The following is a 283,902-nucleotide window of genomic DNA, read 5'->3' as shown; positions in this document are numbered from 1 at the left end:
AAACTTGCCCAGCAGCACCAGGCGACTGACCCTTGGGCTACAGAGCGGCCTCTTACAGGGCAGAGAGCAGAACCAGCCCCAGTAATGAACGGCCCTCCTGCTTACTGAGCACCTACTATGTGCCTGGGTGTATTTATGCACATACACCTCAAAAGGCCCCTCAAAGCTCGGAGGTGGCCCCCTCAGTGGTGTGGGGAAGAGCACAGCCACTAGGCCAGCCTGCCAGATGTGATCCTGGCACTGCCACTCCCCGGCTGGGGGACCTGAACAAGCCAGCTGACCTCTCTGCGCCTCAGTTTGCAGACCTGCCAGTGTTAATGGCACAGCCCCTGGCACACCACGAGCAGGCAGCAGAGCTAGGTTTTGAGTCCAGGGTGGTCTGACTTCTGAGCTCATGTACTCTGGGCTTCTCGCAGTCCCACGGGATGTGGACCCTCATTCCCCAGCTAGGTGTAGGCCTGTGGGAAGTGATGACCCAGGACACATGAGCCCAGTTCCCTAGATTCTTCCAGCTCCCTCTCTCCTGATCTCCCACTCAGCACTTCTCAGTCCCTGTTCCTGATGGTGGCTGATGCATCCACGACCTGCAGACTGGTCCAAGCAAGGCCTGCGTGCATGCGAACCCATATTGTGCATCTGTGCACACGCGCGTGTGTGTGTACGTGTGGTTATACGTGTGTCACAGACCAGATGGCTGCAGCAGGCGCCTTAAGCCGCTCTGAAGCTGTGAGGCAAGGTGGGCCACAACGATGCCTGGATTATGGGGTGCACCCCAACATGAGACTGGCCAAGTAAAAGGCCAAGGAAGCTACCATACCCCCAGGAAGGAAGGGGAACAGTAAGTCTGCACTGGACGCTCCTGCAGACAGGCTGCAAGTGGTGCCAAATCATGAGACCTCCCACAAGAGTGTGCACCCACTGAGGTAGGCATGTGCTCTAGAGGGAGCTGGGACCAACTGATGGGGTGGCGACGTTGTACGAGCCTGTACGTAGGCATGTATCCTATCGATGGAGGCGTTTAAGATCATTCGTATTTAATGTTTTTGACCTGCTAACGCTTTCACCTAGTATACAGGTAAAAAGGTTTTCAGTGAGGAGTCTCCTTCCCGTCTTTGTCCCCCATCTGCCCCTTTCTCACTGCTTGCTAAAGAGATAATAACTGTTATTCACTTCTTCTGTATTCTGCCAGAGCCTCCTCATACACACATGAGCCAATACAAACTTGTATTCCTATTTTTCCCTCATTTTACTCAGCTTCATAGTATCATTCTAGCCTTTTGCTTATACGAACGTCACTGCAACAAATAATGGTCTACACAAGCTGGATCTCACAAGTGTGAATATATCTGTAGGACAAATTTCCAGAAGGACGACGCTGAGCCAAAGTTCACGTGCATTTGTGACATTGCTATATCTTGCCAAATTGTCCTTCATGGGGCAGGTGCCACCTCCCACCCGCAGGTTAAAGTATACAGCATCTTAGCAAGCGTGGCCACTGACTCGTTAGAGCACATATCTTGGCTTGGCCAGCAGTGCATGGGCCCTTCAGCCTTCCCAGCCCAGTGCACTTGTGCAGGGAGCTTGCACGACCACACACGGCAGCCCTGTTCATGCTTGAGTCTGTTCTCTCTCTGGCCTCTTTTTCTAACACAGTTACTAAAGAGGGAGCTCGCCCCGGCCCCAACCATCACCACTGCATGCGCGCACACGCGTGCGCACACACACGTGCACCCCCCAAAAAAAAATCTGTCCAGATAATGCAAAGCAGAGCCCCGAAGGAAGAAGTATGTTTGCCCGGGTTTGCTCGTTCTGTAAATCTGTGAGCACCTACAAGGGGCCTGGCCTCCCCCTAAGTGCTGTATGTGTGATATGTGATCTTGGCCACGTCCCTTAACCCTTGGGTCCCAGTGTGCCTTGAGGAAGGTGAGGGGTACAGACACAGGGGGTTCCCAGTCCCCTTCCAGCTCTAATGACGCATCATCCCCAAATCATATTGCTAGCCCATGTATGTATCAAAGGATGAAAGGCTTGGAAAACACTTCCGAGGGCGGATAAATGTTGGCATTTGTTTGCAATGGCTTAGAGGCGATCGACCCAGAGAGCCCTTTGCAAGCTCGTGAGGAACTGTGCGTGTGCCCTCCTGTGTGTGCAGCAAGGTGTCCCTGTGACCTGCCAACCGTGTGGATGAGTAAAAGGGGCCTGCATTTTGGATCAGCCCGGCCTCGTTTGAAATCCTGCTAGGCCCACCTTCTAATTTTGTGACTTTGTGCCTCCCGTTCGCCCCTTAGAAGAAATGAGGCACCTGCACGCTTCTCTGGGGCGGCCTCTGTGAATACTGAAAGAGATCTTATGACTAAAGTGCTGGGCACTAGAAACTGCTCAACAAAACCATTATCTGCGTTCTGAGGAGTTTCCAAGAGCGGGTGGCCGGGCTGCCAGGCCGGGGTCAGGCGTGGAGGCAGACCCGCCGGTGCCCCCCGGCCAAGCCACTGGCGAGTGTGGCGCGAAGCCCTCCAAGGCGTCTGGACAGGCCGGGAGGCAGCCCAGGACGAGTGACAGCTGGGAAGGTTTAATTGCTCCTCGGTGGCTTGGGAGCACCTCCCTCCCTTGCCAATGATCTGCATTTCAATGTGAGGAGACTGGAAAGTAGGATGCTGCTCAAAGGGGTTACAATGATTAATCATTTAAAAAGCAAGATCTTAATTACAGGCCGCAATTTTTGCTATTTAAAGAGTCCATTAGTTGCCAGAAAGAAGAAGAAAAATTATCACAGGTTATTCTCCTCCAAAAGTAGAGAGGGGGGAGGAATGGTGTGGGGAGACTCAGCTGCTGCTCAGAGATGGGGTGGGGGGCAGGATCCCACCCCGGGAAGAGGCCTGGTCAGGGGCAGGATGGGCCCTGCCATGGTGCTAGAGGAAAGTGAAAAAGATGCTTCTCAGAGGTCTGGGAGCTGGGGAGGTGGCGCCAGAGCAAGAACTTACTGCCTTCTACCCGTCCCCGACCCCCCAGCTCGGGGCTTAGCTGGAATCCCACCTGTGGGTGCCCCTGAAGGCCTCCTCAGGACATGGCAGCTGGTAGTCAGTCCCTTTTCTGACCCCGATGACCCCTGACCCCACCCTGCTCAGGATGTGGGGTTAATTTCCAGGCCCGCCCCTCTGACCCCTCTGTGGGTTTTAGTCTTGTGGGGTCTCTCAGCCCCCAGGGTGTACAAAGGGGTCTGGGTGATAAAAACAACGAAGCCTCTTTAGTGGATTAATTCACTGATCCTCGAGGGGCTAAAAGATCAGCAGATCAAATGCCTGTGGCCTGAGAGTGGCGAGGGATCTGGAGGCCTTCCTCCACCTAGAAGCCTGGGCACCGTCCTATCGCTGAGGCGGGCATGGCTGCCCTCTCCCGTGGGCCGGAGCTGCCGCGCCAAGCTCCCTCCTAACTCTGGCTGGCAGCTCCTGAATCCCAGAAAACAGCCCCAGCAACAAAGAGGCTCCTCCAGTGCAGGACCCACCGCAGGAATGCCAGAGACCCAAATCCGGATGGCAGTGTGCCTGATGTCACGAGTGCCACCAAAATTAATAACTCGGACGAATCAAATCGGTAAGTGCGAGCTGGAACCAGGGCCCAAACTATCTTTATTCCTATGATACCATATGTTTAAAACAAGCTTACAAACAAGTTGCAAAGTTTACCAGCCGACGCAGAGCAAAGGTTTATTCCCTGCCAAGCCTGCTCGATACTAGGAATAAAATAAATGAAATCACTTCTATAAACAGTCCCTCCTGCCAGACTGATTAAATGCCTCTGGCTGTGTGTGTGTATGTCTGTGTGTGTCTGTGTATGTCCATCGGCCTCTTATGTTCTAACATTTAGGCCCCCAGAGGGCAGGCTGCTAAATCAGATTGAATGGTAATCTCAGGGATTTCTGGGGGAGGGTGGGAGGAGACTCAAGCCACAGAGTGACAATATGGGTTTGAATTCAAAATAACCACAGTGATTTTGTGGTGACTCTGCCCTGGCCCCCGCCTTCTCCACCCTCCCCCAGAAAGGGAGGGTGTCTGTCCCTTTAATTGCCAGGCTTGCCACCTCCTGGGGGTGAGCACACAGACCCTCGTCCACTCCCCCCCTCGATGCTGATTAATTACAGGGTTAGGCACCCAAAACAGGCCGGGCCACATTATTTCTGATGTTGGTTCTTTTCACTGGTGGCTGCCTTGAAGCCACAGTAATCAGCAGCTTTTAGCTTGTCACTCTCTGGACACTCTTCACTTACACCAGGAAATGGCAAATGTGATGGAAATGAGATCTTCTTTCCGAGATACAGGGACTGGGGCACGGGGAAGAGGGCCTGGCATCAGAAGCAACCTCTGCGGGCGATACTCAGACCACGGGGCTAATGGATCACAGCCCGGGGCCTCCCGGCCACACCTCCATACACAAGTCCCCTACCCAGGTGTCCCATGGGCCACTGGAGATGTCGACCGTGCCCCTGCCTGCTCCCCGAACCCTGCTGAATGTCCCAGCCTGGGGGATTGCTCTAACCTCAGGGAGTCCTAGAGGCTTTCAGTGCCGGCGCCCTCACTCCAGGTGGGGTGCCAGCTGCCAGCCCAGACGAGCCTTGTGTGGACCTTAGGATAGGGTGCCCCCTTCTGGGCAGAGGCAGCCCTCGCAAGGACTAGATTTTAACCCCCCTTCCCCCTCAGTCTTCACCACAAGCCCTGTTGAACAGGCAGGTTCCTATCCTACCTACACATGGGGGACTGGCACTCCCCGTTCTAGGGGATACAGCTACAGGGGACTCCCAGAGCCCAGAATCCACTATCCTATATCTCCCAGGTGGATACCCCAGCAGGCTGCCAACCAACCCACATGAAGACTTAGGGGGCATCTGGGTCCAGCCAAGAAGGGAGCAAGTGACCTCAGAAAGCTTGAGCACCCGTATCTCCAGCAGTCTGGGGAGCTCCAGCCCCCAGATGAGGGGGCAGCAGGAGTCAGAGAGGCAGGTGGCTTTTATTGATGCTAAGCTCTGTCCCCTGTTTGTATGGAGCATTACATTTGCGAAGCATTACATTTGCAAAGCACGTTTACGTCCAGTCCAGAATCTTGTTTGAGCCCCTCATACCAGCCTGCAGGGGAGCCGGGGCGGGGTGGTAATGTCCGCTTGACAGGTGCATCCCAGAAGCTTGGAGAATGAGGCTCACACATCTCCTATCTGGCAAAGTCGAGGCTAGGATCCAGTGCTAGTTGCAGAGGGTCCTGGAGCCCCTTGGGCTGGGGACACAGTCCCAGTGGGATCAGGAACCGGTGCAGCCCTCTGGTGAGAAGAATCCCAGACAGCATCTGTGCACCCCTTCCCACCCGTACAGCTCCTGGCGGTTTAGTCACCGGTTCACCTAACTCACATTCCCCAGAGGCAGTGCATGTCATGGAGAACATGGACATACCCCTAGCAGGAAGTGCCTAACCTCCCTGGGCCTCGGTTTCTTCACCTGTAGAATGGGCTTAACAATAGCATTTATTACTAATTATTAGTGTTTGTTATCGATTTTTAGTAACGGAATCCGAAGGGTCATCGTGAAGAGTCACCGAGGTGTTGTGTGTAATGCCAGCTACCGGCACACAGCAAACACACAGCAATGTGTATTACAGGCCTAGATCCCCGGATGCCGCTGGGAGGAGACAGACAGGACCCTGCGCCAAAAGTCTTGTGTCCAGTGGGGGACAAACCGCCACGTGGTGTGAGAGTACAGTGAGGCAAGGCCTATACAACAGGGAAGCCCAGGGGAGGAGCAGCTAACTCAGCCAACGGGGCCTCACAGGTCTCCTGAAAGGAGTGACCCCTAAGACCGGTGCATGCTCAGGGGGGACAGAGAGTCTGGGTGTGACAGCTGCCAGCACAGGGAAGTGTTAGGGAACGAGGTCCTCTCTTCTAATTCAAGCAGAGGTGACTATGGGCTAGCTGGTGCTGCAGGGACCCCATGAGCGCTCCCTCTGGACCTGTCCCGGGAAGGGGCTGCTCCTGGACTCTGAGCCCTCTTGGGCTGGTGACCCAGTATGGGACAAGGAGGAGATCCCTAATGGCCCTCCCTGAATCCTCTCCTCCGAGAGCCAAGAGCCCCGACTGCCTGTAATTTGCTACGCAAACTCACAGAAGTCCCTCCCCCTGTCTGGGCTTCAGTTTCCACGTCTGTCGAATGGACTCCCTCCTCTTAGGCCCTGGTGTTCACACATGTTTAGTCTGGGGTGCTCAGCAGGCTAGCAGCAGGGGATCCCTGCTTCCCGGATTGCTCACTCTGCCCACAACCAGAGGAGCTACCACCTACGAATGCAGGGGACACGACGTGGAGGGCGAAAGCCTGGCTGCTGGAACGACGCCCCCTCCCCAAACCTGCTGCTCTGCTCCAAACCGGCTCAGCCAGAGTCAGGCCCTTCTCAGGGCTGGCAAGAGGCCTGAGCTTAGTGCCTCCCTCAGCAGGGGGTAGTCCCTTGTCCTCCCACATCTGACAGGCCCCCTTGTGCTCCAAGGGGCAGCCAGGGGTTGGAGATGTCCCCGGCTGGCTGCCTTCCTCCTTCCCCACTCTCCCTGGGCTTTTGTCAACGCTGAATTCATGTGACATCTCAGAGGGAGGGCTCCTGGGTGGGCGGACAGATGGGAGGGGCGGATGCTCCAGGCCCCCTCTCCGCCTTCTTCCGGGATGCTCCCCTGCCCTCATTTACAGGGTCCTGGCCATGCGGCCTGCTGCCCTCTTTCCTGAAGGGGAGTTAAAAGCATGGTCTTAGGAGTCAGAGCCCATGGCCTTGAATTCCACATATGAGCTGTGAGACCTTGACAAAGTCACTGATTTCTCTCAGCCTTAGCTGTCTACAGGACGGGGTAACTCTGGGAGCACTGCACGCTGTCATGTGGGCATGGGGCTGAGCACACCCGTGTTAAAGGAGCTCCTCCTTCTTCCTCCTGCCTTCCCCCTCCTTTGGCACAGGGCAGCTGCAAGGACCCCACAGATACGCCGTCTGGCCCACTCCCCAGCTTTGCCCCACTTTCCAGCTGTCTCTTGGGGTGGCCCACACTCAGTCACCCTAAGCTGCCCGCACGTCAGCAAACCCTCTGAAAACACTTTGGGACAGGGGAACGGAGCACACAGCATCTTTCTGGAGTCTCCCCCAGTGTTTAGCACAGGAATCGCTTGCTGTGTGTGTCTAGGGATGGGCACCGACCGACCAGTGAGCCAGTGGCCTGTGTGAACGGCCGGGTCCCCGAGGATGGAGGAACTGATGTGGGCTAAACGAACAGGTCCTGGGCCCAGAACTAGAGGGTGTGGGTCTCCGGCTGCCTGGGAAGGGCAGGAGCCTGCCTTCACAGGGAGCCTGGGAAACCCTCTCCCCGCTGGGCCTCTGGCAGGGGTGGGAAGTCAGGGCCACGGGGGCTTTGTGCCCTACACAATTGCAGCCACTCTTCTGGATAAAGGGGCAAACAAAGGGGCTTTCGGAAGTGGCCACACTGCTCAGCACCCGGGGAGGCCCCAGGAAGCCAGCTCTCACTGGCCGCCTACCCAGGCGTTTCGCAGCAGCCCCCGCCACCCTGCCACGGGGGGCCAGCTGGGCCCTCGCCACGCACAGCCTGGGCAGCTGTGCTGGGAGTTAATGAAAGCTGAGGGAACATACACCCCCGCTGGCCGGGGGTGGGGGGGCCGGAAGATACCAGAAGAACCCCCAGCAGGGACAGGTGGGGGAGCTAAAATACTACTTTCTTATTTCCAGGAGAGCAAAAGGAACTGGTGACAGATGAGTGGACTTCCGGAAGGCCTTCAGGCCTCGGGTGAGGGGTGGCTGGTTTGCAAACAGAGTACAGCTCAGGAGGCTCACACACATTTCCTCTTCTGAACACTCACCCCCCACACCCCGCCCCCGCAACGGCCGGCCGATCGCAATAACAAGACCTGTGTCCTTAGCCAACTGAGATGTCGGAGAGGAATCTCACCCGAGGGGCCTGGTGCCATGGAAAACAGCCCGGAAGTGCCCAGACTCAGGAGTCAGCATGCCTGGGCACTGCAGCTCTGGCTATGTGACCTCGGGGGCGTCATAACCCACCAAGCCACAGTTTCTTCATCGCAAACTAGAACTTGTATAGAAATAGTCCTTGTAGGATGGGGTGTGCATGACACGAGATGGTGGGTACCAGGCCCCTAACACATGGACTATGCTCCATCAATGGCAGCTATATTGCTTAGGCCCTGTTTGAATGTGGGATGATCATTAGTTCTTAAATTAGTTCTGTCCAAAAGTAGTGCTCAGACTAAAGCTTCCGAGCTTAGAGCTGGGTCCTGGCCCCTGGCTGTGGGCACCTCTGGGTCCCAGCCCACCCTGGGAGCAAGGAGTCCGCTGGGCCCCCAAGAGCAGCAGATAGAAGGGCTGGTTGGCTTGGGTGAGGACGGGACAATGCTCCCTTTTTTCCAGCAGCTGACAGAGCCCGCCAGACCCTGGGCTTCTGAATACCCCATGGAGCCACACACACTGGACTGTTTCCCAGGCAGCCCCGTGCCAGGCCAGCCACCACCCGGAGAGAGGAGGCTTTCTTCCCTGCTGACCAATGCCAAGGCTCCCAAAAGAGCATCAGCAGCAAGCGGGGGCTGACCTTTGTTCAGGAAATTGAGGCTTGGGAACCTCAGAGCTGGGAAGGGAAGTGTGTCACCCTCTTTGTGAGGCAGGCCTGCTCCCTCCAGACTCTGAAGCTATGGGGTTCCTGGCTGCTTGGCTCACCGCCTCCAGCCCCCACTCCACCTCCTACCTATTCATCGAGGGCTCTGAAGACCTTTCTTGAGGCTCATCCTACTGGCCTTGACACACTGAAGCTTGTTTAGGGCTGTGTCTGGAGGGAGGGAGAGACTCTAACAGGAGTCACTGCGCACTCTGAAGACAGTGGAACTAGACCCAGAGAGGTGACTGATGCACCAAGGGAGGGGCACAGATCGGTCTCCAGAGGCCAGCTCAGAATTGTGGTCCCATGCGGCTCCCAGGTCTTTTGCACAAAGGTCTCACGTCCCTAGCTCCATGTCAGGGGTGAACTGAAGTGATCTCAAGCGGGTTTCATCACTCCTGACAGTCCAACTGGGGGTCAGTGGAGAACAAGTTCAGGGCTAGCTGGGACTTTGGAAGGACTGGCGGTCACTAGGAGACAGTCTTAGAGATATTTTTTATGTGGCTTTTAGGAAAGCCAGGCTTTGGGGTACCCTCCCCATCAGCCCCAACATGGGGCAGTGATGCCCTTCCCTGTGAGCCCATCAACTGCAGCGCCCACCCCCCAGGCCAGAGAGAGGGAGCAGGGATGAACCGGCCACCGCGTGCCTGCCCCCATTCTATACCTCCAGGGCTGAAGCCACACCGGGGGACTCAGAAGTCATACCCCAGATCGGAAACAAGTGTCGGGGCTACAGATCCTCCCAGACATCCTCACACTAAGGCCCCTTTCTGCCCCAGATGAGGAGTCTGAACAGGGGCAGGAAGAGGCAATTCCCAGCAGGAGGCTCTTTCAAAGGGGTACCTGGAGAAACGGTGGTGGGCTACCAGTAGTGAAAGGGAAACTTGAGACCATGACAGCTGACCCCCTTCTTGGATAGAAAAGGAAGCTGGGCCCAGTGAATCTTAACACTGCAGCTAACTGGCTATGTGGCCTTGGGTTAGTCCCAGGCCATATAGCCAGTTAGCTGCACTGTTAAGATTCACCCCATTTCCTCTGACTCCCAGCCCTGTTGGCCTCCACTTGGCCACAGGGACGCCCTGCCCACCCGTGTCCTGAAGCTAGGAGATGACCTCCAGGGACCCCTTAGCTGCCTCAGACAGAACTGTCAGCCATTCATGGCTTCAGAAGGATTATGGGTAGGATTCAGAAGGAGCACTCTGCTGTGCCTGTGCCTCCTGAGGCGAGGAAGGGGAAGGGAGGTCTTTTCTAGGCCTCTGGACAATGCCTGGCCCCGGAAGGCTCAAGAAACCAACCATGTCACAGACCTTCCCATCACACAGCTCCCTCATCCCAGGAGGCATCCTTCACGTCAACACGTGAGAACCACCAACTCATCCAGTCACAATGCTGATGGACACAAGGGGACGGATTTCCAGATTCAATTACATGAAAATTAAACACTTATTTGAAGCAAAAAATACCTTATATGAAATTAAAAGTGACAACTGCAAGAAAAAGGCAACGACATAAATTAAAAGAGTAATAGTGTCTACAAGACATAAAGAGTTCCTACGAGTTAATTTCTTTAAAGATGAATAACTCAGTGGGAAGCACGGGTCCAGTGAGATAACAGCAGGACAGGGGTTTCGTGTGGTAGGAGCAGCTGAACAAATCTGAGTCAGCGTCCTGGAAAAAAGTTGGGGAGAGGGGGCCTCTTGTTTTCTCAGTGGGCACAGGACCAGCCTGCCCTGTCTCTGCCTCCTCTTTCTTTCCGGCTGAGGGATGCAACTATTTTCTGTGCCAGTACTCCTCCCCTCACACACGCTCACACACACACACACACACACACACACACACACTCATACACACGGCTTAAGGAGACCCACTCTGTGCATCCCCTAAAATTTTTCAATCCTAGGAGGGAACCCCAGGATTAGATCCCGAACCCTATGACAAACAGCTGAGTTCGAAGCCTGGCGGGGACACTGTTGGTGTCCTCCCCCAGCTCTGTTCCCTCCTCCTCGGTAATGGAGCCCACTCCCGTTTCCATGCCCACGCAGACTGGCGAGGGGCTTCCGCCCATCACAGTCACTCAAGGGTGCAGGTGAAGGCAGCTCCTTATTGGCCTCTACTTCCACAACTGCTGAGGCTGAGAAATGAGAATATGGCAAACCCCAAACTAACTGTCCCTTAAAGCTGCTCCTGAAAACTGCCACATCTCTCTTCTACTCATATTTCATTGGCCAAAACAAGTCACTTGGTCATGCCTGCATCCAGCAGGGTTGGGATATACAATCCTCCTGCAGGGAGGGATAGTAAAGGTGGGGAACATTGAATATAAGGGACAGTACTACAGTGTCCCACACCAGTTTGCAGTCTGTATGGCCATGCTGATTCTACCCGGGCTCCCAGAGGAATCTTTCCATGACAGCAGATGTGACTGTGCCTGCTGCCATGTGAGGGCTTTCAGGGGGACCCCACCCCTGGGCCGGATGAAGTTCAAACTCTCAGTCTAGCCGCCAGAGCCACGGCCCCTGTCCACTTCTCAGCTCCCCACCCCTTTATCCCCCACTCATTCATTCATCCACAACCATTCGCCAAGTGCTACACATGACCACTATGCCAAAGGCTGGCCAGGAAAGCATAGTCGAGACCACCTCTGACTACTGTAGGTAATCCACTGTGGAAAATGGCAACAATTTAAACGTTCATCCGTTCATCCGTAAGGAACTGTTAAATACATCAAGGCCATTCACGTACTGGAATATTAGAGAGCCATTCAAACTGATAGAGTTATAAAATGGGCAAGTCTCCTTCAGTTCTCCAACCTCAGATACAGCTGTGCAGCCTTCTCCGTGGCGATAACCTGCGTGTGCACCAGCAGGTGCCTGGCTCCATGCGTTAGAACCCAGAATTGTACAGAATGCAGCTGTTCAAAACAAAGAACAAGGCAGCTCTGTACCTGCCGATATGAAGCCATCTCCACGGTACACTGTGAAGTCAAACAAGCAAGGTGTAGAGCAGGGCTAATAGTGCTAACTTTGCTGCACTAAAGGAATATATAGGTTGAGTGTCCCTGGGCAAACCAAGAGCAGACGGACAGGCCCCAGCCACAGAAAGGCAGTCTGGCAGATCAGGGCTTGTGCGCACATGCACTCTCTCCAGACAGATACAAAAGAAACTGATAGCAGTGGCTGCCTTTTGAGTAAGAACCAAGGATGGGGGACGCGGGCAGGAAACTTTCCTTCCTGTCTACCCTCTGTACAGTTGGAATAGTATATAATGTGCTTTTAAAAGAAAAAGTCAGGAAGAAAAGGTAACGTTCTAGAAAAGCAGTCAAGATATCTTGTTATCTTGAAGCAATAAACTGAGGTTTCAAACTCACAGATAAAATCTGACCCCTATTTTTGTAGAGACGAATGTATACTGAGTCTCAGTGTGTTGCATTATGTCCTATTTTAACTTGGTTTTATTTGCCATTCCTCTGAGAAAAATTCAAACGGTAGAAAAGGGTATAAAAACGAGAAAATGTCTATACATTCCCCTTCGCCTTCCCTCAATTTACCTTCTGGTAGCCTCTGCTCAGCCTCTTATCACACTAAAAATGCTAACTTTCGTTATGCCTGGGGGAGGAACTGTAGGGGAGGCTTTCTTTTTGAGCTTTTCTGAAATTTCTATTTCCTCAATAAGCACACATTACTACGGAGATAAGAAAAAATGCATACATTTTAGAAGTGCTTAGAATTAAGAGAGGCCTTGAACTTCCTTCCTCCCAGGACTATGAGTGATGGGGCCTGTGCTCCCGGTCCTGTCTCCAGTCTCCACGCACACTGTACCCCTGCTCAGTTTGAGAAGCAGATCGAGTGGCCGAAGTGGCATTTCTAAGTTCCACGCAAGGCCCCCAGTTCCATTTTCAGGAGAATCCGCCTCCCTCGCCTCCTGCTCTGACCTCATGGCCTGTGCCCTCCCCTCCCTAAGCCGCTGCCAGCCAGGCCTCCTTTCAGATGTAAGGGCGGCACGGAGAAGAAACCTGTTGCCCTGTCGATTCTTCAGAGGGACTCAACCCCGAATTCTCCTCTCTCATTCTTCCTCAGGGACTATCTGGAAATGGGTCCCAAATACAGTTAAGGGAGAAAGGGAAGCCACCCGAAGAATTCCTCTTTCACATGAATCTCAGGGTCAAAACAACAGGCCTTGTTAAAACCGCTCCTTAACGAGGCTCCTTCCCGGCCTAATTGTCTCCATGGCAATGACCCCTAGCAGCCATCTTTAATTAACTCGGAGTCACAGTCACCAAATGAGCTCCTCCAGTAAATTGCCCGCCAGCCCAGGAAGTCACGGGCCCCTCCCTCGGTCCTCTGGCCTCTGGCCCAGGTGATGGGACAGATAATTCTCAGCCCCTGCTTTCCCCTCACCTCCCGCTTCTCCCTGGACGGGCTCAGAGCGATGGTAACCTATGCATTCTCGCTTTTTCTCCTCCTAGCCACCCTGCGACGGAAGTGGCCCTGGACCAGGACGAGGAGGATGCCTCCGTCTGTCACCCTTTCAAACGGAGGTAGTAATGCCGCGCGCCGCCCCACGAGGCCGCTGTGAGCACGGCCGAGCCGGCCACCACGGGCTGGAGGACGCCAATGGAAGGGGATACCCGAGAGCTGGCCTCTTAAAATAGTTTCCATCTCACACTCCGGAGTTTATTGCCCCGATTTGGAGAATTAAAATTGCAGCTGGGTCCAGCTTGGGGAAGGGGCTGTTGGAACCTGATGTCTGCGCGTTTCCCCGCGCAGCCCGGCCCCCTCGCCGCGCCACTGCGCATCGCGCCTCTGGGGACAAAGTTCTGGAGAACCGGGCGGCTTCTCCGAGAGCCGGACAGTCGGTATGGATCATTCCTGCCCCGGTGCGGGCTCTGTCCCGCTGACAGCAGCGTTAGTCCAGGGTGGGGCGGCCGCAGCCTGTGCTCGGTTCCCGCCTGGTTCCCCTGCCTGGTGGCTCTGCCTAACCCGGGAACCAAACCTAGTTTGTCTGGATGCGATGGAACTAGTTTGTTTTTCCTGCTCCGTGCTCTGCACGCCTCCTTCCCCCGGACCGAAGGGGCCTTGCAGTGTCCCTTCAGGCTCCTAAAGCGCTGGTCTTAGGTCAGGGAAACCTAAGGGGTGCGGGATTTCCTTCTCTGAAATGACTCTAGGTTTCCAGTCCCACAGAGGCACTTTCTCTCATCTTCCCTGAGGGATAAAGGAACAGGGGCTCGGAGCCTGGCCTTAAGGACCCTAGAGAACCAGAGGAAACTCACCCCAAACCCTAAGCGACCAAGCGTGCGCTCCACCCTCCAGGCCACTGCCCTGGGCGCCGCCACACGCTGCCTGCCTGGCCCTCTCCTTCCCCTTTCCTCCTCTCCAGGGTGGGGGCTCAGCACCTTCCCACAGCCTCTTTCTCCCCGAACCAGGCGTAGGAGGCCAGGGTTCCACCGGATACCCTGCCTTCAAGGGATACTGAGGCAGACACACAAGCGGGGGAGTAGGTAAAGGTGAGACCAGACCCCAGACCTCTTTTCAAACTCCAGTTCCTTCTCAACTCACTCCCCAGGTGACTGGGCAAATCATTTTTCACTTTATCGCTCTCAACCTCAGTTTCTCCACCCTCGAAATGGGGGGACAGTTCCTTCTGGTCACTGAGACAAATTTAACCTCTTATCACAGTCCTCATGTCATTATTTCATTAAAAATGCCAGTGCCCTCTGGGAAGAGAGGTGCCTAAGACTTGCCAGAATTCCCCACCCCAACCAGTCCATTTCCTAGTCTCTCTCTACACCTCCGCCACCTCTGTTGAGGACTGGTGGGCAGGCATTTCGCACCCATTATACGGATGGGAAAAGTGAGGTGACCTGACCTGCCCTGCCCAGGGTCCCACCTCAGTTCTTCAGATGGAGACATTGGGTGAAGCAGACATTGGCCCTCAGCCAGTTACTTTAAGTGCTTCCTCCTCCATTTCAGAAACTTTAATCGACAAAAATTCCCCCAAAGAATATTATAAAACGGAGACTTCAGTCACGTGAAGTCTGCAAACCGAGGAGACAAGAAACCTCAGACGCTGGAAGTGTGCTCTCTAAAGACAAAGGAAAAGTCGCCTTTTATAGAGAAATTTTCCACCCACAGTTTCCATTTTGGTCCAGTTCATGCAAATGAAGTTTCCCAATGCAATTCTGATTGGTCGGTATAGATGCAAATGAGAATACAATCTGAGTTCATTGGTCCCAGCTGGGTGCTGAGGGCGCCGTGGTAAAGCAGAGCGCAGGATAGCCTTCCAGCAGCGGAGGGCTCCACCAACCAGGCTTCGTCAGCCCAGGCCCCTCCAGGCCCCTCCGGGATCCAAACCCCGGTGCTATAAAAGTCGGACCTCCACATCTGCCCAGTGTGTGCACTGCACACAGTATGTGCTCTGTCGATTGTTAATTCCTTCCCGTTCTGCTTGCAGGAGCCCCCAGGCTGTGATGACTTGGGCTCCCCCTGTTGGCACCCAGGGTAACGACCTGAGCCAGCACCAGCTCAGAAAGCTGGCAAACTTATTTTTTAAGCTATAGGGGAACCCTCCAACCACCCTCTGCCCATGCTCACCCCCGATCCCCACCTCCTGCCAAAGTTACAGGCGAGAGGCTTCCAGGAAGATCTTATTTTCCTATAACTTTACCATAAATGCAAACAAAATGAAAAATACACTCCTTTACCCAACAAATATTTACTGAATATTCTGATATTGATCACTTTGGCTAACACTGATTGAGCGCTCACTGCACACAAGGCTCTGTTGGGCTCCTCTGCATGCATTAGCTCATTTAAGCCTCACAACAACCCTAGCAGAGTGATACTGTTATCTCTACTTTACAGTTGAAGACACCCAGACCCCAAGAGAAGTGCCCAAGGTCACACGTAATTGGTATGTGGCTTTGAACGTGGGTGTCTCCAGAGCCTAGACCCTCAACCCCTATATTACACCATGGGACGCTGTGGTTAAACAAACAAACACAAAAAAGACATTGGAAGTGGCTTTAAAGCATCCTTTCTTCGCTAATTTCCCTGCGGAATTTCTCCTGGAAAGAGAAAGAGAGGAAGGTTTTATCTGGAAAGAGACAATAGGATTTTCCTGGTCATTTCCTGAGTATGTGTTTGTTTGTGGCACCAGCAGTTACAAGAATAAGATAGTTTCCCCACATTTTGAAGGCTAGGTTAAAAAATAAAATAAAAGCATCCAAATCACTAGCAGTTTGAGATCTTCATCCCGTCCCTCCAAAACTGAACTTTCTTCCAGAAGAGAAGAAAATGAGGCCTGTTCTTCACTCCTAAAAGCCAGGAGCCATGAAAGAACCTGACCTACTGCTCTTTGATCAGCCCCCACCACCTCGAAGTTGATTCACCACACTCTATCTGAGCCTCTCCTTTGTTCCTGGGGACCCAGAGTGGGCCCCAGCCCTGTCCTCATCATGGGCCTGTGACAGCTTTGGTCCCAGCGATAAGCGCTGTGATAAACGTACACTATAGAGTGTTAGGGAGTGGCCACCCACCTTGGAAAGAGTGCCACAGTGAGAAAGTCATGGACCCAATCCAGGAGACCAAGAATCTTATAGTGGAGAGAGGCTTCGGAGACCAGTTACTCCATCAGGTATCCAATGCAGAGACTTCTAAGGCGCCTTGACTGTGCCTCAGCCACAGGACAGTAAATGGGCCCCTCCAGTCCCTGACACTGATATTCCAATGTGGAAAATAAAAGCCACCACACTACTTTGTACTCAGCCCCAGCGTCAGCCCTGTGCTCTGCCCCTGGCCCATATATTGTGCATTTCTTGTTGCCCCTTTTCAGACTCTAAGGTCCCTGCAAGACAGGCTTGTATGTTACTCAACATTGTGCTCCAAGCTCTGAGCACAGGCTCTGACACAGAGGAGGAGCGGAATTAAATAAATCCCCCCACAGCATCCCTGCTTGGTGATCTTCCTGCCCCTATTCGCATCCTCCTAGAAACCGGCACTCGTTACTTCTCTGTAGGACTGCTTCCCTGTGGGTCAGTTGTTGGGTTGGATTCTTCTGTCTGAAGCCTCCCAGACCTAGTATCACCCTCTGAACCTTTCCTGACACCTGGGAAAAGCTACAGATTGTACCAGAAAGCCAGGTACCTGCCCTCTGTCTTTGGACCTTAGTACAAAGGGGAAATCTGGAAAATAAAAGTTTGCTCTTCCCACAAGGCTTAAGGAGACCCATCTGAGCCCCAGAGGAGACTCTAGCACATCCAGAGGTTGAGTTCACAGCACAGTATGTAGTTAGGTGGGGACTGATCCCTTGAAACCCTCCCACATGTCTGGTCATGAATGTCTAGGAGAAGCTGGCCTGGAAATGACGAAACACTGGAATGGCGTTTCGGTTCCCGAGTTTTCACATGTCAGTGTGAGCTAGGGGATGTGCAGGTGTCTGTGCATGTCAATCCCTGTATTTGAACACAGGCTAGGCCTGGATCTAAGAGTGTGACCAGAAGCAAGCCTTTGTCCTCAAGGGGAGGGGTGGTATCACCATAGTGCATGCATGCTGCTGAAGGCCTTAAGGCCACAAGAGAAATAGGGTCTGCATGACCCTAGGGGTGTACGTGTATATATGAGTGTGCAGGAGTGTGCGCGTGTTCACAAGCACACCTCAGTCTCAGTGGCTTGTGTCTGCGTGTATATACAGGCTGCAGTCTGGTTCTATGTCTGGGTGATGGTGCGTGTGGTATGTGTGAATATTTACAAGCATTTCCCCGCTTGGTTCTGTGACATCGTGATCTTGTGGCTGAGCATGGCTGCATGCATGTGTGTGTACAGTGTAATCCCAAGCCTACGTGTGAATGATGGTGTTTGTGTGTTCAGGTGCAAAGCCACAGAGGAATCCAGGTCTGACTGACTCGGCGTGTGTGTGTGTTTTACGTGCACGCTGCAGCCTGGCTCCAACTCCCCTGACTCCATGGGCATATGTGAGTGTTCTGACCACAGAGGCCGAGCCCAGGCAGGTCCTGCGTCTGGCCGAGCTCGTGGGGCGGTGTGCATAGGTGACTGGTGTTTACGGGCAACCTCGTGAGCCTTTGATGCCCACTTCCCATGGCCCCTAATTTCCTCGCCCTGGCAGGACCTGGGCTGTCCTTGCTCCAGACTGCCTTCCCCAAGGAGTCCCTTTAACTCACAGCCCCTTTCCCAGCCAGGGGGCTGAGAGTTGGGGGATATTCATCTCGGGGAGTTTTTGTTCAGCCTCATGAAAGGCCTCAATGGCTGGGGATACCATTCTAATTACAGGGAAGCCCAGCTTATGTGGGGGACACAAAGGGCTGTGGTCTCATAGCAGCTCCTTCCATCCGTCAAATAAGGCTGTCTAATGACGGGGTGAGAGCTGTGAATGCCTAAAACAAACTCAAAAAGGAGGGAAAATAAAGCCGCCGGGGGCTTAAAATATATTAAATTACCCTGATTAGGAGTCGTGGCTTTGCAGAAGCTGGTTGGAGAGGCTGGGGAGGCTCCGAGCCCCCCTATTCACGTGGTGGGGAGGGGTCAGGAGGTCGGGAGGGGGGCACAGAGCCCTGGCCCATTCTCATGCTAACGCCAGGGACACGCTGCAGGCTTAGTGGGCTGGAAAATAGAAATGAATTTGCCATAATCCTCCTCCTCCCCTCCAGCCCAGAAGTGCTGCCTAATTGCAGCCCCTTACAGCCTGTTGGGCACCGGGGCAGGGCCACGCCCTGGAGCCTGTGTCCCGTGGTCTTCCTACTCCTCCCTCCTTTTTCAGGGCCTGACCTAGGGGTTCCAGTGCAGGGGGAGGGGTGCCAGGGTGCATGTGTGCGAGTGTGCACACACAGTCACACTCACCCCTTTCGAAGGTGCAGTTATCCACAATTACTCTTTTACACGTACAAATGCTATTTACGGAGATGAATGTCGCTTCCCTCCTCCACACACATCCCTTCACAAACACACACTTTTGGAGGCACGAATACGTCACAAGATCTGCAGACACACGTACTCCTTCGTGGATGAATACACACAGGTCTCCCACACTTCCGAAGGCGCCTATGCGTGGCCACGCATTCCCTCTCAGTTGGGCACCTGCTGCTGCCCACACATGAACACACAAGCGCACGTCCCCCTCCAGGGGAGCCCCCAGAACCAGGATCTAGTCCGGTCTCCACGTTTTACAGCACAGGAAACAGGCTAAGAAGATTGTGGAGAGAAAACTGCTCGCCAGCCCCACAAGCCAGCCCCACCTCACGACTGCAAGACCCTGGACAAGTCTCTCCCCCACCTGGGCCTCAGTTTCCTACTATTAAAATGAGGTGCTTGGACTGTGTCCTGGAAAACCCCTTCTAGCTTAGAAATTAGAAGGGACCAAGTGTCAGGGGCTATTCCTTCTTGCCCCTTCCCTGCCTCTACACATGTAGGTGTGTGCACACACGCACTCTGCAGTGCACACAATGACTTTCTTCAGTGTGCATACGGTGGCCTAAATCCCCTCCGGTCCCAGCGCAGGGAGCACCCTCACTCTGCCCCCGCCCCCTTCCGCCACATGCATCTGTGGCTCTTTCTGTGCGACTTTGCCGGTTTGGGACACGGTGTTGCAGGGGTTGGGGGGTGGGGGCGGGTAGGTGTGGATCTGAACCACCGAGCCCCACAGTGTGGCGCCCAGAACCAGGAGAAGCATCCGACACACTCCTCCCTGGCCCAGGGCTCCCTCTGCCGGTGGATCTGGAACAGGCATGCCCAGAGGAGGCTTGGCGGATGCACACCGGCCAGACTGGAACAGAGACCTCGAGAGTAAACTGGGCAGAGGGAGCATCGTCAAGGCCCGACCTCGCCACCCCTTTCCCCTCAGGGTCCCTAGGAACACCCTCGTCCTTCCAGCTCTCTGCAGACAGCCAGTGTGCGGGCGTGTGGAGGGGCCAGGGTCAGGGTGGGCACACCCAGGGTCCTGGCGCCTGGCTGCTGGTCAACCTGAGCCAATCGGCTTCAGCGTTTCCATTAGTGCCCTGGGAGACGGAATGCCCCGGGTAGTGAAAGAGAGCTAAGAAGAAGCCTTAGAAAGAGCTGGGACTTTCCTCCCACCACCCTTACACAGAGAAGGCAGGGACCCCCAAATTCCCAGCAGCCACCCTTGGGGGCCCAGGGTGAGCAATGGCTGCTGCCGCTCCTCACCTCTGGAGGGTGGTGCCAAGGCTAGGGCTGACAATAGGAGCATGACCCCCAGGCACGGTGAGCAAAGGGAGCGCAACTGAGACCCTCCAGGCTTGGGCACCCAGACACGCCAGTTGGTGGCAGGCATCATGGGGGCAGGTCAGGGGGTTGATGAACCAAAGTCCCCTTGGCTTAAAGATGAAGGCACGTCATATAGGCTGGGTTATTTCAATGAACAGAGGGGTTTCAGAAGGCGAGATGGAACAGGGGCAGATCCCTCCCTACTCTCTCCATCCCTGCTCGAGGTATCTGCAGCGTGAGCTGTCCAGGGCCACACGGGCTCCGGAGGTGGGGGGAGAGCAAGGGTCTGCGGGAGCCCGCTTGTGAGGCTCGTGAGGTCGAACAGGCTTCAGCGCCCTCGGAACGCCCTTCTCAGCCCTACCCCTGTGTGTAGCTCCCTCCCTCCTTCATGTGGCCCTTGCCCCGAGCTCTCTTTTCCCAGTTAATCTAGGCTAAACCCCACAAGCCTTCTCCAGGCTTCCGAGCTCCAGGCCTGGCAGCCCCATACGCTTCTGTCATACAGACAAACTCCTGTGGGCCACTCGTTTGGAAGAACCAAAATGAAATGGGGACAGCAGAGGGAGAGATTAGGGAGGGTGGCCTGTCTGTGGACAAGCCACACTGTGTGGACGGGGCTGGGCCTTCACCCCTCAAAGTGGCCCAAATCTAGCCCAGAGCTCGCCCTGGTCCCAGCATTTCCCAAATGGCTGCCCAGGCCCCCAGCCTGGCTGCGCCCTGCCGGTGAGCGAACCAGCCCCGGAGCCCCGGAGCCCTGTTCCTGTTCGATTCTACTCCTCCATGGTCTTTTGGGGAAGTCATAGTGGAGCCCAAGGGGACGGTAGGGACCGAACCAATGGACATGACTGAAAAGAGTAAAAATGGGGGCGCCGACAGGAGGGGTCTGAAGTCCTTATTGCTGTCACCGTGCTACAGCCGCGCCTGGGTGGCCAGTCCCAGTGTTTGAGGAGACATCCAGGCACCTTCTGCTCCCCATCTCTCAAGCCCCTCGCAGGAACCAGCTGCCCTGAAATCCATAGATTTCTGTGGAAGCGCACGCACCGGCCACATACGCATTCAACACAGAAGCAGAAAAGAGCAACGAATTCAAATTCCAGAATTTTTTTCCCAAATACAATAGAGCTTCTTTTAGCCTCTAAACCCTGAGGTGGGGAGGTATGGGAGAAGAAGGGGTTTGTTGGGTGCCCTGCCAGCCAAATGGCCTACCCCACCATTTAATTCCCTTTAATCATGAAGAAAAATGGGTTGTTTTTTCCTAGAATATTCCAAAAAAGAGCGGCTGTGTTTGGGTGAATTCCAGCAGGGCCGAGCTTGTTTTTTTCTGCATGGTGGTGCTGCTGGGACTCGGGAGGGATCTCCGCGGGCCTGGCGCCCACAGGGTAGTGAGGATGGTCTGGGGGGGGTGTGGCTGGGGACTCAGGGCCACTGACTTTCTGTGGAGAACCACAGCCCTATGTTCCCGCCACCGCCCCGCAGCAGTCTTCAGCGGTCTCCGGTTCTCGTGCTCAGACCCCCTGCAACCACCCACCTTTCCCGACCCAGAAACCCCTGCCAGCAGTCCCACAGGACCCCAAAGGTCCTGCCCAGCCGTTGGCAAAAGACTAGAAGTTGGATTTTCAGAGGCCGTCTGCATGCCGTGTAAACGGACCGGGCTAGGAAACCCCAAAAAGGCAGTCATTTTCCAAACATCCCGGATTCCTGAACCCCGCGTGACCACCGCCAGGAGCCATGCAAGGGCTCCGTGACAGATTCGTAAAGCACAGGATAAGATCGGGAGAGCCGAGTGGAGACAAAGCCACGGCAAAACGTTCGATCGGCGAAATCCCCACGCTTAGCAAACACTTTCATTTTCAGAACTGCCTGTGGCCCTCCCTACTTAGGTCTAGAAAATCGATCTTGTTTCAGGGCAAATTCTACCCAGGGAACAGAGCCCCGGAACGCGGGCCCCTGTGCATCTGTAGGAAGCGCGTCTGTTGGAAGGAATGGATGAGTGGTGAACAAGGGAGCCCTCAGGACGCAGACGCCTTTATACACTCACTGGCATGACTTTATGGGCATCTACAAATTTACACCTGGAATAATATCCCTTCTCCCCCGCCTCGCACTCAGAAACCACAGCTGCATTGCAGGAAAGTACCATTCGGCCCAGCCGGGGCCAGAAGAGCCAGTTTTCCCTGTATTGGCCCGGGGCGTTGCAAGCTGACTTACCTGCTCCTTATACCCTTTGTCCTGTATGCCCACGTCCTAAGAGTCAGGTCTGGGGGTGTGGGACCCAATTAGAGAGGGGAGCCGAAGATAGGGTAGGGCTGGGAAGGACGGGGCAGCTGGGCGGGAGGTGTTGGCGGGCACCACGGACACCTTGGGCTACCATTTCCAATATTTCGCCCAATGTTTGGGGAACTCATCGGGCTTTGTGTGAGTATGTGCACAGGCCCCTGTGGCCAGGACACAGGACAAAGCTTTCCGAAGACGGGCCACTCCGCTTGCTGACTTTTCCTATCAATGAGAGAGACCTGGACTATTGACCCAGCCGCCTGCTCCTCTCCGTCTATTGTCGCGGTTCAATCACGCACTTACCGGAAGAAAAGGGAGTTTATTTTAGCCTGGAGGAGCCTCATGTTGCGAGTGCGTGTGTGCGTGCGTGTGACTAAAGGGCGAGAGAAATTCTGCAGCCACGACTATGCAGATGGGTTGAGGATAGACACTTTCAGAAAAGGGCCAATTTCCCCTTCACAATGAGCGCTAAGTACCTGATAAATGGGGCTGGTGTTTATTCATGAGCAGGTACTTTGGAGATGGCGTTTAGAACAGCCGCCTGCGCCGCCTCGCCAAGGTACTTAAAGGCGGGCAGGTGCAGCGCTGCGCGCAGCCGGAGCGGAGCGCACAAAGCCCGCGGCCACAGCGGTGCACGCGGGAGGGGCGTGAATGCGGCGGTGCGGGGGCCCCCCGAGGGCGCGCGGCGCGCAGGCACCTTAGCCCTTTGTTCCTCTTCCGAAGCCAAGGCCACTTCGCTGAGGGGTGTCCCGGGAAAACCTCCCCTCTAATTACCAAGAATTCTCCTTCTTCCCTCCTCCCGGAGCCCAGCCGGGCACCTCTCGGGTCTGGCAGGCGCGGGGCCTCAGCATGAGACCGGGCACCGCGTTTGCATAAATGCTGCCTGTGAGCGGGCTACGAGCTTACCCGGCTGGGTAACTAACTCATCAACTAGGAAAGGGACAGAACCCGAGCCTGGGAACCGGGCGGACACGCAGCGCGGGCTGCCCCCGCCACCCAGGCGCCACCTCTGGCGGTGCTGGTAACCTCGGGCTTTGAGGTTTTGTTTCAACTCCAAGGGGAGAAAATTGGGGTCTGTCTCTTTCCACAGTTTCCTAGGGCCAAGGTCGTGGGACAAACCCGATCTCACCCTCAGAGCGGCTCCGGAATCCCTAGGGACCCTCAGCTTCTGCCCGCAATCTGCAGCCTGGGCTGGGCACACGGAGAGAGCACAGCTGGCGCTGGGACCTTGGGGGAACCAGTGCAGGGTCCTCTGTGCTTAGGGACGGGGAGCAGCTGAGGGTTTCCTGGGGCCCCAGCCTGGGAACCTTTGTGGACTGTGGGCACTCTCAGCCCGATTCCTGGGGCCTGCCAGGGTTGTCTGTCAGTCTCTAGTTTTTAATCGTTTCGATAAACAGAGACCAAGATAATTTCTCGCCAGTCCGCAGAATCAGAGAGGAGAAATCTGTGTTTCCAACAAGTTGGACTCCCCTTGGGGAGGAAATTCTTTGAGAACGACCGTAAACAAGGGACAGGGACCTGATGTGACCCAGCGCAAGGCAGTTTTTTTCTTTTTTCTCATTTCTACCATGAAAAATTCTACAGCTCTTCTGCTCGATGCAGCCCGAGTAGGAGACTAGACGGTAACATTCATTATAGATTTCCTTGGAATCTGGGTGAGAATAAATTGCAGGTATAATAATCCTGATTCCCGGGGAAATCTGATGTCCAAGATGTGAGCGCAAACCAAAAGGGGTAACCCAGAGGCGAGGCAGGGAGCGGGGTGAGAGCAGTCTGGTGCCCACGTCCCAGACAGTGCAGCTACCCACCAGCCAGATGGGACGTGGGGTCGGAGGCGGAGCCGGGCAGCCCCAATCCCAGTTTAAAGGGATCATCAGAGAACCAAGTCATCCCCTGGCATCTTCTGCCAGGACTCAAGTTAGGGTTCGAGGATTTAAGCATCCCTCGGGTTAGACCCTGTGTCCCCTGCTCCGAAGAGACACGGGTGATTGCGAGACTACCTAGCTAGTCGAGGAGAGCCCGAGATGCCAGATGTGGCATCTCCCATGCGCTGCTAGATTGCCAATGCCATGCAAATAGTCTCATGGCATGATGGCCCTGGACAAATGTCACCAGGCAGCCAAGGGACATGAGACAGGGCTTGCCAATCCCCACATGGGAAAGGAGCAGAAAGGCACAGAGCCAGACCGCTAGGTGCTGGAGGCAAACTGCATGGTGGGCCGGGGACAGACGGAGCCTGGCCTCCCCTGTCCCCAGTGCAAGAAGGCTTCCGGCCGGCATAAGGCCCAGAATTTAGTCAGGAAAGATAGATTGGAGGGGGTGGGAACTAAAGACGACGCATCACAAAATAGTTTTTGTATTTTCGGTTCCCAAGACCTTTACGGCACACTCGAAAGATGTGGGTGTAGTCAGGAGAAGGGCCATCAATACTGAATGCCCAGGATTGATTTTCTTCGCATTACAGATTTAGAATGAATCATACAAATATAATGAATCTGATTCCTGGGGAAGCAGATAAGCTGGGACGTAATCTTTGGCCCCCACACTCTTCATACCCACTTCTCCAGCTGAGAATTCATTTTTTCTAAGGAAAGCATTTGGGCAAATGTATTTTGGGCCATGTGGGTGTCCCTGGCTTCTGATTTGTGCCTCTCCCTCAGAGTGTCTAGTACGTTTGGTCATGAGGCCTGCCAAGCAGGAACCCTGTGGGTGCCCTTAATTCCAGCACCAGACCCACCAGCGGCAGAACCCTTTCGCCCATCAACAGCCTTATCTGGTTTGGAAGTGAGTTGGGGCAGAAATCTCCAACGGATTTCTGTTACTCCAGCTGTTATATCATATGTGCCTTTCGTTTCAGGGGTTTGGAGATAGAATCTCAACCTTCTGGAAAAGCGAGGGATATCTCAACAACCTGCCATCGCCCTCCCCGTCAGCCCAGTGACTGAGGTAAAGCGGATGCTTCTGAAATTCCAGTTCTGACCAGAAGGCACTAGGCTAGAAGACAGACGCCCCGACCGGTCAGGCTTGGTGTGTGCTGGAAGGCAGAACCCGTGTGGGGAAGTCAGAGGAAACCTCCCCTCCCCTGATCAGCTCAGATCCACTCTCTGGGTTTGCGATAAAAAGACCGGTTTCTCTGACCCAGGCCCTAGAAGGGTCTCCAGTAGCTCTTTACCACAAGACTTTGGCATGCAGCCCCAGTGAGTGGGCTGAGTTCTGCCAAGAGACTATGGTTCTGCTGGCTGCTTGGACAAGGACCTCGGGGGAGGTCCCTCCCTACCTTGAATTTCCTCACCTGCCAAGGAAGGAAGGTTGTAAAAGAAGGCTCCTAACAGCTCTAACCTGGGGCTCTGAGAAGTGTGAGGGAAGGCAGTGCAAAGAGATGCCTGCAGACTTCAGAGGACACCTGGGGACCATTGATTTCACCCCTAGAACAGGGTACATTTCTTTCTGAAACGTAGTCCTTTGATGAGCAGTTTGTAGTGGAGTTAGGTGCACAGACCCTGGAGCCAGGCTGCCTAGGTTTCAAATGTGACCCAGATCTGCCATTTACCAGCTTAACTCAGTCTCTCTGTGCCTCGGCTCCCTTATCTCTGAAACAATGGTACCTACCTCACAGGGCCTGGTGAGGGTTAACTGCACTAATACATGCAGAGCACTTAGAAGCATGTCTGGTGCAGGTTAGACATGCCTGTTCCTATGAGTCACCCAGACCCCTGGATGCAACCTCCCCGCTTCCCAGTCTTCTTGCTTTCCTCCACTGACTGTCACCATTTCTGTCCCTGCACCACTGCCAGGATTCAGCCTTCTCTGGGTCCTAGCACCCCAAGAATGGGGAGTGGGGGGCAGAACTCCTGTGTACTGCCTGCTCGATGAGCATTTTGCCTGAGGACTATCTTTGCCTCAGTCCTTTACTTATTTTCTGATGTGGAAGGAAGTCGAGTCAGTCTCTCTCCTCAATTCCACCCATAGAATGCCACATAAATGTCAGCTCCCTTAGGACAGGGGTTTTTCTGTATTGCTCCCTGCCGTATCTCCAGTGCCTAAAATCGATGCCTGCCACAGAACAAGCACTCGATAAATAGCTATTAACTCAATGAAAAGAGGAAGAAGTGTCCACTCACCAGATCTGCTTCTGTAGCAGGGTCTAGTCTGAATTTATTTTTCTCATCAAGAGGTGATGGTCAGATTTTATAGCTAAGGGAAAAAAAAAAAAAAGAATACATTTCTGATTTCTTTCCTTAATAGCCTTCTGTCTCAGACTCAAATTCTCTCAATTATCTACAGGGTCCTTATTCCGACACCCCCACCCCAAAACACACACATCTCTCTAAGTGGTAGGGTTCCAGGAAGCATGAGATTGCAAGAGTCTGTATTTAATTCATCACTTTCAAAGACATTGGGGATCCATGTGACCTCCTGGAGGTCTGGGTTATCTGCCTACAGGACAGACTTGCTATTCTTCCACAATCCCGGCACCTCCTCAGATGCAAGGGGAGACCAACTGTGTCAGTTTTTTCTGGGACACAGGAGGGGTGTCATTTTTGAAAATGCAAAATGACAGTAACATTGTCATTGAAGATGGTTACTGTTCAAATAAAAATAATGGCTTGCATCCATGGACACATTTACAATGTGTCAGGTAATAGGCCAAGCACAACATCTTATTTTATCTTCACAAGCTCATGAGCTCGATTTACAAGCCCATTTTACAGATGAGGACATGGAGATTTGGCACACGTCATATGGTTTGCAAGGGAGAGAGCAGGGGTTTGAACACAAGACTCCAGAGGCTGGGATCTTCACCCCTGCCTTCTACCTCCTTCTGTCTCTGGATGATAAGGAAAGCAAGAGAATCCATGTGACGTGTGATTTGGGGAGCATTTTCAGAGACCAGCTTAGTAACAAAGCTAGAATGCTGGTAGTATCATCAAGCACACTGAGTCTCAACCAGTCTGCCTAAGTTCAAAGCCCACCTGAACTTACTTCTAACTGTGACACTGAAGGCAATTTATTGAATCCCTCCATACCCATTTCCTCTTCTGTAAAAGAGGGCCAACAATAAGACCTATCGGTTGGGAGTTAATACATATTAACAATAAAATTTTATTCTCTCGATTCTATTACAGAGTAGCATTTACATTGCCTTTTGAAAACTGCTGCCTTAAATTTCCTCATTCTAATACCCACGAGTTGGAAACCTTGGCTATTGGGATGAAAAACAGTGGTTTGTCCAAGATGTCAGATAACTCGGAGAATCTTCCCACGAGGAAGGGGAAGGGTCTCAAGCATCCTGTGCAGATGGTTTTGCAGGAAAAAAAATGTTTGTTTCCCTTTTTTAAAAAGATGTAAACATCTTCCCAGGCTCCTCTGACATCAGCATGTCAGTGATGAATCATCTCTAGCAGAAAGAGTTGCACTAGGTAGGTCACAGTCTCCATTTTTAGTCAACTTCCTGGTGGCCCTGCTGTAGCCTTCCTTGCAGTGGTGGTGGGGAGGGCAAGGTTTGATGCAGTGCCTGAAAGCTCAGCCTCTCCAGGCCCTCGGATGACCCAGTCAGATTAAGAGGGAGCCTCCGAGAGGCTGAGAGACTCCCTTCTGGCATTTCTTCTTTTTAAAAATTTAAAGCAATGTGTATAGACTTTTTCTCCTCTTTTTACTGTACATGAAACCAGCGTTTTCTTGCTAGTTGTTGCTTGTGAATGAAACCTTGTATGTACGAACAGAGGGAGGAGCCCCTGGGAGATTTTAGCTCAGTTTGAGCCAAATTTTTTTTTTTTTAAACTCAATCCTCAACATTTTTTAAATTTAAGTGCGTTTGGTTTTTTAAATTCATTCATCCAGAAACTATTTCGTTTATTGTCTGCTGAGCATTTGGCAGTGCAGACGAAGGTGCTAGCAGAGAGAGATGTGGGGGAAATCTGGGCAGACCTCCTGGAGGAGGAGACACTTGCTAAAGTTTGGCCAAATGGAGATGGGAAGGGGTGTACTCTTGAAAGCAGAATCTTCATCATGAGGAAAATCCCAGAAGTGAGAAATTTGGGGACTACACAGAGAACAAGAGGAAGGAACACAAGAGGAGCGATATGGCTTCAGGGAAAAGGCGACCTCTCCCTTTTAAATTTGCTACTTTTAATTTTCTGTGGATTTAGAAACCAGTTATCATGGATGTAGGACTGTGTATAGAGCACAAATATGTGAACTTCTGAGCGAGCATGTGAAAGTGAAAGGAAGGTATGGGGGACAAGGTTGGGGCCACTCAGAAGAAGTCGTCTGTGCCCCTTCGACTTGGCAGTGCGCTGGCTGGGTGAGGTACAGGCTAACGCCCGTCATCCAGAATCCAGGACCAAGGCGTGAGGGAACAGCAAGAGGTCCCATGCGGGGCAGAAACGAGGACCCGTTGTGGCCCCTGCACTGCCACTAAATCACAGCGCACTCCACCCCGCGCCAGCTACCATTTGTCCCAGGACCCTAATTTCGGTGCTGGAGATTGGGCTTGGGAGGGACGCCCACGGCTCATTTTCCTTAGAGCTGAGCCACAGACACCCTCCAGCTCTTCAGGAGGAGCCTCAGGGCCTGCGGGCTAGAGTCTTACCTGGGGGCCCTCTAGCCAGAATCTGAGAGGAAGTGAGGAAGAGCCAGAACTAGCGACGCAGAAGGGGACACCAAGAGGCTACCCGACGACGAGAGCTGGGTGAGCTGGACGCCCCTGGAAAAGGCAGGCGACCTCCCCGGGCGTCACTTGGCGCCTTTGCCCTCTGTGCACCCCTCCCCGGGCCCGGAGCGGCAGCGCGCCCCCCGGAGGCCCGGCGGGGCGGCCCAGCCTCCCAGCCGCTTTGCCGCACGCCGCCCTCCGCCCAGTCCCTCAGGTCGCGGCGTCCGGGCGGGAGGCGGGGCACGAGCGGCGGGCGGCGGGCGGCGGGCGGCGGGCGGCGGGCGAGGCCCCGGCGAGGGTTCTTACCTCAGCGCTGCATCCGTCCGACGAAGCTGGGTTTGCTGCTGGGACTGCGGGGCTGGGGAAGCTCCCACGGACTCGAATCGCGCCACCCCTCGCCCTTCGCCCCTCCGGTGGCCCCGAGCGAGAGCGCCGGGACCAGGGGCCGGGCGCCGTGCCGGCGGGAGGAGGCAGCTTCTGTGGGGCGCGGTGGGGCGGGGGCGTCTGCCGGGCCCCGCCTGGAGGGGACTAGGGAGCGATTATCTTGAAGAACAAAGGCGGTCGGAGAATGCTCCGCGCCCCCCTCGCCGGGACCTGGCCCTGAACTTGAACTTGTACTTGACACTTTGTCCCGAAGGTGGCGAGGAAACCCATCTGAGCTGGGACGGGTCTCAGCCGTCCGCCGCCGCTTCCAGGGAGGGGGCGAGCCCGCCCTCCTCCGCGCGGGAGGAAGCCGGGCATCCCCAGGGGCCCTTGGTGCGCCCCAAACTGCCTTGGGTTCGAGTGTTCTGAGGTCCCCGCGTCCCCTCGAAGCCGGGGTGCGGACGAAGCCGCTGCGCCTCCGGCCCGGAGGAGTAGGCCGGGGCCCTGCGCCCGCACTCCCACCGCGGACCCGGCCCGCAGCCGGAGTTGCGCACGGCCGGCCGGATTCTCTTCACGTCTCGTCGGCGGCCGCTATTCAGCCGCTAATTGAACATTAATGGCAGGTGCGGATGAGGTCACCGGAGCTGGCTTTTCTCACACATTTTTCATGCAAATTCGCGAAACTCTAAACAAATTTAAATAAAAAGCTCTTTGTGCCGCTAGTCCCTTAGTCCTCTCCCTCCCGCCGGGGTCCCGGCTCCTCCCGGGGTCCTGGGGCCCGAGCCGGCTGCCAGACGAGCGCGGCCTGCGGGGGGAGCCGGGCGCCCCGGACAGCGCCGCCTGCCGGCGGGTGGTGCAAACCCGGCCGCGTGCCGCCCGGGGTCAAACGCAGCCTGGCTGCTGTGGGGCAGGGTGAGGGACCTTTCGCTGGGGTCATGGGGCAGGACGAGGCTGGTAGGGAGGCAGAGTGGGCAGTGGTTAAGTGCCTGGCATCTAGACAGGAGCGTCTGTGCTGGCATCCTGGCCGCACCCACATCCACGCCCGCGGGCCACCTTACCCCGCCTCACTCTCCCTGTTGGTCAAATTGGGACAGTGCCCAGTTATGCAGACGGATGTCTCAGGATTAAACCGTGATTTAGGACAGCGGTCTCCAACCTTTTTGGCACCTCGGACAGGTGCTCCTATGAGAATCTAACGCCTGATGATCTGAGGTGGAGCTGAGGCTGGGATGCTAGCGCTGGAGAGCAGCTGCAAACCTGCAAACATAGATGAGGCTTCGCTCTCTCGCCAGCTGCTCACCTCCTGCTGTGCTGCTCGGTTCCTAACAGGCCACAGACAAGTACTGGTCCACGGCCCTGGGGTTGGGGACCCCTGATTTAGGACATAAACAAGCACTTAGAACAGTTCCAAGCACCAGAAAGCGTTGATTATTAATCTAGCGTCCAAGGGCCCAAGAACCAATGCTGTGATTTCACATGTGCAGAAAAAAGGTTGTCAGGGGCTTTCAGGACACTTACAATGCCCTGCATCCCATTCTGGTCAAAGAGATGAGAGCTGGAGCCCAGCTCCGCTGCTTCCTCGCTGTGTGGTTTTGCATATTTCTTAGCCTCTCTGAGCTTCCAGTCTGTAAAACGGGATTAAGGTTTATGAGGTCATCGTGAAGATGAAATGAGGCGGCACCGATGGTGGGTGAGGAGTATGGGGGCTGCTTCACAATTGAGAACCTCAGGAGCCCCTCTCCTGAGGCCAGTACACCTGTGATTGCCACCCCCAAGGCTAGCGGTAGCCCTTGGTCCAGCCACTGACCTTGATCCTCTAACTCTCAGGGGGACAGATTCTCCAAGGCCTTGGGAGGGGTCTTCCTCTACCCTTCCCATCCATGCCAGGGTCCCCACCACATCCACCATACCATGAACTATCTTTGTTGAGCGGCTGAGTCTTGCTTACTTTCCTTACCCATGTCTTCCCAGAAAAATTGATGAGAGATATGGATGGCTTTGTGAAGAAACTTTATTTACTGTGGGGTGAGAAGAGGGAGGCAGGGGGTTCGCAGGATAGAAAGAAGACTCTCTCCCAGAACTTGCCCTAGCCCTCCCTCAGCAACATCCAGGGGGACCCCTGGGCTTGGAAGCATCCCAATGATTCAAGTTGCCTGGGCAAGATCTCTGCTTTTCCACGTGATTCTGCAGCTTCAGCTTTTCCTGAGCCTCCCATCAGGCCAGCCTCTGGGAAGCACTGGGGCAAGCCAAGGAGTGTTCTCATCTTCCTGCCAGGCCCCTCATGCCACGGACCCCAAAGAAGCGGAGTCTGCAGGAGTGCAGATGACCAGCAACCAGGAGACTGAGAGGCTGCAGCACCTAACAGACCCTCAGAACCCACCGCTCCCACCTCCCACCAGGTGGAGACCCAGGCCTTCTCCAGAACCGAGGCCCCTGCTCTCCAGCACTCACTCAGGATTGTCTTTACCATCCTTGTGTCCAGGCCACCACCCCAAGGAAGTCATCTGGACAACCTAGAGAAGAGCCTTTAAGTGGCCAAGCCTAACAGGATCTCTATGGGGTTAGGAGTACAGATTTAGAGTCAAATAGACTTGGTTTTGAATCTCAGTTCTGGTACTTACAAGCTGTGTGACTTTGGGCCTATAATATAACTTTTTTGGGCCTCAATTTAATCTGTAAAATGGGTATACCAATGGCGTCCACAGTCCATAGAATTATAAAACATTGCCCTGCCGGCCTGGCAGCCCTCCACATGTGGTCATTCTTAATGCTTCTTCCCTCCCCTCTCTGTAGGGCCCACAGCCAATTTGGGGTGACTGTATCTCCCACCCAGGCCCCAGGGACCTCCTTGGATTTCCCAGGCCCTCTGGGTGGACGGCATGCCTCTTTCCCTGCCCTGTTCTTACATCTTAGCATCATCACCTCCTCAGAAACACTTGCTGAGCCACTTACTATTTTTGGGGTAAAGCAGGCAGGGGAGGCGGAGGTCCCCCATTCAGCATGGTGATGTCTCTCAGGACACAGGCTGCTTATGCAAATAGGAGTTTGCAGCCACATCCACTCCTCCTGCCACCTAAGCCCCATAGGCCCCCAGCACAGTGACACGCTGCAGCCCAGCCCACAGACCAGAGCAACCTGGGTGGGGCACTGCTGGGGCTTCCAAAGGACCCTCCCCCAAACTGGCAGCTCCTGAAGGCAGAGAGGCAATTTCTACACTACTGGCAGTGAAATAGGTCCCCCCAGTGCCCTCCCTGCTGACGAGCTCCGACAGCCCATCAACTATCCTCCGACATCGGTGAAACTGGAATACCGATACCCATCTAAGAAGACCCAGAGATGCTAAGCCTGGCACTTAGTAGGGTTTTAATTAACAACAGCAGCCATGATGATAAGGTGTGATTATCAGGCAGAAATAGCCTGTGGGCAGAATTTCTGGGATGTTTTTTCCTGCAATATCCTCACCATCCTCTTGGAACATCTACCCTAAGGTGGTTAACAGAAGTTAAACCTATTATATTAAACAGCCTCTTTAAATTTTTCAATAAAAGCATTCCATGAGCATGGAAAGAAAATATAACAGTACAGAAGAAGGTGCATCATCCATCCCTACTCCCCAGATCATTCCAGAAACTCTTCAGATATCAGTATACTTAGGAATGACTTTTAAACACACCAATAAGATCACACTCTATTGCTTGTTCTGCAGCTGATTCTATTCACTTAACAATATATACTGGCCAACTTTCCACAATAGCTTATAGCAATCTACCACGTTTATTTTTGCAGCTGCATAGTATTCCAGTCTGAATGGACGATATGTTCACTTACATTTCTTTACATTCTCAAAAAGGAATGCTCTGATAGATGTCTTTATACATATGTCTTTGGGCATTTTTACGTATATAACCACAGAGTAAATGCCTAGCAGTGCAATTTGCGACCAAAGTACGTGCGCCTTTTAAATTTTGATATTGCCACACTCCAGAAAATATTACAGAGTTTACACTCTCTAACTAACAGTGTTTGAGTGTCTTAAAATGACACATGATGGTAGATAAAGGCACCAAGATGGCCAGCCGGGTAACATACACGCCATGGAGGCCGCCGGGGAGCCTGCTGAGAACAGCACTGGACTGGTCTGTTACCCTGAGAGCAGTGCCCAGTGGTTTCCTCCTGTCCAGGCTCACGCAGGCTGGTGGCCCAGGGGTGCCCTGAATAAGAGGGGAGTGGGGCCCACAGGGGCGCTGGAAGTGGATGGCGGGCCAGCATGGCCAGTGTCTCGCCTGAATGGTTTCCTGCAGCCATTGTCTTTGTCTTGCCTGGTCTCCTTGGGACAAGTTTATCCAGGCGCCTTTGGAGAGGGGGTTGGGCAGGAGGAGGATGTGCAGTCCTCACCAAAGGAACATAGGAATGTGTTACAAGAGGGAGAGAAGGAAGGGGGGACCCATCCCTGGGTGAGAGAGGACGTCAAGGACCCCTGACTAATGAATAGTGAGTTTGCCCTTGAACCTCACTGGGCTTCGCCATTCTCAGGCACAGAACAAGAGCCGAGACACGTCTGAGCCCAGCTGCATGGGGACGGCGGCGGTTCATCTCAGACACTTTGACAGGCCAGGCCTTTTCCCTGCATAGCTCAGATCTGCCTCCCGGCTCCCCTGGCAACAGCACAGCGGCATGGCTCCCTGGTCCAGGCCCTGCCTGCTGTGAGCAGGAGGAGGGAGGGAGAGCGGCACCAAGGGAGGAAGGCTGAGGAGAGGGAGTCCTTAACTCCTGGGAGGCTGAAGCCCCTTGCTCTGGCAACCTCCCACTGTGCTGTCCTCATCCTCTGGGGAGGAAACGTGGATGGCAGAGTGCTTGTTTCCGGAGGGCTGGCCAGAGCACCTCGGACCCAGAACAGGTACATGTGTGACAAGGGGAGAAATGACTGGGGCTGTTTCCCCAGCGGCCCTGCCAAGCTCCAAGTGGACGGGAATGGGAGCAGAGCTCGCTCTGTGCCCTCGGTGCCCTCTGCCCAGGTGCTCCTCCTCCATCCCGGCCCCTGACTGCTGCAGCCTCAGGAGAATGGCTACTGCATCCTCCCTCCCTGCTTGGTTTTTCCCTCCTGATGATCTTGAGTGTCCTGGGGCGGTGTGGCTCTCTATTCCAATCCTGTGACCTTGACGAGAGCCACGGTTCCTCTCTGTCTCCATTTTTGGAGAGGCTGTCCCATCACACTTGTAGGACAATATAAAGAGAAGAGAATAATATGTGAGAAAGAGCTTTGCACTCTGGGGAGGAAGGTGTCCTATAAATCTCATTCAGGTATTATTAGGGCTGAAAGTAGGTATTTCTGCTCCCTGGGGGTGGAGAGCAGTGGGCTGAGGGAGGAGCTCGCCTGAGCTTGTCTCAGAACCTCCCCAGCAGAGCAGGCCTGAAACTCAGAGGTAAGAGGCGGGGGGAGAGACGACGGTTCGGTTCGTGTCTGGAGCCTCCGGGTCGAGCTGGGAGTAAGGGGTAAGAGAGGTAAGGGAAGGGAACGACCATAGAATTTCAAGGTATTTTACTTGTATTATTTCTATGCCTTGCTGCAACTTTATGAGACAGGTGTGGTTACCCTCATCTTAGAAATAAGAAGACAGAGGCTCAGGGAGGTTAAGGGCTGGCCTGAGGTCACATTGGTCATACAAGGACCTGAACCCATGTCCACCTGACTCCATAATCTGCACTTGTGTCGGCTGTTTCAATGGCAGAGCCACCTGGCTGGGGTGCTGAGAAAGGAATCGGACACTAAAAAGTAGCATTTCCCCTCAAGAACTGCTTCTCAGGGCTTGGAGCTTCTGAGTCTGAAGGCCCCCGCCCAAAGGGACTGGGCAAGTCCCACGACACTGTAAATGCACCCTGAGGGCCGCTTGGCACAAACAGTGCCACAGGACAAACACTTGTCAGAGAAAGTGGGAACAAAAGAGAAGGTTCCAGATCAAAGGCTAGGAGTGAACTCAGCTAAGATATGCTCTCTGGCCCAAGTCTTGCTCCATGACAGGTCATTCCTCAGCCTCCCTTTGTCACTTGCCAGCAGTGAGTTGGGTTTTCATTTTTGTAGCTTCTGGTTGAAGGTGCCTCACCTGCTTCTCAGAGTAGCTTGAAGAGTACAAAGCTGGTTGGATTTCCTGTGAGCCAGAGGGCTAGAGCTGGGGGTTACTGGCAGGTAACAGGGGAAAATCTAAGAAGAACTTCTAGATCATGTAATGTCAGAGCTAAAAGGGACCTTAGACGCCATCCTATCTAATGCTCCCTTTTCCTGGGCCAGGAAGGGAGGGGCTTTGCCCAGGACAACTGAGCAGGAAGCCGGCTGGAGTCTAAGTCTCTGACTTCCAGCAAGGAGGGGCTGTGGCTTCCTATGCCCTTGTCACTTTACCAGGCCCCTTGGGCCCTCAAAGGCAGGGATTTCACCCAATGAGGCAAAGACAAGGGCCAGGTAAAAGAAGCCACTGTCAGAGCACACCGCATGCCCAGGGGTTGCTTTGGGAGGCCCGGGGCTGGGGGCAGATGCTGCCTTGAGGCTGCAAGTCTTCCTGGATGACAGAATCCAGCTCCACATGCCCTAAGCACCGCATTCTCACACTCCAAAGCCAAGCAATAGGAAGCATGACCTCCTCTGGCTGACGATGAAACAGCGGCACGGGGAGGTAGATCGGAAGATGGACAAGGTCCTAATCCTCGCCTACAATACTTTTGAGAAGAGACAGGAAGGAGGGGCAACTCCAGGGGACATGAGGAGGGTGAAAGCCCCCAGGAGAAGCTTGTCCTCACAGAATCTGGTGGCAGGGCTGCAGCCAGGGTGGGGCCTGAAGCTGGGAAGGACCCCAGCTCACTGCCCTCTGCTGCTGGGTCTTCCGCCAGGTGGGTGCCCCATGCCAGGAGGATATGACCAGGAGGATATGCTCAGAATGTAAAGAAGATCCTGGGGTCCCACATCCTGAGACCCATTCAGGAATTGCCCTTGAGGGAGGTCTGCACAGTCCCGTGATGGGGCAGAAAGACACAAAGACAAATGCACTTAGGTCAGCCCGGCTGTGCCCTCCTCCTTGTGCTGATGGTTTGGGCCAGCTGTCGTTCTGAGTGACCAGTGCCCATGGTTAGGTTAGTATTCTGTATATCACTATTGTCCTACCCCCCTCCCCCACACCAAGTCACAGATGTATGAACTAACCTGGAAAAGCTCGACGCCTTCATACCTGCCCCTGACCTCATATTAACGCTATCTAGTGTTTCCCACATGCTTAAGGCTCCTCACAGCAATTTCGTGGGTAAGAATTATTCTTCCCATCCTACAGATGAGGGCTTAGAGGCTCCAAGGCATCAGAAGTCTACTGCTTAGAGATGCCAGAAGCAGAGCTCCAATCTGGGCCTCTGCCTGCAGCATCTCCTCCCCGCCAGCCACGGCCCCAGACCTGGGCCACCCCGCAGCTGGTGGGCCAGAAGCCTCCAAACACCTGGGCTTGGGCTCAGCATGCCCACCTCAGTTTCCTAACCTCCCAGGTTCTCTCAGGGCTGCCCTTTCTATGCAAGGGAGGTACACTGTCAGGCACCTTTGCTTACTTCTGGAACAAATCCACTAGCATTTTCCTGGCTGACAGGGGAAGGAATACTGCAACTTATAGCCACTTTCTTCTACCTGGAATAAGGAGCTGGAGGAGTTGGGGGCTGGGGTAAGCTTGGGGGCAGCTACCAAACAAAACCTTAGCCATGCAGAAAGGGCTGGAGGGCTTTAATCTCGGGAACTTTCCTCCTGAGGAACAAAGAGCCAGGTGATGGCAGCCGCCAGCCCTCCACTGGGCACCACTCATGCTGTGCAGCGTCCAGCCCCCAGAGGGGGAGCGCGCTTGGAATGTGATTCTTGGGCTTTGCGTGATGCTCTGTTAGTGGAGTGCGACTCCCCAGATACCCTGTCACCTCCTAAAGCCTCTGCCAGCGCGCGCCCCCAGCACCCCGCTGATCACCAGATTAAGAAGCTGGAGGCTACAGCTGAGGCAGCTGAAACCCGGGAGGGAAGAGCGTAGAGGGGCTGGGAGGGCAACGGGCGGGGCAGCTGTCCCTAGGCCCTGCCTCCAGGGCTCTTCCCTCGTCCTACTGTGGCCCCTGCTCTGTCCCTGCCCTGAGCTCTAACCTCTGCACACTTTTCCTCACTGAACTTTGAACTTTCCCTCCAGATAGCCTGGGGTCAGGGAAAGGGTTTAGGAAGAGGCCCCCAGACACAGAAGTAGAATGGTGGAGAGAGGCGGCCAGGTTGGAAGGAATGAGTGTACTGGGATGAGGGACTGGCTAGAGCGGTCATACCAGGGGAGGGAGGAGTGGGGAGGCATGGAGGGAAGGCCCAGGGCCTCCCTGCCCAGACTGAGCAGCCCCTGAGGGTAATCCCAGAGGCTCCCCATGGGTCCCTCTGGCCAGGTGCAGTCCCCCAGCACCAGAGAGAGTGGGAGGGAGCACCAGAGATGAGGAAGGCTGGCAAGGAAGTGACAAAAGGACTGTCCCTTTGGGCATTCAAAGCTATACCTAAGACCCCAGTGTTTCCTGAACCAAAGGCATCCCAAATCATTGAGGACACAAACACAGGACATGAAGTTGTTTCCTGGCTGTGTGGAGTCACCAGATCTGTAAGAAATGACACAGGATAGATCCGTCCATGATAAAGACCCAAAGGGAAGGGACTGGAGGTTTTCACACCAGGCTTTTTGAACTGAGCGACCCAGGCTTAGACTTTGAATCCCCCAGAAGCTGTGAAGACAAGTCCCGGCCAACGGGGCTGAGTGGTGGTGGGGGGTGTTCAGGGAAAGGACTGGGAGCCAGATGCCCTGGTCACTGAATGCTGAGACCCCTGCCCTGATTAAGAGGGGCTGTGCTCCATGCCCCCCGCACCTCCGTCCTCACCTCCTGGGGTTATCATGAGAGGCTGTAAAGAGCTGGAAACTCTGAAGGCATGACCCAGAAAAGTTGTTTGGAGGCCCAGGTGGGCAGGAATCTAGCACCTTCTCAGCCCTGTCCCCCAGGCCAGGGCCTGTAGGGGGCGACCAGGGCACACTCAGGACCCAGCCAGCAGCTGCTCTCACTCCAGCTTCTCCTTTGCTGCCACTGCCAAGCTCCCCTCTGCTGGGCCAGGGCCTGTCCTCACCACTGCCCAGTAGGGGTGAGGGAGAAGGGCCTGGGCTGCCAAAGGGGGTTCTGTGAGGACCTGGGAAGACAGGCTCTGTCCACTCCTGATCCTCTCCCCACTCCAAAAATGGAGCCCAATGCTCCAGTGTCGACAGAGATGAAATCCTACCTGTAACGGCCCCCACCACCCCGGCCTGGAATTCGCTGGTCCCACTCCTATCGCTGTGCTCCATCAGTGGGTGCTTAATCTGTACAGATTTGAAATGTCACGAGCATCACAGACTTTCTGAGCTAGAAGGAACCCAGAGAATCCTGAAGTTCAACTCTCATTTCGTCAGGGAGAAAGCGGAGATTCAGGGGTCAGAGAGATGTGGCCTGCCATAGGTCACACAGCGAGCCAGTGGCAAGGACATGCCTCGTGTCCTGTCTACCAGCCCCTTTTCCTGTTCAGGGCCAGGGCTCTGCAAGGGCCTAGGAGGGGGCTTCTCCATCAGATCCCAAACAGGATCCTGGCCCAACCATGGGCGGTGGGGGTCTGGGGCCAGGGGAAGCCATAATGCGATAAGCAGACTGGCCATCTGGCTCAGGGACGGAGGAGAGCCCAGACCGGCCGCTTCTGCTGCCCGGTCCCGGGGGGCCCTATGTCGAGAGAGACAGACTGCCAGATGGACAGGCGCTGGCCTGGGTCTGGGTGGAAGCCAGTGAGTTCCCTGTAGTCGGAGCTAACCAACTTTCAGAAGTGGCGGGGTACGAGTGGAGTGGGGACAGTGAGCAAAGCCAAGCCCCCCAAAGGGCGGAAAGACAGAAAAGCAGGAAGGGGGAGCCTGAGCTTCCCACCCAGGCTCAGAGTCTGGCTCCCCAGGTAGGCCCAGCCCAGCTCCAATCCACAGTCACAAACAGGTCCCCCTCCCGGGAAAGGCAAACACGTCTCCCCTGGCACCTTCTCAGACATGCATGCAAAACTAATTAACATGGGGAGACATGCGAGCAGCCGGCCAGCTCCACACCCTCGAGTCCACGCAAACAAGGCGAGCCCTTGTCCGGGGGACGTGCACAAAGCTTTGTTGCTAATTTAGGCATCTGTCTCTGTCTGGTCTGGTCCTCCTGCCTGCGCTGGGGTTTTTCCCAGCCCCTTGGACAATGCTGGGAACAGGCCTGCCGATCCCTTATTCAAATCACACCCAGGACAATGAGCTCATTGTGCAGGCCACAGAAAAGGGGATGCTGCGGGGGGGTGTGTAATGGGGCATCAGGACTGAAAAGTGTGTGGGGGGGTTGACGAAAATGGGAACCCAGGAAAGTGTTTACTAACACAGCCTTGCAGCTGCCTTGGGCCCCTTTCCCCTCCCCCAGTGGCTGGGAGAAGTCTGGGGGCTCAGGTTGGAGGCCCCCAGTGGATGAAGGCCTAGGCCAGCAGATACACGCTCTGACTCGAACCTTCCTCCGCTGTCCTCTCCCACCTCGACAGTCTATAGCCACCACTGCATGTCTGCAGCCAGACACGGCTTTCAGAGGTTGGGCTGGGAGCTCTTTTTCTTACTTCAAACCTAACAGTGCAATGTACTGACTGCAGAGGAGGAGACAGGGCTGGGGGCGAGGTGCTGGCCTCTGCGCCTGGTGGGACCTGCTGTCTCGGGCACTGTCTTTAGGTACAATTTCATTTTCTCCTCCTTTCCAGCTAATAAATTAGAGAGAAAACGGTGAGCTGCGAAGGGACAGGCTCCCCATGGACGGCAAGTGGGCAGGCAAGAAGGCAAGTCTGTGAGCTCACGGCAGATGCGGCTCACCCAGCCCGAGGCCGCTCACACCACACCTGGTCAGAGCCTCACACGTCACCCCACACAGGGAGCAGCATCAGAAAAACCTATACATGCAGATATATAGCATATTATATAAACACGTACACACACCCACACACACGCACGAATCTCCTGAAATCCCTCAGGGGGAGATCTGGGGCTATGAAGTGTTCTCTCTCCCACTAATACCCGCCAGCTCCTTGTGGCACTGAGCGCGCCTAGACAGGCCGACGTAAACAGACACACACAGCCTGACACTGACACGCAGACACAAAAAGAAACACACGCATCCAGAGGCAGCCCCAGACACACACACTGACAATGGTGTAATGAATGCAGGATGGCGAGTGCATTCAGTCAAAAGCCCACACTGCTGGTCGCCCAGCACCAGGGTGGCTGAAAGGTTATGGAGAGGCTGCAAGCCAGCTCCCCAAACAACCTCCCCCCTGCTCATCTGCGGGGCAGGGGTGTTAAATACTTTTCAGGCATCCAGATGGAAGCCAGCACCTCCTGAGACAGAAAATTTTGGAACTGATCTCAGCCTTTGGTCAGGGTTATCTGAACTGCCATGGAGAATTTTTTTTTTTTTTAAATACTGAAAGAAGAGGTGTTTAAAGCCATATTAATTGCCCTGCATTTCAAGACATGTCTTGAAGGTGGAAGCCAGGGCAAAGTGGAGCCTGCTGGGGTAGTTTTCCCTGTAGCAGAATCTACAAGTTGCGGTGATTTCTTCCAGCAGTTAAAATAACTTTGAGAAGGGTATATAGGACAAAGAGGAACACCATGATGAAAATTCCAGAGACCCTTTAAAATGTGCTTCTGGGGAGAGAACGGTGGCTCCCCCTCCACCAGTCCAGAGCAGTGGAACCACATGAAATTACTACTATTGGACTGTTTTGGATCTACAAAAGAAAAATTCACATGGGGCAACCTAAGAGGCAGCTAGCTGGCTCCAAGACCCACCGGGGGTATTTTCCCTTTTTTAAATATCCTTCCCAAACTGGGTTATTTTTTCTCAAAGAAAAAAACAACAGTAATCTAAGACCCAAACCTACCTGGGACCATCCATCTATAGCCATGCAACTACTATACTGTGCAGAGGTTGGAACAGCCACTGGAATGAACTGTGATACCACACACACACACACACACACACACACACACACACACATTGGCCACACACGGTGGCCTGTGTCCAGGCCAGAACCCACCTTCAGACTCCTCCACCAGGGCCCCACTTCTCTTTTCCCTGTCTTCTGACTCTGGAGCACGTCCTGGAGGGGACAGAAGGAGCATGAGAGAACAGAATGGGAAATGGGACAGTTGTGCTCCTGGCTTCTCCTCTGTGGGAGAATCAGGGGCTAGCAGGGAGTCTGTGCACCCACTTTGTTCTGGAGGGAACCTCAACCAGTCAGCTTCGTGACTACAGCATGTGCTGCCAACGGGGAACCAAATTTAAACCCAAAGCCAGTCTCTGTGCAGATGACATTCGTTCAAACTAGGTCTAAGAGGGCTGTGCCAGGGAAGCCAGAAGGGCGCCGAGGCCACCCAGCGTGGGGAAGGCTCACTCCTTGCCAGCATCTGGACAGCCATTTGTCTCAGTGCTCCCCGTCACAGACACAGAGCACACTGCATCTTCCTGGGAAATCATTCTCACCAGCCTCTCTGGGGTTTCCCAGGACAGGCGAGGTGGAAGGTCTCAAAAGCAGAATCTGGCACTGCCCCGTATCTCGCTACCTGCTTCCTGTCTGCAGAGGAAAACCTCTCTCACGTCTGCTCATCCTGCCCGCCAGCAGCCACTGCCTGGGCCACGCAGCAGCTGAGGGGAGGATACTCCCTCTGAGAGTCCTCTGGTTGCCAAGGAGCTGGGGCTCCATCCATGCAGCTGGAAGTGGCACGGTCCCTCCCACGTTTTTGACAGGTACAGGTCACTCCTGAACAGCATGGGTTAGAACTACATGGGTCTACTTATGCTCAGATTTTTTTCAATAAAATTACAGTACTATAAATGTATTTTCTCCTTATGATTTTCTTAATAACATTTTCTTTTCTCTAGCTGACTTTATTGTAAGAAGACAGTATTTAATACATTTATAAAACACATGTTAATTGACTTTCATGTTATCGGTAAAGCTTCTGGTCAAAGCAGACTCTTAGTAGTTAAGTTTTGGGGGAGTCAAAAGTTATAGGCAGATTTTTGACTGCACCAGGGTTAGTGCCCCTAACCCCCCATGTTATGTCAAGGGTCAACTGTACTTTAACCACAGATGCTATATAACTTCTAGAGTTTTATCCTTCTAAACCTACACGATACACATTGACCTCAACAAAAAAAAAGCCACCAAAGTAATAAGTAATAAGTAATAAGTAAAATGAAAGCTGTCTGGCCTCCCCACTTCCGGGAGGCAAGTGGGAGAATGGCAGAATCGGCAGTCTGGGCGTGGGGCCGGTGGATTCATTTGCAGGGCAGCCCCCGACCTAGCAGCCACCTGGATAACTCTTCCAAACTCCAGATGTACTCAGAGAAGCTAGCTGGGTGCCCACTGTTGCTAACTCATATGCAGGATCGCCTGCCAATCACTGCACTCAGGATCCAGTATGAGCAGAACCGGTATGGAATTCAGGCCTCAATGCCCCAAACGGCATCTGGTTTCTTCCAAGGAGGGGAAACCTTCTGTATATGAAGTTGTCCCGATATAATTTAGTATTTGATTGCATTTAAGATGTTCCCCACCAATCTCACATGCAAATCTCGATAGCTATCGCTATGCTGATTTCTAAGATCAAAATCGTTTTTTAAATAAAGAAAATGACGATCGAGATGTCATAGTTCTATATATATAACCAATGGGATTTAAAAAATTAAAGTTCTAGCCCAGGTTAAATGATAGCTAAATGAGCAAAGCACAGAATGGTCTCTGACCCTGCTCTCCCGGGCTCTTTGGGCATGAAGAGGGGCAGAGAAGCCAGGAAGTTGCAAACTGGTGAGAACTGTCATATCCCAGTGCCCACTAACCCAGCAGCGCCCTCCCTAGCCTGGCCTTCCCATCTTGGATGGACAGATGAAACTCTGTATTATGCAAGCTTAAAATGCTAAGCGAGTGACTGTGGTTTTCTTTCTGTATCCCCAAGGCTTTGCCCAGAGCAGCACACACAGTGCACGGTCAATAAATGTTGAATGAAGAAATGAATGCAGTAGAAAAAAATAGTCTGGCACGAGAAGACTTCCAATCCCTGAGCTCCACGGAACCCTTGCAAACTGGGATACGGCTCCCAGCACAGCCCTGGGGGTGCTGAAGTTCAGGCCAAAAGCCATCAGAGGTGAGAGGCCCAGGGATGGTGTGCTGGCCCGGCTCAGGCCGGCCTGGCAGCCCCCCACACCCAACTTGCACACGGTGACGAGCCCAGTTCCCTTAACCTGTCCTCCACCCGCTGTTCTTGGCTTCTGCCATCTGACCGGCTCTTCCATACCCAAACCTCTGGCCTAGTCCTACAGGATTCCGCCCTGCCGTTCCACTCCACCCGTGAACCTCTGTCCAGGGAGTCCTGTGTGGGTACAGTGAGCCTTCTCTGCCAACTCCACCCCAAATGGATTCCTCTTCTCTTAAATCCCACGTTCTGAGTCAAGCTATCTACCCCTTGAATGCTGCCTCCCTAGGCTGGTTTCTGCTCCAAGGGGACAGGGAGCATGCCAGTTCTCCTGGGTTCTCTATGCACCGTGGAGCTGGGACTTCATTCATGATCAGTAAACGCCACGACTTACTGCAGAGTGACTGGCAGAGCTGAGCCTGGCCCCTTGCTCACCGCCTTCCTTGTGCCTTCCCTCTGACAGATGTGCAGCCCACCAGTGAGGTGGTCAACTGCCACGGAGCCCTGCTGGTTCACGGGTGCTCAGCCCTCCTCCTGCCCCCAACACATACTCATTGTAGAGCAGCAGATGGGGGTGCAAACTGATACTGCTTGAGTGCCACAAGGTAAATATCACTGTCCCCAGTTTTACAGATGAGAAAACCGGCTCAGAGAGAGAAATGAAATAGTGTGCCTGAGGGGTCTGAACGAGGTCAGGCGACCTCCGACAAGCTCCGAGCGGCACACGTTGCCTTACACGTCACCGTGATCTTGAAGCCTGCAATCCAACAGCAGGAGAGAGAAGAGCGAACTAGAAACAGCTAAAAATGGGGTAGAGGAAGCTGCAGACCAAAAGGAAGGGGCGGCTGTAAATTAAGACCTTCCTCCCTTTCCTCCCCCTCTCCCCAGCACTTGTCAAGACATTTACTACCTCTCCTGTCCTGTGTCACAAAAGTGGGCAGATGGGAAGAAGGTCTAACTTTCTGCTTAAGGACCAGGTAAGACTGGACAGAGAATATGGATCCCTGTCCCTCCTCCAGAAGACTGAGTGTTACCCCAGGAATGGCGAACTGCAGAAGGCAGAAGCTCAAGCCTCGCCGTGGGCAGGTAAAACCCTTTGGCTCCATGGGCAGACTGGCAGATTGAGGCAGATCCTGGGACAATTAGGAGACAGCTAGGACTGAGTGGGATGCTTCTCACTCCTCCTAGCACTTTCCAGGGGCCCAGCCCTGAGCCTTCCTTCCTGGATCCTCCAGGTATATCGCCAGCCCCGAAACGAGAGACACTACAGAGCCATCCCCTATCGACCCAAAAGAGCTCGCGTTGCTTCTCAAAGCCCAGGATGACCCTGGGAGACGAGGACCCACAGGGGACTCAGACTTCCACCTACCCAAGGGCTGTAGCTTCTGAGGCATACTCCATGCAGCCATCCCAATGGCATTTGGATTAGAAAAGAAGGGCAGACCCCGGATTACCTTTACCAGCCTTTCTGCTCCCTTAGAGATGGGTCTTAAAGAAGATAAAGTATGCAAAGCGTTGGCACAGAACTTGGCGCAGCATCAGCGCTCCATAAATGGTTCCTGTCACCATTGCCATGACTCATTATGACTTCCTGGCTGCCCATTCCTCACCTCCCAGGCTCATGTGAAGAGATTTCTTTTCATAAACTTAAGGTTTACTGGAGCTGGGTGGCCCTTAACCCAGTCCAGGGCAGGAAACTGGAGTTTCTGAGAGCGGAAGGGGCTGGAAGCAAGGCTGGACCCACGGCCAGGAGTCCTCCGAGGTGAGAAAGCCCCCCTGCCCTCTGACAGCAGGGCGAGTCCAGTGCCTCCCCCAGAAAACCTCTCTGAAGACCCAAGGCCTGGCAGGGAGCCAGGGCAGGAGGGCCTCTCCAAGAAGACGCTGGCTCTGAGCCAAGGCGCATCCCAGAAGCTTCAGCTGGCACAGAGCAGCAGAGGCTGGGGGGAGGAGGGGCAGCTGGGAGAGGGGCGATGAGCCCTCGGGCCAAAGGAACCCTGCTTAAAGTGGGTTTGGCACAAACCTGGGATGCACAGCTGCCATCCTATTCCCTGTGCTTTCCACACATCTGGGAGACTATGAAATCACTGTGAGGATGGGGAGGGCCTGTGGGGAGGTGTTCCACTCCTGGGACAACCCTCCTGTCACCTACATCTGTGCCCATACAAACCGCTAAACCTCCACTCAAAGACTCTTTTGGGGCTACCCACTGGCTCTCCACTCTGACCCTAAAAGCTGAAAAATACAACGTTGCCTGTAGGTTCAGGCCTTCTGCCTTGAAGGATGGAGAGATAACCGCCATCTAAGGAGCTTTACTAGGCACCCCTAAAAGCCCCGTAGGGCCTGAGCCTCTCTGGCTTTTCCATGGCCCTCTATGCACAGAGATCCCCGTGGCCAGAGACCTTCTGGGGAGAGGCCAGGATTAGTTACTGAGCAGCAGGGCCGGAAAAGGTCTTGATTTCATCCGGACCAGTGAAAATATAAATGACACGTATCATTTAAAATTTTCTAGAAGCCATGTTAAAAAAGGAAGATGAAGCAGGTAAAACTAATTTTAATAATGTTATTTAACCCAATATTATCATTTTAGCATGTTGCACTGACCACATCTCATGAGCTCGACAGCGGTTAGCACACTGGACAGCTCGACTCCTGACTCCAGCGACCTCCTCCATCTTCAGATGAGGATGTGGCCCAGGTATCTAAGGAGAGGGCACCAGGGTAGAAACGGAAGCCCCGAACTCCACCCCACAGCTGGGCCCATGAGCCTTTCCTTTTAGCCTCCCGGTAAATACTCGTGGCCCACGAAACAGATCATTTTATGATAAATCAAATTCAGAGGGACTGCAACGTAAACCTATTTGGAACAGACAAACTGGAGAGGAGTATAAGCGGAGACACTTCACATCACAAGCTCCAGAACAAAGACCGACAGAAAGGAACAGGAGGGAGGTTCTGGGAGACCCCTGCGTTGGAGGCAAGTCTGGCTGAGGACCTCTGTGTGTGCCACCCCTGATCGGGGCCACCTGGCTCCTATGGGTTGTAAATACCCATGCTCCAGCAGTGGGTCTGGCGAATTTTCTACCACGTCTCCCTGGAGGAACTACCCACAAAAGCTCCTCTCTGCTTTAGAAGGCAAGAACAAGTCGTGCATTTACCCAGTGCTTCTAGTCTTCTTACTCTGAGTCGCCATGCCAACACACAGTCATAATTACCGAGGAACGCGCCAATAGTGGCAGCATTGACAAAGACACTATATCAGGGCCTGTGAGCTAAGCAAGGTCAGGCTCCTCGCGGCCCCCCGGCTTCCTGCCCACTCCCTTTATTCCACTCGGATCCATCTCTTCCCCTTCATTCTTTCTATCCCACCCAGATGGTCTCTGATTATATTCTCTCTGCAAAGAAAGGCGCTACAGCTCAGTGTAGAAAACACTTTCATAGCAATTAGGAGACAGGTTCCCCTTTGAGGCCCGATTTCGACTTGTGGGAAAAGTCACTTAAACATCCAGGCCTCAGTTATTTTGCTGTGAATGGGGAGAATATTTTGAACGTTCCCTATTCAGCAAATGAGCACCCACTAAATTCAGGGGCTGATGTGTGTCTAGTCGACTCTAAGATCTTCTTTATGATCGGCACCAGAGGTACCAGCAGCTCAAGGAAACAAAAGGAGGTTCAGATCAGAGACGGAGCTGGGTCTAATACCCTGAGAACAGCAGGGCTTCTATCTCCTGCCAGGAAGGGTGAAAATCTCAGAAAAGGAGCCAGGAGCAGCTGAATGGCGGGCTCTATCAGATTATGAAATGATGAGTGGGATGGATGAGAACTATCGGGCTAAGTGACAAGCATCCTGAGGCCCCCAGTGAGAACGAGGACATGCACCCATTTAAAATGAGAGGTCAGAAAAGGAAGGCAGACAGCCATCACCGAGCCCCGCACAAGAGCGCCCCAATTTCAGAACGCCCAGTGCACCAACATCTGAACTTACAAAGGAGATAAATTGGAGGCTGATGATTAGCATCACAAAATGATTATTCCCTTTGTAAAAGGCTTCACTGCAGGACTGCTTTAAATAGTGCATTTAAACCATGATCTGATTTGCTAAATTCGATTTATACACATCTACCGCCTAAGCTGGCGTGCGGCTGTATTTACATGTCTTCCCTTGGCACGGAGGAGGGGAGAGGCCAGCCATTATTTGGGGACTTTAATCCTTGTAGACAGTAACTAATCTGGGGAGCTGAACCCTGTTTTTCTTCCACAGCTGGGGCTTTAGCTGCAAACCAGCCTCAGCTCTCCACCCTGCTTTGCAGGGGCAGAGCCTACCCAATAACAACGGTCCGGATTTGACCAGGATGTGTTGGGGCCTTTCTGCTAATTAGGTGCTCCTCGTCAAGAAGCCAGCCCCCTCCCCACACCCAGGGCAACGACTTCCAGGTAAAAATTTCTAGAGGATCTGGTCTGTGGCAGGCTCCTAAATTTATTCAGCACGTACAGTAATCATGCCAGGGGTTCAGAGGCCACCTTTTGGGAGCCATGGGAATTTACTAATCTGTATAAGTTTCGGTGATCTGATGAGCCACATTCTGCGATTTGTCCTTAAGCCACAGGAACCAAACCTGGGAAGACACCGAAAGGCTGCCTCTCCACCCAAAGAGGACAATAGGATGGGTGCGCCAGGTCTCACGGCGACTGTGCTGGTGCCACCGGGAAACCTTCCTTCAGTTCCCATAAAGGGACCTGCAGGTCTCACTGACAACCATGGTGCCCCTTCCATGAGGTCCAACAAAGTGACAGGGGGGTTAGCAGCCAGACCACTGCCGAAGGGGAAATACACTACCCAGCTCACATCCTTTGCTGAAAGAGAGAGAGGATCTAAGGAATTCGTGGGCTCAGGAATGCAACATTCAAAACGCAGGTCCCTTCAGAGAACGGAATCAGAACCTCTCCCTCCATCACCACCTCTACCTCCTAGTCCAGAGGGTTAGCCTTGAAGAAATACTAGTTTATCAAATATTTACAGACACACACAATAAACCCAGCTCAACACTAGGAATGGAGGCAAAGAAAGGAACTAGACAGCATACAGGTCTACTTTCCAGCGGGGGGCAAAGGAGCCACTAAACACAACTAAACCATTTCTCTGTTGAAAAGCCCACGGAAGTTTCAAAAAAGGATGGGAATTAGGATGCCTGGGTCCCAGCCCTTGTTCTATTAGCTAACTTTATGATCTTGGGGGAAAATCCTTAACCTCTCTGAGCCTGGTTCCTCATCTATGACATGAGCAGTTGACCTACATAATCAGCAAGCTTTGTTTTCTATAAATGTTATGGAGGAAAAATGTTCCTCTCTCTAAAAATCTTGACGAACTTCCTTTTTTTGAATAAGCTTATAAACCACCGTATTTTCTTCTTTGTCTTGGCTGCCAGGAGGCTCAGAATAACCATCATATTAAATAACATCTATTTTAGGCCAGGGCTTTAGGCCAGGAGGTTGGCGTGTGGATATGTCACAGGAGAGCCCTCACATGTGAGGTAGGGCTCTGTGGGGTCGGGGGTTTGGATTCAGGACAGGCTTGGCGGATGACAGATGAGCTCACAAAGGTGGTGAATCCCTGTTTGTCTGTATGTGGGCCTGGGAGGAGTGTGCAGTTAAGAACTCAGGTGTCAGGGGCAGACAGCCCTGAATCCACATCTTGCGTCTGCCACATCGTAGCCATGGCCAGAAATCACGAAGAGGGCATCATCGCCCTACCTGGGAAGCTGAGGACCGAATATGAAATTCTCAGCACCAGGCCAGACAGACACCACCACGCTCGCTCGACTCAATAAACAAAGGAACACGACTAGCGTTTTTCAATCTGTCCAAATGCATGGGCGTGGGGCCTGCTTCAGGGCGGCGGTGGGTCAACTGGGCACTTAGAACAGCAGCGACCGAGCTTAAATGATTCACCCAGGTGAAGGGGGTCGCCGAGGGGCCATAGTTCTGACCCCACCCCACCTCACCCCAAGCGTAGAACCCAAAGCTGCTGCTCCCGCGCCAGCCCCTCCCTGGAGGGGCGAATGGAGCCTCCACGCGCGTCCTCAGCCCCAACCACGCGGGCAACGCAGAGGCCCTCGGCAGACCTTGGCCCCGGGGTTTGTCGCTGCGCTCGGGATCGTACCCCGCAACAGTCGGGAAGGGCGGCCTCGGCCTGCTCGCCCCTCGCGGTTTCAAGGAGAAGCGGGCGTCAGCCCCGCGCCTTGCATTTCCCGGACATAGTGAAAGGGCGAAGCGCCCGCAGCCCCAGACCCCCCAAATAACGGCACTGCCTCGCCGGGCCGCAGGGCCGCCGTCTCCGGCCCTGCTCCGAGCAGCCGGCGGAGCTCGGCGGGGTCGCGCCGACGCCTCTTTCTCCGCAGCCGCCGCGCGGCTCACACAGCCGGGAGCGCACGGAGCGACCTGGGGCGTCGGCGGCCGCGACGGAGGGGCCCGGCGGGAGGCGGGAAAGGGAACGACGGCGTTGGCCGCGAGGCCTCCCGAGGTCATGGATACCTGAGGGCCTGCCCGGACGCCGGGTGGCAGGGACACGGCCCGGCCGGCGCTCACGACGTGCGCTCCGCTCCCGCGTGGGCCGCGGGGTCCGGGCGGCGCCCCCGTCCTCGCGCCCACGCAGCCATCTTGCGCCGCGCCGCGCTCTCAAAATGGCCTCCGGGCCGCGCCGCGGTGCCCACGAGGTGGGAACGCTCCCGGAGGGCGCCGGCCGGGCTGCCGCTCGCGCCCCGCCGCGCCCGCGGCCGGGGACGCCGTGTAGCGCAGCCTGGAGACCGGGCGCGCGGGCCCGAGCCCTTCGAGGACCTGAGCCCCGGCAGCGGCGAGGCCGCCGCGCGCCTCAGAGTCCGCGGCAGGCCGACCGGGAGCGCCCGGGAGTCCCGGAAGCCGCCGCGGAGCCCGAAACCGCCAGAGCCGCCGTTTACGTGGCGCCTACTGTGTGCAACGCGCCGGGCTGTGGCGCCAGCTCGGCCGCACCGAATCGCAGCGCGCAACGAGCCAGTGAGTGTGTGGTTCGCGCCGTTTCATTAGGCATTGATGCGGGGCTGGGGGCGCGATGAATGGGGGGAGGTAGAGCATTGGATCAGGCTGGAGACCAGGGCGTCGTCTTTCTGGTGACTGGGGGGGTGGGGAACAGCCGCTCCGCCGACCTCATCCTGGACTCTCCCCAAGTTGCGGGACGCCGGCCCGCGAGCGCGGTCTCTCAGACTCTCCGGGCAGAGGCGGGTGCGCGCAGGCGGCTGCCCGGGCCACTCACCTCTCTCCCGCGCGCCCTCGGACGACAGAGCCGGTGCCGACGGCGAGTTCGTGCCCGCAAAGAGGGCGCTGAGCGCAGGTAGAATGGCGCGGAGGAGGGAGGCGCCGGCGGGGGAATAGCTGCAAAACAGAGGCAGACATCAGAGCTGCCCCCACTTGCCGCCCCACGTCCGCCCCGTTGCGCGCCCTGGTCCGCTTGAAGGTGGGGGTGGGACACACGCGTCCTCCAGGTCAGGACCGTAGCCCAGGACGCAGAAGGGGAGTCCGATGGCGTACTGGCTAAGGGGGTTCCGTCCCGGATCGGGACTCCTTACCCGTCAGCGGGCCGGGCATCCAGCCACCCGCAAGGCTGCCGCGGGAAGCCGCCCTCGGGAGCGAACCCCTGCTCGCTGGGAACTGGAGCTCCAGAAATGGTGACCCGTGAGGTGGGACACCTGGATGCGCTTGGAGCCCAGCCATCGCGGAAAGAGTGACTGCCCCGGGACGACCTTGTTCCCTAACCTCCCCCGACAGCGCTGGTCCTGAGTCCCGAGACTCGGAACCTGCCCGAGCGGGGACCCCAGGCCATTTTCCAGAAGCAACTATTAGAAATCCTGAACCCTTCGCTAACAGGAGCCTCCTGGTGACTCCCTCTTGTCCACACAAATCAATCCCAATCCTGCTACGTTCGGGTCTCTAAAGACACTTATATGTATGTCCTTCTTCCCAGACAGCCAGGCTTGGAACTTTACACGAGTCCCATCCCCCTTCCCCCCCAAAAAAAACCCAGGGTGCTCTTTGGAGCCCTGGTTCACCTCCCACTTTGGGGGCCCAGCAGGCATGACAGGCACTGGTCAGGTCTTCCATGAGACTCAGAACATCTGAGGTGCTTTTCCAGTCTCCAGAGAGTAGAGGTTAGAATTTCGGATCCAGACATTCATGTGCACCCCAGTCCCAGCCTGGAGAAAGAGCTATGGTTTACTCAGCGCTCACTGTATGCCACGCACTTTATTTGTATATTCCAGTTAACTCTCATGTGACACGTGGATGTGGGGGCACTATTTATCCGCATTTCACAGAGAGAAACAGAAGCCTAGAGAGGTGATGTGACTCGTTAAGGATACACTGAGGTGTAACAGCCAGAGCATGCCAAAAATCATCCTCCCTCCAGCCACTGCTCTTCTGGAACTTAGATTGCTGGTTTATTAACCCAGTCCAGGATAGTGCTGGGTCTTCCACTAGTGCCTTAACTCATTAATTGTCACCCTTAGGGGCAAAAAAGGCCACAGAGGCGAGCCAGTCCTCCTGCTCGCCTCATGGCCAGCGATGAAGAATTTCATCAGCCGCTGGACACCCCAGAGGCATTTTCACCTCTCTTTAGCCTGGCGTTCAGAACCTTGGGGAAAACTGGCAAAGCCTCACTCTGGTCAAAAAAACACTCCTGATTTTTAGAATCCCAGTCTACACAGTCAGAGAAGTGGGTGACCTGTATTACTATCAGGATAATTCAAGCAGGAGAAAATGAGATGAAGGGGCAGGGAGGGCATGATATTTTTACACACAACCCCTATGGGGACCTGAGGGGATTCAAGAGCCAAAAGGACGAGCATTGCGAGGAGATGCCCCTCTCTCTGGTTCCCTGCAAGAGATTTCATCCCAACTGATAATCAGGAACCCTAAACTCCCCCAGCCTCCAAGCTGAGAGGCGCTTCTTCTTTAAATGTGTTACTGTGATGTAAAATTTTTTAAAAAAATAAACCTCTATAAGAGACAACTTCCATTACAAAAAAAAAAAAGAACTTATGTTCATTGGGCCTGAAGTGAAAGAAATAAAAAGCAAAATGGATTTTAAAAGTTTAGACTTTTTCAGAAGAGAGCCAGGGTGACAGCCCCCACCTCAAGGCTGCCTAAGAGGCAAAGATGGCAGCCCAAGGTTGAGACGGGGTGTGTACAGCAGATAGGGAGGCATCAGGAATGGGTGTAATGGAGGGGACAGGGCTTCAAGCCACACTGTTCAGAGGACAGAGGAGAGAGATCCTTTACAAAATCACTCCAAGCTGATGGTGCAGCCTTGCCTGGAGGATGGCGTGGTGCCTGACCCCCTTTCGGACACGCAGTCCTTCTCCACTCTAAAAAGACAGAAAAGGCTAGAGAAATGCCACCCTGGGTATTCCCGCAACACACAAAGAACTGGGATTTGGCCGGAGACATAGGAGAGCGGCTCTACTCACAGCACCCCTCAATTCATGGGGGGAACAAAAACTAGGTTGAAAGCTAATGGGTGGGGGTGAGGCTGACCAGTGAGGGGCTGGGGTGCCTGCGCAGATGGAAGCTGAAAGGAAGTTCTAATTAGCACAAAGCCGGCACCTTCCATTAATAGCTCTCCATCAGCTCCTGGATGCCGCCGAAGGGAGGCAAGTTGGAAAGTGTGAGGCTCACCTGTCCCCCACTCATTAACAGACCTGGGGTGAGAACAGGGCTGTCCTGACAGAAGACCAGCCCAAACCAGTCCCCCCACCACCCAATCTAATTACAGGTCTGACTTCTGGGCCCATTCCAGGGCAAGTGTTTAACACAATTCCACTGTGACTGTAAACAAGAAATCTCCTGGACACTCAGCCAGGCATCCGAGGACAGTGCTCCCATAAAAAAAAAAAAGTCCTGGTGTACATTCAACATATATGAAACCTGAGGTAGATAAAACTAGTCCATGGTGAGAGACATCAAAAGGAGGGTGGGCAAAGATTGACAAAGGCAGGAGGGAAGTTCTGGAGTGAGAGCAATGCTGTTTATCTTGAGTGTTGGTTACAGAGGTGTAAATGCATTTGTCAGAACCCACAGAACTGTACACCTATGATCTGTTTCTATACGTTAGACTTCTAACAACATATGTTGGGTGTACACGTACGTGGCTGTCACACACATATGCATACAAAGGTCTCGGGTCCTGACTGATTTCTTCATAGCCTGTGATCTCCTTGATGTGAAGGTTCACACCCTTTTCAAGGGTCACAGTGGAGAAAGAGGCCAGAGCAGATGGGGAAACGGGGCTGTGCACATCTCACAAACACAGGGCCTTGGCTGGCTGGGTAGGGAGGAGGAATGTCTGAATTGAATCAATTAGCAGCAGAAAACTTCAGAAAAGAAGTAAGGCCCTTCATAAAAACAAAGCCCACTCCTTAATCCCCAAAGGCAATCCTCTCCCCCATTCCCATGGCCATTCCTCAGTAAACAAAGAAATCCCTCCTTCCACATCCACACCTCAATATTCATTATGAGCTGACGTTAGAGACTGCATTCCAGCCTCCCAGAGTGCCCTAATGACTGGAAACCCGAGGGCAGTGACTGAGGGGTTTTCCTCTCTTTCTCCTCTCTCTCGACATCTCTCCCCTTCCCACGGCAGCCTGTTCTTTATTTCCTCCTCTCTCTCCCTTTCTCTTTCTTCTTTTCTTCATATTAGTGAATAAGCAAACCCAAGGCAAGCAAATCAAGGCAAAGACATCACTAACTCTACTTTGTTCATTTATTTTGACAAGCGCAGTTTAATTTTAATTATTGATGATAATACTTCATAGTAGATGAGTAAACGTGCTGGGGTATATTCGGTAATACTAATGAAGCCTTCCTAATACGAACTTTCAATCCAGCACCCCACCTGGAAAGCTGCCTGCTGGAGAAGTGGGGTGAGACCACTGGTTTGTGGTAGAGTTTGCAATATTTTTGTGGGGGCGGGCGGGGGTGAAGAACTTAAATGGGTTTGAGGATTAGCGAAGGGAAAATTAACCCGATCTAGAGAAGAGGCAAATATGCAAGCCGTAACCGTGTGTGGATGTGGATTGTGTGTATTTAAACACCTCGAGAGAGCACACTTTGTGATAAGGAGGCCCAGGCGCGCACACATGCCACATGCATATTTACACATGAATCTCAAATGTGCAAATCGACAGAGGCCCAAAGAAATTAGGCTCTGGGCAATTAAAAATTGAAATAAAAATGGAAAACGTGATACACAGAGTTCTGTATCTCTTCAAAGTACCTTTCTCCTACTTACCATATGCCTCGAATGGGCAAACGCAGTAAAAATTTGGAAGATAATAAAAAGGGTTAGGGGGTTTCTTTAGCTGGTGATTACTTAGGATGTGCCTTTCAACACACAATGAACCATGAAAAACGGGTCTCAGTCAATGCGACATCATTTTAAATGGGACAGATTATTTTTATAGCTCCCACCCAAACCTGACACCATCCTTAACCAATTGCCATATAAGTGGATGATTCAGTATATAGACCATATATATAAAAGAATGGGTGTATTATGTATACAATTGTGGAGTCACAGGTGTATGTATACTTGCAGATATATGCTCCAGAGCATTTACATTAATATTATCTACAGTAATGATAAAGACATCATATTATTAGTGCTTAAATTTTGGAATGTAGAGAAATAGTTGACCTTTTTTTTTTTTTAAGTACCGCAAGTCCCCCTATTTCTCATTTCTCATCTCTACCTGTTTGCCCATGCCCAGGGTGGTTTAGGGACATTTTAAAAAGGCACGGTTATCTTGAGAGCAACTGCCCTGCCCGCCTCAGGATTTTCCTAGGGTCTAAAAGCCCAGGTTTGGTCCAGCTCTAGGGTCACGAATGATTAACTTAGCAATTTCTGGTTTCTCTTACTAGATGATTCCAGTGGGGAAAAGTGAGGCCTCTCCACAACTAAGATGTATCAGAGGCTTCAATGAGGGGGCCCCTTGGCACAGCCACATGCGTGAGATTAGGAGAACTGCCTGCCCCCATGAAGTGCCTTACGCCAGCTCCCCACCGTCCAAGTAGAGGAATTTCTTGGCCACCAGGGCAGGATCATCAGCTGGAGGCACCTGGCTCCTAGCTTTCTCGCTTGGCCCCAATTTCCTTGAACCCTTCTCGTTAAAGCCATGGCCTGGCTCTGGCGTGGGAAAGGCAGTTTGGAGCTTTTCACAAATCCAGTATCCCCTTGAACCAAAACCAATTAGCCTGGCCCAAGGTCCTGTCATTGAGGCCCTGGCCCTCTTTTCAAACCCCTGCGGCTCAATTGCGGTGAGGGGCCGGCCAGTGAATGCCCAGACCACTTAAAGTGGTGCTTAAGCCGAACTGGCCTGGAAGGAAGGAGCCAGTGCTATGGGAGCTGCAGTGGCCCATTTTCAGAGCCACTGACCAAGGTTTTGTTCCAATCACAGCTCCCGCCCTGGCTGTATCTTTAAAAACCCTCTCCACCTCTCTGATTCTCAGCTGTCTGGAGGAGAGATGAAAAACTGGCTGAAGGAAGCCATTAGACATCCAAATTGGCTTCCCCGGACAGAAAGGACATCCTGAAGTTCTGCCCTCAATAATCTTGTTCTCCCTGCTGATGCACAAGGAGCTCTAACATTGATACAGTACCCACTGTGCTCTCGTTGCTTTCTGCGAGGAGCCTGCAGACCAGCCCATCTTACAGATGAGGAAACTAAGACTCAGGGGAAGTGACTTGCCCAAAATCACAGCGCTTACAGCAAGGCAGTTTGGGGGCATCTCTGATAGCTCCTGAACACCATGTCTTAGGAAGAGAGAGAGAAGAGGGTGAGAGATAGACCGAGATGGTCCTTTGGACCAAGACGATAAAGACAGTAGGGAGTGTGACCTCGCGGACTGGAAAAACTGAAAGCAACTCCAGGACAAGCTCAGGTCTCTACCAACGCCCTGCCCGCACTACCCGTTCTTCCCCGCCTGACCTAAGCTGAACCGACCCCAGGCAGAATGGGGTTGGGAGTGGGGATGAGGTGCCACAGGTTCCTCCAACCCCCACAGTCCCCACCTCCCCTTCACACCCGTCTAGGCGGAGTGAAAACTCGCCCTCTGTGATGGGCCGCACTTCCAGGGCGCCCGGGCCGTCGCCATGGTGACGCGCATCCCACCCTAGGCCAGCGCTGATTGGTCACTCTATACAGGCTGACGGAGGGGGGCAAAAGTCAGGGCGGGATGGGGACTGAGACACTCTGACACACACGCGCGAGCTGCCAAGGGGGGAAATAAGAGCTATTAAAATGGCGCCGCGGCCTCCAAGGGACCGCCGCTGTGGGTGCGCAAACCCAGGTTGGAAAAATACGGGTGTTTTTTAGTCCGCGCCGAGTCGCCTGGGCCTTCCTTGGAGGGTACATACATCCCACTGAGGCTGCCCCGGGGTTCAGAGCTGACCGCTCCCAGGTCTGTCCCTCCCAGACCGCCCTGGGACACGTTAGAGGGGCGGGCAAGCAGGAGCGCGGATTAGCCGGATAGCGGAGCCCTGAGGCGCGGGGCAGCAGCGTTTGGGGTGTGAGCGTGGGGCGGGGCAGCGGCCGTGCCTCTAATCCCTGCTCTGCGTGTGGGAGCGGCTGGATCAGGGAATTAACGCTGTAACTTCGGATTAGTAACGCTCGCTAAATGAGCGCCTAATTCCTACCCTTCATGCCTTTAAGCGACGCCGCTGGGCCCTGGGAGGCCTCCCGGCCTCACTCCCTCCACGCTTTGGTCCCATTTCCTGGAGGTCGGACTGCAGCCACGGACAGTTCCCTCGAGCAACCTGGATTAGGCCTCTGGTCGCACCCAAGCCTGATTTTTAGCGGCGTCCGTGATGCCAGCTTTTCATTCTCTGGGGCAGAGGCCTACCTGGTCCAACAGTCGTTCAGGGCTGGGAGTTCGTGAGCCAATGAGAAGGAAGCCTTTGGTGCCTCCCTCGCCAGGGGAGTAGGGTTTGCCCTCATCCTTGTCCCACCAGTGACTTGCTGGGCAACCTTGGCGAGCCACTGGGCCTTATTAAATTCGCTATTTCTAGATGTCAAGTGAAAAGGGTTGGGTGAAGAACATCTCTGAGGTCTCAACCAATTCTGGCTTTCGAACTGCAGTTTCAATTGCGTTCTCAAGCTCTCCAAAGCCTTTTTGGATTGGGACTTTGGGGAGTGCAAACTTGTGGCAAAAGTGAAGCCCAAACATGGGGAGCGAGTAGCTAGAGGAGGTTTGGGAAAGGCCTCCCGGAGCTGGGGAAGAAGGGCTGAGAAGGCCCAAGGTTCAGCCAGCTCTGCCGCCGTGCAAACAGAAGAGGTTGATGGGCATCAATTTTGAGTCTGTGCCTCGTGCTTGAAGTATCCAGAGGGGATTTGAACATGGTTCTGGTAGGGGCCGGCATTTATATCCTCAAGCCGAAATCTGGCAGGTTGGCCTCTCTCCGGGGGCCATTTCTGGTGGGGTGGGGTGGGGTCCGGGAGGTTAGGATTCCAGTGCTCTCTGCTCTCCGAAGCCCTGCTGCTGCCATCCTTTCTTTGAGGCAGGAGGTTTGCATCAACGGATTTTCGTAGAAAACGGAAAGAAAGCCTCATTCTCCCGGCTCAGACTTCTCTTCCCCGGGACCCAGATTTCAGGTACACAGACGGTTTGGGACCCTGGCGTTTAAAAAAAACTCATTTGGACTGTGCAGACAAAGCTGTGAGGCTGCAAAGTAGAGCTCCTAGTAGGACTAGTTCTTGCAAAACAGCAAAGGGATAGGAATGGTGGAAAGGGAAGATCGAAGCCCTGGGCCCAGGGCCAGCTGGCTAAGAAGGGAGGCAGGAGTACAGGGCGAGGGGGTGGGAAGAGCTGCTCTGGTTTCCTCCGAAATGAGGTCACGATCTGCGCACAGGCTCCCAGGTGCGCTGAGAAGGGAGGGGCAGCCCAAGGGATGCTGCCCATGGCCTGCCTGGTGGATCCTGAAACACAGCACTAGTCACCTTTGACATTCTCTTGCCAGGAAAAGGGGAGACTGGTCTTTAAAAATGGCGGGGGGGGGGCCGCACTACACAAGATCCATGAGAACCTACCTGGTGATTATCTCTGGGGAGGAGAACTGGAGACAGATGGAGGGCAACTGACTTTCCCTGCCTGGTCTTTTGTTTTCTTCTCATTTAAATGTTATTTGCAATAGCTAACACATTCACATGGTTCAAAATTCACAAGGTGATACAGTGAAAAGTCCTCCACCATCCACCTCAGCAGTTCCTCTCCCTAGAGACAACGGATTTCCCTTTTGTACTATTTGGATTTTTGCCTTTTACCCATATAACCTATTTTCAAAATAATTTTGTTAAGGAAGGCCAAAAAAAAGGCGGAGGAGCTTGAGCGAATGAAGAGGAAAAAAGACTTTGGTTATTACAAGGGACTGGCAGGTCCTGGTAGGGACTGAGAATGATAGGCCTTATAAATAACTGGGCCCGGCTCTGCACTTCTGACCTGTGTGACTCTGGGAGTCACTTCAGGCCTTCCAATCTGTTTTTTCCTGTGGAAAGGGGAAAAGGGATAGAGGATTGTGTTGGGTGATGGTTCAAGTCCCTTCCAGCCTGCCTGTCAGAGCACTTATACACTCACATGCCTAGAAAGCCCCCCAAACCATCAGAGGCTCTGAACCCACATTGAGTCCTTTCTTCCCTGAGGCATGGCAGGATCCAAGTCTGGGTCTACAGCCACACTTGTCCGGGAGACCAGGTAGTTCCCCAAGCTTACAGGAGTCCTGAGCTTCAGGGCTCGCCAAGGTGTTAGGGAGGAGAGTGACCTAGAAGCAGATAAAGACCTCAAGAGGGACCCCAGTGCTATATGCTTTGTGGGGCCTAGATCACCCTGCAGTGAGCAAGGGTGTGCCTCCGCTCCCCAAGCCCAGCAAAGAGGGGCTAGGAGCCTGAGCGGCCCGGTGTGCTGCATTGGGTTGCCATGGAAACGGAATGCAGATTTCCCCCAATTGCTTTTTTATTTGCTAGACGTTGTAATACATCTTATGTTGCGACTTGTGGGGCGAGTAGGAGGAGGGACTGCTGGGAGCTTGCCAGCACCTTATCCACTCGGGGAAGTTGGGGAGGCACTGGCGGGAGTAGCCCAGCTAGGGCTAGTGCAGAGTTGGTGCAGGTTGGGCTCTGTCCCTCCCGCCTACCCGCTGGCACTTGGTTTGTATGCAGGGCAGGGCCGGCCCATCCGGGAGGAGGCCCCCGCCCCGGCCCCTAGCCATTGAGCTCACTCTTCGCCGGTTCTGCTCCGCTTCACGCTGCACACAGACCCCCCAACTGCACACAAAGGCAGCTGCCAGAGCCCGTGAAAAGTGATCAAATTATCAAGAACTTGACCTCACTGAGGGGCGAAGCTCCAGCAACCCCCAAGCCGTATGCTAATGGCGCTCAGGGCTGACTCGTCGAATAATTCGATAAAGGCTGCATTGTTAGCGGCGGGGCAGCCCCCTGCCCACCCCTTCACTCTCCCTTACCCCCACCCCCTACCGGCCGCTGTCCCTCTCCCATCGCATTTGCATCCCAAAATCCCCGTCCGAGGCTCCGGGAGAGGATTGTTCCAGCCTGATTTATGGGGTGAAGGCGAAGGCTGGCGCCTTCCCCGCTAGCGACCCCTCTGCAACCCCACCCCCCTCCGCTCCCCCAGCCCGCTCCACTTTGGGGTTCTTGCTTCGGCGCTGAGGGATGTAATGGGGGCGGGAAAAGAGGAGGAGTAGGGGGAACACCTGGCAAGTTCTTCCAGGAGACGGAAAGTGTCCCGGAGAGAGAGCCGAGGTCAGGTACCTGGTCCTGGCGCGGCTGCTTCGTCGGGCTGGAGTCCGCTGGGCCGGCTCTGGGCTCCTCTGGGCTCGTCTGGGCTCCTCTGGGTTCCTCTGGCTCGTGCGGGCCTGGGCGGCCGGCGGGGCGGGCGCTCGCACGCAGAAGTTGTGAGAGTCATTTCTACTTTCGGTTATCTAGCTTTATGACGGCTCTGTGGCACTCATACAGCTAGATAACCAAAGAGAGAAACGGGCCTCCCTTCGCCACCGCCGCTGCCACGCCGTGGGCCCCATGTGCCGCTGCCCGGTAGGCGCGGGGACTGGAGCGGGTGCCGCTCCCGGAGCCCCGGGCGCACACGGAGAGCCAGAGGGGACCGACAGACACACAGACATACTGACTCCCACCACCAAGGCCGGCGGCCCCCGCCCAGTTCCCTCCCTCCCTCTGTCGCCCTCCCAGCGCGTTCTTCCCGGCTCCCCACTCTGTGCGCCTGGGCACCAGCGCCGGTTGCCAGCTCCGACGGCATCCCGGGGCGCGCTAAGGGCGCTGGTGCTCTGCGCTCCAGCAGCCTCGGGCGCCCCGGCCGCCCCCAGCGCACTGGCCCGCCAGCCCTCCTCTCGCAGGCTAATCGCCCCGCGGGGAAGTGACGTCAGTCCAGGGATCGGCCAATCACAGGCTCCCATTCAAATCCCAGCCCCCCTTCCCGCGCTCCACACCACCCTGCCTTACAATGGCCTCGGCGTTCACGGCTTCCCCTCCCGCAGGGCAGGGCAGTGCCCCCTCTGCCCTGGAAAGCGTTAGGGCCGCACGCCGGGTGCGCACCGTCTGGCCTTTCCTCCAGACTCCTCTGCTTTCCCCCAGACTCCTCTGCTTTCCCCTAAGCCCTAGGAAGCCCTGGAGCCACTGCGAACCATCAGAGTTAGGGAGCTCCGGTGACGAGGTTTGGGACGCGCGTGGTGGGGCTTGGTGAAGGTCTCTTCAGGGCTGCCGAGAGCGCACTTGGGAGGTCAAGAGCCAAAAATAGGAGCCGTTTCACCTTTAACTTTCCTTTTCCTCCCCCAATGCCCAGCACCTTGCAGTAGACCCAGCCCACCGCCTAGCTTTAGAGTGCAGAGAGGAATTAAGTGTCCTGGTGTGTGCAGGTCGGTGTCCCATCCATAGTCCCTGGCGCATAGAGGTTCCCAAGCCATGCTTCCTACACTCGAGCCAGGCCCTGGCGCTCAGTATCAGATCGCTAGGTTCCTCCTCTAAGAGCATCTAGGAATGTACAACAGATTGTGCCTGGCCCCTTGAAGATGTCTTAGGCCCGAACTGCTGGTTAAATTCATGTTCCACCGAAAAATGAAAGCACAAAGCCTCCTTCGAGGGCTCTCAGCACACACCTTACCCTCTTACTGCAAGTGGCTCAACAGGGGAAAGGGACTGCCATTCTGGACTGCCCAGAATCATCCCAGCTGAGCCTGACAGCATACCTGGAGGACTCATTGCAGCCTTCCAGAGGTGAGTGGCCCATGGGTGCCGCTTCTTGTTCATCCCAGCCATCACCCCCTTCTTCCTTGATGCTGTGGCTACCTTCTAGCCTGAGGTGCTGGGATTCCCCTTCCGCCTCTCCCCCACCAGCCATTGCTGGGCGGCAAAGGATTAAATAGGAAAATTTTGATATCTTTGCTTCCAGATGTTCCCTGAAAATTTTTCAGTTCAAGAGCTAAGGAGAGATAGACAACGGAAAGGGGGGTGGATTCCCGGCTTTCAGTGGTCAATACATGGGTTTTCTGCAGCCAGACTCTTGCTGCTGAGGTCTGTGCAGAGCATCGCGAGGTTGGCCAGACGTACCCATGATGGTCCATTTTAGTGGGGCCTGGGGCGCTGAGCCGCTCTCTGTCAGGCAAATCCCCACAGGATGGGTTCCGAAGAACAGGGAGAGAGGATGGTTTGGAAAGGATTTCATGATTTTTCTAAATATCCCGTTCTCCCCTAAAAATGACACAGCTCCATTTTGTGAAGTTCCTGATTTTGTCAAGTGCCTGTTGCTGCACCACTTGTCTCTGCTTTGTTGTATTTTCACCCTGACCCTAAATCCAAGGTGGCCTGCATCCTACTCCCATCCCAACCAGCTTGTGCTGGACCAGGCCTATCATTTACATATCTACCTCCAAATCTCATTTTGAATACACATTCCTTTTTCCATTAGACGAACAAGAGCCAGACAGAGCAGCAATAGTAGAGAAACAGAGAGGCCAGCATCAGCCCTGGGGAAGGAACCACCCGAATTTGGGCCCGAGACAGTTAATTCCGAAGGATTACCATAATTGGGAGGCGCCCCTTCCTTCCCCTCCTCCTGCAGCTCCAGGAACCCGCACTGTCTCCCCTTCTTCGTGTATGTGGGGGCGGCCTCCAGAGCCCTAGTCCTTCTGGGGCACCCCGGGTGGGAAGGATGGGGCTGCGGAGGCGGGAAGGGGTGGAGAAGCACGGTTCACCTGTGAGAGAGGTGGGGGGGAATGGGAGCGAGGGGAAGAGAGAGCAGGAAGGAGCCCCTCGGAGTGTGATTTAAGCAGGATGCTGAACAAAATGGCTCCTCAGCGAAGCTCACGGTAACACAGCAGCGCCCGACTGGCAAGCTGAGGGCAGGTGGGAGCTCTGGGAGAAAGAATTAAAAGCCTGATTTGGATTCAATTCAGATGCGGGAGGCCACTGGCATCAGGTCTGCATCTCTGCTACCCTTTTTGGGAAACTGAGTCCCTTGGTGGGGAGCAGGTGAGGCCAGCGGGGGAGATTCCCACGCCCTGCTTGAGTGGGACTGTGCTGGAATCAGCGACCCCTCCTTCTCCATCACTCGGCCATCGCAGCACCACTCCCATGGAAGGAGGCCACGGTGAGACCTGGCCTTGAGGGTGTAGGCTGTGGGGAGGAGGCTGCTCTGCCGGGTTGGGACTGGCTGTAGTCTCTGTGGGCTGGTGGCCGGCCTCCATGCTCAGCTTTAAATGGGCCCAGGAAGTGGTCCAGGTTGATGCCAGCCCAGAGGCACATTGTGTAGGCTGGACGCCTCCAGGTGAGGGTAGCGGGCTGCTGGGCAGGCCCATACCAGTCCAAATGAGGAGATCAGCCCTGGCCCCCAATCACCCTGTCATCTGCATGTTGGACTGAGTCTGGGTTCTGTGTGCTTTGTTCCACACCAAGCCGCTGGCCTTGGGCTACAGGCCCCAGTGTAGGTGCTGGGTGCTGAGACCAAAGCACCAATGCTCATGGCTGGGCTCTGGCCATGGTGCTGAGAGCTGCCTGCTGGGCCTCTCCTCCACCGCTGCTCGGTTTGCCCTGAACTTCCTTGGCTTCCTCCCCACAGTCCCAATCCTGATCTCCAAGGCATGAGCAGCTACCAGGGGACAGGAGCAGGGTCCAGGAGAGAAAGCCTCAGTAGTAGTGCTTCCTCAAGAGGAGACTTCCTTCCCAGGTGCCTTCACCGAGAGCCAGAGGCTCCATTTTTCATATTCAAACCTCCACCAAAGGACAGAAAAGATACAGGGCTCCCATATCTGTGTCTACAGAAAGGCCTACTCCTACAGTAACCACACGTGTGCCCTGTGCCCCTTCAGATTCACACAACCTGCAGCTCTCCCACACACTTAGCCCAAACACCCATCTAGCAACTGGCCCAAGGCAGGTGGCAGATCCCCTGCCCATGCACGCACATGTGCACATGAGCTCTCTTGTACCCATTGGTAGCCTCAGCTGCCAGGGCTCCAAGCTGGCTTTGGCCCAAGTTCCTGTTTCCTGTCGAGGGTCACACAACTCAGTGCAGGGGCTGTGACAACCTGCCAGAGCATGCCCTCCCCCTGCACCCCATTTCAGGACACAGTGAGTTAAGGGGTTAAAGGAAAAAGAGTGGGCAGTTCTGACTTTAGCCAACAGTCCTCTACAGGCACCTGGTATCTTGAGATCAGATTTGCCCTGATCCAGAGGCTTGGAGCCTGAGATGGATGGGGCTCCCCAAGTTCCAGTATAGACCTAACATTCAGCCTGGGACTAGCACTTCTTTCCTGAGTCCCTTTGGGCCTTAATTAGGAGACAGATCTCCAGTTACATCCTAGGCTAAGTGCAAGGTGCCCTTTCCCCATTGCTCCATCCCTCCTTTGCTCCTTCCTCAGGCCCAAGCTTTGATTAAGCTGATCTTCCTATTGTCTGGAGTCTGGAAGTCCAGCACTGGACTAGCTCAGATGGACCCAGCTTCTCGTACTCATGGTCCCTCCACACCCACCTCCAGGTAGTGCCCTCTCTGTCCCCCACATCTGGCCTTCCTTTCCTCAGAAGGCTTAGACATCTTGGTTGTGAGCTCTGGGGAGGCCCATGCTGGGCAGGAACCTGGAAACACCCTTCTCGAAAAGGCCTGAGCAGAGCGGTCCCCCTCCCCCGGGGTCCCCAGCAGCTGGTAGTGTAAATGGAGTCTCCTTCAGTGGAACCTTGCATGAACTCCCTCCCCCGCCACAACAGGGTCCACCTAGCCTACCGTCTGGCCTCTGTCCCTTGATTGAAAGCCAGACTCTCAAACTCCATCCTCTTCCTCTCTGTAGTTAAAGGATCCATCTCTTCCAGGATATGGGGGGGGGCCTCAAAAGGGATTCCCTTTCAGTCTCAGCACCTCAATTTATGCCCAGGCACAAAGACTATTTCTGGATGTATAGTGTATTTCTGGATGCATCTGGATGCATGTGTATTTATGGGTGCACACACCATTCCCAGCATCTCACCCCAGAGCCTCTCCCAGCTTCTGCCACCTACTTCCCCATTCTACCCAAGGCCAACCCGAATCCCCAACCCCAGCCTTCTTGCAGAGAGGCCCCTCACCACAGCCTCAACCTCCACAGCTGCCCTCATTTTCCTTACTCTCTGGAGCCTGGACTGGAGGTTACAGAGACACCCTCAAGCAGATCCAATAGGCCTGTTCTGGGGCACGATTGGGGAGCAGGACAGGAAGGATTTCCCAGCAACTTCCCATTACAGAGTTGGAAAAGTGTACCATAAATCTTGTCTAGACTGGTGCCGTTTATTGCATTACTTCTTTAAATATTTTTTCCAGGGAGCCACTTTCTGTTACTTTTTTTGTGGGGGAGGGGATGAGAAAGAAGAGGGGAGTTAGAGGCAGAGGCAGCGAGGAAGGGGCTGTCCAGGAACTCCCCGGGAAGCTGACTTCAGAAACATTTCCTCCTTTCTGCTAAACCCGTCTGCAGCCTCACAACTTCCATCTGGATCCACGCCTGTCACCTTTCTGCATTCCCAAAGTCCTCACCTCTGAGCACTTCCCACTGCCCCTCGACCCTTGACCTTGGCCTTGACGATTTGTCGGGGACGGTGGGTCAGGTCCTTGAGGCTGAGCCCCGCCTTCCACCTACCTTCAGAGTGCACCCCTCACCCCGCCCGGTGGCGATGGGAAGCCCGAGCAGGGCTGCCCCAGCCCCCTCTCCCAGTCCAGAGCAGCTCCCTAACGCTGCCCTAACCGAGGCTACCGCGCTCGAGCCCTAGCCCCCGCTCCCCAGCCTCACTGAGACACACACAGCAGGCAGCGGCACTTACGGACCGGGAAGGGGGCCGGGGCCCCGCGAGGCAGCAGCGGGGGTGGGGCAGCGATGGGGACAGCGGCTCTGCGGCCCCTGATCTGGCGTGTCCACAGGCTCAGGCCCGGCTCTGGCCACTCTCCAGGCTGGCGGACGCACGGCCGAGATCCGCGGGAGGCGGGCAGGGTGGCGGTGGTGCGAGGGCTCCCGGCAGTGCGCGGCTTCTCTGGGCTCTGAGCGGCTCTCAGCGCCGCCTTCTCGGGCGGGCACGGCCCGCAGTGACGTCAGCGCGGCTCCCCCCGCCCCCTCCCCTCACCCCGACCAGTGCGGAATGGAGGGGGCGGAGGCAAACTGCGAGGGGCGCCCAGCCCAGCGCCCCCTTCCTCCGCCCCGCTTGCCTCCCCCAGCTTGTCTCGGGGAGTCCCGGCGCCATTCGAACCCTTCATTCTCCCCACGCCACCAGGCTCATCCGGAGCTGCCACCAACCTGTGAGGTGGTGGCGAGCCACGGGTTGGAGCCTCGCTGGCAGCTCTAAGCTCGGGGATCCGGGCTGCTTTGGGGAGAATGGAGAGCTGATGGGACGGACGTCTACTCTCTGGGCTGAATTGGGGCGTTTTATCTTTCCCTTAGCAAGTGTTGGTTAGCTGAGGGTATCCACGCTGGATTGCCCGATCCTGGGGCCTCCATTGAGCCCGGAAGGGATATTTCAGCTCGGAGAAACAGGTCCCGTTGGAAGCCCTCGAGGCTGGGTCCTGCTTCTCTAAGGCCTAGTGGCGTCCCCACTCCACTCTACCCGGGCTGTGGCACCTGCAAACTCCACGTGCTGGGCTGGCGGCGCCCCGGAGCCGCTGTCCAAATGCTGAACTCGGCCTCCAGAGAGGCTGGCTCGGGATGCCCCGCTCCCTCCCCCTCCGCGTTACCCGCAGGGGTCGGCAGGGGGTTCTGGGACACACAGCGCAGGGCCCCGGGGAACTCCGGTGCTCCAGGATGCTAACGGAAGGCTCCAGGGAGAGAAGCGAGCGGTCCAGGGGAGGTAGGAGCCGAGAAGGCAGGCAGAGCAGCGCGCCTTGTTGGTCGTTCGGCCACGCTGAACCACCGTCCTCCCCGTGCGCCCTGCCGCTCTCCCTGGGTCCCCTCTGCCAGTGTTTCTCCCGCCGCCGCAGAAGGGGACGTCCCTCCAGCTGAACTTGTCAGCGGGTCTCACCATCCATCACGAGTCAGACAGACAGGCCAAGTTCACGAGCAACGCTATTAACTCCTTGCAAACCGAGCGCCTCCCACAGGAGTGAACCGCCTGGCGGATCGCGCCGTCTCCCATCCGCCTCTCAGAAGCAGTAGCCACCACAGCTATTTTCTTCTTCCCTGCTTCTCTTTCCTAAACAACTCGAGGAAAGGGCTAGAAGAGGGAAAGAGGATTTGTCACCCCAAAAATGCATTTCCTGACCGTTTTTTGTTATGTTATTTACTTAAACTTTCGGTCTCCATAACCTCTCTGGTTTCTCCCCTCCTAAATTAGTTTGACACCAGTGTAACTGTTTTTCTAAATGTCTTCTTCCCTTTTCCCCATTTTGTGACTGTGCTCATTGTGGAAAAATTAGAAAGTTCAGAAAAACATAAGAGACAAAAATAATAATTGGCCTTCATTTCTACAACGAGAGGCCTGACTTTAAAAGAAAAAACAAAGGAACATTCTCACTAGAAGAGTTTAGATTGCTGCTGTGTGCGATGGGGCAAGCAGGGCGGGGGGTGGGGGGCACCCAGCCTTTCTGAACTGGATGGGGAAAGAAAAACAAAAACAAGCTGTGAAAAAGGGGTCAGAGAGGGAAACGGATCCAGAGAGATCCTACTAGAGGAGCCCCCGAGAGACCCAGTGAGTTGGAGGACTGGACACAAGGACCAGAGAGAGAGAGTGCATTTAGAATCTCCGCTGGGGGACCGGGGCAGGCCCAGGCACTCCCTCCCTCTCCACCCACCGGCCCCATTCTAGCCTCCAAAGCCCAAGAGAAGCTTCTCCCAGCCTTCCTGGCAGCCCAGTTCTTGAGCCTGGCCCAGAGTGGAAGCCGTGGTGGGAGTTGGGGGGGGGGGTGGTTTCTGCACAAACACTGGCCTGCTAACTCGGCCTCTCCAGACTTTTCTCAGCCTCTCCTTGTGGTCGGGCCAACTTGGGCCCTCCCTTCCCCCACTTCCTATTGAATTCCTGGCGTCTGGTAGCTGGCGGCAACTAGAGCGACCTACCAACTTTTCCCCTGGGCATTTTCTCACCCCCTCCACCCCCCAGTGCTTTCTTTTCTTCTCCCTGTGCTCTTTTTGAAAGGAGGCACCCAGGCCCAGAACGTGTTCTGCAGTTTAACTACTTCCAAATTCTTTGTTCAGGTCACCCCGGGACGCCATTGTCCGCTATTGAGAGCTTGGGCGGGAGGGCGGGTGCGCCTCTGCCTGGCGGGCCTGAATCCATTAGGCCGCCACTCTGGCCCCTGCGGCCCACTGAGGTGCCTGCCAAACCCGGGCTCCAGCAGCCCCCTCTCGTCCTCCCCGATCCTGCCCTCAGCTGCCTTTTTTGGATGCCTCGGAGTCGCAGGATGCTGCAGGTCCACGTAGGGGTTATCTGGGTCTCACCCTGTCCAGAGGGACTGGGCATGGGTACAGGCCTAGTACGATTCTTGCCAACTCTGTTCCAGTCTGCACGCTCTCATCCGGGGTCTTGGCCACACCCCATTGCTTGTCACTGGGTTCTTGGACCCTCTGGGCAGCTTTGGAGGAGGCTGTAACCAGATCTCAGAAATGGGATGGAGGAACAACCAACATCACACCTCCTCCTCCACAGTCTGTGTTTCCCCCTTCCTTCTTCCCTCTGGGCCTAGCCTCCCAGCTTCTAGTTGACTCAAGCCTCTCCTGAGTTAAGAACATGAAAGGTCGCCCAGATTTTTTAGGGGAAGCACAGCAAGGAGTGCCAGTCCCGTCCTGAGCCCCCTTGTTGTCCTCAAAGGCTGGTCTACCCAGCATGGTGACCTCCCCAGCTCACTGGGCAAAGGACAAAAGGTGTCCTGGCCCTAGGCATGGCTTCTAGGCTCCTAGGGTGCCAAGGCTGGTGCCAGGGATGCCTGCCCCCACGGCCTTACCCTCTCCTGCCTCAGAACCCAAGGAGTCAGAGAGCGTGGGAGCCTCTCAGGGAACTCAGCTCCTCAGTGCCTACCTGGGGACTGGCTAAAACACTGGTGCGCCAGTGCCCTGCGGAATGCCCCAGAGAGCGTCCCTCAGGTCCTGTAGGGATGCAAAGGCTCTCTGAGCCCACAGAAGGCTTAGGAGAGACTGAGCACATAAAGCTTGAACCCACAAAAGGACATCGAGAGGGTGTGGGGAGGAAGAAACTTTACCCTTAACGTTCTTCTGTTCTTCTGGCTGATCTAATAATTAAATCTACATGAGACAGATTAACAAGAGAAAACAACCAAAGTTAATTGCATATGTTTTGCATGGGGACCCCACATACATGGGAGAGACGGAGACCCCACATATGTGAGAGGTTCAGACAGAAGGGAAATTGAGGTACATAATGACGTTCTGAGTTAAAGATGAGGTAAGGCATCTTGGGGTTTCAGAGGGGAACAAGGTCGTTTGCAGATGTTCAGTAATTAGGAGTTTGCCGTGCCCTATAGACAGGTCGTAAAAAGATATTTCTGGTGATAATGCCTACCTACTATGGGCAAGGCCCCTAATTTAGATTCTGCTAGGTAGTTAACAGAGAGGGGCAGAAATTTCTCTAGAGCTGGCAGGGTCTCAGTTGCTTTTAGCTCAAAATAATCATACCACAGAGGCACATTCTGGGGTGACTGTTTCTGAAGCCCTGTAGAGGCTAGCTCACTCAAAACGGATGCCCAAGAAAGGGTCAGTTGCTGTTTGGGTAGCTTTTCTCGGCTCCCCAAGGTTCTTTGTGCCGCCTCATCCTGTTCCTCCTACTCTGGCATTATGGGGCCATTGAGTCCAAGGGCAAATACGGACACACCCAGACCTAGAGGTCACTCAGACTTTTGGTCCAGTCCGTCCTGTCCAGTTGAAAGATCCACCACACCCTTCCGGGGAGCTGGCCTCCAGGAGAGAGTCATGGATGAGTCCCTAGGCCGGGTGGGCCTCCTCCGGGGCAGGGCCCCTCGAGGGAGAAAAGCGACAGATGAGGGCTCTGGTTGCAGAAGAGGAGTGCTGGGTGGTGGGCCCTGCAGGCCCAGGGGGGTGGGAGGGAGGGCGGGCGGCCTCCGCTGCACGATCCCTGCTCCCAAGACCTCACGACTCGGACCTCCAGGCCCGGGCCGCGCGGCATTAGGGTGAGGTGACTTCACGGAACCCACCTCAGCCTAGATGGGTAGCGGAGGAGGCAGAGCAGCGCCCCCTGGCTTCTCCGCTGGAGCTCTCGCAATGCTGCCCTGCCACACCCTTCCCACTGGGTTCCAGACCTGAAGCTGGGAAGGCCGAAGCTCGCGCCCCCCGTCACCAAGATCTGGCCGGACTACGCCAAGGCTCTTGCGGGACACAGGAACTCCTGAGGGTCTCCTGGGCTCCCACTCCCACGTCCTCCTCTTTCCGTCCTCCTCACCCGCCCGGGGTCCTACAGCGGTGGGTCTGACCTCGCAGATCTCCCGCCCCTGAGCCGGGCTCCCCGCTCTGTACAAGAGCGCCCTCTGGCGGAAGTTTCCGGGAGGTGCAGGCGCACATGTCTTAGGCTGCTGGCGGGCAGATTAGGAAAAACTCTGAACCCGCGCGGGGTGTCTGCCCTCTGGTTTCGGGTCTGGATAGAGGGGACAGAGATGCAGTAGCCTAACGAGAGCTGGGCACCTCTTCCTCCTCCTGGCTCCTCTCTGCCTCTCAACCCGCTCATGAGTGGCGGGGGACCCTTCGCGGTCAGGAAACAGGCATTCACGTTAATGGGGACACCAGTGAGTAAGGCAGCCAGACTCCAGGCCTAAATCTCATCTCCTCTTCAATCTGGAACTGGGCCCTCTGCTATCCTGGCCTCCTTCGAGAAGGTCCCATGTAGACTGAGGTTGATGGGACAGGCTCAGGACCTTTCCCAGGGTTTCCGCAGCCAAGTAAGCTATGCCCTTTGTCCACACGGCACTGTCAGTCCGTTCCCAGTGTCACCCTCCCCATCTCAGCAGTTTCCCTTTCAGACAGGGTCCCTCTCATACCTGCGGGACCTCAGGAAATTAAGAAGTAGAAGCCCTTTCTCAGGTCCGAGGATCTTGTTCCAAGGATGAGTGGTAGATGGGCAAGAGGAAATGACAGGATGTACAGGCAAGGCCCGAAATTTGCAGAGTCGAGATTCCGGCCTAGGCTCGCACCTTCAGTGGCAGCAGCATATCTGTTGGCCCAAGCATGATGTTCTGATTTGAAGCTGATCGTAAGTTTTGATGGGTTCCTGACATTCATTCTACAAATATGTGCTGAGCTTCTATTATATGTTAGGCATTTTGAGGGGCAAAATTCAGGGTAAGTAACTTGCTGAAAGGCACACAGCTAGGAAATTGCTGAAGCCAGGATTCAGCCTCAGGTGTGCGCTACCCTACCCCCCTCTCTCCTCTCTCAGTTGAATGATTTCAGAGGTCTCCTAACTGGACCTCCACTTTAGAAATCACCTTCCTCTGATATGTTGTCCACACTTCTGGGCAAAGACCTTTCCTTCTATAATGCCAGCCCGATCATGTCTCCTCCTTGCGTAAAATCCTTCCGTGGGATTCTGCCTCTCTCAGGATAAAGTCCCAGGTTCCTCTGAGGCATACAGGCTCCCCCTGTGATGTGATCTGTGTCCCCCTGGTGCTCCTACCATCCCAGTCGTTTTCTGTTTCTCCAGGGCACAGAATCCCTGCCTTTATGTGCACCTGCAGCTCTTCTGCCTAGAATACTCCTCTCTCTTCAGTATGTTTAAGATTGTAGGTGAATGTCACCTCCATGAAACCTTCTCACCCAGACATATTCACTATGACTCCTCCAGCTGAAAGACCAGATATGCCTAAGTAGCCATGTCTGTATTTCTTGCGACCTCCCCTCCCCCTGATACCCATTGATTGAATCGGTCATGGGAAATGTATGGAAAGATCAAGGCTCAATGCTACTGTGCCGCCTTCATAAACCCTGGTTGGAGTGTGAGTTCTATCTGTCTCACGGAAGGGGAAGGGGGCGGGGCCGGGGTGCGGGATCAGCCTGCAAGGTGGCGGAGTGGTGTGTTTCTGCAGCCCACTCCTGAAAAATACCGAAGTCAGTTTCTCAAGTCAGTTCACAGTGTCCTGGCACACGCACAGGCTAGAAAGTTCAGACTGACTTTCAGTCCTAATCAGGTATGTGACCTCACTCAGGTCTGCGTCCAATTTCTCTGAGCCTCGCTTACCTCATCCGCACAACTGGGTCTCCAGGCTCTCGTGACTCACGTGGGCCGCCTTTGCAAGGTACTTTACAGTTTTTCAACTACGGGGCACCAAGAGCCCAGCCGTTCGTGCACCTGGAGCAACAGGAGGTGGATGCAGAGATCACAAAGACTGCAAAGCAGCCTCTAGCTGCTCCTCCGGCCAGAGGGGACAGGACGCTCTCGGTGGGGAGGAGTAGCCAGCGGGCAGATTCGGTTTCAACAAAGGGCAGTGTTTTTACCCATCATAATTGCCCAGGATGAGGCCAGGCCGCACAGGGCTGGTGCGGTGAGAGGATTCCCTTCGGCGGTGAACTCCAGCCATTCTCGTGTATCAATTGATTTTAAATCGGGATTTCCGCATAGGATTATCGTCCTCTCAACTCCTCCAACCACGTGGCGGGTACGCGTAGCTGGTACATTTTAGAAATGTGCACCCCACCCCGTCCTGGGACACGTAGGCGAGCAATTCCACAGGACATGCTGAGCGTGCAGTCTGGGAGCTGTTACTTCCGCAGCTGCGGGCGTTCTCAGGCTTCAATGTGGGGTTGCAATCAGCACGATCTTTGCAGCTGTCCGAGCACTCCATTCCTAAGAGGAGGAATGGACCAAAAAGAGTACTCCCACCTCTTTACGACCGCGGCAGGACTCGAACCTGCAATCTTCTGATCCGAAGTCAGACGCCTTATCCATTAGGCCACGCGGCCGCCTCGTAGGAGAGGTTGTTTAGACAACCTACAAAGTCTCATTACCGCCCACCAATTTGCCTAAGACCGACCCACCTGCTTCTTGAGCAGGGGAGTTGGACTTTTATTGTGCAGGGAGGGCACACCCGGAAGTCCCCTTTCCCCCCCGCATGCGGACCGGTCCACTTGAGGCCCTTCTATTGGTCGCGCGGGGAGTCTCCCCGCCTGCCTCTCGGGTAAGCCGCGGGACAGAGCGCGGCGCAGACGGGAAGTTGCGGCTGCCAGCGAGGCGGACTGGTCGGGTGGAGGCCGCAAGCCACCTCGAGGCTGCGTAGGCCGCGCGGAGACGCCGCGTCGCTGGTCTGGGGTCGGGAACCGCAGACCGGGAGGCACTAGGCGGACCGAGGTTTCTGGCGGGATTGGTGCCGGGGAGGCCGGGTCGTTGAGCGGCGGCGCGGCCCCTCCCTCCCCTGTCCGGGAGTAAGGCCCCGAGCAAGGCGGGGGCTCGTCCCAGGGCGCACCGCGGCACCGCCGCGGGGCACGGGCGGGTGGCCGGGAACACTGAGTCCGCCGGCGACGCCCCCTGCAGGCCGCCCTCGGCCCGCTGGGCCGCGGCCCGGGTGTGGGTGTGGGCCCCGGGGCTTGGCGGCCCACCCGGCGGGTTCGAATCCAGGTGCTGGCACCTCGGCGCTACGCCCTCTGCCCTGGGCGGTCGCGATCGGTTGCCCTCGCCACCAATTTGCCAAGGGCCGGGCTGCGCGACCTATTCGCCGTTGTCATCCAGTCCTGTATGACAGAGTCCTTAACCCCATTTTACGGAGTAGGAAATGGGGGCCTAAGGAGCTTGCCCAAGGTCATGCAGCTCCTAAGAGTCAGAGCCGGGATTCATACCGGCTGCTCCAGAATCAGCGTTTTTAACCAGCATCTGTGATTTCACTTTCTCTAAGTTCACTGATGAACCTACGTGAACCTCAATTTACTCAGCAGGGGTATTGATATTTTCCCAGGCTGTTTTAGGCTTAACTGAGAAAATGTACCGAAAAGCGCCGGGCGCGTTGCCTGGGACGCCGTGAGTGCTCAAGGAATGACGGCTTGTAATGTAACAGTTGATACCTCTGTAGTAACACTTTATGTCGTCTGTCTACTTTAGAATTTGTAGGTGGAAGGCAGGCATGATCAGGCCCATTTCACTGACAAGAAAACAGAGACAGGACGTGTCTCTCCCCACGTCATTCAGTCAGTAAAAGCAGCCAAGCTGGAGCCGAAAGCCAGGTGTCCTGAATCCCAGCGGGGGGCTCCCTGCACCAACCATGAGCCGCCTGCTCTGGAAGAAAGTGGCCGGCGTCGTCGTCGGGCCAGGGCCGGTTCCAGCTCCGGGGCGCTGGGTCTCCAGCTCCGTCTCCGTCCCCGTCCCCAGCGACGGGCAGCCGCAGCCGCAGCAGCCGCAAGTGCCATCCTCGGAGGGCGGGCAGCTGCGGTACAACCCGTTGCACATCCAGATGCTCTCGAGAGGGCTTCACGAGCAAATCTTCGGGCCAGGCGGGGCGATGCCCGTCGAGGCCGCGGTGCGCCGCAGCGTCGAACACCTGCAGAAGCACGGGCTCTGGGGGCAGCCGGCCGCGCCCTTGCCCGACGTGGAGCTGCGCCTACCCCCCCTCTACGGGGGCAGCCTGGACCAGCACTTCCGCCTCCTGGCGCAGAAGCAGAGCCTGCCCTACCTGGAGGCGGCCAACTCGCTATTGCAGGCCCAGCTGCCCCCCCGGCCCCCGAGCTGGGCCTGGGCGGAGGGTTGGACCCGGTACGGCCCCGCGGGGGAGGCCGTACCCGTGGCCATCCCCGAGGAGCCGGCCCTGGTGTTCGACGTGGAGGTCTGCTTGGCAGAGGGAACTTGCCCCACGCTGGCGGTGGCCATATCCCCCTCGGCCTGGTAAGTAGGGGCTCGCTCGGGTCAGGGGACTTTAGCATACGTGGGGGCCCAGCTTCCTAGCTTGGTTCAGTGAACGTTTACTGAGCCTCCACGGTGTGCGGGGTGGGTGCTTTTCTCGTGATTGCTGATCCGTGGTGAACCCCAGCTTTAGCAGAGGGAGGACACGAGCAGTAAGCAAACACCCAAGCAGATGTCAGGTGGTGATAGGGGCTATGTGGAGAATCACAGTGGAGTGTTGTACTTGAGACTGACCAAAAGACCACTTAAGATCACCTCGATTTGGTGCCTTAACCCCCTCTCCTAGTAGCTTCCTGAGAAGTTAGTTTAAGACATTTGAACAGTGTTTCTATTTGGGGGCTTTGAGCAGAAATCTCCCTTTTGGGGTCTGTCCCAGGCAGCATAAGACATTTAGTATCCCTGCCGCTCTGTTAAACGCCAGACCCACCCCCTCCTTCAGCATTTCCAAATGCCCCCCTGGAGGTAGCATCCCCTAACTACTCGCAGTTGAGAAATTGTTGAGAAATGCTGCTTCCGACCCTCCGCCTCCCAAGCAGGCATTTTAGTCCCCAAAAGGTATATCCAGTCTCCCTCTTTTCTTTTTAAGTACCTTTCTAAGTGCTACCCAAGTTTCTTTTTCAAACAATGATGGCAGTACTGTTTCTCCCCTTTTTTATTCTTCATTCCAGGATTAAAATACTATTTACAACCTTAATGCTTTCAGGCATGGCCAGCAAAAAGTTGGCAGTTTCTTTATTCCTATTGGAAGCTACATCTTTGTAAAGAAAGCTGCGAAATGTTAAATATGCAGTTGAGAATGGTGAAAACATGGCTAAATAGATAAGGTAGGCATTCGTCGCTGAAAAGAGCGAAACTAGATGATTCCTCATTGATTTAGTTCCAGTGCAGATGAGAGTCTCAGTACTTACTGTGTAACCTGATGGTCAGAATAGAGGGGATACCGCCCGTCATTGGAGAAGGTGAAGTAGGCTGTGGTGGCTGAAAGAAACTTAGGAAACGATTGACAAGAAAGACTTGTTTTTTGATCTCTTGATCATTTTTGACCAATTTACCCAAAGTCTCCTTTTCTCTTCCTCCTCCTTCCTCTCCTAACTTCACCTCTCTCCTGTTCTTTCCATCCTCCTCTCATTCTCATTCCATTCTTGCCATGGTACTGGGGGCATTGCTCAGTTTGCCTGGTGGCAGAAGCCTGGGCTTCCTGGAACCCTGACTATGGTGGGGTGGGGGATGCCTGGTGGGGCCCTCATAGCTGTCCACTTTTAACCTGGACATGTCCTTGCCACATGGCTGCAGCTGTGTGTAACACCAGGTACCTGACCAGCCCGCAGTTTCCGCAGGGAGGGGAAGTCTGGACTGCCAATAGGGCAGTTTCCTAAAGGCTGCGGGTAAGGGCTTTGGTCCCCAGGCTAGAGGGACATGACGGAGGCTGTCCCCATTTATCTGAGATCATAGGAAACGTGTAGCATTATTGGTGTTGGCTCTATTTACCAAAGGTATTTGCGTTTTGGTTTTCTTCTTATCACAAATTTATAATCCAGCTGCAGGCCAGGATCTCAACACCAGTCTGGCTTTAAATTGCAACTAAAGTTCCTGTAATCACCATAGCCTTAAATAGTTCACATTTTTCCGCCTTTTCTTTGTTTTTAAGGGCTTTGACATGCTAAATTGGAAGGGGGGGAGGTTTCAGCTTGAGTCCCTGAGCATATTCCCACCTTTTGGAGTGTGAGTTAGATTTTACCAGGTTTAAAACTAGGAATCTCTCTTTGCTGCCCCTCCCCCCACCAAAAAAAAACCCCGTTTTGTTTGTTGAAACTGTGGGCAGTAACCCCTCCTCTCCTTAAGGGGTGCAGGGAGCTCCTTTGCAGCTGTGGTGGCCACACATGTGGCCTCATCACTCACTTTGATGCTGAATGGCCTTGACCTTTTGGCATAATCTGTGGTTCACAATGGCCTTTTCCTCAGCAACCATTTCCCCCACGCTTAGCCTTGTGGGTCTTGAGCAAACTTCAGCCTTTTCTGAATCAGTTTAAGGCCCTCAACAGGCAGCACTCATCCACCGTCCCTCCCACCCACATCCTTTGCAGATGTGCATAATTTCCTTCATTCTGGCACTTACCCGAGTCTCACTCAAGAGTGGTTGCTCAGAGAAGCACAGCACCTACAAGGTGTGTGATTTGCTCTTTGTCCTTCAGAATCTTTCCAGGCGTCAGATGATTCACCCTGTATATGAGTGCAGCATTCGTCATTGTTTTTGCCACTTTAAATGGAGGGGGGAACAAGAATGGTTTCTACTTTGGGTTCTATTATAATTGTTTATCTTCTTTATAGCCCTTTGAGCACTAGCTCTTTTGTGTTTACAGGCATGAGGGGTTGATAATATTTATAAAACACCTCAGAGCCAATCACAGATTTAGTGAACACTTGGCTAACAAACACCTCGATGACTCAGGCTGAATGGTGGGACATCCAGTAGTGTGGCACTTAGCTCCATTTTTATCCGTGGAAATTGAAAAGTAAAGTAGCTTTTGTAACTGTCCCATCCCCCTTCCCCTACAGATACCCCCACAGCGTCCCACCTGACCCCTAGCTCTGTGAGGGATAGGAGCACCCATTGGTCTCACTTGTGCCCCCAGCTTGCTAGTGCAAGACCTGGCACCTGGCAGCAGGTGTGCAGTGGGTGTTGATAAGTTTCATGCCTCTATGCTGAACCTGCCTGCCTCTCGCCTCCCTCAGGTATTCCTGGTGCAGCCGGCGGCTGGTGGAAGAGCGTTACTCTTGGACCAGCCAGCTGTCGCCGGCTGACCTCATTCCCCTGGAGGTCCCTGCCAGTGCCGGCGGCCCCACCCAGCGAGAGTGGCAGGAGCAGTTAGTGGTGGGGCACAATGTCTCCTTTGACCGAGCCCATATCAAGGAGCAGTACCTGATCCAGGTAAGGTTCCTGGGGCCAACCGCAGGTTCTGGCCCAAGCGGACCAGGAGCCCTGACTCAGTGGCTAGGGGAGACGTCGCTACAGGACCTCCTGCTGACCAACCCTGCCTCGGTCCCTGTGTCCAGCTGTCTGTCCCCAGGACCTGCCTGGTACAGAACCTGAGTTGTCACAGTGGCCCTTCTTTCCATGTGTCATTGCAGAGCTTGCATGGGTCTTTGGATGCTCTGGGCCTGCAGCCTGGGCTTACATGGCACCTCGGCCACTCACGATGAGCAGTGTGAGCTCCTGAACATCCCCGAGCCTCAGTGTCCTTATTCGTAAAAAGGGAGAGGGCAGAAGCTGTCTCATGGGATTGTTCAGAGGGCTTGACACGTCTAACACTCCGAACCACACCTGCTGTACTGTTGTGACATTTCTTAATTTTATGCAAAATGCTTTGTCACTGTGTTCTCACAATGGTCCTAGGAGAAAGGCAGGGCAGGTGAGAGCAGCCTTAGCCCATAGTTGAGGGTGCTGAGGCTCAGACCATCTTACTGACTTGCCCAGGGCCACGGAGCTTGTGAGTGGCAGAGCTGGGGGTGAGCCTGATAGCTCGGAAGGCCTTGTTTTGGCTGCTCTGTACCCAAAGTGCCCCTCAGAGTTGTTGCTGGCTGCTGGAAGGACTTGGGTGTTGGGATCGAGCCATGTCTGCACCTTCAAGGGTGGCTAGAATTTGGGCGGGCAGGCCCCTTGAAGATCCCGGGACAGTCATGAGCAAGCATGAAGGCATTCTGTCTTTAGTGTGGGGAGGCTGTGTGAGGAGCTGAGATGGGGCTGGCCCCTCACCTGCAGTCTCTCCTCAGGGCTCCCGCATGCGCTTCCTGGACACCATGAGCATGCACATGGCCATCTCAGGGCTAAGCAGCTTCCAGCGCAGTCTGTGGATGGCAGCCAAGCAGGGCAAGCACAAGGCTCGGCACCCCACACAGCGAAGCCAGAAGTCCCAGAGCAAAGCCAGCGGCCCGGCGGTGAGGACACACTGCGAGGAGGGGCCAGAGCAGGGTGCTTGGGACCCCTTTATCAGCCCGCCTGTCTGGCCTTAGGCCAAGCTGATCTGCTATGTCTCTTGCTCTGGCCCCTCAGATCTCATCTTGGGACTGGCTGGACATCAGCAGTGTCAATAACCTAGCAGACGTGCACAGCCTCTATGTTGGGGGGCCTTCCTTAGAGAAGGAGCCTCGAGAACTGTTTGTCAAGGGTAGTATGAAGGACATTCGTGAGAACTTCCAGGTATGGCGCTGCAAAGGGGCTCTGGGAGGTGGGCTGTGGCAGACCTCTAGCTGAACCCGGGGACTAGAGCTGCCAGATCTGACCCTGAGATTGGCGGTGGTGGTGGGACGGCTGCCCACTCAGCGCCTTCCTGTCGCCCGTGCCAGGACCTGATGCAGTACTGTGCCCGGGACGTGTGGGCCACCTATGAGGTTTTCCAGCAGCAGCTCCCACTCTTCTTGGAGAGGTGAGGGGGAACCCCTGTGGGGCCCCTGGGAGTCAGCGGGTTCCCAGTACCTGGGCCCACTGTCATCAGGTGGTGCTGGGTCCTCCTTAGGCTGGGGGACTTAGCCTTTCTTGGCAGAAAGGATGGAGCCACTCTGTCCAGTGGCGGCCACCTGGGCCCTGGAGAGGAGGGCTGAGGGCTGTGCTGGAGCCTCGTGTGTGGTCTCAGTTTATCAAGCACCCGCTCTGCACCCAGATCTGGAGCTAAGGGCTTTACATCCATCCTGGTATGTTTGCTAGTAACTCAGACTTCTGATCCAGTCAGAGTCATAAATGTCAGACTCCGTTCAAATTCTGACCCTGGTATCCAACTGATTTGACCTTGGGCAAGTTACTCAGTTCTCTGAGCCTCAGTGTTCTCATCTGTGAAACACCCAGATATACTGTGGGGTTCGTGTAGATTGCTTTGGGTAGTATAGACATCTCAGTGATGTTAATTTTTCTTATCCATGAGTGCAGTACGTGCTTCCATCTATTTGTGGCTTCTTTAGCTTCTTTAGTGTCTTATGATTTTCTGAGTTCAAGTCTTTTACTTCCTTTATTCATAGGGGTTCTTTTTGATGATATTGAAAATGGAATTGCTTTTTAATTTCTCTTTCTGATAGTTTGTTATTGGTGTATAAAAATGCAACTGATTTCTGAATATTAATTTTGTATCCCACTACTTTACAAATTCATTTATCAGCCCTCATAGTTTTTTGGTCGAATCTTCAGGGTTCTCTATATACAGTAGCACGTCATCCACACAAACACACGCTATCTTTTTACTGTTTTTTTTCTGTGTTTAGATGTGTTTAGATCATAAATATTGGCCACTGTGTTACAGTTGCCTCTAGTATTCAGTACAGTGACATGCTGTAGAGGTTTGTACCCTCGGAGCAATAAGCTACACCATAGAGCCTAGGTGTCTGGTACCATCTAGTTTGTGTGAGTGTACTCTGTGATGTTTGCACAATGACAGTCGCCTAAGGACGTATTTCTCAGAACGTATCCCCATTGTTAAGCAGCACATGACTGTATCCCCATTTACAGATGAAGGGACTGAGGCTCAGAGAGGTGAAGTGACTTCCCCTGGGTCTCATGGCTAGGAAGTGGGAAAACTGGGATTTAACCCTGTCTCTTTGACTTTAGAGTTATGCTGCATGGGTGGTTGACTTGAGGCTTGCCAAACCGGCTCAGGGATTGGGCCAAAGCCTTGTCTCCCGTGGTCATTTATGGCAGCCCTGGTGTTTACCACAAGGTGTCCCCACCCGGTGACTCTGGCCGGAATGCTGGAGATGGGTGTCTCCTACCTGCCTGTCAACCAGAACTGGGAGCGTTACCTGGCGGAGGCACAGAGCACGTATGAGGAACTCCAGCGGGAGATGAAGAAGTCTCTGATGGATCTGGCCAACGATGCCTGCCAGCTGGTCTCTGGAGAGAGGTAGCCAAGCCTTGGGCGGGCAGGATCCAGGCAGAGGACAGGTGGGCAGGAGTCCAGGCTTTTGGCTTGGTCTCAGTCCTGCGCTGGTGGATTGGCTATACAGGTACAAAGAAGACCCCTGGCTCTGGGACCTGGAGTGGGACTTGCAAGAGTTTAAGCAGAAGAAGGCAAAAGTGAAGAGGAAGGAGCCAGCAGCCACCAGCAACTTGCCTGTCGAGGGGGCTGGGGTCCCAGGGTATCCCGAGGATCAGGAAGGTAGGGAGCATGGGCGGGAGGTAGGGTGGGGGTGGGCACTGGGCAGGTGTCCCTCCAGCCTTCCAGAGACAAGTAGGCTGGGCAGGTCTTTCCGAGAGACCCTTCCTCTGGCTCTGATTGTCCTCTCCACCCTGTGCAGACCCCGGCCCCCCCAGTGAGGAGGAGGAATTGCGACGAGATGTCACAGCCCGCGTCTGCTTCGAGCAGCTGAAGGGGACCGCAGAGCTCCTGCCCAAGAGGCCTCAGCACCTTCCCGGACACCCTGGGTGAGTCCTGTCCCCCTAATATACCCTCAGCCCCATCTCAGGATGCCCGTTCTGGACTCCGGCACAATGGGCCGGCTTGCTGCCATTCGTTCCTACTAGTTCACTCTGACCTCTGGCTGACTGGATTCACTCAGTACAGGTGCAGTGAGCACCTGCCATATGCCGGCCCATAGCAGCCACTGGGGGCACAAACAGGAACACAGCTCCTTTCCAGGAGCTCGTTCATCCTAGGAGGAGCCAGGCATGCAGACCAGCCAGTGCAGCTGGTGTTTATGTCCAGGATGACACGGAAGAGTTAGACAGTGCCTAACTCTGCCTGGGGAGATCAGGGAAGGTTTCCTTAAGGAGGTGACTCTTCATTTGAGCCTCAGAATGGCGGAGATGGGGAAATAGGGGCAGCCAGTGTGAATAGCAGGGTGTCAGCTTTGCGTTTGTGTGGCCCTGAGAGTGAGGCCTTTTTAAATTTCGTGCTCCGCGTGCCTCACTTGCCTCACCCTGTGTCAGGCCTGGTGAATGGCACTGAGAGGCAGCTCTGAAGGCCCTGGCTTGTCACTAGAGCAGCGGTGCACGCCTGCTCGTTCTGGAGCTTGGGAAGGAAGCCAGCCCTGAGCCATGCTGGGGACCTTGCTCTTGGCTAGCCCAGGCTCTTTCCTTTAGAGATCTTCCAATTATTCTTGGGGACTCTATGAGGGGCCTGGCCACATCCAGAGGGAGAAGATGGTGACTGGAGACTGAGGTCGCCAGAAGAAAACCTTGGGGCCTTGGAGGTTGGGCGGAGCATGTTATGGGGGAGAGAGTCTGCCTTGCAGTCACGCTGTCCTCACCCTACCACTGTGACACTCTTCTCTTCTGGTGGGGCATAGGTGGTACCGGAAGCTCTGTCCCCGGCTAGATGACCCTGCGTGGACCCCAGGCCCCAGCCTCCTGAGCCTGCAGATGCGGATCACACCCAAACTCATGGCACTGACCTGGGACGGCTTCCCTCTGCACTTCTCAGAGCGACATGGCTGGGGGTACTTGGTGCCCGGGCGGCGGGACAACCTGGCTAAGGTGCCAGAGGGCACCACCTTAGCATCGGCTGGGGTGTCCTGCCCCTACAGGTGAGGCTCAGGCTCAGGAGGAAGAGGCGGGAGTCTGAGGACCCATCCCCTTGCTGGAGAAACCAGGTCCAGTGCAGGCCAGTGGGAGGAGCGTGGGGTCGGAGAGTCTGGGCTCCAGTCCTTCCTCCATGGCTGCCTTTTCCCTGTGGGCTTCACAGCCTTGTCGGGGGTGAGGGCACGGTGCTCTGGAGTGCGGAGCACCGAGGTCCTGCTCTTGGGCCCAACAGCACAGCTGCCTTCACAGGAATATTCAGGGGGAGGGTGTCACAAGTGGCAAGGAGATGGGCTTTTGTTTTTCTTAGTATAAATTATTGAGCACTAATTATAATCTGGGTTATTAATAAACCGTTAGCATTGCTTTGCTCATTTGTTCCCAAGCAGCCCCATGAGATAGGGTGGTTATCCCCATTGTAGCGCTGACAAAAATAAAGGCCCAGGGAAATCAGTTGATTTGAGGTCACGAACCTGAGATTTTGATAGGCAGGTGTTGGGGAGAAGCCACAACACTTGAAGTGGCCCGGAATCGAGAATCCCGGCTCTGCAGGACAGCCTGAGTCATGTGTGGGGTCTTCGGACAAGAGGGGCTGGATCAGCCTTGCCACTGTTAGCCTGAGGGCGGATGAGCTGGCAGGAACCAGTCTGGGGGTGGCCAGGTCCCGACTTCCCACTTCTCTGATCCCAGAGCTCTTCTTGTGGAGGTGGCATCTCTGTGGCACAAGAGAAGCTAAGATTTGAGTCAGACCTCTAACCTCAGCCTGCCACCAGGGTGCTATGTCATTTTCGATTTGTCACTCGCTGTCTAAAAACCAGGGAGAGCGCTGTCCACTTCTGCCTCAGAGCTGATTCTGAGGACTAAACAAGGGGAATTGTGGAAGGCCCCCAGCCAGCCGCCTGGCCCGGAGTGGGCACCCATAACCCGAGGCTGCTGCTGCTGTTCTCTGCCCAGAGCCATCGAGTCCCTGTACAGGAAGCACTGTCGTGAGCAGGGGAAGCAGCAGCCGGAGCTGCAGGCCGGCCTGGCCGAGGAGTTCCTGCTCACCGAGAGCAGCGCCGTGTGGCAGACGGTGAGGCGAGCAGCAGCCTGAGCCCTGGGGAGGGGTCTCTTTCCTCTCAAGGAAGGGAGAAGTGGGGCACCGGGTGTGCCGATCCTCACCTCAGGCCTGCCTGTGCCGTCTGCGTGTTGGGGACGGGCTGGTGGGTTTGGCCTGACCCGGCCTCTGCTTCACTCCTTTGGTACCCTGGGCCCATCCAGGTGGAAGAACTGGGCTTCTTAGAGGTGGAGGCCGAGGCCAAGGTGGAGAGCTTGCAAGCGGTGGTTCCGGGTCAGCCCCCAGTTCTGGTGAGTGGGCTTGTGTTCATGTTCTCTGGGTGTGGGTGCTGGGCGGCTGGGCCCTTCTCCTGGGCCCAAGTAGCTCTTCCCCACCGGAGTTCTCAAGGTCCTGGGGGCTTGGGAGATGCCGCCTTGCCTTTGGTGGCCCCACACTGGTTGGGAAGTCAGGGAGGAAGCCTGAGACCTGGTGGCCGTCTGTCATTTCCTAGCTTACCTGCTAAGTGTTTCAGGCCCTTTTCCCATCCCCTACCCCATGGCCCTCGCTGAATGCAGGTGCTGGAGCAGGGCCTCATCTACGTGTGTGGCCCCCACAGACTGGTGCTGGTGGCCCAAAAGCCAGCCAGCCAGCTTATCACCATGGCAGTGGACCTTACAATGATGTGGACATCCCCGGCTGCTGGTTCTTCAAGCTCCCTCACAAGGTGTGTATCCTGATTTACCGCTTGTCCTTGGTGTCCTGACTGTGCTCAGGGCCCACAGCATGCCTCCAGAGTGACTCAAACTCGCTCCCCTTTTTGCAGGAATGACAGTAGTAGTTGGGGCAGAGTATCACCCCAGAACAAATAGCATCATCTCTCTGAGCCTGTTTTCCTTCTGAAAATTGGGTAGGAAAGGGCATAGTAGTGGAACTAAATGACATCGATGCTGGCACGTCAAGTGTCTGGCACCATGTTTGCTACCCCATGTTTGCTACCTGATGGGTTACTTTGCGGGGAGCCAGGTTTGAGTCCGTGTATTAGTGTCTGCTTCTGTGCGTGGCAGTCGGATTTGCTCCAGACTGCTGGAGGTCTGGGCTAGGTGTTGGGCAGACCCCAGGTGCACAGGGCATCGGTTCCCCAGCCAGGAGTCTGCCACCTGCCTCCAGCCCCTGCTTCCTTTACCCTCTAGGATGGTAACAACTTCAATGTGGGCAGCCCCTTTGCCAAGGACTTCCTGCCCAAGATGGAGGATGGCACCCTGCAGGCTGGCCCAGGAGGTGCCAGTGGGCCCCGGGCCTTGGAAATCAACAAAATGATTTCTTTCTGGAGGAATGCCCATAAACGTATCAGGTGGGCCACCATGGGAGAGCAGAGACGTGCCTGTCTGTGCCCCTGGCCAGGGTTCTGCAGTCCTGGGACTCCCTTCCCTCATGTCCAACCCTGGGGCCCCTGACTTAGCCTGTGCTGCAGTGGAAGGGTGGCCCAGCTGTGATGCAGAGGCCTGCTGGCAGTCCTGGTGCTCTGTGACCATGGGCAAGTCTCTTTCCCTCTCCAGCTTATTTCCCTGTGTATGTTTAAAGGGTGGTACTATAGGTCCTCGATGGCCCCTCCCAGCTCTCAGAGGACCCCTTAGCTAACTGCTGGAGCTGTGGGATGTGGCTGAGGACCAGGGCTGGTCCTCTGTTGGGGACTGGGAGCAGGATCCTATAGTTGGGAGTGGCAAATTGATTCATCTTGAAGACTAGTTCGAAGGTGGTGGTGGCTGCCAGCAGCAGTCTCGTGAGAAGAGTGCCGTGATGGCTTGCAGTTTGTCCTGAGTATGGATTAGGCAGTGGTGACAAGGCTGCTGTTGGATGCCTCGAGTACTCTGGGATGAGGGCAGGTGCTGCTTTGGCGGCCTGGCCAGTTCCCAGATGGAATAGGCTCCTGCCTAGTAGATTCTAGGACCCTACGTGGTTGTGCCAGGGCCCACACTGTCAGGTCAGTGGGAAGAGGGTGGAGGCTGGGCAAGGAGGGAGCACAGTAGCTCCTGAAACTGGGCACTGAGGGCCCTGGTGGCATGGATTCTGCCCCCATGGTTGCCTGAGCCTCAGCCTGTCTGTTCCCACAGCTCCCAGATGGTGGTATGGCTGCCTAGGTCGGCTCTGCCCCGTGCTGTGACCAGGTATGGCCTGTCAAGTGGCTGTGAGGCAGAAGACCTGAGTGGGGTGGGTCTTCGGGTCAAAGCAAGCTTTGAGGCTCATGTTCTCTTCCTCCCCACAGGCACCCAGACTACGATGAGGAAGGCCGCTATGGGGCCATCTTGCCCCAGGTGGTGACCGCTGGCACCATCACCCGCCGAGCTGTGGAGCCCACGTGGCTCACTGCCAGCAATGCCCGGGTATGTGTTATCTGCACCTCTGGTCCCTGCCCTTCTTCTCCTGTGTCTCTAGAAACGGAGGTCGTGGAGGGCCTTTCGTGAGGAACATGAAATCTGGGCCAGGCAGGACTCAGGTTCCAGTCTAGCTTCACAGCTTATCAGTTACCAGTAAACACATTCCTGGCCAGATGTTGACAAGGCACGATAGCCACAGCCATTGTGGCTAAATGGGGTATCGGGTATCGGGCACAGGGTAGGGATTCTTTACCTGTCAGCCTCATGTCTGAAGGCGGCCGTCACTGGGAGTTTGGGGCAGCACTGTCTTCACTTCCTAAAGCCACCCCTTCAGTAAAGTCCCCAGTGTTGTCATCAAGTCTGGCTCTAGGAGTGGGGTGGAAGGAGTCTCATGGTGGCATCTAGGCAGGGCCTGACTTCACTCTTCCTGCAGCCCGACCGAGTAGGCAGCGAGTTGAAGGCCATGGTGCAGGCCCCACCGGGCTATGTCCTCGTGGGTGCTGACGTGGATTCACAGGAGCTGTGGATTGCAGCTGTGCTTGGAGATGCCCACTTTGCCGGCATGCATGGTGAGCAGGAACCAGGGCTGGGCAGAGTGGAGGCAGCCTGGCCCTGGGACCCAGGTTTCGAGGTTGGGAGCACAGGGTTTCTGAGCCTCCTGCCTCACTCCTGGCCTGCCCCACAGGCTGCACGGCCTTTGGGTGGATGACTCTGCAGGGTCGGAAGAGCAGGGGCACTGACCTGCATAGTAAGACCGCCACCACAGTGGGCATCAGCCGTGAGCATGCCAAGATCTTCAACTACGGCCGCATCTATGGAGCAGGCCAGCCCTTCGCCGAGCGCCTGCTCATGCAGTTCAACCATCGGCTCACGCGCCAGGAGGCAGCCGAGAAGGCCCAGCAGATGTATGCCATCACCAAGGGCCTTCGCCGGTGAGCGCCCCCCCCCTCCCCCGCCATCATCTTTCTCCTCCAGGCCTTTACTACCCTTTACTGCCCTGTCTTTTCTACCTTTCCTGTTATCTGTGGCCCCTCTCCTTTCAAACCTGTGACTTAGCTCTAAGATGGTTTATTCTTGGGTTGTGACACTTGCTTAAGAGTCAGTCTTGAACAGGTTTTTTCATAGGGGTAAAGCTGTACTTTCATTATGTTGTCACCAAGTGGTAGCAGGTCAGCAGCCCTGGTCACGCAGAATAAACAGTACTGTGGTGTTGCAAATTCCTAAGCTTCCGGGGAATGAGCGAAGCGGGCAGGTGACACAGTAGTTGAGAGGAGGGCTCTTTGGAAAATCAGAGACTGTAAACTGCTTCTCATGTGGGGGAGCGGCAGGCCGTGTGTTTCCTGATACTGCTACTGGTTGTGTGCTTGGGCCTCAGCAGGCTCCAAGGAAGATTTCTGCAGCCAGTGTGAGGGAGAAAAGGGACACTTCTAACTTCCTTGGGGAGAATATAGTGCCTATGTTTAACTAGCTGACCTCCTCATGAAACACTAAAAGATAAGTGATAAACAGTGCAGTGGTGACTGCACACCCACAGGCAAGGGAAGCTGGGTATCATCTAGCGTGGAGAGGATGAGGTGGGCTGGGTGCAGCTGGCACTGTGGGTGGCATGTGCTGGCAGAGGCGGGGCAGTGACGACACAGGAGGTTGGACCTTAGCTGTGGAGGCCTTTGAAGGCCTCACAGGGGAGCCTGGACCACGGGCATCGAGGAAGGGGAAGTGCCGGTATACCTTTGAGCTGGTGAGTGAAGTGGCTCTGAAGCCACGAGGGGACAAATCTGGTGATGGCTGAGGCTGCAGTGAAGCCGAGAGCCTGAGGCAGTGGGAGCCCTCCCAGCGTGCTCTCCCCCATGCCGGTCTGCGTCCTGAATGGTACCTGGCACCTCTTGGTTGTTTGGCAGTTGTGTTGGAGTCTCTGCCCCTTATTGGGCTACTCTGGGCTCTACCTCTTTTTGGCCATGTGTCCCTAGCAAGTCACTTAGCCTTTCTGTGCTGATCTCCCCCTCTGAAGTAGGGACTGTAGGGGATAGGCAGGACTCAGGGTGGTTATGGAAATGGATAAGATGGTATGCGGACCCGGCAGGAGGCACTCACGTGGGGATGACGGTAGTGACCCTGCTCTCAGGTATCGGCTGTCGGATGAGGGCGAGTGGCTGGTGACGCAGTTGCACCTCTCTGTGGAGCGGACTGAAGATGGCTGGGTTTCCCTGCAGGATCTGCGCAAGATCCAGAGAGAAGCTGCACGAAAGTGAGAACCGTCCGTGTGCTAAGGGCGATAGAGGGATGGTCGGGGCTGGCCCCAGGAGAGCTGGGATGCATTTAGTTCTGAGAGACTCAGACAGCCTGGTCTCTGTGTTCCTGGTCCCCCAGGTCCCGCAGGAAGAAGTGGGAGGTGGTTGCAGAACGCGCGTGGATGGGGGGCACAGAGTCAGAAATGTTCAACAAGTTGGAGAGCATCGCCATGTCCGACACACCGCGTACCCCGGTGCTGGGCTGCCGCATCAGCCGGGCCCTGGAGCCCTCAGCCGTGCAGGGGGAGGTATCTTGCACCCGTGTAGTATGGGGAGAGGGTCACAGGGAGGGCAGGCCCCTCCTACCCCAGTGAACTGGTATCTGGCAGCATCCCTCACCTGCGTCCACCTTCCCTCCCCAGTTTATGACCAGTCGTGTGAACTGGGTGGTGCAGAGCTCTGCTGTGGACTACCTACACCTCATGCTCGTGGCCATGAAGTGGCTGTTTGAGGAGTTTGCCATCGACGGGCGCTTCTGCATCAGCATTCATGACGAGGTTCGCTACCTGGTGCGGGAGGAGGACCGCTACCGCGCTGCCCTGGCCCTGCAGGTCACCAACCTCCTGACCAGGTAGGCGGGGCCGCAGCCTCAGGACCAGCTGAATTTTACTTGCAGGGTTTGGGGCCAGGATGAGTGTGATCTGTGAGTTTTTCATTTCCCCAGAAATGAAAGTTTCAGTCCTTATGACTAGTTTAAAAATATTGTAGAAGTTGGAAACAGGCTGGCCTCAACTTTTAAAATTAAGATTTCTTGAGTTTGAAAGTGTCACCACGCAGGTGGTAAGGAAAGGAGGTCAGGGGAGTGTCAAACGGTAGCTCTCTAATTGTGCTCCCCTAGAAACAGACCATTCCGTTTTGAAAATCAAATGACAGGCTTTTCTCAACTCATAAAAAATTGAGGGTTTAAGTGCCAAGTTTGTCATTCTGCTAACAATGAAGAAACTCAAATGTGATTTAAAAATAATTCATATTTTATATATTGTATTTTCTCAGAGTAAAATTTATATGGTTGAATTAAATGATATTAAGTTCCATGTTGATCCGCCACTCAGAACCAGTTTGGGAATTGTGATCTGATTAATGGATAAATAATGTTTATAACAACACTGTCTCTGTTGCTGCCTTCATTATTTCCTGGGCGGTTATGCTTAACAAAGCTAACAAAATCCTCGTATAATTCAAATACCCGAAAGGAGATTTTGCATCAATGTGTGCCAAACTGGAAAAAAAAGGTGTGTCTGGAGTTGCATCTGCATTTCAGTATCTCAGTGGGAGGTGGTGGGATGGAGGGCGGTGCTGGCCCTTCACTCAGCTCTGCTCCAGGGGAGACCGGTCTTTCTCCACTGCTCACAGCAGGGGCACGCCTGAGCGGAGATTGGGTCTCTTCCAGGTGCATGTTTGCCTACAAGCTGGGTCTCAACGACTTGCCCCAGTCGGTCGCCTTTTTCAGTGCTGTCGATATTGACCAGTGCCTCAGGAAGGAAGTGACCATGGATTGTAAAACCCCTTCCAACCCGACTGGGATGGAAAGGAGATACGGGATTCCCCAGGGTGAGCATAACACGTTGTTCCTCATTACGTTTAGGATGTAAGGTGGACTAGGAAGTGGTCTTGGACAAGAGGAAGCTTGGGGCACCAGAGGATGAGAAATCCACTCTTAACTTGTGCTGTGTACTAGGCTACATATGCTCTGGGTCCAAAGTGAGCATATTGAAATCACAAAGGGATGTCTCTCCAGAAAACTGTTCATAGGAAATGAAGGAATATTTGAAACTCTGGTTTCTTCTACCTGTACCTTTCCCCTCTTCAACCACACCAGAAATGTTTAAAGATTTATTGTGCAAAGTCAGAGTGCATTCTTTTGAGAAAATCGTGCTTTGAATGTCAAACAAGTAAATCAGAAAGCTTATTTTCTACTTAAAGTGTATCTAAGACAAACATATAAAAAGAATGTGCACCCTCCAAATGTAACATGGCCATTATTCTTGCCTTTGCAGCCTCCTTTGTGACCTTAACATTAAGGTCCTTTTGTCATTTCTGAGCTCCAAGGTACAACTCTTGAGAAAGCATCCTAACCAATTTGCATTATCTTTCAGGTGAAGCGCTGGATATTTACCAGATAATTGAACTCACCAAAGGCTCCTTGGAAAAATGAAGCCAGCCTGGACTGTAGCTCTGCCTGGAGGCTCTGTATTTGCTCCCGTGGAGCTTCATCTGAGTGGTGCAGGCTCCCAAACTCAGGCTTTCTGCTGTGCTTTTCTCAGTGGCAGGACCTGCCAGGGATGATGGCCTGTGACTGAAGGTGCAGTTGAGTTCAGTAGGTTCAGAACCAAGACGCCAACATCGGTGCAGGCTGTAGGACAAGGGGGTACTGTTGCTCGTTGGGTAAAAAGAAAGCAGAAGCCCCAAAGTTCACATTAACTCAGGCATTTATTTTTTTCTTTTCTTCTTGGCTGGTTCTTTGTTCTGTCCCTCGTGCTCTGATGCAGTGTCCTAGAAGTGGAAAGAAGTAACGCTCTACTGATAAACCTGCTCAGAGGCAGTGGAAATAAAAACCCTTTATCTTCTCATCAAAGCCTGTGTGGTCATGCTTTCTCCCCCTTCCCTCTCACAGGAGGCACTGACCGATGTTAAAGAGGGGAGGCCTCAGAGTAGAGTAAAGCAGTGCAAGCCTCTCCTTTGGGATTTTTGTTAGACCTGGGGAGATGCATGGGACAGGATGTCAGAGAAAGGTCATCACAATGCTAACTTCCAATGCCAAGTGAGTAAAGGGAGTAGGTAGGGCCAGGTGTACCATGGCCTGGAGTATGACAGTCTGAAGAAGGTAGTAGGTGTAAAATTTTTGAGAAGCTAGAAATTGGGGTGTTTTATGTAAACCTCCAGTTTTGAATGGGCCTAAAGATGATGAAACATGGGGTTCTGCTTCAAAGATGATGGAGAGCTCAGGGTGTGCTGTTGTAACTGCTGAAACTGAAGGCAGAGGAACAGACCAGGGGGCAAAGGAGGAGGAGATGAGACTGGCCCGACCTGAACGAATCAGAGCGGCCCTATTTGAATGGCAAAAGAGGAAGTAAACTTTCTGGCCATCAGTCATTTTCCAGTAGTTAACCTGCAGTAAGACCTTGTCTTGTCACCGGCCCCTTTCTGGAAATGTGTACTCAAAATGTATACAAGTCTGGGCACCTTGGTGTGATTTAAAGTTTACAAACCTCCTCTCAAGAGTTTTTAGTATCACCCTTGCCGAACCACCTTTCAGCTCATTTTGTCTGTGGTTGTCGTCCCTCTACTGATCTGCGGTTGCTCCCAGACAGCCTACTTGCAACCCGTGAGAAAGGGTAGCCGGGGCTGCCGCACCCAGTCAGAAACACACTGACCTCGTCATGTTCATCTTCCTCATCCTCGTCCTCTCGGAGAACCATGTCCAAGATGTTTCCTTTGATCTTGAAGTCCCGCGAGGTGCTGAGCTTCATGTGCTGCATCAAGTTCACCTGTGACGGGATTGTGAGGCTGGGCACATGCTCCTGCTGGTAGGCCCTGCCCGGAACAGCCCACACCATTTCTGCTGTACCTCTGACAGACCCTTCAGTTCCTACTTAAAGCAAGCACACAGACACCCTGGACCTGTTTTTCCATCAGCTTCCGACATGATGTTTGGATTCAGGCCCCCAGATTAGAAACGGACAAGGACTGTAGTTTTTCCCCCCGCAGTCGGGCTGCTTCCGTTTTGCCAGGTCCCTCACAGGGTAAATGGAAATGGTAGAAAGCAATAGCGTATGTTTACCTTGGACCTCTTGGAAAGTTGGATGAGAAATTTTTCATACTGTTCAATGGCAAAAATGAGATTTGGGATTGGCTTGGTTTCCCGAAGAACTCTGGCCTAGAGAGCAGCGAAGGAAAGGCCTACATTTCAGATTCAAGTTTTTGAAGCAGTCCGCTAATGCTGTCAGCAGTAGAACTGCTCATGGCTTTGGGGGAAAGCTGGTCTTTCAATCAAAAGCAGTTTTACTTTGGTGCCAGTAATCTATCATTTTTGGCAGTTCAATCTAATCAAAGTACTTAAATGCCAACAGATCACACTGGATCCTTCCACTTATAATTTCTGAGTATTTGTTGTCACCTAGAGGCTGGCTGAGGGAAGGGCCATTTGTAGAAATCTGGTTGCCTGACTTGATATTTTTAAAACAATAAGCCCACTCTGCACCAGCTCTGTTTCCTCTTTCTAGTCTGCACATAAAGTTTCACTATTGGGATTATATTATCTTTCCCCCAGTTTGAATTATAATTTACAGATCTTTTCAACCATATCTCATTCATATAGATATGTTTCTATATTTTAATACAACCACAAATAAGGACATTCTTCTCATCTTTTTAAAAAAATACCTTAAGAGATAATTCTATAGCTAAGCATGTAGATTTGTATTTTTTTCATGTCTGCATAGTATTCTACAGTATAAATACACTATAACCCATTTAGCTAGTCTTCTATTAGTGAAAGCAGTTATTGCCACATTAGCCCCTTGAGAGATGGGGCTAATTCTCACCTCTGTGAACTCCCTGACCACTCCCTGCACCTTCACCACCTCCTACACGTACTTGAGGAGGGAGCACCTTCTGCATGCACTAACTTTGCCAAATACAATCTTTTCCAGTGGGTGTCCTAAGCTGTTTCTTTTTTTTTTTTTTAAAAAAGAGCTCATTTTTTTTAGTACTTCCTAATAAAGCATGTTTTTTGGTTCAGAGGAAAAAGATGTTCCATCTGAACATAAAATCCGTGAGCTCAGAAGCTGCCATACACACACTTTCCCCCCAGTTTTATATATACATTTTTATAACAGATTTGTTGAGATATAATTCACATACCATACAATTCACCCCTTTACACTGTACAATTTTTTTTTTTTTTTAGTATACTCAGAGTTGTGCAACCATCACAACTAGAAATTATAGAACATTTTTTTCATGCCCGCAAAGAAAACCTGTACCCATTTTAGTAGGCACCTCCCTCGAGTCTTTCCAATCCAATCCCCAGCTCTAGGCAACCACTCATCTATCTTCTGTCTTTTTAGATTTGCCTATCCTGCACAGTTTTTGCGACTGGCTTCTTCCGCTTAACAGTGTTTTCCAGGTTCACCAGCAGCCCCCCTGGAACGAGCATGTCAGTGGCTCACCATGGCCATGGCAACAGCAGCGGCTTTCTCCTTTTTCTTTCCTCCTGTATGTTTTAGGCTCCTAGTCTTCTTGTTCTAGAGAAATAGAAACAAATTCCCTTACTCCTGAAGACTTTTGCAGGCTGGCGGTCATCTTCTAGGAAAGTGATTCTAGCCGCGTATGGGGACTCTTAAGGGGCCCAAGTTTAGGTAAAGTTTAGATAAAGAAGACTATCCTGCAGCAGATGCTGGAAGATGGGAAACATACTGTGATGCTTATAATCCTCAGACATTTTTCTATTGTTGTGAGGTTTACAATCTTGTCCCTGGAACTAGCACATGGAGGTGAGGGCAGGACCAGCCATTATTCTATCAGGCCAGCCAAGGATGGTTAAAATGGGGATTGTCAGAGTGGTAGCAGGAATCATTATTTCCCTCCTGGGCAGCAGGCTGAAAGGGGGCTTCATAAAGAGGAAGTTGGAGAGGCTTTTCCCGGGATCTGTAGGTTCCTTACTCAGAGGCAATCGCCAGATAATGTCTTAACCAGTCATGTGATTACATGCTTGAAAGGGGTTAGAAGTCATGGGACACTTACATCTCTAGGTTGTGGATAATCAGAGAATAAAGAGCTCCTGGAGAAGGAACAACTGATAGAGAAAGGAACCAAGAAGTACAGGATTCTGATAAGGCCAGAGTCTGAAGAGACCAAGGAGAAAAACCACCCAAAAGTGAGGGACACAACCATAGGAAGCTTTACTTAGAGGGGACTTTGATGTCTTCTAAGACTGAACACACCATGCTCTATGGGATGAGTAAGAGAATTAAAACCAGAAGTTACACCACTGGAGCCATGCCAGAGGCAGGAGGCTTGCTCCACATGGCATGTTTGGGAAAATAACTGGTAGGGATTCTAGAGGGCTAGAGTGAAAACATCCGTCCTGGAAGGCAGGGTAGAGGATGGTGATGGTAGAGGCTGAAGCTCTTTTAGGGGAGGGGCAGAGAAGCAGCTACAGATGAACTTGTGACCAAGAGGGACATGAGCCATCTTTTTGGAGGGTGAGCCCAAGACGAGACCCTCGTGAAACTTCCTAAATTAACCCCCTATGCCCTGCCCATTCCTCCTGATGCAGGCAGGACTAAAACTGTAGCTGGAAGAGAAGCAGCATCTTTTAGAGATGGACATTTCTGAGCAGGATATTAAGGCTTTTGGCATGATGGCTTTCACTGCTTTCTTCCCAAGATTGTGGAAAGAAAGGGGCTATAAGAGTGTAAACAGTTTTTTGAAAGGTGTGTCAAATTTGAGCCTGATTTCTAGGTATGAGTTGCTTAATTCCTTTAAGCACACCTCACAAAGTCAGAGAAAAATGTTTGCTTGTGTATCAACTGACTTGTTAGTAAGGCTTAAAGTCAAAAAAAGATGGGAAAGAGGGAAAATATCCAGGGTTTTTGTGTAATATAGAAAAAAGAAAAAACAGTCTAGGAGGTGCCTGGTGATTGGCAGAAGAAAATGCTTCGGAATGGGGTCAGAAACACAAAAGCCCGAAACCCTCCAACATTTTACACGTTGATATGGATCAAGTACAATTCTAGAGCAGGGGCTGGTAAACTACAGCCCATAGGCCAAATCCGGCCCACTGTCTCTGGCTGCTTTTATGCTGCAATGGCCGAACTGAGTAACTGTGACTGTATGGCCCATAAAACCCCAAATATTTACCATCTGGCCCTTTACAGAAAAAGTCTGCGGACCCCTGTTGTAGAGTCAAACTACCTGGGTTTAAGTCTCAACCCTTAACGAGCTGTTTCTGGCACTCACTCCTCTAATCTTCTCTCCACTCTCACATGGGGATAACTTCCAGTCACAAAGTGTAGTGAGGATGAACGAAGTGGTGCATGGAAAGAGCTTCACATAACACCAGGCAAGGAGCAGAGAGAACCAGGTAAGGGTTCAAAATGTGAATGGCAAGGAAATGAGAATGGTCTTACAGCAGTGTTCCTAAGTTGTACTCTATGAAACACCATTCTGCCAAATGGTATTATTATTATTAAAAAAAAAAAAAAAAAAGCGCTTGACTAGATTTGAAAACCTGATACATTATTGAGAACTTCAGCTAAACCCAGGTGACAAGCCACTTGGTCACTGACCCTTGAGGGGAGAAGAGGACACACCATTAATGCACATAACGAGCAAATTACTGAAGGGAGGATATTGTGCTTGCACATGATGCAGAGGCAAGAAACAGGCGGGGGCATCATTATCAGCAGTCACGATCCACTGCTCTGACACTGATTCTAGAATCTTGGCTTGGATTGACCCATCAGTGGACATTCTCTTTGATTCTTCAAAGATCAGTAACTGCCTTACAATACTCTTAACTGCAGTGACTAAGTGGCCTTGGGAGACAGTAGGTCTCCCGTCACTTCATATATTTAAGCCAGTGGTTATTACCTAGAGCTCACATTGCTCCTTAAGGACATTTGACAATTTCTAGAGACATTTCTGATTGTCACAGAAATGGGGGGCTGCTATGTGTATCTGGTAGGTAGAGGCCACAGATGCTGCTAAATACCCTAAAATACATAGGACAAGCCCCATGACAAAGAATTACCTGGCCCAAACTGTCAATGCAGAGGTTAAAAAACTCTGGTTTGGGTCTACAGTAAAGGGGACTAAAGTATTGCAAGAATCTCATGGTATTTGAGACCAGATGACATTTAAAATTTCGCCAAACCCTGAAAAAGCCCATTACTTTATTAATTTAGGAGAAGAAAAGGGACCTGGGCAGCTGACGTCAAAAGCCCGTAAACCCTCCCTCTCCCTGAAAGTGCTGCTGCTCACACACACACACCTCACCTCTGACCTTGGCCCTGCTCCACGTGCCTGCTGCTCTTCTACTCACATCCCCAAAGCGGACCCACTGGCACAGATCTGGAATCACCCAGAAGTAAACCAAGTCACTGAGCCTACAGAGGCCTGTTCCTTCCCTGCTCTGGATGCAAGCACATCAGATGTTTCCCTCACCACAAACTTGATGAGCCTTTCTGTAGATGTGACGAAAGATTTCCTTGCTGTGAAGACTGAGCCTTGGCTTAGCCTTAAATGGGCACTTTGGCTGATGGTGAGTAGGGGGTAAACTTTATATATACTCAGCTCGGGTGACTAAGCAGGCTCCTGGGAACACTGGAAGTCCTTTCTTACTTGAAGCTTTATTTTGGTACTGACTCTGAATCACTTACCTGTACGTAAGAAATGAAAGAATAGCATAGGGGGGTCAGATGAGAACCCGACAGCTTCACCTGCAGCAAAGAAGGAAACCGATGTAATTGTAGAAATAAAATGATTCCCCCATTTCTAAGAAAGGCATTCTGAACTCACCAGCTTTTCCATAATCTTTGGAATTCCTCTGGAGTTCCGATATACCTGGAGATACTAAGGAGATTCCTAGATTTAGCATATCTTATATAAATGTCCACGAAACCACAAGTGACTCATTGAGCTAACGAAGTGTGACTCATTGCTCTGACTGGAGAGGAAAGAGCAAAGCTACTATATTCATGGAGAATCCTAGACAAAAGGCTTGCTTCTCCTCAGAGCTCCTAAGTTTCCCACACGACAGGCACGAAAGGGTTTGTTTCTGACTTGTTCGACTCATTACTTTAAAAATCCTTCGGGCTGATAGTCCTTGCATTTAGAATGCCAATGACTGCTGTTTTTACTTTAAAAAAAATGCCAGTAAAGGGAAGAGGCTGTCAGTATTTCCACTACAGAAGCTTAGTAGCCACACCATGTGGCCAGAGCTGCACCTTCTCAAGATAGCTACACTGCTGTTTGGGTACACTGTGTGGTGGTCTACCAGCTTTCTTTGGTTGTCTGTGACTAAGTATTTAATATGGATCACTGTTAGAATCAGAATTGAAAAAAAAAAAAAGATTCAGAATTGAATTACTTAGTTCCTATCACCCTCTGAATGTCTGCTGAGGAACAAAATATTCAAGTGCAAGAGTGTTTACTGTCAACAGGTACTAAGAAGCATTAACTTAAAACTCAGGGTGGAGTATGCCTTGTATTTAAACAAAACAAAACAAAACAAAACAAACAAACCCTTCTTCCCCACCTTAGTACCTGACCTGTAAAGTATTTAACATCTACTTGTTAAAGGCAAGAGAGAAGGAAAACCACCTTTCTAGTACCCAGACTGGTTCCAAATAGTGTAATTTTTTGTGCAATAGGGAATCAGATTGAATTCTATAGATTAAGCCTTAGAAGACATTCGAAGAGGGATTCACACTTAATCAGATGCTATAAACTCATACGCCAAGGAAATAAGGGCCTCTAAAAGCAGGTTTAGAATTAGGCCGTCAACTGTTTCTTTCTGGCCCGTGGAGATGCCTGCCACTACTGACCAAACAAGAATCAAACCATGAATTGCCAAAGTGTAGGCAAGAGCTCCGTGGAGGGGCATCAGTGGGCTGTTGCCCTGGCCTAGTCTCCTGGCCTAGTCTCCTGGCTGGTTGGGCAGACTGGTGGTGGTGACCCTGATCATCGCTCAGATACTCACATATCTCACAAGTGCTGTAAGAATGGTGTACATCTTGCAAAGGTCCTTTAACAAGGTATCCACGCAGCTGCCCGATGGCAGGGCTGTCTGCACCAGCTCATGGAAAAATGTGAGCAGAGTTCCCAGCTGCATGATGATGGCTTTCTCAATGGGACGATTTGGTAAGGTTGCCTGAGAAGACGCCTCTTCTGAAGGGAAATGAAATTGGTACATTCAAACCCAACTGGCCTTATTTTCTAGTTAAAGTGAAGGAGATTTACCAGATTTACCATTTACCAGGAAGTTTGCAGGTAAAATGATTATGTTACTCATCATGCACAGTGAATAACCATGCTGTCATGAGCCACACTACTGCCTACTGTCATCACATCAGCAGTCGACCTCAGACGAATGGCACTCAGGGCATCTACTTTCACACAGGAGTCCAGCTTAGATTTTGGTTGACTTTGCTCTGATCACAATTCCTGGAACGCCACCCTGAACTCATCTTACCTGATACTGTTTCTTGGCTCAACTGTCCCTTTAGCTTGATGATTAGCCAGTCTACTTCTTCTAGGACCGTCTCAGCCTGACTCAGAACAAGTAACTGTGGAAGAAAAGAACGTGTGGCATGGCTCCCTCCCTGCACATAGCTGCTGGCGTAACATGGTAACCATGGCCACTTACAGTGGGTGGGTTAAAGGCCTCAGGACATAAGCCACTACAATTTATTCTTCACATGAAATAAAATGAAAGGAATAACAAGGCCATTTCCCATGGCTTGGGGATCGACACTTACGCAGACAGTAGGTGCAGCTGTTCTCAAATTCACCATCGCAAAGTGGTTTGTTTTCTCCATCTCTATATCCTGGGGCGGGAAAGAGGTGAGCTGTAATGGCAGTAAGGCTGTTCCCTTGACCTCTGCCCTGACTCAGGGAACTGTACTGAGGGCTTGCTACAGTACCTGGTCTATGTCTCCAAGATGCCCGTGGATATCCTGGGACAAGTCCCGAAGCAGGGTCACAGGACTCTTATATAAAACATGCAGGCTGAAGAGCAAATTCATCAAACCCTTGCAAAACGAGGCATCCTCTAGAGTAGGAAGGAAAGATGAAAAGGTCAGTTATAACCCTGTCGGTCCTTCAGGGTAAGGGGGTGCATAACCAGGACACGTAGCTTGTCGTGTCCCAGGCACAGTACCCCAGGGCTGCACATAATTCGACTGAGCAACCTGCCCATGAAGGTGCACTGCTCTCTACATGCACAAAGCAGGGGGATGTTTCCCATTCTTAGTCCCTGCCATTGCGTAACCCGCACCCAGACCAAGGAGCAGTATCACCAGCACCCCAGAAACCTTTGGCCTCGCTTGCCCTGTCAAGGAAACTGCTACCCTGACATCTAAGCTCCCATCTAGTTTTGTCTGATTTTGAACTTTATCTACACAGAATCACATAGTTGGGAGTACTCTTTGGTGTCTGACTTCTCTTTTGTGAGATTCTCCCGCATTGTGTTGGTGTAGTTCATCCATTCTCACTGCTGGGCAGTACTCTGCTGTGTGTATGCTCTACGATGCCTTTATCCATGCCACTGCTGATGGACATTTGGGTTTGCTTGCTTATGAAAATACTGTTGCTGTGAGAATTCTTCCACCTATCTGTCGGGTGTGGAATTGCTGGGTCATAAGCATTTGTTTAATTTTAGTAGTTAGGTACTGCCAGTTTTCCAGAGTGGTTATACAAACTTACACCTCCAGCAGCGGTCCAACTGCTCTACACTCTTACCAACACTTGGTACTGGTACTGTGCTTCTTTCTCACTTTGGCCACTCTGGTGACTGTGTAATGGGAAATACCTTTTGTATTTGGTGATGGTTTTATATAAAGCCGAAAAGGAAACATGGCGGAAAACTTACCCCGGCTATTTTCCTTGCAAATCTTAGACGTCCAGGATAACATCTGCGCAAACTAGAGAGCGTGCAGGTATTAAAGAAACATGTCAAGAGGTGAGCCCAGAAGAACCCTAGACCTTTCACAATCTAATCACTCAAGCATGTGCCTGGATTGAAAGTGGCAATCTACTAAGAATAGCATCAAAATAAGTCCAGACTCATGAAAATTACTGACACTTTTCTCATAATACAGCATATGACTTAGTTCTCATAGTCCATGCCCTCACTAAGGGCTAAGTCCTGGGGTCTGGGCTCAGACCCCCGAGCTTCCCCTGCCCTACGACCACAGGCTCGGGCTGGAGCACCTTTCTCCTGCCTGTGGTCCTGGGATAGTAAGTCTTGTGTTGCCAGATGCACACCAGCCCTCTGCTCCAGCAGCTCTCTGATCCTGAAACGCTGTGATACGTAAGTGCAAAACGACCAGTAAGAATTCCGTTTTTTGAACTCTTGGGAAAAAAGGTAAATTCAGAGCCTGATTCTGAAAGCTCTCTCAGCTGATATAAAAAGGTCTCCAGATACAATGTGAAATGTAACCAGCAGGACAAGCTTTTGTGTGTAGAGAGAGGTAGGGTTGGGAAAAAGAAATCTATATTCATATTTGCTTCTCCAGATATAAAGAAACTCTTGAAGGATACATAAGAAATTATAAAAAGGTATTTACTTATTTGGGGGAGAAGAGGAACTGAACAGGTAGGGGAAATAAATAGGAGAGAGACTATATTTTGTACTTCTTTTTATAATCTCCGGTTTTCAAATCATAGGACTTTATTACCTGTTCCGAATTAAATTTAAAAAACAAGAGACTACCTGAAATTATGGGGGTGGGATGGTGAATTTTAAAGTAAAAATTTTCTGTATATATAAACCTTTCCAAATCCATTTATCTTTCCTTAAATATCCCCTTGCCCAATTCTGTGTAGCTGTGTTTCTTTCCTAGTCCTGTTCTTTGCATCAAAAACACTGGTATGAAAGAATGAAGCTGAAAGTCAAGTGGGGATGAGTTGTTTGGATCTAGGATGAAGTGAGGAGCGAGAAAAAGGGACTTTCTTTGGGCTATTTGGAATGCAGAGAACAGGAAAATTACGGCTTTTCAGCACTCAAACACCATATTCCTTCCCCTTCTATAGTCTCTTAAAGACTAGTGCTTCCTGAAGCAAGGGCTCACACAAGGAGCCTTGTACCCTAGGATTCCAACTTGTTTTCCTCACCAAAGCAGGAAGTAGGAAGCAGGAACTAAATGTGGTAGAAGCACACAGTGCTAGGCACTCAAGGATGCTCTTTATTGTCCTATAGGGAAATTACTCCTGAATGGAACAGACCCACAAAATGCGGCTCTCCTCTTATTCTTCTCTGTGCGTGAACACTCGTGTGGGTGCCCAACTGTACCCTATATATATATATGACCTATCTCAGCAGAGTTGTTTCTGCTTCGGGACTGTAGTCACACTTTCTGACTTAATCACCTTTTGATGAATTTCTCTGAAACTCAGTACCAGCTGAGAAAGCCAACTGCTGAATGTCAGCGACCTTCTTAATAATTAACCTATTTTCATCTCTAAAAAGAAGATGAAACATCAAGAGTGAGTAAAAACACAGGTTAAGAAGGTTGAAGACACCAAAAATAAACACGATTTTTTCTATAGTGCTTACTGTTGACCCCTGACAGTGGCCAAACAAAAGCAGCATGTTCTTGCCCTGTATGGCTGTGTGTAATTACGTCATGGTAGAAACACTACGCAGGGAAGGGTCCATCTTATAGATCGTATATTAACTCAGGAGCATAATTACATATATTATTTAAAACAAATTAGACTTCAAGAGGATATTTAGATACATTCTTTTAAGATGCAATACCCTGGCCTTCTGAGAGATGCTAGGTGGGACTGAGTGAGTGGTGCTTGTACCTGAGGGGAGGAGGGTTCCAGCAGCTTGGACAAGCTGGCGATAACACTGACGAGGAGGACGGCTTCTTTGCTATTAAAGTCTTCCTCTTGGCTGCTAAGTAAATTCAACAAGGACCGCTGAGAAAGGAAAGTATACACAGACACATGAGGAGACATGTTCCTACCAGGGCGAAGAGACATCTAGCCAGAGATTTCTAAGGCTGGGACAGAAAGGACTCAAAGCTACTGAAATTCCAAGAGGACAAAATCTGAAAATAAATTCCACTCAACAGCTAGCTTCCTACTGTTTTTGACTGATCTGAGCATTCTCTTAAACACTATGGACTCCTCCCCTCTCCCAATGCACGTTAGGGATGACTGTGCACCGTTTAGGGGGTTTACAGCTCCCCAAAGCCCGTCCGCTGACCTTGGGTTTGGACCGTGCCCCAGCACTCCCTACACACCTTCCCTGTTTTCCTTTTCTCTATTCCTCTCACCACCTGAAATACTCTTTATTTTGTCTGTCAGTCTCTTCTTCTGCTACAACGAGGATAGGGATTACGTCTTTTTTGTTCCCTACTATATCCCCAGCCCCTAGAATAGTCCCTGGCAAATAGCGGGAACTTTAAAATTATTTATTAATTAAAGAAATCCTCTGTGATAGAAGATTCAGATATTGTGACAACTAATCTAATGGTCAGTCTTTATGTAACCTGACAAAGCCAAATTATACCATGGACACAAAACAAAGGCAGACACTTCATACCTCAAGGGGCTCCCGACTATCCTTGTGTCAATTCAGTGATTCTTGGAGGACAGGAGTGCTGCAGGGTGGGATGGCTGAACAGACACCCGCACCAGCATCCTTTTAAATGCGTTAGCTTTCATTCTAGGAATTATGTCCTCTTGCTTGGATGATGACCCAGAAAAAACTGCTGTCCTACTTGCTCCCATTCTCACCAGCTGCCCCAGCTAACAGTCCCTTTGCAACGACCCTTGGGCAAGTACTGCAGCTTCCCAAGGCTCCTCACCTGAAACTGCCGGATCTGGAATGCTGCTCTTTGAGTGACACTGACTTCCACGTCTTCTCCCTCATCATCTAGACCATCTAGGAAAGGAAAAAAATTTTATCTTCTTTGAAATGGACTATGCTTTTTTTGGCATTTTTGCTAGCTAAAATTTTAGAGAGCCAAGAGTCTAGAGGCAGATTTAAATATATTCCTAACGTTCTGCAATTTCTTAATACTATATTCCATTCTGCAGTCACTAGTTGTGGTTAAGTGTAATCCAGTAAATGCCAATTCTGAATCCGTCCACCAGATGTCATGTCTTAGCAACAAGACTGTCCTCAAGTGTCTTCTGATAGGTTAACAAATAGAATCAAGAGGTTCAACTGAGAAAGAGAAACCCAGATCAAGCCAATGTATCCAAACTGAAATGCCCACCCAGAGCCCGGAGGAACAGGGGAATTTTGGGTTGATAGAACTGGTGCACGGCACTGAAGATCTTCTGCAGACCCTCCAAGCACAGCAGCGAGATGCTCTTTCCTTTCTCTTTCTTTCCTGACTCTTCCACTGAGGTAGGAATGGAAATGTATCTCCAAAGCAAGACCCTGAGGAGGGGAAAAGTGATTTTAAAGTCGGCTTCACCGAGGTACAGTTTATATACAGTAAAATTCACATCCTGTAGATATACAATGCTATGAAATTTAACAAACTTACACAGTGTGTAATCATACCACGATTATTTCCATCACCTCAAAACTTCCTTTATGATCCTTTGTGGCTAATTCTCCACTCCCCCCGACCCCGATTTTCCAAGCAACCACTGATCTGATTCCTGTTTCTGTGGTTTTACCATTTATAAAGTTATCACATAAAAATGGTATCATTCGGCATGTAGCTTTTGGAATCTGGTTTTGTTAGTACATGCTTTTGAGATTTACCGATGATGTTGTATCTATTTGTAGTTTGTCCCACATTACCGCTAGGCAGGTACCGTTTGTCCTTTCACCAATTTACCCATCCATCTGTTGGTAGACATTTGGGTTGTTTCCAATTTTGCTATTATGGATAAAGCTGCTATATACAAACCTTGATATAAATATATGTTTTCGTTTCTTTTGGGTAAATACCTAAGGATAGACTGTGTAGATGATCATATGGCAGGTTTGCGCATAACTTACTAAGAAACTGCCAAACTGTTTTCCAGCGTGGTTGTACCGTTTTATTTGTTATTTTTTTGTTTTCTCGTTGTACCTTTTGAAATTCTCGTCACCAATGTATAAGAGTTCAAATTCCATCACACACATGACAACACTTTGGTATGGTCAGTCTTTTTACTTTTAGGCATTCTAATAGGCGTTTCAGTGATTAATTCATTGTGGTTTTACTTTGCATTTACCTAAGGATGAATTATAATAACCATTCTTTTCTGTCCTTATGTGCTTGCCATCTATAGATCTGCGGTAAAGTGTTCAATATTTTACCGACTTTTTAAGTTGGTAGTTTGTTTTCTTATTAACAAGTTTGAGAGTTCTTTATATACTCTGGTTAGCAGTCTTTCATCAGACATGTTTTGCAAATATTTTCTCCTAGTCTATGGCTTGTCTTTTCATTTCCTTGAGTGTTTATATATATAGATTGTGCTTCTGGTGTCATAGCTAAGAAATCTTTACCTAAAACAAGATCAAAAATATTTTTGTTTTCTTCTAGATGTTTTATAATTTTGTTTTACATTTAAGTCTCTGATCCACTTCAAGTTATTATTTGATATATGACACGAGGAATGGATAAACGTTCACTTTTTGCATATGGATGCCCAATTGTTTCAAAACCATTTAAAGACTTTTCTTTCTCCATTAAATTACCTCGGCACCTCTGTAAAAAATCAAATGACTATATTTGTGTGTATCTATTTCTGAACTGTCTGTTCTGTTCCACTGATAATGTCAATACCAAACTATCTTAAGTGTAAGTAACTTTATAGTGAGATTTGAAATCAGGTAGCGTGAGTCTTGTTTTTTTTTATTTCAAACTTTAGTTATTCTGATTACTTCCCTCTTGCAGATGCTGCAGCAAGTGGAACACATTTCTGTGGGTGAGAGTGACTTACCGAGTTATGTCACAGAGGTTCTGAAAGATCTTCTCTGGGTTTTGGCCATGAGGGCCACTCACATGCCCTGTTTTCTGCAGTTGCTGTACCTTCTGTAGAGCCACGCTCACTGCATAGTGCATAAACTCACTACTGGACCTTAGGACAGACAGGCTCTCTTCGTGGCTTTGTGTACTGTCCCTAGAGAGAGAGAGAAAAGGAGGTAGGGGAGAGAGGGAGGGAGAGGGGTAGAGAAAAGACATTCCCCTACTGCCACTGGGATCTGGAATTAGGCTTTCTAGAGACTGTTCAGAATAGCAGCATCCAGCAAGCTCTGAATGATAGACCTTAGGCAGCCCATGCCAAAGTCAGTGCCATGACTGCCTAAATTAGGTTCCCAGGCCCAGTTTCCCCATGTGCATGGTGTGTGTGTTGGGGGAGGGCTTTCACCCCACAACACCAAGCAATTCTCAGGGTGTCCAAGGACTCAACTCAATTCAGATACTATCTCCCCAGAGACAGCATCAGATTCTACAGGTTAAGGGTTCAATCCCACAAGACTGCCCCCACCCCCTACTTCAGACACCAGGTGAAAGCCCAGGTAATAACTGAGTTATATCACAGAGGTTCTGAAAAACTGACCAAATGCAGATTGGAGGTTCCAATAACCCCCTTCAACTCGGGAAAGCTAACTGCAAGTCCAGGTTGTTACCTGTACTTCTGACCAACTGGCTTTAAATCAGAGGTTCCCACAACCCCCTCGAGTTCAGTTAATTTCCTAGAATGGCTCTTACAGAACTCAGAAAAACATATTACTTACTAGATCACCAGAGTATTGTAAAAGGATGTAATTCAGGCACAGCCAGGTAGAAAAGATGCATAGGGCGAGGTATGGGGATAGGGAGGGGCTTCCATGCCCTCACTAGCAGTGCCACTCTCCCCGAATCTCCATGTTCACCAGCCCAGAAGCTCTCTGGTCCACCCTTTGGGTATTGTGGAGGCTTCATTACATAAGCATCATCAATGCCATCACTGGCCACTGGAGCCTGATTTGACCTCTAGCCTTTCTCCCCTGCCCAGAGGTCAGGGGGTGGGACTGAAAGTTCTAACCCTCTAATCACATGGTTGGTTCTCCTGGCAACCAGCCCCTCATCTTTAGGTGCTTCCAAAAGTCACCTTTATCATGCTCAACACTTAGGAAATCCCAAGGGTTTGAAGACCCATGAGTCAGGAACTGTGGACAGAGACCACATATATATGAGAAATATATTTTTGCCATCTGAATGACCAAATAGATATTTCTTATAAATCACAATATTGCATTGCCCTTTTACAATCGTTGTATTACCTTATCCCTCCCGCCCCCCAAATCTTTTACTTTTATAAAACTTAAATTTCAGTCTTAGTTTTCTTTAGGTTTTGTTGTTCCTCTGTTTTTTAAGTTCACATTTTTCTTCCCTTTTTATCTGTTACTGCGTTCAAGCTACTTAGGTAGATTTCCTTTTAACACCTTATCAGGATTCATCCCTATTTTTTCATTCATTAGTCCACTGTTGCTAAAATTTCCTTTAATAATTCAAGGTACCTCTTTAAAGTGCCTACCTACAATTGTCCAACTTTCATTTCAAAAAAATTACAAACTTCCTGACTTATTTCTCGCTGTATGTACAGTTAAGAATCATGAATTCAAACTAGGTAATAACATCTACCCAGGTTCACCAGTATCACCTTCATTGTGCAGCTGTCCACAGCGCTCTATTAGAACCTTACCTGAAAAGAGCAGTGAGAAGCTCAGACACAAAGTTCATGGACAAAAAACTATCATGTGTTTTGCTGGTCATTTTAGTTTTGCCTTTACCCGCTTTTTCGTTAAGGATGTCAGAGAGTTTCTTGAAACACGTAAATAAGCTCAGAACCTCCTCAGACTTATTCTTACTGTATAGAGGGAAAAAGAAAGACCAAAGACAAGCATCAGAAAGTCGTGATTTACTTTCACATAGAGTAACACGGAGATCACAATGCTTCGTTAGACATCATGTTTTAGACACATTATGAATGAATGAGCCTTAACATAGCACTCCCAGTCATACAATCCATCTGGGTTATTTTTTCTTCCCTTATTTAGGCTAGTCAATACAGAGCATGAAAGTCCAATACTACCACCAATCAAAATTTCTCAATTAAAATAAGCAGTTCTTGAATTCAGGGTCTGGGAAATTCTAAATAAATGAACGCCTGCTAGAGGCACCACATTCACCAGCCTGTTTGGCATATGCTTTGGTGCTCTCTGGTAAAAAGAGCATAGTCTGGTCTCAGGCTAGATGTCTATCCAAGAGACAGTGTCACAGACTGCAGTCTGTTCAGTACCTAGCATATTATTAGAGTTAAACAAACAAACAAAACTCTCGCAAAATGAAGTATTCAGCAAACTGCAAGTAAAGTCATACCTGAAATTGCTGATGGAGAAATTATACTCTATCAGAACCTCACAAATACCCATCACAAGAGAAGCACAGATGTTATTTTTGATGCCGATACCAGTGCTCTGAGAAAAATCTGCTGATTTATCCTAAAACATATAAGACGAAAATTAAAAGCTACTAAAAACCTCCATTATGCAATACAACTGAGACTTCGCAATTACCAGTTCAAAGTCCTCCAGTTCACTCTTTATCATTCTACTAGTAATAGACTCCAGCATATCATCTAAGTCTTGGTAGAATCCTTCTTCTTCCTCCTCTTCTTCCTGCTGTAGGGGCAACACTCTACTTTTATACCAGGCCAAACAGTGCTGAATACAACACAGCAGATGATCCTGAAGAAGAAAATAATGATTAAACATTCTTGAGTGTTCAAGGATAACCTGTGAAGCTGATGATAATCAACAAATAAATCTTACTTATAAGGCTACAGTAAGTGACTCATTAGCATCACAAATAAAGTCAACCCGAATTAACAAAACAGGAAAAAATAAATTGAACCAACAGAGGCACTGTTTTCTGACTTTTCTGACACAGAGATATCTTATCAATAGATCCAAGGTGATGATGAGTCAGAAAAGAAACATAAGAAAGATTTAAGAGTAAAAATTCATGGGTGTAGCAGAAAGAGAGCTTCACAGGGAAAGGTATCTCTCTCTGAAGATCAACTCTATCAACAGGGTTATTTTAACTTAACAGTAAAAATAACGATCATAGGAGGAATAAAAGTCTCACCAGTGGTTCTTGCAGAGAGATCTGATCTCCTTGGGTCAGAATACAAGCTTCTAATTTCAGAGGTGGCAGCACATCAGGTTGTGGCTCATAGAACTGTTTTAACTGTGTATGGTAAAGGAAAAAGACACCATGGCTCATGAATGCTTTTCACTTTTAATTGGTTAAGCTAATGGCACTTTTAATGTCTAATGCCTTCTAACACAGTGGTCCCCAACGTGTTTGGCATCAGGGGCCGGTGCTCCTTAGAGAATCTAACGTCTGACTATCTGAGGTGGAGCTGAGGCAGCTATGCTAGCTTTGGAGAGTGGCTGCAGATACAGATGAAGCTTTATTCGCTTACCCGGCACTCAACTCCTGCTGTGTGGCCCGGTTCCTAACTGTGCTTCCTGAGGATTGGAGACCCCTGTTCTAAGACGTATTTCTAAATGTCTACAGAAGAATGAAGCAAAATTTATGTTGCTTTGGCTCACCTACATCCTTTGCCCTTGCTTTGGGCATCACACTAATTGAGATCTTTTTTCCTATTCTACTTCCATTAACTCTCCTATAAAACATCGTATGTTCTCACACCAATTCCTAAACCTACACAGGCAATCAGCATTTTCAGTATAGCTTGATGGTTAGAATATAGTCTCTAGTCAGAATGGCTGAGACCAAATTCCCAGTACCATCACAGATTAATGATTTCAATAAAAGTATGCCTTGGTTCCTCATTTGTGACATGAGGATATTATTAATATTTATTAATTTATATTATTAATATAAACGTATAAGGTTAAGGACTAAACATGCCAATACATATACAGAGCTTCAAACACTACTTGGCACATAATAGAGCTCAAAAAATATTATTTATTATTTTTTTTGCTTTTGGAGTCTGCAGAATTTTACTGGTCCACATACTAACCTGAGTTGTGAAGCACTGCTCTCTTCCTTCAATCATAATTTTCTATTCTTGCTAGTGTGTGAATGTAGATGCACTGATTATAATATAGTTTAAAAGATACAATATAGCTAACAGCGTATAAATTTTAAATAGGATTGGTCCCAAGGCACAATGAAAAAGCTTTTGATGAATATGTTTCCAATAATTTCTATATATCTGACATCTTAATTTCAAATGGAGTTTCTTAGCAGAATTATGACAAAGCAAGAAGTGGGGGGAGGGAGAAAGAGAGAACTTCCATTTTCAGCAAAGTGATGGATAAGGAGTCTAGAAAAACCCTCCTTGTAGAGAACAATGAAAATAATATTGCATTAAAATTTTTGTACATATATTTACTTATTAAATAGTGAGTTAAGGTCATGGGAAAGCAAGAGAAGTCCTCAGAGGTCTGAATATATTAGAAAACATCATAAACCATGAATCTAGCAAATACATGAGCAAATGAGCTCTGGAACTAGTGTTCGTTCTGGCAGCACTTGCCAATCCCTGAGGCCCAGAGCTACAGTTGTAGAAAAATTCATGGAAATGAAGACAGAGCCTAGGGCCCTCATGGGGTGGCAGCTGTATCAGGGAACCTCACATAAAATGGGCCTTCTTAAAAGGAGGCAGCTTAGTGGATGAGCCTAAAAAACAAATCCACCTCACAAAGAAAGATAGTAGGGAAATGCATCTCACTGAGCCTTGACTTCAGGTGGAGGGGGAAAAAGCCTCACCTAGGAATTTCTACCCACAAGCTAGTCTCCAAATGTAGCTGGGGCTAGAATTAACACTATTTGTGTGGCCTATAAAATCAAAAGCCAAAAATCTAGTTTAAAGAAAGATAGAATACAACTTCCATACAAGGGAGAAAAAGGAATAAAGGAAATAATTACCAATTTCAAATTTTACACAGACTAGAAAAAGAGGGAACATTCTCCAATTGTTTTACTAAGCCTAGACTAATGAAATGAAAACTACTGGACATTCCTCTGTAAACATATGTAAAAATTCTAAATGAAATATTAGTAAGCTGAATCCAGTAATGTACAAAAAAGGTAATATATCATAATCAATTTGGGTTTATGCCAGGAATACAACTGACCACAGTAACAGATTAAAGGAGAAAAATCATATAGTTATCTCAACAGATACAAAAATGTATTTGATAAAATTTAACATCCTTAATTACTATAAAAGACATATAACTGTTTAAAGAAAAATTATAAAACTTTCACTGGGATTTTAACATAGATGTAATGTGCATGACAATATCACAACAGAAGGAGGACAGAGCTATATTGGTACTAAGTTGTTATATTTTACCAGAAGAAAATCAGTATTAACCTGAATATACTGTAATGAGTTAAAGATGCATCTTGTAGCCCCTTGAGAAAACACTAAAAATACAACGAAAAGAAATAAAGCTAAAAAGAAATTAAAACGAATAGCAGACTTAAATCCAACCATAACAATAATTACATTAAATGTGAACTGACTAAACATTCCCTTCAAATGGGGCAAGGGTGTCACGGTGGATTAAAAAGGCAAGATCCTTGCTTTCACTTGTTTTGAGGATATATCCAAAGTGGAATTGCTAGATCAAACGGCGACCCTATGTTTGATGCCATACTTTTTTCCATGGTGGCTGCGCCATTTTACAAAAAAACTCCCATCAGCGATGCACGAGGGTTCCAATTTCTGCACATATTACCACCTGTTATTCTCCATTTTGATAATAGCCACCCTAATAGACATAAAGTGCTATTCCACCTTGGTTTTGATTGACATTTCCCTAATGACCAGTGATGTTGAGCATATTTTCATGTAGCTTATTGGGTATTTGTACATCTTTTTGGGGAAATGGTCTACTCTAGTCCTTTGCCCACTTTTTAATTGTTTTGTTGTTGTTGTTGAATCATAGGAGTTCTTTATATAATCTGGATATTAATCCCATATCAGACATACGATTTGCAAATATTTTCTCCTATTCTGTGGGCTATCTTTTTACTCTGTAAGAAGACAGTGTTCTTTGAATGCACAAAAGTTTTTAATTTTGATGAAGTCCAATTTATCTATTTTTTTCCTCTTGTTAACTGTACTTCGGGTCAATGTCCAAGAAATCGCCAAATCTAATGTCATGAAGCTCTTTTTCCCTTATGTTTTCCTCTATGAGTTTTATCATTTTAGCTCTTAGGTTTAGGTCTTTGATCCATATTGAGTTCATTATTGTACATGGTGTAAGATAAGGGCCCAAATTAACTTTTTTTGCATGTGGATATCCAGTTTTCACAAGACTATTTGTTGAAAAGACTTTCCTTGTTCTCAATCCTGTATGAAGCTTTTCATGCCTGGGCTCTTGAGCCAGGAAGATATGAGTTCAAATCCTAGCTCTTTCACTTACTGTGTGACTTGAAGCAAATTAAATTACTTAACCTCTCAGAGTCTTGCAATATAAACCTGTAAAATGGAAGTAGCCATTCTTAACTTACAGGTGGGATAAAGACTAAATGAAATTGTCCACACGTAGCACTATATAAAATGCTTGGCCTTCTAAGTGCTAAACATTAGGTATTATTACTATCAGCACATAATAACATCTTGAACTCCCTCAATGTATATAAAAGATTCAAATACCATACAATGAAATATTTATCCACAAAAAGGAATGAAGCACTGATAAACTGCTACAACATGGATGAACCTTGAAAACATTTTTAAGTGAAAGACATTAGTCACGAAAAACTACATATTATATGATCCCACGTATATGAAATATCCACGATAGGCAAATCTACAGAGACAGAAAGTAGATTAGTGGTTGCTTAGGGATGGGAAGATGGGAAAAAGATGAGAAAATTAGGTGTAGAGTTTCTTTCTGAGATCATGATGAAAAGTTCTAAAATTGACTGTAGCAATGGTTGCATAACTCTGAATATACAAAAAACCAATGAGTTGTATTGTACACTTTAAATGTGCAAATTGTATGGTACACGAATTATATCTTAATAAAGCTATTTAAAAGTTAAAATAAATGCTTAATAAATAAGTGTTGAGGGTAAAAGGTCTTATTTACACCAGATATTCTCCAGCTGAATCCTCTCCATCTTGATGGTCCTTTGAAATATTTCATAAATTGAAAACCTTTTATTAAACTTCAGAAAATAACCTAATAGACACCAGGTAACTGGAACCTAGACTTAACATTTGCTGTATTTGCTCCAGAACTCTCTTTTTTCTTTTAGAAATAAAACATAACAGATCGAGCTGCTGATAGCTCTTGTACAAATGGTTCTGTATAATATCCTTCTGACTCAGGAAGACTGTTAATCGAGAGCGATAACTTAGAAGATGGCAAGATGGCAGGGAGATAAGTGGTGATTACAATAAAACATCAGGACAGCATCACATACCCCAGGCATGCTCACGATTTACCAGTTACTATTTGGGAATTATTTTATATTTCAAAAAGTCTGGAAAATGTCGATTGCCTCTCAATGCCCCATTATGTTCTCTATATCCATAAAAACATATTTTACCTGTGAGAGCAGAGTATGCATGATTGAATTAGCCAGTTGAGAGTTTCTTCGAAGGACATCATAGAACCCCTAAAGGGAATCAAAGAGAACAAACAAGTTCTTTAACAGAGATACTAGCGATTTGGACAATCGTAACCTTAAAATAACACTATTTTTCTTAACGCTACTCTCAGTTCTTTGAAAAGATGGAGATGTTATTTGCTAGAGGGAAAAACAATTCAGAAAATTTAGGTTACTTGACTAACCTAAAAAGAAACCTCTGATCGCTAAAAACCAGATTAAAATAATTGGCCATAGTCCTTACAATTTTTAAAACAACAGGTCACTTTTCGCTTTGCAGAATTTTGCTCCTTCACAGTCAGGAATGCCCGAGGCCCTGATTCTTTTCTCTCATCCTATGTTAACGGCCTCCCCTTTAAGACATTCTTCCCACTTAGTCTCCTGTGCTTCAGAAGTGCCTCCTGGCCCCAAGCACTCTAATGTCAACGAGCACATTTCTCCCCATCCAAAGTTCCCCAGTCTCAGTTAAAAACTGCTGAAATTAAAATTCTGGGAGAACTTTCTTTTTGGAACCAAGAAATGACTGTACAGTTCATCTGTGAGAAAAAGCAAATGAGAAGTGATTCCCATGCCACAAAATACTTTTAAAAAAATAAACAAATGAAAATCAGCCCTAAAAGATATTAAAATGTTTTATAAATGTATAATGATAAGGACACTCACAGTTTTGGCACAAAAATCGACAGATGAAATACAAGCATATAGCATGCAAATAGAAACAGATAGTACATGTAAAGGAGGCAATACTGTCTGAACAATTAATTAATCTGGGGGAAAAAGTTAGGTCCTTATATATTATAGTAAAACAAACTCCAGATGAACTAAGTAGCTAAACATAAAAAACAAAAGCATAAAAAAATGAGAAGAAAATATTAGTGAATATTCACTGGAAGAATATGGACTCTTTACACAAAAGTAATAGATGTCTCAAAGGAAAAGAGCAATGGATTTAACCAAAAATTAATATTTCTATAGGTCTAAAAGGATAATTTTTTAAAAAGCAAATGACAATCTGGCATACATTTGAAACAAATATGACAAAGTGTTTATATTAATACAGAGTGTCTGCAAACCAGTGAAGCACCGAGTAAGCCTTTGATGAATAAATGGACACCGATACTCTAACAGAGATTCAGGTCTATGATGCATTTCAAGCTAATTTTTAAAATTTAGAGCTAGATAAGGGTTCTAGCAGATTCTTTTTTTACATGATGACGACTGTGCATAAAAGAGTCAACAGTACCTCTGAGACTGCTATCCAGAGTAATGTCTGCTTGCAAGGATGGCCCTTGGCTGGTGGCTTGGAACTTAGATAGATGGTGAACAGCTTCCTACACTGATACGAAACTTTCCCTAAATGATAGAAGGGGCTTACTGTGTCTAAACTGTACACGTAATGTGGTTTATGCTGAATATCTCCTTTCCTTCTAGGAGTTTGGAATTTTGGTATGTGCTAAGATGCCACTGTGACCACCCCCAATAAAACCTTGGGTGCCAAGTCTCTGATCAGCTTCCCTAGTAGGAAACCTTGCACGTGTTGGTGCAACTCATTTGCTGCAGCGATGGAGTGCATCCTGTGCAACCTCCCTCAGAGAAGACTCTCAGAAGACTGCACCTGGTCTCCTTCAGAGTTTACCTTGTGCCTCTTGCCAAGGCTGATTTTGCTTTGTAGTAAATCTTTAACTGCAGTAAATCTTAGCCATGAGACAAATATTATATGCTGAGTTTGGTGAGTCCTTCTAGAGAAATCTTTAAATATGAGGGTGGTTTTGGGGAACCCCAAAACAATGAACAATTGTTCCAGCACTGTTTGTTGAAAAACCATTGTTGTCTATGGCCATGCTACCCTGAACATGCCTGATCCTGTCTGATCTCGGAAACTAAGCAGGGTCAGGCCTGGTTAATACTTAGATGGGAGACTACCTAGGAAGACCAGGTGCTGTAGGCGTAAAACAAACAAACAAACACATAAAACCATTCTTCCATTCTTTTTCCATTGATTCACATTGGGATCTTTGTCAAAACCCCACCAAATAACTTTATACTCTTCCAATTGTCTTCATAATTCTAGGTCCTTACGAATTCCACATAAATTTTAGAATGGTCTTATGTGTATGTACTTTGGACATTCTTTGTTAAACCTATCCTTAAGTGTTATATCTACTATAAATATTACTTTATTTCAATTTCCAATTGTTCATTGCTAGTAAATAGAAGTATATTTTTGTATGGTTATTGATCTTCTATCCTACAACCTTACTAAACTCATTTTGTAAATTTTTTTGGTATTGTCTATGTATACTATGTGAATCAAGGCAGCTTTATTTCACGCTCTCAAATCTTTATTTCTCTTTCTGGCCTTACTGCATTGGATAGGACCTTCACTGCAATGTTGAACAGAAGCACTGAGAACAAATATCTTTTTTCCCCATCATATGAGAGAGCATTCGGTCTCTCACCTTTTATGTAGGTTTCATAGACACCATTTATCGGGAGGAAAAAGTTCCCTTCTAATCTTGGTTTGAGAGTTTCTGAGAGATTTTATCTCAAATGGATGTTGAACAAGATTTAATGGTTTAAAAAAAATTTCAATGCTTGCCAAGGTGTGCCAACAGACGTTAAAATCCTCTTATGTTTAACCCAGCAATGTGGTCAAACATTCAGGAATACCCTTTATAGTAAGCAAATGGAAACAACATAAATAAGCAAAAATTTTAAAAAGATTTAAATAAATTATTATATATCTATAAAGATTATTCTTTAGCATTAAAAATCATGTGTCAAAAAACACTTAAAATGAGAAAATGCTTACAAATATGAGATAAAAGCTATGTAAACCTAATCATTCCAATCTTGCATAAATATACATAAGTGAGTTACTGGTAAGATCGGTGATAATATTTTTTAAAAATACTTTTCTATATTTTCCTTATTTTCTACAATAAATCTGAAAAACTCAGTGCCTGGTAACTATTAAATAAATGTTATTTTAAGATCATTAAGTGAAGGTATTATAGTAGCTGCTCTTTGAAATGACTTCCACTTAATCTATTTGCTAGATTATCTACTGCTCTCCAGCCATCTGTGAAACACGTATGCTGAAGTGCACAGCATACTAAAGCTAGAAATGGTAGTGTATTCTCCTGGAATGCACACTTCTATTCCCACTGGCTGAATTACATGCTAAATACAGATCAGTAGGTGTATTTTCCCCACTCGATTTTGCTAACATTTCTGTCATTATGTGATTTAATCAGGCATCCTGTAAACTTAAAAACCATACTTAAAAAGAAAAAGAAGTTTTCATAAAAACTAAGTTGGATGTTTGAGAAAGAATAAATAATAGTAAGTATCAAACCAATTTGTGATGAATTAGAGATAAAATAATTATAAAAATTATGAAACAGACTGGACACATCTAGAATTCTTCTCTACTAACACTAATTAAAGTCTTAAAGTTTGTATCTCACTTTAGTTAAACAAAAACTAATAAATTAAGGTTATGGTTTGTTTGAGAGACAGTGAATTCCAAATGGCAGAACCTGGCTTTAAAACAAAAGATTGGCAAATTAATGGTACATTTAAATATTTCAAATTAAAAAAAATTTAAGATATTTCAACTATTCTTTTATGAATCTTCCCCTTAAATGACTTTTTGGCTAGCCATCACTAACTACCGGTCCTAACTGCATCAAATAAGAGTGTATGTACTATACCTTTATAATGAGGAAAAAAATGTTAAAATAAAGATTATTAGTTGGGGGATTGCTATATTCTCTCCACTCTGCTGATTTACCTCATAAAGCATGAGTCGAACATCAGCCTGCTGGCCTAAACATCTCCTCAAACTATCCATGATCTCAAGGCAAAAAGTTTCATTGGCGACAGAATTGTAACGGCTGTGGACATCCACGAAGACCTGAAAAAAAGAGAGGCCGGATCTTGTCTAGCTTACCAAAGTAGTTTCCATTAAAAACGTAAAATGAGCCTATGTTCTTGGTCTACGAAACCTAGTCTTGGCTTTCGTCATACACCAAAACGTAGGACTGAGGCAGACATTACAATCACCACCCGGCTACAAGTATTACTCTTATTTTGGTTTGGAATAAAAGAATTTTCCAGCATTTTAACAAAATGAAGTCTTCCCCATCCCTTCAAGTTTTCCTTGGCAATGTCAGCTGCTTAGGAGCCAGGCACAAAGATTATTTCATGCCTCTGGAACCCAGTAAGTCACGATACACTCGATTTTACTTTAAAGGCCTAAAAGAGTTCCTTAGATGTCATCAGTAGTCAGAAGAATTGAGCTCTTTTTGCTTCCACAAAATTCTAAGGTTTAGAGATAGATAGTTTTTGGTTTAGAAATGGACATGACAAAGAACAACACCCGTTCTTTGATTTACATAATCAATTCAGCAATTACAAGCCAAGAATTCCTAACCGTTACCACAGGTACCCGCAAGGCAGTCGGCACTGACTGAGGTTGAATCGTCGTTCTATTCTTTATTGGTTCTATCACTCTGGGCAAATTACTTCCTCTCTTGTGGCCTCAGTTTTCTTATCCATAAAATGGGGAGGATGATAATAACACACTAATGAAGTCTAGTGTTCCTAATATTTAATCTATGCCGCATGTTACAGATGGAAGTTTTGTATAGTTACACTACAGCGATAAAGGATTCCTGCTGAAGCTGTTATATTAATGTCTATTATATACAAATTGTATAGTACATAATTTAAATTATGAAGACAAATTTACTGTTCCAAAGGCCACATTACCAAATTGTTGTAAAAATAATTTTTTTTTCTCAGATTATGGGGTTTAATAGATGTTCATGTGCAAAAGTTAAGTAAACTACCAAAGATGGGGATAATAACAGTATTTAGCCTCAGAGAATTACTATGAAGATTAAATAAGATAATGAATGTAAAGCACTTCGCCAGTGTCCAGCATGACAAGCTGCAAATGCAAGTCATCCATGTACTTTAAAATTCTCTAGTGGCCAAATTTAAAAAGGAACTGGATATTAACTTTAATATTTTACTTAACCCAACATATCCAAAATATTATCTGCCCATGTCATTAGAGTAAAAAATTATCGAGATATTTTACATTCTTTTATCATTTACACATGCAGCATGACTCAGTCTGGACTAGCCCCATTTCCAACATTCAGTTCAATAGCCTCACTGGGCTAGTAGCTACCATAGTGGACAGGGCATGGAAAATCTGCCACCGGGAAGTGTTAACTGACACCATCGTCATCATCATCATCATCACCATGATCACGACTGTTTTAGTACCACCTATACCACCAGGAGGAAAACAGTTCGCACGTCACCAACTCCTGCATCCACACACACATATGACAGGCCAGTGTGAGCGATCCCTACCTGGCTCACACCGATGGACTGACTGCACTGAGAGGACGACAGGCTGCCTAAAACCTTAAAGTTCTTCAAGAGGAGCAAAAACCCAGCAACTGCAGATTTTCGGGCATCAAGCCGGCTAGATTAGGAACAGACAGAGAAGCAGTCACCAAACAGTATTCATTTCACAGGAATAGGCTTCTGGGTCAAAAGAAAAATCCAGTTAGTTCTGTACAGAGAAGGAATTTGTACAAATAGTGAAGCACACAGCAAAATAAGTTGAATTTATATACTCAAATAAGGCATCAGCTATTGAATTCTGATTTTTTTTCATTATCTACTCAATGTCATGACAATTATCTGTAGTGACAAGTCCACGTGGGAAATGAGAATAAGAGTGCTGAGAGGCTGTACAAGGCGTTGAAAACACGCATGTAAGTCCTGAATGGCAAGGAAACTGTCAATTTTGTGTCTGAAAGAGCACTTCCCTTCTTCGTAGAGTTTAGTGGTTGGTGCCGGGTAAACCCTCCATCCAGAAAATTGGTACACTCATCTCACTGAGGCTCATGATTAATTCATGTTATAGAAGCTACAACATACAACCTCGGCCAATCAGACATGCCTCTGGGTAAAGAGTAAGCAAAAACTGTCAATTCTAGAATAAGGATAACAGTATCAGCTACTTGCTAGCTGTTTCTCTGGCTATCCACGAGTGCATCATCATATAGCCAATGAGATATTAATTGGCATCTTATGCTTAATGTAACAAACGCTTTCCACCTATTACTTGTCTCATAATATTTTTTAGATATTATAATCTCTAGCTTATATACTAAGAAATAAAGGAAAAGGTCAGGAGGCATTGGCTAAGCTAAAAAACAAAATACCGAGACCCCTCAACAATTTATTTGGTCTGTAGTCGCTAGACCACAATTCTGATGTTCACTAAAATGAATTTCTTGAATATTTTCCTCTTAATTAAGGAGTTTTCCTCTTCACAACTGTTGCCAGTTGGCACTAGAACCTTATCTGGAAGGTTATTCACGGGGTTTACAGCAGAATACTGAGATCACAGCTCAAATTCTAGCTCCACTAGCAACCACTATTAGACTTTTGTAAAGTCATTCACCTTCTCTAAGCCTAAATTTCTTGATCTGTAAAATAAGAATTGTAATAATTCTCACTTCATAGGGTTGTTCTGAAGACTAAATGGGATAGAGTGCTTAGCACAATGCCTTGTCCAATGAGAGTGTTCTGTTGGGTTCCGAATCTGCAAGCCCACTATGCACAGGTTGTATGAGGAGATGGCAGAGAGGACTTTAACTCACATTAGAAGGCACTACTTCCAAGTCTAATGGGAGGCTACGTACCTGGCAAACATAGCTTTCCGAAGGACAAGTATCAGGGAGTCTCTCATTGACATGCTCACTTTGAGAAGGGGCTGAAAGAGGAAGAATTGAAGGGTAAAACAGAACAAGTTTTTACTCATCAGCTTTAGCTCATTTCTACCCTACACTGTTACTGTTTGGCTTATCCGAGGTACTTTAGTTCTGTTTTCTATATGTTTCAACGTTTGTTACACTTAGTAGTAAGGACAATAGTGTACCTGAAACATAAAATTGGAACTAGCTGTGAATGCCTTTAAATCTACCATCCTCAATTAATAATTTCCTAAGAGGCTTTCGATTACTTCACTAACATGAAAATCAGTCAAGGCAAGAGACTGGTGCTATGAAGAGGGGGTGAACTTGGAGGAGGGTCCAGAGCTCAGTGCTCCTGCTCTTTTGATACAAAGTTTTATGTTTTAGAATCAAGGAAAATAGGATTTCTTTGACATATGTATTTATGAGAAACACATCAGACTTCCATTACAGTTCCACCTCAGTTTTGACGAGCTCCTTAGGAGACTCACCTGCACTGCCTTCAGCAGCCCTTGTACAGTTGGAAGGGGCAGAAAGGATAAATAGTCAAACGTCTCTGTGACTTTAGAAGAACAACTTTGAAGAACTAAGGGTGAACACATGATGATATTTGAAAGCAAGTCTGAAAAACAGAATCTATAATGAGTTGCCTCAAGTAACTAAAAATATTTCAAATAAAAAGAAAATTAAAATGGGAAAGAAATAGTAAAAAGTTTGTTTCACTTCTCAAGTCAAATATACTGCCATATAATTTTTTTTTCCTATGGTCAATATAAGCAGGATACTTTAACTTTCTTCTGCAATAGCGTAAGACTACAAAAATTAACTTGTCTAAAAGAAAAGAAAAAAAACCAAACAATATACTGCCAAGACAAGTAGCACCTAATGTCTTCATCTTTAAGCTAAATCTATAAAAATTTATGAACTTTTTTTTGCTGTTGTATATTCCTTCTAAGACCATATTATGCTTAGACATATGCTTAGACATAATATGGTCTTAGAAGGAATATACAACAGCAAAAACATGGTCTCCCTCCTTTCAAGAATTTTAATTTAGCTGGAAGTAATATATTTTAAAAGAATGAAAGAGATAAATAACAATATCAAATATCTAATAATTCCAAACATAGTTTATTGCCTAGCAAATGGTAATGAGAGAGCTCAAAAGTTCAAAGGAAGAGATCATTATGAGTTGGTGTGTTTTACGAAAGCAAAGAGGAGAAGGCAGTTAAGTCAGGTACTGAAAGATGGGTAACATTCAGATGCACAAAGAGCCCCAAAGGCCTACTATATGTAAAGGGGAAAGTAAAGTACAAGAACGGTAAGTGTAAGACTTACTCAGAAGACAGTGGGAAAACTGTGGAGTTGAGGTGAAGGACTCAAAATAAATACATAATTGGAGTTATTGTTGGGTCAAACTGTCAAGGACCTTAAGCATTAGGATAAAGAGCTGACAATTTATTACAGAAGGAACTGGTGATTTTCAAGCAATGGAGTGGTGCTTTAGGATACTTATCTGGTGGCAATAATGCAGGCTGAATTGCTGCAGAGAGAAGAGGAAGCAGGGAAAGCAGTTAGGAAGCGAGGCAGTAGTCTAAACGCAAGGTTATAAGACTGGGAAGTAGGCAATGGGTGTGTGGCAGGGGAGGGCATAAAAAAGAAGGAAAAAGTAACTACGAGAGAAAGAATGAGAAGTTAGGTACCAAGTGTGTCCGAAGATAAAAAGGAATTCTAGCCTCTGGGACTTGGAGAGCCTGGCTTCAGACAGTAGAAATAGTTGCGATAAAAAGGGGAATTTGTTTGAAGGTAAATGTACTGCATTTGCCATAAAAGGAAAAAAAAAAGTACTAAATGGAAATATCCAGCAGGAATAAAAACATTGAACTGAGAGGACAGTCTTAACATAAAGATTGGGAGCCATGCCCACAAAAACCCACACAAATAACTGAAATTATAAAAATAGGTAGGCTATGGCCATGCCACCCTGAACGTGCCCAATCTTGTCTGATCTCAGAAGCTAAGCAGAGTCGGGCCTGGTTAGTACTTGGATGGGAGACCACCTAGGAAGACCAGGTGCTGTAGGTGTTTAAAATATATATATATATATATATATATATATATATATATATACACATTTGTATATAATATATATAAAAATATATATGTATATAAAATATATTTATGTGTGTATGTGTGTGTGTGTGTGTATGACATGTACAAGCATGAGAATGTATAAAAAGAGGAACAGACTTCTGCTTCCCACCAAGATGGAGTAACAGTGAACAGATTTATCCTCCAACTTTAAGCAACAACAACAAAAAAGGCCAAATTATATTAAACAAGAATTTTCAGACACTAGACAATAAGCAGTATAGGACAATGATCCCCAAGAAAGAGAAATAAATGAGGTGAGTCTATAACTGCCCCATCTTACTGGCTAGAGAGTTTCTAGGCAGCAGCAGAGAGGGGAAACTCAGAATCTGGTCTTCCTGAGTCAAAGGAACAGAGCTGAGAATCAGAAATGCCAAAGCAGCTAGAATTCACAGGGTAGAGAACTGGAAAGGAAAGAGCTGCAGGCAAAGAGAGCCCTGGAGATGTGCAGGGTTAAGACAATGGAGGTCACTGAGTGGTAGCAGAAAGACAGCACTCATTTGAGAAGTACTCAGCAAAATAGAGAAAGAAAGTTGATGGAAGAGAGAAGTTTCACTCATGAGTTATACGCTTCCTTTCTTGTCAACCACAGACAACATAAATAGACTTTTGTTTTACTGACATGATAACCAAAGACACTGCATTTAACTACTGTATCATTAAAATTTTTTCCCATGACCAGAACATTATGACACTTAAAAGAAAATATTCCTGAGAACATTATGACACTTAAAAGAAAATATTCCTGAGAACCACCCTTTCAAAGTTCAATACCTAAGTAATGGCCGATGGGGGAGGATGCTCTGGTAACAACTCTGTTGAAGACTTGCTCCAGAATTTCTTGTCTGATCATTTCATGGATCTAAAAAGAACAGAAGAACCAGTAAAATATTCTTTGGTGACTTTCAGCTTACAATTGCATCGAGGTGTATTAGGTAGAATGAAGAACAGTTTAGATATGGTAAAAATTGACTGTTAATTTCAAACACGAATATAATGTGAATCACTGGTTAAGACATGTTCACTTAACCCTACCCTCATTCTGTGCTCAGACAATCATTAGCAGGGCAAACCACCATGTTTATTAGCCTAAAAGAGAGAGCACATGAAAGCACTCCTATATAAGGTCCAGCATCAAACAGGAATACTTCTACTTAGATATCCATTACATGCCAATATCTACATTTCTGATGTATTTATAGTATTTATTTTAAAACTTAAAAGCCTATGAAAATTTCTGAAATTGAAAATCATCTTCATGAACCCCTTCCTCAGTTTTCAGAAGCACAGTGGCTGCTGCCAAAAAAGATGTTTTGAATTTTCATTTAAATTTTAGTTAAAATCCTTATCTGAACTTGATTACTTTGAGTTACAAACTAATTTCTTTCAGACTTCAGACTAATAATTAATTAGCAGTAAATTATATGCTCTACAGATGCCTTGACAAAGCAATCATCTGTGTGAAATCCAATGGAAACTCCCTAGTTTTAAAAATGATTAAAAACAAAAACTATGAAAGGCTCTTATTCTAAGAATGTTTTTAATCGGATTACTGTTAAGAAGAGTCATTTATATCATCTAACACACTTACAACTATTAAGGGCTATTATATGGCATTCACTTCATAGTTCTGGATCAGAACACTAGATTTACATTTAAATTAGCCTCCAAATAGCATTGTCAGCCTATACTTTGGCATGTAGCTACATTAAACAATCGAATGTCAAGAAGATGACTGAGAGAAATCCCTAGCAAAGCAATGTTTAGCCTCAGATATGATCTAGCTTTCCTTTTTTACTTGAAATGAATTTCTGAAAGCTGTTTCAGAAATTAACATTGAGATGATGGTCATAATATGGTAATGAATAAAAAAATGTAAATTACCCATTTTGGGTTCTTCAAAAACAATGAACCAAAAAGTATGATTGTTCGAGCCTGATATTCTACAGCAATGTAAAAGATTATTTTCTGTGTAAAGAAATAGCATTTAAAAAAATGATTTACTGTTGAAAGGAAAAAAGAAAATCATGGGAAAGCTAACATATTCAAACTTCTATGAAACGGTATGAAATAGAAAACAGAATAAAAAACTCATATAAATAAAGGATGATAAAGTAAGTATTCCATCAAACTGGAACATAAGCAATGTTTCAATTACTATCCCAATTTCTATTCCCAGAACTCAAATTTCCTTGTCCCCCAAACTCCCAGGCAAATATCATACCCTATTTATAATACAATTTAATAAAATTAGGAAATAGATGCTAAACTAGTGTCTCACCTTAAAAGTTTCCAACAAGATATTAGCTCCCAGCGTACATGCATGTTGCTTTGGTGTTTTAGAAAGACCTAAGCTGGTTTCAATAGGTTCATCAAGAATCTTCTTTGGCCCATATGAATCCATTAAAATGAAGCCAAGCTCTACTAGGCCCTGAGTAACATGATCCCAACTATGAACACTGCATGAAAACAAAGCTTTGTTAAAAAGAAAAGCTTAGTAAAATATCTTTATCTTCATAAGGTATGTGTTACACATTTCCCAAACCTGATCTGGTAACTGACACTCTTCACATGAACCTTTTCATGCATCCTTCTGGTATAGAGCATCTTTCTTTGCCTTCTCCAAGACCCACTATACCCCTGAGAAGTGAGCAACAGTGAGGCTTGCCTGCTCTTAGATGAGATCTGAGAGTGGAGGAACTTGGGCCTGAGAGGCAGAGTAGCACTCTGAGAGGATGGTAACATACTGGAGGATTAGGGAGGCCCCTAGAAGATGACCTCTGGGTACATCCTACTACTATCCTCAAATCACAGAGGTAGACAGTGTTAAGTAGATAACGGCGCTCTCAAACTAATGGGGAACATCAAAAATAACAACAAGGAGACAATCAGTAATCACCAAATAGAAGAAAAAAATACTGCCTTAAAAGAGAAGCACCAAACTCAATATTAAATTAAATATGAAATACTGCCTTAAAAAGAGAAGCAACAAACTCAAATACTGCCTTAAAAGAGAAGCACCAAACTCAATAATTTAATACCTGAAGGAAAAGGTTAATGGAACAAACAGGAGATTTTAAAAGTCTAATGAATATCCTCAGACTATTATAAAAAAAAAAAATGGAAATCTTGGAAATGAAAAACATGACTGATGGAGTGAAAAACTCAATAAATGAACCTAAGAGTAAAATGGACAGAGCTGAAGAACAAATTAATCTGAAGAAAGAGCTAAGGGATTTGTGTAGAACTTCACATAAAAATACAAAAATATGAAAGGCATAAAAGAAAAATTAAGATAGCACACAGAGATCAAGAAATTCCAACAGGGAGAGAACAGAGAGAAAAAGAGGCAGGATTACTCAAAGAAAATAAAAGGAGAAAAACATTACAGAGTTTAGTAAAGGCATGAATTCTTACAGTGAAAGGGCATATTAAGTATCAAGCAGGAGTGAATTAAAAAGGAACTTACATAAACATAAAATATGTTAAATTTCAGAACACCAAGGATGAAAATAAAGAGTTCAAAGTTCCTATGAAGAAAATAACAGATTGTCTACAATAATTCTAAAAAATCAGATAATCACCAGACTTTTCATCAGTAGTCCTAGATGCAAAAAGACAATGAAAAATGATTATAAACCTAGAATTTTATACTCGGTCAACTATTGTTCAGGTGGGATGGCAAAATAAAGACATTTTCAGATATGAAGACTCAGAAATCATATCAAAAAAAGATGACTGGAAAAATTATATACTTATGCCATATTTCTAAGAGAAAAATATGAAGTTCAAAAGATAGAAGTAAACAAAGAAATCAGTAACATTTATTACAAAGTCTAAATAAGTGTTGTTTAATGTAAAGTCCTATATTTACTATAGTAGAACTTTTATGTTAAGACTAGATATTGGATGTTAACTGAACTTACTGTGGAGATCATTTTGCAATATATACAAATATCGAATCATTAACTTATCTACCTGAGGCTAATGTTACATGTCAACTAAACCTCAATCGAAAAATTTATGTCTGTCTGTCCGTCCGTCCATCTATCCATCCATTTATCTATCTATCTTAGTGCTCTGGTTACAAAGTTGAATATGTTTTAAGTCTGCTAAATCCTGTTTTCCCCAAAGGCCCTGTTATTTTTAGAGTGTTATATTGCAGAACAAAACATTTTTCAGGAATATATCATATTACAGCATAAATGCATTAATTAACTCTACTAATTATTCTACTAATTAATTCTAGACACTAACAGGCAAATCTAAATCTAAACACAATAAAATACTACCAAGATCCGATTGGTAAGGTCCAAAGATTCAATCACATAAAATGTAGGATGCATTATTTAGAGGAAAATTGACTAACCAAGGCAATCATGTGTAACAAACCAGCTGGCTATTCTATGAGGTCTGGTAATGCTACCAAAATCCCTCCTACTGAGAGCTGGTCCTAAACTAGTGACAACTGCCCATTCAGCCTAATTATAAATGGAGAGGCTTCCAGGTCCTATGGCTGAGTGGGACTTGTAGAAGAAGGGCTACGTTCCAAGAATTTCCTGGTTAATTAGTGCCCTGTTTCTTTAGCCCAATCAGAAGAGACTGGGTTGGCAGAATACTAGAGATACAACTATAAACCTTAGGAAAAAGAGGAGTAACAAGATACAGAGAGGACAGAGGAGCTTTAAAGCCTATGATGGATAAACCACTCAGAAACAACAGGTTCTAGACTCACATTTGTCTTATGTGCCAACCTCATGTAAATCCAATCTAAATCAGAATTCCCAGTCATGGAATAAGATCTGGCTTAAATTATAAAGCTTTAAAATATACTTAATCCAGACAAAGAAAGTATGTCATGGTTGAGATTGTTCTAACAGCTAGTGTATACCCTGAAATCAAAATAACACCTGGGAAGGTTACGAGTCTTGCTTCAATTTGGTTTAAAATGAATGTCTAAAACTGCTAATCAATTATCTAAAACTGCTAATTCAATTCCAACCATCAGGCTCAAATTTCAACAGTAAAAGTAAATAAAACTTTCGATGTCTACTCAACTAAAGTGACAAAGAGTTGCAGTATCATGAAGGAACGAAGGCATGACTTCAATTTTGCATTATTGCTATTAAGGTGGCCAAGAAATGAGGCCTTGGGATTTGAGGAACTTTTGATAAGGAAAAGCTTGCTTGACCAATTTTAAGGGATTAAACCTTGATAGATGAAATCAACAGCTGTAGTCATCAGTTTTCCCAGATGGGTCATAAGTATGGTACCACAAAGGAACTTACCGGGCTATGGTTCACGAACTCACCTATTCTGTACCACTTCCAAGATCATGGCTGAAACACAAGATCTATGAGGGACTAGATTCTGAAGAAATTTTGAGCCTTGGAGAAGCTGAAGATCCTTAAAGTTTTTTATAACTGAAGTCCTTAAAAGGTCAAATACCTAATATAATGAGAGAAATAGGAAAAGGGAGTCAAAAACGGTATCCCATGTTATAGAATCTTAACACCGTAACTGTTCTTACTTGCTATAATACACTCATACCTATGACTATTTCACTAGATGAGTATGATATAAAAATTAACACTTTCAATGGGAACTTTAAAAAGTTAAATACAGGCCTTCCTGAAGAAAGAAAATGAGCTAAAATCAATACTAGTTATTACCCATGACTAGGGAACACATATGAGAAAAAAAGCCAAAGGATTTTACCATTTTATTCTCGCAACTAACCTATTCCTATTAATGTCAACTTGATCAGGGATAATTTCTTGGAAAGGTACAAAATAATAAAATTGCTGGTGAATACCTAGCTAAACTTCCCATTCTTGCTACTTGGACTGTATGATATGTTTCCATTCTTTTTCCCACTTCATCACCTGGCTTACCACACAATAGGAAATGGAAGTAATAAACCAAGTGCCAGAAGTCTTCGAGCAGCCCCCCAGAGAGCAGTGTGGGAACTACATGTCCTACAGAGGAATTTGCTGCGGGAGGGATTAGGGTGGAATTGTTTAGGAAAAGATAATTAAAAAAAACAGGCTCTTGTGCTCCTTACCAGCTACAGAAAGGACCAAAAACATCACCAATACCTGTTCCTCAAATCTTTGTATTCTCGTGAGAGAAAGCAGGAGGGCAATGCTGAAGGGACATATATTATTACTGAAATCTCCTTGCTGTCCTGCCTAGAAGAGATAAACAAAAAAGGAGTCATTACTTATATCTTAAAAGTATAACATAGCCTACTTAAAAAAAGGTATTTACATGAACCAGAAATCTATACGCCAGAACTAAATCTAAAAAACTTTTAAAAAACATAGCAGAAAATCTTTAAGACCTTGGATTACACAAAGATTTCTTAAATACAATACAAAAAGCATAATTTATATAAGAAAATTGATAAAATGGATGCCATCAAAATTCAAAACTTTGTGCTTCAAAAGACACTTGAAATGAAAATGAAAAAACAAGACACAGACTAAGAAAATATACTTGCTAATTATGTAAATGATACAGAACTTGTACCTAGGATATACTAAGAATTCTTAAAACTCAATAATACGACATACAATCAAAAAATGGGCAAAAGATTAAAACAGGCATTTCACTAAAGAAGATATTAGAACAGCTAATAAGCACATGAAAAGAGGCTCAATTATCATCAGTCATTAAGGAATTGCCATTAGAACAAGTATTGTAAAAAAAAGACAGACAATAACAAATGTTGGCCAAGATGTGGAAAACAAGAACCCTCATACAGTGCTGGTAAGAATGTAAAATGATATAGCCATGTTAAAGAACAGTTGGTAATTTCTTAAAAATGTAAACACAAATTTATTATACAACCCAGAAATTCCACTCGTAGGGAATCTATCCGAGAAATGAAAACATATGTCTACAAAAAGAACTGCAAGTGAATATTCAGAACAGCATTATTCCTAATAGCCAAAAAGTGGAAACAACTCTAATATCCATTGAGTGAATAAAACAAGTTGATATAACCATACAATGGAATACTATGCAATAATTAAAAAGTAATGAAAAACTGATATATGCTACAACATGAATGAACCTTGAAAACATTATGCTAAACGAAAGCCAGACACGAAAGGCCATATATTATACGATTACATTCATATGACATACTTAGGAAAGGTAAATATATAGAATAAAAAGATTAGTGGTTGCCTGGGTCTGGGAATGTAGATTAACTCTAAACAGGCATGGGGAATTTTATAGGGTGAGAAAAATGTTCTAAAACCGGATTATAGTGATGGTTACACAAGTAGGTAAAATTATGAAAACAATTAATATGGGTGAATTTTTGTGTTTGCTTCGGCAGCACATATACTAAAATTGGAATGATACAGAGAAGATTAGCATGGCCCCTGAACAAGGATGACACGCAAATTCATGAAGTGCTCCATATTTTTGTGACAGAAAGACATCCAACTATGAGAGGTAAACATACAGTGCAATATATATATGACTTACTGTTGAATAGTACACTTGAATCTTATTGGATTTTGTTAACCAATGTCACCATAATAAAAAATAAATTTTTAAAAAATGAATGTGAATATTCAGAACAGCAAAATTTTATGTTACGTAAATTATACCTCAATCATCTTTAAAAAATAGGCCTTTGAGGCCTAAAAGAAATGATATCCAAGAAATAACAGAGAAGGGAATAAATATAAAATCACAAATGAATAAAACAGAAAACCAACAAAAATAAAACAGTGGAGTAGATAAAAAAATATAAAGTTGGTTCTTTGAAAAGACCGATCATACAGTTACTATAAACCTAAAAAAAAGAAGAGTGAACAGATACAGGTGCTTTAAAGTCTATCTCCCACATCATGGTCTTTAAATATCCTTTCCTACAAAAGGAACCCAGAGCACCTTAAAGAAACAGCTGGAATGGGGATGGGGCAAAGAAAGTACAAGGTCAGCCCTGCACAGCTGAAGCTAGGAAAATGGCTCAAAGGGGTCACATCAGAAGGACATACGAGCAAACCTGAAGGATCTGATTGGCCAAATATGGGTCATTTTGAGTAATTCATAATGACTATATTGAATTAAAAAAGGCTCATGGGATGGGAGACCATCTAGGAAGACTAGGTGCTGTAGGCATAAATAATAAATAATAAAAAAAAATAAATAAAAGATAAAAAGGGCTCATGGGTGCATAGCGATATTCAAAATAAAAAGGGAGAAGGAAGGTTCTTTTTATAGACAACCAACAGTGTATCTGGACAAAATTTTAATTTTTACCATTTTGTAATTCCCAGTATAATTACTAATTTCAGCCAAGAATTATCAATAGGTGGGAAAACGAAAACCATGTGTGAAAGGTTGCTGAGGAAAAGGACTCTCACATGATCTCACATTACGATCCCATGGATTATTTTCTAATTGAAAAGGGAAATAAATCTTTGCAAATGAATAACGCTGATAATCACTGCCTTAACCAAAGGACATAGCACCACCAGGAGTAAGACAGACTGCTCCCAGGAGCCTTCCAATGTAATGCACTAGAACAGTAGTCAGCAAGTACAGCCCAGTCTAGTCCATCAACTATTTTTGTACAGCTCCTGCACTAACATTGATTTTTACAGCGTTAGGAAAAAAATATCAAAGAAAGGATACTATTTCATGATGCATGAAAATTAAGTAAAATTCAAGTTTCTGTACCCATACAGTTTCGCTGGCACACAGCCACACTCATTCATTCATGTGTGCTCTCTGGCTGCCTTCTTGCTACAATGGTAGAGTTGAGGAGCCATGACAGAGACTGTATGGCCTGCAAAGCCTAAAAGAGTATCTGGCTCTTTACATAAAGTTTGTTGATCCCTACAAGAGAAAGTACACAACATTGCTTATGAAGCATTCTTGCCAAAAATGTTTAACTTGAATCTAATCACAAGAAAAATAATCTGACAAATCCAGCAATGTGAGACATAGACAACTGGGCTGGATGCTTCAAAAAAGTCCAAAGATACTAACCCTTATTCTTAGGAGATGCATGCAGAAGTATTTAGGCGTTGAAGTGTTGCGACTTTTAAATGGTTCAGAAAAAATATAATAATGTGAGAGAAAGTGAGAAGGTAAACATAGCAAAGTATTTAACAATTAGTAAATCAAGATGAAGGGTATACAGATGTTCATCCTGCTATAGTATTTCAACTTTTCTGTGGGTTAAAATTTTCAAAATAAATTGTTGCAGGAAAATAGGTCCTTTATCTGTATACTACTTTTCTTGAAAGAGTTCAAAACATTTCTGATTTTGATCTTATTACTTCACAAATATTTAATGATGAATGACTTAGATTCACAGCACCCCAAAATATACTAGAAATAGGCAACATCTCAATTCATAAATGGAGAAACAGAGGTCAAGGTTGAAGCTCCCATACTAATGGAGTTAAGATCAAATTTTCAGTTTTTTGCTGAACAGCTGTCATATATATTTTTTCTTTTTAAACACTAGAACATTTAAGGTATGGCTTTAAAATGGAACTTGCTTATGAATGTGGTGACATCATATATTTTCCACTTTCAAAGTAAAAAAAGAGATCCTCTAGACCCAGCGTCATTCTACAATATTTCTATTTACTTCCTGTCATTAACTGGCATAAAAAAAGGCTTGAGTTTGAACACCCTTGTTTCATAAAAAGATCCTCGATCACCTTAAGAGTTTGGTGCTACCTTTAAGTGTTTCAGAAGTTCTTTGCCTAGTTCACAGTCCAATTTGACGGCAAACACAATGTGCAGAATAACAGTGCCTTCCACATGACGAAGTTCACCTGATGGCACGGTAACAACTTCCAAGAGCCTAAAAGATTCAATAGAAAGGTGTGAGCAAGAGGCAATAGTACAGATGCTCAGAAGAACAAGCAGACCAACTCAGGTAGAACTCATATGATCGCTGGAGGAAAGCAGTAAGCAGATTCTACCGCCTCATTCTCTGCTTCATTTTACAATAAAACGTCCTGAAATAGTCATTATTTCTACTTCCTTACCTCGTCCCAGTTAAATCCAATTCAATTAGGCTCCGGCTCCTCCCTATCCTACCTTACCCCCTAGTGTCATCTATTATTGCAAGGGTTACAAACGACCTTTATGTTGCCAAAACCAATAATCAAGTCCCACATGAATGCCTCGGTAGACTTAACACAGATGATCACTTCTTTCTTGACATACTTTCTTCTCTTAGTTTCTGGGGCACTGTCCCTGGCCTCTTCTCTCTCTCTCTCCTTTTTTTTTTGGCTGGTTCATCCACCTTTTATATGGTGGGATGCCTCTGAGCTCAGTCTTGGGTTTCTTTCTCTTCTCTCCACACTTTCCCTAGGTGACCCCATCTGGACTCATGGCTTTAGTCCCTGCCAATCTGTATCTCCAGCCCTGACCTCTCCCTATAACTCCAGCCTGCCTGCTCAACACCTCTGGATGAGATGCTAATATACATCTCACACTTAACATGGCCAAAACTGAGCCTATTTTCCCCTAAACTTGCATTTCTGTCAGTCTTCTCTAAATATATGAGACCACCTTCTAATCAATTGCTCAAGCTAAATAACTAAGTTATTCCAGAGTAGAAGCAGTAAGTTGCAACAGGATTAATAGTGTGAATTCTGCTGCCAAATTGCCTGGATTCAAATCCCAGCGCTTCCACATTATGCTATCTAACCTTGGGAAACTCCCTAATTTCTCTGTGGTCTGATTTCTACAACCATAAAATAAAGGCAAAATAACACTGGTGTGAGGTTTAAAGTACTCAGAATAGCACCTGGCACAGATAAGCACTATAAATATTTGCTTTAAAAAAATCTTCATTTTCAGACATGCCATGCTGTCTCTTGCCTTTGTACTCACTTAGAAGGCTCTTTTCCCTGATTTACATATTGTGGCTCTTGTCATTCAGACTTCAATGAAAATAGCACTTTCTCAGAGAGGTTTTCACAGATCATCCAATCTAAAGTAGCTATGCTGTCACTATTGCATCATCCATTTGAATTATCTGTATAGCACTTTCCACTCTAACATTTTTCTTTTTATTTATTTTGTTCTCTTCTCACTAAAATTGAAGTTCCATGAGAGCAGGGACTTTGTTTGACTGGTTCGTCACTGCAGACCCAGGGCTAAACAGTTTCTGGCACAGAGTAGACACGAAATAAATAGCTTTTAAACTTGCAACTTACAGAACAATTATTGCTATTTTCCTGGAAAGGTGCAAATAAACGAGTTGAAGAGGTTACACTATTCTAACAACTTTATTACTGAGCATCTAGGAGAGAATTAGGGAAGTTCTGTGCTGAGGTGAAGGCAGGGACTGAATGGTTAGATAACAATGAAGTAACAAAAATATGCAATGAGAAGATTAATTTGTAAAACTGACTTTACTTCTATACATTACTCACTCGTTACCACTCTCTTCTTTGTTGTGCTGCTTGTCTAGCTCATTGAAGAAAGCTATGATTCCTTCCAAAATCTTCTTTCTGTTTCCCTGAAAAAAACAAAAACAAAAACAAAAACAAACAAACATAAAATAGGTGGTAAGGTCTCCCCACAAACAGCAAGACCAGCAAGTTGAACTTTTCAGCTTAAAGGCTTCTCAAGTATGAATTTAAAATAAATTACAACCTAGAGTCACAGTAAGAATTTATAGAACATTTTAATGTTATAATTGGGTCTGAAACACATCTTAGACTTTAAGGGGCCTATAGTTCACCTTTTCTGAGATCTTTATTCCTTTTACTGCCACACTCAAAACATAACGGTAGTTCAAGAGATATGTTTTCCTTGACTAAGGATCATGACCTTTTTACTAGACCAAATCATCATACATGAAATGAAAGCATCTATGCCCCAGTATGTAAACCAAGAATATGAATAAGCTGAATGGCCCTAACTGGTCATTCCACTAGAGTTAAAAAGAAACAACTTTTTATTTATACCTTTGAGGAGAGAACCAGAAGCTGATAGACCAAAGGTGGTACTTCTTGAAGATTCAACTTGGAGAACATCTTCAACACTTTTTCCATCACAAATCCCACCTCTTCTGCAGTCAGAGGGACATCCCTGTGGATCAAAGATACTAAAGGCCAAAGCCAAATTACACCGGGGCCTAATTTGGGAGATATCAGAATTATTACTGCCCCTATGCATTTTCTCAGAGAACCTTAAAGGGGACCAATAACCTTACCTAAGCAAGGTCATCTCAGAAAAAAAAAATCATAGAATTATACTTTAAGTAAGCTATTAAAGCAAAAAAGAGGGTTGGAAAGGAATCCTGTAACAAAAAACCGAGGTACCAATACTTTTACTAGGGGAGAGCAGTGTTTGAGCTTGCTACATTTCAATTTCTGGCAGGTAAGTTCATACAGCAAGACATAAGGAGAAAAGGGAATCATGATACTTACTTGAACATGGAGGTGAGCTGAATGACATATTGCCGATCCCATCTGGTTAAAGAAAATAACAAAGAATATGTAAGTTTACCTCATTTTAACTTATTTACATATTACTTTATAAAATCAGTAAGGAAGAGAAAAAAAATAGGCCATTTTAAGTTTGATTAGGTACCATGGGGAAACAAGAACAAAGAAATGGCATTTGAAACAATGAAATAAACGCTTTTAACCTACTAGACTGGCAAAACCAAGGTCTGATGATATTCATTGCTGGTGAGATTTTGGGAAAGAACACTCCACACACTGTTTTAGGGAGTGTGCTGATATAACCTTTCAAGATAAACTGTCATACTTATGAACTTTAAAAGTGCATATAACCATAGACCCACCCAACTTACTATTAGAAATATATCCCATGTACATGCTTATAAGAAACCACATAGGTATACATATGTTTACTGCAACACTTTTTATAATAGCATAAACCAAATATTAATCAGGGAAAAAATAATCTAATAATTGGAGATTAGCCAAATAATAGAATACTATGGAACTATTTAATAAATGATGCAGTTATATATGCTGTCATGAATAGATGTGTTAAATAAAAAATGAAAGGTATATTACAATGTGTATCGAATAAACTCTTTTGTGTAATTAAAAACAAATGAATAAATAGATAAATGTATATGTGCTGATATAAGCCCAAAATTATTTATGTAAGAGATGTTATATAAGGAACCATAATAACAGCCATCTCTGGTTTAGATAATCTTGGGTATTCCCTTCTGGTTATTTTTAATACACCCTACTGTAATCAAAGTATAACTTACTAGTCTCTTTATTTTTCACTGACCATATACCATCTTCAACGTATGTCTTTATACTTTTCATTTTTAATGAGTACAAATTTCATGCAGTGGCTCTACCTTAACCTACATAGCCTACATCTCTCTATTATTGTATGCTTAATTTGAACACAAATTTGTGTTGAACATGTTCATGTATGAGAATTTTCTTTTACACTGACCTCTTCCCTTAGAGTAATTCCCACATTTTTGGTTTAAAGGTACAAGCTTCACTTATATATTCATTCCACTTCCTCCAAAAAATATAAAAGATATAGCATCAGGGGCTTTCCCAGCTTTAAGAACTGTGGGACTCCAAATAACGTTAGTGAACTAAAATTGCTATATTAAGACTGACAGTCAAATAAATAAATTATATGTATATTCTTAGAACAAAAACTTTAGTAAATAATCTTTCTTATTCACAGACTAAATGGTTTTATTCAAGTGGCACATTATAAACAACAACAACAACAACAACAAAAACCCCAGACTTCGGTGACATGAATTCTTGAAACAAATGGGAACTCTTTTGACACTTATAGTCCTCAGAAAGTTTTACACATTAATGAGAAAGACTCACCTGCCAGAACAGAGAGTGTTAATCAACTGCTTCTTACATTCTTCCCCACTAAGTTCATCTAAAAATGCAAAAACAACACTGAGAAATAAATTTGATTAAGTGAATAGAGAAAAAGCCACTGAAATTAGAAGAAAATTACCTTTTCCATAAGCCAGATTTTCCTTTTTGGTAACAAGGGCAGTGAGAATGATGGGTAATAACTCCAAAGATTTTCCATTCATTAGTCTGCCTTCTTTGATTGCATCAACAAACTCATTGGCTAATTCAACCAACAATGGTCCTGGAAAATTGTGGGCCTAAAAGTTCATGGAATAAAAAAAAATATTAAGCAGAAATCTAAATGTTTGATATCTCTTTCCAAGAAACAGTCTTTTGCTGAGTTAAGAGAATTGACGACAAAACCCAGAACTGGTCCCATAAGAGATTCGGGAAATCATTCTGCTCTGGTACAAACTTATAATTGTAAAGAATTTCAAAGGTCAGAATGCTCCACCAGTTCCCTAATGTTTTCGAAGATTCTAGCTCTTCAAAGAGACACATGTCCATGATACCAGTAAGGTAATATAAACATCTAGGTCAGCAGTCCCCAACCTTTTTGGCTCCAGGGACCAGTGCTCCTATGAGAGTCTAATGTCTGATGATCTGAGGTGGAGCTGAGGCGGTGATGCTAGTGCTGGAGAGCGGCTGCAGATACAGATGAAGCTTCGCTCACTTGCCAACTGCTCACCTCCTGCTGTGTGCTTTGGTTTCTAACAGGCCATGGACTGTACAAGTCCATGCCTCAGGGGTTGGGGATCCTTGATATAGGTGGTTTATGGCCCATCCATCAACTATTTTTCATTTAGTAGTAGTTATTATGCATAAATAGGAACTATGCTAGGTTTGGCACACTTAAGTTTTCCCTCTCTCAACAAATTACAACCCCTTCCAAAAATCTACCCAAAATCAAACAAGTTTTTGTTTTCCATCTCACCTCCAGCATTAGTAATCCTATGATCTCGGATGCAACTTCATTCTGCAAATCCCCTGACTCCACCAACTGGATACAACAAGTGTATATCTTAAGTCTCCTAAGAGCTCCAGCTTCCTCAGAGCAGGGGGAACCTTATTGTTTTGCAAAGGTGTACAGAAACAAAAAAAGAAGGATAAAGTCTTCAAACAAGGTTGACGGACAAATAAATAGGAAAAACATACAGCTTTATAGTTTAACACAGAAACAGAATGATCAAACTACTGATTACTATGGCATTTAGAGCGGAAATAGTTAGGAGTTTTGAAAAAGTATTGAGGCAGTTGACTGAAAATGTCATTGTCTACCTATGTTATTAGTTTTTAAAATAATTTAAAAATTACCGGACCCTTTTTTGGGTCCAATAATCGAAATTAAATGTCTTTAACATATTTCAGAATGTTAACACTGGGTGATGTCAGCAGGAATGGCACAGTAATTAAGACTTTGGGAAATCCTTTCCCCCGGATAAGCAAAAAGAACGCTGACAAAAACAGTGAAAACCAACTTGTTCAGAACTCTGGAAATTAACCAAAGGCTTCTACCAATCCAGGGAGTGTTTAAGAAAAACAGCTGAATCTCAGTGAGAACAGTGACCTTTGTGGCATTTTAACATTCCCTTGTCCCATCCCTCTGCGCTCTGCCAGTCCAGTAGTCTTTAAAAACCATTCACCCCGCAGTCATGGTAAAAGCCAACAGCCTACCAGTCTCTGGAGGGGACAGTACAGTTGGAGCTCCTTAAAAGCCCAGTTTCCAGATAACTGTCATTATTTGACCTGTGTGGCTACTCCCTAGAAATTTCCACTAGCAAGGCCTGTCTTTATTTGACCTGACTTAGAACTCATGCAAATGGACTTTCACTGAGGGCATTTGTCTAAATTAGCTGCAAATGATTAATATTTTAGCAGCCTTGAGGCAGCAATAACAGTTGGGCAAGCAACAAGCTGACCAAAAACCTTAAAAGGAATTCCTAAAGAATTACGTGCACAGGGGGTTTTGAAATGTTTGACATATTCCTGGGAATCTAGAAAGCCATGCAGATACTTAGTGCTGTGCACATGTGTTACTGGCACCCGGGGTTCTTGCGATCTCCCAGGATGGAAATCAGAAATCACCACAAGAAAGTTCAGGCAAGAGCAAAGGTTTATTAAGCTTGTGCGCAAGGGAACCAACACCGAGAAAGAAAAGGTTTGGATGGCTCCTGGAGAGAAGTCGGGACAGGGTTTTAAAGGGAGCTAGGCTGCGTGAAGGCTACATCTAGGCATGTGATGATGGCAGAGGTTTCTTGGGGTCTACACGGTGCGACTACATGCTTCTTCATGCACTGCATGTCTCCTTAGCATGGTCTCTCCACCCCTAGGCGTGATTTCTAGTACTTAAATTAGGGAAAGGTCACCTCAGGGACACTCTTGGGCCTTATTGCTCATGCACGGTGGGCAATGAGCAATAAGGCCCAAGAGTGTCCCGAAGGTGACTGTCCCTTGTTGCTGGTGTGCCTCCCAAGACTTCTTGATGCTGATCAGTGGTACCCTAGGGCAGCTATTCTTGTGAAACTTATCAGGCTCCAGCAGCTGACCTTTCCGACCGACTCAACAGCAGGAAGTTGCCCTCTTGTCTCATGGACAGGGCTGTGTATACAGCCAGGCAAGACCTGAGAAGACCCTAAGCTCTCACCTCTGTCTGACCTTGAGGCCTTTCTGAACAAACAGAAAGGCTAAGGAGGAGTTATAAACTACCTGACTGGGCACTGAAGGTGTGCCACTGCTATGCACAGGGCCCCTCAGCAAAGGCTGGGAAACTCACTGGTTCCAGGAATTTAAGGAATTCTTTGCCCAGACATTAGTTGACTGCAAAGCTAACCAAAAGAGAAAGCAATTACATTTACAATAACATCAAAAAGAATACTTAGAAATAAATTTAATAAAAGTAAAGACTTCTACTTTGACAACTATAAAACACTGCTGAAGGAAATGAGAGAGGACCCAAATAAAGGGAAAGATACTCCATGTTCATGTAATGGAAGACAGACTAAGATAGCAATACTGCTCGAATTCATATAGAGTCAACACAATCCCTACCAAAACTCAAGCTTCTATTATTGCAGAAACTGAAAAGCTAATCTTAAAATTCATATGAAAACACAAGAAACCCAGAATATCCAAAATAATCCTGAAAAAGGAAAATGAAGTTGGAGAACTCACATATCCTGATTTTAAAGCTTAATACAAAAACTATATTAATCAAGATGGTGTGGTACTGACATAATGAGAAACATGGAGATCAAGAGACTAGAACAGTGAGTCCAGAAGTAAACTCTCACATTATGAGCAACTGACTTTCAATAAGGGTGCTATTGAAAATGGGGAAAGATAAAGTTGGACTCCTACTTCACACCATATACAAAAACGAACTCAAAATGGATCAAAGATCTAAACGTAAAAGCCAAGGCTATAAAATTTTGAAATGAAAACACAAGTGTAAATCTTTGTCTTTGATTTAAGCGATGGTTTCTTATTTATAGCACCAAAAGCACAAGCTACAAAAAAAATAATAAACTGAACATCATAATTACAAACTTTGTGCTTCAAAGGATACCATCAAAAAAGTAAAAAGACTACCAGAATTGAAGAAAATTATTGCAAATCATGTATCTAATAAGGTATTTATATCTAGAATACATGGAGAACCATTATAACTCAATAATAAAAAGACAATCCAATTTTTAAAAGTGCAAAGGATCTGAACAGATATTTCTCTAAAAAAGATATATGAAGGGCCAGTAAGCACATGAAAAGATGCTCAACATCATTAACCACCAGGGAAATGCAAATCAAAACCACAAAGAAATACTACTTCATTCTTAACAGGAGGGCTAAAATGAAAAAGACAGACAATAACAAGCCTCTTTCAGCACTGGTGGGAATGTAAAATTGTGTAGCTGGTGTTTTTGGAAAACCATTCCTCAAAGAGTTAAACATGGAGTTAGTATACGATCCAGCAATTTCACTTATATATTTACCAAAGAGAAATGAAAGTTTTTCCACACAAAAACTGGTACACAAATTTCATAGCAGCATTATTCATAATGGCCAAAAAGTGGAAACCATCTAAATGTCCATCAACTCATAAATGGAAAAGTGTGATATAGTCATATAATGGAATATTATTCAGCAATAAAAAAAAAAATGAAATACTGATACAGCCTACAATATGAATGAACTTTATGGTAAGCCAAAATACCACATATTGTATGATTTTACTTATACGAAATATACAGAATAGGCAAATCAATAGAGACAGAAAGTAGATGAGTGGTTTCTGGGGCTGGAATGGGTCAGGTGTATAGGGAGGTGACAGCTAAGGGGTACAGAGTTTGTTAGGGGCAATAAATATATTCTAAAATTGATTGTGGTGATGGCTGTGCAACTCTGTAAATATACTAAAAGCCATTAAATTGCATATTTGTATGTCAATTACATCTCAGCTAAAAAAATTGTATACCTTAAAAGGGTGAATTTTTTAGTATGTGGAATATATCTCAATTTTTTAAAATGTCCTTAGTTAACTACTAGTCCTTTATACCATCAATTTAACAGAATTAAAATGATTAGGAAGTAGTTTCCACAAGTACTTGATAACTCATGCTACTTTTCAACTATATTTTTAAATAAGATGAAAATAAGGTTAGAGGTGGGAGCCATAATAATCTTTCCTAGGTCTGTCCACCCAAGAAAGCAATTACTCTTCTTTCTTTCACTTACTAGTACATGTAGGCAACTGCTTCTGATCTTTCATTATTTCCTTTCTTTGATATTTTTACAAAACAGTCATTTAGCAAGTTTCCATAAAGACTGACTCATTCAATTTTGAAAGTTTATTTTCATGAATAGGAAGATGTTTTTAGACCCTTGCAGTGGAAACCCGATTTACTTGAAGACGGAAGAAAAACAAACCCAGTTAAATAAACTGCTAAGAGTATAAAACCACTGTTAATTTTTGCCTTGTAGAATGTTATTTTACAACAATTTATAAAACACTATCTGCAACAAGGAAGAACTGGCCCTTGTTCAAGATATGGGAACAAATATGCCTGTTGGGAATTAAGAATCTCCATATAAGTCACCCAAATTATCCCATTTCATTAAACCCCAGAGCTCCCTGGCCCTTTATTAAGCACCAAACGTTGCTGTTCTCTTCTCCACCATTTTAAAAGCACAAGTAAAGCAAAGCTGATTTTAAGAAACACATCCTTTATACACCCCAAAACCAGCAATACAATCTCAGGTAGCCACTTCAACCCCCATCGGTAAAATTATTTAAGTCTACAAGACAAGTGACTGATGCTTTAGTTGATCCTGTAAAATCCTCAAGACGCAGAAAAGTCTCATTGGGGCTTCAAACAGTAAGAAAACTAGCAATATGTGCCAAAAGTAAACAAATCTAACAATGAATCAAGGAAGACAGACGTAGTATTATTACCCTTGAAGATGGCTCTCAGGAATGCTCCAACAGCTTCTCCTTTCACTGCCTCACTCTGAAGGAGGTTAACCAGCTGCAATCAAAAACAGAAAGTTTCTGGCAACAATTTATTCCAACAACCTAAACTCAACGTAAAAAACACTCATCTATCAGGGTCATATCCTTCAGAGACTCCAGGATCACAAATAACATTTATTTAGATAGACCAAGGTAGGTCTTAACATGAAGCTGAGCTGTCAAAATTGAAACTTATTCATACTACAAACATTTATTGAGCACTTAATCGGTACTTAATTTATCGAACTACGTTCTTAGGAATACGCATTGATTCAACAAATATTTTGATCATGTTCTTTTCCCTAGGCACTGAGGATACAAGGATGAACAAGATGGGCATGACACAGAGTTTATAGCAGAGCAGGAGGGGAAAAAGTGACAGAAAAAAAATCAGAAAAAAAATCTAAAAATAAAACAAATCAAAGGGTGAGATAGACAATGAGCAAAGGGAGACAATTTCAGCTAGAGTAGGTTCATCTGAATGAGATTCTTCTCCATGCAGGGATCTGAGCAAGCTGAGATCACTTATTATGGAAAAAAAGAAAAGCTTATCAGTAGAGTAAAAAGATTAGGCACAATAAACAGCCTAACATAATTATTGTCCCATTCTGTAATCATATACTTAGTGAAGAGACAGTTGGTTTTCTCTTACTAATATTTTCAAAATATTTAATTGCTTATGAATTTATCTTCTTTAGGGAAAAATACAAAGGAAAAAAGAAAGAGAAAGAAAGCATCAATAGGCAAAGCCAACGTCTCAATTAATAGCTATAGACTGATTACCTTCAAATAGGACTATTCTTAAGAACCATAAAAGTATACCCAGTTGCATAAATATTATCTAAATGTTATATAGTTGTTTAAATGTACACAAATGCCTGTAAGTTGTCCTCTCCCCCAGTTCTTTACATCTATGAGCTGTTATCAAATAAATCCTTGTCTCCTGAGGAGAGTGGAGAGTAGATGAAGCGGCAGAATAATTGTTCTAACATGTCCTCTGAATCTGCCATCATGTTTGACATTTGCTTTTAGCAGAACATGCTTCCCAGCACTCACATCATCTTCTTTCAGGGTTTGAAGAAATTCCTGCAGTCTGTCTACTGATTTTCCTGCTGCTAGAGACAGAATTTTCTGGTCCATTGTTGCACATATCAGGAAACTGCAAGGCAAAAATGTCAGCGCTGATGAAACTTCCAGAAGTAAACAAGTTTGAATTTTTTTCCCATTCCCTACCTTTTAACTGAGTACTTCGTACATATTACAGACAATGTACAAAGTGCATACTCAACAGGCAAGGAACTACTAACTAGTACGAGGAGGTGATTCTTATACAATCAAAATAATCTTGACAATTCTCTGGAATTTCTTTATTAGAAACTTGTATTCTAATCAAGTGGATTCATAATTTTGCCAACATTTTACTGTATTTTTTAGCATCTACCCAGAACACTGCCTATAACAAAGCTGTCATTTAACAGTATATCACATATATAGTTGTCATATCTAAACAAGAATACGTGTAAGCACATAATAAAGTAACATTTGATAAATGAATAAACAGCACTGTAAATGCGAAGTGTCAATTAAATGGTATAAAAACAAATTAACACGACTAAGGAAATAAATGTGTTCAAATATTAAGGCTTCCTAGCAGAAGAAAGCTTTAACTGGAACTTAGTGACTAAATTTAGATAACCAAAATAACCAGATGGTGTTCGTTACACATTATTGGGAAAGAAAATATCATAAACAAAGCCATTCATATGCGAATCTGAAAAACTTTTATTTGGGGAAATTGGGCAGACTGCCTGAGTTCAAGTTGGGGAGTAGTAATAGGTAGGAAGCCTAGAAAGATGCCTTGGGAAAAAAAACTGTGCGAGGTTTTAAGTGCCAAGTTAAAGAATTTAGAATGTATTCTGCAAGTGATCGCAACCGAAATTTTTGGAGCAAAAGAGAATCTGACAAGATTGAAACAGAATCTGAAGAAACTGAATCCGACATCAAGGTGCAGATTAAGGTAGGAAGTACGGAGAAGGAGCAGAGGCTAGGAGGTTACTGGGGCTATTTCGGTGTGGTAGGGACAAAGACATACATTAGGGTTAAGGGAAATTTCTCGGACGCAGGAGCTGAACCTTGATGGAGGGAAAAAATTTAACGGGAGGGCTGACGTACAGCACGCCCGGGGGGAGGAATCTGGGAAAGCTCCGGGACGCGGCAGGAGAAGGCGGCGCACGATGGCCTTCCAGGCCACAGAAAACACCAGAGCCTTCCTACCCTCACAGGCCCGCTCCCGCCTCCCCGCTCCCTCCTCCACGACGCTGAGTCCCAACGCTCCGGCCGCGCGCGAAGGCGCTGGGCACGGTTACCTCAGCCTCACCGCACCACAGACTTCCAAAAAGCCCGCTCAACCTCCGACCGTCGCACTTCCGTCGCCCAGAACAACAGGTCCCGCCCCGCGGCTCACTTCCGCCCGCTGGGCGCCGGCGGTGGACTGTACCATTAAGGCGAGGTGGGGGGAACCGTCGGGAGCGGACGTTCCACTCACAGTCCGGGGAGGCGCGGCCTGAGAACTCGAATTCGGGACCGCAGAGTAAGCATGCGCAGTGTGGCCTAGGCGTACCGGGGGCGAGGTCTTGACTGGTTAAGCCCTTCTTGTGTCCCACTGGGGAAAGAGTGAGGTGGTCCCACAGGTTTTTGCATTGGAATCCCCTAGAAGTCAGAGGCAGGTGTCCTACTCCATGTGCCAGTAAGGTGCCTATAACCCACTCAGATATGAGACCCGTGTGGCCCGGGGGTTTTATGTGGTTCCCCATGCGATTTCCTAGCATTTAGCACATAACCTGGCAAAGCAGCAAATGCTCAGTAAATATTTGTTAAATGAACAACAAAGAGCAAAGAGCAACGCAGGAAAGGTCAGAGAGTCTACAGTCTATTTTGCGTTGCAGGAGCAACTTATGCAAAGGGCCTTGGAACAACAAACGAGTGACCCTGGCTGGTTCCGGAAGTGACGGTGCTTGGGATGAGAGAGCAGGGGCTAAGTCCTTTTCACATCAGAGGACGTGGGGAACAGCTGAAGTAGAAGGACCTGATTGTATTCACATTGTAGAACCGTAACTCTGGCAGGTGAGTACCTAGGGATTGTTGAAAAGATGGTGGGGGTGGGGAGGACTGAAGGCAGGACCCCTTAGGAGGCTGGCTATAAGCTGTCCGGGAGATAGGTGGTGGTGGCCCAAATAGTGACTGTGGAGACAGGTAGAAAGGAGTGGACCAAGCGTAAAAGAGATTAGGAAATAGAGTGAACCTGGCTTGGAGAGATATGAGAGGAGTTGAATATTCAAGCTCGAGTGATGGGGGGCAGTGATCCTGCCGGTTGACTGACACAGGGAGCAAAGGAATAGGTAGCCGCAGGTTTTGGGGGTGATGATGAGGCCTTCAGATTTGGACTTGCCAAATGTGAGGTGCCCATGTAATGGCATGTGAAAGAATGCCAAGGAGTCAGTCTGGAGCGTGACTCCGAGTCCCCAGGAGAGGGCTGGGTCTACTTGGCCAGTTCTGTAAGAAACATGGCTGCCGGAGGAGAGTGATGGCTCTCAGCTGTCTAGGCCCGCTCCTCGCCTATGACCCTCTTAAGCACTTTTTCCTTCCACTACGTTTCTGTCCCAACATTGAGCTGTAATATGTGGCTAAAACACAGAAGGTGACGGAAGATTATTCCTGAGAGAAATCCTTTAGCTTGCCAAGGAAAGAGATGACTACCTCATCTTCTCCCTACAAAACCTCCCTTACAGGCTGCTTCCTTAAAAACTGGCCCCTCACAATTGGCAATATTTGATGAAGGTTTATAGATTATCCAATTGTATTATATCGGTGTTCGTTTTCTGATTTTGACAATTGTGCTGTGGTTAATTTAAGAGAATATCCCTGTTTTTAGGAAATGCACCCTGAAGTATTTAGGAATAGATAAATATCATGTCTGCAACATATTCTAAAATGGTTTAGAAAAAATAACATAGTCACACATATATATTCAGAGAAAATGATAAAGCAAATGTAAAATGTTAACATCTCGGTGAAAGGGCATATGGGAATTCTTTGTACTAATCTTATAATTTTTCTGTAAATCTGAAATTAAGACCAAATAAAAAGTTTTAAAACACCAGCCCATTTGTGAACCTAGTAAACTGCTCTGGCTTATAAATAAGCAGCAAACCGGGCCTTTGAGAGGCCACCTCTCCACTTCACCCCCTTTCTGCTGACATCCTAGATGGCTGCAAAACAGAAGCGGGTTGTCCATCCTACATGGGGACTCTTGGCTGCTCCTCTCCCCATCTCCGTGACTTTCTCATCCACGTCACCTCAGCCGCTCACTCTCCCGCTCACGTCCTGAACCACCTCCAAAATCACTATTCCGACATCCACTTCCCATTTGTCCAGTTTACTCTCCCACTTACCTACTCTCTAATCTTCACTGTCCCCCAGTCCTCCGCCATCTTTAATTCCAAGCTTTAATAGTCCAGCCCCATTTCTGCCAGTACCCTCACCTTGCCCCCTTGTCTGTCCTTCCATCCCATCTATCCTGCAAACTCTAACTCTGTATGAAACTAGCCACATTCCTTTGTTGGAGCTATACCTGGGCTGTTGGGTCGCGCTGGAGAATTCACATGACTGTGTTCATGGGTGCCCCGAAAAAGTCACTGCAACCAACCTCAACGGGGCCTTCGACACTGCCAGACAATCTTCCCTCGTACGTTTATCCTTCCTTTCTTCATGAGGATTATTTCTGTTTTTTTCTATCTCCTCCTTCACTCTCAGCAGATGACTTCAACTTTCCCACCAAATCTTTAAACTCACTGTTATCAGCATCAATCCTGTCCTTCAGCTTTAAACTCACTGTTATCAGCACCAGTCCTGTCCTTCGGCTCCCCGTAGCAGTGAGAGAGTTTTCCGCCATCCAGGCCGAGGCTGGCACCTCCTGGGGGGCACTGAGCCCCACCCCCTTCCATCTTCTCAGCAAGGACCTGACCGGTCGCGTACCCCTGTTGGGCCTTAGTCTTAGTCTTTAACTTCTCCCTTCCTACAGCTTCCCTCCTATGAGTACCGCCCGAACGCAGTGCCGTCGAGTGGGTGCCTTAAACAACGGACACTTATTTTCTCACAGTTCTGGAGGCTGGAGGTATGAGATCCGGGGTCAGCGTGGTCAGGTTCTGATGAGCGCCCTCTTCCTGGTGTGCAGATGGCTGCCTCCTGTGTGCTCACAAGGCCTTTCTCAGTGTTTCCAGGTGTCTTTTCCTCTTCTTATAGGGGCCCTCATCCCATCCATAGCCCCACCCTCATGACCTCATCTAAATCTAATGACCTCCCCAAAGTCCCACCTCCTAACCATCACACTGGGGGGTAGGGCTTCAGCATATGAATTTGGGGGAGACATCCAACAAACATGCATAATAAACACTTCCATCTTTTCCTTTGGTGGTGGGAGTTAAAGCCAAGTTCCCCATCGAGAGCACCTATTTGTTCTCCTTCATATTGTTCAACCTACTTACTTCTAAAATATTCTAATAAGTGTACTCATCGATTTTATTTTCCTACTCCTCATAGCTGGAATTTCCGGCACCCCCACCCCCCACTTCCACAGGGCAGACCTCCTTTGTGGAATGAGTGTGCCTCCTGGGGGAGCTGGAGCCCATGTTAGTTGGGGCAGTCCCGTTACCACTGAGTTATTTTAAGGTAGGTGCAGGACGTCCCTCGACCTAGGTTTTCCCATTTCTCAAAGGAAGAGTTGAGGCCCGGAAATTTTGTAGGGTCCTCCCTAGCCAGGGAGAATTATTACTAGCCCAAGAGGGCAGTGACTAGACTCTGGCCCCCTGGGGCTGCTCCCAGGAAAGTGAGGCGACATCACCTTCCTTCCCTGGGAGCCAGGGGCAGGTGTGACTTCCCTGGGCAGTCACACCTGTGTGGCTCTCATTTTTGCAAGAGGCGGGGCAGCCTTGTGTGTTGAATGATGACAGTGCTTTAGAGTGACCCGGTCTCCACTCCTTACTAGCTTTGTGGCTTCAGACAGGTCCTTTCCTCTCTCAATTTCCTATTCTGTAAAAAGGGGGATTATACTCTCTGCCTCACACCTGGAAGGACTAGATAATGCTGGTAGGGCACCTGCCACAGTACAGAATGGGGGGCACAGCAAATGCAAGGCCCCTCCCTCTCTATCCCCAGCCTGGCAGAGAGAGCCTGAGAGCCCACGGATGTCTGCCAATGTGGCCAGCACAGGTGTCCAGGCCAACGAGGGCAGCATCTCCCCTGACACAGTAGCACCATTGTTCCAGCTGGAGGAGCCAGGCATGGACGTGACTCTTGGGAGGGGGAAGGGCAGGGCAGAGGCAGGAGAAGGGCTGTGAGCAGAAGATAATGCCGAAGAAAGCTCTGCTCCCTAAAAAGGGCCTCGTGGCCTGCAAGCGCCTTGCAAAGCTCTGTGCAGCCCACTCCGGTCAAGGCTGTGCCATTAACTCAAATGTGTTTCTGCTGTACAGGAATAGGAATGTTCTTCGTGACAGAGTCCATCACCCAGCTCTGCCAGAGCCTCTCCTGGGGCTTCCGTGGCTCCCCTACCCAGCCTACCGCCATTATCTCCCATGAGCCTCACACCCGATGAAGTACCTGGGGAAAAAAAAATCCAATATCCCACCTATATTTGCTCAAGCTATCAAAAATAAGTACTACAGAATGAGTGGCTTAAATGACAGAAATTCATTTCCTCACAATTCTGCAGGCTGGAAATGCAAGATCAAGGGGTCAGCGGGGCTGGTGTCTTCTGAGGCCTCTCTCCTTGGCTTGCAGGTGGCGTCTTCTTGTGCCTTCACATGGCCTTCCCTCTGTGCGTGTCTGTGCTCTACTCCATTCTTATTAGGACACCAATCATATTGGATTAGGGCTCACCCTGATGACCTAAATTAAATTACTTCATTACCTTTTTAAAGACCCTATCACCAAATACAGTCACATTCTAAGGTACTAGGGGATAGGACATTAGTACATGAATTTGGGGAGAACACAGTTAAGCCCATAACACCATTTTACAGGTGTAGCAACTGACACCTGAGAGGGTCAATGGCTTCTGGTCGTCAGGGCCAGGACGAGAATCAGATCGGGGGACCCTCCCTCTCTGTCCTCCTTCCTCTGCTTCCCCATCCCCAGCTGGGCCACCAGTGCCCAGAAGAGGAACAGGATGGTGGGCAGGGGGCACCCTCAATCTACTCCGCCACCATCCTCAGAGCTGATGAGCAGTGAGAAGTCAGGGGCAGGCAGAAGGAGGAGAGGGCCAGAACCTCTCTGGGACAGAGAGCTCTCAGACCCGTACGAAGCACACGGAGGCCCTGCGAAGCTGCAGGTTCTGATTTAGCCTGTCTGAGGAAGGGCCTGAGACTCTGCATTTCCGACGAACTCCCAGACAATTCTGTTGCTCTCGGTCTATGGGCCATACTTCAAGGAGCAGCAAGGTTTAGACCAGCCCGGTCCGTTAGAAATATAATGGGAGCTGTTAAACTAAAATTAGAAAAAATTTAATTTTCTAATAACCACGTTACAGAAAAGTAAAAAGAAACAAGTGAAATTAATGCTAATCTATTTGTAACCCAATATATCATTTCAGATCATTAAGCTAAATAAAAATCATTAATGATAAATTTTACACTCTTTTCTTTATACTAAGTCTTCGAAATCCAGTAGGTATGTTATAGTTAATGCGTATCTCACTTTGGACTAAATTTTCACCAGAAATCCTTGATCACAAAATTTACAGTTGAGAAAGTAGAATCATACAGCTAAATTGTTCCATATATACGTAAAAGTCTTCCAATAACTGCATCTAGTATCAGTTTTTAAATTTAAATTTAAGTTGGTTAAAATCAAATAAAATGTACAATTCAGCACTTTGGACGCATTCCCCCTTTTCAAGTGCTGAAAGGCTGCATGTGGCTAGCGGCTTCTGGATTGACAGCGCAAGATTAAGCTGCCAGGGCGGGGAGCTGAATGATGGAGATGAGGGCTCCCCCAGCTCCAGAGAAGACCTGGGAGGGAAATGGCCCAAGAGCCAAGGCCGACACAGCGGGTGCCCAGAGAAGGAGGAGCAAAGGGCTCGAGGTTACTCAAGTCGCAGGCACCTCGATGTGCTCCAGAGGAAGGGGTCCAAAGAGCCAGATGGGGGTCAGGTTCTGGTTCCAGGGCACTACACTTCCGTGATGCTCTCACAAAGCCCACGGTGACTGGAGAGGGCATGGAAGGGTGAAGTGATCGCAAACCTATCCGAGTCGGAAGGGGTTGAAAACCAGAACTTCTGGGGATGAACTCTGGAGGTCATGCTGTGCACAGGAGCTTGAACCTGTCTTGGGCACCTCCAGGAGGCAAAGCCAGCATGGAGGGTGACATTATTCAAGGCTACTTGGGGCTCAGACCAAGGATGTGTTTTAAGACACAGAGAACTGTCCAGTAGTGGAAGCAGGGAGCTCCCTGCCCTTGGAATCCTAGAGAGAGAATATGCTGAAGGAAAGCCACCCCCACCCCCAGGGGGAATACCAAAGCAGAGACCGGGAAGCCCTGCTAAGGGACTGCAGGGGGAACTCCTGCTATACAGAGAGTGGGACCAGGAGCCTACTGACTCTGTGTCTGGAGTAAGCGCCAGCATTGACACACATTTACACTTGCTAAGTGTCAGGCGCTAAGCTAAGCACCGGACTTCATTTTACTCTCACTAAAGCCATGAGCCTGTCCACTAATTATCCCTATTTCTCAGAGGAGAAAACTGAGTCACTGAGTGCTGAAGTCACTTCTCACAGCTAGAAGGTGCTGGAGCTAGGACTTTAAAGCGGGCAGTCAGAGCAGGCTCCTACCACCACACCATACCGCCTTGAAGGCAGGTCAGCCTGTCTTGTCCTCTCCCCGCTCAGCCTAACCAGTTACATTTCTCAGTTGGCCCCACTCAAGGTAGAGGTGACAACTGCCTCCCCAGGCCCTGCTGGGCTGGAGGAGAGGGTGATAGGCCTGGGAACGCCACAGCTGCCATTGCATTGGCGATCACATTTAAAATTTCCCTCTGCCTCCTGCATGTCTTACCCTGGGGTGTGCTCCCTCAGAGCCCCTGCGATGAGAGGGAGGGCAGGGAGGAGGGAATGGGGCTGGCCTAGGTCCACCCCCACAGCCTGGCTTCCACATGGCTGAGCGGGAACTCGGGAGCAGACCACACAAAGGACGGCTTTGAGGCGGCTTCAGCCAGGCCCAGGCGGGTCCCCTCTCCCCGCTGGCGCTTTGCTCGCCCCAATCTGGGCCTCCTATGGGTCTGACTTCACGGAAACCGGGGCCATGAGAAGTTTCTTGTGACACATTAATCCCAGCCTGCTGACTGGACCACGCCTCCCGTGGAGGCGACCTCCAGGGCTCCGAGGGAGGCAGGCACCAGGTGTCCCCAAAGAGGAGCTGCTGGCCTGACAGGTAAGTCAGTACCAGAGAGCCCAGGTGTGGGGTGAGCCATTGGGGATGGGGAGACCACATCCCAGGTGCCCGTAGAACTGAAGCCAATTGGCCACTGTCCAGAGTGGGCCAGACCAACCTGAAGGCAGTTGGCAAATAAATGTGAATTAGATGTGCATGTGAATTTAAATATGAATTTCAGATGAATCGCAAATACTTATTGAACTATATGTTCCGTGCAATATTTGGGACGTACTTATATTTTAAAAAGTATTTGTTGTTCATCTGAAATTCACATGTCATTGGGCATAGTGTATTTTATCTGGCATCTCTAGACAGCAGGGAACGGCCTTGATGTGGAGTGAAGGGTAGGTATTTTTTCAGTGTATACGGCTCATAAATCAGTACTTTAAAAAGTCAAAGTTAACAGAATGGCCTGTTTTTAAAAAGTCGCTGTACTGACGTAACCTTCCATTTCTAAGAGCCGGGATTTTGTCCTGCCGATCTGCATAACTGGCTGGGGCTGTCCAACCGCTCTCCCTCCTGTCTGAGCTCTGGGAGCAGTTCTGTCCGCCTCTCCATTCCTGTTCCAGCAAAACTCACGCGAGAACAGCAGCACTTTCGTCTGTCCGTCTCCGTGTCCACATATCTGGAAATCTCCTTGCCAGAGAGAGGGCTTAGATTTGGCTCCTGTTGGTGGGCGACAGCCCCCAAAACACCCTTGCCCTGGCTGGGGCTGTGGAGTGGGAGAAGCAGAAAATGGGAGACCCTCAGATATTCCCTGGGACCGCCACCCCCACCCCCCCAAGTCTCTCTGTCAAGCTGGGGTAATGATCGGTATGATGCTAAGGAAAGGAAGTGGTACTACATGTCAGAGCAAAACACCACGCTGGGCCCCTTACAGAAATCCTGTGCTCTTCAGCACAGCTCTCTGTGGTAGGCGTGGGGATTAGCCCCAATTTTCAGATGAGTAAACTGAGGCCCGGGAAGGTTAAATAACTTGCTTAAGGTCACGCAGGTGGCAAATGACAAAGGCTGATTCAAACCCAGGTATCACTGACCTTTTGGGTTTTCTGCGACACTAGCTCTCTTAGAAAGTTTGCCTGGACAGGTCTTGGCTGGAGGTGTCAAAGCAGTCTTGGTGGCAGACAGATAACGGGTCAAGTCCCACCTCTGCCACTTACCGACCGTGACTACGTAACAGAACTGACCAGTGGGAACCTGGTCAGAGGCAGAAGAAGCAGGGTGGTGACGGGTCCTTAAAGGCACTGGGGATGTTGAGGTGGCAGAGAAAAAATCTTGAAACAGGAAAGCTGTCCCCAAGACTCAGCAGGTCATCAGGGTATCATGTGGGCCAAGGATGAGTTTGTTGTGGTGGCCGGCACTGCTTCTGTGTATAGTATTTAATTAATCTCCATAACCCTCTCATCTCCCTTCCATAGGTGATAACCCAGACCCAGGTTAAATCACATAGCTCGTAAAGTGAAAGACAGAATTTGAACCCAGGTCTGACTTTTGCCACAACAGGCTACTTCTCGGTGCTGACAGAAAGTCACAGCTTGGACACTGGAGTCCTGATCCCTGGCTATTTCTGGAGGTGTGACCTGGGACAACTCACTTATTCTCCTGGGCTGTTTCCTCCTATGTGAAATGGGAATAATAATGCCGGCCCAGACTCTGAGCTAATGGATTTGAAAATACTTAGTGCATCACAAAGCACAGAACACACACCCAGTATTATGATTATGTAACTAGTCATCACCCCTCCTGAGAATCAAAGCACTGGGAAGGGATCATCCACTACACTGGGGAGTTTTTGAGGGCCCTCTTTGGGCCGGAGAAGGAGGGCCACAGATGGAGGACGGAGTGCCTTATCCTGCAGATTGTGTAACTGAGAATGGAGGCCACCCCTAGTCTTTTCCTGGCTGGGCCAACTCATCTTAAGAACCGAGGTTCGGGTTATGTGTGTGTGTACTCCTCCTCAAAGGGGTGTTTCCCAACTGTAGCCTGAAAATTCTCTTCTTCTGAGCCACTGGGGGGTGCTGCTTTAAAGTGCAGCTTCTGGGGTCCAGTTCAGACCTCCTGAGTCAGAATTACCGGTGGCATTTCCAGCAAATACCCCAGGTGCTTCTGATGCCCTCGAGTTTGAAATCTATTGTTCTGAGAAAATACCAGAAGAGTTTCTCCATCCACTGCAGCCCTGACTTCCTCTCCTAGGGAGGAGGCTGCCTGAAGACGCCTGGACCGTGGAAACGGGGTCTTTCTTTCTCCGAGGCAGAGGAATCGGGCTTCTAGAGGCAGCATGTCAGCGGGGGTGAGCATCCCTGGGTCTCGCCTCCATCTGCCTTCCCCCTTTCCCTCTCTCCCTCCCTGCTTCTTAGTTATCTGGTTGGCTCACACATATGGGCACTCATCCCTACAACCCTATGTGGTCCCTGACCCCATCCAAAGGGAGGAGCCTTAACAGTGACCTTGGGCAAAAGCACAAGTTTAGGGTCTCAGCGGGCCCATCTGCCTGGCTTGCCCAGGCTGATGAGAGCCTGTTGCTGCTTCTCCCCGACGGCTCTCTGCCCAGGTGGGCAGCTTCCGCATGGTCCCTGAAGAAGAACAGGAGCTCCGTGCCCAGCTGGAGCGGCTTACAACCAAGGACCACGGGCCTGTCTTCGGCCAGTGCACTGAGCTGCCCCCACACACTCTGCAGAAGGTGAGGTGGCTGGCTGTGGGGAGGGGGAGGCTAGGGAGCAACGAGGTGGGGATATTAGCCGCATCCTGTCTTCTGTGGAAAGGGTCCAGCCCCAGCTCTCCAGGTCATTCTGGGCCTAATGGACTGGCCTGTTCTAGGAGCACCATGGTCCGGGCCATGGCAGCAACTGGGCAGACCAGACATCCAGGCCAGACTGATCCCAAACTACAGCACCCACAGGGTTCCCTGAAACCAGTGCTGGGACTTGGGGCCTCTGGACCAGGGATCATCCTAGACTCTGATATCAAGAACATTGGTTCGCAAGTGACCCTGCAGGACAGGGATCCAATTGCTGCCTCTAATGAACAGGCAAGAGGCCTGATTTCGAGAATCAGACCTACTTCCAGCTTGCTATGTGACCCTGAGCAAACTGCTTTCTCTCTCTGCTTCTTGCCTTCTGAACTCATGAAAGGAACTTGTTGGGCGAGCTCAGAGATCAACAGACAGCGCTCTGTCGAGGTTGGCAGACCTGTTTTGGGGCTGAGCTGAGCCCGGGCTCCTGGCTTCCCTCTCTGCTTCCCTGGGCTTCTCAAGCGAAAGGTGCCCTGAGCTTCCCCAAACCTGACTCCTCCTCCTCTGCCTTCCCCGCTCATGCCATCCTAGGGGAGAGCTGCTGGCAGCTTGCTGAATTCTCCAGCCTCAGGCCCTGGGGCAGAGGCGGGCTGCCCACCTGCTGGGTATCTTTGTTTTGGAAAAGATCAGAATTAAGCCTGGGAGACAGCCCAGCCCAGAGATTAAAAGTCCAGCCTCAGTAGGACTTTTAATTGGCTCCACCCCTTTCTTTCTGGGTGACGAGGGCAAGAATATCTTCACTCTGTGAACCCCTGAAATGGGGAGAATCCCAACCTCGCTGCGATGGGTCGTGGCAAAGACTGAAAAGCACAATGTATTTAAAAGGTGCTAACCAGGGGCCAGGAAGTGTAGGCTGTTATGGTTAGAAACACTTAGACCTGTTGCTAACTCCTGCAGCCCGACCTGGGCTGGGCAGTTGGAACTAATTTTCTCCAAATGTAACTGGCCATCGGAGGCGCGGCCAGTGCAGATGCTGCCCCGTGGGCAGACGAGCGCCCTCTGCCCCCGGACTGGTCTTGCCGCTTGTGCGCGTCCCTCACCGCATAGCACCTACCTGCGACTTTGTGCGTCCACCCGACTCTGTTCCAGGCCAAGGACGAGCTGAACGAGAGGGAGGAGACTCGGGAAGAGGTGATACGGGAGCTGCGGAAGCTGGTGCAGGCGCAGGCAGCCTCCGGGCAGGAGCTGGCCCGCGCGGTGGCCGAGAAGGTGCAGGGGAGGGACAGCGCCTTCTTCCTGCGCTTCATCCGCGCGCGGAAGTTCCACGTGGGGCGCGCCTACGAGCTGCTCAGAGGTGAGGCCACGCGGGAGAAAGGGCCCTGGGGTGGTCATGAGATTGGTGTCGACCCGCATGCGGCCGCTGAGGAGATCCAACCTCCGCTTCCCTCCCGACCCCTGCCCTGCGCTGGTCTCTGAACCTTCCTCTCCTTACCTGTAAAGTAGGTGTGGGGACTGAACGGCCTCTGAGGTCCCGCTCAGCTGTGACATTGAAGGAATATGGCAGGACCAGATTCCAAGAGATCTGGCTTCCTTCCCTTCTCTCCCAGTCTTGGGACTCAGTTAATAGAACTCAGCCACCAAACTGGGTGCCCAAGGAGGAGAGGAGTTTGCCCTCCACCCTGCACCCCTCCACTGCCCCAGAGGTAGGCTTTGGCTCTGCAGCGCCGCAGGGAAGGTGGGTATTTGGTGCCTGGGGCCCCGCAGGTACCTAAAGCTCATACAGGATGGAAAGAAGATGGTGCCAGTCTGGACGGAGCCTCCAGGGCAGAAGTGCCTCGGCCCCGGTGGCCGGGTGAAGACAGGTTTCCTCAAGAAATCAAGTCCTTGGTGCTGCTGGAGGAAAGGGGTGTCTGAGCCCGCTCTCTGCAGGCGAATGAGCCTCTTTTCCTTCCCCAAATTCACTGCCAGGCTGTGCCAGCCACTGTTTTAGGCCAAAGAATGCAGCAGAGAATGAAGCGGAGAAGAACTGCCTGCCCTCGTGGACCTTATATTCTAACAGTGGAAATAATAAATCAGATCACACGAAAATATGAAGACTGCTAGATAGTAAAAAGGAATAACAAGACAAATAAAAGAGGTAGATATAAAGGACTGAGGGGTCAAAGTTTTAGGTAAAGGCTCTGGTGCAAAGGGAACTTTTGAAGAAAAATCCGAAGGAAATGAGTTATCCGGGGGATGAGCGATAGGCAGAGGGATGTGCCCGTGGCACATGTGCCCATGGCACGTCTTCCCGAACATCTCCCTGGGCCTGGCCCCTCCAGGGCTTAGAGGCAGAGACGGCCACAGGGAGGTAGGGACCCATTCAGGACCAGCAAGGATGGGGTCAGTAGGTGGTAGACATGCCGCCAAATCCGGAAGGGCCTCTGTGTCCTGCTTGGGGTTTAGATTTTATCTTGGGGTTCTTCTCCCCACCCCCACTCAGCTCACCCTGTGCCCGGCTGAGAAACCTGTGCCTCTGCCCATGGGAGAGAGAAAAAAAGAACAAGCACTAGTGGTCCTCAGAGTCAGGATCACACCTCATGCGTGTGCAGTTTACAACTGATGTTCACACCTAGAGCCTTGTTTGATCACCACGACAACTTGGTGAGATGGGCCAATGTTAGCCTCAGAAAGGTGGAGTATCCCGCTCGCCCGGGCACACACAGGTCTCTGGACTGCCACCACGTGCCGCCCCGGGACGGGCTGGCTCCCTGAGGGAGCCCCTCCGCTCTCCCTCCACCAGGCTACGTGCACTTCCGGCTACAGTACCCGGAGCTCTTTGACAGCCTATCCCTGGAGGCCGTCCGCTGCACCATCGAGGCTGGCTACCCTGGCGTCCTCTCCAGTAGGGACAAGTATGGCCGAGTGGTCATGCTGTTCAACATCGAGAACTGGGACTCTGAAGAAGTCACCTTTGACGAGGTCAGTGGGGGCTCACCTCCCCCAGCCCGGGCCTCTATCGGGCTCTCCTTCCTGGCTCTCCAGAAGGCAAGGTCTCGGGGAGGGGAGGCGGCCAATGCCACCAGGCTCCTTTTGGGGGGTCTAGGATGTGCCAGGGCAGCTGGAAAACTCAGCAGCTTTGCTGGCGGGGCCCACTGGCCAATACATGGCTGCCCTCGGGTGTTCCTGCCAAGTAGGGGACGGCAGCTGTGAGCCAAGAGCTGGTGTCGGCCCTGCCAAATGCTGAAAGCTGAGAGCGACACGGAGAACATGGATTAGTGGACCATGGGCCGGGAGGTACTGGGAAGCATGGGTTCCAGCCTTTCAGCAGCCTGCCGTCTTCGCACACGGCTTTCTGTCAGGGCCCGGTCCGTCCTCACTGCTCTGCTTTTTCAGGGCCTTTCCAGGGCTGCTCGCAAGTTGACGTTCCCCTGGGAACTTTGGAATTAACTTTTTTAGCTCCAGGAGAAATATTAGAAGTCATGTTGGGATGACATTAAATGCAAGTAACACACTTGGGGAGAATTCGCTTCTTTATGAGAGCTGATTCCTCCGTGCCTAGTTCTGTCTACAAGCAAGAATGCTTCTCTTTTTCAAACCTACTTTTGAGCCTTCAGGAGTATTTTAAAGCTTTCCTCACAAACATTATGCACATTTCTTACATGTGCATATGTGCATATATATATAAAATTTATATGTAAGGAAGAAATTTGAGTATTTTTTCCTATTACATAAGCAATATCTTCTCATTTTAGAAAACACCAAAAATATCACAAATTAAAACTAATCCACAATTCTACCAGCCAGAGATTTCTACGAATCCATTTTTTCTAGAGACTTAGAAACATACACACACTCACACACACATATGCACACACGTACATGTGTGCATACACTTTTAAAAATACGAATGGGATTATACTCTAGAATATACCGCACATCAGCATCTCCCTGTATCATTTGTCTTATATATCATTTTGAACTGCTCCAGCACGAATGTACCATAACTTCACCAGTCTCTTATTGTTGGACATTCAGGTTGTCCCACTATTATAAGGGTACAGGGATAAGCACTCTGACTTTCAAGGTTACTTTCTTGGGATACATTCACAGAGGGGGAACATCCCAGCTCAAAGCCTGTGACAAATTACCTCTGGCAAAAGATGTACCAGTTAGCTCTCCCCTTAGGACCTTGATCTTTGTGGGTTGCGTCTTACAGCTGGTTCACTCTGTGCCCAAGATCTTGCAGGCGTATTGTTTCATCCTGGAGAAGCTACTGGAGAACGAGGAAACTCAGATTAACGGCTTCTGCATCATTGAGAACTTCAAGGGTTTCACCATGCAGCAGGCTGCTGGGCTTCGGGCTGCTGATCTCAGGAAGATGGTGGACATGCTCCAGGTGAGGCCTCTGCATCCTGTCCTGCAGGAGCTGCACACGGGCTGGGAGGCTGGGAGGCTGGGAGGCTGGGCCCAGCCTCCTGGTTTAACGGTGCTGGCAGGGACCTGAGAAGGCGAATGAATACCTAGGGCCATGAAGAGCGATGACAACCACAAACACTTGCCCGGTGATCAACAGACTGCCAACTATTCACATTCATTAATTCACTTACTCTTTGAAAGCATCTTCTCACTGCTTACCTGCTTCATGGAAACCAAGGCTCAGAGATTTGAGTGACTTCTCAAGGTCACAAAACTGACCTTGAGACAGAGGCCAGACTTCTGACCTGGAATCCAGTTCTCTGTCCACATGTCTCGTTGCCTCTCTTGAAATGTGAATTTATCCTGAGAAAAGATATCAGTAATGCCCCTGACCACTCACTCCTATAAATACTGATGAGTTAGAGTCCTTTCTTAGAGCTCACCTTAAATCCGCTTTATGTGTACCTGGGAAAGGAAAGGGGGCAGGTGAGAGCCATGGGAAGGGTTAAGGGACAATGAGGCATGACAGTGGTGTCCCTGTGGTCCATAATAGTTTGCGATCCACTCAGCATGTAAGTGGATTTAAAAAACTCACGTCATGTAAAAACCAAGCGAGGCTACCGTTTAATGTTTTACTTTACTCTACCTACTAGCAAGCTTTTATGGGGCCAGCAGGCTGGGCTGCATGGTGTCTGGGGCTTCCTCCCACAGTTTGAAGCCACAGTGAAGCCAGGGCTCCCCAGTTGGTGTCCTGGGGATGGAAGCTTCAGTGGGCTGTCCTCTGGGACAACTGTGTGATGAGACAAGTCTGTCCTTGTGCCATGGGGAGGGGCAGTGGGGGCGGAGTGTGAAAACCTCTGCGGCCATTGGGACTGCGGGGGGTGTGTGCTCTCTGTCACTGCAGGATTCCTTCCCAGCCCGCTTCAAAGCCATCCACTTCATCCACCAGCCGTGGTACTTCACCACGACCTACAATGTGGTCAAGCCCTTCTTGAAGAGCAAGCTGCTCCAGAGGGTGAGTGCATGGCCACGCAGGGAAGACGGTGCTCAGTGATCCGCTGGGCACTGAGTGAGTGAGTGAGTGAGTGAGTGAGTGAATTGAGCGAATGGGGCTGTAGCAGAAAAGGGTTCATGAGACAAGAGGGATGAAGGTGGGGTACCCCATCTGAGCCCTTCTCAGACTCTTACCATAGTTCTGAACTGAGCGGATCTCACAGACAGCACAGTAGGGAGGGCTGTGGAGAAGGACGCCACCAGGCAGAGATGGCACGCTGTGTCTTTGTCCTCTGGTCCCTCTCCTCCCGTCCGTCCTTCATCCTTAGGGCGCCCCCTGCTCAGCTCCGCCTCCCCTGCTTTCCTGCAGGTCTTTGTCCATGGAGATGACCTCTCCAGCTTCTTCCAGGAGATCGACAAGGACATCCTGCCCACCGACTTTGGGGGCACCCTGCCCAAGTATGACGGCAAGGTCGTGGCCGAGCAGCTCTTTGGCCCCCGGACCCAAGCTGAGAACACCGCCTTCTGAGGATACCTCCTGCCATCTGACCCACAGTTAGTTAGCATCCTTGGGCCTCTCCTCAGCTGTCCTGGACCCAGGAGGCTGGGAAAAAGGCTGCCTGGGGTGACTGTGGTTCCCTTGAACCTCCCTAATCTTGGGTGAGCTCAGGTGTTGACCCTCCTCCCAAGTTTGGGGGCAATAAAGCAGGGAGAATTCCCCTGAACAAGAAGAATTGGGGGGCAGTTATATTCCTACTGCCTCTGAAGCTTTAGCACAGTGACTTGTGTGAAGTTGTTTCAAAGACTGATGAAGCTTCTCAGTGACTTCCTTCCTAAGAGTTTTAGGGTCTGTGAAAACGGGGCAAGGAGGCTTGTTTAAAAGTCTCTGCACCTCCCCCCTCCCCCCCAATAAAAGAAGAGGGGATCTGGCAAGCATAGTAACCTTGGCAGCCGGTAGGCCGGTGAGGGGTTTTTCCACATGGAATTCCGGGGTGGAGGCAGGTCTGAAGCAGCTCCACTTTGGGGTGGCCTGGCCCCCTCAGTCAGGGGCAGTCTGATGTGTGCAGTGATGGACCTTGACCTCCTTCCAGGGTGGCAGTTGCGCCCCCTCCTTCTGTCTGCGGGGCCTCTCCACCAAAAGCTCTCTGCCCCAGGCCCCTGGCCTCAGCGGAAGTTTTACAGGTGGCATTTCCCCTGAGCACTCTCTCGAGCCTCAAGGCGAAAGCCCTTCTCAGTGTTCAGTCTCGGGCACTTCACAGGGACGAACATCCATTCTCCAGCTCTGCGCATTTTGACAAATACAAATGCTTTTCCTTGTGCGGAGTTGGTATTCCTCAAGTGTTTGGTGATTTTTGAGTGTGTGCTCATTTTTGTCTCTTAGACCTCCGGTTCGAGGCCACTGTTTGCTGAGCACACTGCTCTTGGGGGAGGGAGGGCTGGCTTCTTCCGGGCACGGGGCTGACAGGCACTGACAGGTCTCTCGGGATCTTCCTCTGGCAGACACTGGTTCTGTTGTCCGGCTAGCGGTGCTGGGTAGGGGTCAAATGGCTTGGCCACTCCTACTGAGGTACCCAAGACCTCTCTGCTCTTGCCTGGGGAGTCGCCCCACTTTTTGTGGGCATGAAGCACCCTTTTGTGCTACATCTACCTTTTGGAACAGGATCTTGAGCTGTTTCCTGGGCTGTGGGTTCCATCCAGTGCCTTCTGCTTTTACTTCTTCAGGAATTTCTCTGGTCCACTGAGTTCTCTTTCTTGTTTTCCAGCATGGCTATGTATCTGTACACATATATGTGAATGGACATGTACCTGCATGTATTTCTTACATTCTTTCTTTTGTTTCTAGGTTAGCAGTGTACGCTCATCACCCAAGTAACCTCCCTCTTTATAACATTCATAGTCAACAATCCATGATCATAAATGATATTTACATAGGACTTCCGTTCTGGAGGAGGAATCACAGCAAATTTTTGTGGGTGGCTGACCAGTGAGTCTTTCTTCTAAATCATTCTTCAAACCCTTTAAAAGTTGAGGCTCTACTTTTTCAAATCAGATCTTACATGGAACTGTGCTGGTTGAAGAAGGCTCGGCAGCCTCATCGAGAGGGATCTCCCAGAACATCTGGAGCTAAGAAGGCCTGGCTTTGACGAGAAAGCCCAGGGGCTTTCTGAGGCAGAAGCTAGAAGATTGGGACCCGGAGAGTCTACTCTGACTGTGAGCTGGCACCGCCCTCTGCTGGCCTTTCTCTGGTACTGCCCCTCCATGCTCAGAGTCAAGGGGAGCAGGAGAGAGAGGTGGGCAGGCTGGGCCAGACCTTGCCCAGGAAGGTGGTGCCACCTTCGGGAGACTGTGTCCCAAGACCATGGATGTGAATGTTAAAATCTGACGTACTTAGCCTCACAAAGTCCCAGCTGCCTACCTGCCGGATTCTTACGAGTGGCCACCACCGCCACATCGATGCGAGGAAGAGGGACAATAAAACATTCTTTTGAAAGCCACCAAATATGGGAAGGGGGGGACAACAGAGTTTAACTTCAATGACAACCACTTGCTGCCCAGAACAGCCTCCTTTCCAAAGACATCGGGGTGAGGCAGGGTTTGTGCCACGTCCAAGTAATGTGAACACAGCGAGAATTGGGAAGTCATAGTGACGCATTCCTGCCGGCCTCACATGGAACTTCGGGGAATATTTTCTGTTAGCAGATGGAGGCAATTTGTTCAGGGGTGGGTGGAGGTCTCAGGAGGGAAAGGGGCCACCAGCTTCAGAGGGCCTCTGAATGAGACTGGCCGCTGCTTGGGGCCTCAAGTTCACCTAAGGGACGCTGGAGGGTGGCCCGGACAAGTCTTTCTGGAATGCCCGGGTCTCCAGCTAGCCAGGGAAAGAGCTGAAGGATCAGTTATGGGTGAATTGGACCATCTTTTGTCACTCTTTCGGTGGCAGGCATGATGCTGCTGCTGAGGACACTCGGCATGCTGGGTCGGGTAGCTCACCGGTTACCTGGGAGCCTCACCACTCAAAGTGTGGTCCCAGGAGGGTGGTGTCCACCCCACTTGGGAGCTTGCTAGTGATGCAGAATCTCTCAATATCCAGAAAGGCATTCTTAAAAATATTCCCATATTACAGGTAAAAAACAAAAACGCGAGGTTAAATCTTGCTCAAGGTCAAAGAGCTAGGAGGTGGCTAGCAACTGACACAGCAACGTTGACTTCAGGTCCCTTCAGTTGTTACTCACAGTTGGTCTCAAATTCCACCCCCCACCCCGACCCCCACCCGGGATAGAGCAAGTGTAGGTAGGAAGGGGAAGAGGAACAATGAAATTAGAACGACACTTATTCCAGGCCAATTTCACCAATATCATCAGATACAGGAGGAAATAACTCCCAGGAGAAAACCAAATAGTCTTCAGTAGAGATGCTGGAGTGATTCCAAATGAGGTAGAAAGCGTTGAGTCAAAAAGCAGTTCTGGCACATGCAGCCACGAGGAGGGGCGAGATTCAGCAGTTCAAGGCCAACCTGCCTGTCACGACTTTCCAACCACTCGGATACATGTAAGCCCCTCTAGGGGACATTACCCAAGAGAGCAATGAGGAGGGAGGTTGTCTTATCTACAGAGGGCCGTCCAGGTAGGTGTTTGGTCCTTACCATGGGCAAGTTACTCCCTATAAGGCTACAGCTGAGGGGCCTGTTAACGAAAAGTATAACAAAAAATATATTAGCACCATCGGGACAGCGAGCGATTGTAGGTAAATGTCACCGAGAACCAACCTATAGGGCTGCCCCAGGAGAGGCGCAGCTGTGTGCCGGCCACATTGGCAATCTTCTGGCATCAACCTAACACCCTGGACCTGACATCTCTTCCAGGGGATGCTTTTCGTAGGCGGTATTCTTTGCAAGGTGGTTTTCTTGGATCAAAAGAATCTGGCTTTTTCATGGGGAATCGGAAGTAGGGAGAAGCTACTTACCGGAGAGGGATGTAACGGCGTTCTTGGGTCATGTTAATGCACATCCTCCAAAACCAACACTCCCCACTCCACCCCACCTAGCTTGTCAAAGGTTCTGCATGGCCTGAGTGCAGGCTCTTGGGTTGAGGGACCATGAATATAACTCTCCTGGCTGGCCCAGTGCCTGGCCGTGGGATGCCCTTAGCTTGGATTCAGACAGATACCAAGGAGAAGAAAACACCGCCATCACTCAGCCAGCCCAATATAATCTTAATTTAGATAATGTTCACTCAGGCTGTTCAAAGAACACTGTTAGAAAAGCATATGAATCATCCATGGCAACCACCATTTATATCCCACCTTACGTTCTGTCTACATGGTTCTCTTTATAGATTAAAATGCTGATATTTCACTTATTTCAGGCCTTGTTTTTCTTGCCTGGAGAGGATGGGCTAGTAAAGATACCTGTTGGCTGCTCATTTCTTTGGGATTTGTTTGCAAGGCTGGGTTAAAAATCAATCGTGACGAGAACTTTGCTTTGGTGAAAACACAGGAAGAATCCTTTCAGACACGAAATCCCCACTACACAAAGGACACACAGCCATGCCCCATTTTTAGTCTTTTATTTTTTTTAAGTAAAGAAATTCCATTGAATCAAAGATAACAAAATGACAGTTTTTGTCTGTAATGATCTTTGCTTACCACCACATAGAATCAAAATAGGATCAAAAGTAACATGAGAACATAAAATGATCTAGGACACCATTGTTTAGTATAATTTCTTAATAAAGGTAAATATCCTCATATTTATTAGAAAAAATTGCATTGCTAGTTGCAAATCTTAAACACCTCAGTGCTGGAGGATCCTGTGTTTCTCCCCCCAAATCCAGCAGCATGGAGGCTCTCAGAACACAAACGCAAAAATACATTATTTTCAGGGCAGCATTTTAAGTTTCAGAAAACCCAAACGAAAAAAAAAAATAAAACAACAAAAATTAAAAATGTGTGGAAGTGATGGTTCTCAAAAACCAATCTGGAAGCAGATCTGCCAACAGAAGAACGTGGTGGTTGACCGGAGTCTAACCAGGAAAAGGGGAGATGCAAACGGGCTCCCCACCCCTCTCCCCTCACCCCTGGTGTCACTAAGGCAGCCGCAGTGGCAGAAATCAGAAGCTCAGGTACAGTGAAGGTCTTCCTGAGGCAGTGGGAGGGACCCAGATCATCCGGAACTGGCATGGAGAGGTGACAGGGTTCTAATGGGCTTGTGCTTTAGGGAAAGTAATGATGCCAAACGAAAAAGCAAACAAAACCCAACTCCTACACCCAGGAACTCGGTCCACCCACACAAACAGCCTAGCGGGGAAGTGGCCGGCCCTAGGGCCGAGAGGGCAATTATTGTAGGGGATTGTTGGCTGCTCAACATTTGTGGTCTGGAAGGAGAATGCACGTTGAGACGAATGGTATCGCTGCCTGTCCCCAACTTATGGCAATAATAGATTTCTTGGCTAATGGGGACCAGGTCGGGGAGAAGGCAGGTTGTAGGTTTCATTACCGATTGACAGGAATCAAGTTAAAAAGACTTAATCCACCAGTTAGAAATTAACTTCAGCTTATTCATTACAGCTGGATACATGGAAGCTTTGCCCACCTACATGCTAGGAAAAACAGCTCAGAAAACTTGGGCGTGGGGGGCTGATCCTTCCAAGAGGGCAGCTGTCCACTGTCGGGAGTCTGGGAATGGCTGGCGAGCTGGCCTCCGCGGTCTGCTTCCAAGGGCCGCTTCGCAGAGATGCCCAGACTACAGCATCCGGAAGCAGGGGCCACTCCTCCCCTCCCCCCATTAGCTTCGAATACAATTTGGCAAAAGCAATCCTACTCTATGAAGAGGGGGGACTTCCCTCTGCTTAGATAACAGAGGTGGAAGAAAATCTTTCCCTCGATGGCTCGGCTTCTAAATGCCACAGACAGACCACTTTTCAAGGCTTTTGGAAACATCCAAGTGATTCAAAGTAGCTTTGAACAACAGAGTGAGGCCAACAAGGAAGAAAGGCGTCAGAGATGAGATGTTTGGCGGGTTCTGGGTCCCTCATGTTGTGGAGGGGTAGGGGTGCCTAACGTAACAAAAAGCATACAGGCCACATGGAGAAATTCTCTGGTTTCACTGTGGCTTCGCTTCAAACTTCCTCAGAAGATTTTGAATTCTAATGCCATGATATTGTGGTAACACCATCCCAGAGGCAAGTTAAGGCTTTCTGGGCAAAGAAAGTGATTCCAGATGATACTGTGGGTGGATGCTGCAGAGAAAGGCTTCTTAATAACTCTACTGTCCTGCCTAAATGACAAAGATCCGAGTTCTTTTGAACCCAACATGATGTTTCAGTGATCTCTCCTTCAGCTCTAAGCCAGAATCGATGTCACAGGAAGAAAAAAGCCTCTCGCATCTCAGACATCCGCTCGCCCGGCGAACACAAACAAGAACACATGCTTTGTTTCCCTGGAGCTGGTGAAATGATCTCAAGTCCCCCGGTGACAAAGAGAGCTCTCATTCAGAAGCCAGGAGAATATGCTCAGCTACCCAGAGAGCTCGGCTTTAATTAAGACGATGGTTTCAGAATGAAAGCCTGAGCTGGAAGGATGTCTGCCCTGGGAGCTCTCAGCGCTCTGCCCGAGTCACACGGAAAGATGGGGGTATTCGCCTCGTGTCAATGGTGCACCTGTGTCAGTCACACGACCGCCCTTGGAACAGCAAGGACATTGAGATGACGGTGGAGACTCTGAAGAGGAGCCAAAGACACAAGGCTTTGGCAACGTCAAAGGTCTTTACAAGCAAAGGCTTAATGCAGTCGCTCCTCTCCAAGTTCCCTGCAGGTGAGCCTGGGGCCTGAGCAACTCAGTTTCCACCTGCGAGGGCCGTACAAGGCAAGCGGCGACGTTCGAGCGAACGACGTGGAGACAGATGAAGTGGTTCCGAGAGGCGAAGTGACTGCCCACCATCCAATGTGAATTAGCGATGGCTGGGACAAGAACCCAGGTCCCCTGGACCCCGGCTCCACACCACCACGTCAAAAAAGAAACACTCCCCTCCCAGGTCTATGTCCACTCTTACAGTCTCTCATACGGTCCCCTATAAGTCTTAAATGCTGCAGAGAGGTTTCGAGAATACAGTGACAACGAATGACTTTCTGCTTCCATTCTGCTCTGGAAATCACTGGTGCAAACTCACAGCAGGAAGATAAGAGGTTTTCTTCAAGTCTTTTAAAGTCCCTTCTAACGTAAACACATCAAGGAGATTCAACACCATTTTTAAGAGAACCCTAATTTGACTGGAATAGGTTATTTACCGGTGGCGTCAAATTATTTAGGAAGTAGGGAGTACAACCAGGAGACATGGAGGTGCTTTCCTCCCTTCTTGGTTTTTAATGTGTTATTCCTGCAATAGAATGGTCTAGGTCTATGTAACTTAAATCCTTAATCTGATTTTGAAATATAGCATTCAAATGCTCTCTGAACATTCAGCCTAGTTTTAGCCCAAATAGGACCTTAATAGCAAGAAGAACACTCATATTATCATCAGAAATGAATGACTTTAGGAAGAAAAGCAAGAAAAGCTAGAGGCAGGAAAAAGCTGACCTACATAGAAGATGCGGCTCCCTTGTTTATTGGGCGAGTTTGCATTGCTGTAAATTCAATGCCTCTGTGCTCTCATTCAGGGACAAACAAGAATTTCCCTGTGAGACAGCCACAGTCACATTCTCATTTCCGTGCCTGAGAGCCTGACGCTAGAACAAAGGGCTTCAGTGGATTTCATGGGAGCCAAAATGGAATGTAAGTGCCATTCAGAGTCACGCTAAAAAGATTTCAGCTGGGACCCGGCCCCCAGAGTCCTGTGGGGTAAATCCCCGTTGTGTGACAACAAAGGCGATGCCCCAAAACCCGGCCCCTCCCCATGGGGCCACCAGGACTGCTCTGGGATGAGTCTCCCAGGCTCCTGGGTCCCCGCCCTGTGTGTGTGTGTGTGTGTGTGTGTGACAAGGGAACTGTCTCTTCTCCTCCTGGATGGAGCTGGCACCTGGCCTCTACTTTGTCAGAACAGGTCAAGGGATGTGGCCCAAGGCAAATGAAAAGGAGCCTCTTGCTTCCTGGGATGGTCCCACAAACCCCGTTAAATTATTGCTTCGTTTACCTACTTTTGCAAAAACGTCTTGTGACATGCAGGGCGTAGAAGGAAATATGACTTCTAGATCACAGCTGTGGTTGCGGGCGGAGGGGAAAGTAACAAAGGAGAGGGACGAAGCTCCCCGCCGAGGGGCAGATGCTAAAGTGCCATCGTGTGCTCCAAGAACACGGTGAAGAAATGCTCTGGGAAAGTGACGAGTCAGGGGAAAGTCACCAGGGCGAATTCAGTGTATGTGTAAACCAGAGCGGAGCTGGGGCCGCCGGACTCTCTGTCTTTTGAGATAATGGCTGCTTTTGATGAGTTAGGATAATCTGCTGATTGTCAGAAAACAAGTTCTTCAGGTTATATAGACATTACTGTCACATTCACTTGGACCGATGCCCAACCTACGCCCACCTGTGGCCATGACGTTTGGCCCCCAGGCGACTCCCTCTACCCCCCGAAACATCCACGCAGACCCACTTTTCCTATTCCTGTCTATCCCAGAGCAAGGGAGATGAAGCAGGGAATAATTTTAAAACATATCCAGCAATTTTACTCATAGTTCTGGATAGCAACTGCCGATTTTTCAAAGTGCAGAGTTTTTAGATATTCAAGTACCACAGGATCGGAGAAGAGTACTTGAAATCTAGAGGGACATTTTCACTTGAGAAGACACACTTCAGAAAGACCTCTCCAACACACTGCAAATATAGGGCTATTAAACTAAAAACCTGGTTTCAAAATGACACCCTCTTCAGTTGGAAAGATCTTCATTCAAACTCAGATCCAACTTTTGAATTGTTTGGTATCAAAGCCAGAGTTAGAGATCTGGGTTAAAAAAATAAAATTACAATTGAGTGCTTAATAGAAAAAGAAAAAACTAAAAATCTCTTTATGTGAAATTGGGGGGTGGGAGGAAGGGAAGGCAAATGAAGACATCCAGGGGCTTAAACGGGGAGAACAGCTCCCAAGCTCCCCTGGAGGGACGTTCTCTCAAACCTCAGTAAACTGAGTTTGTCATTGAACTTCAGAACTGGCAGTTCCCTCGGCAATCTACCTGGTCCAAGTTCCCCTTTTTACAGGTGAAGAAACTCAAGCTCAAAGGGACTTTTCCAGGGTCATGTAGCTTGTGAGAAGCAGAGTCGGGCGCAGCCCAAACTCTTCACTCCCAGCCCAGGCCCTTTCCAAGACATCACGCTGCTGTCACACAGGGCCAGCTGCACACGACAGGCCTTGCTGTTTCGGAGGCCCCGGGAGTTCTGTGACATCTGGGACTATGAATTTCGATAAAATGAGTTACCGAGACGTCTCTAATTTAGAAGCCTTTCAGAACAGTGTTCCCCAAACTTGCCAGGGTCTGAGAACCATAGGGGTCACCTGTCAAAACTCAAAAACCCAGGCCCCTCCCCAGACCCACTGAATGAGCTTCTCCAAGGGGAGGGACCGGGGAGGCTGGATTTTCCATAAGCGCCCAGGTTAACTCTTGTCACCAGCCAAGAGCAGGGAAACTGTCTTAGGAGACAGTGAGGGAGAAACTTGGTTGTGACCCAGGGGAATTTTCTTTGCCACGTAAGAGGCCACACTGCGGCCTGGCTCCCAGGGCCCTAGGCTCCTGAGCTGAGCTGCATCTCCAGCAGTGGGCCTAGGTTGCTGATCTTTTTTCCAAGCCTATGTAAGGAAACATGCGACCACCATGAAATAACGGACATCCTTCACTGTTTTGGGGGAAAAGCCTTTTGATTGGCAAAGCAAAACTGCTGTTCAGACACATGTTAATAGGGAAACTAGATGTCGTTGGCTTCAAAGCAATCATGATGCTGCTGAAAGTGACAGGAGGGTGAGAAGCCCACCGCTTGTCACCAGGGCCAACAACGTAATGGAGAAAACCAGTAACTAAGCACAAAAATAGCCTGGAGCTCCCAGGGACAGCGGCCCACTCCAAGAGAGGTGTGCCTGTCGGTGGCCCCCCGCTGATAGTGTGAGGTCAGATCCAGGTCACTGAGGGAGAGGGGACACCTGAAGCAGCCAGCGAGGCACATGAGTTCCAGAAGAGGGCAGCTGGACTGTGCCAGAGCCCAGGAGGCCTCACTCCAGGTCGGCCTCCACCAGCTCCGTGTCGGAGCACTGTGACTTGTTGCGTTCCCACTGGCAAATGGCATTGGCGTACTCCACCACCAGCTTATCCATCCACGTCAGGGGCTCGGGGAACAGCACGGAGCCCTCAAAGAAGCCCAGGTGGCCCCCGTGCAGAGGCAGCACAAACATGACGTTCTCCCGTTTCTCTGCAGGAGAAAGGCAGCTGAATGAGTCACTCTCCTTGGGTTAGCTCCATGGCGGCAGATGCGACAGTGAGCTGGTCAGGGCGGCCCAGGCTGTCCCTGCAGGTGAAGGTCACCCACGTGGGCATCTCACCTCTACTCACCCTGCCTCGTTCGCCAGAGTGGGCGGGAGACTGGTGGGGCAGGCAAGAGAGTGGGGTCTAGTGGGCTTTGGAGTGGAGCGGGCACCAGCCTATAAGATCCTCAGAAGCTTAAGTGATTCTCCAGCATGGCTGCATACGAGAATACATGGGGTTTGTAAAGATCTCTGCGCAGCACCCAGACCAACTACCTCAGAAATCTCTGTGAGGGGTGGTGGGTGGGACAGGAAGGACCCGGCACTGGTGCTGCCAAAGCTCCGAGTGATTCGACTGTACAGCCAAGGGCTTCCCAACTTTGCACATCCAATCTCCGGCTGTCCCTCGAAATGCACAACATCCTGCTTTCACAGGCCTGGGGAAGGGGCAGAGATTCTGTACCTCTGCCAGGCTCCAGACAGTGCCCATGCTGCGCGGGGTGGGGGAGTCCTGGGGGCGGGGGCGGGGGCGGGCTCTCAGGGAGGTGTCGCAGCACAGCATTTATACTGGCATTTACTGGAGAGCAATGTGAACTCAACGAAGTCGATGATTTTTCATTACAGACCTGTATCTTTTAAGACTGAAACACAAAGCTGCCAGTGGTGTTAAAAGATGCCCAAGTTCTCACATGCTGAAAGGCCATCCTGAGAATGACTAACCTGGACTTGTCCTCATGAGTTAGGTTAGTTGCACACGGGCTAGTAAAGGCCATTACTGCAGATGGTACAAAGTGGGCGGCCAGGACAAGCAGGTACTGCAGGGAGTGGCTGTCTTCCCAGGGGGAATAACAGACAGGGGCCCCTTGCTGGCTACTCCGGGCCTATGAGGCGCTTCCTGGCATGCACACTTGTGGCTCTCCAGGGCTCTTTACTCGTCTGACCCTCGTTATTCTTCTCCTTCCGGTCGCTATTGCATGCATTTCTGTGTGGCAGCAGTGGAGCTGTGGCTATTACTTTAGATGCACGGAAGAAAGCAGACGCTGCTGCCTTCTCTGTCTGCTGCCCACGAGGCGGAGCGGGCTACTTCTGTGCAGGGGGCTGACGAGAGAGCTCGTATCACATCACACACCCGCTGCACACCAGCATCTACTCTGAGCGGTGCCCGAGAGCTCTCTGGTGGCTGGGCGAGGGTCCTGTTTGCTGGATTATTTATTCTTCTAGCTTGGGGGTTATAAGAGAACCAGAAGCATCCCTCTTCCCTGTGGTCAACATAGGATATTTACAGAGGAAACGTGGAGGGTGGAGATGAGGTCCTAGGGATCTGAATTTCAGTGCAAAGCCACTTTGGAATTCCCAAGGGTGTCCTTCTGCTACCCTCTTTCTAGTTCCTCCTTTAGCTCCTATTCGGTGTGGACGGAGACTGCACTGGCCGGAAGCGCAATCGCATTCCCACGAGCAACAGTCTTTGCTTTTTCGGTTGCTTATATTTTTATCCTCAAAGCAGATGGAGAGGCTGACTGTCACGAGAGGTAGAACTGGCTTTTTTGTTTTTTGGTGGTTTTCAGGTCAAGCCTTAAGTTTAAGTATCTTTTAAAGTCAAACTCTCAGACTTAATGGAACCATTTTCATGAGACAATAATTTCACAGAACACCAGGGGACCCGGCAAACCGCTCTTGGCTATGGATATAAATGATGGGCCTGACTCTTGCACCAGGAGAGGACACAGTAAGGCTCTGCCCATGTCCCATCACAGCCCCAAGACTATCAGGCTACACTGAATAAGAACACTGATGGGAGGTGACAGCGTGGTGAAGGTAACAACTTACCGTGGCAGTAATTCTGCCACGGTAACTTCTGTCACCTTCTGCTGAGTGGTTGAGGGAGCAGCAGGAAAAACACTTACCTGAAAGAGATTTTGGAATGGTTAGAAGACTTTCATGCACCAAGGGGTCGTCAGCTGCATTAACCAGCATGAGAGGCACATAAATCTGAAACAAGAAAATGAAAAAGATTAAATGACCAATTCCCTTTAGACCCCACTGATTCACGGCTCAAATCTATCGGACGTGACTCTGAAGTGAAGGGAAGCAGGCCACTGCCCAGTTTGCTGAACAGGTGAGTTAAAAACGCCTTGGATTCCCTGGCAGTGGCACGATTTCTAGCTGCTGCTGCGACTACAGCCCTGGCAGGCGTGTGCAGGAGCAAAGCTCCCGATGTCCTTGGTGACCCACGTGCTCTGACAGCACCAGGAGGGTGAAAGCTCTAAGGTGCTCGCTGGCACAATACTTCTGATGATCTTCAGCGTTTCAGATCAGCCATACGTGTCAGAAAAATGACTTTGCAGAGTTACATGCATACTCATTCAGTTTATATTGCAGCGAGAAAAAACGGAGTGTGCTTCCTTCTAGACAAAGGAGCCTTTCAAGAAGAGGCTGAAGGTAGAAAAGAGGAGCAGGCTGGTGGACATCGGGAAGCTCCTGGCGGGGTTGCAGTAAGAAAGCTACGTGATCTCCCGTGTGGAACGATGGCAGGAACCAGGCAGGACTACACCGTCAAAGGAAGATGACGGGGAAAAAAAATGGGCGCTGCGGCAATTTTAAGGGCCTTTACACAAACACAGGAGCAGACCTGTGTTCTGCGCTGCGCAAAGGGGCAGCTCTGGGATTAACACATGGAGGTCACAGAGGGACAGGGTTTGCTTCGATAATAAACCCAAGTCAACAACTGGAGCGCTGAGAGCCAGATTCTGGCTGAGCTTCCAGCAGGGAAGTTTAACAGGGGTGCTTGTTAGATGTAGTGTGAAGCTGGATGGAGTGACACTAATTCTGAGATGCTGCTCCCTCGGAGTCGGTGATGGCACTTACCCTGTGCAGGTACCTCATGCAGCTTTCTTCCTCGTAATACTCCTTCAGGGAGTTATAGCCATGAAACTTCCTGAGACACACACACAAAGAAAAATAACACAACAATACTTGTCATAAGATCGGAATGCTGAGTTGATTTTATTTCTGCTCCAGTTCCCACACTAACTTGTCGTATTAGTAGAATATACTTAGTCCAAGGGTTTAACCTCTCTGAGCTTCTCTTCTTTAAAATGGGGCTAAGGACAGGATCTTCCTTAGTGGCACTGTGAGATTTATAACATTAGTGCCGTAATTACCGAGTTAGTGTTATCTTTAGTAATTACTGGCACATGTTACATCTTTCAAGGTGGTATAAAGCCAGACGTCACTGTAAACACTAAGAATATTGAAATTCAAAGGCATTTATTAGAACTTGCTTTATAACAGACTTCTTCCTGGCAGAGCAGCCTGGACCACTGTGAATTGGAGTCAAATATGTATCGAGTAATAGAAATGGGGGATTCACAGTCACCCGTGGAGTAGCAGTCAGAGATAAGCTAACATTTAACAAAACCTTTGGTGTGGTTCCACCCCGTGCTCTAAGCAGCCTGGCACAGGTCAGCCTGGAGCTCTGAGACCAGCAGGCTGAGTCAACCCCAGGCCAGAGGCTCTCTGAGAACCGAATTTCTTCCTGACGCGAATTATGGCCCCTGGGTTTTCTTTTCTGACTAGAGTCATCAAGCTCTCCCGTCTTCCCCAAAGCTATGGATCTGTCACCAGGCTCCAGATACAACTCTGCCTGGGAAGGACCCAGAAAGCTAGAGCTGGACTATCAGGGCTCCTTAGGGAGAAGACCATGTGCCAAGATCATCTCCAGGACATCTGTCTTCATGAAATCAGTTCCCTTTGCAAACCCAGTGGGCCAGAAAAGCCCTCCCAGTCTTCCAGGGTCACCAGAGACGGGTTTGTGAGGAGCCACCCTCACAAACTGGCGAACATGATGAAAACTGCTGCTACCCAGCATTATTAGAATGGAAGAGCTTTAGGGAGAGTTAAAGACCATTTTTATTTAGGATTCAAAAAATTCAGAAGATAAATGGGAAGTTGAAATAGTTTTGTTTTTTCTCATTAGAGACCACAATAAAGTTGCACATACATCTGAAGTGAGGGTGGATAAAATTTATTCTCACCTTCTGAATATAGTGACAACTTCCTAGTTTCTATTTTCTTTGAGTAACTGTTAACAGGTAACTTTCAAGGTTAGTCGGTGTAAGAAGGGTACCAAGAACCCATAAGGAGGACAAGTACAGATCCCATGCTTTCAGGTCAGTATCTGCCTATGTATTGGATGAACGCTAGCTTGCTTTAAACCATGCCTAAAGGCATCAGATGATCATTAAATAAAAGGGTGACTTTTCAAAAGGAGAATAATGAGGTCAGAGATCAACTTTACCTTTTCCATCTAAGACTAATTTCAATCAGAAACTAATGGTACGGGGGAAAGAGGACACTGTCAGGGTCTCAATCTCAGGGGCCCGGAGGGGCCGGGCTGGGGGCGGGTAAAGGAGTGAGGTGGACGGAGTTTGTGTGCTACACCCAGAGGAGAGTCTTCATGTCCCCAAAGAGGCTCGGGCCATTTTACTGGCAACACACAGCCCTCTTGGTCTATTTTTTGTTTTTTTACTTTTGATGGAGACACAGATAGGTACAAAAATGATTTCCTTTTCCTTCTACTCCACTGCAAATGCAGGTCATGTGGCTCCTGATCCCTGCCCGGCGTCGAGTACACAGGCAGGGTGAGGACGTAAACGACCAGGGCGTGTGCGCCCCCGGCCCCAGTTCACGTTTGGTTATGCGATGTGGGGATGCAGAACGAGTGGGCAGATCCTCTTCTTATTTTCCAAGAGGATCTAGAAACTTGCAATTTTCTGTGAAATCTTCTGTTTTTTAAATACTGGACACTTATTTAAAGAAAAAAAAAAAACCCTTAATACTGCAGTGAGCAGGGCAAAACCCGCGTACTGGGCCGCACTGGCTTGCAGCCTCCCTCCTGGCCCCGGTCCCTGAGAGTGGACACACCTCATCACGTTGTCATCGATCTGCATCAGGGACGTGGCCGTGTAGAGGCGGCTCAAGTCCGAGTCCTCCAGGCTCTGGGGTTTCCTTACATGGTCTCCAAAAAGAGCTTGTCTACAATAAGACACAAAAGCAAACAGAGAATAAGCAGCAGATGAAAAACCAAACAAGCCATCACGTTTCTACACTTAAAATACCTTACAGTTTTATTGGTCAATTACCTCAATAAAGTTGAAAAAATTTTTGATTAAAAAACTTTTAATGCAGACAATAATCACAGTAGAGCCTGCTTCCTTGCCCAGAGGCAAGTCAGGCGACAGTCTCTGACCAAGCATAGCTGGGTAAGTTAGAAATATACACCTTTGGACCTCAGAATGTCTCAGAGGATGAGCTGGCACTGCTGACTTTTGAATAACTGCAAAAAGATGGATGGCAAGAACTTGTTTTCATTTTCAGGGGCAACTAGACAAACTCAAGGTTGGAGCTGGGTCTAGGTGACAATTACAAAACCTTCACTGCAAGCGGGGAGGTCTCGGTGGGCGGTCAAACAGTGGGGGCCTCGTCTTTACACTGGTGGTGACACTGCCCCCTCTCTATGAGGAACCACATTCTCTTTATGAGTTGTTTCTGTCGCTTCACAAGGAAGACAGTGGCTAACACATTTAGCTTTTGGGTACATTGACAGCTCTCCAACCCGTTAGCTGGAAGAAGACTGAGTTTGGTTTGAGGTTTGGCCCTAGAATGAGAAAAACCATTATGGAAACAAAATGTTCTGGTTTCCATTCACCTTTCCCAAGAAGAGGAATAAGCTTCTTTAACATTAATTCTTTTCCCCAAAAAATTATTAGGAAGATTATATACCTATGGAGAGAATTAAAATGTCCCTATGTCACACAGTGCTGTGTATCAATTATATCTCTATAAAAGTGGAAAAATAAAAGGACAATGTTGATTAAAAAAAAAAGTATCCTTAAAATCTTGAGATGTTTAGCTATCTGTAGTAAATTTTAAAAATGTAAATACACTTAGAGCACATCCAAAGTACTCTCCCAATTTGCTAAGAAGTACAGGGTGGACCTTCTGTATGGACTAATTAATATTGCCAAGTCTGGGCCAGTAGCATATCAAACATTTCCTGGGAGGAGGCACTGTCTATTCCAGAGGTGTGGAAAGGCAGACGGAGGATTTGGACTTGGTGTCAGAGGCCTGGCTTCACCCTTTCTGGAATCTTTGCAAATCCCCAAACCTTGGCCGAGCCACACCCAACTAACTGATGCTCCAACACCATGAGCTGAGTGGAAATGGTTTCTGTCCTGCCAGCCTGGGAGACATAAATCTCTCCCCTCCCTCTACCGGGCCAGCACAAGCACCAGCTTTGCCTGGGAACCATGTGAACCTGCCTGCAGGAAGCCAGCCTGGGGTTCGTGGCCAGGATGGGCAGTACCACTTTTCTTTCTACTGTTGAAAAAAAGAGAATAAGAAACTGATCGTTCAGTCAGATTGCCTTTCCTAGGATGGCATCAAAAACCCCTAAAACTGTGTTTTTTTGAGGGCCTGCTATGCGCCTGGCTCGGGAGGGAATCAGGGCTCTGTGGTTTAGTTCCAGACATAGGATTCAAACCAGGGAAGCAGCAGAGAAGCCAGCTGGGGCTGGAGAGCCAGCTTCACGGAGGGAGAGAACTGAAATGAACCTGAAAGGCTAGGCTGGGTCTGGACACGCGCACGAGGGGAAGGGCACTCTCCCAAGGGCACAGTGCGGTGGGAGAGGCCGGAGAGCACGCATGAGCTGGACGGTCGAGGAGGAGTGGGAGTGGGGGAGGGAGAGAAGATATCCATGATAATCGTATGATGAATCATCGCCAGTATTTACTGAGGGCGACTGCACGCCAGGCCCTGCTCTAAGCACCCGTCAGGGGCTAACCCGCTGAAGGGTTCTGAGCAGAAGCGACGGGAAGAGACGGAAGGAGGAGCATGGTGATGAGCGGACACCAGGCTTGGCGCCAGGAGCTGGACTCTCGCTGCGCTGCTGCTTGGTCAGAACCCCAGGAGGCAGCAGAGAAGGATTCTTAATCTCTAAACACAAGCATCCTAAGAAGAGCGGTTCCTCTACAATGATCGGTCACCCTCGGGACCACCCAAATTGGGAAAAGAATGGTGCGGAACTGGTTTCTCGTCTTGGATTTACTGGGAATTATGAAAGCAGAAAGTTATCTGGTGAATTTGGGAGCCGGGGACAAGCTGGTTTATAACCAAGTCGCAAGTAGTCAGCAGAGAATCTGCACCACCTCTACTGAGTCCTGGCTTTTAGTGACTCAGAAATCAGTTCAGAAAGGACTATGTCTCCCAAGAGGGAGTGGAAGGTGACGCACCTGTGCGAGAGGATGATCTTCTTCATGTTGTCGGCCATGAGGAAGTTGTAGAAGCGCCGGCACTGGTCCCACTGCATGAAGGTTTCCTGCGCCCTGGAGGAGCACAAGGGGAGTGAGGGGCTGCGTCCTGGAGAGGACGTGGTGGCAGCGGCTCTTGTCACTGGAGAACGCTGGCTCCCTACGGCGGAAAAGGGGACTTCCGCGATACCCAAACTATCTGTAGAGAAACCTCTGGAGACATCAAAACTGCACTGCTGAATGTGAGGCCCCAGACAGAGCTCTCCAGGGGCACAGGCTGTTGGTGACACTCCCGACAGCCTCTTCCAGCACCATGGCCCCTTCTGAGTCACAGAACCTGTCGGTACCAAAGATGCTTCAACTGCCATTTGGACACTTCCCCTATTTCGCTTCCTGCCCTGCAAGCACGTTTTTCCAGTTTAATGAGGGGAATGTGTAAGGGGAGGGTGGGTGTGGAGAGGCACAGTACAGGGAAACAGCTAAAAAAACCTTTGTTGCTGTTTGGTATGAGCCCCAAACGCAGCTGCCACGGCGGGGCTCAACTGAAGCAGGAACTTGAACTATGGCCCGTCTGACCCCTCTGGGTATTTTGCCAAACTCTGCACAAGACACTCCTCCATTCCAAGCCTGTTTTCTCAACTATCAACCAGGGGGTTGAACTAGAGAATCCATTTTCACACACCGATTGCTCTACGGCTGAGGAATCTAGACAGTTCTATCACAGGCCTGACAGAGGCCACTCTGGGGGACGTCGGTGGTGTCTTCATTGCTTTGGTTAATGGTGGATGGAATTCTGGAGACAGGGGATTCTCTAGGGAATTCTCTAGGCCAGGAGAGCGGGCCAACTAATGGTGTTAAGAACGGCCTCAGAATTCATAAGGTTTCAAATGCTTAATCAAACCAGAGAGTCAGACTGAGTCTGACCACACACATTTCCAGGGCTGGTGGGCGGCTATTTATGCTGAGGGGACATGCGAAGTCAGCTGGATACCATGTAGTTTCAGGGCATTTGTGTCCCTCCTTCACTGGTTCAGCACATCACCAACGTGAGCCTGTTTAGAGGCAGCAGCTAGACTTTGCTAACTACAGCAAGCGGGCGCTGGCTTCTGAGCCTTGAACTGGCGCTAGCTAGAGGGGAGGTGCGCTAACGGGGAGAGAAGCCAGAGGAAGGGGATGGGTCACTGACAAGCGGTGCTGCGGACTCAGCTAGGAAGGATTTACCAGAAGCATGGACTCCCAGGCAGACGAGCCCTCCCTGCTCCATGTTGGCATAAAAGAAGCATGGCTGCCATCATCCCAATGCTGAGAAGGCTCATCGCCCTCAAGCCTTGGCAGGAAAAAAAAGTAAAGTAAGGCGCTGTCCTTCAGTGAGTAGCTCTTGTGAAAATGTTGAGGAGACTGAACCCCGGGCGGCAGCACCAGCACACTCAGGGCGATGGCGTCCCCGACCTGCCTGCCACCTGTTTCCCTGTGCTGGGCCACCGGATCTCAGCCCTAGCGTTGGTTCTCTCTGCTCTAGAGGATGAAGTGCCTCTCTCTCCCCGTTGTAGGAGACTGATGCGACAATTAGTAATTGCAAGTGTGAAGAGCTTTGAGGTCTCAAAGAGGGGCGATATGGACCATGTCTGCAAAATGTATAGCACCTCAGATTATAGTTTCCTCGCTTCTTTATGAAAAAAAACCCAATATCTTTAAAAAATTAAACTGCAGTTAACATACAATATCATTTGAGTTTCAAGGCAGCAGTTATTCAACATTTATAGACCTTCCTAAGTGATCACGATAAATCTAGTAAGCACCTGTCACCGTGCATAGCTATTCTGATACTATTGACAATATTCCCTGTGCCGTACACCATATCCCTGTGACTCGTTTACTTTATAACTCCTATCCCCTTCACCTCTTCTCTCACCCTCTCACCCCTGCCCCTCTGGCAACCATCACTTTACCCCGCAGCTTCTTAAACCTTCTTGGCCTTAGTTCTAACACTTTAGTTCGCCAAATGTGCGATCATGTGCTCTTGTCAACAGCAGATGGCGCTACTGCAGCAAAATGAAATAAAGCCGCTGTCATTAAAGACTGCTGAAAAAAAAATGAAAACAAACTTGTCCTACCATCCTCCTACTTATCAGACTCAGTGCTCTCTAAACACGAAGTCGGTATCCACAGTAATTTCAGGGCAATTGGTTGAGGAAGGGACTCTAGCAATTCCGATTTTATACAAGATAGAAGGCTTGCTGAAAACTGGACCATTCACCAGGTGAGAGCAGATGCAGTGGCAGACCCTGCTCCCTTCAGTCTGATGGCAGGCAGGTCTTTTCCTTACTTGTCTACTATTCCAGTGACTGGGCAGGATGGAACTTTCATTAATTCTGGTTGTATGCTGACTATGAATTAGGACTTGAATATTTCTGGTCAAGTCAAGATAAAGGAACGTGTCCTTCTAGCTGGCCCTCCAGAGCACAGAGGGGAGTGAAGGGGACGGTTACCAACACGAGGACAAGGGGACTAACCTAGTCCTGCCATACTGTAGCTGGAGAGACCGCTGAGGTCCCCAGGCCCAGTAACTGCTAAACGTGGCTAAATATCAGAAGCCGCCTGTGAAATGTGTTCAAATACAGACTCCTGGCCATATGCCCCAGACTGATGAATCAGAATCTCCAGGGGAGGTCCAAGGAACTGAATCTATTTCTGACATGATCCTCCAAGTGATTCTTAAGGAAGTGAGACAGTCACTAGTTCACCAGGCTGGTCTTTGTGATCCACTGATCTAACCTACTTCTGATTTTATAGTGATTAATTCTGGTGATAATTAATAGTCACTGACTCATTTGCTACATACCTGGCACTGCTTTAAGTAGTTCACACGCATTAACTCTCACGGCCTTCGCAATGGCACTACGAGGCAGGTACCATTTATTATTACTGTCATCCCCATACTGCAGGTGAGGAAAACTGGAAATCTGGCCCTGGCCCTAGAACTCAGGGAAGGCTCCATCCAGGATGTCTTTTGTGCCTACTTTTGGGTACATTTAAATCCTCCTTTTGGGCCAACTTTAAGTCTCAGGCAGAGGCTGAATTCTGGGCCTGCATTAGCTGTTTGGATGTGCTGGTTTCAAATTCCAGATATTTTTAGAAATAACATAGCTCCATCCATGAGAACATGATGAAATGGGTTTACACTACACCAGGAGAGATATAGGTGAGGCAAAAAGGCGGGATTCGTTAATAACGATAAGGACTGACTGGCGTCAGACTGGATCAGTGAGGGTGATTTTTTTTTTTTTACTTTCTTGTATGATTTTCATTTCTTCAAGAGATCTTTGGTAATTGGTCATACTCATTTGTAATACAAAAGTCAGTATGTAGAGTGAGTACAGAAAGAAATATGAATGCATTTGAAGAATTTGGAAAGATGTGTGAAGAGTGTAAGTGCATGTGTGTGTGTGTGTGTGTGTGTGTGTGTGGTGACTCTCCAGAGATCTGGGACAACACTGATCCTGAGGGGTACTCAGAGCAGACAGTAATGCCCCCCTAGGACTCATCCTGTGGGGCTCTGTTGCTAGGAGACTAAGGGGCTTATCAGCAGGTCATCTCCTTCACGGTGATGTCTAGGACGCCTAAGAAAGATGAATATTTGAAGCTGAGGGCACAGATTAAGTGATTTCTACAGATCCCGTCCGATGCCATCTGAGACGCAACTCTTGCACAGGTTGGAGGAATCTGGGGTCAGAAGTCTCAGCTGCCAGACTCTGGTTTGCCTGTCTCCTGCGTTCTTTCATAAACCCACAGCTGTACAAAGCTCCTGGAGCAGGAGCAGGTTAGGTCCCCTGCAGAGACCCCACAGGGAGATGGCAGATGTAAGGGGGCTTCAGCTTACTGAATTACACATCCGATCCCAACATACAGCTGCACACCCCAGGTTTAAGGGGTCTGACAGGACAACTTCAGTGTATGTGGGAGCAAAAGACCCACAAACTTCTGCTCAGTCTGCCACAGCATTTCCTGTGGCCACAGAGCAGCGCCTGGTACGTTGGGGCATCTCAGCAAATGAGTACTTGACTGAAGGACTCGGCAGAAGGAAGAAGTAGGGGCACGGGGTAGGGATCACTCACCTCAGCGCGCTGTACCCCTGGCACACGCTGACACAGCACAGGACCTTTTCTTGGTTTGCTTGAGTCTCCCCCAAGTATTTACACACGATGTTACCACCCAGGCTGAAGCCCACGACGACCAGCTGGGTCAGGGGGTAAGTCTTCTTGATGTAGTTCACCATGGCTCCGAATTCCCAGGTACAACCTGGAGGCAGAGAGGAAGGGCACGCAATCACGCTAGGTGCAATGAAGACTGGAGAAAATGTGAGCTGGAGGGTTGATACTAAGTGGGTGCCAAGACACTAACAGAGAACACTACGTGTGTGCGCGCATGCGCAGCGAGAGACGTACACACAGACAGTTCTCACTGGCTGCCTGGGGAGAAGTTCCCAGATGCCCCAGCACTGGTAGCACCCATGAGGGGAGGTACCACATATCAAGCAGACAGGTGTGCAATGTGCCTTTAAAGGTGGGTTTTAAGAAATGTCTGGATGCTCATGGAAATCAAAAGAGATTCAGGGTGCGCGTGAGTGTGTATGTTCGCACACAGATACAAACAAAAGCAAGAGCAAATCCCTTTGGGATTAGCTTCTTAGGCTACAAAATAGGATGCTGTACCCATGTGTACAATGATTCATGGTGTTAAGAAAAGTACCGAGTGGATGTTATTTACAGGATCTTCTTGTGGGGGAGGGAAGGAAAGACAAACTCAGTCCAGAGGGACGGCCGGGATGCTCTGCAGGATTAGGGTAAAGCGTCCTCAGTGATGTAAGCGCTGGGTGCCAAGGGAAGCAGACCCATTCAGAAATACACAGAAGAGACCCATGAACACAGAAGGTGTTTGGGCCTGGTTTGCCCAGGAGAAATGATCTCCGCGAGTGCCCCCAGGGAAGCTGGTAAAGTCACATTATGCCTCAGCAGCTCTGCCAAGAGGAGGAGGTCAGTGGCCACACGCGGGTGAAGGAATTCATCACAGGCCTTCTAAGGCCCCACCCCAGACTCTGCGGGGAGCCGACCTGAAATAAAACCTCACGGAGAAGTTAGAAGTTTTGGCGAGAAGTGTGCACAGGACAGACTAGCAAGGAGTGAGTGTGGATTTTGCACCTGTTTTTAAAAGTACAGATCTTTGCTTCGGCAGTTACACTTTTGGGGACTTCCTACCACAGATGTGCACAAAGATGCACGAACACGTGTGCAAAGACGTGTGCAGGAATGTCCGCCGCAGCGCTGTCTGCAACAGCAAAGGATTGGAAACAACCTGAATTTCCACCGATAGAGAACTAGTTAAATTGCTGTGAAAAAGAAGGATGCAGAGTCTGATCTGCTGATCTGGAATGACTCCAAGTCACATTATGGACAGACAAAAACGAAGGGCAGAAGAAGGCAGGCGCCATCTCACCTGTGTGCTTGGTTTTAAAGGGATTATACGTGCGCACATACCTGATTGAATAAGTGCTTAAAAACTGTAGCAGATACTGGTTTTCTGGGGGGTGGGGGAACTTGGGGGTCTGGAGTGAAAGGGAAACAGTTTTGCTCATTGCATATAGACTTTTGCACTGTTTGAATGCTTTTACTACACAGATACACTACTTTTTCAATAAAAATCCAGCCAGTTAAAAAAATCTAGAAGTAAATAATAATAAAGAAAAGAAGACATTTAAATCCTCCTAGACGAGTCCCACCTGTGTTAAAGATACCACACACCAACCTCATGCTGGAGCAGTGGTTTGTGCAGCTCGTTATGGGGACATTGTTTGTCTGCTTAAGAAATGGTACCTAGGGACTTATTTTACATCGTTATTAAAATCTTTAATCCTGCACCATTTCCTTGGGGTTCTGTCAAATTTTGTTCAGTCCTTGGCTAATAATTTCTTTATGTTTTGTTCTAACATTGAATGAGCCTCTGTTGTTACCCACATGAATGGACTACAGGCTGATGGGCTCTGTTCCAGGCTCTGTACTAGAGACTCAAACATAGAGGAAGCAGCAGCTTGAAAGGAACGAAATGACTTGCCCAAGCTCACACAGCGAGTCAGTGGGAGTGTTGGACTTTGGACCCGCTTTGGAACCCCAAAGCCTAAGTCCTTTGCCTTGCACCCCAAACCTACAAGTAAGTAATATGACTGCACGTTTTTTCTTCCCAAATAAGAATCTTACTTTCTCACCATCTGATTCATTTTAGACACATTTATCTTTACTTAGGTTTTAGACTAATGATGTTCAGATGTCACTGAGGCAGTTGCAAAACCTGGATTTGCTATATTGCTGATGGACAATTATAGCTAATTGTGTTGGCACTTTGGGTCTTCGATGTAATTAAATCCAAACACGTCTGATCCGGATAAAGGACCAGCCCTACCTAATGCCAGACAGGCTGCTGGTGTTTTGGGAAGAGCTGCCTCTCTTCCTGGCAAGGGATAGGCAAGGACATGGTGTCTGCCAAGCTCCAGGACCAGCATTCTGGTAGGTGCTGGGTCCTCCTGGGGCCTCCACCTGATGCCAGCTGCCAGACGCCCTCCGTGTCTGGGAGCCCCTCCCTGGGCTATCTCACTAAGAGCTACAGCCATCTGCTTTTTAATACTAGGAGGATTTTAATGAGGTTCTATGTATTTAATCCTCATGGGATTAGCACCAGTAACAAGATTTGGGTCTCTAATCTTGCTGAAGCTTTTTAAAGCCAAGATGAAATATGAGACACTAACCTGGCTTTAGAGAGATGAGAACTATGGGGCCATCTTGGAAAGGAAACCTGCTGAGAACAGGAAAGACCCTTTTCCTCAAATTCCCATCCCTAAACAAAGACAAAACTAAGGCTGCCTGAAAGCTACTATTTCAGAAGCCATTTCCTCCAAATGTCACTAACATGACTAAGCAGGCTCAAATACAGGGACCTGGAGACTGGTGTTCCTTGTGGCTGGAGACTTTGAGTCATCTCCGTATCCTCCACACCAGGCTGGGCCTGACACGTGGTGGGTGTGCCACCAATATTAACTGGGTAAGAAGGAAGTCTGAATCATGTGGAATGAAAGTACCCAGGACCTCAGAAGGTGACTGCATTTGGAGAAAGGATCTTTAAAGGGGTTGTCAGGGTGAGCCCTAATCCAATAGGACTAGTGTCCTCATAAGAAGAGGTGAGTAGTAGGACACAGAGACACAGACTCACAGAGAAACAACTACTCTGTGAAGACATGGCATCTACAAGCCTAGGATAGAAGCTTCAGAAGAAACCAAACCTTCCAACACCTTGATCTTGGACTTCTAGCCTCCAATAACTGTGAAAAAACAAATTTCTGTATTTGAAGCCACCCAGATTATGGTACTTTGTTATGGTAGTCCTAGCAACTGAAGGCAGTTTACAGAGAGTCTGTGTATCTTAGTATTACGCACTGAAATAGCCCCGGGTGAAATGACAGGCTGAGACTCGTTCCAAAATAATCTTTGAAAGGGGGATGAAGGAGGGGGTGGTTTGTAGATGAAGCGAGACTGGCCATAATCTGAGTAATTGTTGAGGTTGGATGATAGGTACACAGGGGTTTATTCTGGGTTCATTTTACCTTTCTTTCTATTTTTATATGTTTTGAACATTTCTATAATAAAAAGTAAGAAAACCAAACAAACACCTGAAGAAGAAACAAGGGCTGTGCAAGACCTGTATATATCCCTGGCTCTCAATCCTGGGGGGGAAGCTTAGACGCCCCAGGGGGATTCTAATGCTGCTAACCACTGACCTACATAGAGAGAACTAGGGGTTCTTTATGGGAGAAATACAGGAAGACTTGAAGGAAAACATCATGTTTCTAAATGAGAAAAGTAAACGCTAGAAAAATAAACTTTTCCAAGTTAATTTATATATTGAAACTCCTATTCAAAATTGTGATACACTGTGCTAGAGTTGACCAAAATTGACTTTTCCTCCCCAGGAAGAATGCCTCTCCACCGCCCCACTCAAAGTTAGCCTTGGCCCTGGACTGTGCTTTGGCCAGTCAACTGTGAGCAGGTGTGGCCTTCCTCATTTCCAGGTGGAAGCTTCAAGAGCCACGCTTCTTCCTCTCTCTGAGGTGGGGAAGCTCCCACTGGTGGCTGCTCTATTACCCTGGGTCCTTGGATGAAGCTGGTGATGCCGGAGACATATGAACACCTAGCCAACCCACGATGGATATGTAGTGTGAGGAAGAAATAAATCTTTGATTTAAAAACCAATGAGATTTGGGGGTTGTTTACAGAGCATAATCTAGTCCATCTTGACTGACAGAGAAATTCAACACAGAATTTGACAAAATCATTCTAAGTTCAACAGAAAGAAAAAAAGGCAGAGAGACAAAAGCACCCTCTGAAGAAGTGACGAGTCAGGTCAGGGTTAATGCTATCAGATATTAGGCCATATCACAAAGCAACGATAATTAAAAATCAATAAGGACATTAGGTGTAGCAACAAAAGTCGACTGTCCCCTGCGAGCTTCAGTTCCCGCCCCTAAGCGATGGGGGTGGCTATAGGGCCCATCCGGGTGCCCCACCGCCCCACCATCTCTTGCAGATGGGCATGAATTCTACACTTAGCAGAGGCAGCAGCAGTGCCCTTACAGTGAGAGCAGAGAAAGGGAGAGCGCGCCCGGCCATGCCCCTTGCTCACCGTAGGTGAACATGCGAGGCGAAGTCAGTTCAATGTTGGGCAGGGCGCCCAGGTGGTTGAGCACGGCGCAACGGTAGCCGTTTTTCTGGGCATAGTCGACGAAGGTTCGGATGTACTGCTTCTCACTGTGGTTGGCGATCCCGGGGCAGATGGCCATGGTGATGTCACCTACAGGGGAAGAGAGACCCCGGTATATTCGACACACAGTGACACTATAAATGGACACGGTGACACTTCACCGGCTTAGAAAACAAGAGGAGGAAGTTCAACATACATCTTTTCACTCAATTCTCTGGGAAAGATCATCTTTCCCTTCTAGCTGGAGCTGTCTATCTATTAGTAACTCTCAAACTTTTTATGGGGAAGGGTCATTTTTTAAAATTTCCAACTGTCATGGGCAGATACTTTTGAAAAATACCCTAAAAATTAATTTAAAAAAAAAGAAATTAAAAAAATATAAATCTCAACTTTTTATTATTAGATTCAATAGATATAAAACTATTCTGTTAAACTGCTATACAAGTTTCTAAACATGACTCTTAATTTCTGTATGAAATTTTGCATGAAAGGACAAACGGGTGAACAGAAAAAGTAACAGTCATGTTTGCACAGACTTCTTTGATTCAGCCATTTTACTTGCAGGTAGTCACCCTATAGATACACTTGTGCACATGCAGAACAATACGGTATAGATTGTAATGGCAAAAGATCGAACACAACCCAATGTCTAGAAATAGGGGTCTCGTTAAATAAATTATTGCACATCCAAGTGATGAAATATTAGGTAGCCCTTAAAAATAATGAGACATCTTGTCTACGGCCATGCTACCCTGAATATGCCCGATCCCATCTGATCTCGGAAGCTAAGCAGGGTCTGGCCTGGTTAGTGCTTGGATGGGAGACCATTTAGGAAGACCGGGCACTGTAGGCATTAAACAAACAAACAAACAAATAAATAAAGAGACATCTTTATATATACGAATATGGCAAGCTCTCCAAAACATGGTAAGTGAAAAAAACCAAGGTGCACAAAAGGGTTATGATACGCTGCCATTTGTGTGGATAAAAAAAAACCCCCACACATCTGTGTGTATAAAGCATCGACTAATTATGGAATCATACCCAAGAAACCTACCAGTGCGTACCTGGGGAGGGAGATGGGTGGGGGTAGGGGTGGGGGACTGAGACTTTCCCTGTATACCCTTCAGCATCCTTTGATTTTTTTCTGTCATGAGCATGAATTACCTACTTGAAAATACGAATACATATTTTTCCTTTAAAAGGAAAGCGGTGTTTAGGTTATTAAATCTAATCATAAATTTTCCTTCCAAAAGTTAAGAGAAAAACAATTTAAAAATTCTTACGCAATATGCATAAAGAACCTTTAAAATTTTATAAACCTAGTAATTCCAATTCTTGGAATCTTGCCTCAAATGTTATGATTAAGGATGCTCATCATAGAATTAACCATAGTAGCAAAATTGTAAACAAGCTAAACACCCAACAATAGAAGAATGATTAAATTATAGTATGACCACATTGTAGGCTATTAACCAATCATTAACAGTATGTTTTTGAAGACTTTTAGACATTCAGTGACATGGGGGAATATTTATAATGTAATGTATAATAATTCAAATTTTAGAAAAAGAATGTATAGAACAGGAAGTAAATGGAAGAAAATATCAACAGTAGTATGCTGGGTGATAGGATTACATGTGATTTTTATTTTCTTTTCATAATATTTCTGTATTATCTAAACTATCTAAAATGGGTATTTATTCCTTTTGTAGAAAAAATTTCTAAAAAAATAATAAAAGGAAAAAGGGCTGTTTTTCTTAAGAGTATTTCTTGGATGCAAATACTGCCTTCCCCAGACCCGGCTTTCTCAACACTTTCTGGAGACAGGGGTGATAGAAAGACATGAATGAGTAAAACAAAGATTAAATTAAAATTTGTGCTTTAATGGTAGAAGTAAGAGCGTTAGAAACAAGAGAGCAAAACATGTAACTGGAAAACAGAACAAAACGCGCAACTGGGAAACTTATTTTTGTAGCTGTTTACTATCTGTCTGCTGTCAGGCATTCTAGCAGACAGATACTAAACAGCTACACAAATAAGTTTAGAGAGTGGCAGGTGCCATCAAGAACTAAAGCGGGAAGACATGAAGGATTTACTGGAAAGAAACAGTCATCAAGGGAAGCAGAAACTGTCCCTCTGAGGAGGTGACATCCAAGACCAGAATGGCAAGGAGGAGGCAGCCATGTGAAAGTCTGGGGATGAGCATTCCAGACAGAGGGAACATAAATTAAACCTTCATCGCTAGAAGTTCTATTACTTTAAGTAACTGAGGGCTATGACATGTTTACTGGAATCCACTCATACATATTTATTGAGCTCCTATTTAAAAAAAAAAAGAGAGAACAACAAACTAGGTGCCTTCGCATACTACGCAACTCAAAAGACATGTTCTCTTCTGGTCCGGACGGCATTTAAAAGGGTGCTGCCATCTAAATCCATTTCCTCCAAGTCCTCATTGTGAAGCATTTTATGCTGTGTCTATTGTGCAGGCTGGACAGAGCAATGGAAATGCTAGTTGCTTCTGAGAAATAGGTGTCCCAGACCCCTGCCTGATAAATACGACTTTGATGTGCCTTTTTCTCCATGGAAACCTAAGCAGAGGGTACCTGAGAGCCTTTGTTATCTGCTGTTATGCAACAAACAAAACCAGCATATATAGTACTGGGCTTTGGTTTCCTCATCGGTAACATAGGGATCATGAGGCATTGCTTTTATGAGGATTACATGAGAAAACAGTAAATATAAAGCATGGAGGACAGTCTGGCTTTTGTTACTGTCATCAAACTCGAGGCCTGGTCCTGGGCTCCAAGTTCTCCCTCATCCCCTTACACCCAGCTTCTGCCTTTCAAGAGCATTAAAAACTGTACTCAACACCACCTTCTGCAGAGCCGTATGTGGCAACTGGCAGGCACATGCTGGAGCTAATCCTTGCCAGTTGCTCATAAGTGATGGGTCTCAACAGAGTTCCTACCACCCCTGACATGATGGATGGTAAGAGTTGGTGGCACGAGCAAGTACACTGTGCTCCCTCACTGACTAGTGCTCCTTCTCCAAGTGATGGCCCAATCATACGACCTATACTCACTCACCTCCAATGCAATGCTCAGCCAAGGGCTCAAAGAGATCGAAGGTTGAAGTGGCTCCATCAGACATGGTGATGAACTTCCGGTGCCCATATGGGTGTGGCGACCTCACCCTTCCCATCTTCCCATACAAGGCTGTTTGAATGTGTCCACTTTTCCCCCAGATCAACGGCGGAATGTATCTAAGACAGAAGGAAACGAGAAGTCAATTTTCTCCACATTCCTTGAATAATGCTCTGCAGAAGCTTTGAGCAAAAGTCTTTCAATCTATTTAAGTTGTTTCCTGACAAATTCTGTACACTAAGCATTAATGAGATTTATTTTAACCTTATATCCATGCCATGATTTACCTCCTTCCCCCATTTATTAATACAGCCTGCAACAGATTAGCTTTAGAAATTGACCAGGGCATGCTTATATAGACAGGATTTCAAATTTAGGGTGTTAAGCAACTCAACATGGGTCATTCCTATAATGTAGAATAAAAATAAGCAAGTAACATTCGAACACATGCTATTTATCAAGGGTTAGCCTCATTATCAGATGAGCTAATGCACATAAAACAGCTAGCACAGTGCCCTCGCTCATTAAAGGCTCACTTCTTTGCCTTCCCTGTATTAGGCAGTCCATGGCTGCAGTGGTTACTCCATTCACCAAATCTGCTGCTCTCTGTCACATGGGAAGGGCTGCAAACTTCTGTAAGAGCCTTTATGTGCCTTGTGCGTGTGTGTGTTTGGGGTGGGGAGCACTGTGTGCCGAAGAGAATGTGCTGGAAGGACAGAGCAATGTCAATATTTGTTGGATTATTGAAGGATAAAGGCTTGTTAGTCTAAGCAAGGCATGACACACCCTAACAACTGTGCTTCGTGAAAACACGGAGTGACTGGTCCTTGGTAGAAAACTGAAAAACCACAAACTAGTTAGTTACTGGGAAAACAAGGTGCTCCAAGTTACAACTACAAAATGATTATAGTTCACAACCACAGTGCAAGATGATCCCATTTACTGAAACTGCTGTTGGTTTCTCTTCTGCAGCTTTGACTCCAAGCGTGCTGGCTAGCCAGGGTTTGTGTTCTATAGAAACTAGAGTCATATAATATAAAATGGTAATGACATCAATCTTTCATCATTGTAGCGTATCCATGTGGTGAGCATTTTATTAATAGTCATGCCATTCATTTCTATCAGACCAGATGATTCTAGAAGCCCTTCTTAAATTAAGCCAGGTTTATTATTTTATTATTATTATTATTATTATTTTTTTTTGGTAATTCATTAGATCTACACAAACTTAAGAGAAGTGAGGTTATCACCTTAAGCAAGCCAGTTCCCAGACAAGCTACCTCTGTGGTGGTTTGTCTGAAAATATAGCTGCCACATTCTACCTATTCCTGTCCCCATAAGCCATTTGTCCCTTTTAGAGCTGGATACCTCCCCACACCCGATGAATGTAGGCTGGTCTGTGACTTGTTTGGGAAGGTAGAATGTGCTGGAAGGAATGCTGTGTATATCTGGGCCTAGCCCTTCAGAAGCCTGGAAGCCCAGTGGCTTCCGCTTGTACCTCCTGGACCTGGTGCCACACTGTGAAGAGGCCGGGGCTTGACTGCCCAGTGAGGAGAGAAACGGAATGAGCCTAGAGGACGAGCCTGGAACTGAGAGCTATCTGTGCATTTAAAATTTTATGGGACCGCTAAGTTGCCTCCAAAAGATGGACCAATTTACGTTCCCACCAATTATGCACGAGAGGGCCTGTCTTCTTCACCTTCAACAATGGCAAGTGTTATCAATCTTTTGCATTTTGGCCATTTTAATAGATAGAAAATGGGCATTTCATTTAAACTTATTTAAGGTTGATCCGATCTATGGTTAAAAAAAAAATTTCGTAGTTAAATTTGTATTCCCCTGATTTATATGTTTATTAGTCATTTGTATTTCTTTTCTGTGAATTGTGTGTCTGTTTTTCTTTTGTCCATTTTTCTATTATAATTTTCTTTCCCCTTTTGATTTCTAGGTATCATCTTTATCACTCCTACATTAAGTCATTATGTGTTGCAAAGGTTTTAGCCCAGTCTATTGTATATTTTAATTTTATCTTTTATTTTATATAACTTTTATATTTGTGTTTAAATTTGTTAGTTTTTTTTTTTTAGTAAAACCTTTGTTTAGCATTTTGTTTTAAAAAGAGTTATTGTAACACCCGATTATAAATACATTCTCTAATATTTCCTTCTATTACTCCATAGCTTTAAAAAATGTATTACCCTGAAATCCACCTATTTTTCCACATGATATGATCCAATTCATTTTTTCTTAACGGTTAGCTAATTGTCCTTACATCGTAAATTGCCCGCCCTTTCCCTATCGATAACTGTCATTTTTAATACACACTAAGTTCTCGATTATTTAGACTTGTTTCTATTTCCTATTCTGGTTCGATCTACTTGCTCATTCTTGTACACTATGACACTGCTTTAACTAATGTAGCTGTATGAAATATTTTGAGAGTTGCTAGTGCAGGCCTCCTCCACTCCTCTTTTCCAAAACTTTGACAGATTTTTGGCATTTTATTTTCCAGAGGAAGCATAGAAACAGCTTTTTTGATGAAAATCTTGGGATTTTTCATTAGAAACACACCAATCTTATATTTTCCCTTGGGGAGAACTGCCATCTGTACAAGTTTGACTTGTTCCATTCAAAAACATGGTGTATCTCTCCATTATTCAGGTATTTATGTCCCACAGTAAAACTTTATAGCTTGCTTCTTGTTTCAATATTCAGTTTTTACTACACTAATTTGCATACACTTCTACATTCATTTTTTTTTAAAGCTATTCTTAGAATTAGTATCGGGGCATGTTTATTCCTAGCTCCTTGAAAGCAGAAGCAATGTCTTCCAGTTTACTAACCCGCAGGGTATTTTGTCCAGTGTTAGTAAATGCTTGTTGCTATGAAAGCAGCTAGACCACAATAAAATATAAAGGCCAACCTGTCCTTATCTTCTGAACCTTGAACCTATTTATAATCAACATCTGGCGACACTAACAGAATTGCCCATGGGAAAGACCTCAAGGGGAAATCTGGACCTCCCACCCGCCATGACCAAACATACACTGGCTCTGGGCAGAGACTTTGCATAAAGAAGGACAGATGGTTGTCGGGCTGTTTAAAAGACAGTTGGGAAAAAAGTTGACTCATGCTCATCTTTGCCCTAAATCTGTGAGTGACCAGTTCCTTCAACGGGACCTGGGTCCCTTGGTTTTGGATTAAACCACTTTCCAGCTGTTGAACCCAGACTTAGCTATTATTCCCTTCGCTTCTCTCCAGTACCTCCCCACCAAGTCGCACAAGTCAGTGCACAGAAGGAAATGTTTAGAGGCTCAGCCTGAGACTGAGCCTCCCACCCCTAGCAAGTCCTTTCCAGTGAACCAAATGCCCATCGGCAGCTACTCCTCGGCACTTGAAATGTGTTTCGAACAGGATGCTTTGGTTAAAAAACGAAACCCAACTCTGACTAACTTAAGAGGGATGCTGGGTGGGGTTTTGATTTGCATTTTCCTAGTGATTAATGATATTAAACATCTCTACTATTTTGACCCTAGGTCATTTCCTTCTATGCTATCTCTACTTCCACCTCTATCTCTAATATTAAACATAATTTTTAAAATTAATTAGTTGATAAATATATATTATCAGTCTCTTGTTCATTTCACAATGGCTATTAGTGGTAGAATCGAATCAGAATAAAGTTGGCAACAGTTAAAACTGCAGGTGGTAAAATTTAGTATTGTCTAAAAACTGACAGAAGAATCCAGTTTTCAAAGAGGCACACGGACTTCCAAAATTTAACCTAGAGAAACGAACTTGGTGGAAATAACTGCCACAGCAGAACTTACTACAGCAAAAGCAATGGTCAGAATATGGAATACGGACCAATAACTGATTCCAAGCTTTGTAGTAAGATCTAAATGCAAAACAAATCCAATGAAGGTAAGATTTAAGTATTGCATAAAAAATTCACCACAGAACTGAATCGGCTCAAGAATTTCTTCCAGAAAATCTTTTGTCAAAGAAAACTCTTTAATGTCAGCATAACTCTGAAGAGTGGGAAGTGGGGTCAGAAAGAATGGAACTGGGGAGACTTCCATGGCTGAGACGTTCCAGTGTGGCACAGTGCGTAACGGGGAGTGTTAAGGACCGAATGTTGTGCCCCCCCGAGTTCACATGTTGAACCTCTATTCCAGTGTGATGGTATTGGAGGTGGCACCTTAGGAAGGTGATTAGGGTTAGATGAGGTCATGAATGGGGAGCCAAGATGGGCCTGGTGCCTTTAGAAGAAAAGGAAGACGAGCTCTCTCTCTGCCCCGTGAGGACAGAGCAACAACATGGCCACCTGCAAGCCGGGAACAGGGCCCTCGCCAGGGCCCTCATCTGCTGGCACCTCAGTCTTGCACTTTCCAGCCTCCAGGACTGAGAAAGACAAACACTTCTTGTTTAAGCCACCTAGCCTCTGGCATTTTGTTGCAGCAGCCCGAGGGAGTCTGAGGGTCTCCGGGAGCGGGACGTTTCCCAGCACCCAAGGACTGGGCTGGTCATGTCTCTCACTTGGGCTTCACAACGACTCTGAACAACGGTAAACCTCCCATTCTACAGGTGAGAAAAAGAGAGTCTGGACTTGCCTGGTGTCACAAAGTCAGGACTTGAGGACAGGTCTCTGGGTTCTGTCCAGAGCTTTTCTTACTATGCCACACTCAAGACTTTCATCAGCTCTCTCGACTAGAAGTTAAAATAACAAACCTCTTTGTGCCTATTTTTCCCTGTCTGATCAACTGTCAGAATGTTACATTAAATTCTCTTTCTCCAAACTGATCATTGAAGTTGCTGGAACTTCTTTCTGGTGTCCCTCACATACATTAAACAAAAAACTGTTAATTAGATTTTACTTGTTTCTGTGCAATTGTAACCAACTTCTGGAAATTAGTGTAGTTTTTCTTGCAGGAGACCCATTTGAAGGTAATTAATGAGAATGTTCACGTTTGATTGCTCCTGTGATGAGGCCAGAATTTAATAAAGTCACACTGACTATGTCCCCAAGATAATGAGAGCCCGGAGAGTGACGACAGTGAGAGCGAGAGGATGGAGGTGCTTCTGGAAAGGAGAGAGGTTTCTGATTCAGGGAGGGCTTTTTATCCTACTTTAATGAGTGAGAATAAACTAACCAGGACGGGCACAGGGGAAGGGCGGCACTGGGAGCAAAGCTTCTGGCAGCTCCAGGAGTCAGAAAACTGAGCTCCAGGCGTGTGTGTGTGTGTGTGCGCGCGCGCGCGCGCGTGTGTGCACAACCGTATGTGCACACAGAGGAGATGAGGAAGCAGGGATGGGCAAAACCCTTCAGAGTTTAGGGGGACATTTTGTAGATACTCATCCTGGATTCTGACCTGCCAGAGCCTCCCCTCCACTGGCCTCGAATCCAAGACTCCTGCTGCTCCCACCCCACAGAACCCTACCGTTCCCCCATGGCCTCTCTCCCCGTCTCCAGCCTGACGGACCTGAAGCCTGCCCTGCTCTGCCCAACTTCTCCACTGTGTCACAGCCCCCTGGAAGCACCCCTTCTTTTCAGGGAGCCAGATGTGGAGTGGACCCTGCACCATGTCACCCCAGACCTGCTGGGGGGCAAGGCTGAGGCTGGGAAATGGCTTCAGCATTCACTTCGGGAATACATATCTTGGGTCTTTCATCTCATATGGCAAGTGGCATATTCAGCTTCCCAAACACCCATTAATAGGCGCATCAGAAATATGCTGTGAACACAGCATATTCCCCACTGGAGGCGAATACTTCTTCACAGTGTCACACATTACATTTTCACTGTTGTTGCTAGATGTTCTATTCCTGAATTGCAGGCTTATGCACGAAAAAACTCCAATGCAGAGACTGTTTTGTTTTTGCCTGAAATGACCAAAAGCGGCCATAAGAGAGAGAGGAAATATCTTCTGTTCCTGTAACTGGTTTGTAAATACAGGACAGAGGCCACCGTGCGTGAGCCGGCAGCTCTATGACCCGTTGTGCAAGCTATAAAACCTGAATGTTAGTGAGAACAGGCACAAGAGTGAGTTACAATAAAACCTCTTAAAAAGAAACTACACTTTTTTTTTTGCTCTAAGGAAAAATAAACTCAATTTTGAGATTCAGAGAAAACCGGTTAAAACCCCTAGAATTACATTCACATGTTAAATGTATCTGATCCCATTATCTTCCTGTCCTACAAACGGCGTTCAGGACAGGTCAGGCTTCCCCATGTACAGACGGAGGCACAGCCCTGTCTCCCCCTATCCGGCCCTGGTTTTGACACTATGCTTTACGTGGGCTTGGGGTTTATGAAGAGGCTCCAGGGTTCCACCCGACAAATGGCCATCCATTCAATAACTAGTCCGGCAAAGAGCCAAATGTTAGTTACCTAGCTGAGAATGCGTCGCAGTCCTGGAGTCCAGCACCGAGGTGCTAAATGCAAAGCTCCCACACTCGGTCCGCTTGCCCAGACTGTTCGCAGAAGACACTGCTCCCTGGTCTCACCTTTCCTATTGCTGAATTATGGACGTGAAAACACACTGCCTATGCTGAGCAAACAGGACGTAGGCTGACGCACAGCACACAGAATACTTTTGTTTCGTCCCTGTCTCTGCCACTCACCTCCTCCTGTCTGGAGGACACACACACAGATGTCAACGGTCCGTCCACTCTTCCTCCCACCCAGGATTGCCTTTTCACTGCTTCTCAGCCCAAAATCACCTCAAAAATCTCTGCTGGGAGTGGGGAGGAGGAAGACGAGAGAGGAAAAATCACATCATATCTGCCACGATTCTTAGTGAGGGGAAGCTGGACTATCTAAATGTGAAGTTCCTGCGTTATCTGCACGGACTGCCCTTTAAAAACATTTGTAATCGAGAGATGATGATGAGAATTAAGATGCTGACATTCAACATGAGCACATGTCTTTCTCTGATGTGCATGAAAGAATCCAGGAAATGGCAAGCGATGACATTATAAAAAACATGGGTTCTTAAAATATTTAATTAAAAATACATTTCTTCTGTTAGTATATGTATATCCTTACTAATAACCCACACTCAAAAGCTGACTCCATTCCTGTTCCCAGGGAGTTCACAATCCTGAGAAAGAGATAAGAAGGAAATTTTATAATGCTCTTTAGGGCTCAAGAGCCTGGAAGAAATGAGCTTGCATTGGAAAACCCACCATTGTAAACATGTTGATTCTCCCTAAATTATCTATAAATTTAACAGATACACAGTAAATATAACAGGATGTTTATACGTGGATTTGAACAAGCATTATAAAGTTCATAGGAAAAAATGAACCAGCTATAACAGCTAAGAAAAATATGAAAAAGAAGAGCAGTGAGAGAGTACTGGCACCACCCCCACGATAAAACATATTAAAAAGCCACCAATCTGCTGGTGGTATCTGTATTCAGGATTATCAACAGATCGGAGCAGACTGAAATATGCCTACGTATATCCAGGAAACTTAGTATGAGAAAAAGGTGGCATTTCGATAAATGGGGTAAAGATGGATTAACCATTAAAAGGTGTTAGACAAAGAGTAGCATCTAGAGAAATATTAAGTTGGAGCCACACTTCCCATCAAGATAAATTCCAGAGGGATCGAACACTTCAAAATAGAAAACAAAACCATGCATGTGGTAGAAGAAAGTTTAGTTTTTAGTTTTTGTTTTTGTTTTTTTTTTTACATATAATTCTGCAACAAAGGAGACCTTTTTACGGAAAACAGAAATCCCAGAAGCCATATAAGAAATGATTGAAAGATTTGACTATGCAAACATTAAAAAAAAAATCTGCATGGCAAATACCACCATAGGCAAAGTCAAAAGACAAATGACAACTGGGAACAATTATTTGCAATTCATAGCAGAAGGGCTGATTTTCTTAGCACATAAAGGGATCTCTCAAATGGTTAGGAAGAAGACCAACGACCATTAGAGAAAAGGGCAGGGGTACCAAAAAGAATATAAAAATACCTCTTAGATGTGAAAATGATGAACAGTCTCTTTCATAAGAGATATACAAATTAAAATCGCAGCAAGGAAAAACTTTTTACCTATCAGATTGGCAAATACCAAAAAGTAGGAGAACCCGATATTGGCAAGGTTTTTAAGAAACAGATACGCTCATATAGTACTTGCTGAGATAGTTTGAGGGCATTAGCTAATACGATTTCACATGCACACCCCCTCTGACCCTGTACTTCCCTGTACTTTTATATCACGTGTGCGTGATATAAACACAAAATTAGCTATTAAAGCATTGTGAAAGCAAAACGTCAGAAATAAATAAAACCTCCACCTAGGAAACTGGGTAAACAAATGATGGTCCACGATGGAACACCAAGCAGCCAAGACATAAATGGAGGAAATTCTTTCTACACTCAGATGGAAGGATCAGTGATATTGTGTGAAGAAAAGCAAGGTGCAGAAGAATATACAGTACACCACTATCTGTGCAAAGGGGAAGAAGTGTGCATGTGTAACTGCTGTCTTCGCATTAAATATGTCTGGAAAAATAATCAAGAAACTGGAAACACGGGTGTAAGGGAACTGGATGGTGGCTGAGAGAGTCTTAATGTCAGTGTTATTACCTGTTGTTTTTTAAAAATAAATATAAGTTTCAAAGGAGGTGAGGATGCTTCTGATATGTATAACTATTATAAATTTATGGCAAGGGCAACACTGAAGGAGAAAATAAGGTGACACAACCTCGATGAGAGAATTATGGGGAAACGTGACCACTGCTTCTTGAGCAAGGCGAGCCTTGAACAGAAGTGTGGAAGGAAATGATGCAGCTGCCCTGGAGCTTTCAGTAACAGGAACAGTTCCAAAAAGCTGAAAGAAGTCACTGTTGATGGCTGGGGCTTAGCCCTGTTGAAATGTCAGCCCTCTCCTGTGGCATGAGAACACAGAAAAATACTTCCTCAAACAGTCAACAATTCCGCCCTTGTGAAAACTCAATCAGCTTGGGCATCAAACTTTCATTCTCGTTCACGTAATGACAGCATTGCAAAACCACACAGATAAGTACGTTCTACAAAGTTCTGCTAAAGCAAAGTCCATCTCTCTTTACATAAGAAGGACAAATGCAAAAGACAGTGGCTAGTATTAGTGCACATACTTATTATTAGCAATAAACCACATATGACTTTCAAAACTATAAAGGATGACATGTCTGTTCAGAGTCCTCTTAATTTTATTTCATAGGAATTTGAAATTAGGAGAAATCTGGGCTAGGGTTTCAGAAGCTTTCAATCTGAAGTTTCGGATCCTGCACTTATGGCATAGCTAAGGGACATTTCTTTGATAATTTCTTCCCTTCTACTTTTTCTAGCTTCTTTCTGAAATTACCATTATTTGGATGCTGGATTTCTTAGACTGATTCTCTAATTTCTCTCCCAGTTTGCATCTTTGTCTTCTTATTCTACTTTCTGGAAGAGTGCCTCGATTTTATTTTGTAATCCGTCTATTAATCTTCTTCATTTCTCCTCCAAAAGCTCCTCCTCTTCTCTGAATGTTCCAGTTTCATAGTCCCGTCTTCCAGCCACATGGGTGCATATCTTCTCTCTGACTATGCTCATTATAGGTTTTCTTACCTAAGTTTACTTTGGCTCATTTCACCGTGTTTCCTCCACTTCTTTTCTTTTCTTTGATTGCTGTGTATCTTTGTCTTTCGTGTCTGAGGGTTTCCTCAAACGTCCCGGGACTCCTGGTTCGCTGCTCCTATTGCAGTATGAGGTATTAAAAAGCTGATGCAGAGTCATCTGTCCTACCTAGGCAGGGCCTGTCAACCTGTGGGTTCCAGCCATTCTCTTAGAGGACCCCCAAATAACAGTGTCTCTGGGACTTTTCTCTTGGGTTGGTCAGTTTCCCTAGAGGGGAAACCCTCCCCCACGTCCTTGGGGGACCTGGTTGTGCTTAGGACCTTCCATGGGTAGACTATGGTTTGGTGCCTCACTCCCACCCCCACTCTGCCCGTCTCCTGCCAGAGCAAACAGGCAGTTTCCTGGCTGTGTGAGATGGGGAGCAGATTGGGGAACTTTCCACCAATCTTCATGTTTTTAGACGTATTCCACACCCCATCTTCAGAGGCAGCTGGTGTCTCTGATTCCTCAGCCTTCAAATCTGCCTCCTTCTGGCAGCCCCGCCTCCCTCCTACAGGCTTAGGAGTCTGCTTTCTCTGGCCTTCAAGTCGGTGTCCGCTTGACCATCGCTTCCCACTCATCTGCTCTTATCTCCTCTCCTATTCTCTACGTTCTTGAGAATTTGTACCCTTCTCATCCTTTATTATCATTTTAGTGGAGATTCGGGATGGAATAAAGAAAAAAATACGTTCTCTCTGCCACTTTTAATCAAGTCTTTTAGCTTTTATCTTTGTTTAAATGATTTCTTTGGGTTAACTAGTGGTAGAATCAACACTTTTACTCCTTTATTTATAATCTGTGTATTCATGTATTCACTCATTAAACATTTATTGAGCACCTACTATGTGCAAGACACTATACTGGGCAGTGAGGACACACAGTGCAGGGAAAACCATGGGGTCAAAGAGACCAGGGACCAATCTCAGTTCTGACAGTTCTGTGACTTTGGGCAAATCAATTCACCTTGCTGAGCTGTATTTACTTATTAGTTACAAACTGGAGGGTAGAAGTGGGGCAAGGAATAACACCTGCTGCATAGTCTTGTTCTGAAGATTAAAGAAAATATATTGAAATCATTGAACTCAGTGCCTGAATCATCATAGGCATTCAAGAAGTGATAGTATTTGTTGTTTTTGCTGTTATTGTTTTTTTGTTAATAGTACGTTATTTCACAGTTTATCATGGGATATAGACTAATACATAATTTTAATGCAAATGAATGTAACTTGTATCATGGAAGTCCCAGACACTATAAGGCAACCAAGAAGGGAACCTCTCGCTCTGAGTGTGGGGGAAGATGCTCGGTAGGCCTCCTCAAAGAGGTGACATCTTGTTCTCTAAATCAGAAGGCTGTTTAAAGGTATGAAAGGACATCGGGTAGACAGAATAGCAGATGTAAGACGCTGGCAAGAGAGAACACGTGGTCTCAGGACATGTGGGGTAACCTGATGTGTTCAGAAGCAAGGGCTGATGCTGGGCCTCACCCTACGGGCATGCTACAAGCCCCTTAAAGCAGGGGCATGGCATGATCGAATCTGTGGTTTAGAAGATGAGACAAATTAGAAAAGACAGAGGATAGAGGTACAGCCAGGACATCAGGCCAAGCAAGAGCTGATGACGTCCTGAACTGAAGCGGAGCCAATGTGGTGGTGAGGAGAGACAGACTGAGGGGGGTCAGCGAGCGGGGCTGAATCCCTCTCTGTGGTCGCCATTATTCTCCCCCATGTAGACGCAGGATGTGTCTGCACTTCAGAAGTTAGGCATGGCCGTTAGTCTTGCTTCATCCAATGAAACAGGGAAAAAAATAAATGACGAGTCACTTCTTGGTAGCAGCCTTTAAGAGCCAGTGTGTGAGTTGTCTCATCCCTATTCCTGTCTTGCTGGTGACCACAAAAGCAGATACTGAAATGATACCTCCATCAGCTAAGGTCCTGGTGGGACCACAATCAGCAGAACCTTCCAGTCAATTAAAGCAAACACATAGCATGAGTGAGAAAAAAAAAATGTTTGTGGTTTTAAGACGCCGAGGTTTAGGGGTAATTAGTTAGCACAGCTTAAACTAGCCTACCTTGACTAAAACCACATCCCACCAGATTTCATATCAATAATACTACCAGATTTTCCTTTGAGTATCAAACAACACTTCATTTTTAAAAGTTTCATTGTTACCAAGGCTGTGAATATTATTTGGTGTTTATTACTAGTATTTCCTCTTGTGAGAATTATCTAGTCCTATCCTTCACCTACTTAGCTCCCTAGGTCTTACTGATGTGCAAATATACTTGTAAGAACTTGGCGTACATTATATGCCCTTTGTCATTTACACAACTGATCTAGCTAATGATATCCATATAAAAATGGCGGTAAACATAGCAGCATTGCTTAGGAAAGTCTCACACATGCCAAGCATCCTATAAATCATTTCACACGCTGTTTTTATCCTCATACCGAACCTGTGAAATAAGTACTACTATCCCCACTTTACAAATGAGGAAAACTGACTCACCGAGGTGAGGTGACCTGGGCAGGAGGAGGCAGAACTGGCATCTGAGCCCAGGCCGTTCTCACAGCAGAGCCTGGGTCCAGATCCCCTCTCCGCGGGGCCTCTGCACGCTCCTTCTCAATCTTGGGAAAAACCTTCATCCAACTTGGGTTTCTCCTCTAGTTTCCTATGTTTTTTCCTTCCTTTCTCAGCTTTTGTTTTGTCACCCTACTACTAAAAGCTCGTTCTCAACACTTAATCACGTTGGTTTCTACCCAAACCACCTACAGACATCAGTGTGCACTGACTTTGTGCAAAGCAGTGGTCATAGAAAATACAGAGAATTTAAGGCAGTGTCTGTCCTTACGCCCCTCAGAATGCAGTTGGCCGGTGAAGAGACATACACACAGGAGGTATGGTTATATCCTGTCAAGTGGGAACCAAAGGGATAGGAGGCGGGTAAAGGTTAGAGAATGCTGGAGGAGCTAGGAAGTGAGGCCGCCTTGAGGATGGAGAGGATTTTGATGAACAGAGAAGGTGGAAATATGAGAAAAAGGATTATATGAATGTGGGAGAGGTGAGCGTGGCACGCAGACGATGAACAGACTGGAAGAACGGGTTACTGAATATTAATTGACTGACTTATATATACACACGTATTTATTTATTCACCAAGAAGAACCTTGCTTAATGAAGTACTGAGGAAGGAGGAGTCTGCGCTATGACGGCTTGGCAGATTTCAAATTTTAAAGCATATATGGCGTTTCTCAGTTCACATTAATAAGGAATTACTGGTTCACACTTTTGTGGTCTGGCTGAAAACACGAGTTCAGGGTCTTGCCAGCAGGAAGATTTGGTGCTGCTTGTCACAGGAAAGTCAGGCCGGTTGTGGCGATGGCATTAGTACCCGGGGAAATGTGGGTACTAATGCCACCTGCTGCTTCCCAGACCTGCTGCTTCCCAGACCTGTTCCTGCCATGAGGCCACAGGTGGTTCTGGATGAGCCACTGACCTCCAGGTGAGGCGGTTTCCCAAATGCTTCAGATTACAGACTCTTTCAATGGCCACCTCCAAAGTTAAGCTGTCTGGCTTGATGTCACGTGCCCACGTCAACCTACCGCCATCGCTCTATGATTAGAAGCTGACAATGGGTGGAGATTTAGGGTGGTTCACAAGCCACCACAGACTGAATCATTTCCATGGCTCACGATGACACAGCACCACAGGCAGCCACCTGGGGCAGATGCAGAGCCCTGAGGAGCACACGGCCCTGGGTAGAGGGCACTGCTCAGCCTAGCAGACAGTCATTTGGGTGGCAATAGGGATGGCATCGCATATAGTCATATGAAAAAATCAATTCACTAAGGATTACAGCTTTCTGTATCAGTAACAATTTCTCTTCCCAGAATTTTGTGGAGAGGCAGATTTCCTTACAAACCCAGGAAAATGCTTCCCTCGAGTAAATATTATTATATCACCTAGTAGATTCTGATCCCCAAGCCAGTCCCGCCAACAGACTCCTTTTGCACAGAAGGTGATCTCGAGGCCGAGGAAAAGGACCTCGCTCCCAAAGTCAGTCGCTTCCTGAAATGCAGCAGTCAGCCCTTAACCCTCCACACTGCGGGACGGCAACGTGGCCCTGACAGTTTAGAAATCGGACTTGTCCACCCTCCAGAATGCACTTTCAAAGTCCATTTACTGTCTTAATTATGCTTTACCAATAAAGCATACACTGTTTTGTAGAATGAAGTATACCGTGTACCGGAGTGCAGGGAGGCGAGCCGAGGAGCAGGTGGGGAAAAAGAACAGTTTGAGATCAAAATTGGTAACCACTGAATCACAGGATCAGTAGAACATCGGAAGGTGACAAAAGCTGGCTACACTTGGACATTTTAGATTTTCTAGAAATTGAGGTCCATTTCCTGCTCCTGGATACTGGCCCAATTTTCAGTCAACCGTAAGAAACAAGGACCACAGAAATGGATCTGATCCCAAGAAAGTCCTATAAAGTAAATTAGGTTTAAGTAAAGTAGTTTAACTGGAATTATAAGTTAAGGATGACTGGTGGACCAAGAGGGACCCTGGAATCTAGTCTGGACAGGGTGACCTAGTAATGGGGGAAGCCTGGCATGGAGCCGAAGCCCACTTGCCCATCTATATGCTTCAGCACATGCTTCTTTTGCTTTTTTAAAGACATGGTAGAGCCCTGAAGAATAAATTCAGGCAGGATGAACAGGGCAGTAGATTGCTCATGCATTTTTGGAAACTAGAACTGATTGCTGAGCCTCGTCCCATCTAAACTGAATCAAGGGAGTCTTGAATGTTTTGGATTCTGAACCTTTTAGATTTTTCAGCAATTCCTGTGTGAAGGCAGTCTCCAGCGAGAAGCAATGACCTGTGCCCAGGTTAGAGAAAGTGGATGAATTTCGCCAGACTCAGCTTAGTCATCTGGATTCAATACAGGAGGCCTCCAAGATGGTGGCACTTTCCTTTCTGGCTTGATGGTCTCCTGGATAAGTGACCTGCTAGAGCACAGGCAGAGAAGATGGGCTACATCCAAATAAATTAAACCTGGCCACTGGCAAACTAAACGCCAACTACCAAATACACATCCACTCATTAAAAAAACAAAACAAAAACAAAACCTTGCCAGCTGATGGCAGAAGACAGTGAGTCTTCTGTTTATCTGAGACTTCCCCAGTTTTAGCATTGAAAATCCCCCATTTCAGAAAATGTATCAGTCCTGAGAAAATTGGGACATTTGGGTCAGTCTCGTTACAGAGGACAGTATCTCAGATTTAGCAATCCAACCTTTTCACCTTGATAGTTGGGTTTGGCCCATGTCATCAGAAACACGAGCAATTTTAAGACGAAAACGTGACTTCACGAATGCTAACCATCATTCCTCAGTCTTGATAAAAATGATTTTGAGTCTTTCATGGTTTAAGAACTCTCTTACAAAGTAGGTTTCCAGATAAGTGTGCTCTGAAGGTCTGCTGCCTGTATCATCAGTACATCAGAACCCCACAGAGCAACTTTGCAATTGTTAATGATTTACCACAAGCATCTAAGGAAATATTTGCACAGTTCTTAAAACGGGTAAAATCAAGTCAATGGAATTTAGACTCTTGGGAATTAGGAGTATATCCTATAAAAAGGACAAAGCTTTAGTGTTCAGACGAGGAGGAAAGGATCTCAATCTGATCTGGAATGTCTCTGTGAGCCAGAGGGAATTAAGAAGAATTTAAGCCCAAGATAATAAAATCCTTTTCAACTTTAACTCGCTATAAATAAGCTGTGTTAGCTTCGAAATTTCTACCTAGGAGGAATATAGCGGTGGCAATTTGACTAGAAGGGAGTGTATGAGGCTGCACCTGGATGATGCTTTATTTAAGACTGAGAAAACATCAACTGTCCACATCCGAGCCCCTCACCCTCGCTTCCCCTTTTGGCACTGCCACTGCAAATAGCCTTATAAAAAAGGAAGCAAGGAAGGAATGGCAGGGGAATAAGAGTATATTTACCAAGTCCTACGCTCTTCAGATCTGGAAAATAACTCCATACAGAGCGCTATCAGAGATCTGAATTAGCGCTTTTCTGTTGAGTACTTCTAATGATTGAATACGTCCTTCATACACTAGAACGAAAATAGTGTATCTTGCATATCTATGAAAATACAGCATTTTCACATATCGAATTGGGCTTTTATTTTGGGTACATAAAAAAAAGAAGTGAATATTTATGGTTTGGAAGTAAATATATATGATAACAATAGAGAGGAAATTAGTATTGAGAGAAAAATCAAAAGTAGTTTTGCTTTGCCTCATCAGAAACCATCAGGAAGCATAGTTGTGTAGAAACCAATAGAAAAAAATGCCTCTATAAAATTTCCATAATGAAAAAGTTTTTTAAAAAATGGTCCTTTTTAAAATACCTCCCAACAATGGAGTCTCAGAGAAGTAGATCCTCAAATGTTCATTAACCAAGACTAATGGGGGACTCCTGACAGAAAACTAGAGCTATAGACTCATTATAATGGGAACACTCTTTCTACAGGATCCTTGTTTGGAGTTTGTACTCTGGTGAGTGAGAAGAGAAATAGGGAAAACCACAGAAGATGAGCTCATTACGACCTACGGGTAGGTCGTGGCCTTTCTGCCACTCCTGTAGGCGGAAACGCTCAAAAAGGAGAGGCAACTACTATTTTCGTCTTGGTGTTGGAATGGGGGTGACTCCCAGCCCCAAGTTTCCAGTATTTCTCAAACCCACACAGAACAATAACATCCAGTTCTCACCCACCGACATGTGGTAGTGGTTTCGATCACATTGTTTTCCTTCTTCAGACCCTGTAGCGGGGGGAGCTCCTCGGTGTCTCAGAAAAACACCCCGGCTATTGGTTTCTAGGCTTGTGTATTGGCTGAGGCCTCCATCACGCGCCTCCTGAATGCCTTCATCTTTAGCTATGCAATGACCCAAACTGACAGACCTGCTGAGTGAAAAGGCAGAGGCCTGGCTTCCCACAGGGGACACGTAAACTCTGATAGCAGGCTTCCAGAGCCGGGGCACCTGCTGCCTGCCTTTGTTTTTTAACCAGGATGGCAACTTCAGCTGGGCCCACAGGAAGGGCGGAGGCTGCAAACTGCTCTTTTCACATATACCTCGGGTTGCCCTGACTTAATTTAAGACCAAAAACACCAACCAAAGGATTGAACAACAACATCTCTCAGAGGCAGGATAGTGACTTCCCAATGAACAAACTGTCGGTGACAGGTACACCCGATTTCACTGAGTGCCCCTGAGCAGCACTGATTGCATAAGCTGGAGACAGTGTGGTTGCCTTTGCCCAAGCGCACGCGGCATTTGCCCAAATGAGAACGTCCCTCACCTGTGCCTGTCTATTGAAAGTAAGACACAGAATGGCATTATATCGCTAGCCATCCTGTTCCGGCTCGTCAGGAGTGTGGCTCTTGATTTGGGGTACAGTACTCTACTGACGAAGAAGAAAGACACGAATTCCCATACAACAAGGTAGAATGCGCTAAATGGACCCAGAAGCTACATGCCGGGGAAACACATGGGCAGGAAGATGGAAGAGGGGCGTGTTCTGACTGAGAAGGAGTCGGGGGAAGTCAGGGGGACTTTCTCAGAATAGATGCTAGTTAAATGTTTCTCACAGGATAAGAGACATTTGGGCAGAGAGAAAAAGGAAGGGGTTTGGGAGTAGCCAGGGGCTACCAGCGCAGGGAGCATGCACCTCGTGGGCGATGGGGGATGCCATGGCTTATGAGGCTGGACAGGTAGGTTTCACTATATACATAAGGTCTGTGTATAAGTAAATGACAGGTCAAAAAAGTCCTCAGAAAAACAAAAGCCTTGGGGGATGGGAATAGCTAGAAGAGGACAGATACTCAAGAAAACCCTTCTCTTTGGGTTTTTGTCCTTACCTCCCAGCCAGGGCTCCCTCCCCCAGTGTCCTTCCTCCAAGAGGACTTCTGCCTCGCTTCCTGACAACGAACTAGTACTAGACTCGAAGGACGTTGGTGCTGTGTGGCGTCGCAGGAGAGCAGCCTGTTCATTTTATGCAGAAGGAAACCAAGGACCAGAGGGCTGTCATTTGGTCCAGGGTTCCATGGCTGGTTTAGAAGTAGAAGACACAGGTTTGTGTCCTAGTCCGAATTTTAATTCAAAGTTTCTCTAGGATGCTGCTGCCTGAGCAGTTAGGAAATCTGAATGGCTGACAAATTTCTGAAGCTATTAAAAATCAAACGGTAGAAGATAAGGTAGGTAGCAGCGTGGGTGAACATCCACGGCATAGTAAATGGGAAACACGACCCCCCTGATTTCAGTGGGGTAAGTACTTGCAGAAAAAAGAACTCACGGGGATGATCACCAAAGTAGTTAATGGTGTCCATCTCTGAGTAGGAGAATTATAGACTGTTTTTGTATTTCACTTTATTTTCCATTCCTAGAAGAAGAATATGCATTAAATCTCCTATTCATTAAAAAATGGAGATTTGTATCATCATCTAGCTTTTCTCCTAATTTTGAATTAAGCATTTAGTCTGCTTGTTTTGCTGAAAGCAAACACTTCTTGAGAACAAAAAAAATATGAATCACTAGGTAAATATTGATCTGTTGCTAAGTGAATAAGAAACATATCGTCCCATCTAAGCAGAGTTTTTCTCCAGACATCAAAAAATTCGTTTCTAATGCATCTTTGGAGAGATTAGCTTAAAAGAGATTTAAAAACTGACTTTGAAAAAAATCCCTCCTCTCTTTTCAATGTTCATGTTTCATCAACTTTATTCTATTCCAAAACAGCAAAAAAAAAAAAATGTTCTGATTCTGCACACAAGTCATAATAACCGGCTGCTTTCGGTCATGAGTAACGCCACCGGCTTGTTAGAAATCAGTTGACTGACCTTTGTAGCCCAGACAATTGTCAGCGAAGGCTGCAGACAGGCTTCCTCTAAGTAAAAAAATCTTCAAAGTTCCAGGAGAAGCACTCTTACCCATAACAGACCTATTTCCTGCCCTCAGCTTCAAACATATGGGAGGCCGTGACAGAAATGCGACACAGAGAAAGAACCTGGAGGACAGTGGCTTCCGACAGAGTGATTAAAATAGAAAGGAGGTCACTAGGGAATTGGAAGGCCATTCTGGGGCCCGTCCTGCTAAGGACTATCATTGAGAGCTGGCCTCTCACTGTGCTCTACCTCGCTCCTTTCGCCTGCACCCCGAAAACGTCTCCGTCCATCTCTCCACAGATAAGACAGAAACCAAGTCTGGAGTCACAAACTTGGGGTCGGTTTCCCTCTCTGCTACTCCCAGTTTCCTCATTCTTAAAATGAGAGGAAAAATAAATCCGACCTCAAAATTGTTAAGGGCATATTTGCCTGCGAGAGATATACAACAAATACAAAATGCAGTAACGTGGACAAAAGAGTAACGTGAAAACACCTTGGTGATATACTACATGAACGCAGGACATAGGTTTTCCTACAATGAGCATCTAAATAGAAAATAAGAGGTCATTTAAAAGATAGAGGTGACATAGTGTATCCTTTTTGCCCTTTAATCATTTGTCATGTTCAAGTCTGAGAGTTTGGGTGTTTGGAATTTACCTTCTGAAATAATGTTCCAACATGCTCTAAGACCGCTGGTCCTACCTTCGAAAGGACAGGTCTTGGAAGGAAATAGTTTCCGGGGAACTCGCCCCTTCATACCTACCTTCGAACCATAGCTAAGTAACTGAAGCTGACCTCCACACCTCTCTAACTGGGGTTTCACTAGAAGGGAGCATGGCAACCGGTTAAGGACAGGGGTGGCGAAGTGCCGGGAGTGGGTGGACACAGCCATGGGGCCCAAGAAGACTGACCAGGGACACGTTTCCATACCAGGAAGGTAGGTGAGGGACACCTCAATAGAAGTCACATGGCACCAGGCCAGTACCTTAGACTCACGGAGAAAGTGTGCCAAGGAGGGAAAAAAGCAAAGAAAAAGTGTTGGGCTTCAAATCTCTGGGTTATTTCTAAAAGGAAAACAAGAAAAGCCGTAAAAAATTGCCATAATCAGCTTTTCTTTCTTTTCACTTTGAACAATTAGTGTGGAATCAAACCTTACGCTATATTTTTTTCCAGAATGTAGACAAAGCAGCTTTATTGTGGCTTCCTCTAATTATTCAGGAACCAACGCTGGTTGCAAATTCACACTCATCTACATGTTAACTTATAAATTTTTTTTAATACTCTGGTTTTCAAAAGCTCTTTAAAAATGAGATGGCTCAGGAACTGGGTCTAGTTGGGTCCCATGCATCTGAAAGTGGGCGCGAATGTTACTTGCCAGTCCAAGTCAGTGAATCATCTAAATTAAGTATTGAAAAATGCTGGACAATTTGAAAAGCATACAATTTCTGGTTCACTCGGAATGAAGGCATTCTCGTTAAGTGGCTTCTCTTAACTAATATCAGTCCATTTTTCAATAAAACAGATGGAGAGTACCCCACTCATAAACCTGTGCTTTTTTGCTTATTATTTGGAAAAGACTGTTTGTTTGCCCTAACTGGCAACAGAGTATTTGATAGAGGCTAGACTGTTGTCCAAGTTTTCTGCGTCTACCTAAAAATGACTACTGCTTTCTGCCAAGTCCTTGTCACGGATGATGACTCCAGGCAACCAAGATCTGATTCTGTCTCCTACCCTCCAAGATTCAAACAGACTTCTGTGGAGACTGTGGCTATTTTCACAGCCATGTTGCTGCTTTACATGGAGGCCTTGAGGACACAATGTGAGAAGGTTCTTCTTTGAACACCGCCCAAGCCAAACAGCTCAGCAGGCGAGCACACAGCAGGTGCGAGGTCTACTCACTCTTTGGTCAGAAGAGGACAGGACTTGAGTAGAAAGCGTGAGAGCCCCGAATCCTGGAAGTAGAGGTCAGGCGGGGCTGTGGGGCTCTTCAGATTCAAACACCGGACGATCACGTACAGCACGGCAGCTACTGCGGCCAGCTTCACCCCATCAAAAACGGCCGGGAGCTCAGAGGTCTCCAGCATGGCATTCATCTTGATCTGGGGAGCAGAGGCACAGGAAGTGAGGAGGGGTGGAGCCTACACACTAGGAGACATCATGATTCAGGTGTGTCCACAGGGCCCACCCAGGTGGACTGCCGTGGGCACCTTACAGACATCACTGAACTGGCAACAACCCAAATCACACACAGTCCTGAGCAATGATAAACTGTGTAGGGTGTTGTTTTATTTAATCAAATGAACACTTCTAAGATAAGCAAATTGGAAAACACTAAGAATAGGATCCTTTGGAGAGCGGGTGAAAAAAGTCCCATCAGAAAGGATGAGGGGGACCTGGAGTCACATGCTGATGTGTTTAACAGGCAGCCTCGAATCTCTCTGCAGATTTAACCTGCAACTGGTGCGCCAGGTGTGTGCCAAGTGTCCAGTTTACAGCCTGGAACAGATATGTGGGTGGGACTGCTATGGCCTGCAGGTGTGGCTGTACTGCCTGCTGGCCTAACCCTCTGTTTTCAGAGCAGGATGAGATAAAGCTGTGAGATAAAACCACCAGGACCTGACTCAGCCATCTGCTCCTTGGTGTCAGACCCAGCCCAGGTCACAGGGGTCCTTGCTCTGGGGGGATTTCGGGCAGTGTGAAATGGAGCTCAGTCAATTTTTTTGCCCCCACTAGGCTAAAAGTAACCAAATTCAACTGCTAAGCCAAAATTAAAATCTGGAGTACTGAAAATGCATATGCAATTCTAGCTTTTCTCAAACTCTGCTAATATTTTATCTTTTGAGATTGCTTCGCCTTATATGTGATACACACACGCACACACATACCCCTCCAAACACATACAAGCAAACATCGACGATGACAAAAACAACAAAAATCCAGTCTTTTCCTAGCTGCTCGGCAGAAAAACAGAACATCAGCTGTTACCTTAAAAATCAGGGAAACCACAAGCTAACAAAAAGAAAATGGGAACTCTAACAGCCAAGGTAGCTATGGCAACAGCTTCCCCTGGCTTCAAGTAGCCTCTGCTAAAAACAGTCAGCACGAGAATTCTGGTGGCCAACGGTGTAGACAGAACAGGCAGGATGAAACAATCTCCCCAAAACATGTTTGGGGCATAATAGAATAAATGCTCTTGAGACCCACAGGAAGGCCGAGGGGACGCAGAAACCCTTTTCTAAAGTCGAAGTGACTTTGGCAAATACAGGATGTAAACACACAGCCAAATCTCTGGCAGGGGCTCCTGACTCAGTAAGGACAGCAAGCAAAGATCGCAGCTCCTTAGCTTGCCTTCCACCACTGGGGCAAGAAAAGGATTTTTAAAAAAATTCATCCTACACAATTTCGAACCCAGGCTAGCTAGACCTCCGAATATACTCTCGGCTGCATCCACCTTTGAACTTTTAAGAGCTGACAGTTTCATTAAAACTCAACTTCTGGGGACATGTCATCTCACTCCTGGGGCCATGTTCCCCTTTAAAGACTGGTTATTTATAAACCTCTAAAACAAGGATTCTTAACTCAAGGTCTGTGGGTTCCCTATGGGAGTCTACAGTCCCCTGAAATCATATGTGAAAGTTTACAATTTTCTGAAGAGAAGGTCTGCAGATTTAATCAGTTCTCTAAGGCAGGGGTCCCCAACCCCCGGGCCGTGGACCGGTACCGGGCCGCACAGCAGGAGGTGAGCGGCAGGTGAGCAGGCAAAGCTTCATCTGTATCTGCAGCCGCTCCCCAGCGCTAGCGTCACCGCCTCAGCTCCACCTCAGAGCATCAGGCATTAGACTCTCACAGGAGCACTGGTCTCTGGTGCCAAAAAGATTGGACTGCCGCTCTAAGGAGCCTGTGACCTAAAACGTCCATAGTACCACATTTGAAGATGTTCCACGGGTTCAGCCTGTGGACCCTAACCTCTTCAGAATGCTACCATTTCTGCCAGTCAAGCTAACGAGGAACTAGCATCCAAGATGATGAAGCTGCCAAAAACGAGATCTAGCAAGAACTCCAAAATTTCTCTGATGTGATGCTGGTGATATGGGAGCAAAACAAGTATTTTTTTCTTGCCCCCTTCGTTGGGAGAACAGAAGAATGCAGCTGGTGGCTGTACCAGTTTCCTTGTTGGTCTAGGATAGACTCATTGAATTAAAAAAATACAAAAGTCCTTCCCCTCCCCACTTCTACTCACTACTGAAGAACAAAAGGTAGGTGAGGAAGAGAAGTAAAAATAAGACTGGGCAACACATACCTATGTCCCTTGTTCCTCTCCACTGAGAATGTTAACTGTCCTTGCAGAGCGGCACAGCTGGGCTGGTCAGGTCCAATCTCTTACTCAAAGTAACCTAAAAGCTGAAAAGATGAAATGGTGATGAGAAAGAAGCAATTTAAATGAAATACAAGTACAGTCTCCGTTTCTCTGCATTTCAAAGCTTTAGGGATAAAGACAATTTCTGTAATTAACGTGTGCCACACTCTTGGCCATTTGAATGATAAATTTATCATATAAATGATAAATTCATAGAAAAGGATTATGTGACAAACGAGATGTAGTACATTTTATTTATTGATATTTACACTGATGTTTGTTTACAGCTTGACTCTTACTACAAACTATCTCAGATCACTACAACAAAACACTGAAGAGATATGCATGAAGATTCAGAAGTCTGCTGATGACTTCCCCAGAGGAAGTCTCTCCTTCACTGTGACAGAAACCTGAACATGTGCCTTGCTGGCGGGGAGGTGGGACTACAGACTCCGGCCTCACCGGCAGGTAGGCACTGAGTCCGTGGAACTCATTTCTGGCCACTTTGGGGTGGGGGAGGTGTCTATTTCTGGGGAGGCTTCTTAAAAGGCAGGGAGTTAACTCTTCTGCCATTTTCCCTTCCTGCACCCATGGATGCAGACCACTTGGCCGCAACTAGCAGCCATCTTGGGCCATGGAGTGACCTTGAGGTCATTCAAGAAGCCACATTAAGAGGACAGCAGAGTAGAAAGATAGTAGCCTGGGGTCCCTGATGATTTCACGGAGTCACCTTATCAGACCTAGACCGCTTATCTCAGGATTTTTTTATGTGAGAGAATAGATCTCTGTGTGCGAACCAGTGTTATTTCTAGACTCTTTAGTCTGCAACTTCTAATGACACAGAGGACATACTACACCCAAATCTTTATGGATGCTACAGCTGCTGGGTTATTAGAGCACAGGCAATTTTCCTATTTTTTCCCTTTTCCAAAACTCCTAATGACTAAGATATTTTTGTTATTAGAAGAAAAAAAAAAGCTTTAAAATAGCAACTCACAAAATCTAAGAAGAAATTAAGAAATTCTGGACAAGGAAAATGCCTATGTCAACATACGCAACTCCCTATGTGATTAAGCCTAGAATGGATCGGAGGTTTCTCTGCTGGGGAAAAAGAAAACCTAATTAGACTGAAATAGAAAGAGAGCTAACATGTATTGTGCTCTTTCCCCAGGAAGCATGACAGATACTCAGGAGAAGTAGGGCTCTTCAAGCATGAAAGTATACACACACACACACACACACACACACACACACACCCCTATGGAACTTTATATAAGGAGACCTTGAGTGATATGATAGGCAGTGTCCTCCTACAACTTTTTTAAAATAGCAATAGAGAATTAATTTCTCAACCTCTGAAAGATGACAAGGGTTTAAAATTGAATTCAATTCAGTGAAGGCAATCCTATGAGAGGCTTGTAATTACCATGGTCCAAAATATGCAGCCTCGATCCAAGGCTTGAACTTGAAGTTCCAAGGAACGGGGCAGTTCTACCACATGTCACTAGAGCCACCGACCTGGAACTTCAGTAGGCTTAAGGGCTGTCATGATGACCTACTGTGTGCCTAGCACCATGCTAAGCATTCTATAGGGCTGCAGTTAAGTAGAATTCTCATTTTAATTGGGGAGAAAAGAAATTTATGTTAAGGTTTTATATACTTTAAAACGTGGGGACAAAAATAATTAGTCCAGGAAATAATTAACCACAGGGGGACCTATGAAACAACTAGATCTCAAAGTGGGCCTTAGGACTTAGATGTGTAAGTATGAGAGTGAATATGTATGTGTGATATCTATATGTGTGTGATGTATATGTGTATATATGCATTAAACCAAAAACTGGCAATTTCAGAACATAAACTCTTGAAATGAATTTTAACTATTTTATGATGTTCTTTCTTTCCAAGTTCAACCTGCCACTAAGTATCAATATTCTGAATTTGTTCTGTTCGTAACACACTTAGCATTCACTGTACTATTTTGTATGCCCCTCTCCCTTTTCTAAGCAGGTGAAACCCAGCTAAATGGACATCAGGCAGCCTAGATAGGGAAGTCACCCAGAATGGCTGGAGGGCCAGGTGTGCAGAAGATGAAAAGGAAGCTTCTCACTCCCTGCCACCGTGTACTTCCCAATACATTGGGTCTTTCCTCAGCTCAGCCCCACACCTCCCCTACTCCCACCCAGTCATTTTATGAGTGGGATCTAGGTGCCGTACGTTCCGCTTAAAATCCCATGTGTGGTCCCTACATTAACAAAGACACCCAAGGTGCTGCCATTCCCAGTGGTAAAGGCAACTTCAGTGTTGCCCCCGATCTCTAAGACAGGCTGGACTGGCGCTCTCAGCAGCCCGAGGGCCTGGGCTTCTCTCTCACAGCTAAGAGCAGCAATTTAAGATGGAGGCACAAATGCAGGAAAAGGCAGGGCCACTGTGCTGGGCAAAGTTCTAGTGTGGGGGTTCTGAGACCTGGGTCTCAGTGACCGCTCTGCTTCTTCCTACACAGTGACCCTGAACAAGTTACTTAACCTTTCTGGGTCCTAAAGACCTCATCTGTAAAATGAGAGAGTTAGATTAGAAGTAGATGATATCGAAGGTCTCTTTCAGCTCAAAATTTCTGAGATTCTAGGGATAGAATTGCAGTCCTTGGCTAAAGAGCACGGGAAAAACGCCCTGTGAGCTCTGTAACAGAAGATGGCCCTGTTCCCCAGCCTCCTTCCTGGACCATTAAACAACATAGTTCACGAGAACTAACAACCCTCAGGGCCTTTGTTCTTCCTTTAATAAGTTACACAGTGATGTGGCTCCAGCTGTGCCGGTTATGCCACTAATTCCATCGTATTCATTCCACCTCCACGAGTGAGTAATGACTGCAGCCTGGGAATATTAACGTTCCCTGACGATCCGAACCTACTGTGAAGAAAGAAAGAAAAGCCTGAGCAGACCTCAAACACGGAAACCTCATTAGCTTGTGTAATGGGGTGAATAGTGTCCCCCTAAAATTCATGTCCACCTGGAACCTGTGACTGTTACCTTATTTGAAGGGGGTCGCTGAAGATGTAATCAAGTCAACACAGGGTCATGTTGATTAGAATGGCCCTAGCACCATGACTGGTGTCCTTGTAAGAGGAAGGAAATTTGGACAGAGACACAGACACACAAGAGAAGGGATAGATGGAAGTAGAGACGGGAGCGATGCACGTCCAAGCCGAGGAACCTTTGGAAGCTGGGAGAGAGGCCCTAAGAGACTTTCCCGCAGGGGCCCCGAGAGGATATGTCCAAATTACCTCTTGTGACTCCGCAGTTCCACACGCCTGCCCTTTAGAGACTGAGGAGGTCCTCCGCCACATCCTTTCAAAAGGTCCCTAATTGCTCAGACAAGCTTCAGCCAACAGAGACCACAATAAGCTAAGGGACACCAACACTCCCAGGCTACTTGTTAACTCAATACAAATTGTATTCTGTATGCAAATATTTACTGTCTTGGTTTCTAGGCCTCTGTGATTCAGCTGTTAACAGCATCCTTTCCTCTCTCGTTAACTACAGACGCAGACGCCCTGGGGAGGGGGCGTCTCTCTGCCTTGCAGCCCACAGGACCTGACAAACAAGCTTCAACACTCATGTGGGTCCCATGGCAAATAGCTCTCAAGGAAAACAAAACCAAATCAAGCTCCCAAAGAACTTCTCTCTTCCTCTTCTGGTCTGGGTGAAGATGTGGATTTTGTTGAGCTTCGCTCCTGGAGTGAGAGAGCCCAGTGTCAAATCCTGGCTCTACCAGGTAAGCTTTTTGCCCTTTTTGGCAAGTGGCGTAATGCCGCTGGGCCTCATCTGCAGGACCGTGTTCACGCCTCGAGAATATTCTAAAACAATCCCTGGAATACAGTAAGTGCCCCGCTCCCCCTACTATTAGCTAAACCATCAGCATGACTAAACCCTCCTCCATTTTGCCTGGTCGGCTCCCTAATGTAACAGAAATTACAAGATATTCTCTTACCAAACTGACACAGAGGCCTCACCAACAAGGAAATAACTAGCTGATTAACTGCTTGGGCCTCTACCAATAAATTTAAAATTAATCCCCAGACACACATGGAGCCATGATAGACTTACTAAATCACTGAGTAATAAGTGTTCATTATCAAGTCCCGTTAACAGCTCCAAGATGTGTTCTTATGTTCGTGCTAAAAAGGTGCTGGCAGTGCCCTCCTCCTGGCACACACGCCCTTTCTCTTCTGCGGAGGGGGTGAGGGGGTCCCTCCTTTCCTGTGGACGGGCTGCCCCCTCATCAACACCTTCCTGCAGGTAAATCCACTGTTGACTGGCCAGGCCCTCCTAGCAAACCTCTTTGATGTCCTGGTATAAAAAACAAAACAAGACAAACAACAACCCAGGCCAGCACAGTAAGCCTCTGGCAGGCTTCCCTGCCCTCAAGGCTGCTCGCAGGATGACGGTGGGAGGCCACACACAGCACGCTCACGCGTTCCGATCTCTCAGTCTTTTTGGTGGCAACTTAGATAAAAGCAGTCAACTGTAAACGCAGGCAACATGACATCTTTGGGGAGAAGGCAGGGAGGAAAAGGGCCAGTTTCTTCCCACTTTATCTGCCATTTAACTAAAGAAGTCAGAGCTGTTACAGAGAAAAAAATAAAAGCCACTCCACAGGAGGTGAGAAACAGCCCAGAGCAGATTGCTAGGAGAAAGCCCAGCCATCCCCCTCGAGATATTTCTTTGTGCTCTGAGTCACTCACTGCCAAGGTGCTAAGACCCTGTCAGAGGCCCTGCCAGAAGGTTCCCAGGTCTGTCCCACTCTCCAGAGGGTGCACACCTGCTGACAACCACCTGCCGACAACTCGGGGCCAATTTGTGCCCCATTCTCCTCTCACAGTGAGTCCCTCTGCGTGCAGCTCACAGAACTGCCTCTCGGCGCATCCAGGTTGTTCCAGGCCTGGGTCCTTCTCCCAAGGAGAGTCCTGGTGGATGAGTTTCCGGAGGAACTGGGTTCTGAAATCCCCCCTTTCACTACCACCACCACCTCAAGCCCCAAAATAATGGAGAGCCCTGGCAATGACGGGGCCGACCCTGTTTTCAAAAGATGCCTAGGAAAGTTTATGTATTAATTTTGAACATTAAGAGCTGAGCACCTAGACCTCTTCAGGTCCAAGTAGGGGGTGGCCCTGGGAGGTCGGACTGGGTTATGGTGCTGGGAAGTGCCTGGTGGTGGCGAGACTGAAAGCAACAAGGAAGGAGAAAGCCCTCAGAGATCTAGTCCCACAGCTCTTACAAATCAGGTCCAACAAGCTGAAGAGACTGTCCCAAGTCACACACAGTTTTCTCAAAGAGAAGAGAAGGAGTTTACAGATAATTAAATACAGTTACATTAACGTTCTTAGTTGCGGCCAAAATTAAGACCTTGAAATAGCCTTTTTGTGCAGGTCTGCTCATATGATTACAGTTTAATTTAAGCATATTCTTCCACAAAGTCAAAGGCCACACACTCAACGTGCTGAAATTTCAGAAAATGCCCTACAAGTTTCTAGTGAGAGGAAAGTCACCCGAACGCAAGAAAATGTGAACCTCACCTTTAAATGTCAGCAATGGCTACTAACCCATGAACGTTCACGAAAGAAAGTTACTAAACTAAAAAGAACTGAAGATTGAGTCACTAGTTAAGTGGCACACTTAACTGAGCACTTTCACATATGCCCTTACTAAGATACTGAAAGGGAGCCGGCCACCCTCCTTAGCAAACAGCCCTGTTGAAAGAGCATAATCATTTTCTGATAGAGGACAATGGGTAAAGCACTTGGTAAAATCACAAGCAAAACTGTTTTCTCTACCATTCAGAAACCATTTAATTCATGCCTGAGAACAAATCAAAAACCACAAACCAGGTGTCCCCTCTATGGAGATCCTAGAATTTTCTAAAAGGAGGGGCACTTTCATGGAGAGATCTGATAACTCTAACATTGTATTAAAAAACTTATACTGTAGTTAAATTCTGTAGCATCACAAGTAAAATCTCAGTTTACTGGAAGGCAGCAAACTCAAGTGCCTCATTTACCGGAATTGTTGAGAGACAGGTACAAGTGGGAGAAGAGTGTCTGCAGATTTACCGCACAAAAGAAACTTCCAGGTCATGTCCCGGGAACAGTACGGATCCCGCCCAGTTTTCCGTGTTTGCAAACAAGCTTCCAGAAGGAAGAAACCAGGAGACAGGGGGACAGGGCAAGACTTAGTACCTGGCACAGCCCTGGACTAAAGAACCGCTGACCCCACGAAACTCACTAAAGCAAAGACAGTTTCACCCAGAGCTGCCACAGAAAAGGGCTCACAGCTACGTGCAGATAGTGAGAAAATAAAAACAACCAGGAGCCCCCACTCCTGAGCATTCTGGTTTCCCAAGGCCCCTGTGTCAGATCGGCACACGGTACTTGCCTAATATCCACACTTTGGGACCTGTAATGAGCACATTAACATGCGAGGCCTGTTATAACTCTGACATGCGCCTTTTACCACAGCAGCCTTTGAAGTAGATCTGTGAGATTGGACCAACAGGTCAAGTCCCTTCCCACTCCCTCTCCCCAAGGAGACACCTCTGTCCACTCGCAGGCTGGGCAGGGCCAAACTCACCCCCCTCTCCCAGCTCTGTGGTTCTGTGATGCCAAATTCAGCCAGCTGTGACAGCAGTAGTGCCCCTCAGGGCTCAGCCCACAAAGCAGGAAAGGTTCTGGACTCCTTGTCCTTCTGAGCTCAAAAGAAGATTCTGGGGGCAAGGGTATACATTGTGCACAGCATGCTTCACTTATTTCTGTTTTATAAACACCTGGCATGCTAAGAGTAGAAGCAAGATCTCCTGCCAGCTTGGAGCAGCAGGCTTGGAGATCACATGGATTCCACTGTGACAAGTGCCTAAGTCTTAGAAGACAAACTCCACCAGCTAAATGCAGATAAATAGGAAAGACTGATTCTCGTTCAGAGGGCTAAAACTGGAGGAAAGGGTATTGTGAGATAGTCATCCATTTGGTGAACAAGCCAGCCCCAATACTCTAGGGAGCCCGTACCCAGCCTCTGCCATCGGTCCTGCTGATTCTGAGGCACACAGAGCCTCGTGCTCCCCCCACAACTTTTAGGTCACAACCCAGGTTGAAAGACCCAGAGGTGCTGGATTCTGAATGTCAGAAGGAAGGGAACCCGCTTGTGTTTCTACGCAACTTGCTTCCCATGGCATCTGGAGCTATTCCTCGCTCTGAGCACGCTGTGCTGTGCAGCTGTGGCCAGGTCACCTGCCCTCTCTGGGGATTTTGAAGCTTACCCTAAGAGCCCATGTGGTATAATTGAACGACAGACTTTAGAATCAGAGGATCTGGGTTTGAGGGCAGGCTACATAACAGGTTGCTGAAGGAAAGAAGTTGATGAGTGTATGTAGGTTAAAAAAACACTTTATAAATATAAAATACCCACAGATATCCTCACGATAAGCCTCGTAAAATGCCTTGAGCAATTTAGAGGAAAGTTGCCTTATTAAATATTGTTTTGTCAGAAATGACGGAAATCCTTCTCCATAAATGGGAAAGTGATCCCGTTTCCCCAAACTGATTTACCTGTGTAAGTTGGGAGCACCCACATGTACAAAGCAGTGGTTTGTAAAAGAAGAGGACAGAACCAGAAAGTGTGTCAGTACCACCCAGGGACATGTTTTGCAAAACTACACCCCCTTTCTGGCATTCCAGCCCACTCCCCATGGGGACCAAAGGAATCAGCTCCATTCTAAGCTCTGTGGGGCTCTGAAATAAGTATAATACATGGCATCCATGAAATAATTAGAAAACACTGCAAACCCATGCATAATTAAGTTCGAAATCCTGAGGTACCACCTATAAACACTAAAGGAATTCAAACAAAGGAGGCAGAAGTGGACAGAGATCGCTGGGGAGCTGCAGGAAGAGATGGAATGAAAAAGAAGGCAAGGAGGGGTGGGCGCAGACACCAGGCTGGGCACACGGGCTGAGCCAAGGCCCGGGAATGCTGGGCAGTCAGCAGACTCGTGGACAGGATGAGAGGGACAGGTCTGGGAGCAGTGGCGATGAGTCATTGTGGAATGAAGCTTCAGGGCTTTACTTACAGGGGCATTCCAGATGTCGCCTTGGCCCTGTATGCTGGGCAGGCACCCTGAGGAACTGACTCACAGCAGTAGACGTGAGTAGGTGTGACCTGCCCCAGGTGCTGTCGGACAAGCATCGCCATTCACCATTTGCACACGAATGCAAGCCCTCCATGGCTTCCAGGTAGTTCTATACAACCAGCTGAACTATCCAGACACCTTCCTTTGGGGGTCCATCTCCTCCAGGCCCTAAAAATCGCACCATCTCCCGCCTTTGCATTTTGAAAAAACCTTTTCATAACCAGAAAATTTGCAAGACTCATCTCTACATAAAATGATGACTCACACCCCTTTAATCGCTGTTGGGGATTCTGGTCTATGTCCTTGTAATTCAATCCTCATGTGTAAATTCTGCACAAGTTTAAATTTATGGTCTTGAGCATGCAGTGGGCACTCTGTAAGTATTTACTGATTGAGTCTGTGGGAAAGGCCTAACATATCACCACTCTGATCCCTTGAGCAGAATTTTCTTACGGAGAGATTATTGCATTAGGCTGAGAGGTACAGGCCTTTATAACTGCCATGCCACTGTGGATGGAGAGAGAGCGAACTCAGTATGTCCTGGGCCATCAGCAGCTTTTGGATATTTTAAAAAACATCTCAAAGTTCAGGCAATTATCCAACTAAATGAAAGCTTTCCACCTTCTATCACTTGCAGAACCACTGTCCAAGGCCATATTTCTTTTCCCCTTTTCCTTGTTTGTCTAAAGCACATCTTATCTTATGAGGCTCCAAGAGTGATAAATCTATTTCAGAAACTGCTCACAAATAAAGAGGATTCAAAGCAAAGACAGGCTGTTTGAGGTAGCAGAAGGAAAGGAAAGGTTCTCAAAGAGAAGGTAGACAGGATCTATCCAATGACTGCCGGCATTCAGATAAATACTGAAATATACTGTTACAGACTCGCGATTTCTGCTACTCACTCCAAAACAGCCAATGCGACAAAATCGTCTATGGTATTTTCCAACTGACATGAGCTTATACAATCCAGAAAATATAAATTTGAATACAACTGATCCTAGGTTAACCTAGATTGAGATGTAGGTGTTACTACAAAATAGGGATCCTTTTTAACATTCAAAGAAAATGGAGAAATGCTTCTTCAAATATATGTGGTATTTGAAACAGGTTTGTGGAAATAGGTCAGAACAACTGGAGTTAAAAAGATTTCTGCTTCATTGAGATGCTTTCTGTGTCAGGGTAGCGATGCCACTCACGACACAGTGGATAAACTGATCGACTTTGGGGAAGGACAGACCTGGCCCGAATCGCAACCTTACCACTTGCTGGTTGTGTAACTATGGGCAAGTTTCTTAACTTCTTTGCACCCTGGTTTCCTTACCTATAAATGGGGATAATAAGAGCGTCCTGCTATTATAATAAAAATAAACGCAGACACAAGGCTAACTTGGCAGTGGTGTGCTCACCAGAGAAGGCAAAGGCGGGGCCTGCTTAATCCAACAAGGCCAGAGGACCCGAGTCCAGAGCCAAGTGTCTGGGTCTTCGAGCCTGGTTAGTCTAGCTCCCGGACCTGCCTGTGAGCGATCACTACAAATCCAATTTAACCATCTTCTATAGGTGACGAGTGGTCCCTGACCCCCCTCGAGACCATCAGCGTCTCTGTCAGCCACCCGGAGAAAACACTAAGCTTGCGAACCACAGGCGAGGGGCTTGCTCTCTGGCTGATGCTAACTAACAAGTCGCTATATCTTTGAAATGACGGAGCAAAACTAAGTGATAATAAAAATTTCTATTTGTATAACTCTACAGTTTACCAAATGCTTGTGATTTAAATATATGACAGCAGTTACTCCACTAAATGCACTGGTGTTGACAGTGAAGACCAAGGACATAATTTACTGTTTACAAAGTACATCCTCAGACATTACCTCATTTGGTTCTCGCCACAATTCTCTGTTATTATTAACGCAAGTGAGGAAATCAAGGCCCAGGAGCCCTCCCTGTGCCAGGCCCCGGGTAAGGCTGTAGGAATACAGACAGGTGAGGCACTATCCATTAGAGGCCCTTCGAAGAGCTGGATGGATCCCGACCGCATCAGTCTCATTGACAGATGCTCCGCAAGGCTTCTCCCATCCAAAGAAGCCTTTAAAAAATTGCCTTCCTCTCATAAGCTCTTGGGTGGCAAAGGCAAAATTTCTCTTGCAATTTCAGCACAACATCCAGCTTTCTGCGTAGAGTTAATAAACAGACTGATGGGTGGTATTATTGATAGCCTGAGGGGAAGGAACTATGTTTTCTAAATTGGGAAAAACGTCCTTGGCTATAATCTACTTGGCATTTTCTATTATCTTTCTATTTAGAAGGGCACGTTTTTCTATCTACTTGGCATTTTCTATTATCTTTCTATTTAGAAGGGCACGTTTTTCAATGTCGTGGATAAGAGTGAGTGAGGACTTTATTTACATGATCAGAATAGAGAAAGAAATTGCTCTAGGTTATCTGGAATCTGATAAGTTCAGGCCACACAGGGAGCTGTGAGGGGCTGGAAGGACAGCAAGCACTCGTGGAAAGGGGTATTCACAATAAATTCGGTGAGAGAAGTGTAAAATATCTCGGCTATGCATGGGACACCTCTGGAGGAGGAAGAAATCGGTTAACATTGGTGCCTCTAAGGAACAAAACCAGGTGACAGAATCAGGGGTAGACAGACACATATTTAATGTCTAACCTTTTGTGCCTTTCAAATGTTTTTTTTCATCATGCACATGAATTACCTAATTTCTGAAAAAAAATTAAAGACATTACAATTTTAAAAATGTAAAATACAAACAAAATAGTCTTTATGCAGCAAACCGAACATACTTGTTAATCTGGACAGCTGTGTTCCTGGCACACACCAGATGCTCAGTTTGTTGAACTTAATGGACCTCCCCTTAAAGTCAACAAAAGAAAATCAGAAACCGGGCAAATCCAAGGGTCTCAGTGTTCCAATTCTCTAGTAAGCTCTTCATCTATCTGCTACTTAAGAATTACAAAAGATCAGAGAATGAGTTCTTGTGTAACAAGCCTTGCACCCAACTGGTCCAGATGCACAAGCTTCAAGCGAAACAATAGGTCTGTTCGCCTATCCACACCAGCCATTTTGTAAACAGAAAACGTTTAATATGAAAACATGATGCCCTGAAACCAAGACAACAAAAAATAAAGGTGCAGATATGAAAACAATCCCACCCTCCAGTAGAAACCAGAATACCGTACGCAGTAGGTCAAAGAGTTCTGCCACATGGAGTTCCATTATACTGGAAGTCTATCTCTGCTAGAGCTTTTCAAAGAGCCAGGTTTTGGACAAAACATAAGACAAATTTTTCCCCTGTCTTTCACAGGACTAAAGAAATATTATGTGCTCTGGGCAAGGGCAGTGGAGAACCACTACACTCTTTGTGGGCCCTGCCAGAGATTACCAGGAGGAAGGTGCAAATGAAGAAGTAAGGGCTAACAGTGAGAAGCCCTTTCACCAGGACCTTATGAGAAAAGAGAACAAGACAGAGAGAAAGGGACCCATTATCAACACACAAACAATGCAGTTAAAGCAGTTATTCGAAGACGGCTGAACTCTAGAATGTCCTATACAAAAAAAAGTCAAAACTCAAAATCAACTCTTAGGAAGCTACCAGTCAATAAATAGGAATAATCTTTGGTTCATTCTAGAAAACACAGAGAAGGGAAAACCAAAGATGACTGGATTCCTGCAAGAAAGAAAAAGGTGACAGGTATTTCTCAATTAAAAGGGAACTGGTTGGCGAACGGAGAATAGGTGTGTATCAAAACCGGGAAGGTGATAAAGGAAATGAAGGTGAAGGTAAAAAGGAAAGAAAGAACTTTCCCAGCCGAAACAAGAGGAAAAGACCGTTCCACGGCACTCGCCATCTGGTTTATTTCAATCTCAAAAAAAGAACTGGAAAAATGCAGAAAAACCAGTGAACAAGCTAGATTACCAACAAGAATCAGTCACACGCTTGTGTGTCTGCCGGCAAGGCAGGCGCTGCTGGTGCTCACCCTGATCGAATGACTAAGTAACTTGCTTAAATGCATCTGACACACGATCCCTGAACTTCTGAAAAGCACTTATTACAGTGGCTCATGAAATCTTAATCTAAAAATGTTCATCCATTTATAATCAAGCTACATCACACTGACAACTGGGAAGGAGGGCCGAACAGAGGGAAGAGATATTCAGAAGGATTCCATGGAGATTGGTATCATCAGGACTTTATCACTTTGAGGGATTCTCCCCACCCCTTTTGAAGAGAATAGAAGAGATATGGAATCTAAAAAGAGTGCAATTGTCAGGAGAGGACCAACAGAGAAATGAATTACTTGATTCAATAAAAGAGAAAAATAAATAAGAAATAAAATGCAGTGTGACTTGGAAAACCCCACTGACACGTGTTGCAATAAAATCTGGAATATATTTAATGAATTGCAGGGGAGAAGGCAGGGAATAAAATAAGCTCCTGATAGAAAATATTGGGTAGTAGATATGAAGAAAAACTGTATAAAGGGGTAAGAGAACATCGTATTTAGCAAATCTATAGTGGTGACTGTGTGCCAGGCACTGTTCCAGTGTTTCAGATAGTAAGTCATGTACTCCTCAAAACAACCTTCTACGTAAGTACCATTACATTCTCACTATATATGAGCAAACAGAGGTAAGGAGAGGTTAAGTAACTTGTCCAAGGTTATGGCTAGTAAGAAGCGGATTCAAATCCAGGCACTATGGTCCAAAGTCTCTGCTCATAATCTCTCTGGACTCCCCTAGAATTTAAACACCAAGAGTAAGATAAGTAAGCTGGGAGTGAAATACAAGTCATATACTCGCTAGATCCAAGGTCAACAGATCATCCCTCAGTCACAGCTGTGTGATGGCCAGTCAGCCCTGTGATCTCCCCAGGCCTTAGCTTCCTCACCTGTGTACTGAGAAGACAGATTAGATGAGCTCTAAGTTGGCTTCCACTCTAACATGCTACAAGTCTACACTCTGCATGGACTGGTCTGCTTTCTGGCCAGTTATTCAAAGGTCAATTCGCCCTAAAATGGGCAGCGAGTGGTGTTAAAAGTTCTTTCTCTGCCTCATGACCTTCAAAAGATTACTGTGTCCTATTCAGGCAAATGACAGAGCATAGTCAAGGGGTACTGTACGGTTTCTCTTTTGGACCCTACTTAATGTGGTTGTAACAAAATGGCCCTCGAAAAGCTCTGGGCACAGATCACATTAATTCTGCCACACCTACAGTCTCCTCAGGCTCCTCTCACGAGCCTGTCCTTGGGACCTGTGTCAAATCCAGTTAATGGAATACCGGGGAAACTGACAGTTAAAAGAGAGGAACTGGGGGGATTAAGAGAGGCAGTCCAGCAGTTCAAATTTAAGAGTTTCATGATGGCTAGACAAGCCATATCTTCTTGGTATAGTCCATTCTCTTTGCTAACACCCACTCTGAGAGTGGAGACATCAAAATTCATTATGGGTGAATTCAACACCCACTTCCTAACTAACGTACCCCCAGAAGTATCCTTCTCAAGCTAGGCATTAAAGGTCACCCACTCCTCCCTTGGGAGTCCTTTCTAAGCATCCCTGACAGGTGGCTGTCATCTGGCCTCTGCCTGGACACTTCCAAGGTCGAGGCGCTGGCTGCCTCATCTGGCAGGCAGCCACCTGCGATGCTGGACAGCTCTCGCTGTGGGGAAAGCCCACGAAGCGCCTAGAACAGTGCCCTGCACGGGGATGAGCTTGGTAAGCGCGCCTCCAAGTGGGTCAAAAGCTGCCTCCCTACAACTTGAACCCATCAGTCCTGGGTGCGCCCCTGGAGCCGTGAAACGCAGAGGCCCTTCGGATATCCGGAGCTGTAATCAGGCCCCCTGGCCCTCTCTTTCCAGGTGCTAATCCGGACCGCCATCACCAAGCTTGGGCCAGCAGAACCTCCTCAGACCCCAGGGTCCCAAGAGTGCACACCGATGGAGGGATGGCCGGCAGAAAGGCCTCAGTCGGGGATGTCCCCAACCTTGCTACCTCAGTACAAAGGGCTTTCAAGAAGGCGTATCCCATCTGCTGCGGTCCCGGGTGCCTCCCTCCACGCCACTTGGAGAGCCGGCCCTTGGGACCCCCGCGGCGCCAGGTGACAGGCCCCGGAGGATCCGGGCGCGCAGGCAGAGGCGCGACGGGCCGAGACACGACGAGAACCGCAGGGCTCAGGGGTTTGGCCCGGTGGATCCGGGGCGCGATCCCGGTGTACCGGAGCTCGCGGGGCCGCGGCTTTACCTCTGCGTGGTTGACTACAGCTTCCCAGCTCGCTCTCCGTCCGGTTCCTGCAGCTCCGCGGCTGCCGGCGGCGTTCATGGAAATGCAGCCGGAACCCCTGGCCAGGGCAGCTCCCGCCGCTACCGGCCCCGCCCAAGCAACTGCCGCCACACCCCTGACGACCGCTCCTTCCACGCCCCTAACCACGGGAACCCGCCCGTTCATTGGGCGGCCCAGCCGCTGCTCTACTAGCTTGCGCTCTCATTGCACCCCCAGAGGATAGCCCATTGGTCGGCAGAGCTGTTCCTCAGAGTGAAGGCGGAGCTCTTAGCGAAGACAATTGGTTACTTTTGACGTCTTTAGCCAGTAGGCCAAGATCCGGAGGGGGCGGGGAAAAGGGAGGAGAGCTAAACCGTGGGCTGTGTTTGGTGTTCACGCAGGCAGGGTGCGGAGAAGCTGGCAATTGTGACCTCAACCTGGTTTTGGGGGTTGGGTAAGGTCAGTTGTCGTCTGATAGTGTAAGGAGGGAGGCCTGCTGGTAGCTCAGCTGCGGGATCTGATGGTTCCGGGTCGAACGACTGACTCGCCAGTTGCCCAGGACACGAAGTGGAATTTGGGGTCCTGCCCCGGGAGAAAGGGGGGAGGAAAGTGAATGACCAAGCTGCAAGGAGAGACAAAGATGTGGAGGCAGCGGCCTCCAGTTCCTTCCAGGTGGGGAAGCTAGGAAAGAGTGTGCGGAGCAGTGTGGACCTCAGCCCACTGCCTTATCAACCCTGAAGACGACCCTCACCGTTGGAGGCAGCCTAGAAGAACGTAGCCTTTGGAGACAGACCTAGAATCATCTCCCTGTTGCCACATACAGGTTGCATGGCCCGGAGCAAGTCACTTTAACATCTGTGCATGCACCCAGATTTCTTCATTTGGCAACTAGGAGTAACAACAGCAGTTGATGACAAAATTAAATAACTCAGTAAACACTAACAGTGCCTGGCACTCAGTAGGCATTCAGTCAAGACCGGTTGCCCATCCACTCACCTCCAACGATCTATGGAAGTGGGCCCAGTTCTAAAATTCTATGAGCATGAAAATGCTTTTGCAATGGCATGTGCTTCACCAAGAATAGAACATTTGGCTGACTTGAAATGCAACCCCTTTGGGGCAGACAGGGCTACTCTCCCAGGGAGCAGTAGGCCTGGAAGAGATGCGAGAAGCGATCTAGCCAGAGAAGGAAAGTGGTATCTGTAGCAATGTTAAATTTTTTTCCAACACATTTCAGAATCATAACAAGGTAAAATGGAGCTTCCTTTATGCCGTTCACCCAGCTGAGTGTCCAATGGTTCAAGTTTCACGGAGTGTGACCAAATAACCCTTTGAAGGCCAATGGGACTGGACCAGAAAACACTGCATAAAATCTACCTGTCAGGGACTCCTGAAGCCCTTTCCCCATTCTGAAGGTGTGGAAGTCCTAGAGGACAAACAGAAATAGCCTCTCAGGCCTGAATTTAGCTCCAGACCCTTTAGGTCTGCCTTTGAGAGAACCCACACCCATGGTGTTCCAGGGTGAAGGAGGAGAAAGAATCCTTTGCCATTGCTATATTTTTCATTCAGTTGCCATGTTACCTAAGAAAAGTTCACCTCAACATTTATTTATTCTTCTCAATTCCCTTCCATCTTAAGAAAGAAAAACTCACTCTTCGGTAGCAAAGGATTTTTGTAAGTGACCCCCATAATTGACTGTATTAAAACAGTTTGGGCTTCTAGAGAGCTTTAGATCTGTCGCCAGTGGGGTGTGTGTGGGGGTGTGTGTGTGTGGGTGTGTGCGTGCATGCGCGCGCACACGCACAAGCACACACACTTGGTTCTGTGCCACTGTTTTCCAGTTATGTCTTTAAATAGTTCTGCTTGGTGGCCATACATGTGATTGCACGCATGCTAGGAAAAAAGGCCTGGCTCAATACAGGTTTGTTCCTGCTTGTGTTTGCTAGAAGACACTGAGATGTCTTGTTAGGTCCTAAAAGGCACAAAGAGGCTCCTGAGATCTGGGAAGATTTCTCCTCGGTTCAGAGCCACAGAAAGCAGCTGTTAGAAGATTGCAGATGGACTTACTGTTGTACAGACTGATTTTTCCCCCACGTCAGGAACAGAGGTTCAGCCAAGAGTAACAGAAAAGGATGTCCATCCAGTTCAGGAACTCTGAAACCCGATGCCTTCACAGAAGCGGATAAAGCACAGAATGAGCCCAGATAGAGGAGGAAGAACATGCACGTCTCCTTTGTAGCTCCGGGTGGCTTCAGTAATGATCCATGACCACCTGCAGCACTCAGAACTGCTTTCTTATTTGTCTCTGGTGTCTGTGTCCTCCCATTTGCTTTGGCTCTTGCCATATTCTTTTGAATCATATTATTTCATTGTATAAAGCATTTCTGTGGGAAGCCATTTAGGAGACAGAATGGACTCATTTTTGCCTTCAAGTTTAGTAACCTGTCAAGAATGATGATTTGGTGAGGCTTGGCCTAGGATAACCAGTGATTAGGACGAGGCTATAAAGTACATTTCTGAAAGCAAGAGAGTGCCTTGTTGGAAAGAGAAGGAGGGAGAGGGTGTGCTCCCACTCACATTCTGGAGTCCTAAAGTTCCAGGACTTTACTAAAGTGGAATGGCACTAAACTCGCCTGGGGCCCCTCAGCAGGGTTTCTTAACCCCTGCTAAAGTCCTCGAGGTCCCTTGGGAGATATAAGGCAGCAGTGACCAGAGCAGATAGTGAGCTCTGTTTATTCTCTTCTTGTAAAATCAGTGATTCATTTAGTTTGTCATTTTCATCATTCTGTATCCTTAGGGGATGTTGAAAACAATGGGCTTTGGAGCCTCGGCTGTTGGTTCTTGAATCCTGGCTCCACCCTTCCTAGCCTGGTGACTTTAGGCAAGTACTTCACCTCTCTGTGGCCCACTTTCTTTCATAAACTTTGGATGACAGTGATTGTGCTTCCTTTATGGGGTGCTATAAGGAGCAAATGAATTAAAATACATCGGCTAGTGCCTGGCACACACTTAGCTCTTAATAAATGTTTGCCCTAGTTATTCCAGGAGCCCATTTAAGAACTTTTCTCTAAGGCACTATCTTATTTTCTAAGTCCTGTTGTCAGAAGTCATGATCACAGATTCAGAATTCATTTTCATATAGACTTTCTTTTCTAAAATAGTTTTAGATTTGCAGCAAAACTGGGCAGAAACTTCCTATTTACCCAACGCCCCCAACACATGGAGTTTATTTTTTTTTTTTTTTTTTTTTTTTTTTTTAACTAGCAACATCTACCACTTGGTGAGAGAAACTTAGCATTGGGATATTCTCACCAAAAGAGGGTTCTGACTACTGAGTTAAGGTTTTTGAAACTAGACCTCATCATCTTAATCGCTGTGAAGGAAATGAGAAAGGACAGGGCTGACAGAATAGTGCTAAAAGCTGCAGCTGGGACATCCATGAAATTCCCCTGAAGGCCCAAGATGGCACAAGCTCTGAGGAATCCAAAATTGTCACTTTATTGCCACACCCAGTGTTGCTTGTGTGTAACTACGCAGTGAGTTCAGAATGCCCCATGGTCAGGCCTCCTGGCCAGCTTCTCACTAATGATAGAGATAAAGTTTGTTTGGAAATTCTAAGTCCCAGCATGCAATAGGATAAACTATGATGAAATTCAAGAGTTCGGCTCCTTTTCTAATTGGAAAAGCTTCCTGCTGGCTGTTTGAAATGGTGATGAATGATAACCTTGTCTATGATTCAGGCTATAACTTCACATGTAGGCTATAAACCTACATGTGAAGTTATCTATAATAAAATCATAGGGTGCTTTTATGCCCACGGCAGTCTTGGTTTATGCTTGTTGCTTTGGCGAATTTTTAATAGTGCCTCCTTTTCACTCTCAAATGGTCTGTTTGGATGATAAATTATGTGGTAATTCTTACACACATAGGATCCAGCACTGCTCATGAAACACACACACACACACACACACATACAGTTGTTTCAGTCTTAGATACATACAGGGTGTTAGACAGGTGGTTAACTAAAGATGACTTCTTAGTCACCATGGATTCCTCTTCCTGACGTCATACTTAATTACAGTAATAAAAATTGAGTTCTTCATGCTGTTCACTCAAAAGGAGTCAATAAAACTAGTACATTAAATAAGGGCATCACAACCCATTCTTTCATAATTTCCTGTTATTGAACTATTTTAAAGCTGTTTACATCCCCAGAGATCCTGATATTGTTTTACCATATATGTGAATTAATTAACAAGAGAGTAAGTATTTTTACTGAACAAGACATATGGTACTAGGAATAGAACCATAAAGCAAAAGTCTTGCCCCTATCTAGGACAAAGGCGACATACTTGGAGAGATAATTAGAAGGACTGAGCAGTAAGCAACAGAACATTATCAGTGTCATGAACAATTGTTCGGAGGAGGGAACGATTTCTTCTGAATTAGATGCCTGGAGATTTGAGCTGGTCCTTGAAGGTCCATAGGACTGAAATTGGGGTGGGGGTGGCGTGGCATTACTGGTGGGTGAGGACAGCAAGAACACAGGTCTCTAAGAGAAAGAATAGAAGTTGGTTTGTCTAGAGCAGAGTCCAAGAGGAGAATCGGTTGGAGAGAAGATGAAAAGGTAGATCGGGTCAGTGACAGGGGCCAATTAATGTCTTCATTTGAGTTAATGGCTTCCTCTTAGCTGCCTGAGTGTGTGCATATCCTAGCACAGTGTACAGCCGGTTCCAGCATCGCATATCACTTCCATAGTTTTGACTCTGTCTCTTCTCTATCTGTTTAGTACAGTCATGTGCCACTTAATGACAGGAATATATTCTGAGAAATGCATCATTAAGCAATTTCGTCACTGTGCAAACAGCACAGAGTGCACTCACACGAACCGAGATAGTACAGCCTACCACACAGCTGGGTTGTATAGTATGGCCTTTACTCCTGGGCTATAAGCCTCTACAGCATGTAAGCATATTGAATACTGTAGGTAATTGTAACACTCTGGTAAGTATTTGTGTCTATAAATATATCTAAACATAGAAAAGGTACAGTAAAAATATGGTATAAAAGATATAGTTGTACACCCATGTACGGCACTTAACCATAAATGGAGCTGGCAGGACTGGAAGTTGCTCTGCATGAGATGATGAGTGAGGGGTGAGTGCAGGTGAAGACCCAGGACATTACTGTACATGACTGTAGACTTTATAAACACTGTAGACAAAGGCGACGCTAAATTTAGAAAAACAAGATTAAATCAAGCACAAGAGAAAATGATGCAATCAAGAGATGCAGTAAACACGAGATGTATGAAGCTGCTGCCAGTGTAATACCGCATATGGTTTCAGATGTGTATGTAATCAGAGAAAAATAAATCCGATTTCGAAAGAAAGGAATTCCATATTCTATCAAGAAGCAGCAGTTCCGATCGATGAGAGACTTGACAGTGTCAAATGAGCAAGATTAAAAAAATTAAAAGAAAATTATTCCCCAATAAAAGTGACTCATTCAGTAAGCAGTAGAAACCAGTAAGGGAGATAGGCCAGCTTTAGTTCTCTTCTTTGCCATATCCATGCCCATTTTACCACAGAACATCTTCTGAAACTATTCCTATTCTTGCCAGCGTTGGAACCACCACCCCTAGTCCATTCCTTAAGGTTCTTTGTAAAAAATCAATTTATTGACCTCCTCCAGACTTACTCCTAGTGCCCACTGTACCAATACCCAAACAACCTCAGTGTTCCTGAATGCACAGCGGCACAGGGGCCCTCAGCACCTTCCTGCACTTACTGTGCTTTTTCTCAAACTTCAGTGAGGCCTCAGGACTCCAACCATCCCTCCCTTTAGCCCTGGGGTCCAAAAGGCTTCTCTCTTTCCATTTGTGGCTATACCCTCCAGAATTCGTGTCTTAAAAGTGTTCTCAAGCTTTGGTGGTCTCTGCTAGCTCTGCTTGTCCCAGCCCCTCACAGCTGGGTCTACTGTCCCTCAAGCTCACTTGTGCCCCAGTCACTCCTAACTGGTGTAGCTTTGGCCTTACGACCTGTTGGGGCTTAGAATTAAGTCTTGCAAAGACGGCCCTTTCATACATTGCTGGTATGTACAACCTTCCAGAAAAGCCACTTGGCCATATGAAAGAGGCTCCTGAAAATGCTCCTAGTCCTTGAGACTCTGACTTTATAATTCTATTTCCAGGACTCTATCCTAAGGAAATAATCTAAACTGATGTAAATGCCTTGAAGGATTTACACAGGAATAGAAATCGCATAATAATTTAAATTAGCAAAACAACAGAAGCAACCTAGATGTCCAAAAGCAGAGGACTGACCAGCAAATTATGACATATGCATAATATGGGCAGTTAGTTATACAGTCATTAATATGTTTATGAAGTATTATTGCCATGGAAAAATACTCCTGATCAAAATTATGTATTTGGAATGATTCAAGTGAAATTAAAAAGGCATAGAACAAAACGAGGAAAAGAAATATGTCAAAATATTAATAATGTCTCTGGTTGGTGAGATTATAGAAATTGTCCCCCATTTGTCTTCATACTTATAGTTTTCAAGAGTTCCACGTGAGTAGAACTACTGTCATAATCTGGAAGGAAAAACTCCAAACGCTTCCCATGCAGAGAAAAAAAAAATTAAATTACTCTTGGACTTGGTGTCCTAGTTTGAACTGCTAGGCTCCCAGGTATATCACTGAGTATTTAATTTGTGTTTTGCCTTTTGCTGATGTTGTGTGAGGTTCCCGTTCACGTGGGGGGTGGGGTGATGGGCAGATAAGCCTGCAGGTTTTTGAAAGAGGAAATGACTGAACAAATTCTTTTTTTGGGGAGAGTTGATGTTGAAAAAGCAGGCCCTGGGTGGTTCTCAGGGATGACAAGGAGGGGCAAGGGCTACTATTCAAAGAGAGGCAGCTGCTTGAGCCCAGGCCTCTCTTTAAATGGAAAAGGCTGTGTAAATGCCAGAAAGAGCTGGGAACCAACAGCAAAGGCATCGAGAGCCTGAGCTGGCCCCAACCAAGCTCATGGGGGAAGATGTAATCCCTGGAGGGCTCTAGCTGGCCTGGGCAGCGGACAGTGGGCTGGAATTTTCCTACAGTCATGGTCCAGCGGCCCCTGTGTCTGGGAGGAGGCACTGCAGCTCTGCAACAGAGACTCCAGTTTCCCACTTCCACTGAGAGGGGAGTCTGGTGGACTTCCTTTGTGGCAAATTCCTCTCTGATGGCATCCTGCCCTCCTACCTGACTTCTGAGGCTCAGTCGCTGCCCCAGTGTTCACCATCTCTGGGCTGGCATCTGTGACTATTGTGCCATCTTGCATATCACAGGCTAGCCAGTCACACTTTCTCAAGCCCATCCCTACATTAGAGTCAAATTCTCTAACTCCGACGGTTTGAGGTTTTTTCCCTTTAACTACATCAAAACTGTTGTCAGCCCAGCATGGTTACAAGAGATCCAAGCCTTCCCAAGTTGTGATTATGACTGACCAACCATATGAATTTTGGTCAGATTTGTAAGACAGGGAATGGGGACAGGAAGTAATCTGTTAGGGGGTCCTCCCAGGGAAAATAATAGCCAGTTTGGGGGTTCCAGGTGGTCAGGACTGTGCCAGCTTGCTCTAACGACAATGCATACTTTGTTGAGGTTGTTGGTGGTGTCTGGTCTGGGCAAGGAGCGGTACCCCTCTTCCTTAATGCCCTGGCATATGGCCATTGGTGGTGCCGGCCTAGGGGCTCAAATGAGACTGAAGTGGTGTGACCAGGTACAGCAGAGAAGGGAGCCCCACTGAACATGGAAGGGGAGCATGATGGGAGGCACTGGAAAGGAGAGAAAATTTCCATTTGGCTTTTTGATCTCCTTGCCGTGTCCCCAGAGCCAGCAACTTGGCGGCTATCCGAGTGCCCGATCCCTAGTCTTTCCTCATGAATTTTTCATTTCAGGCAAAGATCCCTTATCTGTCACTGGGGCTGCTTCAGGAGGCTGCTCTCCCATCAGCTGGAGACTGGGCAAATGAAGAGTTGCATTAAGGCAGGAATTAGCCATCCCTTGAGGAAGGAAGGGCACTCTGTGCTCTTGAAAGGACGGCTCCTACCTCTGCCCCTCATTCCTGCGGACTTCTAATGATCCTATGAACATGGGGTTGCTGTTTGTATTGAGATATTGTTGAGGGCTGAGAGAGGAAGGCTTTGGGGTCAGCCACTGTGGTCTTGCCTGCATGGTGAGGTCCCCTTTGACCCCAATCATTGGACACGAGGAGGGTCCACAGCAAAAAAGAAGACCTAGTCCTGGGCGTCCTGGGACTCTGAAGGACAAGGAAGGGGCTGTGAGCTGCAGGGAACAAGCTAGACCTGGTGAGCTAGAATTTTAACTCATGGTGCCCTGAGTTTATTTTCTTTTTGTTATTCTTCAGCTTTTAGGACCTTCATGTTGGAAAGTTCTGGCATGGCAGCGATCAATGGCCATGGTTGAAGAGGAAGCAATGCCACCCTGTGGCTAGGGTGGAAACTGCAGCAGGAATCACTGAGTGACTCCAAGGGGGCCTGATGCACCAGACAGGCCCTTACCTGATTACACTGCCACAGTTACATGAGTTTCTACTTTTTATTTTCTCCCTGTGCGTGTGTCTGTGTCCAAATCCCCCCTTTTCATAAGGACACCAGCCATCCTGGGTTAGGGATTTGAAGGCATTTACATCAAACAGAACTGTTTGGGCCACTGTGAAATTCTAAGACTAGCCTGCCTCAGCAGATTGGTTACTAATTTAGAACTTATTTCTTCTCTACCTCCTGCAAACTGACTATTCCTTTAATATGTAATTATAAATGTATGTCAGCTGATAGCTTTGTTACTAATACAAATAAAACTAGCCTTATGATTTCCCAAGTTTAATCCCCTTCTAAACCATACCAAATCCCAGACAAAAAGACCTTGGCCTTTGGCAGGCCCAGCCACCCAGAAAGGAGTTAGGCCACAGGTCTTCCTCTCTCTGATCTAGGAAAGAGCTATGAGCAGCCTAGCTGAATACGGTGTGGAGTAAATCTGTTTCCATCCTTTGGCCTGAGAACCTAGCCTCCATTTATGGTACTGTTCCCATGGGAATATGCATTCCAAATTCCAAACAACTGATTTGCACATGAACTTTCCCTCTGAAGGTTAGGGACTGCCGGAATGTGTTCTCCTACGGCTCAGTCTTCCCAGAACTTCCCATGATTCCTGTCCCCTGGCCCCCTCCTCACCTCCCACCTCCCCTGAACACACACTCAGCCCTCATATGGCACCTCTCCGTGAGGCCTCGACCAGATCTTCTCCCTCCCTCGCTTGGACCTTTGGATGTTTGGGCCTGGGTGACAGTGTTTACCTTGCTCTGCCTGGGTAATAGAGGACTGTGCATGAGGGTCCTCACCTCTCACAGGATCTTAAGATCCTTGAGGGCTAAATTGTGTTTTCTTTATCTTTTGTACCCTTTCTGTAAGAGTATGAGGCATTTACAAAGCACTTAGTAGGAGCCGAGCTCTGACAATGTTTTCCGGCATTTTTTCTTTTATCCCCCAGGGCTTAGCCTAGGACCTGGCACATGGTAGGTGCTCAGTAGATAATTCTGAAATGGATTGAAAGTCCTCTACTATGCCACTTTCTTATAGCCTCCTTTCACTCAGTCTTCGGGCCTCTGGAGCGTGCTCTCCCAAGCTCACTGACCCATGGGTGTCACTCAGGCTGCTGCCCTTGCCTCTCTACGGAGCTGAGCTCCCTGGGGAACTGTCATCTGGTGTTTGAGGGAAAGCTTCCTCTTCTCCACCTCCTTTCCCCAGGATTCACAATGTGAGAACAGGTGCACTGGGTGGGAATCTGTCTGCAAACTCAGGTGCACGTGAGGTTTAACTCTGCTTTTCATAAACCTACTACTCTGCTGAACAGGAGTGAACTTAACCCAAGTTTTCATGGAGATGTGTTCCTTATTCCCCCGTCCCCACTTTGGTTGCTCTTCAGTCCCCAAATCTTAGCTGTGCCAAGCCATCTTGTTGGACAAATGTCCACATGGCACTACTGAGATGTCCATAATCCATGCCCCCGGCCCCTAGGTCCAGAAACTGCAAATTTCATCTAAACTAGCCCCTCACTAGACACACTCTCCTGCTGTTCTTCCCTGGGGTCAAGTGTATAGCTTCTGGGGTCGGTCAGGGAGCCAGGCCAGGTCTGCACTGTTCCTGGGACCCATGACCTGTCCCTCCTCCCAGGCCCAGCATCCAAGGGGAAGAGATGCCCAGCTCCCTTCACTTTCTCCAAGCCATTTTGTCTCTTCCAGGAAATCCTGTCCACCTCGGGCCTTAGACCAGGCCCTTGGAAATAGTCCAGGAAGGAAACTAGTATTTAGTGGGTGACTTTTTGCTACCCTGCCACAGCCCTGTCCAGAGACAGTGAGCACTACCTTACCTGCACACTGGGTGGGATTAAACTCACAGATGAGCATACCAAAATATTTATCCCAATCTTTAATGGAATATGTACTTCTCAGGTATTTGATATTTTGGCCTGTAAGCCCATGTTCCCTTGACGATAGCTAACACTGTCTTTTGGAGATGTTCACATCCTAGTTTGTACCCCCTGATAAGTTTAAGGAAAGTGGCTTGGATGAAGCCAGGTGAAGAACTCCAGGCACCACGCAACCACTACTGGCCTCTGTCCTTCCCTCCCTGTTTGTTGCTGGGCCATCGAGCAATGCCTCTGGTCCAGGGCTCATCTTTGAACCCTTAGAAAGAAGTAGTGCTGTAAGGAGGACTCTTTTCCAAGAGACACTACAGGCCCTGGTGGTGGGACAGAGAAGGGAAGAAGAAAGTGTCCAAGGGAAGCTGGCCAGCCCACACCTGTTATCCCCAGCTTCTCACCCTATCAGAGCTACTGGAGCGCCCTGATATTTACCCACCAACATCTGAAACCTGAGCTATCACTCCTGGCTTGTCATACAGAGGCAGTGGGACAGTAAGGACTCCCAATCAATGAAAGGAAAAAGCAAGAGAAAGACTTAAAAAGATCTCTGCCAACCGACCCTCCCACTGTGTCTCCGTCTGCTCTACCCCCAGGTGGATGTGCAGCCCCTCGCCCTCCAGCTACCACACACCCACTAGTTCACAATAGCCTCGGTTTTCCTGGGGGGAACTCACTGTGTTCAGGTCTGTTTCTCTGCCTCTAGGGTTTCTCCAGAGTTGAGTTCGAGGACAGGAGTTTGTAGCCCATGCTAGAATGCCATCTTGTGAAGAATCATAAGCGCTTCCATCCCCACTTCTTTCTTTCAAGTCTCTATAAAATAATAGAGGGCAGATTAGATCAAGGTCACACACTCACGTGCCAGCTTGAGTAGGCAGATTATACTAATGAACGAAGCTGGCTAAGGGTGAGGCCACAGCGAGTGATGGAGTCTGGGGTGAACTGGCGTGGGCATGTGCATCCTTTACCTACTGAGGGCAGTGATGCCCACTGCCAGGCAGGAATGTAGGCCAGTGTCGTTATGAGGCCGGAAAGAGAATAGATGGGAAATTTTCTCATTAAAATGTGAAGGTTGAGTTCAGCTGGGGGTCACTGGTTTGCCACTCCTGGTTTGTTAATCCCTGAAGGTTTTTTCAGGTTTAACAAGTCAGAAGTCTTGAAGTCTAGCGTTTTCCCTTCATGAGTAACCTGCTAGGGTGAGAACTTTCTCAAAAACAAAAATGAGGCCTGTCTGGTGTGACCTGTTCTTAACGAGCCCACATGGGAGCTCTGTCCAGTCACCAGCCTACAGCTCTTAGAGTCTGCTTGTTCCTCTTTCAGTAGATCAGAACAATATTTGCCCATTTTCAGCCCGGTGGTGCCTCGCCCTTTTCAAAAAATTTCTTAAAGATTACAAACATTGGTGGGGCCTTGGAACTTAACCAGAACAACTTTGGTGGCCTTTAGTTTTTTTTGTTTTTTAAAAATAAGCCTTACCTCATTCTACGCTTATATTTCCCACACACTCTTCTTATGGTACAATCGTTATTTTTAAAATGTCTGTCTTCTCACAGGCAAGGGAAGTAAAAGCAAAAATAAATGAGTGAGACTATATCAAACTAAAAAGCTTCTGCTCAGCAAAAGAAATCGTCATCAAGGTATAAAGAGACAACCATCCAAATGGGAAAATATATTTGCAAGCAACACCTCCAATAAGGGCCTAATATACAAAATAGACAAAGAACTCACATGACTCAATAACAACAAAAAAACAAACGATCCAATCAAAAATGGACAGAGGACCTGAACAGACACTTCCCCCTAGACGACACACAAATGGCCAAATATATGAAAAGATGCTCAACATTGCTAGTTCTTAGGGAAATGCAAATCAAAACCACAATGAGATATTATCTCATACCTGTTGGAATATCTATAATCAACAGAACAAGTAATAACAAATGTTGGAGAGGATGCGGAGAAAAAGGAACCCTCATACACTGTTGGTGGGACTGCAAATTGGTACAGCCACTATGGAAAACAGTATGGAGGTTCCTCAAAAAACTAAGAATTGATCTACCATATGATCCAGCAATCCCTCTACTGGGTATTTACTCCAAAGACTTGAAAACCCATATCTGAAAAGATATTTGCACACCGATGTTCATAGCAGCACTATTCACAGTGACCAGGACATGGAAGCAACCAAAGTATCCTACAATAGATGACTGGATAAAGAAGCTGTGATACATATGTACAATGGAATATTACTCAGCCATAAGAAGAGATGAAATACTGCCATTTGCGACAACCTGGATGGACCTCGAGATAATCATGCTAAGCGAAAAAATCCAGACAGAAAAAGTTGAAAATCACATGATATCACTTATATATGGGATATAAATCTAAAAGCAACAAATGAACAGGACAAACAGAGACTCAGGGACATGGACAATGGACCAGTGGTTACCAGAGGGGAGGGTGTGGGGGAGGAGAGAAGAGGTAGACAGGGTAAAGGGGGTCAAATGTATGGTAGCTGAAGGAAACTGGACTCTGGGCGGTAATCACACAATAGAACATATAGGTATCAAATTATAATATACATCTGAAAATTATATTAATGTATTAACCAATGTTACCCCAATAAACAAAATAATAATAATAATAAAAATAAAATGTGTCTTGACTCTAACCTTCAGATCAGGTTTTGATCCTTCCTTCTCATATAGCCCCATCCTTGACTTATATCAAATCGATATGGAATCCCATTATAGTTATGTGATCTTAGGCAAATTACCTAAACTCTCTGCACCTCAGTGTTCCCTTTTATAAAATGGTGCAGTTTAACTGGATAGTGACCAAGATTACTTCTAGAACTACGTTTTGGGTTAGAGCTTCCTTCGACCGTTGGTTAAAAACTGTGGACCCTCATTCCAGAAAAATGGTTACATGGCTTCAACTGGTTTACTTTGTTTTGTCAGTCAAGGCTACATTCCCCTTTCTTTTGAGGGACATTTCTTACCCACTCCAATATCTGGCTCTAGATAGGCTACCAGTAATAGTACCCCATCCCATTCTGCCCAGGAGAGTGGGCATATCAAGTCCTTTTCTGGTTTCTGTTTGTTTGTGTTTCTTCTTTTGAATGGAAGCAGAAGGGAAGATTTCTTTTTTGGTAGAGAGCCAAAGGCAGGGGTTCAGGTTTGCCTGGGACCTTTCTCCTGCTTTGCTGAGAAAGTTCTTCTGTGTAAGGCACAGGGAAAGAGAAGCCCAGAGAATGGGCAGATGGAGGGAAGGGGAGAGAGACTTCTCCTGTTGCTTCACTTCTGGATCCAGCTGCCCCTAACGCTGGCTCATTCCTACCCTTTCGATGCTTTCCATGAACCGGTCAATACCTTTTTTTTTTTTTTTTGGTTTGTGTGAGTTTGAGCTGACTAGAGGCATTTGCAGCAGAACGAGTCCTGGTTGGTACACAGGCAGGCATGACTTCACCCCACTTTGTGCCACTGACCCTTAGATTTTAATACTGTCCCAGTCCCCATTCTCATTTCCCTCACATTCTAACTAAGCTCTTTGAAAGCAACTAGAATGCCTTATGCAACTCCTTACACAAGTGCTCAACTGGTTTTAATGGAATTAAACGGAATTTTAGTTATTTTCTCATATGTACTCATGTTCCCACCCCCTATAAGACTATATGTTTTTAGAGGACAAGGACGCTGTTTGCTTCTCTTTAAAGGTTCCCGAAAAGGGCTCTGCACATAGTAGGAACTCACAAAATGCGGGAGATTTCGATGACCAGACTGACTGCATCATGAGGAGCTCACTGACCTCGTGCACTGTGACATTCTCAAACATGCTGTGGATGCTGGCACCACTGAGAGACTGAGTCAGATGATGACAAGGTCACAGGACAAGAGATCCTTCTGCCAGGACTCTGGGGTCCAGCCTGGAAGCTGTCTGTCACTCCCCATAGCACCTCCTCCTCGCTCAGGAATTTCAGCCAGTCCTGGCTAAAGAGGACAACAGCTTCTGAAACTTCCCCAGTGACTGGAACACTGGACAGTGAGATCCTAAATACTGACAGCAGTGGCTACAGCCATAGTCAGTTTTAACACAAGGGCCAGAGGATCCTGGCCTGGCTGGTGGGTCCCTCTTCTAAGGCCCTAGGAAACTCCTGAAAATACAGCAAGGGAGCTGGGCACACACACGACACACAACTATACACACCGAGGACCTTGCCAGCAGACAAATAACATGCTTTATCCTATGTAACTGCGATTTTTTAAAATACATTTTCTCGAGCAACTGCAGAAGTTTCCTTTCGTAGACTAGAACCAGAGCTGGGGTGGTTGAGGGGAGGTGAGAAAGCATTGGGTCCAATTAGCCACTAGAGGGTGCTGGGAAGCAAGACCTCTCAAATTTTCCACGGGGCATTTCAAAGGCCAAAAGTGGAACGTCTTTTGCAGATAGTGATCAAGGTACTTGGCCACCGGTGACTGAGTGGGAACAAAGCAGCACCACCCAGTCCTGTGCTTTGGGCATTTCATGGCTTCTGCTACCAGGAATGGCCAGAGAAGCTCCACCTCTGTGGTTAAGATTCAGCAGCCATAACCATGTCTCTTAGTGTCATTAAAATGCTAAATTGGGCCTCTTTGTCCTAACCAGTTCTCCAGCCCCTAAGAGATCTATATTCCTTCCAGCTCACTCTGGCACTGGGGGCAGGTCCCCTAGACCATCAGGGGGTTAGGTAAGTGTGTGGAGAGAGAAGGCAGCCATTTCTACCTACAACGGGCTGCTTGTCTTATTTGCAGGTAGCAGCAGGAGACCTGCTTTAGGATAGCAGCAACCTCAGTTTTTCCAGGTGAGTGGGTGTCCAGGAAGTGCCCACGGAGATGCTTCCAGGAGAATGAGTCACTTATTGGGAAAATGGCAAAAGAACTTATTTGCCAAGGAACCGAAAATATGTCTTTTTCCACTGCTGCCCTGATGTTGTCACTGGCAAGGCTACTCACTGCAGAAGCCAAGAAAAGGATGCCTGCCTTTAAAGTCTTTTGAGTAACACATCATGGCCCAGGATGGTAACATATCAAGGGTGCTCCCCTGCACTCAGAAGGGTCAATGGAAACTTTTCCCTTTTTTAAATCCTCAACCCCACTCCCCTTCAAAAGCAGCAGAACCCACTGTCTTCTCGTTGAAAGAGCAGCTACTGGGTCAAGAAGCATTTAAGTGTTTCACACATAATAGATAAGGTCTGTGGAATGAATAACCGGTTCATTGAGAAAATGAACGTCCGAGTTAAATCCTAGATTTCCTTCCCTTCTCCCTCAAACCTTTGTTTTCTTTTTCCTTACTTTCTCCCTTTCTCTCTTCTTCCTTCCTTTTCCACATTCCGTAAAATTTACCCTTTGTGTGTGATTCAGTGGCCTTTAATATATTCACAGTTGTCTACAATCATCGCTAATTCCAGAACATTTTCATCACCCTAAAAAGAAACCCTGTACCCATGAGCAGTCACTCTCCTCTCCTCCTTCCCCTCAGCTCCTGGAAACTACTAATCTACTTTCTGTCTCCAGGGATTTCTTATTCTGCACATTTCATATAAATGAAATCATATAATATGTGGCCTTATGAGGCTGACTTCTTTCATTTAATATAAGGTTCTCAAGGCTCATCTATGTTGTAGCATGTGTTATTTTTATTGCTGCATAGTATTCCATTGTGTAGATAGATCACTTTGTTTATGCATTCAAGCTGATAGTCATTTGGGTTATTTCCACTTTTTGGCTATTGTGAATAATGCCGTTATCAACATTTACGTGCAGGTTTTCGTGTAAACATGTTTTCACTTCTCTGGGGTATGTATGTAGGACTGGATTTGCTCGGTCACATGGCAATTCTAGGCTTTATCTTTTGAGGAATTTCCAGACTGTTTTCCAAAGTGGCTGCACCATTTTAAATTCCTACCAACATTGTATGAGAGTTCCAATTTATCCACACCCTCACTAACACTTTTCAGTGTCTGTCTTTTTGGTGATAGTCATCCTAGTTGGTGTGCAGTGGTACATCATGATTTGCATTTCTCCAGTGGCTCATCATGATTTGCATTTCTCCAGTGGCTGATGATGTTGAACATCTTTTCATGTGCTTATTGGCAATTTGTATACCTTCTTTGAAGAAATATATATTCAAATCCTTTGCTCGTTTTTAAATTGGATTGTCTTTCTGCTGTTGAGTTCTAAGAGTTCTTTATATTATGGATATTAGACCTTATTGGACATGTGTTTTTCAAGTATTTTCTCCTGTGGGTTGTCATTTCACTTTTTGGAGAGTGTCTTGTTCTAAGAATCAAGGTCGAATGGACTCCTGTTTCTTATACTCCATTATTTCTCAAAATGAGCTTGTTTCTGATGACTGGTTACTTTGGGGTGGAGAACATGGAATTTTGGGGGTGATGTAAAATGTTCCTCATCTTGATAGTTGTATAAATCAGTGTTTGTCAAAACTGACTGAGTTTACTATTAAGATCTGAGCATTTTTCTATATGTACAGTATTCCTCGGTGAAAAAAATAGCTTGCTTCATTTATGGTCATGACTTTCTTATACAATTCTTCCTAGAGTTTTTTTTTTTTTAAATGGCCCCACCTTTTTTATAGAGGAGACAAAGATTATACTCCGTCATAAACATTATCTGCTGATTGGAATCTACTTTCTCCCTGAAAGGATTCTTCATGGAATTCCTTGACTTCCTACTCTGAGTCACAAATTTATAGATCTGTGGACAACTGCCATTTTTTTCTTCATTGTGCTCTTCATTTGATCTCATTATGTCTTTTTCCTGAATTCTCATTTCATTTTGCTAGACTATGTCTTTGTTCCCCCCAGCACCTCCAAAAAGGGAACACGGGAAGTCAATGTCCTGAGTCCTTATATATCTGAAAAAAAAAAATTTATTTGTTCTTTTGGGTAGGCATACGATTATAAGATTAAAACATTCCCTGAGAACTTGGAAGTCACTGTTCCAATATCTTTTATAATCTAATGTGGCTGATGTTCCCCCCACACACACACCCCCATGTTTCTCACTGCTTCTTTGATCAGGTTTTTATTCAAAATTAGCTGTCTCAAAGTGATTTGACTTTTGCGGAATAAATTAATTTCAGTTTATGCCACAGGCTTCTTTTCTTCTGTGGTGGGTTTCTTTTCCATGGGCTTCTTCTCAGCTGCTGGTTTCTTGGTAGCTGCAGCCTTTTTTCCCACCAAAGTCTTCTGCTTCGTAACACCAACAGTCTTCTTCCCTTTCTTCCCTACCACAGGCCTCTTGCCTGGAACCCCCTTCTTCTCATCTGATTTGGCTTCTAGCGCTGCTGCTGCTTTATCTCCCCAGTGCTTGTGATTCTCGTGAATGGTGTTCTGGCACATGGTCTTTGCATACGGGTTTAGCTTCAGCATGATTCTCAGGTTTTTCAGTGGATTCTTCTTTAGGACTCTGCGATGAATCTTCTTGCATGGTGCTCAGGGGGCTCTCTGGATCTCTGGGATTTTCGAAATTCTGCTAAGGTCAGTACTGAGTGTCTTGTGTATGGGGAGGTTGTAGTTACTCTTGAGAGAGGCAGCTTTATGCCAAGTACCATACAGATCATCTAACTTGCAGAAGGCACTTTCAGTCCAAACGCAGAAATGGCCCGCCCACATGCCCACCAGGAGCAAGTTTCAAATGTTCAGTTTGCTTACATTAAGCAGAGTAATTCCAGAGATATTTCTGAAGGCTTTGATGATGCCGCTGTCTTCATTATAGATGATGCAAGGTCTCCCACGCTGGATATGACAACGGTTTCTCATTTTGCCCTTGCCAGCTCTCATTCGCTGAGAAGCATACACCTTTTTATACTATTCCAGGCCTTAAGTTTCTTAAGCAAAAGAGCCTCCTTGGTCTTCTTGTAGCCTTCAGCTTTACCTTCAACCACCAAAGAAAGTTCAAGAACTTTCTCAATACGGTGACCTTTAGATATGACCAGTGCTGGTAAGGCTGAGGCAGCCAGAGCAGAGCAGATGACATATATCTTCTGTGCTGTGTTCACTCTGCAGTGCCAATGGTGCCAGGTTTTGATTGGTGCAAACATGTCCCCCCCGCCACCCCCCACAGCATATATTGCCAAAAGCACCATGGCCAGATGATGAGTCCCACCGCCTCGAAGAACTCTGGGAATTTGAGCTATAGCTCTGCCAGTCCCCCACGACTCAGCACTGGTTTGATGATCTGCTAATTCACTGACAGCATAGGGGTGTCTATTGTTTTTACGCACATTGATGTGAAAAGTTCACAATATCTGGTCACATGGGAGCCTTGAACACAGCTGGCAAAGTGACATTTTTGCCAGACGATTCCCTTTTTTCGGAGTACACCGATATCAGTGGATGAGCACACGCCATGGCGGGGAGAGGAGAAGGCCGTGCTCCTCAGTCGGGTGGCTCCTACAGGAACAGGGCTGATGAGAAGTTTGAGGCTAGTTAGATGTTTATTCTTCCCCAGAAACTTTTAGGACTTTATTCATTACCCTTAGATTGCTGAGATTGCTGTAATATCATCGGATAGTCTAGGAATTTTGTTTGGGTTTCGTTTTATTCCTTTATTTATCTTCCTTGACACTTGCGCCCTTTCAATCTGAAAATTCTTGCCTTTCTTCAACATATGGATATTTGCTTCTATTATTTCCACCCTCTCTGTCTCCTTCCTTCCTTTCTTCTCTTTCTCTGGAATTTCTAGATGAATTGACCCTCTTATCTCTTATTTTTTTCTTTTTTTGGGACTTCTTTATCTGCTAATCTTTTAAGTGCTGGAATTTCCCCAGCCACCAGCCAGTGCATCTCTTGTCACTGACCACTTCCTCTCTGAATGATCACATCTATTCCTTTGGCTTTACCTCTTTCCTATGTATATTTTGAGGTGCGTCCAAACTACACTGACTTTCTCTGCAGCTCTTATGAGCTTCAGACCCAATCCCCTTCTAACTGCTCAGCCTGTCCACACAGCTACCTTAAACTCAGCATCTCAAAAACAAAACAAAACAAAACAAAACCATGGCATCTCAACTGTTGTGTGAAAGGCTCAGAACCTGGGAAGAGGGCTCTCTTTCCTGTTTATGATAATCTAGCCAGGATGTCTAGGCCACTCCTCCTTGGGACCCTGAGATTTTCCCTTAGCACAGGCTCAGGGCACTGCCCTCCCTGAGGTTATAGGTTCAGCCTGTCTGGGACATTGACAGTTGGTTTTTTTGGGTGCTTTTTTTTCCCTAATAAACAAAGCAAGAGGTCAGCTGGGATGAGCTAGCCACACTGTCTGAAAGCTAAGGAAGCGCTGTGGTTTCAGCTACGGTAAACATCTGGATGTAGAGGGTGAGGTGGGCAGATGCAGTCTGAGAGGGGAATCACGCTCATCATTAGAAGCCACAGGCCCTTGATTTCTCTCACTCGCCTCGTTTGGACAAAAGAATCAGGTTATTAGAATAGCAGAATTTCAGATCAATGACAAAATTATAGAAACACAAAAGGCAATATTTGGAAGGGATTCTAGAGATTATCTGGGTGCCGATGATTCAAAAAAAGAAAGTCCAGATGTGGTAAGAGACCAGCCCAAAGAGCCCCAGGGAAAATCAGGCATGTTGCATCCTGTCACCCCATTGCCCATCGCCTAGAGGGGACTAGGTGTGTTTACTGCACTGGCAAGAAGAACTGGATGGACTCATCCATGAGCCCCACTCCAGGATTTCCAGCTGGCAAGGCTCTTGGTGAAGGGTCAAGCAGCAGTTCAAAGGTCTTCAAGATTTGGATTCCCTTTGTTCAGCGGGTGGTAGGGGAGGAGCAGTGCTAAGTCTCCCCTGGTTTATGGCTCCAGCTTATCTAACTTGTGTCAACTCACCTAAAAGCATTTCTGGATGTCTGTGAATGACCTACATACCAAGCCAGCAAGCCAGGACACATAACTCTTGAGGCCTCAGGTCTGACATTTCTGCTGATAACATGGCAGGAGCATTGATGGCGTGGTCTGGTGGATGTGGGACTCCTCACTCAGATTCCACTTCAGAACGAGGATGCTTATAGGTGTGAAAGAAATTCACAAAATGCCAAATGAAGTAAAATTCAACAGGTTGTGTTAACAGTAACAAAACTGACCTTTATTGAGCCCCCACTACCTGCCAAGCACTCTCCTCACTGCTCTAAACGGGCGAAGGGGAGCAAAATATGCCACCTCTAAATGTGCCACTTTGGTGTATTGATTATTTTGGATTAAAGTTACTGAGAAACAGCCAGCGCAAGAAGGACAGTGTGAGCTAAGGGTGAGGCAAGGCACTTTTGGGCTTCAGAGGGAAAGAAATCCCTCTTTTATCTCCCTGAAAGCAGGAAATAAATCCCCCATGTTAAGGTACACTCCCCGTACCAGGTGGGTAAAAGGCATCCTTATCACCAGAGACAAGGAATTCAGGCTGAGAAAACTATTAACAAACCTTGTTACTTCTTCTCTAATTAACTACCCCAAGCCCAAACCCCTCTGTTTTGTAGATTCTTCAACATTGTTTTCTTGTCTATAAGGTATAAAAGTCTCTTTCTTCGGTCACTTCAGGGAGCCTCCTATCTTTGGAGCTCCCTTGTGTATGAAATTAAATTTGTTTTCTCCTGTTAACTTCTTTTGTGTCAATTTCATTATTAGACCAGCCAAAGAACTGAAAAGAGAAAAGGGAAAATTTTTCCTAACAAAACACTCATGAGGTAGGTACTGCTAGGAAAACACCAAGGCACAGAGAGGGTTTGCAGCTTGTCTAAGGTCACACAGCTAGGAAGCAGTAAGAGCTGGAATCTAACTAAACTCAGGCAATCTGGCTCCAGAACTCAGACACTTGGTCTATACGATCTTCCTTCTAGCAGTGATTGTCATTATTGACTCAACACTTACCTTGGGGGGACATTTGGCTAGTGCCTTAGAGCTACCTTATTTCATTTACTCCAGAACAACCCTTTCAGGTATGAGGTAATATTCCCACTTAATGCATGAGGAAACAGACTCAGAGAGATTGAATCCCAGCACTAACTGGTTGTGGGACTGGAATTCCGATATGAGGTTGATTCTCACACCCTTTGTCTCCCATGATCTTAAATGATGATTGTGGAAGGTGATGCCACAGCCAAAGGGTCCCTTACTATTCACTCTACTTGTGTGTTTGAAAGTTGCCTTAAAAAAAAAAAACAAACCAAAAAACCCAAATAGAAAAAATCCCAACTATGCCCTTAGCTACTGTGCTGTTCCAACTCGACAGGTTGCATGTTTCCTTGATGGATAGGGAAGGGAGAGGTGAAGGTTAGACTTGGGTCAGTAGAATTTCCCAAACTTTCCCAACCATAGAACTCTTTTTGTTTTCTTGGAAGCATTTTATAAGATGAGGATTCTGAGATTTTTCTTTGGAAAGCTGATTTGTCACTGTCTGGCCTCCCAGACAGTTCAGCCATAAGAGAGCTAGCTTCTTGTGGCTTGTCCTAGGGCTGGATATGAGTAAGAAGTCAGGAGTAGTGGGGGAGTAGGATCCCAGGAAGAAGGTGGTCACAGCGACATGCTCACGAGGTCCTAGGTACCATCCGACCAGGCATGGAGGAAACCTCTCTGAGCAGTGGCCTGGGACATAAAGACAGATAGGTCTTTCCTGGGGTAAGGGGAAGGGTCCATGCAGCATTCAAAGACAGAAGGCAAATGTGCTGAGTCAGGATGGGACTTGAAAATCTCCAAATTTAGCATCATAACTTCTCTTCCTTACATACATTTCCACTTATGAGATACTTCCCCACACAGCAACTCACTTCACCTTTATAACACTCAAGCAAGGTGGGCCACGTGGACACCACTTCCCCCATTTTATGGCACTGCCAAAAAATTTTATGTGACTCTTTAAGGTCACACGATCAAGGTCACGCAGGGAGACTGGGATGGGAGTCCAAGGCGTCAGCGCCCTTGCCACTTTGTCACCCAGCACTGCTAGGGGGTTGGTATCTTTACTTTTGGGAGGTCTGTTTGGTGTAGAAAATGCAGGTGCAGCCTTCGGTCACATGAGTATGTTCAGAGGAAGCTACACAAGCAGGAGGGGAGGACAAAGGTGGGTGTGAAATGTCCCCAGACAGGAGAGATGAGTTTTTCACGCACGCTCTGGGTTAGGATGGCAAGAGGCTGGATTCGTGAGAGATGAGGCATGGAAAGTAGAGGAGGGGGCCACAGTCAGGTAGGGACAGAGAAGGGATCTAGCAAGGAGTCTTTAGGGACAGTGCGTACGTCCATCCTACATTGCCTGCGGGCTGAGTGTAAGTTCTGTCCTGGTACGCCCGGAGGCCATCTGATTTCAGGCCCATACCTTGTCCAGGGTCAGCTCAGCAACTTGCCAGGCCAGGAGGCTGAGGCAGGAAGTGCTGCTTCCATATGTGTTCAATGGTGTGTGGCTTTGTTCTTGGAGGAGGATCAAGTTGAAATTCTCCAAAATTCCAAATGGATAGGGCTGGCCCGGGGGAAGCTCAAGTTAAAGGAATGTGAGAGGCTGGGGTCTAGTTGGGAGATGGTGAAGTCTTCAGCTTTCCAGAGAGCAAGAAGCCTCCTCCAGCTTTGGGTACTTCTGCAGTGGCTCAGGATGCCAAAGGCACAGTTATTCCTATGTTCTCTACAGGGGATGTCCTCTCAGGATTTCAAAGCATTTACGGTGTCTCAATAATGATGTTTGCTTTGTAGATGGATCTCTGCTTTTCAGACATCAAGTGAAAACAAAAAGTCCCTAACAATGGTCATTGAGTCATTTTATAACTAGAATGACCATCCTTTGGTTTATCTGCTCTTCTAAAATTTGGGTTTTTATAAACTGAGTTTCCTGAAATGGTTATATGTATAAAGGAATAAAAGGAGAAAAGCAAGCTCTATGCTCTATGTCTGACTCGATATTTTAGTTCCTGAGAGTGGTAAAAGTTCAGCTGAAGTTAATGTGTAGACATGAACTAGGCATCTAGAAACTAGCACCAACCAAAGCTAATTTAGCCTGGGTTTCCACAGGAAGCTTGGTGCTGAGCTGTTCAGATCAATTATTTATCTGAGTGTTACCAACCCTTTAGTCACACCTTCCTAGCTTTATTCTAATGTTTAGAGAGGTTGGTTCCCATTCATAGGCACAGCCTGCACCAAAGCTGTGGGGCACTGCTCACTTCATTCCACTCCTTGGTCATGCATAGCAACAGTCTCAAAAGGAAGACATGGGATGGGAAGTTAGGAGACCTGGTTTCTGATCCCTACGCTTCTACTAACTAGGCTCGAGGTCTTAAGCACTCTGTGCCTCAGTGTTCCCATCTGCAAAATTGGGATAGTGTTAATTGCCCTACCTACCTCACAGGGTTGTTGTGAGGATAAATCGAGACAATGAATGGAAAGTACTTTGACAAGTAAGTGCTATGCAAATTGTAAGAAATGGAAAAAAATCGTGTTAAAGGCAATGGAATGGACATTGGCAGGAGGGTTAATGGGATTGTACAGCCCTTTCTCTGTGTGGCTTAAACCCAGGTCGCCATTGCTTTATACATTTTCACTTAGCACATATTTGTAATTATGCATGTAATAATGCACATCCTTATTTTAAAAAAATATCGCTGCTATATACTAATAGGGGCTTCCTGTGTGCTGGATACTATCTTAAGTCATTAAATACAATATCTCATTTAATCTTTACAACCTCCCATTTAGTAGGTATTTTTATTTTATCACCTTTCTTAGGGATGGATCCAGGTTTTTGAGGCCCTGAAACTTAAAAAAAAAAAAAATGAGGTAGGGGCTTTTTAAAAAAATTAAATTTCAATTATAAAATTACAAATACAAAATTAAGTACAGAGCCTTGACAGATGAGGAGTCCCAAAGCTTCACTTGCTTCATGGCCTGGTTTGCAGATGCAGAAATTAAATCTCTGAGAGGCTAAGTCATTTGCCCAAGGTCATACAGCTTGTAATTAGTGGAGGGGGAACTTAAAGCCATGTCTGCCCAGCTTATCATACTACCCTTCACTGAGCATGAGAATATACAAAACAGCACTGACTATGGGCCAGCTCTGTTCTAAGCACTTAACATATTTTAAATCATTTAATTCTCATAACAATCCTATGATGTGGGTATTATTTTTACTCCTCACTTTTATATATGAGGACACCGAGGCACAGAAGTTAAATAACTTGCCCAAGGTCACACAGCAGCAAATGAGAACTCTGAGACAGTGAGTGAGTCTTGGTTTTCCAAGACATACAATTTGAATTTGTAGTAAACATAACCTAGAAGGTGCATCCTCAAGACTCCTTCAGTACCCAACGCTCTTAAAAGAAAAATTGAACTCGAACCTCTTGCTTTATAGCTTCCCCAAGATCTTAACCTCAAACCTTAGCCAAATCCTTGGCTCTCAGCCAAACTCTATGGCAACTTTGCCAAGTAATTTAGTACATAGAACCAGGGCTTAAAATTGGATATACTGTACCCAAAAGAGATAGGGTGATGAGTTTATCCTCAGAGCAATCCAGCGAGGTACTGTTATCCTTGTGTTTTGTTTACTTAATTAAAATTCTATTTCTTAATATATAGCAATTGAAAATTTTCACAATTTTAAAGCTCCAAAAAGTACAGTCTTAAGTTTCCCTCTTCTCTTGTTCCTCAGTCACACAATTTCCCTTCTTGGAGGCCACCTGAATAGCTTTTTTTTTTTTTAAAATTGTTGTTTATCTGTCCAGAAACACTTTATTCACGCATGAGCAAATGTGTATAAATATTATGTCCCCTGAATGGTGCACACTACACATGCATGCTGCATTTTGCCTTTTTAAACAATATGTGACGTCCTCATTATTTTAAATAAGAGAACTCTGAGGTTCTGGGGACTTATGGAGCCTGGATGGTGAATGCAGGTCTCTCAGAATGCAAACCTTGTGAGGCTTGGACTCCTGGAGGGAGCATCAGCTGGCCTGGGCCTCCTGGATGTGTCTATTCAGGGCCTCTCCTCAATGGGCTCTGGGCAGCTCTGACTGCCACACCTCCTGGTGCCAAGAGAGCTGGGAAAGAACCAACCAATGGTCTGGCCTGGCAGAGGGTTCGAGGACCTAGAGAAAAAAAGAGTTTTGTTCTCCACCCGCTGAAGACTGGCAGAAGTTGGCCTCCTGGCCATGCTGCCTTTCTCTTTACTCTCTATAAGAGTAAAAGAGTTTTCTCTTCCTGCCAAGACCTGATGGAAGCTCGGGGGGTCCTGTGGTGGCCCCTCTAAGGGCCCAGCTCCCATGCCTCACTTCCTTTTGACAGCCTGGCTGGCAATGGACAGCTGCTGTGGTCCCTGCCAAGGCCTTGGGACCTGGCTTCCCTGAGAATGTGCATCTGCTCCCATGTCTAGATCTAATTGTCACGCCGGGAAAGAACTCTCCATGTCCATGTTGCATGCCAACTGGCTTCTGGGAGTGGCGTAGGGGTAGGGGGCAGGGAGCGCTGGCCAGCCTGGGCTAATGAGGAAATGTCATTGGTAGAGTGGGAAGGAAGAAGCAAAGTTATTTCTGTTGATCTAATTATGAAATTGATAGGATACAGATTAGATTAACAAGACAAAATGACCAAATTTAACTACATATATGCGCATGGGAAGCACACATACGTGAGAGGTTCAGACAGAAGGGAAAATGAGGTACATTCGGCATTCTGAGCAAAGAATAAGATAAGACACCTTAGGGCTTCAGAGGGGAGGAAGGTCGTTCACAGAAGGGTAAGCGCAGATGTTTAGTAACTAGAAGTTTGCCCCGCCCTATAGAGAAATCAAGAGTATCTAGTGATAAGCCTTATGGGCAAGATCCCAAATTTAAATTCGTCGAGGGATTGGTAAATTTTCTTGTAAGCACACTGGGTCTCCGTTGCCTTCTGCTCAAAGTAATTCACATGCCGAAGCGGCCCATCTTGGGGAGGCCTGTTATGAACCCCTTTCGTAGTTAAATGCGTTTCCTTACAAAAAAACCCTGCATTTGCGGCCTACCTGTCACTTGGTCTTCGTCAGGCTCTCTTCTCAAATACCGCTCAGTTGAAAGGTCTGCTGGGAGGATGTTGGCAGCATCCCGTGCGCTTGCTTCCCTGGGTGCCTGCTCGCTGCTGAAGGGAGTGCGGGGAGCCCCGGAGCTGTCCACTGCTGACAGTGGTCGCGATTTCTTCTCTAGAGAGCCAGCATCGGAAGCCAGGATTTCCTATTTTTGCCCTCAGGGCTCGGGCTTCCAGGCAAGGCGCCCTGTAGCTAAGTCCCTGAGCAAACAGCAAGTGAAAGCCTTCTCTCCGCCTCATCCTCCCAAGTGCGAAATGGACAGTCAATAGAAATTTAAGAAAAAAAATTAGAAAACGGAGAGACACTAGTCATGTGAACTATTTGCGAACCGTGTCACAGACTTCCGTAGAAACCGGAAATGCGCTCGCCGGAGAAATGAGAAGGCCACATTTTGTACAGAAATTTCCCGCCCAGGTTCCATTACGTGTCATGATTGGTTGTTATGGAGCAGTTCTGATTGGTCGGTTTAGGATGAGGCTATAATTGTGCTGTTTTGATTGGATGGAGTAGGTATCAGTCCATTGGTCCAAAGAACAAGCCGGGAACTTCCTGTCTGAGTTAACTCAGCACGAAGAAGTTAACGTAGTGTTGGAAGCCGGAGAGTTCAGAGTTTCCTCTCAATGTACAGAGTAAGCAAGAAGCTTCTGTCCACAGATGGCCGGTAGGCACTCATTATTTACAAAATTTGGGCCTTGACCGTAGGGGGTCCGTCTCAGCAGATAAATTCCTTCTTGGGGTTCACGTCAAGTGAATCTTCTCAGAGCCCGCAGCGCAATATGGCGATTTGAAGGTGAAGGTGCTCAGATGAAGCAGGGATAGAAGCAGGCTACGACCAGGCCTTCAATAGGAGAAATTTTGCTGGAAGAGCAGAAATAGAGGGTGTGCTGGGGGTTGAGGGGGTGGGGAAAAGAGAGAGCTTGGTAATGGCTGGGTTCACACCCTGGGGGAAGTGGGCCCCTAAACCTGGCATCGGGGAGACAAGGCCCAGGGTATTTTTAGCAATGGGCCTGTCCTTTCAGGGACAGCAAGGAATGGTACCCAGTGTTAAGGATGTCGGGCTTGCATCCTGGTGATTGAGCGGCATGATGTATGTTAGAACCCACTCCAAGAGGGCAGCCTGTGGCTACAGGCCGGAGATTTCAATAGCAGCAGCAGGGACAATAGGCAGGGTACTTGGAGTGAGCAAGAAAGAGGCTGTCGGTTCTCCAGGGGTAGTCCAGGACAGTAGTTGTGCACGAGTTCTCTGTGTGGCGCTGGAGAAGCCAATAGGGGACTGTCGCTAAGGACACAGGATCCAGGTGCTAACTCTGATGGGTGAGGGCCTTGGGAGACTCCCTCTCCCCATATTCAACAGGGGGGTCAGGCAACAAGTGGGCCTCTCCTTGCTACTTCAAGGAGGAAGTGAGTTTTCAGAATTCTGCCAAGACCCCAGCATTGAAAAGTATTAGAGCTGCAGCAGAAAGGAGAGAGGCATGGAGCGCGAGGTGTGCAATTCCAGCTGTTTGTCCTGTCCTTGAGAGCCAATGGTCTTTATTAGAACGTGTCATGGAGCCCTTATCACTGTCTACCTAGTTAGCTCTGGTTGAACTTGCTTTTCTGCTGGGCTTTAAGTTCCTTCTCGCCACCTGAATGTCCTTTTGGCATCCAGCACCAAGCATGGCAGATACTAAATGCTCAGCATGGGGATGGAGAATTTAATGAATCATCTGTAACTTTCCAGGATGACTTTGCAAGTGTGGATAAGTAATCTGAATCAATTTGTGGCTTGTAATTTGAGAGTTCTGATTCGGTTTTTGTATCCTTCCCCTTCTTACTTCCTTTCTCATCCTAATAGGAAAGAGAGCTTTAAGCATGATAATGTAACAAAGCCAAGTTGAAAGAAGTGATAAGAAAGGTCTGCTTCCTGCTGACTCATCTTGATGAATCTGAAAGACTTGAGCCCCTTAGAGCCCCTATCCCTGCCCACCCTCCTAGGACGAAACTTGAAACAAGACCCCAGGTCTCTTGACTACACAGATGTGGACGAAAAAGGGCCCCATACTATACCTGACAAACTCAGGAGAGGCCCACGTGGCTGGCATTCCAAACTCAGAGACCAAAAGTAAGCACACAGGATGGTCTGAACATAAAAATTCCTAACGAAAAGCAGGTCATGATGGGTAGTCAGATGAGTAGTCACGTCCTTGGCCTGTAGCTTCTTCGACAAAGGTCAATCTTTACCTTAAGTGACCTTGTCTATTGTCTTTTTGTATCTAAGATACATACCCTTGAAGTATCAAAGTGTTTTTTGGACCCCTTGGAGCACAACCCCTGGGTCAGAGCATGCGACCACAGAACCCCTTATTGTTATCTTATCCCTGAATACCATCTCTATGTGCTGTAAATGGTAACTGTCAACTATCCCGTACCTACAATGTAAAAGAAGTCCGTGTGTCTCCATTTTTTTATCCAGCTGCAGAGATTTCTCTGCTTTGCTTTCTTCTGCCTCTCTAATCTACTGAAACCGGAGGGCAACTGAGTCCAGGGCTCCTGCTGCCTGTGCCGCTCAGCCAATAGACTGACATAGGAGTTGGGCTATTTAGAATAAGCATTTATTGTCAGAGCACCAGTGATCTGAGAAGGCAGCAGGTTAACACCTTCGAAAACTGCCTTCCTATTCTCAGTCTGTCTTAGGGTACTTAAGGGAATATCTGGGCATTGTTCCAGGGCCTGCTGTGATGTTTCGGGAGTGGGGGGAGTGGATGTGTGTTTGGTCAGTTTCACGGAGCCTTCTGGGCTTCCTTCTGGCTACGTGGTCTTTCTTTGGCGTCAGCAACCCAGGAACAAGCATGGGAGAAGTCTGTACAAATGCTAAGCCATAAAGATTGTCATCAGCTAGCATTAGGAGAGAGTCGCAAGTTTCAGGGCAATTTTCTAAGCTTGAGTCAGATTAGGAACAATCTATTGTCTGATTAAAGACTGGGAAACTGGGGGACAGTGGGGCCGAAACACATCTAAGCTAAGATGTTATCCTTAGTCTAGGGTCCAACCAAAACCTATTGTCCCCATGACTGTAGACCTGAGGTCCATTTAATCTTATATCCTAAGGTTCCTTGATTAAAGGAGCAGGCATACAGAGGATAAGGGCAGGAGAATGAGGGGAAAAGCAAGTAACAATGCCATTATTTGAATCAGAGGAAAACAAAACTATATTAAAGAAATGAAGTTTCTGTGTGATTCCAAGCTATAGGGTAAGAAGAAGTGAAGCCGGGACACCGTGAGGACCATACTGTGGGGTCCTTAAATCCGGTCCTTCTTCAGTACCATCAATGTAACTGTTCTTACATCTCCTCCTTGAATTCTAATACATAAAATAAGCTGCAAAACTGCCATTCTCCAGAGCATTTTCTTAATCCATTGAAATTTTGTTGCCCAGCTCAAATAAACTCAAAAATTTTCTACATGTTGGGATGTTTCTTCTGTAGACACAGGGCAGCTGCCAGGGTGGCGAGGACAAAAAAGAGAAAGGAATACTAGAGAGAAAAAAGGATGTGTGGGTTTCCATTCGAGCCTGGCCCTTGCAGAAAAAGTTATGGTTTTCTCTATCTTCTGAAATTCATGATTTACTAATAATTTTTCCCTGCTAGGTAAGGGGCAGTATCTGTAACACTTTATTGAGTATTATAACGAAGGGAAAGCATGTGGCTAAGATTTCATCTGTGGAAGAAAATGAGAGAAGTAAATGGGGGTGGGGATTCGGGGAGTCGAGGCCCAAGGTCCCTATGGCTTGAAATAGGACATTGAGTGAAGGCAGCTGGCTGATCAGCCCTCTTTGAAAGGGAGGCAGTTCCTAGGTTCAGCAAGAGCTTGAGAACATGGTACTCCTGTAACATTTATAACACTCTTGTGGATAAAGAAAGGATATGGGAACAAAACAAATTTTAGTTCCTTTCAGGTACCTGGCCCTGTGCAAGTCACAACTTCTTTTAACATTAACCTTTTGAGAAACATGGGAATCAGAGGGAAGGAAAGGAACTTGCCCAAGGTCACCCCGGGGCTGGCTTCATGGGTCTGAGACCTGTGCAGTCAGTCTCCTAGGTCCCCTTGCTTATATAAGGGCCTGCGCTTGGTTGAAAGTTTCTCTGTTCTTGTCTTGAAATTTTTAATAATGTTTGAGCAAAGGGCTTTGCATTTTTATTTGCACGGATTTGCACGGGGCTCCCAAAATAGGAGAGCCAGGTTCAATTCTAGTTTGGCAGCCTCAGAACTACATGGCCTGTTCATATGCTAATGTTGCTTTAAGGCTAGTAGGCACTCAGGACATCTAAGTTCAGTCCTGCTGCTTCTCCTTCAAGTTTTGGGAGGAACTGGGTAGAGATGAGGGAGAGCACCTTCACAGAGCCTGCAGGTGCAGACACATAGGTTCTGCCTTCCCCCTGCATCTGTCCCCAAGGGAGTGACCCCATTTTCGTGGCCTGAGTGGCTACTGTAGAGCTGAGGATTTTCATATTCATCTGTATGGATCAACTCGCTCCCAGAGCTTTATTTCCAGCTGAATAGATAGATGCCTTACACATCTCAGCTTTACATTCCCGAACACAAAGATCACCGGAAGAACGTCCTCCCCTCCACCCCTAGACTGCAGCAGAGGAGTGGGAGGGACACCCTTGGCTAAGAATGCAATTGCAAGTGGTAATTTCAAAGCTTCAGCTGGGTCTTTGTCTAGCCTAGAGCAGCCTTTAAGGGTCTGGGCTCACTGGGACAGTTTCTTGTTCCTGGCAGGCCTGTGGGGCTGGGAGAAGGGGTAGTAGGAGGTACTAACTCAGTATCTGAGAGGCAGCCTCACAGACCATAGTGATCTGTCCTCTTTACATGCTAGGCAGTACTTTGAGAATGAATGCATGGCTTTTGGAAATGTGGAGGATTCAGCAATTCTGAGCTGGGTAATTGGGGAAGGGAAGAGGCTTTTCTGTCAGTCACCTTGCTGGTGAGACCTTGAAGGGTTTGAAAACTCCTTTGGCCATAGAACACCACACTGTGTGGCAGAAGCATTAATCAACATTCTAGATTCTAGAAAGACAAATTGACTCTAGAATCTAAATTCTAGAAAGACATATCTTTGACCCGTGGATGCGCTGGGGAAGGAGTAGGTTCTGGCTGAAGGCTCACATCCCAGGGAATTCCTCTGAGGTTAGTAGACACTTGGAGTATAAAGACAGGAGAGCAAGGCTAGGAACTGGGACACCCTCAAGAGCCATGTGAGAAGGGTTTAATGTCTTAGGAACAAGAGGTTGGCAGTGCTGGGTAAGGGATTTTGGGGTCCCAGGCCCTGTTGAAAGTAGAGGGTAAAATAAGATTGAGTACAGACCACCGTTGGGGAGGAAAAAAACCTTTCCTCTACCTTCTTAGGTTCTGTACCCCGAAGGCCTGTGAATTAAATTTACGAAAGACAGATTAACAACAAAAAAGAGTTTATTTACACACAGGAGTGCTCAGTGGTGAGTAACTCAAGGTAGTAGGGGATTATATGTCTAATTTAGTAGGGAAAAGAGAAGGGGAAGAAAAAGCTTCTATGTGAAGAACAAATATATTTTTTTAGGAGAACAAAGAGGACATAAGATTTGTGACAATATTTGTACCTATGAAGATGTGAGTGGTTTTTTTCTTCAGGGTCATACAGCTCCTCCAGAGAGGAATTTTATGGCAGGTTTACTCTTGGTTTCTTTACTGGGAGTTGACCCACCCCAAAAAGGAAATTGATGGCAGTCTTCATTTCTTAGAAGTTACTGCTTTTAGTCAGGTAGGGAAATTCCCAGAGGCTCCTTTCGGCATCTGTTAAATCTCAGATGTCTTCAGTTTAAAATATTTTATATCAACTCTGGGGTTCTGAATGGGGCCTTACACCACATAGCCTGGCAGTGGCTCAATGAGTATTTTCTTTTTTTTCTTTCCTTTTTTTCTTTTTTTGGTTGACCTAGAACAGCATGAAGAGGGAACTTCATGTGTTGGTGGAAATATTTTTTATCTGGTGTCCATGTAGGGTATATGGATGCATGCACTTGTAAAATGAGTTGAGTCAATGAGTATTTTCGAATGAATGAACGAACATAGTAGGGGATAGGGAGAAAGTCTGTTGTTTGATGTCTCAGTATGTAGCCCAGGGATTGGGGCAGGAGGTAAAGTCCAGATTCCTTTGTCAGCTGAAGAAGTTGCCTCATACAGCCAGACACCCTCTGGGCTCATATTTGGAATCTCGCAAAGGTTGGGCCAACCAACTTGTTCACCTGGCAGCTTTGCAAAAGTTCATCTGACATCTGCTAGGACTTGGAAGTTGAATGCTAAGAGACTTTGAGGCCAGAACTACAAGAGCAATAAGTCAGAAATTTTAAGTCTACAACTCTTTCCGTTGCAAAGGTTGAATTTTTCTTGGAAGAAATGGGAAAATGAATGTCTGAAAGGTCTCCTGGGTCTGCTGGCTTGAAAAGGGGGGCAGTGGGTAGGAGAAGGAAGATAACTACCTCCCAAACAAGTCAGGGATCTTTGAATGGAAAAGGCTTTCAGACCCTTGAAGAGAGCTCTTTGCAGCTAGGAGATGAGAAGAGAGAGGAATTGGAGAGGCTGGGTGTTGGGTGATGGTAGCGGGATCAGCCAGTGACAAACCCTCCTGGTCTGTATTTTACTGATACCTCCTTGGATCCAATTTTCGAGAAAGGACTTGATGTTCTTCCGGAAATGGCCTTGCTCTGGACTCAGGCATGAGAATGGTTGTCCAGATGGCCAGCTGGCCCAGTTAGAAAGGCTTTGAGCAGAGCCCTATAAAAATAGATCTTTCTGAGGTATTTCTTCTACTTCCTTTCTACTCTGCAGACCAAATAACCAACCCAGGTGTGGGAATGTTTCATTTCCACAGCAGATGCAGGTCCTGAGCCAGTGAAGCAACTTCCCTTGATGCCATTATTCTCCTGGGAAGGAAGAAAAGAGACAAACTTTGATTGAAGAAAATAAAGGTGCCTGATTAGCAGCTTGACAGAGGCCATCGGGCAGGTAAGATGTGAAGGTAGGGCTTGAATCCAGGTCCCAGCTGTCAGTCTTTCTGTGTAGCACCCAGCTACCTGTCTCAGAGGCAAACTGGGTGAGAAGACATCTCAGCGTAGCACTCAGCTGTGAATAGGAGACTGTTGGCTGGTTCTGGGTATCCAGCTTCAGGGTTGGAGAAGGGGAAATTAGTTAGGGTGGAGGGAGTCTCCAGAGAAATCAATGAGGACAGTGGTCAACAGAAGTCCCAACTGAAGTAAGAAAAATCACATAAAGGAACCTCAGAATTTGGTCCACCTTTTTGGTTTCAGTGGGAACACACTTCTGCATTTTTGAACTGAAAGCACATTTATTCCCCAGCACTGGTCCCTGGCCCTTGGCCTGTGGCTTATAAACAAAAGCGGGCTGTTTGGTCCCTGGGCAGGGATGTTTGCTCACAGATCATGACGTGTGCTCAAGAGCAGCGGGTTTGGAAAAATGGGTATGCATTTGGAGGATGTGCGTGTGGGGCTGCTCTGCTGCTCTGCTCAAGCTCATGTGCTACCTGCATTCCCCAATGCTGGAAAGCTGAAAAGCGGGGGCTGGACCAGACAACGTCTTTCCTGCTCTCCACATTGATGGAGTTTTTGTCAGTGTTGGCAAACAATTATAAAGCAGCATCTTAGAGGTAATGTTGGCCTCAGGGAGAACTTCTCACTGACCCTCTTATACACTGTCCTCCTGACACATGCCCTTTGTTTGAATTCCTCTACTCACGGGGAGCCCACCTCCCACAATAGTAGCCCATCCCCCATTCGTGCATAGCTGCAGTCGTAGGAGCGCACTTCCCTCTCCTGTATCCAGTCTGCTTTGTTACCACCTCCACCCCCTGGTTCTGGTTCTGTGCAATGGGCACAGTCATTTCATTCATTCCACAAATATTTTAGGGGTGTTTCCTTTGTGCTGGGCACTTCGTTCAGTCCTGGAAATATGGAGCTCACCTGAAGGGGACGAGATAGATAAGAGGCAATTTATTTCAGTAAAAATCACCACTGTCCACTTAGTTTCTCAGGCCAGAACCCGGGTGTCTTCCTTGATTCTTCTCTTGCCTAACCCCACGTACCCTATCTACGTGCAAGTCTTGTTGGCTCAACTTCCAAAATATTTCTGGTATTTATCCTCTTATTTTCAACTTCACTCCATTTCAAAGGATGCTGCTCGCTATCTTTGTATGCATGTCATTTCATACATGTGAGTTTCTGTAGAATGCATTCCTGTAAGGTGGAATTGCTAGGTCTCATAGTCTCGGCACTTGTCACTTTGACAGGTATTTCCAAGTAGCTCTGGAGAAGCTGAACCAATTTACACTCCCTGCAATGATGCATGCTTGGACCTGTTCCCCACAGCCTCACACTAACAATGTGCTCATAATTTGCTACTTGCCAATCTGATAAGAGAAACATGGTACTCACTGCACTTTAATTTGCATTATTCTTATTATGTATAAGGTTTAACATCTTAAGTCTAAAATTAAAAAAACAAAAAACCAAACAACTCCTGACCCCTTCCCTGCCCAGTCGATATAGAACTGGGGCCTGGTCTCGGGCCCCAAGCGGGATGCCGGGTGTGGTGGGGCAGGGGGGAGGCGAGGACCCTTGGAACCCCCGCGTCGCTCTGGGCTGCGCGGCCCCGCCCGGAGTCCGCCTCCAGCCGGCCTGGGCGGAGCGTGCGGGCCAGTGGGAGGCGCTGCGCTGCCTGATTTATTCCCGTCTAGGAGGAGTGAGAGTCCTGTAGTCTGCACGGCAGGACCCCGGTCCCGTGCGGCGTCTCCCAGCATGCTGGGCCCCCGCCTGCTGGCTGCGCTCTGTGGCGCGCTGCTCTGTGCCTCTGGCCTCTTCGCTGCCTCGGGTGAGTGATCACGCCGCCCTCCGGCCCTCGCCCCTCCTCTCTGCTCGGAAGTTCGCCGCCGCGCCCTCCCTCCACTGCCACTGTTGACAAACTTGGGCAGAGAGCCTAGGCCGGACCCAGGGGCGACTTTTCCCCCCCGCAGCATCCGGGCGGGCAGCGGGGATGCACTCGGCCTCTCCCGCTGTCTCTGCGGCCGGGCGTTTTGGCCAGTGAGAGAGACATGAGCCTTGGGCGGTGGCTTGGGACACTGGATGACAGCCTAGCCCTCCCCAGGGAGGTGGCTTTCACATAACAAAGGAATCCGCTATGTAGGGCCTCTCTTTTCCTATCTGTAAAATGAAGCCGTTGAATTGTCTCACACGCCTACCCCCTGCAAGTTTCTAGGACTCTTGTATTGATGTCTTCTCCAGCCAACTTTCCCGGGCAACTCCCTGGGAAGCCCTGGCAGCTTGTCAGATCATGGACATTTCCACTCACTCTCCTGAGTGTCTGCAGATCCCGGAGGGAGGGCTGGGGAGTGGGTTGGATGGACTGGCTCTGGGTAGGTTCCTGGAGTGGGCAAGGAGCCTGGGCCTGCGCTTTGAAAACGGCTGCCTCCAGTGATGGCAGCTCCTGGCTCCTTCCTGGGGCCTTGGCATGCTGCTGTATCTTCCTTGGTCCTCCCACCACCCCCTTCCCGGGGCCGGGAGGGCTCCCACCAACAGTAGGGCCTCTAGTAGGTGGTTTTTGGGGATGCCCTATCCCCTTCACATGGGACCAGCAGGCCCTATAGGTTTGGGGAAAAGGTACCCATTGGAGGGGGGATGGCAAGTACTCTTCAGGCATCCCCTCCATCACTTTCTCATAGAAATAGGATTCACGGAAGCAAGAGAGGGGCATGGATCACATCTGAGACCTGGCTCTGCTATCTGTGGCGGTCTGACCGCAGGCCTGCAGCCGAAGCCTTAAGGGCACCCCAAGCTCCCATGCACTTGGGAGCTGGTGGCTTTCTCCAGCAACCCTGAAAGATGGCTGGGTCTTGTCCCTTCCTACTCCTCTCAGTTCCTACAACCTGAGCCTTGGCAAAATGTCCCTGGGGAAATCTGAAAGGGCAGGATCCTGAAATCCCAAAGGTGGTTTAGTAGGGACGTGATCAGACCTTTCTCCGAAAGGGAAAGTGCCGAGCTGCCACGCAGGCGCAGGTGAGTCAGTCTAAGGCCCTCCAGGTAGGGAACACCTTTTACTTTTCCTTTTTTTCACTGGACCCAGGGCAAGGGAATGATTAGGAAGGGGAGGAAGAAGGGTTAGATCTTGTTGGGACAGGAGCCCAGGACTCTGGCCATTCCCAAGCCTCAGTCTGTGGCCCTGCCTGCCGCCTGCCAGGTCAGGGGAGGGGATTAACCTGCTATTTAAAGCGAGTGACTAATAGCTCCTTGGGAGCCGCCAAAGCTCTGGAGGCAGCTCCTGAGGCCTGCCTGAGTGGAGCTCTGAGGGCTCCATCGCTCATCCACAGTGTTTCCTTCTCTGGAGCCCAGGCCCAGCTCTCTGGGGCTTTGAGGTTTCAGGAGGGCCCTCCAGCCTGGCATGGCATGACTCTGCAGGGAGGAAAAAAGATTTCTCTCGTCCTACCCCAAATGGTAGCTCAGCTTTGGGTATGGCATCTGAGGTGGCCCTCTTGGATGCTTAGGTCAGAAGACCCTCCTGCAGGCCTGGTTGACCCCATTTACCAGGGCCAAGGGACTGCAGACTGGCTAATAGTGCACATCTGTCACCCAGGTACCCAACCAGAAGCTGTGATTTCTTTTACAGCCCTCCTCCCCCTTCTGTAGTCCTTGTCCAGTGTTTCTCAAATTCGCCTTCCCCCCTCACTTCCTCACCTGACTTTCCTTCTCAGCAGGGGCCCTGTGACAGCCTCCCTGATACTCTCCTGGTCTCCTCCCCCTCCCGCCACCTCCTGTCACATTTATGTCTAGCAGCCAGAGGGATCTTTGTGTAGCTACAAAACACCTCCCCACCTTAGGTGAACTCTTCGCATCTCTGCAGGTGACATCTTCCTTCTCGGAATTGGAAATAGGTTCCCCATTTTCACCTCATGTTTAAGAATCTCTGATTTGTTTTTTCCTGGTAGACCATGGTGGGGAGGCTGAAGGAAGGTTACAAACCCCTGGTCTGCAGGATGAAGAGTCTAAACTTGTCATTCTCCAGTCCCTCCCAGTCTGGCCCCAACCTACCTGTTCAGCTATGTCTTACTGTTCTCCACCATACTTGCTCTTTGTGCTTCTGCTTTTCTTTAGAATGCTCTTTCCTCATTCCCCAGCCTGGCACATACTCTCACACTGTTTTTTAGACTAGCTTACATGTCCCTCCTCTGTGAAACTGTCATCTCCTAGGTAGAAACCACACCTCCAGTGGCCCCTCAGTCGCACCTGTTCACTTCTGTTGACTTGTCCGCCTCTTTTCCATGGCTTCTTGAGGCCCAGATTGTACCTGATTTTTCTGCGTTGGGAGCCCAGCACGTATGTGGTCATTGCTCCCTACCCCAAAATATTTACTGAGTAAACGACTTGTTTCTAAGTCAGAGCTGCCACTGCAGGTGACTTCTGTGACTCCAGCCAGTGCCTGAATGGAGGGACTTGCTTATTGGGCCAGGACGGAATCCCCTTCTCCTGCCTCTGCCCCGAAGGCTTCACGGGCATCATTTGCAATGAGACTGAGAAAGGTACGCTGCTGCTCCACACCTAGGTCACAGTTGCAGCCCTGGCTGCTGGGCTGAGCTCTTTCGTTCCGAAGTGGGCAGTGTCCCCAGCACCTCTCTCGTCATCAGCCAGCATTTCCCTGGAAACTCCTAGGCCACTTGGAAAGCTGCTGCTTCCTTTATTTGGGCTGATTCACCTACACACGACCCTCTTTGGTGCCAGGCTGGCCCAGAGTCCATCAGGCAGAGTCGGGGATGGAGGGAGGGGATTGTAGGGTAAGGCAGGCAATGGGCTGAGTGTTGGCAGAGGTTCTTTTCGGACTAGGTCCAACTGCTGCTGCCTGTCTCTATCCCTAGCTCCTTCCTGATCACCTGCCCATCTCACCTGACTTCCCTTCCCCAGGTCCCTGTTTCCCAAACCCCTGCCACAACGATGCCGAGTGCCTGGTGTTGGATGAGTTAAAACGCGGGGATACTTTCATCCAGTACGTCTGCAAGTGCCCTCATGGCTACGCAGGCTACCACTGTGAGACCGGTAAGTATCTGGGGCGGACCCTGAGCCACAACCCTGGGCCATGTCTGGCCTCATTCTCTGTGTCGGGGCCTCCCTGGAGTACATGGAGGATGGGACAGCCTCAGATTGGGCATGTGGTGGTGGGGGTTGTCCTGTTGTCCTTCCCCAGGCTCCTTCCTGCCCAGCCCTCTCTCCTGGGACTGTAGGCCAGGCCTGATGTCACTGTAGAGGAGCAAGGGGTGTTGGTTGCCCTTGAGGTCATGAGAATGCTATTTCTTGGGTCACTATGAACCAGACACACAGCATTAGGGTTAAGTCTCGGATTTTTCTACCAAGAGAGGAAAACAAACATTCTTCATCTTTAAGGGCCTGGGAGGTCAGTCAGTAAGGCTGAGGCCTCAGGATCTGACAGCTCCCAGGCCCATGTTTGATATGTGGCCTCATCACAGAGGTCAGTGAGGAGGGAGAGGCATGGGCAGACTGGGCCATCCCCTCACAGTCAGGTGGTCAGAGGCCCTGCATGTGCAGAAGGGCTGACCTGCCTGGCCTGCTTGGTTATCCACTCAGCCACAGAATGGCCCTGGGTGGGTGCCCAGACAACACTGCCATCAGTGGCTTTGCACACCATCCTCCCTCCCTGTCCAGCTGGAGTGCCTGTCACCAAACTAGGACTCTTCTGGAAATCCTACATCTAGGCTCAGGAGTGGATGAAGCTGGTAGGGGTTGGGGAGGCAGATTTCTGCAGTCCCATCGGTCTGGTACTGAGAATCTCTAGCAGAGGGCAGATGATTCTTCAGGCAGATGTGGGGTGCTCTCTTAGGTTTGCTGACTACAGAAGGAGGAGGGAGGCTCGGCCATCTCAGTGGGAGCTGGGGCCCTGGGAGAGAACAGGTGAAGTGATGCCCTTCACCTCACAGGAGGCAGCATGGAGGGCCTGTGCCTTGGGCCCTGGGATGAAGCCAGTGCGTTTGAAATGCTAGATGGAGGAATGTGGATGTGTGTGGTCGGAGGTCGCCAAGGCAGACAGAGTCCTGGGTGGGGCCAGGTGGGCCCACTAATTACTATGCTGGGAGGCGAGGTAACCCTGGGTGTGCCTGAGTTGGAATTACCCACCCATTCTTCTCTGATTCTGGCCCGGGGTCTGCCACAGGCTGATGGCATCTGGGGCAGAGGCAAGAAGCTACTTGGAGTTGGGGCAGCCCTCCCAGAAGGACCTTTGCAGCCCCTCTTTGCTTGTTATGTGCTGTTTCCTGGGAGCCCACAAGGACCGCACAGGCTCAAAGAATGCACGTCTGAGCCCCTTGGGGTGCAAACATGTGGGTTATGAAGACAGTCCAGACTTGAGTTCAGATCTCTGTGCAGTCACTGGCTGGCTCTGATTTGGGGCATATGAGCTTATGTTGTACCTCACTCTCCCTTCGCGAGTGTCCTAGCTTGGCTCAGCATGAGCCTGGGGTGTTATTATGGGGTGGTCTGACCCTGGGTTCTCTGCTTGGGAGCAAGGAGAATGGCTCAGCCCCCATGACCACATCTCCAGGATGCTGGTGAAGGTGACGGGGCCTTGGCCAGGGACAACTTTGCAGATGGCTGGGTCAGACCAGAAGTTGGAAAGGGCAGAGGGTATGAGAGAAAACGGAATGGCTTTCATACCCCACCCAGAAAACTCCTGCCATACAAGATTCTAGAAAACTTTAGGTAGATTTGCTTATTGCTTTAGGGGCAGTATACTGCCATATGAGGTCCCCCTTCTCCCAGAGCCATCCTGGGGATGCCAGGGGCTGGGCCGGATGTGGTTGTCGTGATGGGACCACATAACTCAGCCTGGAGGGAGATTCCAGCCACCAGCTCCAGTAGCGCCATGAGTGCAGGAATGGGTCCCAGCCCCCCATGACTGTTCCTGGCCACTCTCTTCCTCATCATGCACCTTTTCTTGGAACCTCCCCTTGGGCTCTCATTGTCCCTTTGTGATCTCTGCTCTGGGTCCTCGGCAGAGGCCCTCCTGACTGCCGTCTTCCTCCCGCAGTGTGCAGCATGCCTCTGGGCATGGAGACGGGTGCCATTGCCGACTCACAGATCTCTGCCTCATCCTTGCAGTTGGGCTTCATGGGTTTGCAGCGCTGGGGCCCAGAGCTGGCCCGGCTGCGCCGCACGGGCCTTGTCAATGCCTGGACAGCCAGCAATTACGATAGGACACCCTGGATCCAGGTGTGGAAGGGGTGGCGTGGCCTTGGGGTGGGTGGCATGACAGGAGGGGAGAAGGTGAGACGAGTATGCCTGCATCTGGAGATCACCCCGGGAAGGGTGCATAATGGAGGTCTAAGTAGCAAGGTAGCAGGTTCCCATGGGTGAAGTATCTATCAGTGGAGGATAGTGCTTGCTTCGGTAGCACATATACTATGAGTGGAGAGTGGCCTTGGGGAGCCTGGATTGGGTGGGTGGGGGATGAGGGGGAGCAGACCCCAGGCTGTGGAGGGGCTGTTTACACTGAATGCGCCTCTGGGGGCCTTGTTTGTCCTTGTGTGCTTCCCTGAACACTCCACAACCCTGAGAGGTTGGATGAAAAGGCCTTTGTCATTTGTTCTGCTTCCATTATTCTTTCTCTGGATGGGGGGAGTAGAGATGGAAGAAGGAACCTAGGAGCTTAAGGGTGCTGTCCTTCAGGTGAACCTGCTGCGAAAGATGGGGGTGACGGGTGTGGTGACGCAGGGCGCCAGCCGCACAGGCATTTCTGAGTACGTGAAGACTTTCAAGGTGGCCTACAGCGTCAATGGGAAAAACTTCCAGTTCATCCAGGGAGACTCAGGAGACAAGGTGAGGCTGTTGGGGCTCTAAGGATGGGCTGTGGTTGACACGCCTGGGGCTCCAGTGTTATCTGAGGGCCCCCAGTGAGGCCAGGGTGCCCCGGGCAATTGGGCATGAAGTGGGTCTTCAGGTGCATCTTGGTTCCCAGAAATCGAGAAGCCCAGATTGTTTTCCCATGTTTTGTGGTTACAAATAATAGTCCCACTTTATAGATGAGAATAGTGAGACTCAAAAATGTTTGATGACCTGTTGAGGCTGGCTGTAGTGGCAGAGCTGGGTTGCATTTTGAGCCTTCAGGGCTGCCTTGTACTGCCCTGCAGGCTGTCCACCACTCAAGGACGTCATTACTACGTGAGCACCATTTACAACGTAAACGTGCATTTCTGTATTTCTGTCCGCAGGAAAATTGTTATAATAAAGGGTCTTGAGAAAGGACTGCCTTTTCCTAATTAGCACAGAGGAACCCTATAGATTTATAGGTGGCCATGTGTGAAAGACAGGGTTTTATGCCTAGGCCCCTTGATGACCAAGGACTCTGTGATAAGGTGTCGTGGAAGACTGTGGGGTGGCCAGGGAAAGAGCTGAATCCTCGATGGCCCACTGCCCCCACAGGCCCGCAGAAGAAAGTGAAGCAACCCCAGGAAGGGGGACTGCCCACATTGACCGCTTCTTCCACCTGCTCTCTGTCCTAGGTATTTATTGCTAATTTGGACAACAACGGCCTGAAGACCAACCTGTTTGACTTTCCTCTGGAAGTGCAGTATGTGAGGCTGGTGCCCACTATTTGCCACCGGAGCTGCACCCTGCGCTTTGAGCTCCTTGGCTGTGAGCTGAACGGTGAGTGCTGGGGGCTGTGGTCCATCTTAGAGGATGGCCTCTCTTCTCAGCCAAGCTGAGGTGGGTAGGGTTGCAGCAAAGTCATACAGCAGAGGCACACCAGAGGGATCACCTGTCCATCAGCAGTCCTGTCTAGGTGTTCTCTGCCAACCTATGGCATTCTGGTGGGTAGATAACAAAAGACACACTTCCATTTTCAATATATTTTCACTTACTCTTATTGGATCCTTGAGTTTCTAGAATGTGTAGTGTCAATTCTGTTTTGCAGTTGTCAGCTCCATGAGGGCCGGAAGTTCATCTGCTTTGTTCACTGCTGTGTTCCCAGTGCCTAGAACAGTGCCTGGATTGTAGGTGCTCAATAAACATTTGATGAATAGGTTAATGAATGAAGGAGGAAAGTGAGGCCCAGATAAATTATATGTTAAGGGCACAAAGCTGGTAGGATTTAAGCCTAGATCCCTGGGCTTCTGATACTTACTGACCCAGTGCTTTTCCCCATGTCTCCAAACCTATAGTCTGCTTTCAAGAGAAACATAGGGTTATGGGGGCTTATATGGTCATAGGGATAGGACAGGTGCTTCCTGCTGCCATTTCATAAAGAGTCCCAGATGGAGGAATGGGAGTCCCAGAAAGGGACAGATTTCTCCTGAGCCAGGAAAAACTCACCATTGGGGAGGTCAGATGAATTTGGGAGAGCAGGGGTTGGGCTCATTTCCAGCTCACCCAGCTTTCTCTCTGAGCTCTAGGTAGTAGTTCCTTCTTTTTGCAGCCACAGTGCCACCTGCTGACCACCAGCAGAACTCTAGGGCTCACTAGGCTGATGGCAGAGAGAGGTGGCTGTCTGCCTTTCTGGTCTTCCTCAAGACCCACTTTGTGCCCGTTTTTCTCCTCTGTGGCAACTTCTTCCCGTTATCTCATTTCAAATACCGCTCAATACCACTCAGAGCTGAGTTCTCTGTGCCTGGCTGGGTTTAGTCTTTTTTTTTTTAATTATGAACTTAAGCCTATGTTCACATGGTTCACTGCCTTTTAAGTCTAATTGTTTGAGTGGGGAGTTGAAGTCTTTTCCTTCTGCTAAAAGGAAATTTTGGCAATTGGTAAAGGACAGAGACAGGTCTGGGGGCCTTTACCCTGGCTTTTCTCCCTGGAGGCCCTTGCCACTTGCTGTCATAGTCTGAAGCCTTTGCCTGTTAAAGTTGCCAGCATGGTCCTGTCACCGTCACCTCCCTCTGAGACCAAGAAAGGGTGAGCCCGGCAAGCTGAAGAAGGGAGGCTGCCCTCTCTGCTTCCTTCAAGGTCTGGAACATCTCCTTTCTCTAGCAGGCACTCCAGTTGGCTGGCTTTCCAGTACCCCTCCCCCAAATTCCCCAAAGGGACTTATGGAGTGGAATCGGCCAGGTATGAGACACACCCATCATTTTCTTGGAGGTTTTATCTTCTCCTGCTCATCCTCAACTATTCTGGCCACCTGCTGGTACACATGACTAGGACAAAAGAGCCTGGCACATTCCTGAGTATTTGAGGCAGGCCCGACTGAAACCGAGGCCAGCTCCTGAGGCCAGCCCTCACAGGCCCGTCGGACAGCATGCTGAAGGACCTCTGCTAGACCCCGAGGGGAGGAGCTACGGGGCAAGGATACAGGATCGCCCCTGACCTGAGCCACAGGATTTTAACCTCTCATTTCCCCCTGCTGAAGGTCCTGTTCATCTCTGGGTCACCACCAGGCAGGCCTTCATGGCTCTGGGTGGATACATGGATGGTGGAGGTGATGTCACAGTGTGGCGTGGTGATAAGGAGTTTGTGTGATTTGGCACAGTGTTCGTCTCTCAGCCTTAGTCTCTCGTCTGTAGAAAGGGTTTGCTAATATGTTCTCTATTCAGGTTTTTGCGTGGTAGATAAATGAATGAAGTAAGCACTTAATCGATGAGATGATTGTTCATGTTCTGGATGATAATCTCAGAACTCAGCAGTGTACACAGCAGCTGTACTATAGGAGTGACAGAGGAAGTGCTATGAGTCCAGAGGAGGGACGAGTCCTGCCCAGATGAGGTGGTCAAGGCAGGCTTCTGGGAAGAGGTGTCTCACAAGTCAGGCCTTGAAGGAGGGTGGGAGGTGGTGGATCAGGGCCTGCCCTGGTGCAGAGGGAAAAGAGTGGTGGGTAATCTGTAATAGGTAAGTCGGGTAGGGGTGGGAGCTGAGAGCAGCTGGCTAAGGGGAGGAGTAGGTAGGGCAAGCAGTGTCAAAGCAGGATGGTTGGCTCTAAAAGGCAGAAGGAGCTTCCGTCTGTTGTCCAAGGAGATGCCAGGGGCTGGTCAGATCCACAGAGTTCTTTCCCCTTCATCTGCTTGTGCTCATGCCCTGGGAGGCTGTGGATCCCAGATCTGGATGACACCCTCCTTTGCTGGCAGGATGCGCCGGACCCCTGGGCCTGAAGGACAACACCATCCCTGACAAACAGATCACGGCCTCCAGCACCTACAAGACCTGGGGCCTGAATTCCTTCAGCTGGTATCCCTTCTACGCGCGGCTGGACAAGCAGGGCAAGTTCAACGCCTGGACCGCTGAGAAGAACTCTGCCTCTGAATGGCTGCAGGTGGGCCAGGCCCCTGGGGTGCAGGCCTGGGGTCAGGTGGGGTCAGGTCAGGTGGGGCTGTCAAGTCTTTGACGTCTGCTCAGCCCAGGCTTCTGTTCTTCAAGAGGGCATTTCAGAAAAGCTTTGTTTTTCTTCACCTTTGCTGTTCCTTCCTGCCACATGCCCTACTTTCCTCCTGATTCTGTAACTCCAAGGGGGAGAGTAGTGGGAGCTCAGCTCTGCTTCCACCAAGGTCCCCAGCCCAGATGGAGAAAGAGTGTGTGTGTCTGTCTGTGTGTCTGTCTGCTGAAGGAGAGCCACCTCCATTGGCTGCCACAGGCTGACAAGGCTGAGCCCGTGGACAGCAGGGCAGGGTGAAGGAGGGATACCTGAGACAGGCACCTAGAGATTTCTCTGCCTGAGCACAGAGCACATGCTCTTGGACTTGGTGTCTAAGAACACACTACGGGATGGCCGTCAGATGTTTTTGGAATTGTGAAATACGAGAGTCACGGGAAAGGAAAGCATCCGCTCCTGTTATACATGAGGAAACTGAGGCTCTGCCAAGTGAAGCAGCTTTCCACAAACTAGAATACATGTCCCAGTGTGTCTGCCTTTTCCTGCCTTCACGGAAAGCGTCTAAACAAACAAAAAAAATGAGATATTTTTCTTCCTCTGCAGATTGACTTGGGCTCTGAGAAGCAAGTGACCGGCATCATCACTCAGGGAGCCCGAGACTTTGGCCACATCCAGTATGTGGCAGCCTATAGGTTGGCCTACAGTAACAACGGTGTGGACTGGACCGAGTACAGTGATCCGGGGACCTCAGAGGGCAAGGTGAGTGTCTGCTGGCCACCCTCCCTTCACTATTGTAGGCCTGGGGCTCTGAGGTGAAGGGGCCTGGCTCTGGGGCCCTCCTGATACCCCCTCTGCCTCCAGATCTTCCCCGGCAACTTGGACAATAACTCCCACAAGAAGAACATGTTTGAAACACCCTTCCAGGCTCGCTATGTTCGCATCCTGCCCGTAGCTTGGCACAACCGTATCACCCTGCGTGTGGAGCTGCTGGGCTGTTAGTGGTATGCCTGGCCGAAGTGTCCGGAAGGGCTGTGTGGCACCTGCCCCTTCCCCAGCCCTCCTGACCTGTGGTCTGCTGCCTTCACCCTGCCTCTTGATTGTAGTACCTCGGGGGAGGGGGTTTCAGTCACCTTTCCTGTCCCCCCTCCCTGGGCCCCACCTCACACATGCCCCCGGTGCCCAGCCCTCATGCCATCCCATTTTCTCAGGCACTATGGTGTCGAGTAGGTCGGGGATGGACAGGGAAGAGCGAAGTAGGGGTGTGGGTTACCCGCACCTCTCCAGATCCCTGATTCCAGCCTCTGTGTTCTCTGTAGCCCGACTCCCACACTCCCGTTCCCATGACCCTGGAGGAAGGCCCTGAGACGCCAGGCTGGAGATAAGTCTCCTACCCCCCAGCCCTGAGGCATGATGCTGCCACTCCTGCTGCTGCCTCCTAGCCACCTGACACTCCCCCCTTATCTCCCTGGAGACCCCTCTTGACCTACAAAAAGACAGGGGAATGGGGTGGGTCTGTGGAGAGATAGGGGAGGAGGTGGGTGGGCATGGGGGCCCTCAGTGCTGATTCTTTACTAGTGAGTGCACAGGCAGCTTCCAAAATATATTTATATCACCCCCTGGAGCACTTGCTGTGGTTCATCATTATCGTGCTGAAATGGACTTTGTCTCATGCTGGTCTCTCACCCTCCATCCTCAGTCCCCCCAGAGCCCCGTCATTCTTGTGTCACCTGCCTGACTACAGAGAGCTTAACAGCCAGAGGAAGGAGGAGGTTACTGGGGGGTCCCCACAGTGGGGCTGGGACTCTTCCAAGTGAGTGAGCACACTGGTGCCTAGGAGGCCACTGGCACATTCACTCCAGGGATTAGACAAAAGCTCCAGGGGTACCCCTCAACCCTCCACCAGGCAGGGGCTATCAGGAAGTAACCAGTGAGGGGGGCAGTGTAGGCCAGTGCCCTGGTGACCGGGGAAGGGGCCTGGCTGGCAGATAGGAGGGACTGACTAGCTGGGAAAGGGGCTAATGAAACCACCCTTGTATTTGAGGCCTTGGGACACAAGATGAATTTTCCAGAACGAACGTTGGGAGCCATGCTTTGATGCACATGGGCGCCTCTGGAGTGAATATCTGGCCACAGGGCTGCCGAAGGAAGGGTGTGGCCTGGTTGGGGCTTCACTCTGGAAACTGGTCTGGAAGTGGCCGCTTCCTCACAGTTGCCCTTGCCAGGGCTTCTTGGCTGGGTAGGGACAGAATAAAAGGCCCAGGCCATGGTCTCCGAATAAAGAAGGACTGTGAGGCTCCCTGCCTCCCTCCCCCTGGAGGTCCCTCAGCCCACTCCTCCGCAGAGCCGCACCGATTGGGCTTGGGGAAGTTTCTGGATGCTTGCCGGCTGCAGGACTCCCACCCCTGTTCTGGCTTCTCCTGGGGTCTAGCAGACAGACGGTGGGAGAAGCACCTTTCTCCCGCATCTCTGCTCTGGGATGGCTCTGCCTCCCCAATAACTAACTGTAGCTCCATCCTTGCTAGAACCCGGGAGTCCCATCTGTAGAAGGGGAAACAGCTTCACTCCCATCTGTCAACTTGCCCCTATTCATGGCATTAAACATTTTCTACGTGCCAGTCTCGTTGGGTGACAGGCCAGTAGTCAGAGCCCCCCACTTGGCTCAGGAGACCTTTGGTGACTGGAATTGCCTAAGCCACCCATCTGTCAGACCCTTCTTCTGCTCATCTTTTCGGCCTTGGAAGGTGACCCTGCACTGGGTCCCCTCACTCCTGACCTCTTTTGTCCTTGGCTTCTCTCCCTGGGCAGCCTCCTAACAAATCAACTCCACAAATTTACCCTTTATTCCTGACCACAGTCCTGAGAGCCAGCTCTGAGATCTACTTGCTGGCCAGTCCTACCGTGGCTGGTACATAAAACCCATTTTGCTGTCACAAAACTCACCTTCCCTGCCATCCATCCCTCTCCCTGCACCCCGGGCTGTCAGCACTAGGACCAGTTGACCCCCCTCTCCCAGAAATCTAGTCTTCCTTTCCAATCCTGATTTAAATACAGCGGAGTGACTGGGAGCCTCAAGTTGTACAACCTGGTTTCAAATCCTGGCTCTGAGTGACCTTGGGCAATTTACCTAAACCTGGCCTCAGTGCCCTCATCTTTAAAATGGAAATAATAGGGCCAACTCTGTGGCTTCCTAGGGACTAATGGAGGGAAATGTACACATGCACCTATGCAAAATCTGGCCCAGTGGAGGCCTTGGACACTGGTTGTCTTTCTCAGAAGCTTGCAAGAGTTTTCTAATCGGTACTTGTGTCCTATTTATCACTCTCCAAATCCATCCTACACGTAGTGGGCAGATGTCTGTTCCTTGCGGAGGAAGCTTCATTGGCTCCCTTTTTCCCATCAAACCTGGCATTGACTCTGGGTGCAGGTTAGCCTCTAGTCACTGCAGCTCTGTGCTTTGATTTGCTCCTGGTTGTGTTAACACACACCCACCCACACACACACACAGGCATGCATGCATGCATGTGTACATACAAGCTGTCGTGTTTTGGAAGAGGCTCTGGGCTCGGTGACCCTGTGGCCTTTGGCTTTTCTGCTGAGGAAACTGTCAGGCCCAGGACCCCTGTTGATCTGGACGGGGAAAGAAGACACCTTGTCCAAACAGGTGTCCTGGGAGGTGGCTGCTGGATGGCTGTGCTGGCAGATGTCAGGATTCTAAAGAAGGGCCCACTCCTGCTGGAGGACCTGTCAGATGCCTGATTGCTCCTGCTGGCTGCTGGCAGCACCCCATCCTGTGCCTCTTCTCACTCCAAGGCCACTCATTCAAGCTAGACCAAATACGGGGAGCTTCCATGTGCCCGACACTGAAGAGTGTGGCTGGCGATTTCAAGGCAGGCGTACAGAAAGCTCACCCCTCCTTCGCAGCCATAGCTCACCTGCAGAGGGCTCCCCTTGCCTAGTCCGGCTGTTTTTGGTAAACCAGAGCAGTTCTAATGGGCCCCCTACAAATGCTGCTCTTTCCCCCACTAACCTTCCTCAAAAAGTGACAGCCTCAGCTCCTGGACACTGCCTTCCCAGCTCGGCCAGCAGCTCCGCGGTTTGGAGGTGGTCCCCAGCGGAGCCTGGAGCTTGCCCAAGCCTGTAGCACCTCCTCCCTTTGGGACCTGCCCTCGGGAGGGAAAGGGGCGTGTGTTCCTTTAAGGGGCAGGCCTGGCGGGAGCGCGGGGGTTTGTCCGCAGCCGCTTCCTTTCTGGCCATTCAAGGTCCCTAAATCCGCCTGTTTCCTCAGACCCAGATAGCCCGCGACCCCGAGCGCGCTCGAGCCGTCGAGTTGCCGCTGGGGGACGGTACGTGGCTCGAGGGTGGCCGGGCTCCCGGGGTCCCTGTGGACCAGCTACCTCCTCCCGGCTTCGGGTCTCCTGCGGGCCCCACTCCTCCCCAGGCAGGGATCAGGGAAGCGGGCCGACGGGAGCTGGGCTGTGAACCCCGGCGCGGGGCGCTCCGAGCGCGGGTAAGGTGAGAGCCACGCGGGGTGCGGGCAGACTTGCGCGGGACCCGGGTGCGCGCCGCGAGGAGGCACAGCCCGGGCGAGACCCGTGGCCTCCGAGACCGTGGCGCGCACCCAGCCTCCTCACGGGGGCCGCCGGGCTCCTTCCCATGCCGTCCGGCCCGGGCCCTGCAGCCGCGCGGGCTCTGCCCTGGGGCATCTGTCGGACGTTCTGGGAACTCCGAGAAGGGCTGGAGACACCCAGCGACGTGAGGGTCAGGTGAGCTGACGGCCTGTGCTCTCCACCTCTGCTGCCTGTTCGGGCCGTCCCAGGGCAAACCCGATGAATGCCCGTCGGTTTCAGGCCTCAGTTCACAAACATTTCTGTCCTGGAGACAGCGAGACCCGAAGGGGCAGAGAGGGCGTGGGGTAGAGTCCTGGGTGAGAGATAGGTCACTCGGAGAGGAATCGGGGGCTCGTGATCGGCCAGGAAGGAAATAGCGCGAGCCTTGGACCCATCTCTGTCACCAGCCTGTGACCGACCCCGTCTGGACCGTGGTGACCAGCGCTCACTATCAGGAGTGCCTCTGCTGTCTGCAGCAGGGAGAGGTGATAGACAGGCGCCTTGGCCCCTCTTCCCCGGCCCTGCACTGGCCAACGGGGTGGGAAGGCTGGTAGAAAGCACCTCCGGCTTCCATTGTTGGAGGCCCCAGGTTTCAAAGGCGCTTGTAAGCCTCGTGGAAACGGGGCACCGAAGTCAAATTCCTCGTGGGGAGGCTGATAGAGATCTGTAGGGCAATGCTGCCCTCCGCTGGTGTCTGGGGGACTTGTACTCTGTTGGGTGCTCCGTCTTCCTTCCAAGCCTGAGTTCAGCTTATTCTGGTGTGTAGTGGGGTCCCTAGACAAGTGATGTTGGCAAAAACAGAGGCTGGACCATCAGGAGACCTGAATTTTTTCCAACTTCCACCTATTTGCCAAACGAAGACAAAGCCTTGGCTTTAGTTTCCCTGACTGTAAGGCCGTGGTGGCTGCTTTCTTGCCTAGGCAATGAGAAAGATCCCCAAGATAATGAGACTTCACTTTGTAAACTGTGCACAATAGTAATAATAGCTAATATTTTTGAGTGCTCGCACCCTACCAGGCATTATTCTAAGAGCTCTTCAGACCTTCTATCCCTTAATCTTCACAAAAATATTTCCTGGTTGGTATTGTTGTGACCCTCATCTTACAGATGAGTAAAGTGAGGCTCAGTGTCTTGACCAGTGACAGACTATTAGTAAGTGGGTGGGGCCAGAATGAATCCAGGTGGCCAAGCAGCCTAGCATTTCTGAACCTCAGTTTCCTCTGTACCATAGGGATTATCCTGATACTGTGAGGTTCATAGGCAATGACATCCATGAAAGTGCACCGATAAGCAGAAGGAAGTCCTTAAATCTGACAGATTGTTATAGGGTTGGCTGAGAAGAGCTCAACAGAGTCCTGCCTCTGCCGCCTCCTGGCTGTGTGGCCTTTGCACAATTGCTTCATGTCTCTGTGCCTCTGTTCACCTGTGGATTAAATGGGGAGAACAAAATTGTCCTTGCTGACCAGGGTGGATTCTCTTGGGATGGTTGAGGGAGCCGCTGGAGGACACCAGAAGGTGCTACAGTCTGTTTTGAACCTGTTTCATGATAGGTAAGAATGATGGGGGAACGATGTTGGTATCACATAGAATCACATTGATCCAGTTGTGATTTTTCCTAGCATCCTAATATACTGGAGTGACTGTAACGACACTTCTAGCAATTAAAGAGCAAGCTTGAGCAATGTATGAATTCCTTAAGATAAATGCTGACCATGGAAGTCCTGGAGAAAGTGCCTTTCTTTAGTATAACAGATGGCCCTCACTATCCAAACTCTTGCTGTCCAAAATTCGGGAACCAACTAGGTTGGACAATGCAGCATCTCTTCCTCCTGAATTCTCCCAACTTTCATTATCTCAGCTATTACCATCCTGACTCAAGGATGCAATAGATTTACTGAGGGTGGGATGCCTGTATGGCTGGTTTAGCTGCTTAACAGAGCCTAATAACATAAAGTTTTCTGATAAAAGTAGGAGTCAGATGAAGAAGTTGCAAAGACATTTCCCTTGTCTTAAAAAAAAAATTAAAAACTAAATAATAAAAAATGATGGAAGAAAATGGCTTCACCCTGGGGTCAGATTTTTAGTTTTGGTAAATCTGGTTTCTGTTAGACTCCAGCGCCCCCAAGGACCTACATCTTGAAGGAGGAAGCACTTGCCCAATAGTAAAGGCTGCAAAGGGCTGATGGTTGGGTGCCCGGTGCCAGTGTCCATGCAGGATTAATGGTACTGTTTTGTTTTATTTTGTTTTTAAACTAGGATTGTTCTTGTTTTTGTTAGTGCTTTGGTTACAAAGTTGCATATGTTCTGAGTAGTCTGCCTCAACTTTATTTTTCCCTGACCCTTTTTTTTTTAATGCATGATTTTGCAAAACTAGACATTTTTTTCCCCAAGTATACAAATATCGTTTTGTGGCAGCTCTGCCATCAGTCCATGGTTTCCACCTTTGACACTAAGGGAGCTGGTCTGGTTGCCAGCAGGTTGGGGAAACAATACCAGGGAATGGATACCCCTAAATGTTTTAACTGCAAGATATGCATGTTGCACATGTTATTTCTGCTCACCGCCACTGGCCAGCACTGAGTCACCTGGCCTCTCCTCACTGGAAGAGAGGCCGGAAACACAGCCTTCAGTCGATGGGTTGCACACCTATCTAGCACTCTATCACTATAGGAGAGGAGAAGACCATATTGGTGAAAAATATGCCATTTACGATCTCCATTTCACAAACGAAGAAACCTGCACAGAATCACACAACTAATAAGGGGCAGGCTCTGAGAACAGTGCCTGGCACGCCTTAGATGCTCCACGGTTACCTGTTGAGTGAGTGAATGAGTGGGTGCTGGATCCCAGGGGTCCCCGGCCCCCTTCAGTGGGGCTCCCCTAACTGGCTTGTTTTTCACCTCTTCCCAGTGTGCCTGGGCTCCAGCCTTGCTCAGGACACCCCAGCACTGCCACCATGCATGACGCCATGTGCCTGCTGCTCCTGGGCCTGCTGTTGCCCCTGCCCTGCGTCTCTGGACTGCCTTTCTACAACGGCTTCTACTACGCCAACCGCCCCCATGGCCAGAACCTGGGCAACGGCCATGGCGAAGGTAGGCGGCACCCTGGGTCAGGCTCTTTGCTCCGCTGGGTGGCTAAAACCTCCCCTAGGGGGCTCCTGCTGTGATGTGCAGGTTCCAGGCTGGGATGGGGGATGGGGGATGGGGCATGGAGCCAGCAGCTCCTTTCCCATTTGAGCCCTTGCAGTGGACCAGCCTTGTTTCTAGGATGAGTGGAAGAGATGGTTCAGTTACTCTGTGTTTGCTGGCCTCTCAGACATGGAGCCTTATACTCAGAGTAACTGAGTATAAGGGCGATCACTTGTGCTTTTTATACTTCCTCAAAGTCGTGCCATCTCGTCAAGATCCAGCTTAAAAAAGTGACGTCTCCTAGTCTCCCCAGTGGAAAAGGGCTTTGGGGTTAGGCAGACATGAGTTTAAATCTTAATTTTGCTACTTACTAGGTATATGACTCTGGGCCGGTGACTTTTTAATTAGTGTTTATTGTGCACCTACTATGCTTCAGGCATGCTTCAAGGTGCCTTATGTACATATCTCATATAATCCTGACAAAAACCCTGACTCAGGCAAGGGCAAGAATAAAAATAGTTAACCAGTGCATTGTTGGCACTGACCATATCAAATCGAGGATGGCTGTCTTCACAGCCTTGAAAGCAGGTACGATCAATTATTCCCTTTCGTAGATGAGGAAACGAGGCTCAGGGAGTTGAGCCAGGTGCCCAGGGCACACAGATCTTAATAAGCGACATGGAGATTTGTTTATGGAAGGATCGAGAAGATGACCAACACCCAGCCCAGCCTGGTCATCACCTGAGCCTCTTTGGAGGCTCTTGAGGAAAATCTATTCCGTGCCTCTTGCAGCTTCTGGTGGCTGCTGGCATTCCTTGGCTTATAGTTCTGTCACTCTAGTCTCTGCGTCACATGGCCTCTGTAGTCAAGTCTCCCTCTGCCTCCCTTTAAAAAGATACTTACAAGTGCAGTTAGGGCCCATCGGAGAAATCCAGTCTCACCATACCCCACTTCTCAAGATCTTTAATTTAATCACATCTGCAAAGTTCATCTTGCCATATAAAGCAGCGTTCAGAAACTGGGACCTGGATATTCTGGGGAGCCATCATTTAGCTTACCCCTTTTCCCCAGAATTTATTTTGTTGTACAAGCACTACTTTAATGAGAGTCAAGGAAATTTCTGAATCATAACCAACTTAGTGGCTTAAGACAACACCCATGATTTTATGGGTGGACATTCTGGGCTGGATCGTTCATGTGCCTGCAGTCAGTGGGCAGGTGAGCTGGGGGCTGGATGGCCTGGGATGGCCTCAGATGGAACAGCTAGTCTGCTCCATGCACTTGCTCATCCTGCAGGAGGCTAGTCTGGTGTGAGAGCAGCAAGGCCTCCTCGGGCCTAGGCTCCAGATAGGCACAATGGAGCAGTCACTTCTGCCATGTTCATTTGATCACGGGAAGTAGCAAGGCCAGCACAAATTCAAGGGTGATGGAGAATAGAGTCACCTCTTCATGGAAGGGGATACAATCAGTACAGAGCATGTGGCTGCCAGGAGCTGGTCCAGCTTAGTGGCTGCTCTTAAAATCTCTAATGCCTGAGCCTGGCAGGAGCTGGGTTGAAGGCAGAGGTGGCCCTTACAGGGGTGATGAGCTGTAGCAGGTCCCCATCTGCGCCCACCTCTTCCCCCCTAGATCTCTTCGACGGAGTGAAGCTGGTGGTAGAGACGCCCGAGGAGACCCTGTTCTCCCACCGAGGGGCCAATGTGACCCTGCCCTGCCGGTACCACTACGAACCGGCCCTGGTCTCCCCGAGGCCCGTGCGCATCAAATGGTGGAAGCTGTCAGAGAATGGGGCCCCGGAGTGGGACGTGCTGGTGGCCATCGGGCCGAGGCACCGCGCCTTTGGAGACTACCAAGGCCGTGTGCGCCTGCGGCAGGACGGGGCACGCGAAGTGTCGCTGCAGATCTGGGACCTGCGGCTGGAGGACTATGGGCGCTACCGCTGTGAGGTCATTGACGGGCTGGAGGATGAGAGCGGCCTGGTGGAGCTGGAGCTGCGGGGTGAGACCCTGCGGGGTGGGGCTTGGGGGCCGAGGGGCGGGGCTCCACGAAAGCAGCAAGACCTATGTGCTTTAGGCAGATAAACATTTACTCCTCAAAACAACTCTAGAAGGAAGCTACTATTATCACCCCGATTTTACAGAGGAGGAAAACAAGGCACAGAGAGGTCAAGTAACTTAGCTGACGTCACATAGCTCATAAATGTCAAACAGGTATTTAACCCCAGGCAGTCAGGCTCCAGAATCCACCACCCTCTATTCCCTCTTGCTCACACCCCAGTCGGAGAGGAAAGTGGGAACTGGTCACACAGAGACAGAACCGAGAGGGCTGATAGGCAGTAGAGATAAACGAGGCAGCGAAGCGTGAGTGAGAGGGAATGCCGGGGACCGGTGCACTGCTGAGCCCTCATCTGGATGGTTCCACACCCTGAGTGGCTTGTAAACAACAGAAATTTATTCCTCGCAACTCTGGAGGCTGGGCGTCTGAGACCAGAATGCCAGCGCGGTCAGACCAGGGTCTCCCTCGGCCAGGTCGCAGACGGCTCCGGCTGTGTCCTCATGTTGTAGAAGGGGCCAGGGAGCTCTCTGCGATCTCTCTGATGAGCATGAATCCCATTCACAAGGGCTCCACCTTCCTGCTCTGAGCACCGCCAGAGGCCCTGCCTCCTGATGCCATCACCTTGGGGGTTGGGATTTAAAGCTATGAATTTGAGGAGCACATGGAGACCACAGTGCTGGCATTCTTGCAACAAGCCTGGGAATTAGGTATTATTCTATAGTTTGGGACGTAAGTTGGCTGATTGAGTCATTACCTTTACAACGAATAGATGTTTGCCGAGTGCCAGCCTAGTTCTAGAAGAGAGGTGTAATGTAGACTCTGCCTTGAACTTGGACAATGGACAGGAGATGACAGGTTGGCTGAGCTTCTCTGGCGGACCCGTGTGTGTGTGTGTGTGTGTGTGTGTGTGATATTATTGTGTGTTGAGACATCTGTCCCTCTGGAGGTGGGGACAGGGACTGAGGTCTCTAGGCAGCTGGGCCCCTGCCCACCCTCTGAGCCCCCTTTCTTCCTTCCCCAGGCGTGGTCTTTCCCTACCAGCCCCCACAGGGGCGCTACCAGCTTAACTTCCACGAGGCCCAGCAGGCCTGCCAGGAGCAGGACGCAGTGGTGGCCTCTTTCGAGCAGCTGTTCCGGGCCTGGGAGGAGGGCCTGGACTGGTGCAATGCAGGCTGGCTGCAGGACGCCTCGGTACAGTACCCCATCACGCTGGCCCGGCGGCCCTGTGGTGGCCTGGGCCTGGCCCCCGGCGTGCGCAGCTACGGCCCACGCCACCGCCGCCTGCACCGCTATGACGTGTTCTGCTTCGCCGCTGCCCTCAAGGGTGAGTGGGGTGGCTGAGCACGGGCCGCGGTGGGCGGGCAATGCCTGGGGAGCTTCAGGGGCCCTCTGCCCGCCCTGGGGCACCTCTGCCTGGAGCACTGCAGATGAAGCCATGTGCAGCTGAGTTTGAGGGCTTTGATTCTGCTGTTTGAGCCAACCGTTGGTTTGCTCATCCATCAAACATTTCCTGAGTGCCTAAGACATGCTGGGGCCTGGACTAGGCCCTGGGCATCACAAATAAGTAAAACACAGTCTGTTTTCACAAGTGGCTCGTTTCATGGGAAGATAGACAAGTGCAAACAGAAATTGGTTCAGTGCCATACTCGAAGCATCTAGAAAAGCTCATGGCACATTGTAGGTACTCAATAAATGATTGAGTGGGCAAGAGACTCTCATTGGTGTAGCCGAGGTGGGGTGCCCACCTAGGGTGCAATTAGGGAAGGGTGGAGGGGAGTACAGACATGACAGGAGGGGATGGAGCCCTCAGAGAGGTAATCCCCAAAACATATCTATTGCAGATGCCCACAGCATGGTGGTTTCCTGGGCTCAGATAGTTGACAGGTCTTTGAGGGTTGGCTGGTGACATCTGGATGGGCTGACATTGCTGCAGGCCTTGCTGTCCTTTCTGGCTGTCCCCTCCACTGCTCAGCCCTCACGTCCTCCTTTCCCACAGGGCAAGTGTACTACCTGGAGCATCCTGAGAAGCTGACACTGGCAGAGGCAAAGGAAGCCTGCCAGGAAGATGGCGCCCAGATCGCCAAGGTGGGCCAGCTCTTTGCTGCCTGGAAGTTCCGTGGCCTGGATCGCTGTGATGCTGGCTGGCTGGCAGATGGCAGTGCCCGATACCCTGTCGTTCACCCACATCCCAATTGCGGGCCCCTGGAGCCTGGTGTCCGAAGTTTTGGCTTCCCAGATCCTCAGAGCCGCAAGTATGGTGTCTACTGCTACCGTCCACGCTAGAGCCCAGTGCCAGCTCCGTCCCCACCCAGCCCCTCCCCTCATGGGCTGTATTTATTGAGTAGGTCATTTTGTCTTGTAGATTGGGGCAATTTTCGTATCGTTTTATACTTCTCAAATTCTTTTTAATTGCTATTTTTGTAATTCAAACAGATCTCAAATCCTCCCTTTGCTCAGGTGGATACCCCAGGCCTCCCCAAACCAGGAATCCTCCTGTTCCTCTCCTCTGGGACAGTTTGAAGTTCATGGGCTCATGTGGACTTGCCCCCATCACCGAGTCCAGCCCCACTCCCGGTCCCAGGGGAGGCTGACCCCCAGAGGGAGCAGCAACACAGGGGTTAGGGCATGATGGCTGCAGCTGTCCCTCTGCCTCAGCCTGCGGGGGAGAGGACATCCAGGAGACTCTGAGCTGGGCTTTGGGCTTTGCAGCCCCTGCCCCCTCTGACCTCTCTGCGAAGTTCCTGGTCCCTGTCGACAAGGCTGAGGAGCTGAGGCTGGAGGTGCGTCCCTGGGCTTTTGCATGAGATCCCAGGGGAGGGAGGAAGTCCCCTCTCTTCCCTTCACTCTCAGTTCAGAGTCTGTACTTTGTCCTCATTTTCCCCGATTTGGGGAGTAGCCCTCAGGAATTTGTGCTTTCTTTGGATAATAAATGGTGCTACGACGCCTCCTCCATCGCAGCTCTGTCCTGTTCTGCATCGCGTTCTACCAGCCGGCTCCCATGCGAGCCAACAGTGCGATATCGAAGGACCGAACGATGCAAAGTGACCAGATGTCTCACTTGAGTTGTTCTTTGTGTCAACATGCAGATCCACACACAGCACCCCCCACCCCCCGTCTCATTCTCTCTCTCTCTCACACTTACACACACACACTCACTCCATCAAGCCCATCTGTACCTTTGTGAAATTAAAGCACAGTTAACAAACAGCCTGTGCCTGTCCCAGGCTTTCTGAACAGATAGGATTCATACCGGTTTGGGGTTATCTGGTCAACGCATGTCCCCACAGCCACCCTTCCCTAAGAGCCCCTTCAGTAGACCCTGGACCACAGCTGCCTTCTCTTTAAAATTAAAAAAGAAAAAAAGGGAAAAGAAATAGATCTCTTCCAATGTCTTTATTATTATAATTATCATAATCTTCATTTTCAAAAATATAAATAGGCGTACGGAACCCTGGTGCCTGCACGGTCCCGGGGGTGGGGGGAGGGGGGGAGGGGTGGGGCGGTACTCCCACTGGGAGGGAAGTGCCCCCTACCCAGCCCTGCCGAGAGAGATGACACCTGCTAGGGTAGCAGACCCAGGCAAGAGGATGCTGGAAGACCCCTCGATGGCTCTCTCCTGCCCGTTCACCCTGGGCTGCAGGAACCTGTTCCCTCTCCCCCAGGCTTCTCCCCACACA

At 48.1% G+C, this 283,902-nt stretch overlaps 6 protein-coding genes, 1 long non-coding RNA gene, 2 other non-coding genes and 4 pseudogenes across 19 annotated transcripts; 8 read left to right on the top strand and 5 right to left on the bottom strand.

The window, feature by feature from the left end:
• Nucleotides 1-65,331: 65,331 nt before the first annotated feature.
• LOC120599312 (uncharacterized) lies at nt 65,332-77,617 on the bottom strand. Its single transcript, XR_005651862.1, has 4 exons — nt 76,999-77,617; nt 72,237-75,870; nt 71,041-71,213; nt 65,332-67,256 (listed from the first exon to the last, which is right to left on the bottom strand). It is a non-coding gene; the product is annotated as an uncharacterized LOC120599312 (long non-coding RNA).
• Nucleotides 72,886-72,958, bottom strand: TRNAR-UCG (transfer RNA arginine (anticodon UCG)). The gene has a single exon. It is a non-coding gene; the product is annotated as a tRNA-Arg (tRNA).
• On the top strand, nt 74,212-90,654 carry POLG (DNA polymerase gamma, catalytic subunit). 2 transcript variants are annotated; one of them, XM_039858301.1, is made up of 22 exons: nt 74,212-74,864; nt 77,616-77,811; nt 78,654-78,818; nt 78,934-79,080; nt 79,227-79,306; nt 80,585-80,767; nt 80,871-81,022; nt 81,162-81,288; nt 82,152-82,388; nt 83,335-83,452; nt 83,641-83,727; nt 84,033-84,140; nt 84,607-84,767; nt 85,528-85,581; nt 85,680-85,797; nt 86,225-86,360; nt 86,477-86,723; nt 87,914-88,036; nt 88,159-88,327; nt 88,442-88,650; nt 89,470-89,630; nt 90,176-90,654. In XM_039858301.1, the coding sequence occupies exons 1-22, from the start codon at nt 74,248-74,250 to the stop codon at nt 90,232-90,234; spliced, it is 3,654 nt and encodes a 1,217-aa protein (XP_039714235.1). In that variant the 5' UTR covers nt 74,212-74,247; the 3' UTR covers nt 90,235-90,654. The 2 variants fall into 2 exon arrangements, with proteins under 2 accessions (XP_039714235.1, XP_039714236.1); XM_039858302.1 differs by lacking the exon at nt 85,528-85,581.
• Nucleotides 89,899-143,270, bottom strand: FANCI (FA complementation group I). 2 transcript variants are annotated; one of them, XM_039858299.1, is made up of 38 exons: nt 143,127-143,270; nt 141,817-141,919; nt 140,704-140,776; nt 136,189-136,319; nt 135,355-135,511; nt 135,216-135,273; nt 133,794-133,835; nt 133,329-133,452; nt 132,792-132,877; nt 131,080-131,206; nt 127,461-127,553; nt 126,674-126,810; nt 123,644-123,821; nt 122,137-122,224; nt 119,703-119,833; nt 119,161-119,231; nt 117,815-117,929; nt 116,220-116,342; nt 112,364-112,432; nt 107,903-108,004; nt 107,332-107,502; nt 107,135-107,256; nt 106,458-106,622; nt 104,709-104,888; nt 103,040-103,206; nt 102,626-102,702; nt 101,616-101,732; nt 99,676-99,727; nt 98,729-98,856; nt 98,564-98,632; nt 98,278-98,371; nt 97,786-97,973; nt 96,603-96,656; nt 96,464-96,523; nt 93,251-93,325; nt 91,861-91,956; nt 91,454-91,567; nt 89,899-90,572 (listed from the first exon to the last, which is right to left on the bottom strand). In XM_039858299.1, the coding sequence occupies exons 2-38, from the start codon at nt 141,898-141,900 to the stop codon at nt 90,510-90,512; spliced, it is 3,981 nt and encodes a 1,326-aa protein (XP_039714233.1). In that variant the 5' UTR covers nt 141,901-141,919; nt 143,127-143,270; the 3' UTR covers nt 89,899-90,509. The 2 variants fall into 2 exon arrangements, with proteins under 2 accessions (XP_039714233.1, XP_039714234.1); XM_039858300.1 differs by having other exon boundaries at nt 90,491-90,572; nt 143,138-143,225.
• Nucleotides 114,253-114,371, top strand: LOC120599427 (uncharacterized; annotated as a pseudogene).
• LOC120599438 (uncharacterized) lies at nt 121,178-121,296 on the top strand (annotated as a pseudogene).
• On the top strand, nt 128,695-128,801 carry LOC120599456 (U6 spliceosomal RNA). The gene has a single exon (XR_005651907.1). It is a non-coding gene; the product is annotated as a U6 spliceosomal RNA (small nuclear RNA).
• On the top strand, nt 143,225-165,358 carry RLBP1 (retinaldehyde binding protein 1). 3 transcript variants are annotated; one of them, XM_039858305.1, is made up of 10 exons: nt 143,225-143,350; nt 143,706-143,883; nt 152,437-152,533; nt 152,795-152,923; nt 154,124-154,328; nt 155,757-155,935; nt 157,194-157,352; nt 158,277-158,387; nt 158,736-158,920; nt 160,209-165,358. In XM_039858305.1, exons 3-9 carry the CDS (start codon nt 152,522-152,524, stop codon nt 158,892-158,894), a joined length of 954 nt encoding a protein of 317 aa, XP_039714239.1. In that variant the 5' UTR covers nt 143,225-143,350; nt 143,706-143,883; nt 152,437-152,521; the 3' UTR covers nt 158,895-158,920; nt 160,209-165,358. The 3 variants fall into 3 exon arrangements, with proteins under 3 accessions (XP_039714239.1, XP_039714240.1, XP_039714241.1); XM_039858306.1 differs by lacking the exon at nt 143,225-143,350 and adding an exon at nt 145,841-145,933 and having other exon boundaries at nt 143,374-143,883; XM_039858307.1 differs by lacking the exon at nt 143,225-143,350 and having other exon boundaries at nt 143,374-143,883; nt 152,418-152,533.
• ABHD2 (abhydrolase domain containing 2, acylglycerol lipase) lies at nt 162,913-225,608 on the bottom strand. Its single transcript, XM_039858304.1, has 11 exons — nt 225,457-225,608; nt 210,965-211,065; nt 208,564-208,763; nt 187,999-188,174; nt 184,829-184,996; nt 180,220-180,403; nt 176,087-176,179; nt 173,721-173,831; nt 171,663-171,732; nt 170,702-170,786; nt 162,913-168,745 (listed from the first exon to the last, which is right to left on the bottom strand). Exons 3-11 carry the CDS (start codon nt 208,755-208,757, stop codon nt 168,549-168,551), a joined length of 1,278 nt encoding a protein of 425 aa, XP_039714238.1. The 5' UTR covers nt 208,758-208,763; nt 210,965-211,065; nt 225,457-225,608; the 3' UTR covers nt 162,913-168,548.
• Nucleotides 185,641-185,759, top strand: LOC120599424 (uncharacterized; annotated as a pseudogene).
• Nucleotides 225,609-243,103: 17,495 nt separating the features above from the next.
• LOC120599306 (60S ribosomal protein L4-like) lies at nt 243,104-244,381 on the bottom strand (annotated as a pseudogene).
• A 16,421-nt stretch (nt 244,382-260,802) lies between these two features.
• Nucleotides 260,803-272,056, top strand: MFGE8 (milk fat globule EGF and factor V/VIII domain containing). 5 transcript variants are annotated; one of them, XM_039858214.1, is made up of 11 exons: nt 260,803-260,958; nt 263,531-263,656; nt 264,036-264,167; nt 266,170-266,351; nt 266,808-266,957; nt 267,641-267,785; nt 269,106-269,183; nt 270,194-270,378; nt 271,039-271,194; nt 271,297-271,436; nt 271,752-272,056. In XM_039858214.1, exons 1-10 carry the CDS (start codon nt 260,886-260,888, stop codon nt 271,432-271,434), a joined length of 1,365 nt encoding a protein of 454 aa, XP_039714148.1. In that variant the 5' UTR covers nt 260,803-260,885; the 3' UTR covers nt 271,435-271,436; nt 271,752-272,056. The 5 variants fall into 5 exon arrangements, with proteins under 5 accessions (XP_039714148.1, XP_039714150.1, XP_039714147.1 ...); XM_039858213.1 differs by having other exon boundaries at nt 260,804-260,958; nt 263,513-263,656; nt 269,109-269,183; XM_039858212.1 differs by having other exon boundaries at nt 260,804-260,958; nt 263,513-263,656.
• A 143-nt stretch (nt 272,057-272,199) lies between these two features.
• HAPLN3 (hyaluronan and proteoglycan link protein 3) lies at nt 272,200-283,182 on the top strand. 3 transcript variants are annotated; one of them, XM_039858220.1, is made up of 6 exons: nt 272,200-274,947; nt 277,152-277,265; nt 277,953-278,134; nt 279,800-280,168; nt 281,247-281,549; nt 282,222-283,182. In XM_039858220.1, the coding sequence occupies exons 3-6, from the start codon at nt 277,999-278,001 to the stop codon at nt 282,506-282,508; spliced, it is 1,095 nt and encodes a 364-aa protein (XP_039714154.1). In that variant the 5' UTR covers nt 272,200-274,947; nt 277,152-277,265; nt 277,953-277,998; the 3' UTR covers nt 282,509-283,182. The 3 variants fall into 3 exon arrangements, with proteins under 3 accessions (XP_039714154.1, XP_039714153.1, XP_039714152.1); XM_039858219.1 differs by lacking the exon at nt 277,152-277,265 and having other exon boundaries at nt 272,200-274,942; XM_039858218.1 differs by lacking the exon at nt 277,152-277,265.
• The last annotated feature ends 720 nt before the right edge of the window (nt 283,183-283,902 follow it).

Source organism: Pteropus medius, unplaced genomic scaffold, assembly GCF_902729225.1.
Source record: "Pteropus medius unplaced genomic scaffold, Ma_sr-lr_union100, whole genome shotgun sequence".
NCBI lineage: Eukaryota > Metazoa > Chordata > Mammalia > Chiroptera > Pteropodidae > Pteropus > Pteropus medius.
Note: the sequence above shows the minus strand (reverse complement) of the source record. Positions and strands in the feature narration are given on the sequence as shown.

Bases quoted from the DNA above. Each gene is read 5' to 3' on its own strand.
- RLBP1 (XM_039858305.1), top strand. The intron at 155,936-157,193 runs GTCAGTGGGGGC...TCTGTGCCCAAG, and splicing joins AAGAAGTCACCTTTGACGAG to ATCTTGCAGGCGTATTGTTT. The intron at 158,388-158,735 runs GTGAGTGCATGG...GCTTTCCTGCAG, and splicing joins AGAGCAAGCTGCTCCAGAGG to GTCTTTGTCCATGGAGATGA.
- POLG (XM_039858301.1), top strand. From the start codon at position 74,248: ATGAGCCGCCTGCTCTGGAAGAAAGTGGCCGGCGTCGTCGTCGGGCCA. The intron at 84,141-84,606 runs GTGTGTATCCTG...TTTACCCTCTAG, and splicing joins TCTTCAAGCTCCCTCACAAG to GATGGTAACAACTTCAATGT. The intron at 84,768-85,527 runs GTGGGCCACCAT...CTGTTCCCACAG, and splicing joins AATGCCCATAAACGTATCAG to CTCCCAGATGGTGGTATGGC.
- MFGE8 (XM_039858212.1), top strand. From the start codon at position 260,886: ATGCTGGGCCCCCGCCTGCTGGCTGCGCTCTGTGGCGCGCTGCTCTGT. The intron at 270,379-271,038 runs GTGGGCCAGGCC...CTTCCTCTGCAG, and splicing joins CTGCCTCTGAATGGCTGCAG to ATTGACTTGGGCTCTGAGAA. The intron at 271,195-271,296 runs GTGAGTGTCTGC...CTCTGCCTCCAG, and splicing joins CGGGGACCTCAGAGGGCAAG to ATCTTCCCCGGCAACTTGGA.
- FANCI (XM_039858299.1), bottom strand. From the start codon at position 141,900: ATGGACCAGAAAATTCTGTCTCTAGCAGCAGGAAAATCAGTAGACAGA. The intron at 127,554-131,079 runs GTAGCACCAAAC...TATCTCTTCTAG, and splicing joins AACTTCTGAAACACTTAAAG to GCAGGACAGCAAGGAGATTT. The intron at 107,257-107,331 runs GTAATTGCGAAG...TATATGTTTTAG, and splicing joins AACTGGAGGACTTTGAACTG to GATAAATCAGCAGATTTTTC.
- HAPLN3 (XM_039858219.1), top strand. From the start codon at position 277,999: ATGCATGACGCCATGTGCCTGCTGCTCCTGGGCCTGCTGTTGCCCCTG. The intron at 278,135-279,799 runs GTAGGCGGCACC...CTTCCCCCCTAG, and splicing joins GGGCAACGGCCATGGCGAAG to ATCTCTTCGACGGAGTGAAG. The intron at 280,169-281,246 runs GTGAGACCCTGC...TTCCTTCCCCAG, and splicing joins GGTGGAGCTGGAGCTGCGGG to GCGTGGTCTTTCCCTACCAG.
- ABHD2 (XM_039858304.1), bottom strand. From the start codon at position 208,757: ATGAATGCCATGCTGGAGACCTCTGAGCTCCCGGCCGTTTTTGATGGG. The intron at 173,832-176,086 runs GTGCGTCACCTT...GTCTTATTGTAG, and splicing joins AAGATCATCCTCTCGCACAG to ACAAGCTCTTTTTGGAGACC. The intron at 168,746-170,701 runs GTAAGTGTTTTT...TTTCTCCTGCAG, and splicing joins CATTCCAAAATCTCTTTCAG to AGAAACGGGAGAACGTCATG.